This window comes from Sarcophilus harrisii, chromosome 1, assembly GCF_902635505.1.
Source record: "Sarcophilus harrisii chromosome 1, mSarHar1.11, whole genome shotgun sequence".
Taxonomy (NCBI): domain Eukaryota; kingdom Metazoa; phylum Chordata; class Mammalia; order Dasyuromorphia; family Dasyuridae; genus Sarcophilus; species Sarcophilus harrisii.
The window spans coordinates 647,661,569-647,924,038 of record NC_045426.1 but is presented as its reverse complement, the minus strand read 5'-3'; the positions used below and the strand labels follow the sequence as shown (position 1 = coordinate 647,924,038).

General features: G+C 39.9%; 7 protein-coding genes, 1 long non-coding RNA gene and 1 other non-coding gene across 23 annotated transcripts; 5 read left to right on the top strand and 4 right to left on the bottom strand.

Moving 5' to 3' along the window:
* Positions 1–55,536: 55,536 nt before the first annotated feature.
* Positions 55,537–57,265, bottom strand: TIMM29 (translocase of inner mitochondrial membrane 29). Its single transcript, XM_031947551.1, has 2 exons — positions 57,012–57,265; positions 55,537–56,908 (listed from the first exon to the last, which is right to left on the bottom strand). Exons 1-2 carry the CDS (start codon positions 57,139–57,141, stop codon positions 56,229–56,231), a joined length of 810 nt encoding a protein of 269 aa, XP_031803411.1. The 5' UTR covers positions 57,142–57,265; the 3' UTR covers positions 55,537–56,228.
* Positions 56,929–60,506, top strand: YIPF2 (Yip1 domain family member 2). Of its 4 annotated transcripts, none has more exons than XM_031947550.1 (10): positions 56,929–56,947; positions 57,564–57,620; positions 58,336–58,481; positions 58,565–58,645; positions 58,944–59,031; positions 59,169–59,285; positions 59,427–59,593; positions 59,676–59,858; positions 59,945–60,059; positions 60,269–60,506. In XM_031947550.1, exons 2-9 carry the CDS (start codon positions 57,590–57,592, stop codon positions 60,047–60,049), a joined length of 918 nt encoding a protein of 305 aa, XP_031803410.1. In that variant the 5' UTR covers positions 56,929–56,947; positions 57,564–57,589; the 3' UTR covers positions 60,050–60,059; positions 60,269–60,506. The 4 variants fall into 4 exon arrangements, with proteins under 4 accessions (XP_031803410.1, XP_031803409.1, XP_012397351.1 ...); XM_031947549.1 differs by lacking the exon at positions 56,929–56,947 and adding an exon at positions 57,261–57,352; XM_012541897.3 differs by lacking the exon at positions 56,929–56,947 and adding an exon at positions 57,279–57,380.
* A 96-nt stretch (positions 60,507–60,602) lies between these two features.
* CARM1 (coactivator associated arginine methyltransferase 1) lies at positions 60,603–111,857 on the bottom strand. Of its 2 annotated transcripts, XM_031947547.1 has the most exons (16): positions 111,635–111,857; positions 87,407–87,532; positions 86,975–87,081; positions 85,958–86,062; positions 81,308–81,418; positions 79,947–80,124; positions 68,932–69,022; positions 68,221–68,302; positions 67,868–67,953; positions 67,136–67,225; positions 65,885–66,022; positions 64,432–64,521; positions 63,706–63,818; positions 63,317–63,394; positions 62,703–62,771; positions 60,603–62,303 (listed from the first exon to the last, which is right to left on the bottom strand). In XM_031947547.1, exons 1-16 carry the CDS (start codon positions 111,855–111,857, stop codon positions 62,167–62,169), a joined length of 1,824 nt encoding a protein of 607 aa, XP_031803407.1. In that variant the 3' UTR covers positions 60,603–62,166. The 2 variants fall into 2 exon arrangements, with proteins under 2 accessions (XP_031803407.1, XP_031803408.1); XM_031947548.1 differs by lacking the exon at positions 62,703–62,771.
* A 915-nt stretch (positions 111,858–112,772) lies between these two features.
* Positions 112,773–122,713, bottom strand: C1H19orf38 (chromosome 1 C19orf38 homolog). The gene is made up of 8 exons (XM_003760458.4): positions 122,554–122,713; positions 121,646–121,948; positions 121,268–121,306; positions 120,730–120,822; positions 120,402–120,429; positions 119,572–119,615; positions 119,044–119,081; positions 112,773–113,974 (listed from the first exon to the last, which is right to left on the bottom strand). The coding sequence occupies exons 1-8, from the start codon at positions 122,582–122,584 to the stop codon at positions 113,831–113,833; spliced, it is 720 nt and encodes a 239-aa protein (XP_003760506.2). The 5' UTR covers positions 122,585–122,713; the 3' UTR covers positions 112,773–113,830.
* Positions 122,714–124,845: 2,132 nt separating this feature from the next.
* TMED1 (transmembrane p24 trafficking protein 1) lies at positions 124,846–128,560 on the top strand. The gene is made up of 4 exons (XM_003760454.4): positions 124,846–125,747; positions 126,148–126,245; positions 126,467–126,656; positions 127,209–128,560. Exons 1-4 carry the CDS (start codon positions 125,553–125,555, stop codon positions 127,425–127,427), a joined length of 702 nt encoding a protein of 233 aa, XP_003760502.1. The 5' UTR covers positions 124,846–125,552; the 3' UTR covers positions 127,428–128,560.
* DNM2 (dynamin 2) lies at positions 127,866–204,512 on the bottom strand. 11 transcript variants are annotated; one of them, XM_031947540.1, is made up of 21 exons: positions 204,073–204,512; positions 174,095–174,168; positions 163,413–163,562; positions 162,773–162,976; positions 162,009–162,107; positions 161,146–161,306; positions 160,185–160,327; positions 158,189–158,324; positions 157,749–157,816; positions 156,860–156,998; positions 154,584–154,670; positions 154,116–154,186; positions 151,942–151,993; positions 151,127–151,138; positions 146,137–146,250; positions 140,960–141,069; positions 133,838–133,949; positions 133,414–133,578; positions 132,763–132,998; positions 131,931–132,182; positions 127,866–128,886 (listed from the first exon to the last, which is right to left on the bottom strand). In XM_031947540.1, the coding sequence occupies exons 1-21, from the start codon at positions 204,231–204,233 to the stop codon at positions 128,847–128,849; spliced, it is 2,586 nt and encodes an 861-aa protein (XP_031803400.1). In that variant the 5' UTR covers positions 204,234–204,512; the 3' UTR covers positions 127,866–128,846. The 11 variants fall into 11 exon arrangements, with proteins under 11 accessions (XP_031803400.1, XP_031803401.1, XP_031803402.1 ...); XM_031947541.1 differs by lacking the exon at positions 156,860–156,998 and adding an exon at positions 155,329–155,467; XM_031947533.1 differs by lacking the exon at positions 127,866–128,886 and adding an exon at positions 129,735–131,330.
* MIR199A (microRNA mir-199a) lies at positions 142,460–142,609 on the top strand. The gene has a single exon (NR_105691.1). It is a non-coding gene; the product is annotated as a microRNA mir-199a (primary transcript).
* Positions 204,513–204,942: 430 nt separating the features above from the next.
* Positions 204,943–218,533, top strand: QTRT1 (queuine tRNA-ribosyltransferase catalytic subunit 1). Its single transcript, XM_031947545.1, has 10 exons — positions 204,943–206,448; positions 207,327–207,365; positions 208,846–209,008; positions 209,958–210,036; positions 214,453–214,568; positions 214,739–214,877; positions 215,094–215,169; positions 215,264–215,373; positions 215,448–215,535; positions 216,447–218,533. The coding sequence occupies exons 1-10, from the start codon at positions 206,152–206,154 to the stop codon at positions 216,597–216,599; spliced, it is 1,260 nt and encodes a 419-aa protein (XP_031803405.1). The 5' UTR covers positions 204,943–206,151; the 3' UTR covers positions 216,600–218,533.
* A 28,695-nt stretch (positions 218,534–247,228) lies between these two features.
* On the top strand, positions 247,229–249,253 carry LOC116421394. The gene is made up of 3 exons (XR_004231739.1): positions 247,229–247,491; positions 248,375–248,480; positions 249,171–249,253. It is a non-coding gene; the product is annotated as an uncharacterized LOC116421394 (long non-coding RNA).
* The last annotated feature ends 13,217 nt before the right edge of the window (positions 249,254–262,470 follow it).

The following is a 262,470-nucleotide window of genomic DNA, read 5'->3' as shown; positions in this document are numbered from 1 at the left end:
TGGTGGGTTCCGGGAAGTGTCTGAATAAGTAGGGTCAGGACTTCCGAGCAGCTTGCGTGGGGCTGTATGGAAGTGTAGATCTTTTTAAGTTTAGAACACTACCTGTAAGAGGGTTTGAGGGGATAGTTAGAATGAGAAGTAGGAAAAAAAAAAGTATATGTCTAACCAAAAGAAAATGTTTTCACGTGTAACTCGTTAAAATGAACATTTAAAAAAAGGATACAGTATGTGAAGCGTTGGAGATACAAGTGGGAGGGCAAAGGAGGGATAAGAACAAAGTCTAGGAGAATTTATGGGGAAGAGGGAGCTGAGAGGACAGGGCCCAGGAAGAGAATATTTTGTTGTCCATCAGTGGGAGTATTGAGGAGAAAGACACCCCAACAAGATTAGGGTTTCCCATCAGTGTCGTGGGTTTGGTGAAAGAGTTCATTTCTTTTTTTTTTTTTTCTGATCCATCTCCTTATCTTTATTTTATATGTGTTTTTCTGCTTCAAATATCTTTCTTCCTTCTTCCCTTCCGCCTTTCCTCTCTCTCTTCCTCCCTTCTTTCCTTCTTTTCTCCCTCCCTTCCTTGAAAGAGTTCATTTCTTAAGAGGGCTTTGCCAGAAAATTTCTGAAGATAAAAGATCTGACCACTAGTAGTTGGCAGGAAGGCAGGTATGAGAGAATTGGGGAGGGGTGGTAGACGGCATAGTTTGAGAAACTGGCTGTAGGAACTATATAAGTCCTTTTGGGAGCAGGCAGAGGAACCTAGGGATAACCTTTTTGGTTTGAGAAGTTTCTACATTAGTGCAGAACAGGGCACCAAGCACAGGAGAAAACAGATGAGGTTTCTTGGCCAGGAGCTGAGAAGAGGAAGAACTTTGGTAACAGGTTTTGTCACAAGTTCAAACAAATCCACTCTGAATTGAATTAATAGTGCCCTGGTTCCTTATACTTAAGGGTGTGTTTCAGAATCACCTTTATCTCCTCCTATGGTATGAGAAAGATGCTTATTTAACTATGGCACCAGTCATCAGCCTGGCACTCATAGCACATGCATCTGCTGGAGCAGGCATCAAAGGGAGTTCTTACCACAGTGTCTTCTTCGTGGGTAGAATGAATAAAAGTGCCCCAAAGTGCTCAATGGCAAAACCCTCTGATACCACTGAGCCAGGGAGGTTTTTGAGAAACTTGGGTAGGCAAATCAGTTCCAATGGAGCAGTAATGAACTGAACCAGCTACGCCCAGTGAAAGAACTCTGGGAGATGACTAAAAACCATTACATTGAATTCCCAATCCTATATTTTTGCCCACTTGCATTTTTGATTTCCTTCACAAGCTACATTATTTCAGAGTCTGATTCTTTTTGTACAGCAAAATAACTGTTTGGTCATGTATACTTATTGTGTATCTAATTTATATTTTAATATATTTAACATCTACTGGTCATCCTGCCCTCTAGGGGAGGGGGTGGGGGGAAGGAGGGGAAAAATTGGAACAAGAGGTTTGGCAATTGTCAATGCTGTAAAGTTACCCATACATATAACCTGTAAATAAAAGGATATTAAATTTAAAAAAAAAAAAAAAAAAAGAAAGAAAGAAAGAAACGTGGGTTGGGCCTTGCATCTACAATGTCTTAAGTAAAGCAACTATCTCACAGAGCTGCCAGAAGAATTGCATGAGAGAATGGATCTAAAGGACTTTACAGATCCTAAAAACTATGGAAATGGCAGATGTTGGAATCCTAGTGTCAACTCAACTTGAAACAAGGTGAAAACTCAAGGGTGATGTCAGGGTCCTGGTGTTAACTCAATAGAATGGATACAGTGCTTGTTGATTTACACCTTAGAGCGAATCCTTATCTTATTACAGAAGAGTTTAACAATAAAAATCTGTGACTGGGGCTTATTTATATTTAGTTATATTTATTTATATTTAGTTATATTATATTTATTATATTATATTATATTTATATTTAGTTATTTATATTTAGTTATATTTAAAAGAATCCTAAAAACTCTATGGAAATGGCAGATGTTGTTGGAACATACATATCTTAAGAGAGTAAAATATTTATTGATACAATCCACTGATCAGCTGCTGAAAGAGATCCCCAAATGATTCCAAATGCCTCCATTTTTCCATAAAAATAGAAAGGCAAACCTAAATTTTAAGAACAAAAGAGAGGTAAGAGAGAATATCCAAGCCCATTATTTATAGCCTCAGTTTTGTTACTGTCCTGTGTTATAAGCCAAAACTTGAAACAAGGTGTTAACTCACTAGAATTGATAGAAACAATGCTTATGTTCACACCTTTGAGAGTTCTCACATTAACTCACACATTAGAGTTACAAGTTACACCTCCCACAACCTCACTCTTGGAGGAGGAGTCAACCTTTGGGTTCACACCTTTAAGAGAGTATATATAAGAAGCTCTTAGAGCCTCAGTCAAGAGTCAGTCAGTGGAAAAGAGAGTTCCCAAAGAGATTATAAAGAAGGGAAAGGGACCTGTATGTGCACGAATGTTTGTGGCAGCCCTTTTTGTAGTGGCTAGAAACTGGAAACTGAATGGATGTCCATCAGTTGGAGAATGGCTGAATAAATTGTGGTATATGAATATTATGGAATATTACTGTTCTGTAAGAAATGACCAACAGGATAATTTCAGAAAGGCCTGGAGAGACTTACACGAACTGATGCTGAGTGAAATGAGCAGGACCAGGAGATCATTATATACTTCAACAACAATACTAGATGATGACCAGTTCTGATGGACCAGGCCATCCTCAGCAACGAGATCAACCAAATCATTTCTAATGGAGCAGTAATGAACTGAACTAGCTATGCCAAGAAAAAGAACTCTGGGAGATGACTAAAAACCATTACATTGAATTCCCAATCCCTATATTTATGCACACCTGCATTTTTGATTTCCTTCACAAGCTAATTGTACAATATTTCAGAGTCTGATTCTTTTTGTACAACAAAATAACGTTTTGGTCATGTATACTTATTGTGTATCTAATTTATATTTTAATGTACTTAACATCTACTGGTCATCCTGCCATCTGGGGGAGGAAGTGGGGGGTAAGAGGTGAAAAATTGGAACAAGAGGTTTGGCAATTGTTAATGCTGTAAAGTTACCCATGCATATATCCTGTAAATAAAAGGCTATTAAATAAAATTAAAAAAAAAAAAAGAGAGAGAGATATAAACCCAGTGGAAACACTGCTGGATCAAATGGTATGTATGCAGTTTGATAACTCTTTAGGCATAGTTGTAAACTGCTCTCCAGAATGGTTGGATCCATTCACAACTCCACCAACAATGTATCAGTGTCCCAGTTTTCCTACATCCCCTCCAACATTTATCATTATCTTTTCCTATCATCTTAGCCAATCTGACAGCCTTGTAGTGGTACCTAGGAGTTGTCTTAATTCACATTTCTCTAATCAATAGTGATTTAAAACACCTTCTCATATGATTAGAAATGGTTTTAATTTCTTCATCTGGAAATTATCTGTTCACATCCTTTGACCACTTATCAATTGGAGAATGATAATAGCCCTTTCAATACCTGAACCTAGAAGTCATGTTGGCCTTGAGCTTTTTCCATACTAAATGTTCCACCGAGTTTCAGAGCTGCCCTCTTTTAGTCTCTTAAGTATCCTGGTCGATTCAGCAAGAATCAGTTAAATTACTACTGGTGACAAGATTAGATTCACTCTCCTACATTCAGTAATAGGCTTAGTCTCCAGAGCATGGCAAACATTATCATTATCCCCTCTTCAGAATTCTTCAATCTCTCTGATGATTAGCTTGACCAGTCATTTGCACAAGGGAAGGATTTACAAGGTGGGATGTTAAATATGTCACCAGATTTTTCCCCTCAAAGGATCGATTTTGCTGATTTTTACCCCCCCTTTCCACCTTTCTACTCTCCCCAATCCAGTTCATTTTTCTTTCTGATGACAAAATGAGATTCCTAAAGTCCAGCCTAACCATATATGTAATGCCAAAGGTCACTTTTAATGGGGTGACCAGTTCCTCCATTTGTCCTATTTCATAATTCTGCCTTAAGGTCATGACCGTCCCCTCTTAATGGTTGAGATAAAGGTGTTATAGACATTCCTTAATGTCATCAGTATATCAGTAACCTCCATCTATGAGGCTATCCCCACCTAGGTCTCTCCATTCTGTCATTGTTCTTATTATTCCATAAAAGGCTTGCTGTCCCCAATACTGGGGGCTAGAGCTCTGTTAAATTTAAGAACAATGATCAAATTTGGGAATTGGTTATTTCAATACTGAACTCCAGCTAGTGAAAACATTTGATTAGGAACTTAAAGATGATACTAAATTTGGGAAATGAATTGGTTTTCCTTAAGTATAAGATCTTAAAGGAACAATAACTTGTTAAAGAAGTTCTGTTAACTTGCCTGAAAGAGGTCATGTGCCTCTAATTTTACCTAAAGTATGTAACAAGGACTTTTCTGAAAGCTTCATCCCTGGCCAAGCTGGGCTTAGGAGAAGTCCATTGGGAATAATGGCCACATGGGGCCAGAAGGAGAGAAAGAAACTATGTTCTTTTATTATTTGAAATGAAATAGAAATGGATTATATGCTTTAAATCCAGCTCTGCTGGACATTTAGTTTTATGGGATTCCCCCACCCACCCACTGATTTCTGCTACTTTAAATGTTGGGTGGGGTAGGGATCTTTTGTAAAGATTTAAACTCGCCCCCCCCCCCCCCCCCCCCCCCCCCCCATGCTACTTCAGCTATAGGAACCATTTAGTTAGCATGAAGGAAATCACTTCAAAGTTAGCCTGGAGAGATATCTAGAAGCAGAGCAAAGTTTATTATCCATTTTTGTGAGAATGGGGCATCCCACCCATTGAGCAGATAATCGAAGGGAGGAGGCACAGGAGAGGGCAAGGTCAACACTTTTTATCCCTAACGCAAAATACCCCCTCCCACCACTGACCCTCATCCTTATTGGCTGAGGATCTTACATTCTAAACTCGGGAACTACCCAAGAAATTGAACTTGACCAGTAAGTACATAGTTGCCCATATTTGACTGAAATAGAACAAGAAGGGGACTCAAGTACGCCCTCAGGAGGATAGCAGGGAGGGGGCTTAAGTATGCCCTCAGGAGGATAGTAGGGAGGGGGCTTAAGTATGGCCTTGACTTAATACTTAATAAGTCCTTCAGGCCTACTCAAACTTTGAAATGATGAAGCCTTACTCGATTTTCACAACTGTCTTGAAAGATCTCAAAGAAATGAGGAAGAGATTTCCTTAGACCTTCATCCTGTAGCTCAAAGATTCATCTTTATACCTCATGAGTAACAGGAGGGAAAAATGAGTTCTCTGATGGGGCTTTTTTTTAATAAACTCTCAGATCTACCACAGCAGCCAACACACAGATAAGTAAGTAAGTAAGTAAATGGGAGCCACAGAATACTTGCCCATTCTCTGAAGTGGAGAACCTGGTCTCTTTGTTTCATATCATCCCAGATTTATAGAAGCAGCTCATCCAGCCACCACATGAGATGGATTTCATCCTGCAAAACACTGCACATTCTACCAAAGACTGAATCTCATTAATCATTCACTTATTGCATAGCAGATAACACTCCAAAGAACTCATAGAATCTGAATGCAAATTGAAGCATAATTTTTAAAAACTTCTTTATTATTAAGGGGTTTGGTTTGGTTGCAACATGGCTAGCCAAGAGAACATTATACACAATAACAACTTTATATGATGATCAATTGTAATGGACTTGGCTCTCTTTTTTTTTATTATAGCTTTTTATTGACAGAACATATGCATAGGTAATTTTTCAACATTGTCCCTTGCAATCATTTTTGTTCCAACTTTTACCTTCCTTCTCTCTACCCACTCCCCTAGATGGCAGGCAGTCTCATATATGTTAAACATGTTAATGTATATCTTAAATACAATATATATGTATATATTTGTAAGTTCTCTTGTTGCACAAGAAAAATCAGATTCAGCAGGTAAAAATAACCTGGGAAGAAAAAAAAATGCAAGTAGTCACACTCATTTCCCAGTGTTCTTTCTTTGGGTGTAGCTAGTTCTGTTCATCATTGATCAATTGGAACTGAATTGGATCTTCTCATTGCCAAAGATATCCATTTCCATCAGAATACATCCTCATACAGCATTGTTGTTGAAATGTATAATAAACTCCTGGTCCTGCTCATTTCACTCATTTCTTGTAAGTTTCTCCAGGCCTTTCTGAAATCATCCTGCTGGTCATTTCTTACAGAACAATAATATTCTATAACATTCATATACCACAATTTACCCAACCATTCTCCAATTGATGAGCATCCATTCAATTTCCAATTTCTTGCCAGTACAGAAAGGGCTGCCACAAACATTTTGGCACATACAGGTCACTTTCCCTTCTTTAAAACCTCTTTGGGATATAAACCCAGTAGTAACACTGCTGGATCAAAGGGTATGCACAGTTTGATAACCCTTTGGTGATAGTTCCAAACTGCTCTCCAGAATGGTTGGATTGGTTCACAACTCCACCAACAATGCATCAGTGTCCCAGTTTTCCGTATCCCCGTATCCCCTCCAACATTCGTCATTATCTTTCCCTTAATCTTAGCCAATCTGACAGGTGTGTAGTGGTACCTCAGAGTTGTCTTAATTTGCATTTCTCTGATCAATAATGAGTAGAAATAGTTTCAATTTTATCATCTGAAAATTCTTGATATCCTTTGACCATTTATCAATTGGAAAATGACTTGATTTCTTATAAATTAGAATCAATTTTCTATATAGTTTGGAAATGAGGCCTTTATCAAAACCTTTAACTGTAAAAATGTTTTCCCAGTTTATTGCTTTCCTTCTAATCTTGTTTGCATTAGTTTTGTCTGTACAAAAGCTTTTTAACTTGACATAATCAAAACTTTCTATTTTGTGATCAATAATGATCTCTAGTTCTTTGGTCACAAATTCCTATCTCCTCCACAGGACTTGTCTCTTCTTAACAGTGTGGTAATTCAAGGCAATTCCAGTAAACCTGTGATAGAAAATGTCATCTGCATCCAGAGAGAAAATTTTAGAGACTAAATATGAATCAAAGCATAGTATTTTCCCTTTTTGTTTGTTTTCTTTCTCCCTTTTGGATCTGATTTTTTTTTTTTTTTTTTCACAAAATGACCAACTTGGAAATATGTTTAAAAGAATTGAACATATTTAAGCTATATCAGATTACTTGCTGTCTTGAGGAACAGAGGGAGGGAGAAACATTTAGAACACAATCTTACTAAATTGAATGTTCAAAATTATCATTACATGTATTTGAAAATTAAAAAAGAAAATAAAAGTACTCCCAGAAAAAAAAAAAAAAGAAAGAAATGATAAACAGACTGGTTTCAAAAAAGCCTGGAAAGATGCTGAGTAAAATGAGTAAAACCAGGAAAATACTGTACACAGCAATAGCAGGATTGTGTGATGATCAACTATGATAGACTTAGGCCTTTTCAACAATTGAGTGATCCAAAGCAATTCCAAAAAAAGAACTTTGGATAGAAAATGATGTGAAAGAGAATTATGGAGACTGAATGTGAATGAAAGCATATTGTTTTCATTTTTTTTTCTTCTGGTTTTGTGTGTGTGTGTGTGTGTGTGTGTGTGTGGTTTTCCCCCTTTTATTCTGATTTTTCTCTCCCAACATGACTCATATAGAAATAGGCAAAAAATGAATGTACATGCATTTTAAAAGTTTGAGAAATAATTTCTGGGTAATCAATAATCTTACTAATAATGCTAGCATTTTATTAATAAAATGAATGGTCATTTGACTATCTCTCTTGGACCAAAGATACTTGTTGAGTGGGCTCCTAATTTATATGTCCTTGGAATGGAAATCCACTCTGATTAACAGGTTATTAGAGAATGAATATTATAATGAGAAGTGGACTTATTCCAGTGAAAGTTTGGAGATACTTGATCCTGAGGATTCAAATCTTGGTCAATAAATTTATCAATTTCCACATCACCCAAATGACAAAACCCATCTAAGCAAACGTGAGTAGGAATCCACCCACTCACCTAAATTTAGAATTTCTTGCTGTATTTGAATAGATCTTAACCATCCTAGCTGGGAAGTCTTTGTCCAACATTTTCCACACTGGTTTCTGGATGAGAAAGTAGAAAAGAAGAATTGGTTCCAATTCAATAATTAATTATATATGAAAGAAATAGTCTCTTTTCTCACCTGAATGCAAGATGATTTTTAATTTTTAACCCGAGTGTCTGGGAGAATGATGGCATATTTGATGAAGTAAAATCTGTGGAAAGGTCATGGTATGGTGGATGAAAAGCTGGACCATTATCAGGAAACATTCAATGAAAATCATTTTCAATCATGTTCAATTTTTCACGATTCTATTTGGGACTTTCTTGGCAGATTTACTTGAGTCATTGTCATTTCTTTCTCCAGCTAATTTTACAGATGAGGGAACTCAGACAAACAGGTTTAAATGAGTTAGTCAGAGTCACATAGCTTGTAAATGTCTGAGACTGGATTTAAACTCAGGAAGATGAGTTTTCCTACCTCCAGATCTGGCACTCTATCTCCTGTGCCAACTTGATGCCCAGAGTCAGTAGGACTGTATGATCATGGATGAAAATCACTTAGCCTTTTTGAGCTTCATTTGTATGTAGTGGGATGATGCGATGGGGGGGTGGCAGGGAAAACTCTCCTTGAGAGGGATGCACTTTGATTTCCTGGGATGACAACAAATCCTGATTGGTCTTATTTCTTATTTCTGTGAGTTGGGGTTTATTTTAAAGATGATTTGTGAATGTTGGGGGTCATTCCCTTTGTGGGTTGCAAGAGGACCGAGGTGAAAAGCTAAACCTCTTTCTTCTTGGGTCCTTCAATTTTGGGATTCTTTTAGTGTTTTCTCCCTCTGGACTGGCAAGATGGAGCGAGAGGAAGAAGATTCCTTTTTCTCTCTTCCCACTTATTGACAGCAGTGATTACAAGTACATGGCAATGGGAATGTGAGCCCGAGTGCCTGGTCATCTTTTTCTGCCTTTATATTTCCTTTCCTGAGCATAAGGAATTGACTAGAGATCCTGAGAAATGAAAATTTCCAACCTTGTTGATAAACTTGTGGACTTAGATTTCTAGAGTTTCTGTAATCTGATGTCAACTGACCAAAAGGAAGAGTGTTACTCTGAGATGATAACCATGGCCAGGCCATCCTGTAGCCAACCAACTAAAGAAATATTAATATATGTTCTGATTAGCCAGGAAACCTGGACCTTGTGACCTGTCTGCACAGCATAGGTCTGAGATAAATGCATACTCATATGTTCATCAGCCCCACTAAGCAGCTTTCTTGAAGAATATAAAGGGTTGTTTTATGTATTCTCTATTAATCTGAGTTTGGGAGCTTTTATATATTAAGTATTTTCTGTGATTGAGGAAAAAAAGACCTTGTTGTCCTAAACTTGATATTTATATGGCATTTTTCCTAGAAGGAACCCTGATAACCACATATTGGGACCCTCATCATCAGCCATATTTAAGCTTTGTCTTAAAGATTTCCCCAGAGTATTATCCTGGAGTGAGTATATAATGAAGCATTATGAGCATTAGAGAAAACCTACCCCTAACTTTCTCACTGCCTTTCACACTGTGAAAGAAAAAGCAAACAGCAACAACAAAAAAGTGAAAATAGTATTCTTCCATCTGAATTGTCTCCATAGTTCTCTCTCTGGGTGTGAATGGCATTTTCCATCCCAAGTCTATTGGAATTGCTTTGAATCATCTCATTGTTGAAAAGAGCCAAGTTCATCACAATTGATCGTCACATAATTTTGTTATTTCTGTGTACCATTATACTACTCTTTTGGTTCTGCTCATTTTATTTAGCATTAGTTCATGTAAGTTTTTCTAGGCTTTTCTGAAATCATGCTATCCATCATTTCTTCTATATATTATAATTTATTCAGTCATATAGTTCCTGCATTTGTTTTGGTAGTTAGACTCCCAAATGTTTTATATAATCTACAGTTATTTTAAATGAGATTTTTCAGAAATGGCAAACCACTTCAGTATCTTCACCAAGAATATCTCCAACAGGATTATGAAAAGTTGGACATAACTGAAATGACTCAACAATCTTCACAAAATGGAGAAGGATAAATAAAGGTAAACTGAAGATAATACTAATAATGGGAGCATTTTTTCTTCTCTTACTTAGTGTGAGTGTTCTTACCTTGATGTGTATAAACATGTTTTTAAAATACTTCAATAATTGTATTTTAATATAACTGGTTTTCTTTGTTAAAAAAAAAAAAGAGTTTTCTTTGTATCTCTTGATGCTGCACTTTGTTGGTAATATATAGGAATAGTGATGATTTCATATCCTCTTGTTCAAGTTGTTGATTATTTCAATGATTCTCTAGGACTCCAGAACAATTTTTTATGGAAATAGGCCCCCCTGTGATATAGATCACATGTAAAATGAGGTAAATAATACCAATAGTCCCTATCTCACAGGGGCTTAAATGAAATACTCTGTAAACTTCAAAATGCTGTAACATAAATAGCAGTTATCATCATGAAATCAGGTCTCTTATGAGGTAGAACCTATTATTATTGCTGGGCTTCTTTGGGGTGTCTGGTTCTCCTAATAAGGGCACAGAATTTTTTGAGCATGTCTAGTATGTTAGGACATTGCATCCCCTACCATGTGGATGGAAGTAAACTTGAGAGAGCCTTTAATTCTTTTTTCTTTTCTATGATTCATATCTGATATGTCCAGAGAGTAAAGATCCCTGTTCCCTCACAGCATGGGCACCATGAATTGAACCAGGGAAAAAGGAAGGAAAGGGAAGATTTTTTCCCTGTTCTCCTTTTACCTTGGCTTTTAAACATGGGCCTAGGATTGTTAGTTTCTGTTCTGTGTTGTTTGTCCTCCTTAGTTTCAAGTGCCGTATGTGACCCAGACCATCCTGGTTTCTACCACCTGAAAAAGGTATAGTCACAAATATACAAACTTTCCTCCGCTGATATGTATAATGCATACTCCTCTCCCTGTACTTAGTCTATGGGGAAGGGAAGAGTAAGGTCATAGCTTAGCTCAATTCTCACAGACTACAGCCCTAATTCCAAGTCCAAAAGCCCTTAGAAGCATGAGGACCAGGCACACTGGCTTCTCAGGGTTTCTGTGCTTAGATGATGTGTGGAATTCTTCCACCAGTGATTCTAATCTAGGATATCGTAGATCCAAGGTTAGCATGGCTCAAACTCCCTGAGCCTCTGAGGATCGCCTTCACACCTAAATGGAGGACAAACAGCACCCAAGAGAAACACAGATCTCCAGGTCCCTTACTCAGGATCCAGGGTAAAAGAAAGGGAGCAGGGCAAGGAAAATCCTTCCCCTCTCCCAGGTTCAGGGCCCCTTCCTCTTCTTAAGAGTGTGACAGAAGGAGAGGGAATGGTTCATTCCCATCAGTTTTAAAAATGAAGACAGGCAGCCTGGAAAAATCTACGTGAATGAGTATTGAATGAGCAGAACCAAGAGACATTGTACACAATAACGAGACTGTGTGATAATCAACTGTGATGGACTTGGACCTTCTCAACAAGGCAATGATTCAAAGCAACTGCAATAGACTTGGGATGGAAAATGTTAATCACATGCATGGCTTTCCCCCCCTTTTTTGGCCTGATTTTTCTTACACAACATGACAAATATGGAAATGTGTTTAAAAGGATTGCACATATTTATATTGGATTTCTTACTGTTTTGGAGAAGGGGAAGAAAAATTTAGAATGTGATATTTTACAAAAATGTATGCTGAAAACTATCTTTACATATATTTGGAAAAATAAAATACTATTTAAAAATGAAGGTAGTCATTCTGGAGAGCAATTGGGAACTGTGCCCAAAGAGCTATAAAATTGTGCATACCCTTTGATCCAGCGGTGCCTCTACTGAATCTATATCTCAAAAGGGATCATAAAAAAGAAAAAAGGACCCACGTGTAGTAGAAATGTTCATAGTTTTTGTAATGGCAAAGAATCAGAAAAGGAGTGGATGTCCATCCATTAGGGAATGGCTGAATAAGCTATGGTATATGAATGTAATGGAATATTATTGTTGTATTTGAAATGATAAACCGGAAAGCTAAAAAAAAAACTTGGAAAAAAAAGAACCTGGAAAGATAATGTGAACTGATACTGAGTGAAAACAATTAAAGTAGGAAAACACTGAACACAATAACAGCAAAATTGTACGATGATCAACTACAATGGACTTAGCTCTTCTTTAGTGATCCAAGGCAATTCCAAAAAACTTTGGATGGAAAATGCCATCTGTATGCAGAAAGAGAACTGTGGAGATTGAATGTGGATTAAAATATGTACTATTTTTATCTTTTTGTTTGTTTTTTCTTTCTCATGGTTTTCCCCTTTTTTTCTGATTTTTCTTCCCCAACATGACTCATATCAAAGTACATGCAAAATGAATGCATAATCAATAAACCAACAACTTAAGGAAAGAATGTATATGTATAACCTAAAAAAATTAAATAATTAAATATACAAAGGCAGCCAATTAAAAAAAGACAACGCCTACCCATAGAATAAGGGATGTAGTAATTTCCATGTTAGGTAAACTGGACTTACTCAAAATGCCCCTCAAGGGTGTCTCTAGGTAGAAATGAGCATGTTTAGAGAAGACCAGGTTATTGAGGTGCTAGGCATATGTCCTGGTGTTATCTTTGAAAGGATTTAGACTCAAACCATCTCCATTCAATCATGAGCATTTATTTGGGGTAATTCACCCAGTTCACTGCACTCCTTAAGGAAAGGAGCACCCCAGCAGAGTAAGGTGAAGTTATATACTCCCAAGGGATAGTATGAAAAAAAAAATCAGGAGAATTGGGTGAAACAAAAAAATTGGACAATCTCAGATAGAATTTTGCATATGTTTGGATAATCTCAGTGGGGATATACATGGAAAAAGTCCCTTTTGTGAGAGAAGAGAGAGACAGAGATAGAGGAGGAAGGAAGAGGGAGAGAGAAAGAAAATATTGGGGGTGGGGCACCAGCTTAGACTCCATCAAAGGCATAATAATAATTATTATTGCTAATAATAAAAGTAGCTAGATAGTATGGATACTCCATTTTTTTTTTAATGGATAAAGTGCTGGACCTAGAGTCAGGAAGACATGAGTTCTAATCTGACTTCACAGATATTTACTATTTGTGTGACTCTAGGCAAGTCACTTAACCTTTGCTTTAGTTTTCTCAACTGTAAAACATGGAACATAATAGTATGTACCTCACAGAACTGTTGTAAGGATCAAATTAACTAATATTTGTAAAGCATTTAGCTCAGCACTTGGCAAACTTGTTTTCTTCTCCCTAATAATAACAATAGCTAGCATTTATGTAGTGTTATGATGTTTGCAAAATACTTATAGATAGCTCATTTGATCTGAGAGCAACTCTATGAGGTATGTACTATTATCATCCATATTATATAGATGAGGAGACTGAGAGTGAGCAAGAGGTTAAGTAAGTGACTAGGCTGGGGATCACACATCTAAGTAAATATCTGTCAGGTCTTCCTGTTTTTAATTGTAATATTCTTCCCATTATGTCACTTAACTATCTAATTTAGGGCAAAAAGAAATTCCATTTAGAGTTTTTTTTTGGAAAGCTAACAATAAGAACAGCAAAGATGTTTAAAAGGTATTTGGAAATAAAGATTGGAACCTGGGAAGGAAATCAGGACTAGAAATACAGAATTAGTCACATGGCCACAAAAGACTTGAAAATGGATTTTAAATGTAGAGATCCTTGTGGCACTGCTTACCTAGTTCATAATTTAAGTGTTTCTTGTGTATGCTTTAAATCTCCAACTAAGTCATTAACTGCTAAGGGACAGGGATCTCTCATCACTTTTTTTTTTCTCATTACTTTTTAATTCCTTTAGTAACCATGTGCTCTGCCTTGTAACCTTAATAAATATTGATCCAATAATTAAATGGGCTCCTTAAATTGTAGTATCATTGGATCATCAATTTAGAATGGAGCAGGGCCCTTAGAGATCATCTAGTTCAACCCCTTGTTTCTCATAATGGGGAAACTGAGGCCTGAAGGTAAGACAACTTGCCCAAAGTCAGAAGGTAGTGTGAGGCAAAGCTTTGACTCAGATCCATGTCTTCTGACTGGAGGTCTTGATGTTTTGTTCACTATACCATTCTTGTTTTTCCATTTCTGATTTTCTAAGCATCTTAAAGGAAAGCATTTGATGGGCTTTTTCTTCTCATGCCCTATAGGCCTTCATGGTTCCCATGAATGTTTGTTTTAGGAACAGAGATTTCTGAACTATTATAAAGGAGAACTAGAAATGTAACATTCTTTAAGGGTGTGGAAATTAGCCCACATGCTTCATACCTGTAATTGTTTTGTCACATTTATTCATTTTATAGTATGTTTTTTGTAATTAGTCTTTTTTTTTTTTTTAAATTATTTCTTCCCTAAATCATGTAATATTTTAATTTTTTTTTTCAAATTTTAAGTTCCAAATTCTTTTTCTACCTTTATTCCCTCTCATTGAGAAGCCAAACAATTTGATACAGGTTATACATGTTGTAGGATTAACCTAACTTTGAGGATTTTGAATTCAATAAGCACAGACTTAAAAAGATGAAAGAAGTTTATTACTGCTCAGAACTTTGATTTAAATAAGATATAAGAAAAAAAGGCAACTTATAGCATAAAAGTAATATGCAATTAACAAAACTGGCGATCATCAAAACAATAAAAGAAACAGACAACAGACAATATACATCATCACCACTATGAGCAATTGCCAATGTTTGAATTCCCAATATCTGAATTCCAACAGCTGGGAGAACCCAGGTCATAGTTATCCAGAGTCTCTGGGTAAGAAACTTCATTAGATAAGTGGTACGAAGCCTCCTAACTGAGTTCTCAAAGTCTCTTTCCACTAAGGGGTTTTTATAGGCTAATAACAAAGAAGGCATTATGTTAAATATTCTCAGCTCATATATGACCCCTGAGACAGAACAGCCCCACTCAGATTAAGGGATGCTCTATCACAAGAGAACCATCAAAGAGAATATTTGTTTATTCCTTTAGGAGTATTGTGTTTACTCCAGGAGCTGGTCAGGTTTCTGGAGTTAAAACAAAGGCCTGCCATGAAGGATATTCATTAATAAAGGTGCCAGGAAGATGGTCAGTCCTCCTAGTGCTTCCAGAGATTTATCAGATACCAAGGAGTGTATTTCAAAGTTCTCAACAAATTTATGCAAAGGCATGCCTGAGACTCCCTGGGATTCCTTACTATGATTCCCTACACTTACATAGTCATGTGAAAACACATTTTCCTGTAAATCATATTGTGAAAGAAAACACAGACAAAAAAATATTCAAGAGAAATAAAGTAAAGAAAAAGCATTTTCTTTCTGCATTTAGACTCTACCAGTTCTTTTTTCTGGAGCTGGACAGCACTTGTTAGCATAAGTCCTTCAGAATCATCTTGGATCATTATGCTGTTGAGAATAACTCAAGTTATTAACAGTTGATCATTATACAATATTGCTGTTGCTAGATACAATGTTCCCCTCGGCCTGCTTATTTCACCTTAATTAAAAGAAAAAAAAGATTATATATTTACATATATATATTAGAATTCTTACAAGGTGCTAAGTCAGTGGAATTGATAGAGACAATGGTTGTTTAGCAGGGTGCTTCACAGTTCTCTAGATGTAAAAGAGACAAGACACTTGAGGAGACAATAAAGGATTTGGACTTTAATTCCTGGTTGCATTCAGGGTGATTACACTGAACAGAAACAAAGGCTGCTCCCAGAATCCCCCCAAGAAACCTGCTCCCAGAAAACACTATATTTTAGAGAAGAACATTACAGTATGTTTATGTATACATATACATGTAATCCCTGTTTTCCTAGCAGAGATATAACTATTAATTCTATGTGAAAGGCCACAAAATACACCATAGAAGGAGAGAAGTGAACAAGATGAGGTGAGATTTTTTCAAGACAGTTGTGAAAATAGAGTAAGGCTTCATCTACTTCAGAGTTTGAGTAGGCCTGAAGGACTTTGAGCATTGATCCAAGGGCATACCTAAGTCCCCTTCCTGCTATTCTCCCATGACATCATTTTCTCCTTATTTCAGTCAAATATGGTCTACTATGTACTTATTGGTCAAGTTCAATTTCTTGGGTAGTTCCCGAGTTTAGAATGTAAGATCCTCAGCCAATGAGGGTGAGGGTCAGTGGTGGGAAGGAGCTTCCTCCCTTGATTGTCTGCTCGAAGGGTGGGAGCCCTTCTCGGGAGAATGTATAATAAACTTTGCTTTGCTTCTAGAGATCTCTCCAGCTTTTTTTTTTTTTAATGGTGACCCCCCACCATTTCTGAACCACACAGGGCTTTGATTCATTCTCTTTTAAGCAGTCTCTTAATGCAGAGACACACTGGGTTTGAGAATAATACCTCAATCTCAAAACCTGAACTCTGAATAGATTAGCTGAATTCCTATCTCCACCCAACAACTCTCTGGACAAGTCCAATCTTAAAAGTGCTTTTTTCTTTCAAATCCTGGGACTGATTAACACACAGGACAAATCTCTTTCAAAGCTGAAAAAAAAAACAAAAAAAACCAAAAAACTCCCAGCCTAATGAGACCTGGGACCTACCCACCCCCTCAAATTTTTTTCAGGGGTCCAAGGACAAAACTAGAGGAGCCCATTCTGAGCCCTCGATGTTTCTTCCACTCTGCTGCTAACTCCTATTGGTTTCCCTTAAACTCTCTAACCTGAGACTCTCAGCTCTTTTCTTCTCGGGGCAACTTTTCTGCCTCCTGAAAAGACCCTCAGAGCGGAGGTGTCTTTTTAAGACAAATCTCCCCCAGACTTAGGCCTGTAGGTTCTACGAAAACTGTCTGAGGAGACCCCAGTCTCTGTCCCCAATTCGAGCAGGAGGAACTGCCTTTCCGACACATCAGTGAACACCACAGTTGAACTACCCCCCCACCCCCCACCCCATCCTGCTCTCTGGTAGGAATTTGGGGTCTGGCCCTGTTTCCCCTTTTATCCCAGGACAGTCTGAACACCTCAGGGGCTGGTTAGCTGGGTAAGCAGCGCTGATACTTTGCACTCCCTCTGACCCCTTTCACCTCTCCCAATAGAGTGGGGATAGTAGGAGGGCAGGCTCAGGATCTTTGCTTATTTTCTGCTAAGATTGAGGAACCAACTCTATTATTTTAAAGAAAAGCAGCATAGACAGTTTAAAGATTTCTAAGAGCTTAAAATGCATTCTTATCTTGATCTTCAGCCCTGACAATCAGGGACATGCCCATCCCTAGATCCTGCCTCACAAAAATATCAGTGGCTTATGAAGGCCTCCTGCCTACTCTGACTCTCTGAAGTTGACATCCTTAATCGCTGCCACCCTGACCCAACCCCAGGAGAAATTAGATTTCCTGGAAATAGGAGTGAAGGGCCTAACCTCTAGGCTACTTAACACTTTTTACTAATCTTTTGCTCCTAGAATTTTCTCTTATACTTTTCTTTGGTGTTCGATATTGTTAGATGGGCCATCAGCATTCTTACAGGCAGCCCACAGAAGAGACCTGACACATTTCCTGCTAAGGGCCCCATTCCCACCATCTCCACCCCACTTTTAATCTGCTCCCGAGATTTGTTTTCTCTAGGCTTCAGACTTTGGATTTTTAACTGCCTTTCAGCGGGGAGAACATGGGACAACTGACTGGGGACAAACACCCCTTAGTTGCCCTGCTGCCATCCCCAAACCCCACACCTCACACCTCACCTCCTGGCATGAATCCCCCAAAATCTCTACGACCCTTGCCAGCTCGAAGCAGTTAAGAGGAGATTGTCGTCCCTGTATCCCACATGCATTTGGAGGTGACTGCTTGAGGGGGGGAATGAAGAGGGGACCCCGGAACTCGCAAAATCCTTGAAGGAGAAAATCTTCAATTCTGCCTCAATAAGAGACTCTGCCCCAAGTCCTTTTGTTCTCTTAAATGAATTTAAGTTTTAACTGCTTGAGGGGGGGATGAAGCAGGTTGTGGTCCCTTTTTAAGAAATTTATCTGTGATTCTTTCAAATTGATTTTGTGATTCAGATGATTCCCAGCCCCTCCTGGCTGATGCATTATCAACTCAGGCAGCTAGGACCTTTGATTCACAAATCCTGGTCAAAAGCATCCTTTTGAATTCTAATAGGAGATCCCGGCCTGCCCCAGCCCCCATAGGATCCGAGCCAACTTGGGCTGTCCCAGCCCCAATTCTAATGATCTGCTCAGCCCCCACCAAGCAAATTCTAGCCCTAACTGAAATCCAGAGAGGAGCCAACTTGGGACTCCACCCACGGCCCCCTTGAGCTAAATCTCTCATTATAAAAAGAGCCAAACTGGAGTTCTCTCTTTGCAGAGGTTCCAAAACATGCCAGCTATACCAGACTTGGCATCCCAAGGAACCTCTGCCCACTGGAATGTTTCCAGTGCCCTCCTCTCTTTACCGAATATCTTCTACTAACTAGACTTAACCTTACTTTTGTGTGGTTCAGAAATGGTGAGGGGTCCTTTCTACTTTCCCAGAAGAGGGAGGATGCCAAGGGGTGTGGAGATCCCAAGTGATTTCTAAGCCCCTAATCAGATTCTGTAATACTTGGGCAGAAAAATGTGTTCCCTGATCCAAGTCTATCCTCTCTGCTACTCCATATCTGGGAATAATTTGTTCTAATAAGACCTTACTTACTATCCAGGCAATTGCTCAGCCTGAGGGGAATGCCTCCACCCATGAGGTCAGATGGCCCACTTCTCTGCCATCAGGCAAGAGCCATCGTCCTTCCGAGTTCCCACCTGCTCCAAGAGTCGAGGCCTTCTCTTTTTCCTTCTGGGTAAAACTGGGAGAGGGCAGAGTAGGGGAAGTACTGGTATCAAGGCCATTATATGAGAAATCTCCTGGTCTCCAGCTCCCTTGGCCTCCTCATCTGCTAATCTATTTCCCCTTACCTCAAAAGAGTTTCCCATCTGATGTCCCTTTACATGTATAACTGCTACATTCCGAGGAGCCAGCATGTTTTCTAGCACCTCTCTGACTATTGTATGGTGGACCAGTTCTTTACCTTACTGTACCAAATTTCATAAAACTTACACATGTCCAATAGAGCTGACAAATTTTTAAGGCATAACTCAGTTACAAATTACCCAATATCTCTAGAAAACAACACACCATCTAAGTAGGGAGATACAACCCCAGCCTCCCCTAAGGTAAGCTACCAGCATTTTGTTTAATAACCTACATTTTAACTTAAAATCCCAAACACAGCTTTAAATTCCCAATAATATAAAACCACTTTCGCCATCATATTTAAAATAATGAATTTCAATAAAAAGCAGTTTCTTTCCTCTGGCCCTGCTGCAGTCAGGACTCGTGGGAGGGAAAGGTGAGAAGCTACCATCTTCACTCTCTCGAGCCCACAAAGTTCCTCGATGTACAGGGTTAATTGTGATTCCAACTGGGATCTACTAAAGGGTATTTCTGGTCAGCTGAAACTACCCTTGCTGCTGGGGGATTTCTCCTGTCCCACTCCTTCATAACTGCACCTCCGATTAGTCCCCTCTCCTCTTGTGAGAAGAGAGAATTCAAAATAGACATAAGTTCTTCTCCAGGACCCTGAGGATCCCTGGAGGGGCTGATAGAATTAAATCCTCTCCCTTCCCTTTCATGTACAAATTTAGTTTTTGGCACACCCAGTCTTCAAGGGAGCCATATTTGGGCCAAATAGTGCCTCCACCAATATCTTTGTCACCCCAGATAATGATAATGACAAAACCTTATCATCTTTTTCTCTCTCTCTTTTTTTTTTTTCTTGCTTTTTCCTTATATATTTTGGCAGTTTGCTCTAATTACTTAATTTATCTCCCAAGGGACTATCTATCGGTATTTTCTGATCATTTTTCTCATTTCTCTCCATGAAGGCTGGCTGAGACTGGGCCATACCCATTGAATTTGGATGGAATCTAAATTCCAAAACACCCAAACACGCCCGTTGCTGCCAATTGACCCCAGTCACCCAAGAAGATTTATAAGACTCAAGGGCCTCATAGGGGGCTTACCTCTGGGTTGCTGCCTGGCAAATTGCTTGACTGATTTGTCCTTCACCTAACAGGTCGGGATTTTACTGTGGAGTTTCTTCCTTTGCTTTGCTCCGAGTTTCTCCACTTCAGGCCCACTTTACCTTGGGGAGCAAGGAGAAGCCCCTGGACCCTGGCAGGCTGACTAAATCAGGGCAGGGTGCCACCCCACTAGCACCCAAGAGTTCGCCTACTCACCAAGTAATGTGATCCGGACTAGCCCCCAAAACTGTGTGGTTCAGGAATGGTGAGGGGTCACCATTTAATAAAAACAAAAGTTGGAGAGATCTTTGGAAGCTAAGTTTATTCTCTCCAGAAGGACGTCCCACCCATCAAGGGGTGGGACAATCAAGGGAGGAAGCCCCTTCTTGGGGCAGGGTAAACACTTTTAATCCCTATGGCAAATACCCTTTCCCACCACTGACCCTCACCCTCATTGGCTGAAGATCTTACATTCTAAACTTGGGAACTACCCAAGAAATTGAACTTGATCAATAAGTACATAGTTGCCCATATTTGACTGAAATAGGGAGAAAATGATGTCATGGAGGATAGCAGGAAGGGGACTTAGGTATGCCCTTGGATCAATGCTCAAAGTCCTTCAGGCCTACTCAAACTCTGAAGTAGATGAAGCTTTACTCGATTTTCACAACTATCTTGAAAGATCTCACCTCATCTTGTTCACTTCTAATTCCCATAATAAACCTCTTTTATCAATCTAGGTTTTCAGGTCTGTAAATTCCTTTATAGGGGACTCTTGCACCTCCACTAGACTTCATTTAGCTCCCTACTCATGCGCCAAATCCAAAAGGGTTGTAGGGGAGCTCTATTTGACTCTCTGAACCCTGAACCTGCCACTAGACCTTATTTAACTCCCTGACCACCAGTAATCCTAATTTCATTTGGGTAGCCCAAATCTAAACCTCGTCGCCATGGCTGCTATCTTCCTTTGGGTCTTCCCACCCCAACACTCTGCCTTGTGGTGTCTTTCCCCTTCCCCCATGCCATGCTTCTCAACCCCCACTTCTTTACAGCTAATTAATTGTCTTTCATATGTTCTCCTATTCTATTTCACATTTACCATTTCCAGTGTCTGATGTATCTCTTCATTTTCTCTCTAACCCATTCCCCTAAATAAATAAATCCACTTTCTGTCAAAGAGAATGGCCACTGTGAATTCTTCACATGACTGAACCTCAATCTTGGTGCCTGTCATTCTCTGGTGTCTACATTGCTCACATCATTTTAGTCCCCGAACCACATTATTTGGTGCCAAATCCTATATCATAGATCACATCAGAGCTGCATGGGACAGTATAGATCACAAAAACAGGGTTTATTAAAAGAAAAAAGGGAGGGATTATTACAATCTAGAGACAAAGGACATCTTCCATCATCGTCAGATTGTCCCATTGTCAAAAGGGACAACATGTTTGTCAGTAAAAGGAATGCCAAGTAAAAACTGCAAAACACCAGCTCAAATAGCCTGAATGCAGAAGCCCCCATCCCTGCCTGGTCTTTTCTCCCATTGTTTGGGGGAGTCTGGGCTAACTGTCTAATGATGGAAATCTATCCCAGGAATAAGAGAATAAATTGCCTTTAAGAGGTACTTAAATGCTAATTAAGAAGTGGTGAGAAACAGGAAGGGAAGAACCCTTGCAATTTTTTTTTTTTTTTTTTTTTTTTAGCTATAGCTCTACTTGTCATTATAAAGCTTCAAGTCATAATTAAGGTACAATTTAAAGCTATATTCCTATGAGAGTTTATCCCATACAGAGTCAAGACTAAGATCCAATCCAGGATTTGTTTGGAACACAACTTATGTTTGGAATGTAAATAATGGGGATTTTTCTGATAATTCTGACAGAATTTAATAGTGGCATTGTGGCTGCTTAAAAATGTTTTTAAAAATGATTTTAGTAGTCCTAAATCACTGTACTTTCTAGTGCTTGCTTCCCTCCCTCCCTTCACCATCTCACCTTCAGATCTCTCTTGTAATAAAGAAATGAGTTAAGTAAATAAGACCAATACACAGATGGCTGCTTTTTCTTAAGCCATGACACCTAAAATTGACATTTTGGAGTAAGAGGCTTTCAAGCGCAAGAAGGGGAACCCCTAAACCATCTGTTCCATCTGGAAGGCTGATCTCATGGTTGTGTACTTCCTCTGAATGGCCCAAAGCAGCCCTAGTTGTGTACCGAGCCCTGGGCAGGTGATGATGGTATCTATAGCAAAGCTACTAACCGTTGTGTTTTTCAGAGAGAAAGAGGAAGAAAACAATAACCCATTATGGAGGGCACAGCTGGGGCTCTACTTCCAGCCAGGGATGAGCTGTAGAGCTAGGTAGTGCAGTGGATAGAACTCAGGCCCTGGGTTCAAGAAGACCCAAATTCAAATCTAACCTCCTGAGACTTACTAGCTGCATAATCCTGGGCAAGTCACTTAACCATGATTGCCTCCCCCTCCAAAAATTAATGAAACAAGGAAGCAATGTGAAGCCTTCTGTACCAATTGGAAGCAAGGATTTCCTTTGGCATTTCCCGGTTGGGTGCCTCCTTCAAGGTTTAGAACTTCCCTCACAGAAGCTCTCTCAGAGCAATCTCAGAGCTCTATGACTTGGAATTCAGTGGCGTTAATGAGAGCAAGATTTTGAGGCATTTAATGGTGAAGCCCTCTGAAGATGAAGGCCCAATATGGAAATCATCTCAAATATGGAGAGAAAAAAGATCACTTTCACTCATTTGGGAACTTGAACTTATCCCAAATGAGTGAAAGTGGTGTCTTTTTGCAGTATTCTCTCTACTTGAACTCATGCACAGTTTGGATTCCCTGGGTTGGCTGTTCCCTCAGGATCTAGAGTAATAATAATAACAGTAATAGAAATAATAGCATTTATGTAGCACTTTAAGTATTGCAATTTATTTGCAAATATCCTGTCATTTTATTTAGTGTATCTCATGAGGTATACTTCTAGTACTATAACTTATAACCTTCTACTAGTGTGCTTCCCATTCACAGTCAGTCATTAGACACAACTAGCTAGGCATTAATTAAAATGGCATAGCACAAACACTAAGTATAAAATGTTCCCCCCATAAAAATGAAGTGCATCCTTCACTAATACACGCAGCATCTTTGGGAAGGATATGTTCAAACTTGATTAAACAATGCAGCAAAAATGTGGAGAAAAAGAAACCCCAGGTGACAGACCTGCAGAGTCCCCAAGTCCTGTCTGTAGCCTCTCTTGGTTTCCAGAGCTGGCTCTCTCTCCAGTCCATAGTCAGCTCTTTTCTCTGCTGCCACAGGTCATGCTTTTTAAAGTTGCTTCTGTCCCTCTGTATCCATATCTATATAGAATGTGTCTCTACTCCCTCAACTATGCTGTCTTTCAAACTAACTCTCCAACCTCTGTATAGTGCAATTCTACACCATGGCTAATTGTGAAAAACGTCCTTGATTCTCCTCCTTCCAAATAAGTTTTAATAATTTTAATATTAACCTTTTATTACTTAAATCTGCTCCAAGATTTTTGAGATATCCTATATTTTTGTTAACTCTTTACATCTCTTGGTTCACTTCAGTCATTTTTCAGCTCTGTCCAACTTCTTGGGATCCCATTTGGGATTTTATTGGCAAAAATGTTGAAGTGGTTTGCCATTTTCTTCTCTACCTTATTTTACAGATGAGGAACTGAGGCAAAAAAGGTTAAATAATTTATTCTGGGTCATTTAGCTCTCATCTTCTTAAATTGTGGTTCACGACCCCAGTGTGAGGTCTTATAATTGAATATGGGGGATACAAAATTATGATTATCAGTAAATATTTATTTGTATTCTTATTTTATATACCTATGTACCCAAGGCCATATAAAGATTTCTTGGGTGAAAAGGAGTTACAAGTGGAAAAAAATTTGAGAAGCCCTCATATAGGTAACAAGTGTCCAAGGGTAGTGAACTCATGCAAAGAAATCTGAAATAGAGATTTTGTTTTTCCCTATCAACATGTAACTTTCAAAGATGCACTAATTTTACTTCCTTTTGTTCCTCCATTTTTGTTTATGCATTTTAAAAAATTCTTCAATGTCTCTATTTTCTATTTATCCCTCAGGCTCTTCAGCTCCCTCTAACTCCTATTTAAAAGACAGACATAATTCTTGGAAGAAATTTCCACATTGGCTATATCTAAAAGTATGTCTTTTATTCTGCATCAAGTCTATCACTATTATCTCTTTATCTGCATAGATCAGAGCTCTTAAGTTTTTAAAAGTTGTTTACATTGATAATGATGTTGTATGAATGCTTCTGGTTCTGCTCAATTCAATAAACATTTATGTATTAATGTATGCTAATATACATATTAAATATTATCAATATATGTTGATATAAACATATATTAAGTTTGTTAAGTATTGGATATACAAATAATAACAAGAAAGCTATCCCTTCCCTCAAGGAACTTACAATCTAATGGGGAAAGAAAACACACAAAGGGAAGCTGGAAAGCTAGGGACCAGGGAAGAAAGGAAGCGAGGGGTTATCTAGTGCAGTAATGTTAAGTGAAATTGAAACCAAGCAGATCTTCAGAAGAAAAGTTCTTCTAGGTCTTCTCAGGTTCTTCTGAAACTGTCCTTTTCATTATTTCATACTGTACAATAGTATTTTATTACATTTATATATCATAATTTATTGAACCATTCCCAGCTGATGGTCATACCTAGTTTCCAGTTCTTTGCTATAAAAATTCTGCTACAAATATTTTTGTACAATTGTGTCTTTTCCCTTCTATATTTGGTCTCTTTGGGATATAAATCCCATAGTAGTATCATGGGGCTAAAAAGGCATGTACAGTTTGGTAACTTTAAGGGCATAGTTCCAATTTACTTTCTAGAATGGATCAGTTCACAGATCCATCAATGGTACATTCATGTACCAATTTTTTCTATGGCCTCTCCGACAATTGTTATTTTTTTCTTCTTCTTTTTTTGGTCATGTTATCAATCTTAAAATATAACAACCAATGGTTGATAATATTTTGGATTTCTTTTCTTAAAAACTGTCTATTCAATTATTGAATACATATGGGAAAATTTTTTATGAAATATAACACTCATTCCTGTTAATAAACACTAGTGATATATAACACTGGATATATATGTATATATATGTATATATGTACATCCATGTACATATATATGTATATTGTGTACCACATACACACATATATACATATCTCAATTCTTGTTGTGGCAGAGAATTGAATGCTAAGGAGATGCCCATCAATTGGAATATGGCTGAACAATATGTGCTAAATGATTGTTATGGAATACTATTGTGCTATAAGAAATAATGAGAAAGATTCCTTCAGAGAAACCTGGGGAAATTTATATGAATTGATTCAAATGAAGTCAGTAGAACCAGAAGATAGCAATATTATGAAGATGATCAATTGTGAAACACTAAGTTACTCTGATGAATATAATGATCCAAGATGATTCCAAAGGACCCATGATGAAAAAGGATATACACCTCCAGATGGAAAACAGATGGAAACAAACTTCTTTATTTTTCTTGGGGGCTTTATTTCGTGTGTATTTTTTTTTTTACAACATGACCAATGCATGCTTTGTATGACTTTACATGGATAAATGACATATTGTTTGCCTCCTCAATGATTAGGGAAGGGACAAGCAGGAGAGAATTTGGAGCTCAATATTTTCAAAAAGAAATGCCAAAATTTTAAAAAGATATAATTGGGAAATGCAAAATAGTACCTACAGGAAAAACACACACACTCACACCCACCTCCACATACTTCCCAACATAAACATTTTTATCAATAAAAAATAGAGAGCAGATATGAATTGGGAATGTAACTAAAAAGCCTAGAAAACACGTCTTAAAAAACATAAATTAAACAATAAAATAGAAATCCAGAGGATCAAAGGAGAGATAATATAAAAATTAAAGTAAAACAAACCAATCCATTGAAATTAATGCAATTAGGAGACTTAAAAATAAAATAAATAAGTTATTAGCTAATTTGATTTTAAAAAAAGAAGAAAATCAAATTATAAGTATCAAAGATGACAAAAAAGATGAGTTCATAGTCATAGTCACTGAAGAAAAAAACAATTAGAAGCTATTTTATCCAAATATATGCCAATAAAACTGATCATCTAAATGAAATGAAAGAATATTTACCAAAATATAAATTTCCCAGATTAAAAGAACAGAAGAATTTAAATAATCCTGTCTTAGAAAAATAAATTGAATAAATCACAAATGAACTCTCCAGGGGAGGGAGGAATGCAGTAGTACAGTTGTAATGATGATCAACTATGAGAGACTTGATGAGGTTAATCAATAAAGCAATTCAAGACAATTCCAAAGGACTCATGATGAAAAAACACTTTCCACTTCTAGAGAAAGAACTAATGAAATCTGAGTGCAAATTGAAGCATAATTTTCTTCCTTTTTTTTTTTTTTTAAACAATATGATTAATATTTTTGCATGATTTCACATCTTCTCAGTAAATGGGTAGTGTCAGAGGGAGAGAATCTAGATTTCATAATTTTAAAAATCAAACAATTCTTAAGAAAAAGTAATAAGTCAAAAGAATTTTTAAATCTTCCTGTTCTTATCCTTTGACCATTTATCTAATAGAAAATGGCACTTGTTTTTGTAAATTTGAGTCAATTCCACCGATACATTTAAATGTTTTATATATTTTAAATAAATGTTTTATATATATTCAGTGTGAGACCTTTATGAGAGAAATTTATGGTAAAGATTTTTCCCAGTTAATAGTTTCCTTCTAATTTTTACCTATATTGGTTTTGTTTCCATAAAATTTTTTAAAATATATAACAATCTGGCAAGGTTTGGACTAGCTGCCTTTCAAGGGAATCCAAAGTGAACATGTACATTGATACTTGAATGGAAAGATGGACATGAGGGAATCTGCTAAAATGTATGTTGGAAAATATGGCTCAGATTTGGGGAACAGAAAAGGCCCAAAACATGTGAACTTATTATTCATAAGCTTCAGACACATATTTTAAACACTTTCTTTCATAAGGGAGGTAGAAGGCAATGACATAGTAAATGTCAAATAATATTAAGAGCTATAAAACTGTGCATACCCTTTGACCCAGCAGTGTTACTACTGGGCTTATATCCCAAAGAGATCCTAAAGGCCCTGAAAGGGACCTGTATGTGCAAAAGTGTTTGTGGCAGCCCTTTTTGTAATGGCCAGAAACTGGAAACTGAGTGGACGCTCATCAATTGGAGAATGGCTGAATAAATTGTGGTATATGGTTATGGAATATTATTGTTCTGTAAGAAATGACCAGCAGGATGATTTCAGAGAGGCCTGGAGAGACTTACATGAATCAATGCTGAGTGATGTGAGCTGAGCCAGGATAACATTGTACTCTGTAGTGGCAGGATTGTGTGATGATTGTGATGGATGTGCTTCTTCCTGGCAGTGGTGCCAGACAGTTCCAGTGGATTTGGAATGGAGGGTGCTATCTTCATCTGGAGAGACAGCTGTGAGGACTGAGTGTGGATCGAAGCAAAGTATTTTGCCGTTTTTTGTTTGCTTGCTTGCTTTTTCTTTCTCATGTTTTTTTTCCCCTTTTGGTCTGATTTTTCTTTTACTTTTGGGTGTGCATTTATTTATTTATTTTTATTAAAGCTTTTTATTTACAAAATATAGCAGGGATAATTTTTCAGTACTGATCCTTGCAAAACCTGTTCCAAATTTTCCCCTTTCCCCCACCTTCTCCCCTAGATGGCAGGTAGTCTAATACATGTTAAATATGTTAAAATATATGTTAAATCCAATACATGTATACATATTTATACAGTTATCTTGCTGCACAAGAAAAATTGGATCTAGAAAGAAAAAAAACTGAGAAGGAAAACAAAATGCAAGCAAACATCAATAGAAAGCATGAAAATGCTATATTGTGGTCCACACTCTGGTCTGATTTTTCTTTTACAATATGACAAGTATGGAACTGTATTTGGAAGCATTGTATATGTTTAACCTATATTGCATTGTGCTGCCTTGAGGAAGGAGATGGAGAGAGAAAAATTTGGAACACAAGATCTTGCAGGGATGGATATTGAAAGCTATCTTTGTTTGTGTTTGGAGAGATAAAACACTATCAAGGAAAAAAAAAAGTTTTGATCTGACCCATTCAAACCAGTCCCTGATGCAAAAAATCATGCATGACAAACTATCCCTAAAGCTAAGGGAAAGGAAAGTCATCATTAACTACTAACCCATGTCTACTTTCTCATCTTTTAAAATCTTTATAAAAATAGTCATATACATAATTTGATCATATCTTTAATGAAAATAAAAGAAGGCCAAAGGCAGCTTTTTGCAAGTAATTGCAAGTGATTTTTTTCAACACTTTTTTTTTTTTTTTTTTTTTTTTGATCTTATGAAGAAATAAAACTTGAACCTCAGTCAGCTCAGACCTTGTGATCAGCAGATCTTGGAGGCAGTTCATCAGTGGCAGCAGCAGTTTTGGAAAATCTCAACCCACAGATGAAAAAAGGGATGGATAACTAGTCAGAAGGAGATTACAGGAGACCCTTTGAGGATGCTATGTAGGATCCAAAATTATCCAATCTGCAAGAAAATCACTGAGGCAGAGCATTGAGCCCTTAACCACTTATTAAAGGGATCAGACCCCTTCAATAAATGAGACCATGATCTTCTCATGATCTGAGAAGCCCCTTTTTCCCAGGGCTTTATTTTTATCAGGTTTTATCACAAGACACTCAGAAAAAGCAAAGCAAAACACAGTCTCATTGGTTGAAAGACTGCTTTTGAGGCCAAGAGAACCAGAAATGATGCATCATGGATGGTCACAGGATGGGCAAGGCAAGGGTCATCTGCTGAGTGAATGGTCAGAAGATGGTTTCCTGCTCATGTTGGGCCAGAGAGGGTAGTCTGAAAATACAAGAATAAGTTGGGGGACTTTCCAAATTATATGAAGGCATCCCACCTCTTCTGAGTATGGTCATCAGCATCCTTGTAATTAGACAAGTGAACTTCATCATTGGTAAACAGTGAATTCATAGGTTTTAAAGTTTGTTAAAGAATTTATCTTATCTGATTATCCCTCTATCATATATGTAATATGTATTAGCATATGTTATTCTTATAATAATATTACTTAACCAAGGCTGACTAAATGTATATGTCTAGGTGAATGCATCAATAATAATTGTTAACAATCATCCCTCTAGAATAACACTGAACTGATTAATAATGATAGGAACAAAACAGGAGTCTAATTAAAATCATCTTTATTACTTATGGGCTGTAGGTTACAGTCCCAAGAATATTAGTTCATTAGCACTTCTGGTCACAAGGAAAGAACAGGGTACAAGTCAGGGGAACAGGGACCACACGTCTCTCTAGATCATACCATCTTGGAAGAATGAAAACCTACCAAGCCCCATAGCCAGCTCTGAAAACAGCAACAAGAAAGACCTTGGAGCAGGGCCCAAATTTAACATAGTTATAAGTCAAAAAATAGCTGAAAAAATGAGCAAAAGAAGGACCTGATCATAGAAAGTTACTATGGTGATAGAGGAGATAAAGATATAAAACTAGAAAAAGACATTGAAGCCAAACAGCTATATCCAAAGCTTTGAAGAAAAATCTGAATTGGTCACAGGTCCCAAAAGAATTCCTTTTTAGGATTTTAAACTCAAGGATTTTAAAACTCAAATAAGAAAAGTAGAGGAACACTATTTGACAAAAACTGCTGGGAGAGTTGGAAATTACTATGGCAGAAATGAAGCACTGACCCATACCTAACACTGTATACCAAGATAAGGTCGAAATGGGTTTATGATTTAGACATAAAGAATGATATTATAAGCAAATTAGAAGAACATAGGATAGCTTACTTCTCAGATCTGTCAGAAGGAAGGAATTTGTGGCCAAAGAAGAACTGGAGTACATTATTGAACACAAAACAGATAATTTTGATTATATTGAATTAAAAAAGGTTTTGTACAAACAAAACCAATGCAGACAAGATTAAAAAGGAAGCAATAAACTGGGGAAAAAAATTTACATTCAAGCGTTCTGATAAAGGCCTCATTTCTAAAATATAAAGAGAATTGATTCAAACTTAGAAGAATTCTAGCCATTCTCCATTTTAAATGGTCAAAGGATATGAACAGAGAATTTTCAGATGAAGAAATTGAAACCATTTCTAGTCACATGAAAGATGTTCTAAATCACTATTGATCAGAGAAATGCAAATTAAGACAACTCTGAGGTGCCACTACAGACCTCTCAGATTCTCTAAGATAACAGGAAAAGATAATGATAAATGTTGGAGGGGATGTGAGAAAACTGGGACACTGATACATTGTTGGTGGAATTGTGAATGGATCCAACCATTCTGGAGAGCAATTTGGAACTATGCCTAAAGGGCTATCAAACTGTACATACCCTCTGATCCAGCAGTGTTACTACTGGGCTTATATCCCAAAGAGATCTTAAAGGAGAGAAAGGGTTCCACATGTGCAAAAATGTTTGTGGCAGATGATTTTAAAAAATTAAATTAAGTGATGAGAAAGAGATGAACCAGGAGAAGGAGGAAGGGAAACATAATGTGGCTAATTATCTCATTAAAATGTGTGAAAGAAAGAGCTTTTACAGTGGAAGGGAACTTGGAAATATGGCAGGTAATGACTGAACCTTCCTCTCATAAAAATTGACTCAGAGAAGAAATAATATACAAACTCAGCTGGGCATAGAAATTGATCTTGCCCTACAGAGAAGGAGGAGGAGGAAGGAAATGGCAAAAGGAGGAGCAATGATAAAAGCAAAGACAGATTGGGGAGGAACAGATAGCAAACTTTTGATGAGGGACAAAATAAAAGGAGAAACATAGTAATTATAACTATGAATGGGATGAACTCATCCATAAAATTGAAGAGGATGGAAAAATTAATTAAAAAAACAGAATCTGACAATATGTTGTTTATAAGAAACATACTTGAAACAGAGAAAAAAAACAGTAAAAAATAAGGTGGTGAAGCAGAATTTCTCATACATCAGCTGAAGTAAAAAAAAAAGGCAGAAATAGCAATCATGCTCTCAGATAAAAGAAAAGCAAAAATAGATCTAATTAAAAGAGATAATCAGGGAAACTAAGTTTTGCTAAAAGGTATCATAGACAAGTAATATCAATACTAAATACATAAACACCAAATGGTATAGCATCCAAATTCTTAAAGGAAAAGTTAAATGAGTTACAGGAAGAAATAGACAATATAACTATACTAGTATGGGATCCCCGCTTTCCCCTCTCAGGACTATTTAAACCTAAACAAAAAAAGCAAGAAATTAGTTGAGGAAATGAATACAATTTTAGAATAGTTAGTAATAATAACCCTCTGGAGAAAACGGAATAGAAATAAAAAGAAACATGTCTTTTTTTTTTTTTTTTTTAGTGATACATAGCACCTACAGAAAAACTGACTTTATATTAAAGCATAAAAAGCTCACAATGAAATACAGAAAAGCAGAAATTAAATGCATCTTTTTCAGATGACAATGCAATAAAAATTATATTCAATATAGGAGTGACATAGACCAAAAATTAACTAGAAAACAAATACTCTAATCCTAAAGAATAAAAATAATAAAAACAATCATGTCATACTATTGTGTTACAGGAAGTGATGTGCAGGAGGCTTTCAGAAAAACCTGAAAAGATTTACATGAATTGATGGCGAGTAAAGTGAGCAGAACCAGGATACACAACAATGTTATATAATGATCAAATGTGAATAACTTAGTTCTTTTGAGCAATGCGATGATCCAAAACAATTCTGAAAAATACTGTCCATCTCTAGAAAAAGAACTGACAGTCTGAATGCATAATAAAACATACTTTTAAAACTTTATTTTTCTTTTTTTTGGTTTGGTTTTCTTTTTTCTTTTGCAACTTGGCTAATATGGAATTTTTTGCGTAACTATGTATGTATAATCTATATCAAATTGCTTGTCTTCTTAGGGAGGGAATTTTGGAGTTTGAAAATCTTCTAAATGAATATTTAGAACTGTTTTTACACATAAATGAGGAAAATATAAATTAAAAAATATATATAATTTGACATAAAACAAGTTAAAATGTATGGAAGGTACCTGAACTGTGCATTAATTTAAGTCACTTCTAGTGACACATGCTCTGACTCTTCTCTAAAGGGTCATAATCAGAGGCTCCAGGTTGATCTTTTGGTCAGTCAATAATCTTAGTCAAGCACTTAATTATGTGCCAAGCACTGTGATAGTCTTTCAGGATATAAATAAAGGCAAAAGCAAGGTCCCAATGCTTAAAAATCATAATCAAATAAGGAAAAAATATGCAAAAAACAAGCATAAGATTTTTTATTGTTTAGTCAATTAGTTATATCTGACTCTGTGATCTCATTGGGGTTTTCTTGGCAAAGATACTGGAATGGTTTGTCATTTCCTCTGCCAACTCCTTTTAGAAATGAGAAACTGAGACAAATATGATTAAATGAATTGCCCAGAATCAAAATCTGAAGCTGTATTTTAGCTCTGTTCTTCTTGACTTCAGGCCCAGCACTGTGCCAGCTAGTTGCCCTTAGGTACAGGATAATGTAGTGTAAATGGAAGGTAATCTCAAAGGAAAGACACTGCAGAGAGAGAGAGAGACAGAGAAAGACAGAGACAGAGACACAAAGACAGAGAGGGAGAGAGGGAGAGAGGGAGAGAGGGAGAGGGAAAGGAGGGAGAGAGGGAGGAAGGAGGGGAGAGAGAGAGACAGAGACAGAGAGACAGAGAGAGAGAAAAAGAGAGAGAGAGAGAGAGAGAGAGAGAGAGAGAGAGAGAGAAAGAGAGAGGGAGAGAGAGAGACAGAGAGAGAGAGAGAGAGAAAGAGAGAGAGAGAGAGAGAGAGAGAGAGAGAGAGAGAGAGAGAGAGAGAGAGAGGAGGGGAGGAGGGGAGCAGGGAGAGGGAGAGAAAGAGGGAGGGAGAAGGAAACACCTTCTGCAGAAGGTGAGATTTACTCCAAACCTTGAAAAGTCAGGAGATGGAGAAAGGAAGAGAGCATTCCAGGCATAGAAACAGTAAGATTGGTGGTTTCCATGAAATGGAGACCATGCCAAAGGGAATTGAAAATTGAGCTGGGCAGAGTTGCCCAATGTTTAAATTTTTTTGTTTTTGTGGCAAAAAAAAAAAAGAAAGAGCTTCTTATATTTGATATCCACTCTCTTGTACATTAATAATTATTCTAAAAGAAATCTTGCTAATCCCCTTAGGAAATATTGTAGACATGAGTCATACTTAGGCTTTATTGAAAATGCTTTAAATGTGTTATGTCATTCAATCCTCCCAACAACCCTGTGAGGTAAGTGCTATTATTACCATGAAGAAAGCAAGTTTGAGAGAGGTTAAATGTCATGGCCAGGAAAACACTGCTATGACGTGTCTGTGGGAGGATTAGAATTCAGATCCTCCTGACTCCAATGCAGGTTTCTCTTCTCTTCACTACCCAGTTATTTGGACTACTGTGGTAGCTTTCTGGTTAGTCTCCTGACCCCAAATCTCTTTCCCCTCTAGATCATTCTCCATTTGGCTGCTAGAAGGCCTTCTGAAAGGGCAGGTCTGACTATGAGCATTAGCTCATATTCAATAAATTTCCATGGCTTCCTGTCATCTCTAGGATCAAACATGAACTTTTTCTTTGGCTTTTAAAGGCCCATCCTACTTTTCCAGTCTTTCTTCCCTTCTTTAAATCTTCCCTCCAGATACTCTGAAATCCAGGACATGGACATCCTTGCTGTTCCTCACAGAAGACATTTTATTTTTTGATTGTATTTTCGCTGGCCTGGAATTCAGGAGATTTTCCCTGAGTCTCTGAAGGGGTGGTGGTGGTTATTTTGAATCAGAGAATGCAAGAAAATGACTGAATCTCCTCCTTTTTTATGATAGAAAATGCATCTACTTCTATATAGTGCTGGAGTCCTATTTAGAAGATTATCCCCTGGGCAGGAGGTTCTGACTCTGTGACTATCTTTGGGTTTTTTTCGGTAGAGATATTAGAGAGATTTCCTTCTCCAATTTATTTAATAGATGAAGAAATTGAGGCAAGCAAGGTTAGGCCCAGGGTCACACCAGTGTCTGAGGTTGGATTTGAATTCAGGAATCTTCCGGACTCCAGACTTGGAGCACTATCCACTGCATCACCTGGTGGTCCATAGGCTACTTTCCCCTAAAGTTCAGAGATAATAGGATCAAAGAGCTAATATTTAAGGCTATCCAATTCAACTGTCATTAAGGAAACAAAGTGGGATTTGCCATGGAATTATTGGCATAATATAGAAATTGGTGGGGGTGAGAAGTCATGGATGGGTTGTGATCAGTGCAGATGAAGAGAATAATCTCACTAAAGTTTTAAAGAGGCTAGGGACTCTCTTAGTATTATTTAGATGCTCAAGGCTAAAGTGAATTGTTTTCTTGGATCATCTAACTAGAGTATCAAATTTGGGGCCATTCCACAGAAGCCAGATTAAATTGTAATTGGGAAATGATTAATAAAATAAATCAAAACATAATCAAAGATAATATTAACTTGTGGTTTTCTGGGTCCATATGTAGTTGTAAGGATTTATTTCTGTTTGAGATACTAAAGCCAAATACAAATGAGGGCAACTAATCCATAATGGATCCATAATAGATCCTTGTAATTGCATGTTTTAAAATATAGTATTATTGATGCTTTGTTGAGTTTTTGTTTATTTGGTTTAGAATTTCCAATTACATTTTAACTTTTAATAATAGATCCTTGTAATTGCATATTTGTTTTAAAATGTAGTATTATTGATATTTTGTTGAGGTTTTGTTTATTTGGTTTAGAATTTCCAATTACTTTTTAATTCGATTCAGAGCTTTGCAGTGGAGTGTGGGCCATGGGTTTTATGTTTGACATCTCTTCATCACTTAATAAGTATCCACTATGAACTAGGCCCTGTGTTAAGTGCTGGGTATGTGAAAAAAAAAATGCAAAAGATAATCCCTGACCATAAAGAGTTTATAATCTAAAATCTTATTTGGGAGAGACAACATGCAAGAAATATATACAAATCAAGCTATATGCAGAAGAAATTGGAAATAAACGAAGGAAAGCCCTGGAATTAGGATTAGAGAAAGGATTTTGCAGTGTTATGATCCTGTGTTACTTCAGGTAGATAATTCATCCCAAGGTCATCCAGCTAGTTAACAGCAGCCCAGGTCCATCAACACTAATTTCTGGATCCAGAGTTTCCTTCACTTCTCATTCAGGGTTAAGATCACACTAACTTCTCTTTTCAGAGAGATCCCAGTGAAGAAATCTTTACTTTTTTCTTAACTGAAGGGGAAGGAAGAAAGTAAATAAGCATTTATTAAGTCCCTACTATATGCCCAACCCTGTGTTAAGCACATATAACATCTCAGCTGATTCTCACAACAAACTGGTGAAATAGGTGCTATTATGACCCAAGTTTTACAGTTGAGGAAACTGAGACAGAAAGAAGCAGACTTGCCTTAGGGTTACATAACTGGTGAGTGTCTGAGACTGAATTTGAACAGGTTATCATGATTCAGGCCCAGCATTCAACCTACAATGCCATCTAATTATTTCTAAGTTCACGAGAACATGTTGGGGAGGAGAATGTTGGTAAAGAAGATTAAAAAAACAGCAAATCAATTTTTAAGGGAAAGGGACCCACATGTGCAAAGACATTTGTAGCAGTCCTTTTTGTAGTGGGAAGGAACTGGAAATTGAGTGGATGCCCATCAGCTGGGGAATGGCTGAATAAGTTACAGTGTAGGAATATTATTGTTTTATAAGAAATGATGAGCAATGAAAGGTTATTGAACTGGAAGCTAAGTAGATGCCCATCAGCTGGAGAATGGCTGAGAAATTGTGGCTATAAGAAATGACCAGCATCAGAGAGGCCCGGAGAGGCTTGTGTGTACAGATGGTAAGTGAAATGAGCTGAACCAGGAGATTATTATACACGGCAACAAGAAGACTATATGATGATTAATTCTGATGGACGTGGCTCTTTCCAATGAGGTGATTGAGGCCAGTTCCAATGATCTTGTGGTGAAGAGAGCCATCTACACCCAGAGAGAGGACTGTGGGAACTGAGTGTGGACCACAACATAGTATTTTCACTTCTTTTGTTGTTTGCTTACATTTTGTTTTCTTTCTCACTTTTTTCCTTTTTGATCTGATGCTTCTTGTACATGATAATTGTATAATATGTATGCACATAATGGATTTACATATATTTTTTTACCATGTTTAACATATATTGGATTACTTGCCATCTAGGAGAGGGGGTGGGGGGAAGGGAGAGAAATTGGAACACCAGGTTTTGCAAAGATAAATGGCAAAAAATTAAATTTGCATGCTTTGAATATAAAAAGTTTCAGGCAGATTTCAGAAATGCCTAGAGAGACATACATGAACTGATGCTAAATGCTGTGAACAGAACCAAGAGAATACTATACCAGTAAAAACAATATTATGTGATGATCAAATATGATGGACTTGGCTCTTTTCAACAATGAAGTGATTCAAGGTAATTCCAATAGATTTGTGATAAAATGTTGCCATCTACATCCAGAGAGAGAACAGAACTATGGAGACTGAATGCGAATCAAAGCATAGCATTTTCTTTCTTTTAACAATGATACTATTTATAATGAATGCAATACAAAATGACTTTTAAAAAAGGCAAGACAATTTTTATTTAACCATACTAATCATAAATATGAGTGAAATTAGAAGTATATTTTTATGAGCTGTTTACATTTTAATTTTTAACCACAACTGAATATGGCCAAGTATTTTCCACAATCTAATTTCTGTGCAGTGCTGGTTAAGATCATAAGAAGAAACATCGATATTTGCTGGAATAAAACCTCAAACCATTAGATGTTTATAGATACTGTCATATTTACAGTTCTGGTTATGCCTTGTAAATTTGTCCTATTGTGCAATTGACTGCCTACCATATATCTAATTAAAAACAAGTTTTGGCAGCATATTTAAAGATATAATTGAGGGGAGCTACTGACTATACAAAAATACTTTGCTGCATTCAAATTGTTAAATTACAATTTAACATTGTACAAGGAGACATTGTACTCTGTGATGTTAAAAGGTTGCATCAATGTCCAAGGTCAGGATAACTCATGAAAATTAAGGTTATATGACATGTTTTATAATTTCTGATTAAAATATATATTGGAAAAAGTAGAAGTAAAATAAAACTTCCTCTTTAAAGTTATATTTTTAGATAATATTAAGTGAAGTGCTGGAGTTGTATTTAAGTGCAAAACTATTTTCACTTTTGTTGTTTTCCCTTATCTTTTCCCCTGATTTTTCATGTGAAGCATGAAGAATATGAAATATGTTTAAAAGAACTGCATATGTTTAAGCTATGTTAGTTTTGCTGGCTTAGGGAAAAATAAAGAATACATAGGAGAAAAAATTGGAACACAGAGTTTTGCAAAGGTGAATGTTGAAAACTATCTTTGCAAGCAAAATATCTTTTATTTGTAAAAATAAAATACTATTAAAATTAATTTTCTAAATAAGTAAAATCCCCCTTATGCATTTTAGTTCCTACTAGCTTCTTCTCTTTTTTGCCCTATAGACTTACTGTTAAAGGCTGGCTAGGGAAATTTGGAGCCTTAGAAAACTCAGCGATGCTTAGTCTTTAATGTGGTTTTCCTCCAAAATAAAATAATAGGCTAAGAACCCTGCAGAGTTACTGATGCCCACCAGTACTGCCATAGATGAGGAATCTAGGTTGTTACTGGGACAGGAACTTAGATTAAAACAATAGGAAAAATTTCCCATGTAGAATGAGGTGGGTGATCCTGCAGGTGGCTAGGTTATCTCCTGAGGGAACAGGAATGGCTTTCTTATATAGCTGGGGCTCTCTATGAATTGAGAAACGATGGATGAGATGGATGATTCTTCTGGGTCCCTTTCCCAACACTAGATTCTGGGTTGGATGGAAACGTTGGTTTTGATATCTTTGGCAGAATATGATTTTCTCTTTTCAATTTGGCTACAAAGCCTGCTCCCCTGAACAAAGCAATCTCCTTAGATACCTTAAAGCAAAAACAAACAAAAATAAACCAAGAAAGTCATTCTCTGTAGAGCTTTGGGAATAACTGGTAGTTTGGAGGCTGATATGATAAAGGAGAGATGAAAATGCATCTTCCTCCCTTTACAGGGACAGGAGGCTAGAAAGCAGAATATTGTATATATTCTCAAACTTGGCTGATACACTGTTTAGTTTTGCTGAGATTCTCCCCCCTCCCCCCCCGCCCCATTTTATTCTTTGTTATAATAAATGTTTGCAGAGAAGAGGAACTGAACTGAGGGTGGAAGATAGAAAAAAGATATTTGAGGCTACATGCTTTTTGCTTCTGTCCTGTGGGTAACATTCTTTCCTTAATCATTTAACAATTATTCGAAAGGGGACCTTCAATAGCATTCCTTTTATTCATAACTTTTGATATTTATACTTTGTAATACAGGCTGAAACATTTTTCTTTTTGCTTTATCTTGCTATTAATTTTGTAAAGCAACAATATATATGAAGCAAAAGCTGAGAAGGTATCTCTGACATACCTTCTGGGCTTTGCTACCTGGGCTCCTGATTGAATCCAGAATGCATTCACTAATCTATTAACAAAGAGCAATATGATGATGTAGGTTTCCTATTAGCAACACTTTCTGAGTGTCTGATATATTAATTTCTTCATATTCTTTTTAATGAAATAGCAGGCATGATTGCAGCTAATAGCAACAAGAGTAACTGTCTCCATGATTATGTGACACCCTATTGAAATCATCTCATCACTCCAAAAATGCTATTTTTCAGGGGCTATGAGAGGATAGTAAGGGAAAAGGATATTTTAGCCTTGTTTTAGTTCCATTCTAAAAACAAGTTCCTTTCTATATTTCAAGGCAATATTTTTTTGGAGCCCTGGAAAACTCATGGCACACTATGGTTTAATGGATAGAACACTGAGCTGTGTTACAAGAAACTACATCTGCCACTTCCTTATACAAACTTAGGCAAGTGAAATTTCCTTTTAAGAGCCTTAGTTTCCTCATCTGGACCAGGTGATTGAGGTTCCTTCTAGTGCTGGTAATGCTCAAATGGAATATAGTCATTTTAAAAAGTAGTATGTGAAAGTCAAATTGCTCTACACATATACATCCTTCAGATAGTCCGTAGGCGAGATGGTCTACTTTTAAGTTTAGTAAAGAAACAGTTGCTAACCACATGCAGTTCCTGGACAATCTTTGTGTTATTTTGTCAAGAGGGTGAGGGCTTTCTATATATTATTTCAAAAGTTATTTTAAGATGGTATGGAAATTCTGAGAGCAGTTAGAAGTACTGAGAGTTACTTGTTCTGAAAGCTAATAAAAACTGAAAGATGGAATAATTTGCAGTTGCCTTGAAGCAAGAGACTTGCCTAAGGTCACACAGCTAAGACATATTCTGTGTCTGATATTGGATTTGAATTCAGATCCTCTCGACTCCAGGGCCAGTGCATTCTAGTCACTGTATCATCTAGCTGCTCAATGGCCATTTTAATGTTTTAAAGAAATAGCCAAAGGTAGGTAAAGAAAGGAGTCTATTTCAATAGCTTGCTGTAGTTACATTGGCAATAAAATATTTTCTAAAATAGCTCCTCAGGTTGCTATATTCAGGTAAGCCATCAGATGGCACTACAGGGCTACATTAGTGCCAAGTTCCTTTTCAGGGCTGTAAAATCTCCAAATCTCCCAGTCTTTTCTTTTAATGTTTGAATAGTCTAAAGAGGATGAAAATTTTCATCAGCTAATTATTCTCTTGACTTGATTTCCCACAAAATCTTAATCTCTTGTAACACTGCCCCCAAAAGAAGTAATCATTTACATTTAGTAAGTGAAATAAATCAAAAAGGAAAGGTACAGCATTAAGGAACCAACCCTACAATAAACACCTGCTTGTGTTACTTCTCAGCTTCCTCCTTTTTCTTATGCTTTCCCTCTTGCAGTCATTACTGAGGCAGCTGCATCCTCAGATTCATTTAAACCAAGATGTTTGGTCTCAGTCACAAATGGCAGAGAGAGGAACTCGGTGGTCTCTCTGCCCTGGTTACTTAGTGACTGGTCACCCCTTGACTCCTGAGGTCTGTTCTTGGCTTGGAGGTCAGAAACCTTTACACTTATTCCACTATCTTTTCCCTGGGGTCTCACCTGCATAATGGCCCAGTTCCTGTGGAGCAAAGCTAGAGATGAGTGTTCTTCTTTCTTGTTTATTTTCAGAATCTGGTGCCTTTAGCATGGCTGTTGTTAGATTCAAAAAAATCACCCAACTAAGTGATTCTGCCTAGCATAAGATATAACCTCAAACCCTAGAAGAATAAGACAGCCCCTAGAGTAAGCAAGAGGTCAAAATAAGAGATACAAAGCATGGCTTTTCCCTTTTAAATTCCTGTATAATCCTGACTTGGTCTTCATATTAGCCATTTACTTTCTTCACCCCCACTTTCCTGTTTTCTTGATGCTTGATGGAAAATGGAGAAAAATAGGATTATAGCGCACGAATCAACTCAAGTTACATGAACATCTTTTTAAAATCCCAGGGAAGTCGGTTATTAAAAGAACATAGATTATGGATCCTGACTTTTTTTGACAGTTACATATTTAAATTATATATCCTTTAAATTTTTATTTTTAGTTCAAATTCTCTCCTTTTCCCACCCATTGAGAAGGCAAAAAATGATACCCATTATACAGATGACATCATGCAAAACAAACCCCAATCTCTTTGGGATACACACCTAGTGATGATATTCCCTTTGAGTAGAATTCCAAATTATTCTCTAGAAAAGTTGAACTAAAGCTATGGTCCTCTTTAGTGTCCTTATTTTTCCACATCCCCTCAGGCATTTTCCTTTTCTGAAATGTTTGCTAATCTAATAGGCGTTTCATCATGATCATCTTTAATTATTGTTTCTATTGTTCTTTGATTCACTCATTTAGGATGTTTTAGTTTTCAATTAATTTTTGATTTATGCAAGGTCCTGCATTGAATGTAATTTATATTGCATGATCCAAAAACAGTATAATATTCTGTTGCTTTCATTTATATTTTTATGTCCTAATACATAAATCAATTTTTGTGACAGTATTGTCATTAGTATTAAGTATAGCTGAGGAAAAAAATGTGCCCAGTGCTAAGCTGTTAGCACCCAATTAGGTCTTTAGTCCCCTTGCCATCCCGGTGTACTGGGCACTTCAAGTTCCCCTGCTTCTGTTGCCCACTGACAGTGACACTTATACCAAGACCCTGGCAGTCCCCACCCTAGCTCTTCTTCTGTCTTGCTAAGTTGTGTTGTGCTACAAAAATCTTGCTATTTTTAGTTTTCCTGCTCAGAATTTGACATGCTTGTTAAGAGTTGTATAGTGGAGTACACTGGAAGAGCTAGACACAGATTTTTACTTCATTCTGCCATCTTGGCTCTGCCCCCTTTGGATTTCTTTATAAATGAATGGGTATCTTAGAATTCATGGGAGTCAGTCTGAAGTGGTTGTTGGAGGGCTGGTCTTTGTCAGGAAGACTTGAGTTAAAATCTTGACTCTGATATATATTCTAATTATGTAACCATGGACAAGTCCATTAATCTCACAGTTCTCTAAGATTTTAAGCTACATCGGATTTTCCAATTGTACTGTGGGATTGTTTCCTGTGGGGAGCTGGCACTAATCTACAGCCACATAAGGCCAACCTTGAATAGGTTGAAATCTCCTAATCACATCATACCAAAGACTTCCTGAATAGGAATCTCCTAATCACATCCTAACTTTGAATAGGCAGATATCTAGGCATTCCCTAATCACATCATAGAGCTTCCTGCCACCAGAAACATCTGAACAGCTCATCCTTGGGCGGGATACCAACCCTTTGTCTAGGACCCCCACCCTGTACTGTGTTTGAACAACCCTGCCTTCTTTTCTACTGCTATATATATCTGTACTATTGCACCCATTAAAATGAGGCTTGATCAGATGGATGTCTTACCTCCATTTTGCAAGTCCCCTCTCTCTTGCCCTTATCTCTTTTCTTCCTGGGTCCACACACTCTGCCTTGGGGGCCGAGGCAGTTTCCACATAAGGAGTTCCTTATGTTGATGAAATTATAGATCTAAACAAAAATTACATTCTGTGGAAATGTTTCATGTTTGCTTAAAGTAGACGCCTGCATATTTCTCTCCCCTGGAGAAAGGGCACAGGAACAACTACCCCTTTGAAGTAGTTAAGACAAACCACCATTCTATAGGTAGTCTTTGTTGGTAAGTTGTTTATTCAGTTATGTCCAACTCTCTGTGACTCCATTTGGGGTTTTATTGGCAACCCACATGATGAAGCCCTACTGACCCAGAAAACCATCTAATCTTCCTAGCTTGGGCCAGGGTTAAGTTGTTCCTTATTAGAATTATCAGAGTTTAAATACTTACAAAGCATTTCCTTAAGCAAAGTTCTTTCTTCAAACCTGAAGGAGGGAAGTGTTTTAATTGCTTAGCTTTCAAAGAACTTCCTATAAACTGTGCAAAATAAAGAACAAGGGAATGTTAACCAATGTTTTAAAAAGTACATTTCTCAATAACCTTGGAAGCAAAATTTGCTGCGGATAGAGCAAAGTACTACATTCAATACAGAGGTGAGTGTATAGTTGACACAAGTTGATAAAAGTCACATGGAAAACAATTGGGGAATTAACCTAGAGAAATAACCTTTGGTTCATTATTGGGTCAATGCTCCAAGGGGAAAATTCCACATATAATAATATATTAGCAGTGGCCTATCACAGATAAAAGAAACCTCAAAACAAAGTTGGGGTCAATGGCTAAACTGTGGTAGGTGAATACAATGGAATGTTATTTGTAGAAATTATGAGAATTACAAGGCATTTACTTGTTGGTAAATGGTCAAAGGATATGAATAGACAATTTTCAGATTAAGAAATTAAAACCATTTCCAGTCATATGAAAAGGGGCTCCAAATCATTATTGATCAGAGAAATAAAATTAAGACAAGTCTGAGAAACCACTATACATCTTTCACATAGGCTAAAATGACAGGAAAAGGTAATGATGAATGTTGGAGGGGATACTGAAACATTGTTGGTGGAACTGTGAACGGATCCAACCATTTTGGAAAGCAATTTGGAACTATACTCAAAATGTTATCAAACTGTGCACACCCTTTGACCCAGCAGTGTTTCTATTGGGCTTATATCCCAAAGAGATCTTAAAGGAGGGAAAGGGATCCACATGTACAAAAATGTTTGTGGCAGCCCTTATTGTAGTGGCAAGAAACTGGAACCTGAGTGGATGCCCATCAAGTGGAGATGGCTGAATAAGTTATGGTATATGAATGTAATGAAATATTATTGTCTGTAAGATATAACCTAGCAGAATGATCTCAGAAAGGTCTGGAGAGACTTACATGAACTGATGCTAAGTGAAATGAGCAGAATCAGATTATACAAGGTAACAGCAAGATTATATGTAAGATCAATTCTAATGCACATGACTCTTTCCAACTGTGAGATGATTCAGGTCAGTTCCAATGATCTTGTGAAGAGAGCCATCTGTACCCAGAGAGAGGACTGTGGGAACTGAGTGTGGATCACAACATAGCATGTTTACTCTTTTTGTTGTTTGCTTGAATTTCGTTTTCTTTCCCATTTGATCTGATTTTTCTGGTGCAGCACAATAACTATATAAATATGTTTACATATATTTAACATATACTTTTTAAAAAACAAAAAAATGAAAAGGCAAAAAAATAAATTATGAGAATTAGAACTGTGGGGAAACTTGGGAAGACTTGTGATGGGGAGAAAGTAAAAAGATCCAAGAGACAAAAATTTTTTTAATGATGTAAAGCAAAAATAACACTAAATAATATCAGAATTTAAATCAATGAAATGGAGGAAGGGAAGTGAATAAGCACTGACTTAAGTATCTACTAGGTGCAAGGCAACATGCTAAATGCTTTTACAAATATCTCATTGGATCTTCACAACAATCCTGGAAGGGAGATGTAGCGGGCAGTAACTCTGAAAAGGTATACTTAAGGCTCAGTATGATTGATTTAATCCTACAAGATATTAATTGGTTCCCTAGTGATATGATGATTGGCTTATACTCAGTATGATGAATTGATTTAATTGTAATATTTTAGAGGTCAGAGTCAGACTGAATTTGGAGCAGAGACTGAGTTGTGCAGATTGCTGACTGGCTGACTGACTGAGACTGCTGATGCAGCTGATGCTGATGGAGACTGAAGGAGACAATAAAGACTTTGGACTTTATTCCTGACTATTCTTGTGATGATTATTCTGCTGAGACCAAGGCAGGCCCGAAGGCCCTCCAGAAAACTATTCAGAATATTAAAGGGAGGTGCTATTATGATTCGTTTTACAATTGAAGAAACTGGGGCAGAGAAAAGTTAAGTGACATCAAGTTTCATACAGCTAACAAGTGTCACAGGCTAAATTTGAACTCAAGTCTTCCTTACTCCAGGCTTGATATTATATTGATACTTAGTTACAAGGACCAATCTTTGCATAGAACTGAAGATAAGTGTTCCTCTCAGGAAAAAGCTGGTGTGAAGGATGTTGTCAGACAAGATCAGCATATTAGTTTGCATATGCATGCATAATTTTTCAACATTGACCCTTGAAAAACCTTATGTTCCCATTTTTACCCTCTTCCCCCCATCCCTTCCCCTAAAAGGCATGTAATCCAATATATGCTAAACATGGTTAAAATACATATTAAATCCAATATATGTATATATATTTATACATTTATCTTGCTGCACAAGAAAAATCAGATCAAAGTGGGAAAAAAATGAGAAAGAAAATAAAATGCAAGCAAAACAACAAAAAAAAGTGAAAATACTATGTTGTGATCCACACTCAATCCCCATAGTTTTCTCTCTAGGTACAGAGGGCTCTCTTCATCACAAGACCATTGGAACTGGCCTGAATCACCTCACTGTTGAAAAGATCCATGTTCATCAGAATTGATTGTCATATAAACTTCTTGTTGCTGTGCACAATTTAAATGTATTTCTTATTAAGGGTTAATAGCAAAAAGTGACAAGTGATGTTTCAAAAAACAAACCCGGGGGCAGCTAGATAGCACAATGGATAAAGCACCAGCCCTGAAGTCAAGAGGAGCTGAGTTCAAATCTGGCCTCAGACACTTAATATATCCTAATTGTGTGACCCTAGGCAAGTCACTTAACCCCAATTGCCTCAGTAAAAAAAAAAAAAAAAATTGCTTGAAAAAACAAACCCAAAGCATCAATAAAACATTAAAATTAACCAAATAAAAAAACTCCAGCTGATAAAACATGTTATTTGCCCAAAAATGTGCTAGGTCCTGGGAATACAAACAAAAAGAAATGACAAAAGTCCCTGACTACAAAAAGCATACATTCTAACGGCGAGAATATATTGACAGCCATGACACAGTATGTGGTGAAAGCAAATGAAGATTCTACCACAGGCTCTAGGAAAATTTAAGGAGAGAATACTTCCATCTAGCTGGCAGGGATTAGGAAAGGTTGAAGGAAGAGAGATACTTTTAGTGCTTCACTTCCTTGACCAAATGAAGTAAGTTTATTTTGAGGATCTATGGGAATTAAATGAAAAGAGAGGCCCAGCTAGGTGGTACAGTGAATAGAGCACCAGCCCTGAAGTCAGTAAGACCTGAGTTCAAATTTGCTCTCCGACACTTAACACTTTCTAGCTGTGTGACCCTGGGCAAGTTATGTAATAACTCCAATTGCCTCACCCCATAAAAAAAAAAAAAAAAAAAAAGAAATGGATCTGATTCTCCTGCCAGTATTGTCTCATTACTTGTAGTGGTAATTGTCCTCTACATCAAGGCTTCTTAAACTTTTTCCACCTTTTTGCTCAAAAAATTTTTGTGATCCCATGCTAGAGACATATAAAATAATACACAAACCAAACATTTACAGATAAAAAAATCATAATTTCATGACCCCCCCCCCCCCCCACATCCAGTTGTGAGATTCAGTTTAAGAAGCTGGGTTCTAAATGAGTTGTGTGATTAACCACTGTACCCATGGAGCAATAAATGGCCAGGAGCAGAATTTAAGCACCATTCTAAGGTAGGATTGCTTTTGGGTTCTTTTGGGTTTTAAAATAGTTTTCTATCAGCTATTAGAGCAGTATTGAGGCAATCTGTCCTTGATCAGTCTGGGACTGACTTCATAATGTACATAAGGAGATAACACCAGCACCAAAGATGGTTCACCAGCTTTCCCATTTTATAGAAATTGTTTCATCTTTGATATACATCAGGGACATTTCAGTTTTCTAGTTCCCAGAGATTCAATAGCAATAAGCTAGGTCAAAGACCTTGAAAGCTCATTTTTCTTGTTGGACATTTGTTATTTATAGAAATTAGAGTGGAGACAAAAACTGGAAACTGGGAGGGATCTTAGTGGGCAAAAATTAAAGGCAAAATAAAGACCAGCAATAAACTGCATGGATAAGCTAAAGAATTTCAGTAGAAACTGAACTCCTAACAGAGAACTGGTTAGGATACTCTGTTATTTCTAACTAGCCTAACTACAACCAGGGAAAACATTGAGAAATATTCTTTGATGACCTGAGAACATGGTCTTTGGCTTTAAAGATGAACTTTCTACCAAGCAATGTTAATTCATTCAAAAGAAAAACATCTGAAGGAAGCTACATGGTACAGTGGGATAGAGCACTGCCTGTGGAGTCAGGAGGCCCCGAGTTCAAATCCAGCCTCAAATTAATAATTACTAGCTTCTGTGTGTCAAAGTCCTAGAGCGTATCTGAAAAAGGATGAGTAAATAGTTATTACTATTGTTTTAGCAACAGGGATAATCTGATCACTTCTGTTTTTTTTTTTAAGAGCTTTTTATTTTCAAAATACTTGCAAAGATAGTTTTCAACATTCATCCCTGCAAAATCTTGTGTTCCAAATTTCTCTCTTCCCTCCCCCAACTTCTCCCCTAGACAGCAAGTAATCCAATGAAGGTTAAAAATGTGCAATTCTTCTGTACATATTTCAACAATTATCATGCTGCAAAAGAAAAATCAGATCAAAAAGGAGAAAAAGAAAAAGCAAGCAAATAACAACAAAAGGTGAAAATGCTATGTTGTAATCCACTTTCAGTGCCCATAGATGTTTCTCTGGTTGCAGATGGCTCTCTCCATCACAAGTCCATTGGAACTGGTCTCAATCACCTCACTGTTGCCCTTCTCAATCTTACTGGGAAAATTTAGGCAGCCAGGTGGCATGAATAATGTTGTACATGTGGGTACTTTTCCTTCCTTTATGATTTCCTTGGAATACAGAGCCAGTAATGGCCCGAATCAGTATAATTTCTAAAGCCCTTTTCTAGCTCCCAAAATGTACCTATGCAGATTTGGATCACACAGGGACATTACCACATACATATTCTTGAAACCTTGACAGCAAATCCACTGCATTGCCTCTTGCGGGTTAGAAATGTGCCTGGCAGAGTTATTCTAGTTGTTGGAGGCTGATATTAGTCCAATTTGTGCCTGTTCCTTACATCTATCTCCGATTTTCAGTAACTGGAATACCTGAATTCACTTATATTACTTCTCATAATTGCTACCTTTATGACAACCTAATCACTGACACCTGACTGCTTCAGTTTTCTTAATGGTAAAATAGAATGCTTAATGACACCTATTTCACAGGATTGTTGTGAACATCAGCTCAAATAATATTTGTAGTGTGCCTGGCACGATTTAGTAAGTACTTAAAAAATTCTTGTTCCCTTCTCTGACTGCCTGTTACTCTTAATAACCTCAGTATTCTAGCTAAACTATTATATTAGCTGTCTCTGAGCTGGATATGTTCTCTGTCATGACTGTAATTATACAAGCTCTTATTCCTTTCTCCCTAGTCTTTCCCTCTTGCCTAGAATTCACAACTTCATCCCCATCTACTTTTTAGAATCATAGAATTAGAACAGTGCCTTCACCCTCTAGTCTAATCCTTCTGACTTTGCAGAAGAAGAAACTAAGATCGAGAGAATTTGTCTTTTCCTTTAAAGCTTATTTTAGGTGTGTGTTTCAGTTAAATTAACTTTGTATTAGTGGTCTACAACCTCAGGTTTTCATAATGTACATAAGGAGATAGACCAGTCACTTGAATATGGCAATAGTTTTATGGTTTAAATATTTTAAACTTTATCACAAGGCACTATCAAGATGCAAAATATCCTGGTACAATATTGCTAACACTGAAAAGGTCCTTTAAAGTTGGCAGTAGACTTTATTCACATTATCACAATGTATCCTCACAATAAATTCATGACAGGTGAATTAATTTTACAAATTAAAAAAAAACAAAAAACAGAGTTCAGATAGATTAGTGCTTTCCTCAAGGGCACCCTGGCTAATAAGCAGCAGATTTGGAACTGGATTCCTCTGACTCTATATGCAAGGCTCTTTTCATTATTCCATGAGATTCAAGTACAGTGAACATTCATGGACTAGTATCAGTTTTCTTTTTAAAGACAATTCTGAAGTGAAGGGCTTGAGATAGTTCCAGTGGTTTAAGTAAAGACTTCATCTTTTTTTTTCATATAATCCTAAAATTTAGACTGCCTTTGGTCTTAATAATAATTTAATTTATTCAAGAAACAACATGGATAACAGTTGTCTGTTACTAGTAGTAGTCCTGGGTGCCAGGAATACAATGTTTAATGATAAGAATCCTTATTCTCTAGGACTTTACAATCTAGGAAGTATCAAGGTTAAGTACTACATTTCCACTGATTTTCATAAACACAGCCATTTTTGGAGATTGTCCAGCAGGAGAAAAACTGCCTCTGAACAAATTCAGCAACTGTTGATGTACAAATTATTTCTCACTTAATGATGTTGCTATTATTGGGGGATGGGCGTGGGACAGTGCTCTTCTTAGCACTGCCCTCACTTATCTCATTTGGAATTGCTTAATTCTGTGACACTCTCTTCTTTATCTTTTCTTTCTTTTTTGGGGGGAAGGGGGGAAAGAAGGATCTGGGAAAATCCAAAATACTAGAGGGGGTGTGCATAAAAGGAACTTTTTTTTGAAGACCCATTTTGAGTCAATTTATTCTTGACTAACCCATCTTAAATCCCCTAACATAAATAGAAGGCAAAACTATACTCCTATGTTGGATAATGTTTTTACACTTCACTAAAGTTTTTCTGTTAACATAATGTGTCTTACCAGGGGATCATTATATACTTCAACAACAATACTAGATGATGACCAGTTCTGATGGATCAGGCCATCCTCAGCAACGAGATCAACCAAATCATTTCTAATGGAGCAGTAATGAACTGAGCTAGCTATGCCCAGAAAAATAACTCTGGGAGATGACTAAAAACCATTACATTAAATCCCCAATCCCTATATTTATGCACACATGCATTTTTGATTTCCTTCACAAGCTAATTGTACAATAATTCAGAGTCTGATTCTTTTTGTACAGCAAAATAATGTTTTGGTCATGTATACTTATTGTGTATCTAAGTTATATTTTAATATATTTAACATCTACTGGTCATCCTGCCATCTAGGGGAGGGGGTGGGGGGGGTAAGAGGTGAAAAATTGGAACAAGAGGTTTGGCAATTGTTAATGCTGTAAAGTTACCCATGTATAAATCCTGTAAATAAAAGGCTATTAAATAAAAAAAAAAAACAAAAAACAAAACAAAACAAAAAAAACATAATGTGTCTTAAATACACATTGAATTTTCCTTCAACATATTGCTATGCATAAATTCAGCATGAATTAATAAAATTTAAAACCTATTTAGAGGCATTTGAAACTCATTACTTTCACAATTTTAAAAGATTCATGGATATTATGCTCAATAATCAACTGGCATTTAATGAACAGATAACACTTGTAATGAAATGACACTTAGTGAAATACAAAAAAAATGAAATTGTTACTAATGTTGAGTTAAATCCTCCATTTAAAACTAATTCTGTAAGCTTGCTGCAGGTCTCCTTTGGCAATAAAGACTCGTCAATCATCAACAACTTGCTGGAATTAAACAAAAACATCTAGTCTGTGTAAAAGCAATGAGATAAGCATACCTCCCCAGAGAATAAATGTCTTATTCTAAAGCAAGTTCCTTAAAAGAGGATTCAGCTTGGCTCCTTTAGCAAACTTAATTTCTTTTTTTTTTTTTTTTTTTTTATTTAATAGCCTTTAATTTACAGGATATATACATGGGTAACTTTACAGCATTAACAATTGCCAAACCTCTTGTTCCAATTTTTCACCTCTTACCCCCCCACCCCCTCCCCTAGATGGCAGGATGACCAGTAGATGTTAAATATATTAAAATATAACTTAGATACACAATAAGTATACATGACCAAAACATTATTTTGCTGTACAAAAAGAATCAGACTCTGAATTATTGTACAATTAGCTTGTGAAGGAAATCAAAAATGCAGGTGTGCATAAATATAGGGATTGGGAATTCAATGTAATGGTTTTTAGTCATCTCCCAGAGTTCTTTTTCTGGGTATAGCTAGTTCAGTTCATTACTGCTCCATTAGAAATGATTTGGTTGATCTCGTTGCTGAGGATGGCCTGATCCATCAGAACTGGTCATCATCTAGTATTGTTGTTGAAGTATATAATGATCTCCTGGTCCTGCTCATTTCACTTAGCATCAGTTCGTGTAAGTCTCTCCAGGCCTTTCTGAAATCATCCTGTTGGTCATTTCTTACAGAACAGTAATATTCCATAATTTTCATATACCACAATTTATTCAGCCATTCTCCAACTGATGGACATCCATTCAGTTTCCATAAACTTAATTTCTTGTCATTCCCTTCTTATCTCAAGTTTTCAACTTCAACTTTGTCTACTTTGCACAAAGAAAATCCAGTCTTCTTATGAAGGCAAACACGGTTTCTTTTTGTTATTTTGTTCAAATTTTGCTGGAAAACAGAGGCTGTATCTCTAAATGGAACTTTGGTTTATCTTTCACTACATTAAACTGGTTCATTATGCTCCATTTATAGGGGGTCAATTTTCATAAAAGCTTCAACCTACATCCTCAAATCAGGAAAAATAAACCCTATTTAACCCCAAGGAAAACTTGTAAAGATTCCATACTCTTTGCTTGCCAAGATCTAGAGTCTCTGGAATAACTTTACACATATTTACCATGTTTTAATATAACTAAAATATATTAAGTGGCTCTTAATTACAAGGTATTGTTTTCTCACCATCAACCTTCAGTTCCCCCTAAGTTAAAACTGACAACAGTTACAAAGAGAAAAGGTATTGCAAAGGTTGTGGGAAAGGGTATGTAGGACGAACAAGTACTATATATATATTTAAAAAAAAAAAAAAGGAACACCACAGTGAAAGCCATTTAACAGCTCAGAAGAAGGAAAGGGTACTAAGTCCTGGAGAACCCAATAATCTGCTGAGCCATGCTAACCAATTCTAAACAGGTGTCCCAGTTTCCAACTCTAGCTAATATGTACTTCCCACAGCTGCCAAATGGACAACTCTAACTTCTATACTAGTCAACTGTGACCACTTCGATTTGCAAAGTATGGAAATATTAGACACATGCTTTAGAGAGGGTATTTTAACAGTTTTGCAAAAGAAAATCAACTCTAATTATCTGCAAAAATACCCCAATTAATCAAGAAGCATTCATCAAGAACTTCCTTTGTGCCAGAAAACAAGGCCATAATATGTTTGAGAGAACCCATGTTCAAATCCTGGACCTGCCTCCTAAAAACAGTCATGTACTTGCTTTCTGATCTGAAAAATAGAGGTAAATTCCCTTATATCTCTAAATCAATGAATGGGTTGTTATTATAATTACTACTCCTCTCCAGAAGCAGAGACCCACAGTATTAGAATCAGAAGTACTCACTTCTACCTCTCAGACTGGCTAAGATGAGAGGAAAAGATAATGATAAATGTTGGAGTGGATATGGGAAAACTGGAACACTAATGCATTATTGGAGTTGTGAACTGATCCAGCCATTCTGAAGAACAATTTGGAACTATGCCCTAATGGCTATAAAACTGTATATACCCTTTGATCCAGCAGTGTCTTTACTGGTTCTGTATTCCAAAGAGATCATATAATATAATGTGCAAAAATGTTTGTAGCAGCTTTTTTTGTGGTGACACAAAACTGGAATTTGAGGAGATGCCTATCAACTAGTGAATGGCTGAATAAATTACGGCATATGAATGTCATAAAAGACTATTATTCTATAAGAAATGACGAGCAGGCTGATTTCAGAAAAACCTAGATGTACATGAACTGATGTTAAGAGAAGTGAGCAGAATCAAGAGAACATTGTACACAGCAACAAGATTGATGATCAACTGATAGACTTGGTGGTTCTCAGCAATGCAGTGATTCCACAAATCATACTATTTTCACCTTTTTTTTTTTTTTGGTTGAGATTGATTTTATTGTTTTCTTGTGGTCTTTCCCTTTTGTTTTCATTTTTCTTTTTCAATATTACTTGCATGGAAATGTTAAAAATTGCTTTTACATTTTTTCCTATGTAACCTATATCAGTTTGTTTGCTATCTTGGGAAGGGAGAAGTAAAGGAGAAAAAAATAATTAGAATTCAAAATCTTACAAAAACGAATGCTGGGAGAATTCACACATTAGAGCTCACATCTTTGAGAGTTCACACATTAGCTTAGACATTGGAGTTCACAAGTTCGGGAGATTCACAAGTCCACAATCCCACTCTCTCAGAGGAGGAGTCAACCTTTGGGTTCACACCTTTAAGAGATCATATATAAGAACTTTTAGAGCAGAGGTCCTCAAACTATGGCCCATGGGCCAGATGTGGCAGCTGAGGACGATTATTCCCCTCACTCAGGGCTATGAAGTTTCTTTATTTAAAGGGCCACAAAACAAAGTTTTTGTTTTTATTATAGTCGGGCCCTCCAACAGTCTGAGGGACAGTGAACTGGCCCCCTATTTAAAAAGTTTGAGGACTCCTGTCTTAAGAGTTTCAGTCAGTCAGTCAGTTCCGGAGATTGACAAACTAGAAACTGCAGTCGGGCAGAAGGAAGGATTTGGAGGAGTAGAACCAAGATTCAGAGGGAGCTGGAAGCGACAAAGGACAAGCTACAAGAGCTCTTGGACTCAAAGAGGGAGATAGGCCTCTAAGAAAACTAACCGGGTTATTTTGGAAGAGACAATAAAAGACTGTACTTAAATCCCAGGATGCATTTGAGGTGATTATTGACCTGAACCGAAACTAAGGCTGTCTCCAGAAAACCTCCCCAAGAAACCTGCTCTCCCAGAGAACCATCATATATTTTATAAAAAAAGAAGAGAACACCACAAGTTCTCACTTTGTATATGTTTCCATTATACAAATTTGACTCCCAGGGAGGATTCCACTCTGGGCCAGCCTAACTTCCTGGCAGGGAGTGCCAGTAGCAACCACTCCCATAGTCATACTCCAGGGGTCCTCAGGTCCAGGCACTGAAGCCATTCCAGTTGCTGGGATGCAGAGGCCCATGGAGGGAGGGGGGAATCTAGGGAATGGTACCATTTACCTTAAGTGAAAACTAGCTGTATTTTGTCATATAGGCACAGATATGCGTTTTCATCTATAGAGTATATAAATCCTTATTTTGCTTGTCTTTGTGTCCCTGATGGTTGGCATGCAGTCTGGCAGGTAGCAGATGCTTAATAAGTACTTTTTGTTTGATGGTAAGTGGGTATTTCTAACTTTTACATCAAGGGAAGTTATGGTGTGAATGTATGTACTTGAGTATATATCATATGGAAGGAGAATTATACTACAAAACGGAACCATCCAAAACCTCCCCTAACTTGTGACTTACCATAGTTAAACCCAGGAACAAGACTCTGATCTCCCTTTAGAGTCCTCCTTCCCAATTTCCCTTTGGGATTTTCAAAATCCAGAAATAGCTTGGGAAGCCTGGCACATCATACCAATTGCCAACTGCACCACAGAACAAAACTACAGCACGGGAGTCCCACAGGCCTACAAGTAAAAACTAACGTTACCAAATTACAAAATGAAAGAGAACCATCTAAAGAGGTATATCGATAAGAAGCAATCAGTTTTCATGGTAAGACAGACCTAACTACCACTGTTTTTCACTGCATCTTTAATATCCTCTGCTGGAGTTTCTAATTATAATGAAAAAAGTGATGGTACTTAAAAATGGAGACATATGATGAGTCCTGGGAAAAATAAGGAAAAACCTATAGAAACAGGGTCAGGATAGTTATTAGCACTTTCAAAGAGAGTTATCTCAAAAAGCAAAAAATGAAAAATAAGGGTGCACTCGAAGGGGTCAAGTTCTTTAGTTTAATACAGAGGTCAGAATTCTGGAAGAACCTCAGACATCATGTAGTATATAATGCCTTCATTTGTTGAAATCCCGAGAAGCTAAACAGCTTGCCCGAGATCATAAACAAATTAATGAAATTAATGGAAGAGCCATTAGGCTTTTGGTTCAACATAAAAGTTGAGAGCAAAGGATTTCTGCGTAGCTTGTCTGGAACAAAAGTTTCATTCTTTGCCGTCCCTTGGCCTGGGATATTTTCTCCATCCTCTATTTCTGCCACCTGAATTCCTTCAAGACTCAGTTCAAATCTTACCTCCTGCAAAAGGCACTTCCCAATCTCTGGCTCCACCTAATGCTTAACTATCACTTCCATTTGTCATTATTTCCATTAACCATTAGAAAGAGATTATTTCTACTTACACCTCATATATCTTGTTTTTACAGTCATTCGCAAGTTATCTCTCCCCCTCAAACTCCTTGAAAACATGTCTTTGTCTTTGATTGTATTCTTTAACATTTAGCAGAGTGTTATTAACACAGCAGGTATTAATGCTTCTTGACTGGGTGAATGAATATCAGCTCAACATAACCTGTGACAGTTGGTCAGTAAGTAGTATTGGGCACTGGGTTAAGGGCTGAGATACAGAGAAAGACAAGAATAATTCAAAATCTAATGGAGGTGACAACATGCCAATGACTGGGCATAAACAAGACACATATATAGGATAAGCTGGGCAAAAATCAATAGACAAGTAAGAATTATGGAAAGCTTTTTAGAGAAGGTAGGATTTTAGTTGGAACCTGAAGGAAGTCAAGAGGAGACAGGAGACCGAGATGGAGAAAAGAGTTCCAAGCATGGGTAGAAAACTTAGAAAGATGGTTAGGGGCCAGATTATGTAAAGCTTTAAAAGCTAAACAATGAGTTAAGTATTTGTTCCTAAAAGTAAGGCTTCAAAAGAGTTTGGGGGTAGGGTGGAGGTAAGAGGTTTAGATCCGCACCAGCAGGGTTATGAAGTAGTGCCCTCCTGAGGTGCAACAGCGTTTGGGCAGCCCAGGTGGCAGTGTCAGTGAACAGAAGCTGGTAGAAACAGACTGGCTTTAGGGGGCGAGGTATAAGGTGGCAACCGGGTCACATCTAAGAGACTAGGGGGATGGGAAGAGCCTTACGGACAATGGGAAGATTAAGATGAGAGGGAGGTTTGGGAGCTGGAGAGGAAGTGTCTGTGTGTGACCCCTTCCTTTACTGCCGCAGCAGCCGGTTTCCTCCAAACTGACAGGCAGGAAAGGCAGGAGCACCTGGAGTGTACCTACGGAAAAGCAAAGCAACTAGACTTACCTGGTGGATCAAACCCTACCAATTTCATTTAAGGAGGAAAAAAGATGTGAGAGAGAGAGGAGAGGAAAAAAGTTTATTTGGCTAAAGCTCCCTCCCTTCATCACCGAGCAGGAAGACGCCGGCCTTAGGCTGCGGGCCTTCAGCCCGCGGCTCCCTCGGGGGAGGCCTCGCTCAGCATCAGCCTGTCCTTTTTCTCCTTCTGCAAGACGTGCTCCTCCCACAGGGCCTGGTCCACCTGGTCCTCCGTGAGGACCACCGGCAGGTACTTCTCGTCAAAGAGCCGCTCATTTGCCTCGGAGCGCAGCTGGTGCTCGGCCAGCGTGCGCAGGTGCGGGGGCAGGTGGCGGAACTCGTCGTCGTTGATGTCGAAGTCGCGCATCTTGGCGGTCAGCACCCACCAGCGGCCCAGGAAGCCCACGTCCAGCACGCGACCTGGGAAGTCGGCCCAGCGCGGCTGCAAGTGGCGGCAGCGCGCCTGGTAGAGACTAGCCTCGGGGTCGTAGGGAGCCTCATAGAGCAGTGAGCACAGGCCCAGGTTGAGGTGCCGCAGCCGGCCCCGGCCCCGCAGCCACAGCAGCCGCTGCACATGCGCCTCCGAGCCGGGGTTGCGGGTGCCGGGCGCCAGAAGCAGCAGGGTCCCGGATGCGTCCAGCAGCGCTTCCTCAAAGGACGCTTCCTCCGGAGTCTGGAGGGCGCAGGCAGCCGCGCCACCCAGCAGCCCCGCGTACAGCGCCGCCCGCACGGGCCGCTCCCGCGCCGCCGCCGCCGCGTCCGTGCACGCCTCAGCGTAGTCGTGCAGTAGCCCGCGGACCCAGATGCCTGCGGGACAAGAGGTGGCATGAGCACCGGGAATGGCAGGTTCGTCCTTCAGCCTCGGACTCCCCCCCCCCTCCCCGCCCCCCCGGGCCCGGCCGCTACTCACCTAGCCGCTCCCATACACCCCGCTTGGCTACCGCCCTGGTGGAGGCCGCTCCCTCTCCTCCTTCCACGGCGGCGGCGGCGGCAGCGCCGCTAGAGTAGACTCTCCTCCACAGCCCGGCGGTCCCCATCATCTTCCTGCTTTGTACTACCCCGACGGCCCGGAAGGAAACATTCTCCTCACCCTCACACTGTAGCGTCGCTTCTTTTGAGCGAAGGCGCTGCCGGAAATGGTTCCCCACCGGAAGGGAATAAGTGAAGCGCTCACCTCAATATGGGTATGGCGAAAGGTGACAGGAGTGTTAGCGTCTGGCCACTGGGCTATACCATCTGGACGACCACAAGGTGCGGAAGAGGGCGGGCAGGCCAAGAAGTAAGCCTGTTCTCCCCTCCTTCGGATTAAGTGGGTCCGACCCGGATCTAGGTGGCGCAGGCGCAGAGGCGGCGTTCCACGCAGCTGGTCAACAGCTGGAGAGATGGACCAGTGAGCCGCCTCCTGCAGCTTTAGCCCCGGGAAGGAGGGTTTCCTCTGCCTGACCCCACGCTGTCTCCGCAGGGCCGGAGATGTGGTGAGAGCTGGCCATGGCTGCGCCCCAAGAACTCACCTTCCATGGTGAGTGAAGAAACTACTCCCTTCTCACCAGTACTGGGGCCCCGGGGCCCCCACCTCTAGCTCCCATACTCGGGACTCCGACTTCTCTACCTGAACCTCCCCAGAAACTCCAGAGCCCCGCACCTCCCCGTGCTCCTACCTCCCCACAAGGACCTTTTCACTTTGTTCAATCCCCAGAGCCCATGACTCCAAACTCCCTCTTGGGACCCAAACTTCCTGTACTATTAGTATAATAGTTAACCTATAACCAGAACCTCGTCTATGTCAGCTTCCTTGCTAAGCTCTTTAAAATTGTTCCATTTGATTCTCACAACCGTGGGAGGTAGGTGCTATTAATACCCCTATTTTACAGATGAGGAAACTGAGGCAGGGGTTATAAGTGACTTGCCCAGGGTGACAGAGCTAGTGTCTGAGGCTGAATTTGAACTCGGGTCTTCTTGACTCGAGTCTCAGCGCTTCATCCACATTGCCAGCTAGACGATGCTCATGTTCTGCATGGACCTTCCCCCCTAGCACTGTCTGACAGGCTTCACTTTTATCCCCCCAACTCCCCTGGTTGCTAGGGCTGAATGCAGGGGAGAGGGAGGCAAACTGACAATCCAAAGGGAAGGGATTAATGGATGGCTGGGGCAGGGAGTGTGTGTGTGTGGGGGTCTACTAATGCCCGGCTCTTGAGTTTGGAGTGTGTGTGGGGGATGGCTGGTCACATCTACAGAATTTGAAGTGGCTACTGACCAGCTGGCCGAGACACCTGGGGCTGCTGCCATCTCCAGCCTGGAGGAATTGCAGGGCCATGTGAGCCTAGCTGTGGACAAGGAGGACCAAGAAGATGGAGAATTAGTAGAGAATGATCAGACTCAGGTAAGCTTGGACCCTCCAAACTACCTCTCACCCTGCTGGGAGTCTACAGGGAACAAACATGCCTTGGACCATTTCTCTTACAGCTGCTTGGGGGTGAGAAACAATCTCCAAAGTTCTGGACTTTCAGCTACCACCAGTCTTTCTTTGATGTAGACACATATCAGGTGAGGGTCCAGGCTAATTTTGACTTAAGGTGGGAAGCTGTAAGCCCCCCACTTATAGGCCTTGGGAGAGCCTTAGTTCTGGCTAAGCCTCTTGGTATTTGTGCACTTGCCTTAAGGGGCCGTCTTTTCCTGATCCACAAAGCTGAAAGTGAGCTTTCCTTCCTACTCCCTCCCCTTCCCCATTTTCTTTTTCTTGATGTTATCATGATATACAAATAGTATATCCAGATCCCCTCTGGTGAAACTAGGTGAAGTAGGGAGTTTGGTGTTTGGTTGAGTACTCCCCTTTCCATCCTAGGTGCTGGAAAGGATTAAAAGTTCACTGTTGCCAGCACCTAGGCAGAACTTTGTGAAACACTGTCTTCGGCATCATCCAGACCTATATGGTAAGGGTAGGTTTTTATTTTGCTAGCCGAGTCCGAGAGAAAATTGGGGGCAAGATGGAGTTCTGTAGGGCAAGAGGGCAATATAGTTCTCAGGGATCTGATCAACATCTTGCACTTTCTTTCCACTCCTTTCCTAGGGCCTTTCTGGATATGTGCTACCCTGGCCTTCACATTGGCTGTGAGTAGCAATCTGTCCACCCTGCTGCAGAGCTGGAGTCAGTCTTCCTTTTCTTATAGCCCCCAGTTTCATAAAGGTGAGCAATCCTTGAGGATTCCTATCAAGGTGGGAGCAGACTCTGGGCCTGTCCTGCACACACACGCAGAAGAATGAGCTGTGCAGGACACTAGAGAGCTTCTTGGCACTAGGCAGCTAAAGTTTGTGCTTTCTCTCCCAGTTACTGTTGCAGGGATCACCATTTACTGCTATGCGTGGCTGGTACCAGCAGCACTATGGGGCTTCCTGCAGTGGCGCAAGGGGGTCAGAGAACGTGTTGGCTGCTATACCTTTCTGGAGACTGTGTGTGTCTATGGATATTCCCTCTTCATCTACATCCCCACTGTGGTGAGGAAAGCTTGGGAGCTAGGTTGGGCTGAGGTAGTGAATACTGACAGAAATCTGCAGCCTCCCCCTCTCTATCTCTCAGGTCTTATGGCTCATCCCCATCTCAGGCCTTCAGTGGTTTTTTGGGGTCTTGGCTGTGTCCCTTTCGGGGGCTGTGCTCTTGCTCACCTTCTGGCCTCTTGTCCGTTCAGACACCAAGGTAGTATCGGCAGTGCTGCTTACAGTCATGGTTGCCCTCCATGCCCTCCTGGCCATCGGCTGCAAGGTAGTATCAGCTGTCCAGGGTATAGAGGAATGGGCAAGCTGGGATGGCCTGTAGCCTCGACACTGACTCAAGACTTCTTGCTTTAGATATATTTTTTCCAGTCCCTGCCTTCAAGGTCCGTTCCTGTGACCCAAGCCCCACTGCACCAGGCCACAGCACCTGGCTCCTCTAGGACTTCTGCAGCCTCCTAAAGGAATAGAGGTAAGCAGAATAGCGGGGATATGAGGAGAGTAGTAGTCCCCAAAGCCACCCCTCCCCGGGGGAGGGACGGCAAGCTTCACAAGTGGCTTTCCTTGAGAGATTGGTTTCTTACCCCATTTAATAGGGAATCTTTGCTCAAAGAGCAAAAGGTTTGTAGAAACATAATTTGGGATCCTTTCACTTAGTTTCTACTTTTTTTTTTTCTTAAGCACCTGGGGGAAGCTGACAGACCGATACCATTAGTCATCCTGGGGGAGAAAGAAAACACCAGAACAGGGTCTCCCTGCCAAGTGGTCATCAGGTGATCTCCACTGATGGAAGGAACCATCCGGTGCTGAGTCATTGTGTTCATTCTGCTGGTTTGAAGACATTTCTTACAAATCAAAAAGTTTATTTTTTATGCAAAGGTGATTTAAAGAGACTATATAAACATGGAACTTCTCCTCACCTGTGTATGAGGTTTCTAGTCCTTCAGAGGGCCTACTGGAATTATGGGCATACTGGGCACCTCCATTTGTGAGAAACCAGTGGACAGAAAAGCTACTAGGGTAAAATTGATTTATTCTCTTACATACTGAAATGGGGCAGAAGGGAGGGAGCAGTCAGTGAGTTTGCAGGCCCTCCTGCTTCAGGGGGCTCCATTCTGTCCTATTAGTGGGGGCTAAGCACCTGGGCAGGCTAGAGTTGAAGAAAACTGCCTGTGATACAACACTTGTTTCTGTTTTTATTTCCCAAGAAGGAATCCCTGCAAGGTCCCTTCCCAGGCACCCATGGGAGGGACAAAAATGACACACTTTTAGGATTGGAGGCTATGCTAAGATACAGGGAATACACAGGCCTAATGAGAACTACAAAGAAAAACAGGGTCTTTCATAAGAAATCTAGATTGTTTCTGCCAGTACTGACTTAATATACCCCCACCCCCCCCACCCCTAACCCAGAATGGGTAGTACTGGCCAAAGCCTCAGTCCCCTCCTGTTCTCTTAGGGAGGGAGGGATAGAGAGGGAGGGAAGAACAATTGTCTAAGGTCTTCTGGGGTCACAGGTGACAGGAGAGCAGCAAGATGTGATGGTTCACTCAGAGCTGGGAGGGGAGAAGGAAAAGGCTGCTTCTGACAGCCACGGGCTGGTGTGTACATTCAAGTGTGAGGTGAACCCTTTGGTGCTGGGGTCACAGACTTCCCCAGAGAAGCAAGGCTATCTGGGCCTGGGGCCACAGCTTGCCCAATCGAGTGCAGAGGCCTTTGTCGGACTGGGCACATTGCTAGCCAGCCATGCCAGAAGCAGGGGCTTTCTTGCTACCCCTGGCCCTTATCCCCCACCCCTTTCCCCATGATCTTCGGAGTCCATCAGCAGGGGCAGCTGGCTCATGCTTGGGCCAGGCCAGCCTGGCCTCTGGAGTCTGTGGATTGACACTGGTTATTTTTGTAAAAAAATAAAATTAAAAAAAGCAGCATGTCACACGCTGATCCTGTCCAAGGACCCAGAGATGCAGGAGGAACCCCACCTGCTACCCCCCTACAGCCCCACCTTTGCCCTCCCCCTCATCCAAAGGGGGGGAGCTGCCTGGGGAGACACTGTAAGGCTAGAGGGGCAGTTTTACTAGTCCCTGCAGCTGGTCACATGGTTGATCTCTGACTAAAGGGAAAAAGGCAAAGGTGATGAGACTTCTGGGGCTATGCCTCCCCCCAACCCTCAACACTCAGCACAGCCCCCCACAGGCCACTGGTCTGTGCCCCAAAGTCTGGCTCCCCACACACAGCTGTTATGGAAGATGCCAAACCAAGGGTAGATGGGGTAGGAAGGAGCAATGGCTCCGACTACATGATCTCTTGTAAAATTTGTAAAATACAGCGACGCTCGCTCGCCTGCTCACTCAGGGCCTCAGCCAGGGCCAAGACGCAGAGGTGTCAATATTTCATAAAAAAAGTGTACAAGTCCCCATGTCAAAGAAGGAGCTGACTGGGTGTTTGTTTCTATGGTACAAGGGTAAAAACTGCCCTATTAGGGCAGGGGTTAGGGAGAGGGCACAGTCCACCAAAGTGGGAGGAAGGGGAAATCTTCATTTGGTTTCCTGGTGTGGTCAGTTCAGATCAGAGGTGGACTTTTAGCTCCCATAATGCATTGTGTTGGTGGTGATGGACATAGGGGAGGCCATGGAGATGGCAGGGCCCCCCATGGTGAACTGGCTGTTGACTGGGTAGTGAGTGCTGGAGCCACCTCCACTCTGGCCACTGGAGGAGCCTGGAGAAGAGGGAAGACAAGACCCAGGTCATTCAAGGCCAGCGGGGTGCCCTCCACAGCTGTCCTCCTCCCCCACCCCTGGAAGCTGATCTCTCTCCTTGGCCTAGGTTTGGAGGCCATGTGGCTCAGAAACCCAGGAGGGGAGGGGCTGCAGGGCTTATCCCCGAGGCACTTCTCCATAACAGAACCCACCCCCACCTCTGAGCTTGGTGACATCCCCCCTCTCCCACCAGAGAGCAAAGGTTAAGGCTGGGGAAGAGAGAAGCAGAGGGAGAGGATGGGCTCAGGGGTCTGCCCAAGAAGACAAGAGCTCAAGCATCAGCCAGTCGAGGCCCTGGGGGTGGGAGGGGAGGCGGGACACACACACACTCCCTGCCTGCCTGGGCACTGCCACATTACCTTGGACAATCCCTGTGCTCATAATGGAGCCCATCCGGGAGTGGGTGTGATTGACAATCCCAGTGTTGGCTGCGCAGGGAGAGGGAAGGAAAGGGAGAGGCCGTCAGCACCTTGGCTGGGGGCTCTGGTCAGGACTGTCTCAGCCAGCCCTGGGCATGGGGCCTCATTCCTGGCCTGAGAAAGTACCCCAAGGTGCCCAGCAGGGGGCCTAGGACTGAGTAGGGGCTCCGAGGGGACCGAGGGCTCCAGGCTGACAAAGGCTGGGTTGATCTTGGGGAGTCACACACACAAGGGTACACACTCAAAGACACCCCTCCTCACACTGCTCAGCGGCCTCTGGGAGGAGAATACAAAGAGACGGGCACAACACAGGAGACAGCAGAGCAAGAGAGCTGTAGACACCAGTGGGAAGGGCCCACGGAGGAAGGAGAGGCTGGCGACAGGCCCCACGTCCCATCCATTGCTTGGTAGGTGCCACTGGCTCCTTCCCAGAGAAAACGCCTGGTCCACCCTGCTTTTCTGACTGAGGCACCACCCCAAGGTGTGATCCACATGTCCCCTTGGTCAAATCCTTAGTCTCAGGGGGATTCCCCACCCCCAAGAGGGACACGCACCTAAAGGGATAAGGTTGTTGTGGCTGACACTGGCTCCACCAGTGATAACACTGCTCAGGTCGTAGGCCGTTGGCATCCCTGCAGAGACGAGGAGAAAATGTGTCAGTCTGTCTGGAAGAGACCGTCATAATAGCTTTTCCTAAGGCATCTGGCCCAAAGGCTAAGAACTCCCAGGAAGTCTGGTTCTCATTAACCCTGAAAAAGGCTCTTGGGAGTCTATCCATGCCTCCTCACCCACATTCTACTGTCTGTCTATCTCTCTCTCCCTCCTTCCCTCTCTCAGCATAGACACAAGTGTGCATTCTTTAAAAATGGTATGAACCCCTTGAGGGGGTTCCAGCTCAGTAAAGGACTGGAGCTAGAGACAGGAGGAAATGGGAAAGCTTTACCAGCCACGGCCATCCCGCTGCTCAGATTGTAGGCGCCACCTGTGTTCCACATGTTCTCAGACGGAGATGTGTAGTGAGAGCCAGGTGGAGGAGACGGCGTCGTACCTGTATATCTGGCAGAAAAATGAGCAGTTACACAAGCTCCTTCTTGGGGCTCTGAACAGTTGAGGAGGTCAGCAGAGCAGACCAGGTCACTGTCCCCCTAACTCCCAAGTAGCTCACAGGTGTGTCCTGAGAAGGGACTGGGTATTGCATAAAAGTGAGGGATAAAAAATTGGTAAGATCAGGGACTAGAGGTTCTATGCCTCTGCAAAAGGGAATAGGAAGGAGTTAACTGTTTGGGGCTAGGAGGATAATCAGGATGGAATCTCTGAAGAGGACTGATTGAAGGAATTAATAACATTTAGCTTAGGGGTTAATGTATAGAAGATAAGACAAATAAGTTATAGAGGCAATATGAACTCGGCAAAAGAGCAACTTGTGAATGGTTTGAGCTCTCTGATGAGCAGGCAGGATGCTTGCGGGAAGGAGGTACTGTGAACCCTCCTTGGTTCCAGGTCCTCAAGCAGAGGCCAGATGACCACCAATTGGGAATGCTGGGGAGGAAGGGATAACAGCTCCAGTGCAAGTACACCAAGATGGCTTCTTGGGACCCTCCTGGCTCAGAGATCTGATGAGGTTCTTTGCATTCACAGCAAGAGAGCCAAGGTCTCTAAACCGACCTACCTAAAGAAAGGGTTTTTCAGGTCCAGGAGGTTACTGGATTTGGAACCCGTCTGATCCACCTGGGCCACAATACTGATGTCGTAGCTCTGTCTGCAAAAAGAAGGGACAGCAGGTTCAGAGGCTCAGTCTTGGCTTCCTAAAACTGGGAAGCTTAAGGCTAAACTGCTCTTCCTTCTGGCCATCTTCCAGGATACCACAACTCATAGCATGCAGGATTTCTAGAGAAGGAAAACCTATACATGTCGCATTCTAGAATTCCTCCCAGGCATTTAAAGAATCTTTCTTCCAGGGATTGTGAATCTACACAGAGGCCATGATCTAGGGGAGCAGAGGGATGGCTGAGGGGGTAAGTGGGTTCTGGAAGTAGTAAAGCCTCAGGTGAGTCCCACTAGACAAGCCAATCCTCTGACAAGTCTGCCCTAGTGAAAATATAAAAGCCCTAGAAAGCCTAGGGTTAACAGCACTTGGGCAGCTTTTTCCCTTTGAGAAGGCTCAAGTGGGGAAGGGAATGATTTTCTAAATAACTCTCTTCCTTTCTATACAAAGCTGCTGGACAGCAGGACAAGTCTGAGAATAGGCTCTGGCTGGTCCAGAGGAAGGCAGGTTAAACCAAAGATGTTAAACTGATTTATTATTAGGAGAATCTGTTATTAGGAGACTCACACTTCACCAACACATGGAAGAAATGATGCCAATAATAATTTATTAGCCTCATTAAAAACTAATAGTTAGCACTTCTTATAGCACTTTAAAGGTAGCAAAGAGCTTTACATGTTATCCCACTGGATCCTCATGCCCATAAGCTAAATTCTGTTATCACTCCCATTTCATATGAAAAAACTTTAGCCAAGAGGAGCAAAAGTAACTGTCCCACGGATGCCTAAGTCCAGAAGGCCTGAGGCAGGATTCAGACTTAGGGCTTCCTGACCCCAAGTCCAGGGCTCTTGCTAACTATAAGCTATCCCTGAGACAGTTAGGGGAAAATCAGAATTTTCCCAGAGCTACTCTTTCTGAGACCCAGGCAGGGCTCGTTTAGCCTAGCTTCCTCCCAGCATCAGCAGTTCCTTGAGAGTGCTGTGAGGAAGGCCAATAGTGTATGTCACTCTGGATTGGAGATAGGAATGGAAGGTGTGAACTGGCCCTGATGCTAGGGATTAAGACTCCCCATCACTTGGTTTAGAAATTGGAGAGGATTAACTGTTTAGGGACAAGACACTGGCAAGGAAGACTGCTCTTTGAGGAGGAGATGAAAAAGCTGGGAGTTCTTGGTCTAGATGAGAAGATCTGTGGGGATGTGTGCCACAGGTCACATGTGGAACGTCTGAAATTAGGGATGCCAATGAGAAAGGCATCATTTGTGGCTGACTGCCATGGCTTGGGAAGCATTTCTCACTCCTTCAAACAGCCTCCAGAGCAGACTCCCCTCCTCTCCCACAGATCCCACAGAGCCCACCTCTTGTTTGCGATGAGCAGACATGTCCCTGAGAGCGTGTCCCCGGCCTTTGCAAAGAGCGGCGACTGAAACAAACACCGAACTTGGTACCAGTGAGTCAGAGGCTCCGTGGGTGCTGTGGACAGCCACACTGTCATTCTGTTGGTGAGAAGGAGACAGGGGATGCTGAGGGCGGTGGGTACCACTCATTCCCCCAGATCCTGCACACTGTGTGCCTAAAGACTGAGGGACCATTAGTACATTTGAAGGAATGGAGAGAAACTCAAGTCTTCCATTTGTAAAACTGGAAAATCAGTCTATCAACTTGAATAGAAAACAAACAAAACAAACCTGCATCTTTATATTTTCACTAATGACTTACTAATTTACTATTTCTTTCAATGATGTTTTCAAAACATAATTCTGAGAAGTGACTGATGGGTTACTACATGAGACTGCCAAATGGACCATGTCACACAAAAGGTTAAGAAGGCCCAAGAGCTAAAGCAGCCCCTAACTCTCAGAGAGCCAGCCACCACCCCCTCTCTGAAAGCGCTGCTTCATCTCTCCAGAAGCTGAGTCACCATCATGTTTTGGCAAAGACAAACTGGGAATATGGCCAAGAGGGCCTGTGGGAACAGATGGTGAAAGGGCATCTCTTATAGCTGAGAGCCTCCTGATCAGCCAGGAGGCTCAGGAACGGAAGAGTCTGGGCTGGAATGAAATTCTCAGATGAACCGCCAAGGGCCATCTACTACCAGACGCCAGGCTGAGGAAGATGGAGAGAAATTTCTCAGCCTGAGACAATACTGGAGGAAGAACACAAAAGGAGCTGTCAGGCATCCTTCCAGTTGTCTTAGCCCCATATCTCTGAGCACACACAATCACACAAATGGGAGCACACACACTTAACAAGCAGCTATAGGCTCCAGGCACTAGGAAATTACTAAAGAGAACTCCACATTGGAGAATAAAAAGGCAGAAAAGGCAGGTCAGGGAACTGAGAAGTCTTGGTTTTCCCTTAAGAGTCCCCCCAACTATTTTCCCTGGGACTACAACAGCCTCCTCTGTGGTTTGTCTGAGGTTCAGGGGTGGCCAAAATGGGGGCAAAGGCACCCCAATTATGTATATACACAGAGACAAGATAACTGAAGGTGGACATGCAAAGGAACTCAGCAAACAGCAGGAAGTTGGAAATGGCATCTGTTCTATAAACCCCATACTCCCTCTGTTGGGAACCCCAATTCTTTGTACATTTCCCCCATCACTTACATTGAACCAATGAAGGCTACATCAAACCAGAAAGCCAAGCCATGGACAAGCCCTGAGTGCAGCATGTGGAACTTGAATGGGATTTCTATCCTGGAAAGCACAGTAAAATAAAGTTGTTAATACAGAGGCAAGGCTGGCAAGGGAAGGGGCAGATAAGCTCCAAGATCTCCACATGATGGTTACAGGGTAGAGGGATGGACAAGACAGCCTTGGCAGCAACCAAGGAGGTTTGTGTGGCCCTCAGAAGATGGCTTGGGCTAACTAACACCATCTCCTTTAACTAAATGTGCATTCCTAATGACTCTTAACCCAGTAAAGTGAAGAGCTACAAGTCTAGAATGCTGCATCTATTTCCCAGTTTTCCTCCAGTCCCAATTTCCCCTATGTCTCTGGAGATAGCAAAGAGAAGAAGCCAGGAGAAAATTAAAGTATTAGACACTGAAAAGGGATTAATTTTAGGCTAAAATTGTGCCTTAATCTATTGAGTAACTCTTGATGGGAATTAAGACAACTCCAGTAGCAATGTGAGAAGAGGACCCACCCTCTCCTGCTTTTCCAAGAAGTTGGAACAATGCTTTTCAAAGAAACTTGGTGTGGATAAAAGGTCTCAGGAGGACATACAAGGTCCCATCTGTTCTGCACAGGTACCACATGGGTTTCCAGCCTTGTGGCTCTAACTCACGTCTACTCCCTCCAGCCCGCAATCCAAAGGAGGCCAAAAGGAAATATTACCTGTGCAAATCGCCTTCTTTGGCTTCTAAGAAATTCACTGTATACTTTACAGACTTAGCCATTAAAATTCTGATATCAAATGTGTCCTAGGAGAAAGAGAGAACTTAGTTAACTGGGTTCTAGAAGACAAAAGAGAAGGCAGGATTAGGCTACTTAATGGAAGCACTGAAGGCCCAGCCATGTAAATGTGACCATAAAGTGGAGTTTTGGTGCCATGAGTTGCCATGAAAAATTCAGTCTGACAAGCCCTGATGAGAATCATGGCTACAGCAGGAAACCAATGAACGAAGCTTCCATGCAGACCTCCCGTTCCCCCAGTGCCCCAAAGGCTGGAGGGGTGCCAGGACACTCACCACAACCGGCTGTCTGAAATACTCATCTACTGCCGCTCCTCTAAGTGCCGACAAGTCAACTCCATGAAAAGACGGCTGATACCTAAAGAGAGAGGAAAGAGGCCCACCCCCACCAAGGAACAGCTGACCAACCTGTGTCCAGTGAGGACTTGGCCTGTCCTCTAGAAATCATGCTTCTAAGACTAAGTTTTTAACGGATCAGAGGATGGGATAATTTGAAAAGTGTTTGTCACATATACAGGAAAGAAGACATTATTATAGGCATCAAACTAGTAGAGGCCAATCCCAAGGATAATATTTTTCAGGTGGAGGGCAGAGCTTTTCCTGAGAGAAATAAAGAAGGCAGGCAGGATAGAAATAAGTGGGAATGGGAGGAATGAGATGGAAAAAGGAGAGCTGCTCTTTGCCAGCCTATACTAGCAGATGATAAAAACCTTCATTAGAGGTATAGTATTAAGGCACAAAGGCCCTTAGAGGTCACCTAATCCAACCCATCCACAGGGCCCAAGAGTCCAAAAATAAATAGTACCCTAGAAAGCAAGGCCAGCTCTGCATGGGAAACAGAAAACCACCATGTCCGAGAATCCCCAAAGTTTGAGTATAAGCTAGGCTAGACTTTCTTGCATGCATGCAGTTATCAAGCTCTGTGGCTCTGACCATGGCTTCAGGGAGCCATCAGGGCAAAGCTCACAGAGAAGGGAAAGAACTCACCAGAAATTGGCCTTGGTAAACTGTTCCATGTAGAGCTGCTCATCTGTGAATGGGGCGAGATGAACATCCCCAATGGTTGGAAACATATTTCCTGGGCATAGAATGGCAGGGGAGAGGAGGGAAGAAATGAGAGAGAGCAAAGTCTAACATTAGGAACATTAGGGCCATTAACTCCAGAAAGGTTCTTGATAATTGCCTAGGGAATGAAAGAACCTTAGGGTTTGCATTCCTTGGGTCAGAGCAAAGGAATCTTGATGGACAGTGTCAGCTGGACTTCCCTGAGCAGTATAGTCAGAACCAGAACCTCAATCATGTGGCCAGTATGAGAGAACAAGTTGCCCAAAATGGACAGTACCTAAGCAAGGTGGAGGAAGTGATTGGAAGTGCTATCAGTTACATGAGATGCACAGAAAACAGTAGATAAAGGCTAATAAAATTTTAGAATAAACACCCTTGGAGGAGAAGGGAACTAAGTTTACCATTATATGAAGATGCTATAGATAGCTTTCCATCTAGAGGGAAATCTGCCTTAAGAGAAAGGACTCTTTTTTTTTAGGAGGCAGTACCAAGGAAAAGATTCTCTTTAATCTGGGACACAATCTTTAATAGACCTGGCAATCCAAAAGAGAAGGCCTTCTCCTTCATTAGTCTCTGCCCACTCCCCATCTTGGGGCCCTGTTTTGTGTGCTTAGCAGTCAGAAACTGTGAGAGATGAGTTTTATTTCTATACAATATGAGTGACTCAACATTTGAAATACTATCATTATTAGAAAATGACTATGGAATAATTATATCATGGTAAAAAATAACACTTCCTTAGTGATCAATCTGAACTTCAAATGCTAATGTTTCATACCACCCAAGACAGAAACAGATGAAAGAAAGGACTACATGTTCCTAGAGTCCAGCCCTGGCCAATAAATTGAGCTGCCTCAAGACAGCAGCATCAACAAGCAAACCAGTAGCTACTGCTGTTTAGATGTGCCAATCTGCAAAGTTACCTTGGTCAGATCACTAACCCTAATGAAAACAGTAAGTTGCCCTTAAATTAGCCCTTCATTCTTGGACTTCCCTCTAGGGGTAGCAATTCTTAAATGTTTTTTGTGGATCATAGACCTGCTTGGCAGTCAGTCGGATGAAGACTATGGCCCCTTGTCAAGATCATATATATCTATTTTTTTTTTTTTTGCTGAGACAATTGGGGTTAGGTGACTTGCCCAGGGTCACACAGCTAGGAACCGTTAAATGTCTGAGAACAGATTTTGAATTCAGGTCCTCCTGACTTCAGGGCTGGTGCTCTATCCACTACCAAAGATTCTATTTTTAAATTTCATAAAATAAAATACAGGTTTACAGGGGAAACTAGTTAAACTGAAATATAATTATCAAAATAAAAATGAAAATTCTACATAGGTTAGTCTACTTTTTCAGTGCCATACCAATCAAATTGTCAAGAAATTACTATGTAGAGTTAGAAAACTGGAAAGACAAAAGATCAAGAATTTCAAGGGAATAAATAAAAAAACTGCAAAAGAAGGTGGCCTAACTGTACCAGACCTAAAACTATAACTTGGCGGTCATCAAAACCATTTGGTATTGACTTAGAAATACAGTAGTAGATCAGGGGAATGAGTAAGTTAGGTTCATAATGATTATAGTACTCTATTATTTGATAAACCCAAAGATTCCAACTTCTGGAATAGGAACTCACTATTTGATAAAATTTGCTAAGAAAATCAGAAAATAGTATGGCAGAAACTAGGCATTGATCAACAGCTAACACTCTATACCAAGATAAGGTCAAAATGATTAAGACATAAAGGATGATACTATAAGCAAATGAGAACGATAGTCTACCTCTCACATCAATAGAGAAGAAAGGTATGGCCAAAGAATAATCAGAGAACATTATGAGATGCAAAATGGGTAATTTTGATTACATTAAATTAAAAAGTTTTTGTACAAACAAAACCAATGCAGTCAAGATTAGATGGGAGGCAAAAAGCTAGGGGAAAATTTTACATCCAATTTTTCTGATAAAGACCTCAATTCTAAAATATAGAGAGAACTGACTCAAATTTATAAAGATTGCCCAATTGATAGTCAAAGGATATGAGCAGGCAATTTTCAAATGATGAAAATAATTCCATTTTCAGTCATATGAAAAAAAATGCTCTAAATCATTATTGATTAGAGAAATGCAAATTAAGACAACTCTTGAGGTATCATTTCAGACCTCTTAGAAAAGATAAAGGTAAATGTTGAAGGTGGAAAAACTGAAACACTAATGCATTGCTGGTGAAATTGTGAATTTGTCTAACCATTCTGAAAATCAATTTGTAACTATGCCCAAAGGACTATCAAACTGTGCATACCCTTTGATCCAGCAGTGTCTCTACTGGGTTTATATCCCAAAGAGATCATACAAGAGAGAAAAGGACTCTTTCTTATGTGAAAAAATATTTGTGGCAGCCCTTCTTGTAATGGCAAGAAACTGGAAACTGAGTGAATCTCCATTAGTTGGGGAATGATTGAGTAAGTTATAATGTGTGAATATAATGGAATATTATTGTTGTATAAGAACAGGCTGATTTCAGAAAGGCCTGAAAAGACTTGAATGAACTGATTCACCTAAGTAAAGTGAATAGAACCAAGAGAACATTGTACATAGTAACAAGATAATTATGAGATGATCAAACTGTGACGGATTTGGCTCTTTTCAACAATGAGGTGATTCAAGGCAATTCCAAAAGACTTGTGATGGAAAGTGTCACCCACATCCAGATAAAGAACTATGGAGATCAAATATGAATCAAAATATAATATTTTCACTTTAAAAAAATTGTCTATTTACCTTTTCCCCCCTTTTCTTGTGTTTTCTTCTCTTTTGATTTGACTTTTTTTTGGAAACATGATAAATATGGAAATATGTTTAGAAGAATTAGAAGTATATATTAACTGGATTGCATGTTTAATTGGATTGCTTGCTGTCTTGGGGAGAAAATAGGGAGGAGGAGAGGGAGAATTTGAAACACAAGGTTTGGCAAAGGCAAGTTAACTATCTTTGCATGTATTTGGGGAAAAAAAAAAGGAAGCCTTGCAATATAAGGAAAAAATAATGGCCAAATTTCTGGTTTAAGTTATAAATTATGTTGTTGGAGGTAGGGTAGATATGGTATATGTGTTTTACTTTTTAAAATTTTGATTTATTTAAATCTCCATTTTGACTAGCTCGTCTAAAATGAAAACATCAAACACTAAAGTGCTGCCTCACACACTCATGCAGGAATGTGTGCACCTATTGAAAAAACAATAAACTAAAGCCTGTGCAGAAAACATACCCGGGGCCTGGCTTCCAGATGTTGACCCCAAGGCTTGACCTTCCCATGACTGGTGGACTGGGATCTCTTGAAGAAGGGGGAGGGAAGGGGTGGATTGGAGGGAGAGAGGAAGTCTTTAACCATTTCCTGGGCAAAGTCTCCAAAGGAAACCCCAGATTCATTCTAGATTTGCTGCTGGCATTTTCCATGATTTCTAAAGCACTATTAATCACTTTAAAACAAGCTTCTTCCTGATTCTGAACATCTCTTCCTTTTGTAGAATTGTACCAAAAGCACAATATGACTTCCTCTTCTTCCTAGTTCCCAATTTCTAGACCAGTGTGCATTGTATGTCTCTGGGTCAGTATCACATAACTGAGTGATTCCCACCCAAGGGTACATAAGACAACCATATATATCTTGAGGCCCAAAAAGGATATTTAAGACTCAGTAAACAAGTGGAAAGAGAAAACATCAATCACACAGCTTTAATGGAAACTTGAAAAAAATCTATCTCCATCCCAGTTCTTTTCTCCTCTAGAAGAAGATACAAGGCTAGAAGAGGCTCTAGAAACTCATGCTTCACTCTACTCCTTCCTCCTATAGCCTGAGCATCTGTTTCAACAGTGCAAATGTGCCACTTGGCAATGGTGCCCACTAAGATGCCTTTTTTATTTTCTAAAGTTTTAATTGATGGCTTTCATTTTTTTACACTACAGCTAATTTCCCAATCATCTGAACCATAAATCCTTACTTGTAAATAAAAATAGTTAAACAAAACTAAAAACAAAAGGATCACATATGACAAGATGTGCAATATTCTGTGGGAGTCCTATCTAATCTCTCATGGCTCATAGTATCCACTCAGGAAAGGATTCTATCTTACTGGGAATGAGGGCTGTCTCTGGGTCCTCTAGGTTGGGGTTCCTAATTCACTAATCCCTTTCTCTGCTCCCCACAATTTCCAGCCCCAATTCTCTTTTCTTTCTCTGGATATGCCACATTCTCAGTTATAATGGTATGTGATAGGAAATGTTTTCGTCATCAATTCCTACCATCACCACAAACAGATGCACTCATTTCCTCTGCTATAAAGTGATCTCTATGGAAAGCTCCACCGGGTAAAGGCCATGCTGAAATAATCATCTCTTACAAGCAACATGGAAGAGACTGCATCAGCGCTTTTATCCCTTTCCTGTCAGCTCCAAGGTTTCACTGCGGATGAATTGAGGAAGATGGATGAACAAAGCAGCAGGAAGGGCAAAAGGAAATGAGACAGAAGTTCTGGGCCTCTCTCACTCTTTCCTACTCAAGTCTGGAATTATTCTTGCTCCTCATAAGAGAGATACAGATTTGTCTCTAGCCTCTTTTGGTTTTAGTTTAGGAGGAAAAGAGAAATAACAGCTGGTGCTTTATTGACTCCTCTTATTTTAGTATTTCAAGTATTTTGAAGGCTGAATTTTACTGTTCTGGACAGAAGGAAATGGGCTCATGTGTTTCTGGCACTACTGGCCAAGAGCCCAAGAGTCCTACCCATCTCCCATAATGCCAGTGGACTGACACTGCCTCCTAACATTACTCTGTAGCCTGGGAAGGGTGGACAGAGGGGCAAGATGGCCTCAAATCAATGTGTAGGCCTCCTGAAATGCCTGTTGTTACAGAGGGCAAAGAAAGCTCACCTCTCCTTTCAATTTTGATCAGGGTCTGATGCTGTTCAAGCAGAGACTGCCTATGAATGAGCAAACTCAGTGAGATCCCAAGCACAAGAGGCCATCATTCTGCAGAGAGCGTAACAGCCCACACATACCACCTCTGTTCTCAGGGACATCTTCCACTTTAAAATTCATCAGTCTTTACATCAGATAGCCTTAACCTTTATTTATTTATTTTTGAGTCATAGGATTGTCTTTTGGCATTCTGGATCTCTTTTCAAAATGAGGTTTAAATGTATAAAATAAAATACATAGCCTTGCAAAGAAACCCAATTATATTGAAATAATTATCAATAGATATTTTTTTTGCTGAGGCAATTGGGATTAAGTGATTTGTCCAAGGTCACACAGCCAAAAAGTGTTAAGTGTCTGAAATCAGATTTGAACACAGCTTCTCCTGACTTCAAGGCGGGTGGTCTACCCACTATACCAACTAACTATCTCCAAATCTAACTATCTCCAAAAGATATTATATATATATATATTTCATGCTGTTCAGTTATATATATATTCAGATATATATGGTTAAAATTTCATGGACCTCAAGTTAAGAAGCCCTGCTTCAAAATCAGACCACTTAGGTATTATATGCATTGATTCACAAAAGAAGTAAAAACTCTGGGTTTGGGGCTGCTAGTTGGCGCAGTGGATAGAGCACTAGCACTGAAGGCAGGAGGACCTGAGTTCAAATTTGATCTCAGACATTTAACACTTCCTAGCTGGGTGACCCTGAGCAAGTCACTTAACCCCAATTGCCTCAGCAAACAAGCAAAAACAATTCTATGGATTTTCTGATATCTAGTGACTTGAAGATAATTAGCAATGACTGAGAATTCCACACTTTGGGAACAATGACTGGCCTCAAAAAGTAGTTGTCCAAGTGGTGAAGCTAGAACTGAAATACCAGTGGGCACAAGTCTAAGCTACCAACTATCGCTCCAATTAGCAAAGGGAGGAATTTTCTCTACACTTGAAAATAAGAATGAAAATAGCTTTTATATAGAGCTTCCCAATTTTACAAAATTCACATTGCTAGAAAGCAGCAGGAGTCCAAATTGTGTGAGAAGGATCTGGGGGCTCAAAATGAGCCAATCCTGTGCATCAGGGTATACATTTAAGGGACAATGATACTAAAGAATTGTGAGCTCAGTCCATAAGGCTGAAAGGGAGAACAAGGTGCCAGTAACACCAACTCTACTCATGGAATCATAATGGAACCCTCTTGCTCTCACAGCTTCATTCAGATGCCCTTGCCCATCCTCCAGTCAGGAGCCTGACTTTCCTCCTAGCCACTGAAATATAACAGCAAAGTCACAAACTTATGACTTGAACCACATCAAATTCTAACAAAAGATAGAAAGGCTTTCCTGCCCCTCTCTAACCCAGAAATGAGAAGCCCTCCTTCCCCTTTTTACAAAGGGTCAGCCTGGGATTACTGTGGGGTCCAAATGAGAGCAATATGACTTTGATGAAGAACTTAAATGTTTGGAGAGATGGACATCTGAAGTGTGCCAATTCCCAGGGGAAATGACTGAACAGCATGAAACACTGAATGTTGAAAATGTTGAAAACAACATTTCTATTCACTGAATGGCAAAATCCTCTGTTCCATCAAAAGCCTCTCAGATGTGCTGTCTGGTGACAGCTCAAAACATAGTGGGGATGTCCTTCCACATGGTTGCTTCCATTCTTCTCCTCCTCCTTGGGCTTGGTACAAAATAGACATAAACGTCCTACTGGGGAAGGCTGACATCCTGTTAACTGCACACATAATCGTTCACCCACACAATCACAGAAGGGATTAGTATCACTTCTCACCAATAGGCTTCCCCTACTTGTTCCTCTCACAACAGCAGAGGGCACCTCTTCCCAGCAAAAACCCGCTTGGCTGAAGAGGCGGAGGACCCGCCAGGAGAGGGCAGCTGAGGTCAGTTCCAGCAGGCTGCTCCCAGGATTCCCGTGGTTTTTGCCTGTGGAGCTCCAGAAAGGCACGCTGCTCACAGAGTGAAAGAACATCTCCTCGCTTAGAGCAAGAGGCCCAACAACTCAATGAGCCTCCTGTTCAATTGCACCCAATGAAATCCAAATGGATTTCCTAAGAGCAAATGGCAACGAGAACTCAAATCTGCTTCTGGGCTGGCTGCTGCTTGCCTCATTTCTTTAGCCTGAATGAACCTTTGATTTGAGGCCTCTCGGGCATCATCTGGTTCAAATGACATTCCCAATAAAGGGAATCTATCAATCCCTTTATTCAAAGATGAATAAAGAGAAAAAGAGATCTGTTGTCTGGGGAAACAATCTGGAAAGCTACTACAGGAATTTATCCCTGCCCCAAGCAGAGAAGCTAATGACTTTGTAGTTTCAGGAAATGATCATTTCATTCTTCAAAAGTGAAGAAAGAAACTAATTCTCCCCAACATGGAAGGCAATAGGTACTGAAATAAAAATGCTAGGAGCCTTTAAGAGAAGTGACCACTCTACACCCTGGAGTTTGTGGCCACAGGAGAACTTCTACCAGGGAAGTTCCTGGGAGGTCTGGAAAGTTCTCAAGACATAAATTCTAAGTCTAAGAGTATTCTAAGAGTAACAATTCTCATGAGGAAAAAATGGGGGAATTGGCCAAGGAGACCAAGGTATACACATACAGAGTACACCAACCAATTCAGATTTACTCTACCTCTACTCAGGGGCAGAGAAGTAGGATTGTAGGCAATGGGTAGTGGCAGTAATCCAAGATTAGGCAAATCAGTCAAAGGAAGGAGGAAGCAGTTGAAATGGTTTACTAACGGTCCAAGAGATGGAAGGAAGAAGAGAGTAGCTAGTGCAGAGTGATGACCCAGTAAAGAATGAATGGGTGGAAGAAGGGACTGAAAGTCATGGTGAGAACAAAGGACAGGGTTATAGATTGGAAAGTAGAGGGAAAGATCCAGTGATGAAAGATTATGATCAGTTAAAAGCATTTCAAAGTTCATGAACACAGAAGGGGTTGTGTGTGGGTGGGTGATGGCAAAAATCAAGGATCATCTCTTTCCCCCCAGCAATATTAGAGGAAAAGGAGGATGCCAGAAGAGACTGGACAAATCTTACTCTGCTTTGCATTCTTAGCCAAGGACAATGATCTTTGAATTGGAAAGGAGAAAAAAATGGCAAATAAGAAGTTGAAACCCAAGACTAAAAGGGACCAAGTCAGAGAACATCTCGTTGCCATTGATGAGTTCAAGTTTCCAGCCCCCAGGATACTATACATCCAAGTTAAGGAAAGAATTCGTAGAAGTGAAATTTGAAAGCTCTTGAAGAATGAGAGATATTGTAAGAATGAAGAGGGAATGTTTTGATTTCAAAAAAGGGAAATAGTCTTCTTCAGACTATATAGGCCACTGAGTCTGACTTCAATTCCTAGCAAAATTTTAGAATTTATTATTCAAAGAATGCTTAGTGAGTACTAGAAAAAGAAAGTCAGCAAGACTACATTAAGAATGAGTCATGACACATTAATCTCATTTCCTTTTCTGACAGGATTACTGGATTGCTAAAAGCTTGGTCAAGCCTGATTTATTAAAGTATTATTATTACTGTTTATATTTAAATTAAATAAAATTAAATTTAATACAATAAAACATTTTTATTATTAAAGTCTCCTGTGGTATTCTTGTAGAACTAATGGAGAGGGATATGTCCTACACCAGGGGTCCTCAAACTACAGCATGCGGGCCAGATGCAGATGCGGCAGCTGAGGACGTTTATCCCCCTCACCCAGGGCTATGAAGTTTCTTTATTTAAAGGTCCACAAAACAAAGTTTTTGTTTTTACTATAGTCTGGCCCTCCAGCAGTCTGAGGGACAGTGACTGGCCCCCTATTTAAAAAGTTTGAGGACCCCTGGCCTAAAAAGTAGTATAGTTACATGGATTTGGAGATGGTTAAAAGGGTCTACCCCAGGAAGTAGTTCCAATGTCAACTTGGAATGTCTTTAGTGGAGTGCTCCATACATCTCTGCTTTGGCCTTAGCCAACAATTTTGGAGAGAGGCACAGGTGGCATATTTATCAAATCCTGAAGATGACACAAAGTGAGGCTAGATAGCTAACATACTGGAGGAACATTGTGATAGTAAATGGATAAGTTAAATAGTTGAGTTGAATCTAATAAATCGAGTATACTTGGGTTAAAAAAAAATCTAACTTCCTGGGGACAAGATGAAGGAGACATGGCTAGAGAAAAGCTTGTCCAAAAAAGACTGATGGGCTTTGGTGAACTGCAAGGTTAATGTGAGATGCAGCTCATTCTTCTCATTCTGAGAGATGAGGGACTATGGATCCCAAAGATAGCATACTTTGGCAAGATGTTGGTAGCTGGATGGTTTTGACTGACTGTTATAGGAAAGGATTTAATATGAGTAGTAGTAGGAGGAGAGAGATGTGGAAAAAACAAAAAGTAGCAATGAAACTGAACAACAAACCCTGACGAAGTGCGATATGGCAATCAAAAATGTCAATGCCATTTGAGGCCATGCTAAAAGACTTGAGAGTCTGAGTCTCCCTGTGCCCTGCCCTAGTCAGGCCACATCTCATGTGTCACATGTTGAGTTCTAGGTGTCACATTTTATGAAAGCCTGATATGTTGGAAAGGGTCTAGAGGAAAGTCACTAGGGTGGTGAAAGGTGCTGAGATCATGCCATATGAGTATCAGTTGAAAGGATGGGTATATTTAGCTTAGAGAAAACTTTGGAAGGTTATGATGACTGCTGTCTTCAGCCATTTGAAAAGCTGTCATGTGGGAGAAAGTTTTAGATTTATTTTATTAGGTCTCATAGAACAATGGGAGGAAGTTTCAAAGAGGCAAAATAAAGCTTGATGTCAGGAAAAACTTTCTAACAATCAGAGCTGTGCAAAGGTGGATGGGGCCACCCAGGGAGACAGTTAATTTCCTCCCAACAGAGATCTTTAAGAAAAGATTCTTATAGTAGATTATAGAATGAATTCTTCAGATCAAGATGACCTCCAATGTTTCTTCTAATTCTGAAATTTTGAGTTCACTGGTTTTGGAAGTGTTGCCCATTATATTTTGGGATAGTTTTAATTGTTAATTTTTTTTCTTTATATGGACCCCAAAATCTGTCTCACTCCCACTTCAACCCTGGCTGCTCCTGATTCTGCCCTGTTCTACAGTTTAGGCCTTCAGATCTTTCAAAGCAGCAACTATGTCATCTCATCTCTCAACTGTTCTTTTTCCCACACCAAACATCCCTAATTTCTTCAGTGATTTTAACATAGTATAAACTTAAAGCCATGGTTGTGTTCTCTGAAATCCTTAGCTTGCCAACTCTTTCCTCCAGTGTGGGACCCAGAAATGAACACAATGCTCCCAGTGTGCTATGAACAGAAAAGAAGTCAGAGTCTGTCTATCCATTGATAACCTTCCTCTGAAAATTGGCTGCAGACACATTTCAAATCCCTCACCTTAAGAAGCAGGTAATGACAAGAAATAAAAAGCACAATTCTTTTTCCTCCTGCTACACCTACTCAGCTCTTATCCTGCTATTCTTCTGAGAAAGAGAAACCTCCCCCCCCAAAAAAAATAATAAAAAACAAACAAAAAATTCCCAAAGCCCCCAAAAAACTAAACTGTCAAGGAGGAACACTCAACTTGAATGACGGAGACTTTCTTGGTGTAGAGAATTTCCTAAATTCTAGAATTCACCACTAACAGACACCAAATTAATATAGCTGATCTCCTATGTATGATCTTGGAAACTAAGAATAAGGCTATCACCTACCATATACATAAGATCAAATTAAGTGTAAAGCCACAAAATAAACTCCAAAATATCTCCTTCTGAAACAGAATTTATTTTATATTCCCAAAGAACCCCTAAATGGCTCTCTGCACGGTTCTGCAGTGCCATCTGAGAAAAGGAGATTAGACCACTGCTCACAGGAAACAAATCCAGCCAACAGACCCCATTGTACCCAGCCCTTTTACTTACCACTAGGCTTTAAGTACTTCTTGGCATGGAGGTAGCTCTCCAACATACGTTCATTGAAAAGCATGTAGCCCATTGGCTCTGAAATAATTATGTCCACCTGCTCAGGAAGTGAGATTTCTTCCACCTTTCCAGGAATGACCACAATTCGGTCTGTGAGGTTGTTACTCTTTACTAAAACCTATTGGTGGGAGGGGAAAAAGTTGGGGATAAAAATCAGGGAAAAACCAGTCTTATGGAGAAATATCTCCTTGGACCAATGAGCTTCATTAAAGTCTCACTGCTGATTTCATCTCTAGGAGAACCCCATGGAGTCAGAGCCCAGCAGCTTGCCCAAAATCATCTTTCTTGGACAACCAAGGCCAAAGTGAGAGGAAACAGAGCTCAAATCTTTTAAAGGCTAGTACAAGCTATGAAAAATGGTGATAACCTTGAACTTCCTAATATCACCTGGGAGTGCTCCCCAGAAAGCTCCATTCACCCTCCGGACACAGCCTTAACTCTGAAGGCCATATAGGCTGCCACAGAGCTGGGGACTACGGGGTGGATGAGAGAAGGCGTGCTCACTGATTTCAGCATGTTGAAAACATGGTGCTTGGTTTAATTACTTATTTGACTTTGTGAACTTTTCCCGTCAAAAAAATTTTTTATGCTGTATATTTTTTTACATTAAAAAAAATTACACTGACTTTAAACTAATTTTGTTTGACAAAATGTTGAGGACAATGGACACTACTTTCTGTGATCAAACTATGAAGGTCAAGGATGCATGCAAGTAGAATTACTGATAAAATTGCCTATTCAAAACTCAAAGCTGCTTCTAACACAATGACAAGAAAACATTCTAAGGCAATGCAATCAGAACATTTGCAGTTGAAAGGCACCTTAGAGCTTATGTAGTCTAAAATCTTTAGATTACAGAAGAAACTGAAAACCAGATATATGTTAAGTGACTTGCAAGAACCCAGGTGGATCTAATACATTGCAAAGCCAGACGGAATTATCTCTGTTTTTCTGTCTCCAAATCCTTAACTCTGGTTACTACATTATAGCTTCCTCTTTTCCCTCAGAAATGAATAGCATACCTCACTAGTAACCTCAGAACATAGTTAAGAAGCAGAGAAATTTACCTATTGATTTTAATGGTAGATAAACTGAGGCAGGAAGTACTGAATTTCCTAAGTTCACAGAGGAAGCCAGGATTTGGATTTCTCCTTAATATCACCTGGGAATGAGCCAGCTCTTTGTGCTTTGCTCCATTCACTCTCTGGATTACAGCCTTAACTGAAGGCTGTACATGCTGCCACAGGGCTGGGGACAGGGGGAAGGAAGGAAAAGCATGCTTGGCCATGGGGCCCACTGACCTCAGCATGCTGAGCCATGGTGCTTGCTTCCACTGCATAGACTTTCCTTGCGCCTGCCTGAGCAGCAAAAAAAGACAGGATCCCCGAGCCACAGCCCACATCTAGGACAATCTGAGAAATAAGAAAGAGTCACCGTTAGTCATGGAGAGCAATGGAAAGAACAACCAGAAGAAATCTCCTCATCCCATTCACAAACTTGAGACCCTTCTACTGCCTTAATCTCATTAGTTATTTGGCAAAGATTAAAGGCTTTAAGAGAAGACAAAGAGGGGTCAAGTGTGAGACGTTATATTAGCAAACCAATAATGTACTTCAGACCCTTAAGACCAAGCCAATAAGATGGTATGAGGTGAGGATCTCAAAACATCTGAAATGTATAAGTTTCTCAAAAAATTAAGTCTGACCTTGGACTGGATCAACAAAGTCTTTCCCTGTTTCTAGGTAGACAGATTGAGAAGATTAATAGTACATAGCTGACGGCGATGTAGCGATACCATAGGATTGCCCAGAAAGTCTGTAGTCATCAGGGCAAAACCTCTTCCCCTAACATTGCTTTCTTTTTACCCTCAAATGTCCTGATACTTGACCAACAACTCTGTGGGGATAAAATGTTTCTTCTCCCTAAAAGTGACTGCATTATAGTTGTGAGAAAACTATTCAGGTGAGGAGAGAAAGGATGCCCGTTTGTAATTTGCACCACCATATAGTTTTGGCCATGGGAATAACTGAGGGTATTATTTTATAGTAAGCAATGGGCTTCCTTCTTCTACATATTAAAGTGTTCAGGTTGGGAAAGGGGATCCCAAAAGTTTGGTGTCACAGACCAGTGTTATCAGGTGTCTCAAAAGAATTTGCAGGCTTGAACTCTTTCCTAGTCAATGGGCAAAGTTTTATTGTAATTGTAATACCATTACAAGCAAATTAAATTACAAAAGAAACTAGCAGTCTAAAGAGAGAGGAGACCCCTTTATCCAGTTTTCTATCATTGACATTGCTAATTCTATGGCCCAAAGGAGGGGTGTCCAGAATTTGGTTATGACAGCAGTGAATTGAGGAATGGTCTACTCAGAATCAGATTGTTGTTCTTAGATTGGGAGTATTGAAAGTCTCTGAAGCAGATGCCAAAACCAGAAGATTTAGGATTTACTGATTTATTGTTAGAACAGTACTTCCCCCTAAAATCAGGGGATCACAAAATCATATTACACCAAAACCATTCATTGGTTTTCTCCAGTTATAGGCCTGATGCTACAGGATGTGTGCACCATTGAGCTGCCATATTATATATAGGCTATGAGAGAATCCTGGATCTACTTTCTATACTGTTTTCATTTTCTTTCTTTTTTTCTATAAATGGTATTTTATTTTTTCTAATTATATGCAAAGACACTTAAATATTCATTAAATTTTTTTTTTGAATTCCAAATTTTCTCCCTCCTTTCTTCCCCCTTCTCTAAAACAGTAAGCAATTTGATACAGGTTTATATATGTGCTTTCATGCAAAACATTTCTATTAGTTAGGTTGTAAGGAAAGAAACTGACCAAAAGGAAAAAAAAAACCTGAAAAAAAATTTAAAAGTGAAAAAATAGTATGCTTTGCTACATTACATCAGTTCTTTCTCTGGTTGTGGATAACATTTCCCATCATGAGTCATTTAAAATTATCTTGGATCATTGCATTATTGAAAAGAGCTAAGTTATTGATAGTTGATCATTGTACAATGTTGCTATTAATATAATATGATGTTCTCCTGGTTCTACTCACTTCACATTTGCATCAGATCATGTAAATTTTCCCAGGTTTTTCTGAAACCTACCTGCTCATCACTTCTTATAGCATTTAGTAGTATGACATTACACATATAAACCACAACTTAGTCAATTACTTCCTGATTAATGGACATCCCCCTCAATTTTCAATTCTTTGCCACCACAGAAGAGCTGCTATAAATAACTTTGCACATGCAGGTCCTTTTTTCTTTTTTAAAACTTCCTTGAGATATAGAGCTAGTAGTGGTATTGTTAGGTCAAAAAATATGAATAGTTTGATTGGCCTTTGTCCATCGTTCTAAATTGCTCTATAGAAAGGTTGCATCTCCACCATTCCAACTCCACCAATAATGTATCGGTGTCCCAGTTTTCCCACATTGTCTCCAATATTTTATCATTTTGCTTTTCTGTTATATTGAGCCAATCTGATAGGTATGAGGTGGTACCTCAGAGTTGTCTTAATTTGTACTTTTCTAACCAATAATGATTTAGAACAATTTTTTTTCAGATTATAGATATCTTTGATTTCATCATCTGAAAACTACCTGTTTGTATTCTTTGACCATTTTATCAATTGAGGAAATACATTCTTATACATTTGATTCAGTTCTCCATATATTTGACAAATGGGGATTTATTAGAGATACTTGTTATTAAAAATGTTTCCGTTTTATGTTTTCCCTCTAATGTTGATTGTATTGCTTTTGTTTCCCCACTTTTTTTTCTATGACAGGGCTTATGTGATGTCATAAGGAAACCTATGATATTGTTCATCTTAATTCTCTACATATCAGGAGATAATAAATAGCTGAAGCTTCTCTTGAAGAGCTCATCTCCAGTATCAAATTTTCTAAAGTGTTACTATTTAGATATTTCATTTTGCAGATACCACCTTTAAATCTTAACACTGGGATTGGGAATTCTCAGGCTCCCCCTGTAAACACACATCTCCCAGGACAAGGGAGGTCCCAGACTAACTGTATTCTGCCCTGGTCAACATCTAGACAATTGTGTTCAGTTCTAGGTACATTTTAGGGAAGAATATTGACAAACTGAAACCCACCCAAAGAAGGGCAAGGAGGATGGTGAGGTATTTGGAAATCTATTTAGCTGAGAGAGAAGACTAGGTAAGGAGAGGTGGGGAGGGGGCACAGAAAATAGTCTCTCGATTCAAGTATTTTAAGAATTATCCTGCAGAAGAAATATTCTATTTGTTCTGTTTAACCTCAGAAGTAGGAGGAGTGACAACAGGTGGCAACCGGTGTTCCGAAGGAAAAATGGACAATGGAAATCTTTTGAGCATGGTGGACATTTTGTAAAGAGGGTTTCTGTGGAGATATGGGTTGATTAAGTGCCCTCTAAGATCACTTCCAATACTGAGTGAGATTGTGGGATTTCTTTTTTTTCCCCCTTTTTGGGGGATTTTTAACTTTATTTTCAGCAGGAAGCTTATACAATAGGTTCTAGAGAAAAATACATGAAATTTCATCCTACAAAGAGAAACATTTCTACAGAAAAGTCATAGGTATTTATTTCTCTTCTCTGTCAGCCTCAGGGAGGCAGCAGTACCTGACTAATTACCCATGTTGGAAAATAGTCACAAAATCTAAAAACAGACTTGTAGCCTCGGAAGGGGGGGCAGGGGAGGGAGTAAGATAAAAAAGGGAAGGAAGGAGGAAAAAGGGAAAGAAAAAGCAAAAGAGGGGGCAAGAAGGTCAAAGCCTCTAAGGCCATTATCTACTAAAACAGATATAAACGAAAAAATAGTAATGTCCTAACACCTGCCCTACTGCTGAAAAAGGTCAGGGACAGAATACCAGTCCCAGGATGGCAGATGCCTCTCAGCACGGTTTTCTCTTGTGTCTTTCAGGACCTGATGCACTTCTAGATCCAGGACATAGTAAAGATATGAATTTACTTTTTTCCCTCCAGAAGGAAAGGCAGTCTTTAATTTAGAATTTACAAAGACTGCCTAGCTTATAGCCTGCATACAGTATAGAATATATTAATGATAAGCCTGTGACACCAATGAAAAACACAGAAGCATTCCTAAAGCAAATAGGTTGGATCCCACTGTCCAGATTCCTTACATATATTTGAAAATTACTTGTCTAAGGGAAGGTGATGAATCTTGCAACTGCTGGAAAGCAATGTGGTTTTTCATGAACAACAACTAAGTATAATCCCATTAGTTGCTCCAGATCGGACCTATCATCAAACAAAAGTAAAGATCAAATTAGCAGCACTTCTCATTATAATTAGCTTAGCCAGAGAGAGCCAGAGCTCTCACCAGTAAAAATCCTTTTTCAAAAACCAAATGTAAAGTCAAGGTTCAGCAATAGCACTACATGGAAGAAAAGTAAGAGGGAATTTCAGTGGTGGGCCCAGGGAGTTTAAAGAGCCTATGGCAGCAAGCAGAAGAGGGTGGGAGGGTTTTGGATAGGGGACAGTTCAAACATCAGCTGTTTGATTTAGCTACTGCTTCTAGGCCAGACACACAGTGTCAACACAAACACCACAGGAGCTGACCCCAGGGAAGCTTCTATGGAGCTCATGTTGATCTCATGAAGATATTTAAAAACAAATCAGAATTGATGGGTTTGGGGGTAGGAGGTGGGGTGGAGGGATGAACTCCCCACAGCTGAAACTTAGAGAGTGAAAGATCACAATGGCCAGATTGAGAGAACTCTCTGAAGTCACTTTATCACTCTTAATTCCTGCTCACTTGTCCAGCTTCCCCTGACATCCCTTCTTTCTCAAATACAGCTCAAATGGGCCTACCTGGGCCCCCTAATAGCAGCATTCAGGTTTAACACCTCAGCTGATTTCAGGTTTTGTTCCAGACCAAAACTCGGCTTGCTCCCAAGAGTGGATTCTTACCTTGTCTTTGAAGTCACTGTGGTTCTGCAGGATGGCCCTCTGATACGTGCCTGTCCGTACATAATCCTGCATCATGTTCTGCTGCTGTGACAGGTAGCCATAGAACTACAACACACAAGAGAGAATGTCGTGAACAGACGAGTCTCAGTGCAGTCAGCCCAACCAACCACAGCCTTCCCCAGTCAGACCCCCTGCTTCCTCCCCAACAAACCATGGAAGGAGCTCAGCAATGGGAACATGCCCAGGGTGGAGGGAGCATGGGCATCACTTCTCAGAAAGTCATGCTGGGGACCAAGGCTGAACCATCCCTGTTAACAAACAAGGTGGTCAGACTGCTCTATTCACTGTTCTTCGCAGCTAAATCTAACTGGATCTCATCAGGGCCAGGATGGGGAATCTCTAACATATCCCAGGCCACATGGGGAAAGGAAGGAAAAAGCAACAGACCTCTTAAGTCAGGAAGCTGGCAAGGATACCATACAGATTATAGACAACTACAGACCCCAGCATTACAAAGCACCCCCTTTTCTAAATTCCAGGCCTGGTTTCTATTTGGAACCAGTACACTTTCTATAAGAAAACAGATCTATCATAATATGAGTTCTGTTTTCAGAGAACCTGAGGAACCCCAAAAGAGATATGGGTAATTATGTGGTATTATGACTATGAACTAGAAAGCCTTGTTACTGCAAAACTGATTAGTAAACAGACACGATAGTTTCCAGTTTTAGAGCTGTTGAAACTAAGCAGACCAGCTCTTGCAAGTGTAGGTAGTAAACATAAACCTATCTATAATTCACAGGAAGGGCTTTGTGATGGAAGAGAACTGAGCACTCAGGAGTACTGAATGCTGGGGTAAGGACTGGGGTAGGGGCGGAGGAGGATTGACACAGAGACAGCCAAGGCCTAAATGACTCTCCTCTATGGTTGTCCAGTTTTAACTGAGCAAAACCTTTTCCTACACCTGGGCCCTCCCTTTGGAAGTACCAGGAAGATCCTGCCAAGTGAAAAACACACCTGGAAATACTGCACAGCAGAGGATTCTTCTGTCCGCTCACTGAAGACGGAGCGCTCTAAGTTGTGACCTCGACAGGTTTTCAGAATATTATAGAATGAACAGAAATCTGAAAGAAGTAAAAACTTAATGTAGAAAAGGGATCACACATGGGAGGGGGGTAATGCAAACCAGGAGAAAGTGACCATGGCCTGCCTACAATGGATAGGCTCCTGCCAACGGAAAGGGAAAAAACCTTTCAGGAGACCACTGCTAACGAAAAAAGAATATATCCATAAGATTTTAGAATGTTCTTGACCACAAAATTAAAAAAAAACTCCCATCCATGAATATTATATGAAGGCAAAATCTTCATAATTCCAGATGCATCGGAATATTTATGCTGCCTCAGCTCGAAGACTTGCTGGGGGGCGGGGGGGCCAGGAGGGACCTACCGTTGGGTGTTGCAAACTGTATGAGGACGCTGTTGCACCCCAGGGTGATGATGAAGGACTGCTTCCCCACTCGGCTGCACTCTGTTTCTCTGGACACGGAACACTTAAACACACACACATCTTCATCTGGAAAGAATGACAAGACAGCGGCTCAGAGCACACACCTGAGCGCCGGAGATACCTGCTGCCCCCTCACCCACACTATGGGGCCCACCCACAGGCACTCCCTGGGGTTTCTCTGGCACGTCCACAGTGCCTCCTTCAGCCACTAGGCCCAGCAAAGTGCTGCACTTGATTTGCAACGTGCCAAGTGCTGTGCCTAGAACTATCAGGCTGGAAATGAGGACCTTATACTTTGTTCACTGTGAATCCTGGAATAAGCCCTTTCTCCCTTTGTGCTCTAAAATCTTCACCTGAATCATGAAAATGGCGGGAGAGCCACCTGTCCTTTAAAGCTAAACCAGTGACCTGGGGGCACATGTGCCCGAGCTGGGGTTATGGATCACTAGGAAGCTGGTGCCGGTGCCCACTGATGTTCACCAAAACAAGGAGAGTGTGCTGGGATGCAGCATGTGGAGGGCCAGCCTAGAAGCCAGACCTTCTGCCACATGCTTCTCGGTGATGGAAGGCAAGTCTCACCCACTCACTCAGTGCCCTGAGGAAATTCCCAAAACTACAAATTACAGATGGGCCAACAATGTGCATCTCTGGAAGAAATAACACCTGGAGTTCCTCACATTAGGAAAAAGGTGGGTCTGGGCCAAAATGACAAGACTGTCATCATCACTATTATGGAACTTTCAGCTAGCGGGCCCCTGCTCCTGGTTTTGAAAAATATCTGTGGACTATGAGGATTCAAGATTCTTCCTCAAACACCTGATCCCAAATCAGGAAAACCAGCATGACAGGCCTCTTCCAAGGGATTAAAAACCAGAGAGCTACTCCATATCAGGGGGCCCTCCAGGGAGAAGGTCAAAGCAAATGGTGTTATCAAAAGTCAGTCTTGGGTGAGGAGAGGCAACTCTATCTTACCCAACTAAGAGATGGGATTATAATAGCTAGCTTTCCCAAGATCTCATCTGATCTTCATAACAACGCTGCGAGGTAGGTGCTGTTACTACCACCATTTTTTGGATGAGGAAACCAGGGCAGAAAATGTAAATGATTAGCCCAATGTCACAAAGCTGTTGAGGCTAAGTTTGAACCCCAGCCTGCCTGACTCTGTACAGAGCTCTAACCATAAGATTTCTTCTATGTTCTTGGGTAAAAGAGCCTGAATTATGTCTTTTCCTCCTCAGGGCAGTAGCCAAAGGGACTAAGATGCCAGCATATCAGCATCACACCTGATCACCACATAGCTGCATGTGAATGATAATTCCTTATTGCAGGGCTAAAGAAAGCTGCTCATCACTGATCACTCAATCTTGCCCAAACAAAAGTGAGAAGGTGTGGGCCTGATCCATCACTACAGTTGCTGCTATAATCCTACAAGACTCCAGGATCCTTTCTTCACACTGCATTCCAGTTTATTCTTACAGCAGTAGATACTTAGTATCAAATTGTATACAAACACCTCAGGAACATGAATGAGGAAAGAGCATGTAATAACCAATACCCTCTACTCAAAGTTTCAATATGGTGGTAATTGTGGTTCTTTTGGCAAAAGAAGGGGAAGGTCCCCTGGCTCTAGGCAGCCAGAAAAACCACCAGTCATGCCAGTTCTGCTAGTCTTGGATGAGGACTCAGGACTTCAGGTGTTATTTTGGCCCAAGCAACAACCATATAACAATTGCATTATTGTGAAAATCTCAAATTTTTATGGAAAGGAAAACCAGTGGTCTTTCAGGGTACAAGATGGCTAACTTCACTCAAGGGTTCAGTTTTGCTCACTTCTTTGCCTAAAACACAGTGAGTAGCACTCCTTCAGCTTGGCATATGATAGGGGCTTAATCAATATTTATCAATTGACTGACAAATTATTTGAAGTACCAGAATGATGAGAGACTGAGCATTAACCAGAAAACTTCACCTAGATAGAACAGACTGGAGAGGACCTTTAATGCCAGATCCAAATGTCATCATGCCCCAACCAAAGCCTCTTTCTCAAAAAAATGTAAACTCCTAGAGGGAACTCCCTTTGTATCCTAACTCCTCCCTCCCTCTACCTAGGAGATGACCTGGTATATAGAAGGTACCTAATAAAGGCTATTTGAATTGAAAAGCATCATTACTACATCATAACCAATCCCCAAGTCACAAAACTGTGTAACAAAACCAAAAAATACTACTGTAGCATCATCTGACTTATGGTTGATGTATATAACACTGTTCCAATAAAATTAATGGTCCTGTAATATTGCATGTCCTAATAGCATGTGTTCACAAAACCAATTAATGATGTTATATTCCATCTGCAGAATATTTTCTAATTTGCAAAGCACTTTCATATAAAGGGTGTCCCAAAAGTCTTAGAGCAGTTGTAAACTTCTGCTCTTAGACTTCTGGAATACCCTTTAAGTGATGTCAATTGCTTTATACAACCCTATGAAACAGGTAGGAAAGAAAATTATCCTCATCTTAGGGAGAAGAGGAGAAAAACTGAGGCTCAGCCAAGCTAAATCACTTGCAGCCAGACAACAAACAAGTATAAAAAGTATGTTGAACCAGATGATCACCATGGTACCTCTGTAGCACCAAATCAGGATCAAAGTAAGTTCAGTGGCTACTGGAAGAACCTGGCAGGAGGTAAGGAGAACCTGGTGGAGAGTGGGGGCTGGGAGAGCCATTCTGGAGGAAGAGGCTGGGCTGGGCTATTTTACAGACTGCTTTTCTGTCCCTCCTCCCGTTTCCCTCAGGGGCTGCTAAGCATGTTACTTTACCAAAGTAATCCAACTAATCAAATGCAAGTTCTGGTACTTCCAACACAAAAAAAGGTCTCGGGTTCTATACATCTTAGAATAGTGCAGAAAGCACAATGCCAAAGCCTCTTTGAAAATAGGTCTCCATGCAAGGGATAATGTTGTAAAAAAAATTACCCATGCATATGTTCGGTCAATAAAAAGTTATAATAATAATTAAAAAAAAAAAAAAAAAAAAAAAGAAGACAGAAAATAGGTTTCCAGGCCCTGCCACAAACATGTCTGCAGAGTCCTTATAGAGAAAAGCTCAGGTACTCAGTTTGCAGGAGGAGACAGCTTAACAAGAAGCTGGAACCAAAAGGAATTACTGAGGTAGAAAGACATTTCAGACTTTTGATTCCAGCAGAAAGGCGCACTGGGGGGAGCGGGAAGGAGAGTTCTTATTTAACTAGAAGGAATAGTCAAATTGCATTCTGACAGGTGATAAGAATAATTTCCCATTTACAGGGCTAAATCTTTCACCCTTCTTCCAAAACCAAGTTGTTCCCTTGGATCACACAGTTCCAACCTGCATCTCCTCAGGAACATTGCTCACACGTTCATACACAACCTACTACTTTTGTCTATCCCCACACCCCTTCAGCTCCCAGGGAGCAAGAATTCTCTTCTCCTGTGGAAAGATGCTGAGGGGAAGTCTGTGGGCTTTGCTGATTCCCAGGCAAAGACATTGTGGCATCAACAGCTAGGTGAGCAACTAGTTTTTCCATTTGTATCCAGGACACTGTGATTTATATGTAGTTAAGTAAGACTTAATAAATTCCCTTCTTCTCTTCTTTCCTCCCTTCCTTCTTCCATTTCATAGTCACAGAACTAATCAGTCCTGAAGCCAGAATATGAAAGACCAGATACTTTTGATTATAAATCCAGGGCCCTGTCTACCACACTGCATTGCCATCAAGACAGAAGACCAAAGAGGAATTAATATGATGTTTCTTTCCACTCCTCATCTTCCACACTTCTTGAGACAGGATGCAGTAAAGCAAAGAGTAAGGTCCACAAGTATAAAGCTGAAAGGAAGAGCAAGGTTCAAAACAGGTCTGAGGGAAGTGTCTGACTTTAGAGCAAATTATTCAACTGAAATGTTCTTCTGGGATTTCTTCTGAGAAGAAGCAATACTTGCCAGATGGGTGGGAGAAAGATGAAGGAAAGAAAAGCTGCCTATTCTAGAGCTCCATCTCCAGGATAAATCTTTGTAGCAGGAAAAATAACTATAGCTTCCAGACAAAACAAGCTATTTATCTCTTGATACTTGAGAGGAAAAAAAGTTCTAATCCAATAAAGAAACCTTTTCTCAAGTTCCTAGGAGCGGGGAAGAAAATCAAACTACCACTTTCCAGAAGAAAATACTCCTCCATCAGGGAAAAGAGAGAAGAAAAGCTGAACCTTACCCCCAAGATATTAAAGAGCTAGGTCTCTGATAAAAGTTGACTACTAGAACCTTACTAATTCTCTGGATTTAGTCCTCTCCCTGGAGAGAAGAGAGGACCATGAAGAGAGGAAGGGACTTGGCATCTCATCCTTTCTCCTCTGTTGCTAGAGAGCCAGACTATCTCCTGGCTCAGCTTAAGATGACCCTTCTTTGGCAAAGGCTCACAAAGGGTCCTCGTTCTTCAGCAGCCCCAGACCTTTCTATTTGGGTTTATTTGGTCCTCTAACTTGGAGAAAATGACAGTTTAAGTACTAAAAAGTCTGGTGCTGACTCCCTATTTCCTGGTGTCTATACAGGAAAGAATTCTAGACTAATCAAATCCGAAAGAAGCTGAAAAGACTGCCTAAACTCTCCCCCTTGTAGGCATAGCTGTATTGAAAAACCTTAAATTGTCCTTCCTATATAAAAAAAGTATCAGAAAAAAGCAGTTTCATCAAGAATCCTGAATAAAGCCTATCACTTAATATCAGGATTAAATTCCAAACCTTAAAATTAATATAAATCTGTTATAATTAAATACTTTTGGTTCTATCCTTAGTAAAGAAAGCCTCAAAGAAAGGTTTTCTGTAATAAAAGTGAACACTATTAAGTCATTTCCAGCCTTCTCTTTTCCAGGAGAAGGCATTTTATTTCTGTGGCCTCTTCTTCAGGTAGCCCTTCCCAACATGTTTAGCATTTGTTCTTTTCTTCTGAACTCTTTTCCAAGTTCTCTCAACTTTTAAACTATGCCATCTAAGAAATGAACAAAGTCTTTTAAGAAGACTGACACAGTGTATGAGGGTTAGTTAGTTTTGCTTTTATTTTAAAAGAAAAGCAAAATATAAGTCTTGTACATTGTTATCATCTATGAATTGGGGGAAACCTCCATATTCTTTCCCTTTCTGCTACTACTTTGCTAATCATTCAAGTGTTTGTAACTAAGTAGTTTCTTTTCCAATATACTGTAGTTTTATCCTTAACAAAAATGCAGCCTGCTCTCTTCTGGTATTCCTACTCAGCTAGTTCTTTTGCACCTGCAGACAAGAAGATCTGAATAACTGTCCTCAAAAGCCACCATGACCCAGAAGGGACCAGAGCATTTAGCAAAAGGACTAATGGTAGGAGAGGGGAGACAGGGCAGGAGGAGTGGTGCATCAGCACTCTGTTACTTCACTGGGAGATGGGATCAGTGAGACCTTGGTCCTAGGCACTGCATTCAAGGTGCTTTTATTAAGCTTGGGAAACAAAACCTGCTTCTCATCCTTTAGTCACCAACTCTGCCTTCGCTTCTGTACCTCCCCTCACCCCCCACCCCATACAAAGAATTGACCCCACCCTGTAATTTACAGTTCTTTGCAAATAACACCAAAGTACCATGGTACTAAGAGCACCCCAAGTGGGATGCTACCTGCCGGGCAATGTCAAGTCAGAAACCGTGATCCTTGTGACTTCCTGATTTCAAGGGATGGGGCACAGTGGAAAACAGATCACAGAATTGGGCTGAAATAGCTTTTGTTACAACCCCAAGTGCCTACAAAGGGAGGGCACCTGGAGGCTCAGGTGCCTTGGCCTTGGCTAAGCACAGGCTAATATCCTTCTGGCCAAAGAAATACTGTTCTCACCCTGCCATTTATCTTTCTGAGCCCTGGGAGTAGGAGAGCCAAGGGGCCAGGAGACCCTCCAGAAGTTCCTGGCCGCCTTCTCCTACTCCCCCCACCCCCATCCCCCCTTCACTCTCCGCCTCCAGGCTCGGGAAGACAAAAGGGAAATAAAAGCATCTGTCAGAATCTGTATATATGGTGCTGGATTAGGCATTCTACAAATTAAACAACAGCTGTCCTTGCCCTGATAAACCCATACTGTATGATGCAAAGGGCTAAAAGGGCAAAAAACTGCCCCTACCAGAGATAACTAACTTTAAACCGCAGGGCAGGTCTGGTCTTTGGTAGCATCCTCCAAAGGCAATATTCCTATCCCAGCTTCTAAGGCTCGACTGTCACTGTTTGCCAAAAGAGCTGCATCCTGAAGACAAAGAACATCAATGGTTTAGAAGCAGGAGGGCTTCTGTATCCTGAGCAGAGGCACAAAGGGCCCTGCCAGGTTCTACACCCTCTGAGTATTAAATCAACTGCTTTAAAAAATAAATTTCTATCCCGTTATTGAGTAAGAATTCAGGTTTCTAGCATTATTAAAATTTAAAATAAAACCAATTTATTATTATTAGGCAAATTGTTTTTTTTTTCCCTACAAAAATTCCTGACTTCAAGAAAACATCCAGGATGATGGTTTGTAAATAATTCTAGTTATTTTTTACTCAGAACCTCAAAAAATAGTAATACTGATCACAACTATTACCTTAGTTACTGATGATATATGGAGAATTTAAATTAGGAGTTCATAACTGGTTTTTGTGTGTGTCCTAGACGCCATGTGAAGACTATGGATCCCTTCTCAGAATGTTTTTCAAATGCATAAAATAAAATACATGGGATTAAAAGGAAACTATATTGAAATGTTGTTATAATTTTTTTTTTAAAGATCATGGACTTGAGGTTAGGAATTCTTGCTATGAAATAGATTTAAAATGTATTCCTACCTCCTAGAAGAAGCACATGCAAAGCTGAAAGTTCCTATTGAACTCAGAACATGTTCAGTCATCACCAGATCAGCAGTAAGGGCTGATCTTTGTGAAGCATTTGACAAAATTTTTCAAGCTGCTCTTGTGGAAAAGATGTCAATTGTCAGATACAGGCCACTTACAATTAGGAGAATTTAAACTTTGCTGGTCAGACCCAAGAAGCTGAGTTCATCGTGCCTTGACATCATTTTGGAAAGGAGGTTTCCAGCAAGTGGCCCCAAGGATGGGTTCTGTTCAATTACTTAAAGGCAGAGATCAGAGACTTAGAGCTAGAAGGAACTTTAAAAGTCAACACAATCATTTATGGATGACAGACTTTTTAAAAAATTTAGATAAAAGACAAAGCTAGAAGAGATGGTCGGTGTAGATGATAAAGTCAGGATTCCAAATGACCTACCAGCTAGAGAGAGGAAAAAAAGTAATCTTATATTCAGTTTCAAAAAATAAACTTCCCAAGTAAATGAGAGGGGAGTTATAGTTAGAGAACTGTTAGTTATTCTGAAAAAGTTCTAGGTATTTAGTGGATTACAAAGTCATCAATGGGATACAGTAACCAAGAAAAACAAAGCAAGCCTGGGCTGTCTTGAGAAAGAGTGTCTGGGACTGAGGAAGTGACAGTGCTATCTGCCTTAATCAGACTGCTGTAGTTTGTCAGTGGTGCCCCAAACTGAAAACAAACTACAATATATGTTGTGTTGTGGGGTGTGTGTGTGTGTGTGTGTGTGTGTATGTGTGTCTACCCTCAGAGAGGGAAGAGGGATGACAAAATGAATAATTCATTCCACATGAGGATTTCCTGAAAAAAACTAAGAATCTTAAACTTGGAGAAAAGGACATGATAGTTGTCTTCAAGGATCTGAAATGCTTTCCAATGGAAGGCCAATCAGGCTTTTCCAGTCCAGCCCCAGAAGACTGAAGGGCAGTAATTAACTGAGGCTTGCTAAACAAAAACCTGCTCACCACTACAGCTATCCAGACATGGACTGGGCTACCTCAGCTGCTTAGAGTGTGGGTTCTTGTACACTGAAGGTTTCCAAGTACACACAAAAAAAGGTTAGATGACCACTCATTCATTTTGAGGAAATTTTTCATTAGAAACACAACTGGCCTGGATGACTTTCCCATTCTCTTCCACCTCAGATTTTGTCCTTCAGACTAACAAATAACATAAATCAATTCAAGATAGAGAAGAACAGTAATCCAATCTGCATTTTTGAAACCAAAATTGAACAAATCAGCTAGATTATTTCAGGAGGTCAGAGACCAGAATAGGGGAGCACAGCAGGAGGTATCCTTTAAAAATGCCTGGTTCAGAAAAGAAATAATATAAGAGAGAAAAATAAGATTGAAGTCTAAAAGCTGTGAACAGGACTAACCACATCAAGTGGTTTAGACTTGGGGAAAGAGAACCCAAATATTGTTTTAACTGTGAGTTACTCAGAAAAAGGATCAAAAGAAAACAGAATAAAAATCCAGTTAAAATTTTCTTTTTTTAAACACACAATTCAATCACCAAACCACAGTCTTCCAGCTAGTCGGCAGCAAGGTGCTGCCTAGGAAAGCTATTAAATGCAAATTTCTCCCATCCATGGTAATCAGGCTGTCAGGCTGGGCCCCCTACTTCTTTGTCAGCAATAAAAGGGATGGCAGATGTGCTGGGGGTTCAAGAGACACTGAATGAACAGAAAGCTTGGCGAATAATTCTGAGAAAAAGAAGTTCCCCTCCCTTATCCTCCCCCTTATAACACACCACTAGATCCCAACTCCACATCATATTCTATGACAGGGAAGTTCTTCCACCCCCACCTACCCCATATTCCCAGTAACCTCAATCTCTTAGATTCCCCAAATGAGAGGAGGAAATTTTTTTGATGGAGGAAGGATTTTCTTTCTATTATAGAAGCAAATCACCATGGTTAACAATCCAATCTCTATCACTGAGAGCCCAGGTGCCAGGTTCCAGAACTGCCTTAATGAGGTAGTTCTCCTGAGATTCAGAGTTACTCTGCTCTTCTTAGGTACTTTGGTCCCAACAGCCTGCTATCAGAAAACACACCAAGAAAGACCCACCAACCACTGTTGTTCTTAAAACCTAAAGAAAGCTATTTCCTAATTATCTGTCTCTTGTTCTCACAGCAATAATTTAGATTATCTATAGGGAAATGTGAGATTGTGAAGGAAAAATGTTATGTTCTGATTATAAATCAATTGGAGAAGGGCCCCAGTATCTGTCATATCTGGCTCCCAGAGTACTTTTATAAATTAGTTTAAAGTAAATCTTTCTTTCTGCATGCTTCCCCTTGTTTTATTTTGCAAAAGTTTAGAAGATACGACCTTCTTCTAAGGCAAATCAAATTTACTCTTTAGATTTCCCAAATGGGCCACAGATGGGTAAAGGGTCCATGCAATTGTACCTTTGTCTATTTGGTGGAAAGGACATGTAGATAGTACCCAAGCATGAAGTTGGCTGGGAGAAAAATAAGAGAGAGGGAGAGAAGGGGAGGCAAGAATGTTAGAGAGCTCACTCTTTTCTCCCTAAGGCAAGTCCCATTGTTCCCCATCCTTGGCACAACTGCCTCAATGACCTTAGCTTACCACAAGTAGCTTCCAGGGCAATAAGAGTTCCACCTTTTATCAAAGCTGATTAGCATCCAACCTAGTAGCCCAGACCTCTAGCCTTTTTCCCTTTGTGTGGAGAATATTTAATTGTTATTGTTCATTTAGTATCATAGCTTGAGAGATTATTAGAGTAACCATGGTTTATGAACTCCAAATTTCTTCTATAAATCTTGGTAAAAATATATATCTTTTTCTTCAGATTAATCTGGGGCTAAAAAACTGAGGATTAACTCTTCAAACCATGGGGCAACTACTAATGCAAGAATCAGTGTTAGGACGAAAATGAAAAGCTTGAAACTGTAGCACAATGGTTCCCAAGTAGGGAAAAAAAATATATGAACTCTGAAAGAGGCAGAGCACAATGATTGTGGAAGGTATATACTCCTAAGGGCTTGTTCAGAACAGAAGGAAGCAAATCTATCTTGGGCCAACTGCCACATTGTGAAATAGATTTACAATGTTTATAATCTCTAGGGAACTGGATTCCATCTTTGCATAGCAGAACATTATTTACAAGAATTCCTTTTGTCTCTTGGGGACAGCTCCAGAGAGACCAACCCAAATACCACCCTCTCCTTTTAATGGGAATGTATTTTGTGTTAACTACAGCAGATATGTTGCTACTAACACCAGCAAATGTCCAGTACCCATCATTTTCAACGTTTTGCTCACTTACCGAAGAGGTGATCAATTAGAACCCAAACCTGTCTAGGACTCTCCCCTAGCCTAGCCAAGGAATTCTAAAGGCCAGAAAATGGGAATATGGGTTCTAAACAAAGATAAGACAAGAGGTGAAAGGGACAAGCAGTGATGGTCAGCACAGAGGAGGAAGTAACTATACTCAGCTCCATGCTAAGAGGAGAGAGGGATACATATTAGTAAATAAAATGGGATGATATCTAAGAATCCTTACAGTTCTAAATTCCTGGAAACCTTTGAATGATGGATACAAAACAGTATATGTCAGCCCCTTTCCTTTAAGAGCACTTAAAGTTTAGGGGTTGGGGAAGGACTCCCACATACAAACTGAACTAAAAAAGGTAGTGTTAAAGTGAATTCTGAGGCAAGTAGATAATTAGGAGAAAGCTTCACTGAGGATTTGAGACTTGAGCGGGCCTTGAAGACTGTTTAGGAAGGAATTATGTAGAGAAAAGGGCATTACAGGAAGAAACAGGGAAAAGGAAAGGAATAAGCACTATATTGTGCCTATTACATGCCAGGCACTGTGCTAAGGGCTTTAAAATATCTCATTTGAAAGATTAGTATTGGCAAGTATATAGGAGCAGAACTTGTACAAGGTGGCTAAGAGGGCAGCTAGTCTGGCTGAACACAGTGTTAGAGCAAGAGTAGTAATGATGAGGGCCTGGGTCACTAGGTGGGGTTGGCAGAGACTGCCAGAAGTACTGATAAGATCACTACCTGAGACAAGCAGGAAAGGGCATAGATGGAGACACCTTCTAGTCCTACCTTTGTGGAGGTGTTGAATAGCCCCACCTGGCTGTGTCTAGTCAAAAAGTCAAATTATGTCAAACCCAGTAACATTAAATTTCTGCTATAAATCTGTCCATGGTTCATGCCATCTTTGCCGAATCCTTTTTGGGCTAGCCCATGGCATTTTGCCTTGAGGTGTCTTTCTTCCCATCACTTCCCCCATGTTTCACATCTTTCCTCTCATCCCCCTTCACCAGAATTGAAGAGACTCCAGATACAGTTCATTAGATAACAAAGAAGTTCTATTTAACTTCATAATGGAATAAGAGCATAGACCCCCCCAAAAAAAGGGTTTCCACATAATAGGAAACTTAAGACAAAATGAATTCCAATTTAAACTTGCGCAGAGAAACAACCTTATTATTATTATTATTATTATGTGCTGAGGCAATTGGGATTAAGCGACTTGCCCAGGGTCACACAGCCACAAAATGTTAAGTGTCTGAGACCAAATTTGAACTCGGGGTCATCCTGACTTCAAGGCTGGTGCTCTCTCCACTGCGCCACCTAGCTACTCTAGCCGAATTATTTTACTAGATTTAGAAATATTTTTCCCTAAAGTCCTTTCTAGACTATGTGATATGTTGGGGACAAAAAGGCCTTTCCAGGGGTGAATGAATTAAAAGGTAATCTCCACTCTTTACTCCCAGAAGAGTTTAACCATGGGTCTCTCACATGGGAAGTGCCTTTTGCACTTCAGGAGAGGCATTCTTACATCCTTTTATTCAATTCAGATTCTTGATACAGATCTCTGGAAGGGACTCCACTGATTCCTTGAGGAGAATAATCTAGGAGGAAAAGGATTGGGTTGGCCATATGGTTGTTCAATTTCTGCAATATTAGTGCAGGACTGTATCTTACCTATTTATTATGTGATCACTTTCTTGTTCATGATTCTTCTAAATGTTACCTGAAATCTTCCTGGGGCAGAGCAGAGATTCATGTCAGAAGCATGGAGAACCAGGCCAGTCTGCATGCATATCTCATAAGTTAGAATTGTTTTGCATATACGTTAATGTTAAATTAAAAAAAAAAAATCAAACTGCTTCAGGCAAATGAGTCTAAATCAAAGAACAAATTATCTATATTTATCTTTTTTCTCTGACAACCATGTAGGCAGCTTTGGGCAAAGAAACTCTTCACAACCCATGCAGATCAGGAACTGTTCTGCAACTTATAGAAAGTTGCCTGGGTCACTGTCACTTGCCCAGGATCACAGAGCCTGTGTGGTCTATCAGATGGGGGACTTCCACCAAGGTTTTTCATCTTGCCTCAATAAGGCCCAGCTCTCTAATTCTGCTACATCTTGCTTTTCCCTCCTTTGTCATTTCAGTGGTGTGTTTGAAGTTTTGCACCAAATGATAAGATTAATGTTCAGGCACCAAATGTTGGGATTTGGTCATGTGAAGAATTCACAATGGCCACTCTCTTTGGCAAAAGGTAGGTTTATTTATGAGAAGTTACAGACCACATGAAGAGATACAATAGACACCAAGAATAGTAAATATGGAATAGATTTGGGAGAACAATAGGATTACGGAAGAATCCATTAAAGGAATATGCCATGAGGTGTGAGTATGGTTCCCATGTAAGTATATGAGGTATGAGTAGGAGTCCACAATGAGAGGAAAGATACCATGCGGCACAGGGGAGGGGTGAGGAGAAAATCATCATGAGGCAGAACACAGCAGAGGACTAATCCAAAAGGGATTCAGCAAAGATGTTGTGGGCCACAGGGGAAATTTTAACTTCAAGGGTTTGACATAGCTTGGATTTCTGACAGAATGGGGCTACCCAAGACCTCTAGAGGGTGGGACTATAAGGTTGAACTGGTCCCTTCCCTGCTTGCCTCAGGGAGTAATCTTATCAGTACTTCAGGCTTCCTCTGCCAACCCACCTAGTTACCCAAGACCTCATCACCAGTCCTATATGAAGGCTATAATGTCATTTCTCATGTGAATATCATTGTTAGTAATAAGCCACAGACTATTTATACCCACACCATGTCTTTCTCACGGTGACCTATGAAGCAGACAATTATTACAATATCTATCATCTCTATAGTATTTGCAGAGTTGCAAAGCACTTGCATATATTATTTCATAAAGAATAGCAACTATCATATTAGAAAAAAGTTGCATGATGGGGTTATTGAAATACCCAGGACCAAGGCTTCTAAGCAAGACAGGGAAGAAGTAGTGCCTCTAGTTTTCAAAGGACACAGAATGAGCAAGGAAAGGAAAGGAGAGTCACATAGAAAATGTGACAGATATCAAACTGTGCATACCCTTTGATCCAGCAGTGTTACTACTGGGATTATATCCCAAAGAGATTATAAAGAAGGGAAAGGGACCTGTATGTGCACGAATGTTTGTGGCAGCCCTTTTTGTAGTGGCTAGAAACTGGAAACTGAATGGATGTCCATCAGTTGGAGAATGGCTGAATAAATTGTGGTATATGAAAATTATGCAATATTACTGTTCTGTAAGAAATGACCAACAGGATGATTTCAGAAAGGCCTGGAGAGACTTACACGAACTGATGCTAAGTGAAATGAGCAGGACCAGGAGATCATTATATACTTCAACAACAATACTAGATGATGACTAGTCCTGATGGATCAGGCCATCCTCAGCAACAAGATCAACCAAATCATTTCTAATGGAGCAGTAATGAACTGAACTAACTATACCCAGAAAAAGAACTCTGGGAGATGACTAAAAACCATTACATTGAATTCCCAGTCCCTATATTTATGCACACCTGCATCTTTGATTTCCTTCACAAGCTAATTGTACAATAATTCAGAGTCTGATTCTTTTTGTACAGCAAAATAATGTTTTGGTCATGTATACTTATTGTGTATCTAAGTTATATTTTAATATATTTAACATCTACTGGTCATCCTGCCATTTAGGGGAGGGGGTGGGGGGGGTAAGAGGTGAAAAATTGGAACAAGAGGTTTGGCAATTGTTAATGCTGTAAAGTTACCCATGTATATATCCTGTAAATTAAAGGCTATTAAAATAAAAAAAAAAAAAAAAAAAAAAAAAAAAAAAGAAAATGTGACAGAGTGGAGTCTGAAATTCTTTTTCCAGTCCTTCTATCAATAACCTTGCTTCTTTCTGTTTTATGAGGAAAACAAAAATTCTCTACTTTAAACAAGATGCCCTGAAAAATCCAAATAATTCCATCGGAAAACTCAAAAAAGCATCATTTTCCCCCCATTACAACACTGTCATTTCTTTGGCAGTTACTAACTAAAAATTCTGCAAGTGAATATATTGTAAAGTGGACTTTTATACATAAAATGAATACTATATATGCAACAAAAATCAATCAACAATCTTCACCAACAAAAACAAACCCAGCCTGAATTTGTCGATCTCTTGAGAAATGAAATTCTTTAAAAAACAAAACAAAACAGTGAATAGTACAAGGAATCAACTAATCTGTGCACTTTTACAAGAATTCCTTCAGTTGGATACAAATCTGTGCCTTTTATCCTGAAGGTTAGGAATGGAGGAAGATCTGTTTTTTCCCTGGCCTAAGTAACAAAGAGATGGACCAAAGGGGAAAGAGAAATCATCTACAGAAAGAACCATCTAACTTTAGCATAGCAACCTTCCAACTGGCTTCACTTGGGCATCTACAATTGCCTTCAGTATAACATCAACAGTGCCTTTCAACCAAGCAAGGAAATTTAAAATACTCAAACACACCCACATAATACTTAAGCACCAAAATGGGCTTTGTGTAAACCTCAGGAACAGTTATCAGTTCTTTAGACAATTGAAGTTCAAGGCCTATTCAGTATACTCATTCAAAACAAATCTACCAATCTATAAAGTTAATCAGAAGTAAACAGATTCTGGGAGGTAAAAAGTGGCCACTAGAGCTCCCACCCTTTTTCTAGCCCATCAGTTCTATAAGTGTCTGATAAGACAGAAAGACAAAAGACAAAGACCATCCTTTTCACAAAGAACAGCCAATCAATTGCTGAATAAAAGGCTACAAAGCCACTAGAACTCATACTTCAAGCATCAGTCTCAAGTTTTCCTGGAGAGTTAACAGGTCCACTATCATAACATGAGTTGGAGGCCTATGCTGTCAAGACTCTTGATTCACACACATTTCTTTGGAGAGTCATATCCTATGGCACTTGGCAAAGATACACCCACAAACAGATGGAGACTAGACCCGACAATAACTCAACTAAAGGAGGTGATCCAGAATTCCCTTTTCAGGGCAAAAAGAGACCTAAGTCAAATATGTCAAGTAATAAAGGTTACCACATTCAAGGACAATAAACAATAAACAATGCAAGCAAATTCTTTGGAAGGTCAAATGTAGTTTACCCTGGGGAGAAACAAGGTGGAATGACATTCCCTATAGAATAGCAATCACTTCTTCAAACACTGTATGTCTGACCTTTCTAATAACCTTCATGGGAGTCATGAAAATTACATTTTGGTTCCAGTTCTGCCATTATTAATTTGTAAAGACAAATTCATGTTCTCTGGGCTTCTTTCCATTTTTCCCCCTGCAAAAAAGATAAGACTTAAGACCTTTGAGAAGGTTAGATGAACCTCTAAGACCTCTTTCAATTCTCCAGCTTGTAAGCTTTAGGACTTAGGTCCTATGTGCTGACCACTCTTCTCCCCTTCTCACTCATCTTTTCTGTGTAAACAGTATTCCTTTCATTACAGTGCAAGCACACAGTCTAAAGAAGCAGTATACTACTTTAAGGGCAAGAGGTTTGATCATAACTGCTACAGTCCCTTCAGCTTTGAAACTTTTGTGATTAGAAGATACTTACATTCCCACTAGGTTAAATTACTTTAAAAAAATAAATAACACTGGTTTCATTACCTGGGATACTACTGGTGCTCCACAAATTTACTCACTTGGATCACCAAGAGATCACAGAACATCATGTTCTGAGACTAAACGCAGAGAATAGTACAAAGAAACCTCTATCCTGAGAAAATGCTATTGACCAGTCTAGCTGAATCATTTGAAGTAGCGACCGAACTGAACTTTCTGAGCTCAGGGAAACTGTTATACCTAAAGATATCTTCAGTTAACCAGGTTGTACAAACCACAGGAACCAGTAGCCTCCATGTATTCACAAAGCAACAGAGTAACTTCAAAAGACTCAACTTCCCCACCCACTCCCATCCTTGGGAATAGCAAGCAGCAAATGTCACAAAAATCATGGAAAGAGAAACAAACAATCCCATCGCATTCACTCATTAGCAAACATCTTGAAATTCAGACACAACCAGCCCAGGAAATGAGAATAAAACTTCAGCAGGACCCTCAGGATCCCTTTACTCCTTTATCAATCCCCTAACGTTTTCCATAACTCTTCCAAACTTCTCCTCCCTTCCCCTGTCAGCTCCTGAAGCCTTAAACATCAACTTCCTCCCTTTTTTGAAGAGCTGACTTCTTTGTTGCACTGAGCTCCCCCATTTAGATTCTTTTCCACTTGTATCCAACCATCTCTCCTCTGGTCTGGAAGCCAGTGAGTTCTGTCCCTTGCTCTCTCCTCTCTCCAACATCCTCAAACTCTTCCACTAGCTCCTTAAAACACGATTAGGTCTCTTTTATCTTGGCTGAAAAAAATTACATTCCTTTGATAATGCTGTCCTTCTCTAGTTACCAGCTTTCAACAAACTTTTGTAGCAGCAAATGAAAAAAGTCTGCTACCCAAAGGCTCTATTTTTCTTATCTATTCTCTCCTTAATTCCTTGTAATGTGGCTTCTAGCCCCTTTGCTAAAACTGCTCTTGAGATCACTAATGACCTCATCATCACCAATCCAGTGCTCCTTTCCCCAGTCTTCACTCCCTTTGAAGTCAGGCTGTAGAAGGAGGGGCTTGAAGTGAGAGAGAGAGATCTGACTAAATTACCTCCAATACAGATTAGCTCACTAGAAAAAAGTATGCTCACTGATAAGGGGTCGTCCAGTCTCTGGGCTTGAATGAAAACTTCTAAAGAGAAAGAAACCATTGTCTTTCAAGGCAGGCCAACCTGTTTGTGCAGAGTTCTCATGTTTGGAACCTGCTTGGGACATCAAGTCTAAAATTGTCTCTTAGAACTTCCATCTACTATTACTCATTCTACTTTCTGTGGAAAGTATCTATACCACACAGTATAAATGCACAAAAATATCATCTATATTTTTTCCCTCTATATAAATCCAAAGTCTCCTTAAGGACACTAAAACTTTAAAATTGCATGACATTGTTGACACTGGCATAGGACTGCCCAGCATGGGGAACCCTCATTAGAGAAGATGCTGTGCTTTATGAGCAAAGCAGAATTGAATTAGCTCAGAAGAAATATAAGACTCGCAAAGTTAAGAAAAGTCACCACAAATGTTCAAAGGGACTACTTGTGTCTGTCTGATCTGTGGCAGACCATTCTGAGCTCATACTGATCAGACAATTGGACACTATAACTTGACTCTAAATAGTGATATCATTTTAGTCCCTTTCAAGAATGAAGGACAACAATCAAGCAAAATATCATATCTGATTTGTTAAATAAAAAACCATGAAGGATTTGGGTTCAAAAAAATGATGCAAGTTGGTCTACAACCTAATAGGTTAGGTTGTCAAATAAAAGCTATTTCCTGGTAGATTCAGATGCTGATACCCCCTATGAATATCTGGACCATCTGAAGATTATTTCTCTCAAAATGTTTCTAAGAACCTCCCAAATTCACTTCTATTAGTTATAGGAGAACGAAATGGGGAAAAAAGTAACTTAGTCATCTTCAGAAGGACTGAAGTTTCCAGAATTAAGGAACTGCTATAAAACAAAAGCTCAGTTCTCAAACACAGAGACATCAGGGAATCACTAATGGCCAACTGATACTAAACATTGGTGGAGGTGGTGGTGGTAAAACAGAGCATACATTGTGTGAGAAAACTGCAAGGCACCTGAAAAAGCCCCAACTAGAAAAAAAGCAATATGGAAAGGTTTTCTTCCTGCTTCCTCCAAGATCTTGCTTGATCTTTACATAATTGCCTCCTTTTCCAGGATGAGTAGCAAGGCAAGCCAGATTTGTACATCTGCAGATTAAATGTCATGTTTTCTCCTTAAGCTTGGAAAACCACTGCTATTAGAGAAAACTGATCAAATAGGCTTTTCTATCTTTTCAGAAAAAAATGGCTTAAGTTGTTGCTAATATCCAAAGGATAATCCACAAGTTCTTCAAATGGTCATCATTAGGTCTGGCGCCTTGTTCACTGAGGTTGTACAACCAAAGCAAGGCCTTCTGAGTTCATCAACAGGTCCCTGTCCAGAACAAATTAAAACAGGAGCCTTTCTTCCATCTGTCAAAGTCAAAGAAAGTAAGCCAAATTTCTTGCTGGTTTGGGAACAGGAACCTGGGGAAGGAAACAAAGCTAGAGGTGTGCAACAGCCTGGGGACATGTTATAAAAATGAGGCTGTTCGGTCCAGAGTTATAGTGTAGCCCCCTCCTTGGTGGGTCCCAAGCCCAGTTAAAGTTAAAGTTATTTGTAGTGGGGAGCGCCCTAAAGCTCTTTTTTTCCCCTCTTGTGTGATGGCCAGGATATTGTCTGCTCAGTCTGCAATCCTCTACCAGAAAAGCCTGGACTTGCACCTGGATGGCACCAACCCTCACAGCCACAAGAAGAAGCTGTGCCTTCTCCTGTGCTGCTTGAGCACTGGCCTTTAATGCTATAAAGAAGGCTTGGAGAAACCAGAGAGTGAAACACTATGGTGTTCACTAACAGACTATTACTATTACTAACAGACTACTATTATAACAGAGCCTTTCCCTATTTTCTGATGGAAATAGCATTCTCTCCCTACTCCAATGAGCTTGTATTCAATTCTCTGTGTTATATATACCCCACCCTACTTCTTTCCTCCTAAGATAATTTCAGTTCCTTGAGGCTAGAGGTTGGATCCCCCATGGCATCTGGCACAAAGTAAACTCTTCATAAAACAATAGCTACCCAAAGAAATGGAGAGCCTCATTTGGGCATCCTAATAAATATTCATCCTTCTCTCAGCATCCACCATGGGCTTGAATGCAAGGAGTCAACAGGATTTAGAGAGGTAAGGGTCCTCCGAGACCATCTACCCAACATTTTCATTGGATAGCTGAGAAGGCAAGTTAAATAATCTGCCCAAGAACACCCAGGGGAGTAAGATCTGGGATTGTAACCAAGGTCATTTAACACCCATCACACCCAAAGAAAAACCATCATCAAACTACCCACATTCTGTTCACCCCTAAAGGTAACTCAGGATTGAAGGAACTGTGGCTGTTGAAAATGCTGCTCTGCCAAAGCTCTGCCCAAAATTTAATTTAGGAGATTTTGAAGTCAAGATACTTAAAGGGAAGACTATTATGCTTTCTCCCTACTTTTGATTAGGATTGTTGATAAATCTCCCCTTTCTCTGGACTAGATCTAGGTAGGAATTAAATTCTAGAGCTCCAGCTCTCTACAGAACTCTGGAACTTTGCATTGAAGAGTTTCAAAGCAATAGTCCTCAATCTCTACAAGAAAAAAGAGCTAACTCATCTGTGGTCAGCATCAGACTTGGCCACTGATTTCACATGGGGGGTGGGGAGAGGGAAGGGTTAGGAAGAAGGAAGAATTGAAGGTAACTCAAGTTGAAGGTACAAATCTAAGTAACTGGAAGGATGATGATACTCTTAACAGAAATAGAGAAGTTTTGAGGAGAAATAAGTGAAAATGATGAGTTCCATTCTAGATATGTCAAGTTTGAGATGCCTAAAGGGCAAGCAGAAAAGATGTCTAATAGGTAGTTCTAATCATATGGGAATGAGGATTAGGAAATCAGGACTGGGTATATAAATCTAAGGATATAGTTGCAGAGCTAAGTGATCTTATGGAAGCTGATAAGATCATTAAGCAACAAGGTATGGAAAAGAGGAAAGGACCCAGGACACTTACAGTCTAAAGAGTTGGGTGAAAGGAAGATGGGTTGGGAAGGATGATACTGCAAAGGAGACTAACAAGAAATAGTGAGACAAGTAGGAGAACCAGATGAGGATAATGTTATGAAAATCTAAGGAAAGGGTATCTAGGAGACAAGGGTGATGAAAAAGTATCAAATACTACAGAGGACTCAAGAAGGATGAGGACTGAGAAAAGGCCATTAGATTTAGCAATTAAAAGGTTGCTTAGGGAAGACACTTTCAGTTGAGTAGCAGGGTCTGAAACCATACTTCAAAGGGCTGAAAAGAAGAAAAGATAAAAAGACAGTTTTTCCCTAGGAATTTGACTCTGAAAGTGAGGATATAAAATCCTAGCCCTCAGGAGATGCTTGGGTCAAGTGAAGGATTTTTAAGGATAGAGGAGATTAAATGCATATTAGTAAACAGTCAGGAAGTTTCGAGCACATAGGGAGAGACTGAACATTGGAAAGGGGAATGATCAAATGGGTTCCTAGAAGACACAGGAGAAAAGATCAGGGAACATACTGAGGACCTACCTTGGTAAATAAGGTCATTTCCTTTGTCAGTTTCTGAAGCAAAATAAGAGAGGAGAGATCATGTAAAGGACTTTGGAAATGTGGAAGAGGAGAAAATAAAGCTCACTACAATTCTCTTTTCTGGATAAAATAAGTCCTTTGTTGAAAGGAAGGGTGAACGAATGGCAAGGAAGGCTTAAAGAAAGAAGATAATGTCTGGAATAGCTGCTGTTAGGAAGGTCATATAAGATTGCCATGCCATTAGTCTGGGTCCAATTGATACAATGATGCAAACTCTTGTAGGGATATTCAGCAGTGTCTTAGAAGTGAAGAAGGTAAGCTAAGCCAGGGTTTTTTTTTTCAAGATGTGAGTGGAAATAGGCCAAGGGGGTATGAGATTCAAGAGCAGAGGATAGTACAGAGCTGAACTAATTAATTTTTAAAAATGGTTAACTTGTCAAATTTTCAAAGGGAAGAAAGTTAAAGCTAAAGCAGGGGTGACTGACTGAGGAAAGAGGAAGAGGTGGAGTAGAGAAACTAAGGGGAGAAAGGAATAGAAGACTGAAAGGGAGAGTAAAATCAAAGCCATGGTCATCCTTATATCTTCAGAGTTTAGATCATGGTATAGAACATGGCCATTGAGGAGGCTGTCTAACTAGAAGGCCAGGATGCTTGAAGGGGGATCAGTAAAGAAGTCTAGTTGAGTTTTGGAGGACAAGTAAGTTAGCGTGGGGGAACCAGATCTGGGTTGTGATACCCAGATAGATGAAATGAAGAAATGCTGTTGAGGGATAACAACCACAGTAGTGTCTACAAGGCAGTGAGAATCAAGTTCTTTCTTTCTCCTGGTCCACTGGAATGGAAAGCATGAGAGAAAGTGCATTCAGGACTGGACAGGACAGTCAAAAACACAAGGGTAAAACCAGAAAGATGTCTAAGATGAAGGGGAATTTATTTGCAGCAAAATAAAAGGTTCCAGAGGACATAGTGGAATGGGAACAGGGGAAGGAGGCTGGTGACTTGAGAGAAGAAGAGATAAGGTGAAGGGGAATAAAGGAATGGGTAGTGTGAGCACAGGGAAGAGATTCTGCTTAGGCAGCCTTGTTGTCTTGGACTCCTAGAATTCGCTTAGGGCAAATTGGATGGATTACTGACTGTTCCCTGACCTCAACCTGATCTCTTTCATGTCACTGTATTCTTTGACTGGAACTGATACTTGAATGAATATTTATTAATGACTCCTATGTTATAGATTTAGTTCCTGGAAGCTATAAGAGAAGGGTCCAAACCTCAAAGAGCTTACTAGTTGAAGAGACAAATCACAGAACTAAAGGGGTCCTTTACTATTACCTCAAATCTACAATGACTTTGTTAAAAGTCCTCCATTTCTTCAGACATCATCCTTCTGCTCCACCCAGCATCTTAATTATTTCAGTAGAGGATGGAAATTTGGAGAAGAAAAGTAGCTCTAGGATTTTAACTTTTAAAAATCTAGCTATAACAAAGTGAAATGTTTGAGTTCTCCAGCCCACAAGAAGGAAGCAGGCTTTAAATGATTCACTAAGAGGGTCACAATATAAGTAGTGGGGGAAAAAAGAGCAATGTGGAATGAAAGAGAAATACAACAAAAACTTGAGAGGTAAAGAGTATCCACAGAAGGCAGATCAGAATAAAAACTTAAAAGTGAAGCACAGAGACCTGAGAGTTTTGGAGGTAACATTCGAGATTTTCATTAAATCAAAGAATTTTCAAATAATTTTCCTGGGGGCCTTAATCAGGGCTCTTTAAACAAAGACAAATAAATGGAAACCAACTGTATCCAGGAAATAAACTACCTTTCCAAACTAGTCCCCCTCCCACCAAAGAATAATTAGTTTTATTTTTAAAAAATCTTCCAAGACAATAATCTCCTGTATAAGTCCATAACTATATTTCCCCCACCCACCTTAGTTTCCCCAGTGCCTTTTCTTTTCACAAGATCTCCTTTCTAAACAGCAGCCCTTCCTTTCTAAATATATTTTACTAAGTTCTAAAACTCCAATATTCACTGTAGCCTGACATAAGTTTTTCATCCTTCTATTCTAAAAATCCATTTCTTCCATACTACTTGCCACTTGATCACAATTCTTAACAGCCCAGATGCCACACTGCATCTCATGAAACTTATTTCTTCAGAAACCTCACTCACCACCCCCAGCCTAACACAACCATAAAGCTCAATCTTGCCTTGAACCAGGCCTTTACTTGCTTTCCTGACTCACTCTGTTCCTAATAAGCCCCAATTTTTCATCTTCAAAGATCTGATTTCATTCTCATCCATCCTTAGCATTCCTTCTTCCTCCTGTTCACTTCCTTTATTCCCAAACCATACCTGCTTTCATACTGTTCCCTGGGCCCTTAAATTCTACCCTCTCCAACAATTCCTGGCTCCCTTAAGTGCTCACCCTCAATTATTTCTAACTTGTATTCTTAGCTTTCCCTATACCTTCTTGTTACTTTCCCCTCATTTCTCCCACATTTCTCAAGACCTCTTACTTCACTCTTTCTTCCTCCTCTTAAATCTCATAATCACTTCCCTCTTCTCCTCTCCTGCCCAACATGCTCACTCTTCTCCATCTCATTCACTTCCTAAAGCCTAGTCTTCTACTCTCCCACCCCACCAATTCCCCTAACTCTCCCCCTATTCCTGCTTTCCCACTCTTCTGCAGCTGTACCATCTCCCCCCAGCTGCCTGGCCTTGGCTCCCTCATCTCACCATATCTGCGGAGATGATGGGCTCTGAAAGGGGAAGCTGTGAGCTGGATGGTAGTCAGGATGCAAAGGGGGCTTTGACAAACTACAGCACTGGACACAATCTAAAATGATGAAATTTAGCAGCCCAAGAGGGTAGTTGGGTTCAGAAAGTTGACTTCACAAGGAGAAGATGAGGGAGGCGTGTTTGGAAAATTTTTGTAAAAAGGACCCGGAGGTTTCAGTGGGCTTCTAGCTCCATAGGACCCAACAGTGTGATACAGCCGGCAGAAAAGCCAAGATACTTTGGAGGAGGTGGGGGGGGTTGTTGAATTAAGACCGGTTTTCTAGGAAGGTCAGAGAGGGCCAGGTCACATCTGGGGTCCCGGGCTCAGTTCTAGTGGCCATGTAGGAAAGGCCATTGATATAACCTGGAGGCTGTCCGGGGGACAGCCAGCCAGGCCCGCAACCAGCATTTATTAAGCGCCTACTCTGTGCCGGGCACAGGGGGCTGCAGGGCCTTGAATCCATGTCAGGAGGCGATACTGAAGGACCCGAGCATGCTTAGACTGGAGAGAAGGCTCAGGGGGCTTCGGGACGGAGAGGCGATCGGGGGAGGAGGGAGGGCCCGGGGTTGGGGGCCCTAGAGGGCAGGAGCAGGAGCAGGGGCCGGCAAGCTACAAAGGGGCCCAACTTCCCACCACGAGGCCGGGAGGGGGGTCGGGCGCCCCTTCCACGGAGGCCCTTCAGGCCGCCCCCGCCAGGGTGTGTGGAGGACGAGCCGGCTCCACAATGGGGTGTCCTTCGAGCCCCCTCCCGGGCCCCTCAGGCTTCCCCTCCCCCTCTCCACGCCGCCCGGGTCTGCCGCGTCCCTTCAGGCCTCCCTCCCGCTGCCCCGCCCGGCCGGACACCCTCCTCGGCCCCGGGCTGGCCGCACTCACGGCTGTAGAGGGCGATGCAGGCGGCGTCCTGCCCGGTGCGGACCTCGAGGCGCAGCGCCTGCTGCTCCGCGTGTCTCTGGATCTCGCCGTTCGCGTCCCCGATGGTGAGGAGCCGAGCGCCGGGGAACACGGACACGGCCACGCCGGGCCCCGCGGCCGCCACGCCGCCCGCCGGCCCCGAGCCCCCAGCCGCCGCTGCCGCCGCCGCCGCCGCCGCTGCCATCTTAGACGGCTCCAGGCCCCGCCGCCGCCGCCGCCGCCTCCGCCGCCGCCGCTGCCGCCGCCGCCGCCGCCGCCGCCCGGGCCCAGGCTGCAGCCAGCACAGAAGCCGAGGCCGGGGTGCAGCGCCCCCTGGCGGCTCCTAGAGGCCTCGCAGGCGCTGCCGCGGCCCGAGCCCCGCCGCACAGCGCCCCCTAGGGGCGGCGAGGGGAACCGCGGGCCGGGCTAGACACGCCCCCTGGTCGATGCCCGGGGCGTGAGAGCTCCCCATGTCACAGGCGGAGGCCGGGCCGAGCCGGACCGTCGCGCCGTACCTGCTTGTGACTCGGCCTTCTCCCCAGGAACCCGGCGAGTGCGCGCATTAAGAAGTGGCGCTGCGACCGGGCGAGTGAGCAACTAACTGCCCCAGCTCTGCAACCGCCACCACCCGACTTCCCCCGGGGTGGATATAGCAGAAGCCCCTGCCTGGCAGCCCCAGGGCCCTGCAGGCTACACCCTTCACGTGCCTCCCTGGGCCGCGGCTCAGCCCCGGATCTCATTCCCTGGCCTGAAGATTTGTCCTTCAGTCCCTGTAGATGTCCACCGCCAGCTGTGCCCGCCCACCTGTGCAAAACTCAAGCCCCGAGTCAAGCCTGCCGCACTCCTGGAACCCTCCCCAATCCATCGGTCCTGAGCCTCCTGGTCTTTGACCTAGTAACGAACTAGGCTACAGAATAAAGACAAAGAAAAACTGACCCCTGGACGAAGAACAGGAGCCACCTATTTTTATTATCACTTCCTGCCCCTCTTCCCCATCCTCCTTTTCCAGTTCTGAGGTGAAAGACTCCTTCCTGCCAAGTGGAGATGGTTCTCGCTCCTTTTCCTAAGAGGGCTGGGGGCAGAGAGGTTATCCAGTCTGCCTCATGTCCCAGGCATTCATTTCCGCCTCAATCTCCTAGAATGTTTTGTTATGGAATAATTCTCCTAAAGCCAAAGGGTTAATAACAGAAATCCAGCCAGCTTTAATAAGAATCCACACTTTGTTCCCTACAAATGTCTCAATGCTGGTTGTTAATAACTTAAGACAATCTTGCCCCCTCAAGTCGGTAGTTTTCAAAGAAAAGTATGACACACAAAAGAAGAGAAACTCGGATCAAGCACTCTTAGAACTCAGTCCGGCAGGTACATTTGTCACCAATTAGGGCTAGTTGCAATACGTCACCGAAGGTGGGAAAACATTAGTGGTGGTTGAAGTAATTCAAAAGCTTGTAGTGAGGACAGGAGACGCTGTCTCCAGAAGGAAGCTTTTGGTTCAGTGTCTTATCTGTGTGCTCTCCTCAGAAGGGACCTCTTGGACATGGACAGAAAAGTTAATGGCCTGTGCTCTTCCCTGGAGGAGCTTCTCCAGCTTTTTCTGCTTCCATACATGGGAGACATGACTTCTGTTTTCTGTTTTCTCCTTTGCTGGGGTCCAGGTTCAAAGGATACCCTCCAGTGGCTGACCCTCAGTATACACAGCTCAGTATACCCTAGCCTGGTCTCTTAAAGGCCTAAGGCTTAGTTTTCTTACATGAAATTGGGGGTTCAAGATGACATGTGAGGGCTGTTTCCAGGAAGAATTCTAACCTCTCTGATCTTGAACATAACAGGCGATTGCCAATTACTGAGCCCCAAAAAAGATATTTTAGCTGGAACAATGAAAATCTGATTCAGGACATAAGAGTTTATCTCCTGAGAGGTTGTGGTTGTTCCCAACCCATACCTCCCACCTTGAGATGAAGAGGTGGTAAGCCAGACATAAACAGGCTTCCCTGATTTCTTCACAAGTCAGCTCAGGGGAAGAATGCAAAAGGGAAAAGGAAAAATGCAACCTCAAGTCTCACAGCAAAGGACAGGTTCAATTAAAGACCCTGAAGGTGCTAAATTCAAGGAATCTAGAAGTAGAAGTGGATGCAGACCTCTTCCTGAGTACAGTGGTTCTGGAGCCAGGGGATAGATTCATTCGAAGGACCTGAAGGTGCTGAATTCAGGTAACTCAGGAGTAGAAGTAGATGTAGGCCTCTTTCTCGGCACAAAGGGTTCAGCAGTCAGAGTAGAGCTGGTGAAAATGCCATGGGTTTCCGTGTCTTCTGGGGGCATTTTCTTTTTCAATAAAAGAAAATAATCAAATGATTTCTAGGATACAGAACTGGGAGTGCTTCCCTACTTTTTCTTTTCTATTCATACTAAATAGTATTGTACTTCATTCTACTAGTCCTCAGTTCCAAAACTCTTATTTTGCCCTACACTTTGATACTCTGCCCAAATCATGCTCATTTTCCCTTCTTTTCCAGTGTCATGTAGCAGAAATAGCATGAGATTTAGATTTGGTAGACATAGATTCAAATCAACAGCTATGTAGCACGATTGGGTAGACTTGAAACTAGGAAGATCCGAGTAAGAATTTTGTCTCAGACTCTTATTAGATGTGTGAACCTGAGCAAGGCTCATAAAAATAATATCTACCTCCTAGAGTTGCTGTGAGAGTAAAATAATGTTTGTGAGACATTTTGCAAACTATAAACAAATGCTAAATATTATTAAATTGTAAAGGGCAGGGACTTTGGAGAAATATACTTAAGGCTCAGTATGATTGATTTAAACAAGGTTTGTTAACTCAGTGGAATTGATAAGAAATGGTTATCTAGTTTAGCATGTGAGTACTAGTTAATCTAATAAGATTAAATCTTACAACAAATAATGATTGGTTTATACTCAATATACTGTAATGATGTAATGGTAATATAGCATATAAATTGGGGACAAGCTGAGCCAGAGAGAGATTTTAACACAGAGAAGTCATGGTGGCTCTCTTGCTTTCTCCACTGAAACCAAGACCCATTCTAGAAGGCCTCCAGAAAGCTAGCCGGAGGGGGGAAAAAAAAAGCTAGCTGAGCCAGAGGGGAAGAAGACAGACTGTGAAGGAGATAAAAGAATTTGGACTTTATCCCTTGTGATTACTTTACTAAAATGAAGGCTGGTCCCAAGACCTCCAGAAAGCTAACTAGGACATTACATTAAACCACTGCAACTATGTGCTTATGAACAAGTGACTTAATTCCTATACAACTTAGTTTCTTTATCTTGAAAATGGACTAAATGATCTCTAAAAACTATTAACAAATTGATATCTTGTGAACCTTTGACAATGTGTACTCTTCTCATATAGTTTTGTCATCTCTGGGTTATCAGGTGTACTTCCCAGAGTAGTATGGGATCTTTGAAGTCATCTAGTCACATTCTACATCAATAGGAATCCCCTTTGTAACATTCTTGATAAGTACTCATCAAATATCTAGTTGAAGTGAGGGGGAATCATGGGTAGAAGAGGAATAGTTCTAATTGTTAGCAAGTATTTCGTTACAATGAATCAAAACATTTCTGAAATTTCTAGGCAGTACTTCCAGGTCTGTACTCCAAGGGCCAAAAAGAACAAGTCTGATCTGCTTTCCCTTAACAGCCCTTTAACTCCTTCCTAAATCTTCTCATCTCTAAATATATTTTTCCAATAACCACAATAATTTGCAGATATAGTAAGGCAGACAAGTTTTATTATCTCTATTTTACTGATGAGGAAACAACTTGGAAGGTTGTAACCCATTCATATAAGAGGATACATCTAAAGACTCTCTGGTGGGATAAAAACTCAAGTCTCTTGACCGAGTTCAGAGTCCAGCTCTATCTACTATACTATATTGCTCATCTTATGACATGGATTCTAGCCCTCTAGATTTTTCTTCCTCCTGAAAACCCATTTACCACCATGGCCACCCTCTTTGTGCCAACCTAAAACTGAGGAGGTATTTGGAACAATATTGAAACAATTTGGCTGCTATCATCTTAGGCGTTCTTCTACAGTATAGCATTCAATGAAAGGCTCAAAAATGTCCACTGGGTGGAATAGTATATTTATCTTGTCCAAAATAACTTGTCTTTGGGGAAAAAGTCATACTTGCTTAGGAGTGAAAAAAAATTTCAACAAAAATTTCAATTTTAGTTCTAAATTTCAAGCATTAACCAATTTCATGAAAGCAATAATCTAGTTTCCTGATGGTAGTTTCACAAAATATCTCTAACTGCAGCCTTTTTTTCCTGAGTTTCAAACCCACATTTCAAATCATTATCAAGCCTTTTCACATAGATTTCTTACAGTAAACTAATTCTCTCTCCTCTGAAGTTTGTTTTCTTTCTGTCTTTTTCCATTTATGCTAATGGAAATACCAATCTCTCAGTAATTCTTGTTTGATACTTGACTTTTTTACCTTTCTCACTCCTCCACATTCAGTAAGTCATGAAATCTTATTCTTCATTTCTGATCTCTTTCATCCCCATGACTCGCCAGTGCAATCTCTAACTCCATTACATCTTGGTGAACTACTACAATATTCACTCACTACTCTCCTTTGGACATTTAGGAGGTGTAGGGCATAGATTGCCTAACTTAGATTCAAGAAGATCTGCATTCAAATCCAAGCTCAGATCTTTTCTAGTTGTGTGTCCTTGGGCAGATGACGTAAACTTGCCTCAGTTTCTTTATCTGAAAAATGGGGATAATAAGAGCACCTACCTCTTGGGGTTGTTGTGATGATCAAATGAGATAATTTTGTAAGAGCACTTGGGACAATTCCTGGCACATTCTAGACACCACATAAATGTTAGCTGTTGTTATTACTATTATTAGACAAGAGATTCCCAGAAAAATCTTGCTAATGCATATGATCTTATTGCTCCAGGGTTCCCAGATCTTTTGGAGCTTCCCAATGTTTATGGGATAACTCAAATTTTCTTGGTCTTGCATTCAAGATCCTGAACAATCCAGCTCCAGCTTCCTTTTGCAGCTCCATCTTACCTTCCTTTCTTCCATTTCACCAAACTGGCACTCATCAGAACCACAGGCACCTCACATCATCTTTTTAATTTGCTTGGCTAATGCCATTTCCTACCTCACACTCCCACCAATTTTGCCCTACTAAAATAATAGTTTTAATGACCCAGCTCCAGTTTTGCCCTAGTAAAACAATAGTTTTAATGACGCAGCTCCAATTCTAGCTCCTCTTTCAAATCTTCTTGACTCTCCTAAACCCAACCTTCTGTGATTTTTCCATCACTTTGCTTCTATTTCTCTTATATATTGACCTCCTTCTGTTTTGCAGTATTGTCAAACTTCTACATGCCTGACTTCCCCCATTAGATAATAAAATAACCCACTTTAGGGCGGAAACCTAGGCTTATTTTTGTATTCTTAGTCCAAATCACATATCACATAAAATATTTGCTTAATGAAGATAGCCCTTAATAACTTTTGATCCTATGAGTTGATTTTAACTCTTTATCAAAGGGGCAAATTACTTGAAATAAGCTTTCCATTTAGTTTATGAGCAACAGATCAGTGAGAGAGGTTCTCATTCAATCAATTAATTGTCTGTCTTCTACATTCTCCATCTTAAGAGAAAGAGACCTGTATGTGCAAGAATGTTTGTGGCAGCCCTCTTTGTAGTGGCCAGAAACTGGAAACTGAGTGGATGCCCATCTAACTGGAGAATGGCTGAATAAATTGTGGTATATGAATATTATGGAATATTATTGTTCTGTAAGAAATGACCAACAGGATGATTTTAGAAAGGCCTGGAGAAACTTACATGAACTGATGCTGAGTGAAATGAGCAGGACCAGGAGATCATTATATACTTCAACAACAATACTATATGATGATCAATTCTGATGGACCTGGCCATCTTCAACAATGAGATGAACCACATCAGTTCCAATAGAGCAGTAATGAATTGAATCAGCTACACCCAGCTAAAGAACTCTGGGAGATGACTGTGAACCACTACATAGAATTCCCAATCCCTCTATTTTTGTCTGCCTGCATTTTTGGACATGTATACTAATATTGTATTTAATTTGTACTTTAGCATATTTAACATGTATTGGTCAACCTGCCATTTGGGGGAGGGGATGGGGGGAAGGAGAGGAAAAATTGGAACAAAAGGTTTGGCAATTGTCAATGCTGTAAAAATTACCCATGCAATATAACTTGTAAATAAAAAGCTATTTTAAAAAATTCTCCATCTTATTTGTTATTACTATCATTATGCAATTGTAATGCGGTTTAGGAATAGACTATGCCATGGAAGCCAGACAATAATGCTTTCTAGAAGCCATCAGAAACTGGATCTCCAAGGAGCTATTCAAATACAGCATTTATGGTTGGGACTGAGGACAAGTAAGAACTTCTCAACATCTTGTGACTATTTGCAAAGGTAAAAGGGAGATGAATGAAAAGGTGCTTGGAAATATCAAGCCAAATGCAAAAAGGGATGCAGCATCTTTTACCCAGCTCTTTACTCATTTGAAGGCACAAACCCAAAAATAATTAGGCTTCATGATTCTGGGTATTGTGTCTTAGAGCAAGAGTGACTACTTGAATCACTATCTTCAATCTCGCTGAAACACTACTCAGAATAGGTTCTTAAAGTCTCAGAGATAACAAGAATTATGTGTGACTCTGTTATTATGGTAGCTGCCTCATTAAAAGATGTCTCACTCTTTTGTCTGGGACCTAGATGAGACAGTGATTACCAAAAAACTGGTATTTCTTTTTGTTAGGTAAAGTGTATGATTAGGTCAGAGATCCCAAGTGCAATTACTAGTGAATGCTCTTGACATAGCCTTCTTTCTAACAAAACTAAAGGAAAATTTGATTTTCATATTGTCAAAACTCAGGTTCTTTTTGCATATATATATGTAATTATAATTTGATTCTGGACACTGGAAAACTGAAGAATTTGATGCTTATCACTCACCATATATATTATGTCCCACTTAACAGGCAAAGGACTATACCAATATATCTCAAGATATATTCATTCCTTAGAATCTTGTTGCTTGTTCAGTCATGTATGACTCTCTGTTGAACCCATTTTTTTTTTTTTTTGACAAGATATTAGAATGGGTTTGCCATTTCCTTCTCTAGCTCATTTTACAGATGAGATTAAAGCAGTCAGGATTAAGTGACTTGTCCAGAGTCTTACAACTAGTAAGTGTCTGAGGCCAAATTTGAACTCAGGAAAATCTTCCTGACTTGAAACCTGAAACTCCATACATTTAGCTGGCCCAAGAATCCGGTAGGTATCTACAAGTTGTATCTTAAGAATTGAACTACTCACCATTGAAATGGAGAACAGGGAGTTATCAAAAGACATATCTGTAATAGGAGAAGAACAAAAGACAGGCATATAGCATTATTATAAAAAAATTTTTTTCATCCACCCAAGCCCTATAGATTCTAGCATGAATCACATGACTAAAATGGTGCTTCTCTACCACAAGAGAGGGCAAACTCTTCTTCAGAGGAAAAAGGGAAACCTAGGAAAACAACTTTCTCAAATATAAGGAATTAGGTGTTACTTTGTCTCCTTGTATCTTCATGGTAGTCTTCTATACTTTCCCCTTGTCATTGATTGTGTAGCCACTGCAGTGAAGTTAGTTACAAATAGAGACTTCAGACTTGAAAAGTAAGGGTGAGCTAATGCTTTGTACTCTACTGCTCCTAATGGGCAGTCCCAAAACTGGGCTAATTTAGGGGTTTGTAGACCCCTATGACCTCAGAAGAGGCTGGTTGTCTAAGACAAGTGGTACAGGAAGAGACAGACTATGGAGACTACACTACTCAACTTTGAGCCAGGGACATGTACCTGAAGTAGTATAGTTTATCTTGGTCCAGCAGGATTCTTGCTCTCTGCAAATGAAAGAATAAAAATTATTCCTCTGATCTAAATGTTCTTGAAAAGCACTTTAGGCATTACTATTGTTTGTACAGATTTTAAACACTACAGGGCACCCCAAAAATCTTGGTGCAGTTTGAAGATATTAAAAAAGTATAATGTAGAAGAGTAGCAACTGTATCTTATTGATCTTTCTATATCTTTCATCATAATATTCTCCTTTAAACACATAATTGTTGCTTAAATGTTTGTTAAATGGAATTTGTAAAATCAAATTGGCTAATAAATAAATATAAGGTGTAGCTATAAAAAAATTATGCTGATTCTATAAGGCACAAATGAAAATTTACTTTGAATTGTTAAGTGACAACTTACATGTAAAAAGTTTGGGTGATATGAGCCAGGAAGGGAAAATATCATATATCCCAATACTAAAAGGGGCTTTACTTTTTTTTTTCCAAATAGGAAAATGAGAAATCAGAGAAAGATTTAAATTTTAGGCTCCCCAAGATCTCTTTAGAACCACTTCCCACTTGGAATCTGAGCAACATAACAAGATTGCTTCCATGACACAGTTACCTTCCATCACCAAGTGGGCTGTCTTGGTATAGGATCCAAGTGGGAGTCTTCATGGACTCTGAAGGAAGCCACTTCTACCTTATTCATTCACATTACCTGAACCAATTATATTCTAAAAATCCTCTGAATCTATCCCCATTATTCTATCCCAGGACAAAAGGTATGGAAACTGATGTTTCCTCCATCACATGCTCCCGGAAGTTCTCCTGGACCCACCTCACCTTTTTTTCTGAAGGTTTGTGACTTTAACTGGCAAAAATAAAAACAACAAACAACAAAGTATTAGATTGTTTCACCAAGAAGTTTATATTGCAAAGAGCAATTCTTTAAAGACTTTACAATTCCAGAATCAAACCTGGCATTTCCAGGCCTTAATCTGACTTTCTTGTTTCACTGAGGGAAACAAAGTCAGGCACAGATTTTATGTAATGGAAAGGGGCCAGGGATCCTCACAAGAAACAGTATTCTCTAGGAAACTGAGACTTTGGGAAAATCCTAGGTAGGAAAAAATCTCCCCCTCCCCCTTGTTCAGATAAAAAATCCATGTACCTTGTCTAATCTTTAGAATGGCCACAACCAGCATCACAATGAGAATTAATGCTCCAGCCAGACTCAGGGACAGTGGTAAGATCCAAGAGGGCACTAGAAAATAGGAATATTGAGTTTGGACAGGTCAAGGAGAGAGAAGCAATAGAAATGAAAGGCAAAGAAGTACTTAAGGTGCCTCCTCACAAAGGATAGGCTTGCTGGGTTGAGAACACCAGAAAATTAGCTTAGACTCCTATTCTACCATACTACAAGATGCAGAAGACCTTGCTTCTCGGAGGCTTTGGAAGTGATCAACTGACCAGGAGTATACTAGAATGTAGAGAGGATTTACTCTACTTAGTGCAAGTTATTTCTTCTAGAAAGGACCAACAATTTTTTACCTCATTTCTGTGTTGGGGCCCTTGTGACACCCAAAGATATCTCCAGAACAGACTTGCCTGCCTTTGAGAAATTACTCCTGGGAATAGAAGGGCAGCACACAGAGTCATTCCAGCTTTCCCTCCCTCTTTGCCTTTCTTTCCCAGAAGATTTACTCTACCTGGAGCAGTTGGAAGACTTGTAGTTGGCAGCCCATAAACTGGAAAAGAAAAATCAGAGAGAGTGAGCAATTTTCCTGGGACATGGAGCTGACTTCTTCCATGATACCACTATATGTTCAGAGTATAACACAGGATACTTTTTGACAGTTTTGTAGCTAGCTACTGTTGCATGTTAAATTGTCAACTCGAACACAACATCTTCCTACCTTGGAAAATTACCATGTAAATTATCCAGGAAGTAAAGAACATAACAAGAGATTGTGGGGTAGGATAGATGAAATGGGACCCACCCACAAGGAGCTGGAAGAATGAGCAACCAGAAGGGACTGGAACCATCTCACATGATACAAAGTGTCAAAAAGCAAGCTGGCCCTTACCTGGAAAGGTCACATTCACTGGTTTGCTGAAGTCTGAGACTTGCTTGGCAATCTCCCCCATCACACTGTATTGACACTTGTACTGTGCTGTAAGGCCTTCACTCACATTGGTCACTATGAAAACCACTCCTTGCTGGGCCTCGTGTGTCTGCAATGTCTGGACCACCCCATCACCATGGAACAGTGAGAACTCAGCTTCCTGGAAGCCAGGGGGAGCCACACAGTGAAGGTGGATGGGATCCCCTGGTTTGCCAGGATATGGAGGGGTCTGGTAAATAGAAGGAGCTGGTATTGCCAAAGAGCCTGAAAAATAAAGTACACAAAGGAATTTTGAGTGTGGATTAAATTTAATGGGGAGAATTCATGGAGATGTCTGCTGGATTTGGGTTCAAATGTCAGCATATGGGCTCTAGGATAAGTCACTGTACTTCATCAAACATAATCTGTAAAATGGTGTTAGATGGCTTCTAACTTCTCTTTTATCTCTAAACCTATGACCTGATGACCAGCCTAGGCAGGTCTGCCCCAGAAGGGATAATAAGTTCTTTTCTAGAATGACAATACATTTCGCCTCTCAGCTGACTTCAGAGAATGCCCTGGACATCTCCAGACAGGAATCTTCCAGTGTTATCTTTCAGGGGCTCATGGATCATGGGGTTACATTCATCCTCTCAAAAGCAAAGCCAAAGACTTGGACACACCATCATCCTATGTCTTTCAGAGCAGATTGCAAAGCACATATTCCTGGGGTTAGGATCCTGAAATTGATATTACACCCTGAGAAATCAGTACAAACCAGACTCCTTTTCTTCAATTCTGGCAAACATTGGCAAAGGATCCCAGATATTCTGTTCTGCAATTAGGAAGTGATTTCTGATCCTAAGGTGTCATTAAGTAAAGAAACTTACCTGTTACAAAAAAGAGGACTTTCCAGGGCATCTCTTCAACAAGTTCAGTTATAATTCTGGCTGAAGAGAGAGACACACCAAACCAAATGTTCACAACCTTGTGAGGCAAGAAGAAAAAGTTTACAAGGGCAGTTTCCTCATCTAGGGAGGAAATTGCACATTCTTGAACCGAAAGGGAATCGATGTTTTACCCTCCCCTTTTACAAATAGTATGTCAAACCAAAGAAGCTAAGTTCCATATTTTCAGTTGAATTCTACAGATTTTTACAAATTTGAGACCAATGGATTTTTTGCTTTTCCTTTAAAGGCAGTGGAAAAGGAGGTCACTTGATTTCTTGACAACCCATATTCTTAAGTAAAAACCTTAGAATGTTAAAATTTGGAATAAAAACCTTGACTATTTTCTTGAATTGGTGCTGTTTTCAACCTTAGGGAGAATCTTATTAATCGGGAAAAAACACTACTAACCCCAGTCTTTTAATTGTTCTACAATAGAAACCTCTTGCTCCCTGACATAGCAATAATTTATGTTTGCTTGTGTCTCTCAGCATTTTGAATTCAAAGGTCTGGCTTGGGATTACATTTTGGAAAAAGATATAGATGGATATGTCAGTGAGAATGCACATCCAACAGACTTATGATGAAGAGAGCTTTTGTATACAGAAAGAGGACTATAGGGACTGAATATGGATCACAATGTAGTATTTCACCTTTTTTTTTTCTTCCCTTTTTTCCTTTTTGATTTGATTTTTTGTGTGCAGCATATGTGGAAATGTTTACTAGAACTGCATATGTTTGATTGGATTACTTGCTGTCTTGGGGAGGGGATTGGGGAGAGAAAAATGTGGAACACAAGGTTTTACAAGGGTGAATGTTGAAAACTATCTTTGCATATATTTAAAAAAACAAAGCCATTAAAATTAAGAAAAATCAAGTCAATGATGGGCAAAGAAAAAAGAGTAACAAAGTAACTTCTCTCCACCCTTACTCATTTTATTATCATAAATGCATGAAATATAAACTAGCTTCAATATCAAGGACTGTGAGACTGATAAGTCTACATGTAGTCCTTTTTCTAATTGTTTATTGGGCATTAGTTAGTTTCCCAAACTATATTGTAAACTCTTTAAGCCTAAGGGTATTTGACATACTGTGTCTCACAGTATAGGACTGGGATTATAGATTGAAGTTGGGTTTATGGATCTGGGGCTCATTTTCAACATACTAGAACTTCCCAGGGTTGAAGGGCAGGAAAGTGTGAGTTTGCTTAATTTGGCAATTAAAGCTCTTTGTAATCTCCTTTTCCTTTCAGTTTTATATTAAGTGCTATATAGCAGAAAGAACTGTTTTTAAGTGTCAGGAGATCCAAGTTTGAATCTTGTTTCCAGTGTTTACTGTGTAAAAACCTTTGTGATTTTCTTCCTTATCTTTAAGATAGGGATAATATCCTTTGCATCTTGATGGTTATTTAAAAAAAATTTTTTTTATAAACCTCTATTTGAGTATGAGTAATTATTACTCCCCTTTACACACAATTGTTCATCTCCCCTTGCCATATCAATATATGAATTGTGTGGTAAGCTGATCCTCCATGCCTGCAATTCACTCTTTCATCTCAACTTGCTGAAATCCTCCTCTTTTCAAGTCCTATCTCTGGAGCTACTTCCTCCAAGAAATCAATTTCCCCATCTGAAGGTGATTTCTCCAGCAAAATTTCCCCAGGAACTCAATGTGTCAGCTATTATGATTTGCCTGAATTGCTCTCTTTACATACTACTTTGTTTTATACTACTATGGACAGTCACTCATCCTTTTCAATTATAAAGGCCTTGCATAAGTAAATCCCATTTAGTTAAGTGTTTTATCAGATGCAAAATACTTTTGTCACAGCCACCCTGATAGTGCAATTATTAATCCCATTTTACAGATGAAGAAACAGGGTGAAGTAACTTAACCATCACCTCACAGATATTAAATCTTTAGTTCATGATACAAAACAGGTCTCCAAGTGCCTCCATGACGTTATCCTTCTGAGGAGGGAAAAGTCAAGGATTCATATACTCCCTGCTACCCCTCTCCAAGACTTCGGAGAAATCTGGAAAGACCTGTGGGAACCCATGGCAAAGAACCATTTTCGCAGTAAGGCAATATTGTAAGGGTAATCAGCTTGGAAAGACTTAGTAACTGATTAACACAGTGATCTAGCACAATTCCAAAGAACGGATGCTATCCACTTTCAGATGGAGAATCAGCTGCTGTAAATTGAAGCCACTTTTTTTTTCCTTTTTATTGACTTTTTTTGGGGGGACGGACGTGACTAATGCAGAAATTTGTTTTGCGTGTAATAGAACTTGGTTTTCTTGATGGGTAACGGAGGAGGGGAAGAAGAGAATGTGGAACTGGGAATACATATCTATATATCTATGTATCCTTCCACCGCGGCCTAAAACAAGTCATTTGAGCTCCCAGTTTCCTCAATTGTGGAAGGATGGGGGAATGCTGGGTTGGGGCCACCCAGATCTCAGACGCAGGAAGGAACAGAGGTCACAGGCAGAGGGTGCGGTCAGGCTCCTCCCCGGGAAGGGAGGGCCACGAGAGCCCCACACCACCCCAAGCTCAGCCAGACCACGCGAAGAGGCGGGGAAGCCTCCCAACGGCCAACGGCTGCCCGCTCGGGGCATTTTGGGAAACGGTGGCGGGGCTCCTTCGTAAGGACCTTCGGCCCCTCCTTCTAGCCTGGTCTTAGCTGTCTCGATGACTGCCTGCGGGGGACGGCCCAGCTGGAGCGCTGGTTTCGTCCCACCGAGTCCCCGCGGAGGTACTGCTTTCAGAGAGGAAGGAAACGAAGGGGGAGCATTGCCTCTTTCCAATCCCAGCGATGGGCTGAAGGGGCGGGATTCCTCGCCCGACAGGCAGGCGTGGGCGCCAATCGGGCAGCGAGGCTGCAGGGCTGCGGAGCCAAGCCTTAAAGGGGCCGCATCCCTTTCTCACACTGCCGGATGACCCGGATGATGGCGGCAAGGGCGGCCCTGGCCCTACTCCTGGCGGCATGTTTGTCGCCGCTGGTGTCCGGGACGGGCTCCCGGGCTCCCCCACCTCAGGACGGCGAGTTCACATTTTTGCTGCCCGCTGGCCGTAAGCAATGTTTCTACCAGCCCGCACCAGCCAACGCCAGCCTGGAGGCCGAGTACCAGGTAAGGGCGCGGGTGGGGGGTTAGGGAATCTGAAGGAAGGGGGAGGGGAGTTTGAAGCGGGACTGGGGACCCTCTGTGGGCGGAGCCAGAGTTTTGGTCCGCTAGGGCGGTTCATAGTTCGGAGCCCTGATGAGTAAGGGGGCGGGGCCAGAACCAGTCATCTCAAGAAGGGGCGGGACTAGAACAAGAGGTTGGGGGGGGCTCTTAGAGCCTGAGATTTAAAGGGCGGGGTTATGGAAAAAAGTGCCTCGGAAGGGCGGAGCCAGAGCTAGGGGCGGGGACTGATGAGCGTGGCTGGTATTCTGCTAGCCCCTCCCCCCCTCCCGCCCCGGGCCTGAACTACAGTGGGGATAGCCCTACCTGCATTCAAGGTAGGCCCCTGTTTGGCCTCTACCCCCAGGTCATCGGAGGAGCGGGGTTAGATGTGGACTTCTCCTTGGAGAGCCCTCGGGGGGTGCTGCTGGTTAGTGAGTACCGCAAGTCGGATGGGGTGCACACGTGAGTATGCCTTCTCCGGGCCCCTCGCTGACTCCCCTTTACCTCCCAGCCTGGCTGCCCTACTTGAGAAGGGTTTGGTTACATCTGCTAAGCCTGACCTGGCCTCAGGTTACCCACTGCTAGCTGCCAGGGCTGCAGGGGCATCTCCTTGGCAGAATGGGGTGATTGGGCAAGTCACCCTATCCAACTCGAGAAGCTGCTCATTCCCGTCTCATCTCCAGGGTGGAGCCCACAGAGTTGGGAGACTACAAGCTGTGTTTTGACAACTCCTTCAGCACCATTTCAGAGAAGCTAGTCTTCTTTGAGCTTATATTTGACAGTCTACAAGATGAGGAGGATAGTGATGGCGATGGTTGGGCTGATGTGGTGGAGCCTGAAGAAATGCTTGATATTAAGATTGAGGACATTAAGGTAAGAACTGGATTCTTTCCCCCAGCCCAGCATCTGTTCTCCCTGACCTGGCTCTTTAGACCTCTTTTGGCCCCTACAGAGCAGTTCTGGAATAAAAAAGAAATGCTACTAAGGGTTTATATCTAAATAGTATTTTGAAGTTTACCAATCCCCTCGTGACACAATGAAATAGTGTAGATATTATTTATTTTTAAATGTGAAAAAATAAGTCAGAGTATACGTATAGCAGCTTGCCCAAGGTCTTTGGCTAAGAAGTGAGATCAAAATTTTGACCTACTTGGCTTCTACTGCACCACTAAACGTCCTCAGTCCTCATTGCCTAGGACTGCTTTGGTTTCATTGAGAAATCTGGGTCCAACTGGGCTAAGAGAGTGCCTTTACCTGGACACAATTCTCTTACTTGGTCTTCCTTTAAAAGGAATTCTCTGCCCAATCTGTGGGACTTGGGCAGATGTTAAGCCTGGATGGGCTGCGCTCCAGAAGTGTGGGGCCATCTCAGTTTCAGGGACCATTTTGACCACTTCTGAGGAGTTTGCTGTTACTTTCCCACAGGAATCCATTGAGATGATGAAGACAAGGCTGGAGCGCAGTATCCAGGTGCTGACTCTGTTGAGGGCTTTTGAGGCTCGAGACCGTAACCTGCAGGAGGGCAACTTGGAGAGAGTTAACTTCTGGTCTGCTGTTAACGTAGGGCTGCTGCTCTTGGTGGCTGTACTCCAAGTGTGCACGCTCAAAGGCCTCTTCCAGGATAAGAGAGTTGTGCGCACATAACTCTCCCTGGAGAGGGGAGCTGTGGGAGGGAATGGGGGGTGGGTGGGTTGGAGGGAGCCTCTCTCTCCTGCCCAGGATCTATTCATAGCCCTGGGTTGAGGAACAATTGGACTTCCTTGAGGGAAGCAGTTTAAAACTGACCAAGAAAGGGTCGAGAAGCCTGGGGCACCGATTCTTCCCTTTTGTCAAGGACATAGAGGGCATCTTGATGGAACGGGTACTCATGTCAGAGATTTCTTAGGAACTTCTATCCTCTGGAGCTTAGGACACCCCAAACCTAAGCTGAGACAAAGAGGCCTGAGCAGAGAACAACTGGGATGGTGGGAGTGCAACTAGGTGGTACAGTATGGGACTTGCAGGCCTGGAGGGGCTGCTGGCTCCATTACTGAAGAAAGCAAAGAGGGAGAGATGGGGTGAAATCTTTTGTTCCAAAGCTGCCCAGAGATCAAGGGTTATCTCCCCCCCTCCTCCCACGTGCCTTAAGTATTGTCCATCCTGGGGCAAACTCCCCTCCCCATCTCACCCTATTCCTCTCTGGCCTTTCTGAGTGTCCCCCTAAGTCAGGGTGTGGCCTCATTCTCTAGACTCTAGGCTGAGTTCCCTCCCAGAATGGCCATGTGACCTTTCTCCTATTCCTCTACTCTTATTTCAGTCCCCCTCCCCCCAACTATGCCAGCTGCTCAGAGACAAAATTAGCTCTGTGTGGGGCAGGTGCCCAGTCCCCAACAGAAACTTAAGAGATGAAGTGGGAACAAGTGGGGGCAACCCCCTTGTGCCTCACCAAGAACTTTTAATGAAACTCAGACACTGTTATATGCTTGCCCAGGACTGTCAGTTTATTGGAGACAGGATGGGTTGTTCTCCTCCAGCCTGGTGCTGCCTGCAGCAGGGGGAAGGCTTTGGCTCATGGCCTACGTAAAGTTCTAAACAGCACCAGTGTGGCTGCATCCCCAACCAGAGGACTTGACCCACTTCAAATCAAATGAAGGCCCTTTGGGACTCAGCTGGCCAAGGGAACAAGGGCAGTACCCTTACTGGGCAGAAAGCTGTTAGCCAAGGGTAGAAAGGGGTGACTCCTGAGCCACATGGAACAAAGTACCAGCTCTGGTTTAATAAATTACTCTTGGAATCGTGGAGTGTGTGGTAACTGGGGCCTAGGCTGGGGGTACAAGTTGATTGCACCTGGGGCCTTTGTCCCTGAAAACCAGGCTATCTGGAAACGAGGCTATTAAGTTTTGGCCTAGAGCAACATAACCAGCAGGAGTGAAAGCCAACTCTCCAAGGTGCCACTGTAGGGAGCTCAGGCCTAGCCTGAATGGGAAAATGCCCCCTCAGCTCCCAAGGCTCACAGGGCAATGCCCTGGGCAAAGGCAGCAGGCTGGCGCCTGTGGAGATGGATGTCTCTCAACCAGACGAAACTCAGAAGAAGGGCCGGGAAGGAGCAGAAGGAGGTGGTCGCCTGAGCACAAGAGAGAAATAGAAACAATAAGTTTAACGTTGTGGAGAGAAGGCTGAAGAATGGTGGAATGGTCAGATCACCAGGTGACTGCCCTCATTGGGGTGCCAAGTATAGGGGTAGGTCTAGTAGAGTGGGACAACTCTACATCTCCCAGGGAATCATCTTAGGGAAAGATGTGCAAATGCCTCTAAGGCAGAGGATTGAAGAGTTCTGACCGGAAATTGGACTTCTGCCAGAATCATTCTCCTCTGGGGACTACTACCTCTAATTCTGGGAGCCTTGCTCTGTACTAGGGGAAAACCTTTGGCCTTGGGAGAGGTAGAAATTCTGTAGGCAGTAGGACCTAATCTCTATGCCATACTTCTAGCTTTGGTTTATTTAGTTGCCTGGCTTTGGACCCACAGGAGAGCTATTCCTAACCATCTTGCCATTCTTTCCTTCAGTACTCTGGTAGGAAACTACAGAACCAGTTTAAGAACCCCAACAAGCAATTTGTGTTTTATCTAAAGATCTCTGATCAAATTGCCTATTGAAGCAGCTCCATATTTTTAAAGGGTAGGAGAGATTCATGCCTGAAGATGAGGGTGGGAAGAGGAAGTTCTGGGGACTTGAAGTTCAAGAACTGCTTTCGCATGTCCTGGGGAAAAGCAGTCACTTAAAAAAGATGGATGGGGTAATAGTAGCTAATTCCGAAGTTCCCAGTACTTCCACTGAACTGAAGCTCTCAAAGGGGAGCAGGGTCAGCAGCAGGGCTGAGCAAGGATCTGGGACAGCAGGCGGAGCCCCAAGAAGCAGATTCCCATCCCCTTTACTCCCAAGCAAAGACAGGAGGAGACAGACACCAGCCACCAGTAGCTTCTTCCCTTTATTTTAGTTTATTAATAGGGTACAGAGCAGAGGCACTTAACACTGGTCAAATTGAGTGAAGGAACAAGTTAAGTCCCACATAGGTGCCAGCATGATTAGAGCTGGAGCCCATTTCCCCACAAAGGGTCTGTCTAAGTCTGGCAGATAGTCTGCCAGCCAGGCCAATATCATCAACTCTTGAGCCCTGGGCAGTCCCTCAGGCAAACATGGTCCCTGATCCAAGTGCTCCCTGGCCTGTTTTTTTTTCCTTTTCCTCTTGGGGGGCGGGGGAGAGGGGTTTGGGGCAAAGGGAAGACCACTTTCCCAATAGTGAGTTATGCACCTCAGTGGGTCCCCATCCCCACAGCAGGGGTTTAAGGCAACTCTGGGGTTTAGGGTGGGTTTAAAGGCTGGAAATACATCTCTGGAAGCTTAACAGAGGCTCCAATGTAGCAGTATGGGGCTTGACTTTTTTAAGCCTGGCTTCCAGGAGGAGTATGTACAGCTGGAGGTGTGCAAATACACTAGTGCCTGGGAGTGTAAAGGAGTGGGCAGTGGAGAGATCAAAGATGACCAAGACTGGTCACCCTGTTCTCTTCCCCTTCCTTATATTCAGCTAGCTACTTTCTGACTTGGTACATCTGATAACCCCAGGCCAGGCCTTAGTACTTGGCTGCTTCACCCCTGTTGGTGCCATGCCCTGATTCACTGTCACTGAGCTCCTAGGGTGATGAACATGAGACCCGTATGGGTCCTGAGGTGGGGTGGGGCCAAGACTTTGTACTTGTACTAATTGGCCAGCAGGATTCTCTCCCCAAATGAGGGACTTAGAAATGCCCTGACCCTGCTGGCTCATTGTACAAAGGACGTGGCAGGTCACCTGGTCTCCAACTTACATTTGGTTTAATCACATGTCACTCAAAGGGCCAAGACACAGAAACACAGGCACTTGCTGTGTCCAAAGCCCAAGACTCATAGGTCGGTCCTTCCTTCCCCCATTCATATATCATCATTTATACAAAAACAGTGTCTAGGGTTGATGGGCTGAACTGAAAGGCCACTACATCAGTTCCCATCTGTCTATCCCAAGTCAGATCCTAGACCTCATTTACAAAGTGCAAGACCCCGACCCCATTTTAGATTCCCCAGGACTGCTCAGTTCCAGAGGTTAAGTGCGAGTGCCTTGGAAGCCTGCAGAGCTGCGTCCCTGGCCTGTCAGCGCCTCTCTGGCTGCTGCCTGCATCTGTACTGGAATGGCCAAGGAGCGCAGGTGTGTACCACCAGGCCCACGGGCTACAAGTTCAGATGATCCCTGCCTGGCAAGCATGGCCTCAGGCCTGGCTGTCAGGGACTAAGGGAGAAAGGGGGGAAGGGAAGGAGGCCTCCGGGCCCAGAGCCCACATTTGCTTTCTACAACCTTGGGTATCCCTCAGAGCCGGCAGTGTATAGAAACCCCACCCACAATAGTACCCTGATGGTCTGGTGGCCACACCCCACTGAGTACATGGGCTTTCTCTAGAACCCAGGGTTAATCTAGCAATGACGGTTCGGCCGGGCGGATAATGGTTGGCCGGTTCGGTGCGGCGGGGGGTCTTCTGCTGTAAAGAAAATAGAAACAGATGGGAAGAGAACCCGGTGAGGATGGGGAAGGCAAGCCAACGGGGGTGAAAACAGCATGGGCTACCGGGCTGCTGGTCTAGCCGAGAATCTCCAGTCTCCCCTCAACCCCCTCAGACTGTGTCAGATTCCAACTGCCTACAGAAGCTGGGAAGGGTTTGAAGGCCAATCATTTGGCTGGGAGCCCTAGAACATCCTTTCATGGACAAGAGAGCTACCTCTAAGCCAGACCTCTCAACCCTGCACCGCTCCCACCCCGGGAATCAGATGAGAATTATACTTTGATCAACTGACTAAAAAAAGACTGCTGGCTCCCATGGCCAACAAGTCCCCTGCTGAGAGAGAGAGAGAGAGAGAGAGAGAGAGAGATGTTTGTGTGCAGTAGGTCCTGAGGGGACAGGATTGGGAACGCTGGCAGCCACACTCTGGCATTCCCAGGGTTAATTTCTCAGTAACATGTGAATGAGGGACCCACTATCTCAAAAGACTAAAGACAAGGTTGTCAATAGATTCAGCACTGTCCCTGGCAGGGAGCAAAGGGTATGGGTAAGGAATGGGTAGAGGTTTAGAATAAATCTTACCTGGGCACACCAGGGGGGATGCCAGGCGGAATGCGTGCTGGCCGAGATGGGATCTGAGGTGGGGCTGAAAAGGGATCGTTGTTAGAGAAGACATTCTGAGGTCCAGGCCGAGAGGGAATAGGGGGAGCCACAAAGGAGGCAGCAACTCCTACAGGCACAGGTATCAGAGGTGGACCTGGGGTAGGACCCCTGACTGCAGGGGGCCTTCCTGGGGGAGGCACACTGGCAGAAGGTCGATGCTGAGGTGTGGGACTGCAAGAGAAGATAGAGAACAGAGATTGGACCTAGAGTTGTAGAAAAGCCAGGTCCTACCTCAGCCTCCCTGGAACAGATTCAGTCTATTTCCTGGACTCAACTTGTACCTGCCAATGACACTGAAGCATCTAAACTGTTTGTTGGACAATGGTGGTCTGCCCTCGAGTGCCTCAGGGCTGGGGGATCCTAGACAACCCTCCCCAGCCTTCATAAGCTATTGGATTCTAACTGGAATCAAAAAATTTAAGACTGAGAAGGAAATTCAGAGGTCATCCAGTCCAGCTTTCTATAGCCTCCCCAAGGCTGACCACTTAGTCAGCCAGCTCTAGTGGAATACTGTTAAGTCATGTTTTCTGAAACAAGCATGATAACACCTATGTCATTATATACATATGATGTGATATACTCTTATCCTGAACTGACCCTGCCACTATCTGTACCTGCTGGTCTTAGTTCTGCCTCTGGGCACCAGCAGAAGTAAAAAGGTGCTATCCTCCTCCCCCTAAATCTGTGCTCACAACCACAGCTCCAGGTCCAGCCCCTTTCCCCAGACAGACATGCATACAACTGGCCGGACCTGTGCCTACTGCTGGAGCTCTGGAGCCACGTGTCATCCACAGGGGGAGGCACAGGGGTGGATACTGTGCTGGTGCTGATGTCCCCAATGATGTTAAGTGCCTCCTTCAGGGCATGGTACATGCGCAGCATGTCTTCTCGACGCTGGGCCTGGTCCGCAGATTCCTCCATCAGACTATTCTGGTCCGCAGAAGAGTAGAGATACGCCAGTAGCTCTGAGTGGATGAAGGCCTTGGTCTGCGGGTATAAGGGGAAAAGTCCAGAAATCAAGTTGGGGAGGAAAGGGGCTTGGGCCTTTCCACCTAACCCCCCCCCCCAAAAAAAAAACAAAACAAACCCCCAACAGTTAGGAGCTCTTCCTCTTACATGCACAGAATGAAATAGAGACCTGACTAGCCCCAAAGAAAGCCCTTTCCAATTAAATGAAGCCCAGTTCCTCAGAGCCTTCCCATCAGATTTACTTTTTCCTTCCTGGGAACATGGACTAAAACCTCAAGGGGAACCTGAAAAACATAAGACTTTTGTGCAAATATTCACATCCCAAATGTCCCACATACTTAAGGATTCTGCAGGGATTGGGACAGAGGTGACCACATGGTCCAGCTACCCAGATCTTGAGTCACTACACATTGAGGGCCTTTGGAATACGCACATTGTTGATCATGAGATGCATGATTGTCTTTGGCATGAGGTCACGAATAGACTTATTGATAATCCCCACATAGGAGTCAACAAGGTTTCGGATGGTTTCCACCTGGCGTTCCAGTTGAGGGTCCATGGAGAAGGTGTTTTCCTGGGCCCCATCCTCATTCTCAGCCTGGTCCCAGGTCAAAAAAAATAAAGAAAAGAAAAAGAAATAAAAGCTTATGAATGTTTCTACCCTTTCACATGATGAGGGGAACTCAAATTAAGCATAAAACAAAATGATTCTATAGGACCTGTTTTGCACTGTTCCCAGTTAACACTACCTGGTGAATATTCTCCTCTGCCCACATGATAACATCTTGGATTTGGCCCACTCCAAAGTTCCATCTCATTCCCCTTATCTATCCCCAGATAACTAGAGAGGTACCAACCTGGTCTTTCTCAGGATAGACCCCAGCTCGGAGGAAAGAAGCCTTCCAACTATCTACATCCTCTTGGGAGTCACAGGCTAGTTCAATCTGCCGTAGGTCCTTATAGACATTCCTGCAGAATAAAGTAGAAATAAGGTTTGCTGAAGTGCTGCTCCATTCACTATGTTGTCTTTCCACCTTACCCATGGCACCTGACAGAATGGTCCATAGTCCAGCAATTGTGGCAAATAATCATGTACAGAATCCCTCAGATCTGTTCCCTACTAGAAACTAGCAACTGGCCCCAGAACCTTATCATATATGAAAAGAAAAACTTGATTGCCATTCTGGGGGTTAAAAAAAGGAGGGTAAGGAAGAAATTGTTCCTCTTAAAAATGCAGTCAGTGAAGAAAGCAGAACCAGAAAAATGGTCTAAAAAGTAATTACAATCATGTAGTTAAAGATGACAATAGCAACACATTTATATCATATACACAGTAAAAATAAAAAAGAAATGTAAACCAATGATATAGAAGCAATGTAAAATTAGACAAATACATCTTGTAGGGGTGGAGTCAAAGAATGATAAATAATAGATGTTAGACACTTCTGAAATCATTTACAATTTTCGTTGCTGCTTCTCTGTTCTTATTTTCTAATATGCTATTTGTATATATGAATACCTGTACTTGTCAATGAGTCAAACTGTAACATAAAAAGGCAGATGGTATCTATAAAAGATTAATCTTTAGCCTTCTAAAAGCCTGTTAGAGGCTCTGATAATAGGATCAACCTGAAGTAAACTAATAAAACTTCTGTTAGGAAAAAAGGAATTTCTTAGGACTTCCATGAAGACTAGCATATTATATTCCTCACTTTTCTCCAGGCTGAGGAAGAAAAATAAAGAAAGCACAGGAAACTTTTTTGAGGGGCTAAATAGTACTTTATTTCTTCAATTACATGTAAAGTTACTTTAACAGTCATTTTTAATAAGATTTGACTTTCAAATTTTGTTTCCCTCCCTTTCTTCCATACTTTCTTTCCAAGATAACAAACAATCCAATATGGGTTATACATAAGCAATCAGATAACATACTTCCACATTTGTCATGTTGTGGGAGAAAAAAACAGAAAAGGGAAAAGTCACAAAAACCAAAAGTATGTATTCAGACTTCATAGTTCTTTCTGGATGTGGGATAGCATGTGGATGAGTCTTTTGGAATTGTTTTGGATCATTATATTGCTGGAAGAACTCAGCCAATCATAATCGATCATTGCATATTGTAGAGGGCTGAAACTCTGCATGATTGATTTAAACAAGGTATTAACTGAGTGGAATTGATAAGAATGATTATTTAGTTATTAATGGTTATCATAGTGATTAATAGTTCTCTAGTTCAGCATGATTGAATTAATCTTAACAAATAATGGTTCCCTAGTGATATGATTGGCTTATACTCAGTATGATGAATGGATTTAATTGTAAGAGTATTTAAGAAGCCAGAGTCAGACCTAGAGGAGTGGAACAGACTCAGGGGAAGACAGAGGACTGGAGGACCTCCAGAAAGCTGATCCGAGCCTAAGGCAAGAAAACAGACTGTGAAAGAGATAATATAAAGCATTGGACTGTATCCCTGGCTATTCTTGTGGTGATTACTCTGCTGAAACAAAGACTGGTCCAAAGATCTCCAGAAAAGACCAACCAGAACATTACAGCATACACTTGCTATTACTGTGTATGAAATTCTCCTGCTGTTCATTTCACCAGGTTTTTCTGAAATCTGCTTGCTAATCATTTCTTATAGCACAATTATATTCCATTACATTCATATACCACAAATTATTTGGGCATTTCCTCAATTTTAAATTTCAAATTTAAATCCCTCAAACTTAAAATTAAATAAATAAAAACTTGTCACAACAACAAAAAGAACTGCTATAAATATTTTTGATACATCTGGATCCTTTTTCTTTCTATTTTTAATGATCTCTTTGTGATACAAACCTAGGAGTGGTATTCTTGGATCAAAGGGCATGCAGAGTTTATGAGTTTATGCCTTTTGGGCATAGTTCCAATTGCTTTTTTAGAATGGTTGGATCAGTTTATTATTCCACTAATGAATTAGTGTCCCAATTTTCTACATCTTCTCCAACATTTTATTATTTTCTTTTTCTGTCATATCAACTTTAGTTATCTTAATTTGCATTTTTCTAATCAATTGTGATTTAGAGCATTTTTTCACATGCCTTTAGGTAGCTTTGATTTCTTCAACTGAAAACTGCCGGTTCATATCCTTTGGCCATTTGTCAGTTGGGGAATGGCATATGTTCTTATAAAACCGATTCAATTTCCTATATATTTGAAAAATGAAGACTATCAGAAACACTAGCTATAAAAATACTTTCTCATCTTTCTGCTTTTCTTCTAATATTGGCTGAGTTGGTTTTATTTGTGCAAAACCTTTTTAATTTGATGTAATGAAAATTATTCATTTTGCATTTCATAATATTCTCTTCCTCTTGCTTGATCATAAATTTGTCACTTCAACATACATCTGACAAGTTAACTATTCATTGCTCTCCTAATTTGTTTGTGGTATTACCCTTTACATTTAAATTGCATATTCATTTTGACCTTATTTTGGTATATGGTGTGAGATGTCTATACCTGATTTTTGTCATGCAATTTTCCACTTTTCCCAGCAGTTGTTTTTTTTTTAATCAAATAGTAAGTTCTGATTTCAGTAAGATCTAATCCTGATTGGATTAATCAAACAGTAGATCACTATAGTAATTTACTACTGTCTTGTGCATCTAATATATCCCACTGATCCATTACTCTATTTCTCACCCAGTACCAATTAATTTTGCTGATTGCTGCTTTATAATATAGTTTTGGGTATGGTATAGCTAGGTCACCTTCCTTTGCATTTTTTCCCCCCATTAATTCCCTTGATAATCTTGACCTTTTGTTCTTCTATATGTATTTTATTTTTCTAGTTTATATTTTTTTTGGTAGTTTGATTAGTATGAATTCATTCATTTAGAGAGATTTTTCATTTTTATATTAGCTCAATCTATCCATGAGCAACTGATATTTTTCCAGTTGTTTAGATCTGACTTGATTTGTATGAAAAACGTTTTTTGTGTTAATATAGTTTCTGGATTTGTCTTACCAAATGGATTCCCAAATATTTTATATTTTTTATAGTTATTTTAAACGGAATTTTTTAATTTCTTGCTGAGTTTTGTTGACAATATATAGAAATGCTGTTGATTTGTATGGGTTTATTTTATATTCTGCAACTTGGCTAATGTTAATTATTTCAAGTAGTTTTAAAGTTGATTCTCTTACTATCAAATTATCTGCAAAGTGATGGTTCGTTTCCTCCTCATATATTGTAATTCCTTTAATTTCTTTTTTTTCCTCTTACTGCTAAAGCTAACAACATTTCTAGTACAATACAGAATTCATTAGGGAAATTGGTCTATAATTTTCTTTCTTTTGTTTTGGCTCCTTCTGGCTTAGGTTGTCAGCATTAGTATTTGTGTCATAAAAGGAATTTGATAGGACTTCTTTGCCTATTTTTCTAAACAGTTTATATAGTATTAGAATTGATTATTCTTTAAATGTTTGGTAGGATTCACTTATAAAGCCATCTGGCCCTGGAAGTTTTTTCCTAAGAGGAGTTCATTGATGGTTGGTTCAGTTTCTTTTTCTAAAATGGGAGTCATTTAGGTAATTTATAATAAAATAAAGCAAGTTCTTAGTTTTATTTATTAGTTCAATAGTTTTTTTACTTTCAATTTTGTTGATCTCTCCTTTGGTTTTCAGAATTTCTAATGTGGTGTTTAATTGGTGGTTTTTAATTTTTTCTTTTTCTAGCTTTTTAAATTGCATACCTAATTCATTCATCTGTTCTATTTCACTCACGTAAGCATTTAAAGATAAAATTTCCTTTGGTTGCATCCCATAAATTTTGGCAAGTTGTCTTATTGTCATTCTCTTTGATGAAATTATTGTTTCTATGAGTTATTGTTTGACCCACTCATTCTTTAGGATTAGGTTAGTTTCTAGTTAGTTTTTATTTCGTCTTTCCATGGCCCTTTGTTACATGTAATTTTTATTGCATGAATGCACTGATATTAAATGTACCTGAAAAATGTGCAGTTAGTATTTCTACTTTTCTGCATTTTATGCCATAATACAGGTCAAATTCTGTGTAGGTACCATGTATCGCAAACAAAAAGATATATTCCTTTCTACCCCCATTCAATTTTCTCCAGAGTTCTACCGTTTTGTTATCTATTTCTTCTTATAACTCAGTTAACGTCTCTAAAATTCTGAATGTATACCACATGGCATACGGTTTAGCGTTGCTATTACTTCACTGTATTTTAGCATGATGTAGTTTCTTTCCTTGTCTCTTTTAATTAGTTCTGTTTTTGCTTTTGCTTTGAGATAAGGGTTATTACCCTGTGTTATTGTTTTTTTTTTTTTAAACTTCAGCTGAACCATGATATTTTGCTTTAGCTTTTTACCTTTAATGTGTGTCCCTCTGTGTACACATGCATGTGTATGTATGCTTCAAATGTATTTCTTATAAACATCATATTGTAGGATTTTGATTTCTAATCTATTCTATCTGCTTCCCTTCTATGGGAATGCTTATCCCATTCACATTTGCATGTGTATTGCCCTTCATCTTATTTTTTCTGTTTATAATATCCTTTTTCACCCTATGCATATTTAACAGTATTTTGCTTCTGACTACTACTTCCTGCTTTCTAACAGTACTACTCCCTTTTCTTTTCTCCTTCTCATCTTATTTCTCATAGGGTAAGACAGATTTCTCTACCCAACTGAATGTGTATATTATATTATTCCCTATTTGTGTCAAATCTGTTGAAAGAAAGGTTCAAACAATGTTTACCCCCTGCTTTCTTTCCCTCTACTGTAATAAATCTTTTATACCTCATTGAGTGAAATAATTTATCCCATTCTGCCTCCCTTTTACTCTTCTCCCAGAACAATTATTTTTTTTCACATTTTAAATTTGTTTTATCATTACATCAAAACCAATTTATATCCACATTCTCTAACTGCCCTAACAGAGATATACTTTTAAAAAGTTACAAGTATCATCCCATGGAGGGATGTAAATAGTTTAACATTATTGAATACTATGTGTTGTTTTTTGAAATTTCTCGAGTCTTGTATTGAAGCTCAAAGTTTCTGTTCACCTCTGGTCTTTTTCATTAGAAAAATTTTAAAGTCTCCTATTTCAATGAATTGAACTGAAAGATTATGCTCAATTTTGCTGGGTAGTTGATTCTTTTGCCTTCCAGAATATCATATTCCACGATCTCTGATTCTTTAATGAAATAGTTGCTAAGTCCTGTGTAAGTCCTGGCTGTGACTCTTTGATATTTGAATTTTTTTTTTTTTTCTGGATGCTTAACAGTATTTTCTCCTTGGTGTGGAGAATGTGGCCACAATATTCCCTGGAGTTTTCATTTTGGAATCTTTTTCAGGAGGTGATTTATGGATTCTTTAAATGACTTCTTTTCACCCTTCAGTTCTAGGATATCAGGGCAATTTTCCATGATAATTTCTCGAAAGATGTGATCCAGGTTTTTTTTTTTAAATCATGGCTCTCAGGTAGTCCAATAATTCTTAAATTGTCTCTTCTGGATCTATTTTCCAAGTCAGTTGTTTCTCCAGAGTTGTTTTCTTCGATCAATTTTTATAATTCCTTTTCCAAACTGCCGATTCTTTTGTTCCCCCATAATTCTCTTGCAGTTATAAACTTTCTTTTCCCAATTTTTCTTTTACCGTTTTTTACTTGATTTAAAAAATCCTTTTTAAGTTCTTCTAAGGGGACTTTTTGGGTATGAGATCACAATTCATATTCTTCTTTTGAGGCCCCACATTTAGGCACTCTAACATTGTTTTCCTTTTCTGAGTTTGTGTTTTCACTTTTCCTGTCAAAATCATGATTTTCTGTGGTCAGGGATCTTTTTTTGTTTATTTTTTGCTCATTTTAAAAAATTGAGCCCCAGCTCCTGGAGTGCAGGGGACACCTTCCCAAGCTTCTTGCACTGGGGGCCAGGGGCCTGCTTCGTGGCTCTCTGTTACAGGGCCTCTGGGATTGGCAGCTTGCCTGCTCTGCTAAGGGATCTTGCTCAGTTTTACCTGCTGGGCCCTGTGTTCTGGGGCTGGCAGATTGTCTGCTTCACTGGAGATCTCAGTTTGCTTGCTGAGACAGAAGCTTGGATGTGAAGGACTCAGCTGCTGATCTGTGTTGTGGCTAAAGCCTCCACCTGGCTTGCCAGGATACCACCTGTACTGGGTTGCACTCCTATATTATCCAAGTGAGACAGACCTTTCCTGAAGTACTTTTAAGTTATCTTGGACTGGAAAATTGTTTCATTCCATCTTCCTTGTGGATTTTATTGTTTCAGAATTCTTCAAGAGACTCGACTTAATATTGTATCCGAGAGAAACTGGAAAGGACTCAGGCAAATTCCTGGCTTCTCTCTGCCATCTTGCCTCTAACTAGCACAGGTAACTTGAAAAGGGAAAGGAGGCTCATTTCTGTGTACTTCAGTACTCATCTGTTTTCTTTTTCATACATAGGAAAGTTTGGGTGGGGTAAGAGAGGAAAGGGTGGTGGAGTGGGTAGAAACTGTCTCAAAGGTAAAGACAAGTTCTGAACAAGCCAAGAAAAACTCAGACCCCTGAGGGAAAGGGGAGGGGGCAAACAAAAACAAAAAACAAAAGTTTTCAATTCTTATCAAGATATGCTCTAAATCATGGGTTATTCTATGATTAGCAAACAACACTAGTAAAATGACAATGCTTAAACAATATAAATTTAGAATTTAAAAATAAGCATGTTTTGAGGTTGGTTAAAACACAAAGTTCACATAAACTTATAGGACACAACCAAATAAAACTTTGGTGCTCAAAATTCTGAACTTCAATCTTCCTAAAACTGGTTCAAGAATCTGAAAGCCTCCTTTCCATCCAGAGAAGATTCTGTCTGAGCTCAGGTGAGCAGCCCCATTAACTAAGCCATATTTTGGCTTCAAATCACTCAAATGTGAGGAGGAGTGGGACACAGCAGGGATTATCCTCACCTCTGTTCTGTGTTGAAGATAGCAAAGACATGTTTATTGGACATGAAGCCCTTTTCCACATCTCGAATTTTGAGGTTATCCAATGGCAGCATGTATTTCTTCTCTTTTTCCTAAAATGTACAGGAGATTAAAAAAAAAATGAAAAAACTAACTACATCAGAAGGTCATACATTTACATATTTAGGAAATGGTTCCATTTTCATTTAGATTACTTGACTTGCCTAATGTTGCTGCCACTGCCGCCATGACTATTACTACTGCATGAGAAAGGATCTGAGCCCTGCTCTGCCTCAAGCCTTCTGAACATATGGTTCAGGAGCTTGTCTAAGCTCCATGAAAGTGGGGAAAGGTCTCATTTTGGTATCTCTACATCCAACCATGATGCCTCTCAACTACTTAAAAAGAGCTGGTTATCTATCTTGCCAGCTTCTCTGATACCTGCAGGAAATACAGGAGCACAGATTCAATAAGCTAACTGGCAGTTTCTGGACCACAAATAGGGCAACTCAGAAGCAAAAGATTCTGTGAGATCTGGAATTCCTGTAAAGGGCAGGGGTATCTTACTCATCTCTGAAGTCCTCAAAGCTCCAGCACACAGCAGATACTCAATAAATATTTCACAGATGATAGGAAAAGTGGAGAGCAAGTTTCTAGCTTCCAGATCCACACTTAAGCAAGTCTTGAATTTGCTAGACCTTCTGCTGATAGAAGGGAACCAGAGGGCAGAATGGGTGTCATGAGTGCCTCCTAAACCAATTTCTGAGAATGATGGGGGAACCCCAAAGAAATTGAAGTGGAAAAAACATGTGGTCTTTTGGTGGGCCAAGAGTTCAGTCATGCCGCTTGACTATTTTGAATACTGAGAGAAGAAGAGAGCTGGAGGGCAGAGATATCTGTTCAAGGAGAAGACTTGCTCCACCCTAGCCATGTACCATTTTCTAGCCCAGGTTTTCTGTTATGGTCAGATAAATGGGCAAGACTAAAGATGGTTCCTGAAAGATCTTAAAGGGTTCTCAAGCAAGCCTACTGGAAGGGCTTTTCACTTCAGGATAACAGAGAGAGGTTTCTCCTACTCTTAAAATTGCCTGTCTCCTCCCTTCCCCAAAGCAGCAAAAAAACTGCTCTTGATTTGGATGAGCACAAGTCTGCTGCTTTTGGAGGGGCCACCCTCCTGAGTCATGGGCTACAGCAGCCTCAGTGAAATGAAACATCTGGAACTGCTTATAACTATGTTCCACCCAGAAAATATCTCCAGATGCTACAGGCATACACTCCCCCCATGTCCCAAAAGTGACGTCCTCCTTTGTACAGAGGCCATGAACCTAAACCCTCCCTCTCCCACCCCCCACTCGCCTGCCTTAAGATTTCCTGAAAAACCACAACTTTCTTTAGACTGGGTCTTGCTGAAGACTTGCCACGTCAGAAGAGACAAAGCAGATTCTTTGAGGGAACAGCAGTTTTCCTCTCCTTGTAAAATAAGCTTTAACAACACATCCCTTCTCAAAAGGAATGGCTTTAAAGGGGAGGAGAAGAATCTTCTCAAATTCCAGCCCCACCAGCCCAGTGTTCAGACTACCTGTCCAGGAAATTGCAAATGTGTACAGTAGTCTGCACATTGGTTAGGCTGGGCTTGGAAAAGCATCGACTCAGGAGCCAGGACCCTTACCCTCACAGCAAAGTGGAGGCCAAGGCATATCACCTACAGGTAAGTCCTTAAAGATCTGTATTTTCCTCTTTATATGCCATACACAAAATACTGGCCTAATAAATGCTTGTTAAATTGAAATCACCCAGCCTTTGTAGGCCAGAGATTAAAAGTTAAAAGTTTAGAAGTAAAACGGATTCTGTGAAAGCGAAAAAAGGCCTGGAGGTGAGTTTGGAAGTTACAAACCCAAAAGGCTGAGACGCTCCCTCAGCTAATCATCCCTTCAATCCTGAGGCAAAGGGTACACACAAGGGTGGTATAATTTAAAAATAAAAAAATTAAAATTTTTATTTTTAAAGAAATATTTGTATCTTTCCTTTCTTTATTAAATTACCAAAATAAATGTATCTTTAACTGTTCTTCATTCTTTTCTTTCTTTCCAGAAAGGTTTATGACTAGTTCTGAGGGACATGGGTGAGAAATTACAGGAAGGGCTGTCATGTAATGGTTGTATGTTAGGAGAAAGGCTCTACATTAGCAGAACAGACTTTCTGCTTTTTGAGAAACAATGTTTTATCTTCTCCTTCTCACCTCTAGGATTCCTGCTGGCTTTGTGTCTGTAGAACACAGAGCCGTATTCACAGTGCCTGCTGGTTCTCATTACTCAACAGCAAACGGCCAGACAGTGCTCCCACTGAGAACCCTGCCAACAGGAAACTGCTGGCGGGGGACAGGCAAGGTTTAAGGGGCGAGCAGGGGAATGTCGTTCCCTAGCTCTCATCTTAGTCTAACTGGAATGCTGAAGTTGGCAAGTTTGTATTCCCTCTCCAGTTAGGAAAAAGAAATCATTCCTGATTATTAAGAGAAGGGGGGAAAACAATTCAGAATGCATAGCCTTTAATCCAAGATCAAACTATCATATTCTGTACATTCCTATTCCACCCCACTGGCCAATCCAAGTTCAAAAATGTAATCAAACAATGCTGTTCAAACTTCAATGAATTGTTGATGTGTCTGTGTTCTCACCAAGATGGAAGCTTGGAAACCATTAGAATGTACTCTTTTAAGAGCTGACGCACCACAAAGCAGACAAGTCTAGAGTATCTAGACTGCGGGGGTGGAAAGCTTTAAAAAAAAAAAAAAAAAAAAAAGCAAAAGTATTTTCCAAGGCACTTGGAGGAGTGGTTCTGAATCAGTACTCTCTCCTTGGGGAGTTGCAGCTTGGAAAAGACGAAGAAAAAAGGCATCTGAAAGGAAGCAAAGTGGGATTTGCCTAAATTCTTACTTGGTCTAGGGGAGAATGCCTTTTTGCTACCTGTTTCGCTCTAAAACAAATTTAGAGGGGCTGCAGGGAAAGCCTGGCAAGGAAGATTGAAAAGAGGATCCACTGGAAGATATCTAGGTCTGGCCAATCAGGAAGCTGCTCCCTCACTATTTACAGGAAGCTCTAGCCCTCTATCTCATCTTCCTCAGATACTTCTGCTCTGCCTCATTACAAACACAGTCCAGCATTCATAAGCCAAGTATAATTCTATATACTGCTGCATTTGAGCAGGGGCTGTTTCAGCCCATGCAAAAAAATATGGACATACAGCATGAAGTTCTGTGGTTCTTTCCCCTAACTTAGGCAGAAAAGGATTTCCTTTAGGAAAAAGGTACACTAAAACAACACTTTTCTGCTCATAAAGAGCCCTTTGGGACCTGTGATCCTTCAAGATCAACAAAATGGGAGTGGGACAACTGGAGGGAAGGACCCCTTCACTCTAGGGTCAGAAGAAGGTTGAAAGAGCAGTGTAGACAGAGGCCAAACTTGGTGTGGCCCAGCCAGGAGGACTCACAGGGAAATAGTGGGCAGCCAATAGTCGGGCTTTCTTTTTTCAAATAAAGGGTCAGGCCGGGCCAGGGCCCATAATCAATGTATGTATTTCCAAACTGTGCACAGAACTTCTTTCCAAATCACCATCCTCATAAAGTTGTTCTTTTGTAACATTATAGGGGAGACCAGTTAAGACCACTGTACATTTCCAAGGAACCCTGAAGGCCTTGATCCTAAAAAGCAGGATCATAGTTAAAGAGACTGAGGAATGTGAAGACATAATACTAGTCACGGTCAGAAGTCTAAATTAGATGTAAGGATGAAATAGAGAAAGAGGGAAGGCGTTGGTTTCTGAAGGCCATCAGAGAAGAAGTCACCACTCTGCACAAGTGAGACAAGAGAAGCATGGGGATGGGGAGACCTTGCAGAGAAAATCATGGTTACAGCTGGATTTATATTGCTACCAACCAAGCTGTCTAGGCAACGCAAATAGGAAAATCTATCAGTTTCCTCATTTCAGAAATGAAAAGTTCTTCAGGATGACTTGGCTCTGATGTGGCTTCTGCTCTTTTATCCAATAAAGCCAAGATCACAGGATCAAGAATTTGAAGTGATTGAGGTCACCAGCCTTGCATTTCATAGGAGGAAACAGATTCAGGAGGATATTTAATTTGCCCAAAGTCACACAGAGAAAGTAAAGAGCAAAGCTAGGAACCCAATCCAGCTCCATTAACTCCAAATTCAGGGTTTTCCACTCACTCGTCTAAGCTACCTCTCCTACATTTCCAGGCTTGGTTCCAAGAAAAAGCAGAAATTAATTCTTTAGCATTCTTCTACTACAACCTAAAGTGCTCAGGGTTACAAGGACAAGAAGCCAAAACTAAATTTAACTCAATAATCACTGATCTAGTGCATACTCTGTATAAAGTGTTACCTATGTTAGATGGTAAAGAAAAAAAGAAATTGGGCTTTGCTCACAAGGAATTTAACTTCTATTGGGAGAATATAAAATGTACACAAAGTTTAAATTTAGATAAAAATATATCCCTGAGGCACAGTGCAGAGGGTGCTGGGCCTGGAGTCGTAAGGTCAATTCCTGGGAGAAAGGGAAGTCATAGGCCCAAGGGCACCCACAACTACATAGCAGAACAAACATTTATGAGGACCTCTAATCTACTTTATAAAACCTACCCAGCCCCAGCCTCCCAAATCTTCATTCCTTACATGCTTACTAGTGAGTTCAGTCTAGTATCCTTGGGGAAGAGAGAAGAGCCTAAAAGAAGGGGATGGATAAATATTAGTACACTGGGGTTAACATCTAAAGGAGTTTACATGATGGCTAGTTCCTGGTGGTATCTTGCATAGCTTCCTGGTCACATATGGGTCAAATAGTCCAGAATATGGTCTCATCAGGTTGGTTTCCTGCTCAGTTAATGCATTTCAGTTGCTACAACTACTACCACAACTATGATGTGATGCTTATTCTGTGTAGCTTGAGGATTTGCATTCTCAATGTCCCTATCATCCTTGCTTATATAGGCTGTGGCCATATTCCCATTGAGATTTATGATTTATGATTTACCCATTACCTGCTTCCCAAAAGAAACTGGGCGGCAAATTATAGTGCCCAGCCCAGTCTGCTTGCTTTTAATCAGCTCACCAGTCCACGTCAGGGTAGTGTTTCTTGATAGATCAAGCAGATTTATGGATACTCACCTCCTCATCCTTATACCACGACAAGGACTCTGCAGTGAGCACAAACCAATACTCCTTGGAACCACCTTTCATCAGGCTGATATTGTTGATGGTCAACCAGCCCCTTCGAATCACCTGGAGGAGAAATTGTGGATCAGTCTGAAACCCGAGTTCTAATAAAGGGGCGTGACCTGGTTGACTGTCCTACTAGAACACACCAAGAAACCAGAGAGGTCAAACCCAGACAGAGCAGACTTGTAAAATAATTGGCAGACTCCCAACAGAGTAACAATCTAGCTCCTTCAAAGGCTGTCAAAACCTCAGACTCCAAACTGTTCTTGCCCTAACCCAACCCTAACCCTAACCCTAAATGCTAATCCAATCTAAAATGGAATGGAAGGGGGTGGCCTATTCCAGGATTTTTGGATCTATGTCAGCGCTCACTAAAGCCAAACAACCAACTCTAGGTAGATATAAAGGAGGGCCAGTGATTCAGCCCATAGCTTAACTGTTCCAGGACAGCCAACAAGGGAAGAAATCCAATTCAGTTGTATTAATGGGCCATGTCGATGCTTCTATGCATGGCTGGCACTGGAGGAACCACTTGGTCAAAGTATACAGCACAATGGAACTCTCCACTAAGAAATACTTTCTTGAGGTTACATAGGCCATTAAAGACAACAATGAGTTGGAAAGTTGTGAAACTGTTTAGTTCAATATTCAGGACAATTAGCAAAACTTACTCAAAAGATAGACTTCTTTCAAATAATTTACATGAAAAGCCAGTCGCCATATGCTTCTCTGCCAGGTAGGGCAGCAGTTTTTTTAGAAGAATGGCGTGGGCCTCTGGCTCCCCTCCCCAGTCTCCACCCTGACAATGTCACTGTGCCTACTTGTGGCACTCACCTGGCAGCCGAGTCAGCCTCCATGGAGGTGCTAGGCTGTACCCCCTGGGAGGTGAGAAGGGAGGAGACAAGGAGACAGAAGACATGCATGGGAGTCCAGGGCCTGGGGAAAAGCCCCTTACATTTCAAGCTGGGGACACAAGGGTAGGGCCAACATGAAGCAAACAGAGACTAGAACAGGACTTGAATGGATTTGGAGGCAGTGACAGACTGAAGCTTTACTGCCAAGTATAGGTTGTCACCAGCAAGGACAGCAGGACATGAGTAAGTGTTGACCCTGCCAAGGCACTTATGGGACAGAGCTGCGGGTACTGAGAGCCAGGGAAAACAGTAGAGATCCCTTTGGATTTCAGGCCCAGAACCAGGGACTTTCCACAAGACTCTCTCTTTTTAGTCAGAGAACCAATTCCTAGGCCATGTACATCAACTACTTCACCATCTTGCCAAAAAGCTTTCATCAAGATGTCACCAAAACAGTGTGCATGGTTTTGATAAACTGATCGGCCTGGCCTTCCCACAGCTGTCCAACCAACTAGCAGATGGAAGGAATCACTAGTCTACCTCATGAAGAAACAGAGACACACATATGTCCTTCTCTTTCTATACCAAGGGGTTAATCAATGTAGCCAACAGCTTTGGTGACGGGGTCCCTAGAACCCTACCAGGATTTAGGTCCTAACACACAGAGGACACCAATTTAGAGAGAGCCAAAGGGAAACAAAGCTCTGTTAGCCATGCCAGAAGGGCACTTAAAGAAGCCAGACTCCTTGTCCTGTTAAGGAGTCTGGGGTGAATGTAAGAGATGGCACCCAGTCCTCTTCCTGCTAGGAGCTTTACTGCTTCAGAGGCATAAGATGCTTTAGGACAAAACCACCTGGTGCCTTTGCTAGTATTTCATTATAAGCAAAGGCACAGAAGCTGCGTGGCTGCCTTCTTTTGGGTTAGCCCTTTTGGGCCTTGAATAAGATTGGTGCTTTGGTCGCCCACTCCTATGGCATGAGTTCAGATTTTAAAGGTCCCATGGGAGTAAGTGCTAGCTTCCTCCTTTCCCTGGGACTGTCAGAGTCCCTATCAAAGAGAAACAGGATAGGAGATAATCAATACATTAACATGGTTTCCTCCAAAAGCCTGAGCGAGGGCAGGCCAGGTTAGGTTCAGAATGAGTAGGTGCTTCCTCAAAGACACAGCAAGAGATTCCAGCCCAGAGACAGTAAACCTCTGAATTATGTTTTCTTCTCCTTGAGGTGAGAGGAAGGCAAGCAAACAAGGAGGAAGCAAACTAGTCTTTGGTCAGATGTCAATCCCGGCCAGAAGCTCCATAGTGTGTGGTCCAGCCAGAAACCTCCATCTATAAGGCATCAACCACACCTATCTTTTACTCCCCTCTCCGTAGTTATAGATAGCTTTGCCCATGGAAGGCAGAGACTTTGGAACTTAATTCTGTCTGATTTCTGTAAATACCATTCATGTGGAGGAATAATTTGCAAACTTTCAAATGGGTCCTTATGTCCCCCCCAAATAAGAAATTCTAACACATTTATGGATTCAAATACATGGGCTTCCAAAACACATACAAGAATTGAGAAGAGCACCCACAGTCATCCTACATAAGTGCCTGTGACCACTAGTCTCAAGACACAGGTTAGTAATACACAGCAGTCAACGGGACAGCATGTGGCACATTTCTCAAAAACCAGGCTGGGGTAGTGGGCTCAGGGTCTTCAAGAAGGTGGGTAAACCTGTTGAGAAATGTGAATGCCTGGGAGCTAAGGACAAATGAGAAATGCTGGATCTGCCCCTGATAAAATCAAATGGGCCCAGGGTTCAGAATAGTTTGATACTCTGCTCTGGTAGGAAAAACATAATATTGCAGGCCTGGTCATTCAATCCCAAATCTAAACATCTAGGTGACAGCCTAGAATAGCAACTGTGTCCCAGAACTCAAAGATGCTGGTCAGGATCACAGCCAGATGTATTCCCTCTTAGCAATCACAAACCACAGCTTCCCATCTCACCCAGGAATTTGTAAGCTACCCAGGCAGCTGCCCATATAGGAGACAACAATGAGTTAGAAACATAAATCACTTGGCTGTACAGGCTATGGGTGACTGCAGGCTGTTACACTTAAAAGATTTTTACTCTTATAGTGCACCTGCTGGAGAGAAGCAAGGAGCCCTGATCAATCAGATGGCAAATAAAGGCCAATAAAGAATTGAATGACTGATTTTCTTTGGGATTGGATCTATAATTTGAAGACATATGATGGCTCTTCAGTTCATTTTAAAGCCAAATTTATATATGAAAATTCTGCAGATAATTCAGTCTCAAAAGGGGGAAGTAGGAAGCTGGAGACAGAACAGGAATGACAGCAAAACCAGAATGCAGCTGGATAAGTGTCCCAGGGTCTAGGTACAGAGGAGACAGGCATAAGATCCTCTGGAAATTCAGATCCAAGGTTACAGCTTACTCAACCCAGTGACCCAAAAAGAGTCTGTGGTGCAGTTAGAGGACTAAGGAAAGTTGCCATGGGCCCATTTGGCTAGCAAGGAGCCATGTCATGAGGGACAGAATGGCCACCTAATATTCAACAAGGGAATGAGACATGGCAAAGAAGCAGACATTTTGATGTACCAATGCCTTACCTGCGAAAAGGTGCCTTCAGGGGAGAGCTGGTCAACTGGTAGGGACAGGGGAATCAAGGAAGGGGGCCTAAATCTTGGAACACTCTTCCTGAATGCTGATTTTGTCTTCCTGGCCTGGAGTAGCCCAGCTCATACCAATCTTAGTACCACAGTCAGGGCTCAGCAGCTTCCCATCACCACAAGGCAGGACTTTCATATCCTAAACCTCCCAAGCAATGATGGAGACCTTGCTCAAAAAAAGCCAAGGTAGGTACTCTGGGAAATAGAGATAGAAGTATTTTCTTCTCCTCCAAAGAAACAGGGTCTTGGGAAGCAGAAGGAAGCCTATTTGAACTGATAGGAAAATGGAAATCATTTAAAATCTCTATAGTATAATGGAAACCAAGAAGTGAGGCATTAAAGGGGGGAAAAAAAAGTAGCTGTTCCGACAATGGTCTGACTTCTTGCTGCTTAAGGAGAGATGAGGCAAGAAAAGACAAGAGACCGGTGGTGTAAACCAAGACCAAGAGTCCTTTAAGGAGGGAGATTTTCCTTGTCCTACCCCACTCTTCTAGAATTACACTTTAACTGTTTCCATTTTCTCGCTCAGTCAAAGAAGACTTCTGACCCTTATTTCTGCACACTTGTTAGCCTCCCCAGTGGAAGATGTAACAATGTCACCATCCATCATTAAGGGAGATAATGGTACCTTTTTCAGAACTGAGTACACTTAGCAGGAAGATGTGTGGGCTCATGCCAAACAGAATGATGCTGTCACCCTATTTCCGAGGCAAGGAAAGTTGGAAGAATAGGAGCATACAAATGATAGCAAGATGAGACAAACTGAGTACTATGGACATGAACAACAGGAAATCCCCTTAGAAACTTGATTCTGTTTTGGTTATACTTTCTCTCCACTGCTTCTTCCTGCTTATGTGAACACAAAAGCCAAGAGGGCCAGTTGGTTACCTGCAGGGCAGCAGTGAGAAAAGCTCATCTTCAAGGCTTTGGGAAGGGTTACAAGAATGGGTCTAGGAGGCTGCCGGAGGAAAGGACCATCAAACTAAGATGAGTCTTGCCACTGGAGGTGGCTTTTCTAAAGAGCAGGGAACACCATCACAAACAAACAAAAGCCAGAAGGCAGGTCAGCATACTACTGGGATAATGAGGGCAGGCTCAGATAGATTTTTCTAGACTCATTTGAGTCACTTCTTTTCTCCATCTACAGAGACTAACAGCACCTTGAAAAGAGAGCCAAAGTCTGAACCAACTTTGTATGCGCCGTGCTATCTATCACAGGGCTCCATAAATTTACTGGATGAACCTGTATCTGGTCTGGGAGAGGACAGGCTCTTATCTTCAATGTACTAAGTGTACTCAGCTCCAGGTCAATGAAAACTCAGTTTCTTTGGGGTCATATTTTGGGAGTAGGTCTCCATCACTAGATCTGTCTAAGGTTTACTAAAACACTATGTAGGTACTTACCAGGATCTCACCCTTTAGGTTCACAAAGTTAGGGTGGTAGGGTAAATAAAGGAAAAGCAGAAAGAGGGAAGCAAGGTAATAGAGAAAGGGCAGGAAGCACAAAAAAATGGTAGAAAAGGAAGAGCAGAAAAACAGCAAAAGAAAAAAAAATTACATGCTATTAATTATATTCACAGTGTTAATGTTTAATTCATTATAATCTTTCCAAACAAAAAAGCAATAACATATGTATTACCTAAAGCAAGCATAAAATTCATGCAAAGGTTACAATTTCCAATCCGGGGCTTCAATCATGCAAGCTAAATAAATAGTCCCTTCTCTCCCGTGAGAGATGGGACCTCTATAAAGACTATGTGAAGGTAAGTGTTTTTTCCTAAAAAACATCAGGACTCTACTCTGGGTCTTATTTCCCCGGGGAATACTTTCCTTCCATTTCCCAAAAGCTGGGATGGAACTAGTACAGCACTGCTTTCTTTATTCTCAGGACACTTGATGAGTCTCACAGAGAATGTGCTTTCCAAGAAAGAGACAGCAGCTGTGATAAAACAGCCCTATAGTGACTACTGTTGAGATTTAGATTCAGCCACTTGAAAGGTTTTGAATTATGTCAAAACACAGGTAGAACTTAGGATCAAAAGGATGGGGAATTATAATTAGACAGCAGCTTCTGGTAGAGGCATGTGAAACAGGGAGGGCTTGAGGAAACCATTCACACCAAAGCTAGAATACCTCCCCCTTGGCACCTAAAACAGCTTTTTCCATTCTTCTCCCATCCCAGAAACAAATCCCAAAGAAACACAGGCATGCACATGTACCTGATTTGGAACGGCCCTTTTCTTGTTCAGCTGAGTGCTTCTCTGTTGGGCACTGAAACCAAAGCATAACAAAAGCTTATGCAGCTGGGCAGTGAGGGAAGGAAGCCAGTGACCAGCTGCATAGAGAGAAGGTAAATAAACAATGGCTGAATGAAAATGGGCCGAAAAAAGGAAAAACAGCTCTCAGAACTGGAGACATTAGCATCAACGTTTTCCCACTGAAGAGTAACTCTTTATCCAAGGAGAACTACAGAGGGCTACAAACAAATAGCATAAAAAAACCTAGCTCTAGCACCTGAAAATTGTGACTGATACAGATGAATGTAAACCTCTGAACTAAGGGATTCTGAACCCAGGGTACATGACATTATAAGAATATATATTTCAAGAACTATATTTCAACGAAATTCTATGTATTTTATATCATTTATTTAGAAAAATGATTGAGGAGAGATTCCCAGGCTTCTTCCTTAAAGATCTGTCCAAAAGGTGCCAGGAAACACAAAAGGTGAGGAAGCCTGCTTGAACTCCATTCCTAGACAAAGCCACTGACTCCTTGGGGGACTCAGAAAAAGTCTGCGCAGGTGTGGTGCTGCCTCATTGGCAGCATGAGCAAAGCAGCCTACAGCTTCATCCTCAGGCAAGGTAGTAAGAGGGTCTCTCCCAATACCCTCTCCTCTTGATAACCTTAAACTGTCAAGTCCAGAGCCTGAGCAGAACTAATTCTGAGGCTATCGCTTCTAATGGGACATCCTGACATGAAATTTCAGGTGTCAGACCAGGCTGGTGGCAAGAGTAGCTGTTAGCAAGAAAAACTCCACTTACCTGAGATAGGAGTGTAATAACTATTTCCAAAAAGGAAAACCACCAACTTCCAGACTCAAATCAAGAGGGAGGGAAAGAGAACTCAAACATAAGGCTCTGTTTGAATGCCTGTCTTTACACAGGGTTGGCTGTTTCAAATCGCAAATTGTTAGAGGACAGAGGTCATGTCAATGTAACCACAACGGGCAGCACTCACACATCACAATAAAAAATGGAGAAGTTTGGATCAGAGTGCAAACCTATCCCAGAGCATGGTAACCAGGCTTCATGACAGCAGAGCCTAGGGAACATTTTTACTATTTTTTCAGTCTGCCAATCAGTGAGGATTAGACTAGTTCCCTAGGGAAATCTTATTGCCTTGGGACTTACCACCATTTTTGTCAAAAACAGATATAGCCCAAGTCCCTCTAACACACTACTGAAACAGCATACACAGCAGGCAGATACCCACCCTGTCACAAGCTGCTCAGTATAGTAACAGCTGGGATTATTGGGAGGAAGGCCAAGGAGTCCAGAGGAAAGAATGAAGTGATCAAAGGAAAAACAGGAGAGATGGTGAGAAGGAGGAACTGTGGATGAAGTGTGAAAAGCAGAAATAAAGTGAGGAAAAGAGCAGCAATCAAGAGGGGAAGAGACCCAGGACTTTCAATTCCACCACACGGACACCAAGCAGCCACAGGGAACCTCACAGGGGTTTGCTAATCCAAGATGAGGATACTGAGTTCACTCTTATCTTAAATGACAGGCACAGCAGAGCTTTTCTGTGACCCAACACAGTCATGGCTTGCTACCATAGCCTAAGGCATAGGAAGATCCAGAGAAGCCATTGCACTTTTCTCCTTATCACCTACCAAAAACACTCTTGGGCACAACATATCCTCAAAGACTCTTCCCAAAGTCTGAGAAAAGATCAGGCTGTGTAGAGGAAAATGATTGCTCCTTAGCAGAAGATAATAGCCAGATTAAGGTAGGGTTCTATTAAATTAAAAGGAACCAAAGTTTCTTAAGTAACTAAGAGTGGGCTGCTTGGGCCCATTTAATAAGAAGGGACTGATGAGGCCACAATGATCTGCAAGCAGATTCAGTTTCAATTTTTCTTTTTGATTTTTAAAGCATTCTATTTAAAGCAAGACATATAGAAAATCTCATTTGTTAATGAGCATCTCTGATAGAATGACTCAAAACTCAGAATATGTCTTCTTCTGGACATTATCTTCACCCCCAATCATTTTTCTGAGCCAGCATCACCTGGAGCCTGGAGCCTTGGTGCCCTCTAGGAGGGTCAGCTCTAAGCCCTATTTGGTGGCAGGGTTCCCACATCCAAGAAGCTGCACGTAGAATATACATACTTTGCAAAACCAATGAAGTCCTCATGATTTGTGTTGATGTATGACAGCTCAATGTCGATCAGAAGAAGGATCTGAAAAGATAATTGCTACTAATTAAAAAACAAAACAAAAACAAAACTCCAGCCCTACCATCAATTGTCTGTGCCCCAAAGATCCAAACACACATCGACAATACTTGAGGATACTCCCAAGTTGACCAGTAGAGGGGGATCTGTAACTATTTTCCAACTCAGGCAAAGGGCCAAGCTTCATCTGCCTGGTACCTCCAAGCTCTCAGTACATCCCTCTTTTCAATGACTACTGTACACACTACTGGGCATCCCAGAGCTGGATACCACCCTTGTAAATGAGAGGTTCATATACAGAATCAATCACATAAAGTGTGGCCATTAAGGTGATCTGGTCCTTAAGTTAGCAGTATCTAATGTCTGCTGAATGAACATAGTATCAAAGGCCCTTGAAGCATACCTGGTCTTTTGTTCTCCCTTCTCGCTCCCTGATGTAAGTGGTGACAATTCTTTCTGTTTCTTCTCGTAACCTGGGATAGGAGCCAAGCTGTGGGGGAGGAAAGAGGCATGTCAGATGGCTCTACATAGCACAAACGTCACAATTTACATTAAGAAAGCAGAAAGCCAGGGAGAGCCAAGAAGACATGAAAGGACTTCAATGATCCCCAATTTTGTCACCACAAACACTCATTAAAGAGACAAATATGGGCAGCCTGAGTTGACAAGAGAATTAGAGATTAGAAAATATTTTTTAAAAAAGAGAATCAAAGATGGAAAAGATTTCATTCAAAGGAGGTGAAGTGTGTTTACCAGTCAAATATCACTTTTGTCCCCTGTCCCACCTCCACCCCCATTGCTGCATTACATCGTGAACAAATATACTAAGCAGCAATAATGCCAATGAGATGAACGGCCTTCCCCACACCCCCTGAAGCTCTGGCTTTTGGTTTCCTGGGCAGTAGTTCAAGATATCACTTATGTTATACGTCTCAGCAGGACCTCCAAATTTATTTTTGGGGGCTGTCCACAGATGCCAGTTAATAGTTGTGGCACGGGCCAGAAATAATGCCACTAAACTGGTTTCATTTTTGCAAAGAACATGAATTAAGCTCAAGGCAGTAAGTTAGGCAGGTCCTGTGGAAAATCCAGGATTTTCCAGATGCTCAGATTAGACTAACAGATGGAAAAAAAATTTAGCCCATTACCTTCTCAGCACACTTTTTAATGACGGTGGCCAGCTCTGAGACCACCAGATCAACACACTTCAAACTCGGCTCTTTGAGCTTTACAATCTGTTTTTTCACAATGGCTTCAAAGGCCATGTCGGGGGTGAAGAGACCCGTCCTGCGTCATGCAGAGCACGAGGGAGGCAGAAAGACGAGACCCCAAAAGGCATTGCAGACCAAACACACACAGTAACAAAAAGACAGAGAGAGGGAAGAAAAGGAGAGAGGCAACCAGTTAGTAAGAGGCATAATAAAAGCCTCGGCATTTGCCCTGGGAAGCTGCTTCGGAAGGAGAGCCATTTCAAGGGGCTTTTGGCTGGACTTGTCAATAATGCAAGATCATGGCTTTAGTCACCTTACACCCAATACAGTGGGTTATCCTGAATTTTCAAATACATGTTGTAGTCTCTGAAAATCTACTTCCAACCCTGCTGGGTTTGACTGAAGAAGCTTGGAAAGCAAATGCAGGCTTTTAAAAATGACACAGATCGAGAACCGCAGCATAAGCAAAAATCTCCTGACTCTTTAAAGACAACCCCAGGACACCTACCCACGCGCACGCACGCACGCACACACACACACACACGCACGTGCACACACATGCACACGCCAACACACAACCTTGGGAAAGCATTTACACAGCTCAGCTGAAGCAGGTCACTCTGGGAAGCAGGGAGTCAGGGTTGGGGAGATGGATATTTCCTGCCAAGAGTAGGAATTGATTGTGCCAATCATAATGACTATTGGAGATACACTTCAACTTTCCCCTGTTGAGGGGGGCCATGTTCCCTCTGCAGAACGCTGGCCCTGCCTGGAGAACAGCAGGAGGCAGGCTGCAGACTGGGGATCACTGCCAAAGCTGTCCTTGGGTGTGTGTGTTGGGGGTGAAGCCAGATCTGACAGACCAGTTACCCACATGCTCACTGTAGCATTCTGTCGCTCTCAGGGCTTCTCGGCACCCTCAGCACACTGGCTCTGAAGCAGTGGATTCATGCAAAACATCATACCATGGGGCCATTTTTTTTTTCCCAAAAAGAAAAAAAATCCATGATGAAAAGAGGATTGGGGGTGGGGTAGGGGTGGGGTTTCCAGTTTCAAGAAGGGGCACATTTCAATTTTCTGCTTCCCAGGGTGTAGCAAAGCAGCATTTTAAATCAGTCAAGACACATGCTATGTCGGACATCAGGATCCCAGAGTAAGCTGCCACTCGGCTGGCCACCTCCTGAGGCCTGCTTGGCACTCCTTCCACATTCTATCTTCTGCTTCCCCCATTCACTCGAGAGTCTCTAGAGAGACACTGGTGACCTCACTGAAGAGTGGGGAAGATGATCCAAACAATTTCAATATAGTCTTACCCTCCACAGTCCAGAGTCCCTTACCTGGCCATCCTCCTGGAAGTAAAAGTAATCTGGGGAGACTGACCAGCCAGAGCAGGCAGGGCACTGCAATCCTGATACCGCCCATCCCCCCATGGCTCCCTTTTCCATAACCCTCAGGGAGGGCTCAATACCTTACTGGTACACTGCCTAACTGTATTGATTAACTCCTGAATAACCAGGTCGACACATTTCAGACAAGGCTCTTTCAGCTTCACCAGCTGCTTTTTCACAATGGCCTCGAATGCCAAGTCTGGGGTGAAGAGCCCCGTCCTATGCACGTCCAACCACAAGGGCAAGGGTGAGGGAAATAATCAAAGAAAAACAAAAAACAATCAACAATATTAATGGCAACTATTTGGTTAACTGAAGAAATTGCAATAATCACATATCTGAGTCAAAGGCTCACTTCCCATTAAAGAGAAATTCCCAGTGTTAAGGAGGTTCAATTTGGCAATAGAAGTCTATTCTTTCTTAGCAACATTCAGTGTGAACAATATGAAATTCATCTCTCTCCCATTCTGGTTTGCCTTCAGATCTGGGCCCCTTCTTATCCCTTCAGACAATCCATCCCCTCATACTCTTTGTTTTAAAGCCTTTTACCAAGACAGGTGGCTGACATATAACCTCATTTTACATCACAAACATAACAAGACTGGATGGAAGGAAGGGGTGGCATTTGTGGTCACAATTATGAATAGTGCAGTAAATTATGTAATGTCCTACTTACAGCCCTCAAATAAGACAGAGGTAAAATTTTGCCCTTATGTGTCAAAATACTGAAGGGCAACTGATTTGTCCTGGGAGACACTAAGGAAGAACACACCAGACTGACCACCTCTCTTCACCCCACCATCCAAAGCTCTGGGCTCTGTCCCTGAGACTTGTCAGTCCCTGATCAACATGGTCTCCTCCCAATTTGGATACCAGAGGCCAGGAGCACAGGCATCCCTGAGGCCTGGCTGAGACAATAACATGTCGACAGAAGGAAGTTAACCCTCTTCCCCCAACCCTAATACTTGCCTGACTCCATGGATGTTTTTAATTGCATAGCTAATTTCTCGTCGCAAGTCTTTCTCATCAAATTCCATCTAAAAAAACAAAATATGCAGAGAAAAGTATCTATAAAATTACAGCAGTCCAACAAATTAAGGCAGTGAGTTACAATTGGCTATCTCCTTTACAATATAAATCTTTAAAAGAAAATTGATAATTGGTTATTTGAATTCTATTAGCTCTGAAGAATGATCATCTATATGGTGCATGCTTCAACCCCCAAGCTAGAGTATTTGATTCTTTTCAAAACCAAGCAGAATCAATGTGAATTTATTTATGAATATGAAGGCATGCCTTGCTGATTATCGGTTGAAAAAGCATTTAGTAATGTCCTCCATGAACCCTTGGAGGGAAAGGCTAACTGTCCCTTTGATAGAAATGAAAAGAAGCATAGAAGAATACATCACCTTCACAAGCTCAAATGGAAACCTCTCGTGAAAGATGCGGTTAATCCTTGCACCACCAGAAAGTTCCAGTGTGTCCACCTGGTCTCCTGAGCCTTCAATTCTCTTTTCAAAATCCACACCAAACTGCTGGACCATCCTAAAATGGCAAGGCCAAAGAAGGAATAAGCTGTCTCACATCAAAGTAACTATTCTCTCAATAAGGTAACTGATGACGCACACAATTTTTCTTTCAAGAAAAAACACAAAAGCCAATTATTAATTTAGCACTTTAAACATAGCTCACAAAACCATTTAAATTTATAGGAATAGGAATCTAAATGTACAGAAGCAGAACAAAAGAGGCAAGGAATAATATCATTGAAAAATACATACCTGGAATCCTCATAATTATGCTTAGAAACCAAATGAAAAATGGAGATGATTCAATGTGAACAGTCAATATGCACAAGACCAGTTTTCCTAGGCCTACCAGAAAGACTATTGCACACCTCCCATCAATTACAAAGCCCAGACCTATTTTCCACTATTTGTAGCAGCGTTATCAAGATAAAAAGGCATTCCCATGGAACTAACAATTAGAAAAGATTCACAGTTGTGAGTCCATCAACTTTTTTTTTTGCTGAGGCAATTGGGATTAAGTGACTTGCCCAGGGTGGTCACACAACCAGAAAGTGTGAAGTGTCTGAGGCCAGATTTGAACTCAGGTCCTCCTAACTTCAGGGCTGGTGCTGAATCCATCAACTTCTTGAAGCCAATCCCAAGTGTAGAGGAAAACCAGAGGATCCCACCCAAAAGGTTCCCATTTACTCTTCCCTAGAGGCACAAAAATCTAGGTGTCAAATGATAACTAACCAGACAATCTCAACTACCTTCTATACATCTCTTATCCCCAAACTCTCTAAACTGGGAAAGGAGAAGTAGCTACTGCACTAATTGGAATTTAGAGGCCTCTTCTGTGAAATGTTCCTTTTAAATTCCCATAGCCATTCAGTATGTATGCATCCCACAGCATGAATCCCCACACCCTCCTCTCCCTATGCTCCAAAAGCCAGCAGCTGATCTACCTAAACAGAAGAAAAGCAAGTGATCTATTGTTGTTGTTCAGTGGCTTCATTCATGCCTCATTCTCTGGGATCCCATTTGGGGGTTTTCTTGGCAAAGAAAATGGAGTAATTTGCCATTTCCCTCTGCAGTTAATTTTTACAGAGGAGACTATTAAGGCAAATGGGATTAAGTGACTTGCTCAGGGTCATAATGCTAATTTGGAACGTGAAGATGAGTCTTCCTGACTCTAGGCCCAGCACTCTATCTGATGTGGAGCAACCATTAGGAATGTAATACCTGGCTCCAGTAATGATGTCATCTTTGGAATATATCTATTGGAAGTGATGTGATATAACCAAGGGGAATATGTGAAAGAAACTGTGTTGGACCTGATATCTTTATTCCACCAAGCAATTATACAATAATTTCTAATTTGTCATCTAAAAGTCTGGACTTCTATCTTGTCCTAAACTCAAACAATGAGCATTTTTTAGTTTCATGAAAGAAGAAAGTGAGTTGTTGTTAGACTTCATTACCAAACTTCCCACCAATCATGTGAACCCCAATTCTCATGTCATTTTACATAAGTAAATGTTATTTACTCAGCTCTGGTTTTTTGTTCTGTATTCTACTCCCCAAATCCCTATAAATTTATCTGATTGCTTGTTGGCCTTAGCTATCTTCCTTTCTTGGAATCTAGCCTGCTTTAATTAGTATTACAATTATAGTAAAACTTGCTTCTTCATTTAGAAATTATCTAAACTTCCAAATTCTTTTGGGACACTCACACCAACTGCATCCTCACACCCCCCCCCCAAATATCCACTGTGTTGCTTAGATGCCCAAGTTACCTTTAACTGGAGAAAATAGGGAAGAAAGCTCCCTAGACAAAAAGAAGGGTTCAACCCTGAGATACTAGGTCACAAACCAGGCCAGTGAGCAAGGTACTTACTGAAGTAGGGCTTTGGTTTTCCGTGTGGGATCATCAGGCCGGAAATTCTTATATTCTTCCACTTCCTTCTCCAAAGACAGCAGCTGGCTTTGGAGCTTGCTGCGCAAAGCAGGCAGAGACTCTCGGATGTGATTGGTCAGTTGCTAAATTGAAAGGGTCAGAGATAAGATCCGCATCAGTCACCAACAAGATTAGAAGCCCTTACTAAAGGTTACAAAGCCTTCACATTGCTTTGAATTCCTGCTCCAGGCAAGCCCACGAGAGAGCCAAGCCAGAGCATATTCCAATGGAGGAAGGATAAAGGAACTGTGTACAGTAGTGCTACTTTGGATGGCAACAGGAACCAATTAAACTTATAAGAATAAGGGTTCTAAGATCTCAATGTCCCAAGGTTGCCAAATTCCTGGCCAGCTATTGCTGCAGTAACTCTGGGGACAGGTACTTCTTGGTCTAACAACTCTTGTAGGACTTCATGGCAACTAAAAAGCCTCTGAATTCATGCAGACATGCTAGCTCTTCCTGAAACTTTTCATCACTCTCTCCCTATATAGCAATGTTCTTTAGTTCCTGAGCTAGAAGCCATTTCCATTGAATCTTTGCTCCCTTCCTGCCCCGTCTTCTCTGAGAAGCAGGGTTATTTCTGTTCTAATTCTAGCTTGAAACTATTGCCCTCTCCACAGTATGCATCATGACCACTCATAGTTAACACCTGCATACCTACTCACCCACCCACTAACAGGAGGAACTCGAGGTTTCCAGAGCTGTGGAATAGCAATGTTCTTGATTCTTCAAAAACTGGTTAAGAATGATATTCAGGAATCACAGAACACCAAAACTAACAAAAGCCCAATTCTAATGGAGAAGGGGTCAACAATCCCTCCAACAAACCTTCAGGACGATCTATCCTACACTTCACAGAGATGGGGAGAAAAAATCCAACCAAAACTCATAAGTCTTATACCTGGTTCAGGGTCTTCTGTAAGTGAGGGGTGCCCATTCGGTCTGCTATGTGTCGATATGCTGGGTGAGAGAGGAAAAACTTCCTCTCAGCCCCAAGGGCTGCTCGGATATCCTTCTTCCCATCAATGTCTTTTTGGCTCCGATTTACCACACCAATATAACCTGTAGAGAAATCACTTACTTGAGGATGTGGTACTTTTTAACCAATAAGGTAATTCAGAAGAAAGTCAAACTTTTCATTCTGATGGGTAAGAAGGTGCTACTTGAAGTGGAAGAAGCCTCTACAGAAGGATGCAAACTAAATCCCACTCATTGAATATGACAACTTTTGAGCTTTTTGGAGAAATCATTTTAAAAAATCTTTAAGATTTCAAATCATATAACTTTAGAACTGAGAAGTAAGTCATCATTTCATCTAATAAATGCCCAGAGAAGAGAAATGACTTGCTTAAGGCCACCCAGCAAGTCAGTAGAAAATCTAGGACCTAGAATTCAATCTCCCTCAATCATCCATAAAAATCCCCATTATTTTCTATATGTAGAACATTGCGCTATGCCCTGGAAAAGATATAAAAGATAATGAAAACATGATTCATGACTTCCTTCTTAGGGGACTTAAGAGTCTAGCTCAGTGCTCTTTCCATAATACTGTGCTCTCTCTCCATTTATCTGCTAGTTGCAAAGATGGGGGTGAGGTTTAAACCACATGTATATGGCTAAAAAAAGTGGGGTGAAGAAGAGAACATGACAAAACCCAGGAAGGGGTTGCTCATTGTCCAGAATTTCCTCTCCATCTTGGCTCCCAAACACACTAAGGAAACTGTTCCTCACTAGAGGTCCCAAAGGATTGAATTACAGTCATACCCCGTCTCAAAGGGAGCAACTTGTTCTCAAGCACGTCTCTGGCATCTGTGCCTTCATCCATTAGGTCAAGCTTGGTTATAACACCAATAGTCCGTAAGCCTGAAAAAGTCACAAGACAGACACACATAAAGGAATATCTTAAGGAAATCACCAGGAGGATTCTCCATTGGGACAGTATGGAAAAACTTGCAGAATATCTATCCTACCTAGCAAGAATTTAACAAACAAGGATGTTAAGCTGTGACTCTAATGTCATGGTCCCAAGGCTATTAGCACAGTCAATCTAAATACTTTGTAGGAAATACACCATTGTTACCAGTCAACTCTTGCCTTATCATGCTTTTAATGCAATTATTGATAATTACACATTAGTCAAAATCTCACCTCTTTCTACTTTCTTGAGCCATGGGTTTCATACTGAAACAAGAAAATTCACCAGTAACAATATATTTCATCTATTAATTGCCTATTGCAGCCAGTCATCTGCTCGATAGCCAATTAAGTTAATGGAGAACAAATATTGAGAGATTCACCAAGGTACAGGTATAGAAACAGCAGCTAACCCCTTAGGATATGCTCTCAGTTACTGTACAGACTTATTCCTAGAGGATCTTTTTATATGAAAGGTCAAAATCCATAACTCAAGTCTTTTTCTAGAAGCACAGACTGATCCAATGATCCTTTCCCAGATATTTCATTCCTTTCCTTGTTCCCTTCTAAGTTCACAATTATTTCTGTCTGGTACTGGGAATTCTAGGACTTACCTTGAGGATCAACTTCCTTGGCCATCTTGAGGGCATCTGAATTTGCTAGATCCATGTTGGCTGGTGTGACTGCAAGAATCAAGCTGCTCTCTTTGCTAATGAACTGGAGGATCATATCCCTGATCTGGTATTCAATATCCATAGGCTGATCACCAACAGGTACTTTGGTGATACCCGGAAGGTCAATTAAGGTTAGATTCAACACTAAAAGTAAAAACCAAAATTGAAGGAAAATCAGCCTCAAAGCTTAGGAAAAACATAAAATTGACAACTAATCAACAATTTACCTGGTGATTTGTCTGACAAGATCTGTACTCTGCTCACAATTCCTGTGAATTGGCTTACATCAGAAAATGTTCCAGGAGAACTTCCCTGTCTCAGAATCTTACCAATTATCTATTTATACTCTCAGTGACTAATCAATTAGTCTGATTTTTAAAATGCTTATTGTGTCACAGTGTTACATGTCCCATAAGGATAATGGCAGCTGAAGGGAGACATTAAAGGTCACTGCTATCTGGTCTTGGTGTCTTTAAGACATATCACTCTGAAAATATTAGTATGATTTGAAGAAAAGGTAAAAAATATCAACTTCCAATATTCATATACAAACGAACAAATAATATTGTATGTTGCTTACCATGTGGTGAATAGACTCGCAAGTTAATGGGGATGGGAGAAATGCCTTTATTGGTCCCCGTGACCCTGTCAGTCTCTGCTTCAATCTCTTGGCGAACTTCATCAAAGTCCGTAAACTTCTTGGACTTACAGTGCAAAAATTCCGCATACTCTGGAAGAGGAAACGAGTGTTGCCAGGTTTAGAAGCAGCAGCAGTTAACAGCAGCACTATCTGTTTTTGATTTGTTTCTCGGATCTAAAGCCCAGAGAGCCAACATCCCAACTATAAGCTGACTATCACCAACAGTGATTAGTAAGGAGGTATCAAGAGGAGAATAAATGATTTTATGCAAGAAGCCAACCTCATACTCAAAGCATCAAAACCACTAGTCTGCAAACATTTATAATGGTGAAGATTAGGTCATATGTCAGTATCTGGTCAGAAAACGCTCCTGATTTCATGTGATTCCCCATAGCAATCCTGGGAGATAAGAAAGGCAAGTACCATCTCCTTTTTATAGATAAGAAAATTTAGGTCCAGAGATAATTATTATTCACAGTCACAAAGCAGTTAAATCTGCCTCATTGCTACCTGTTCTCTACAAGGTCAGGCATATAAAGACACCTCCTTGGGCTGCTGAATCTGTCGGGAGTGAAGGGGGAGATACTCCCCTTTGCTTTTCTGTAATATTATTGGGGGCCATGATAACATGCTGATTTGTGGGAAGAGATCATGGTCTCCAATCCTAGCTCTGCTCCTTCCTCTTGGACTGATAGGCAGCCTGTCCTCTCTTGACCCTCATGTCTCACATGTGAAATAATATTATAATTAATGAGATGGCATCTAATGGCCCATGGATTTACAGATCTTTGGGGACAGAACTTGCCAGTTTCCTGGAAGAACTCAAGCAGAATCTAGCATCCACGTGTATGTGTACACAAGCTCCATGCTAGCCCCAGTGGATCACTTATTGTTTTCCAATCTTTTCTTTCTTTCGATATCTTGTTGCAGGGGTGGGGGGGGGGGTTCCCCAATCCTGAAATATCCTCTGCCTCTAGATCTTTCCTTTCCTGGCTCAGGCCAGATGCCACTTTTGATTTTCCCTTCTAGGTCGTCACTATGGCATCACCTTTTCCTTGAGCATTTTGTATGGATTTTTCCTTTGCCACCTATCGTACTTAACACTTTACTGAGCTATATATACATTCCATATTCTCTGGTACAGTAGACTGAAAACTCCTTGATGATAAGGCCAGTATTTTCTTCATCTTTGTACCTCAAACCTAGTGTCTTACAACACAGTGGTTATTTAGCAATTTTATTGAATTTGAATAAATTTGTATTGAAGAAAATTAGCTCCAAAGAATATAAGCCTTTTACATATTCATACTTGACAACTGCTCTTGAAAACCAGGAGCTTCACCAACCAGTGGATGTCAGCTATCTGAGCAATCACATAGACATCTCAGGATTGGACAGGAGAAGCTGTCCTGGATTCCAAATCACTAATCAATCATTTGCTTCTGTTGAGATATCAACAAACAAAAAACAAAACTAATGCTGGCTTTTTTCTTAAGCTCAAAGTAATCTCTCTTGCCTTTCCCCTTTCCAGGGAAGTGAGGAAATATTTGGACTTCATTTCCTCCAGTAACACCACTAGAGAAGGTCCTTTACAAACCCGTATTCTTCCTTTTTTAAAGTTTTTTGTTTATTTTTAAGGATTAGAGCTACAACTTTATTTTTTGCTGAGGCAATTGAGATTAAGTGACTTGCCCAGGGTCACACAGCTATTGAAGTATCTGAGATCAGATATGAATTCAGGTCCTCCTGACTTCAGCGCTGGTGCTCTATCTACTGCGCCATTTAGCTGCCCCCCTGTATTTTTCCTGTTGCCACATTCCCAACAGTACCTACATAAGTGGAAGAATAAGCATTTTTTAGAAGAAACTAAGTGACTAAGGAAAGAAAACTTGGTACTGAGAAAGGGAATTAATTGAAGAACTAGAATATGGGATTATGAAATATATATATTCAGGGGCCACAATGGACCTCTAAGTGTAGAAGTTATAAGAACATTTGCTTCCCTCTGTCTTGACTAAAGAGTAGCCTTAATCCTACAAGGTCCTTGAATAGACATACCTGGGGAAATGCCAGATCTAGGAAGTGGCCAAGGTCATTTTTCACTGAGAAACACTTTTGAGACACTTCTAACAACCAACTGCAAATGCAAATACCCAGAAGAGAGCTTTCAAATCTCTGGATGTAAATTTTTATTTATAGTAAATTTACACACACACACACACACACACACACACACACACACACACACATATATATGTAGTATGGCAGTGATGCTTAGGGGGAAAAAATGGAAAAAAATTAAGCTTCCACCAAATTTGACCTTTTCACAAGGTTTCAAATTTCAGGTTGAAAAGGAAAACTTTAAATAAAATCCAAATGCAATGTTGCATATTACAGTATAAATGCAAGCTTTTCTTCCTCCACAAAGACTCTGATGAGCTCATATTTCCTACAGCAAGATCACTGGAGCTCCTCATCTGGTAGGTAAGGTGCTTTCAAATTTATTCCTCCTCCCCCTCCCAAATTCAGTTCCTTTCTGAAATACAACTGTGTGATGGTCCAGAGCCAAGTTCCAAGACATCTGTTCCCATCAAAAAGTTGTTTCCTATAAGTCATGTTAATCAAACAGAATAATGATGAGCCTTTACTTTAAAGCTACTGGATCTTTACTATAGGTGCATAATGGGATAATGGGTAGCATCTTGCTTCTGAGAATATCTGCCCCTTAATATCCCTATGCCAGGATCCAGCAAGACAAACACAAACATAGGAATGCTAAAGACTATATACAAGGAGAGAATATGGTAAACAGCATGTGTGTATACATCACATATATATATATCTATATATCTATAATATATATCTTGTACACATATACACTCTAATATGCTCTACTTGTATACATGCACAGAGACAATGTCCTGCAATATTCTCTATATCGCTTTCAAATTATCTATCCAACAATATAACCCGGCATTCAGGGTGGGTATGGAGTAGATGGTAAGATTTGTTGGTGTAGCCCACTGTGTTGGGCAAGTGCTACTTTATACTAACCCTTGTGACAAGTGCCTTGTCCTAATGGCTGGAGATGATAAAAACAATAGTCCACATTGACAGTCCAGAGGCATGCATGCCTCACATAGCATCAGGGACAACTATTTAAGTAAACTGATGCCCAGCAGGTTGCCAGGGGGTTCCAAGTAGAAGGAGCCCAGTGTAACTGCCTAAGAGCTCTCTTCAGTTGGAAACAAAGAAAAACAAAGGTACATGAAGGATCTAGTCACTGGCCTGAACAGAGCAGAACTCCCATCTTATATGGGCAAACAAACATTTGCTCTCCTTAAGAGAGCCCATTCATTGGCCCTAGGCTCAGGATGAGATGGAGCATTGTGTTTGCCTCACAGGGTAGCAGATGGATCTCCACCTGATTTAGTACCAGCCCAGAGGCCCTGAACTTTTATTAACCTTGCAGGGTCAGGACCAGGCTCAGGCTGACATTTCTCCTTTCCCCTCTCCGCCCCCTCAGCCCAGAGGCTGAAAAATTGTCTCCTTGTAACATGAGATACAAAAGAAACCAAAAGTTTCCAAATATTGCACTTCTCTGTCTGGAGATGACAGAAGCAGCTTTGGCTATGGTTCAATCAGCACCGGCCTAATTCAAAAGCTTACTTAAGGACAAATCCCTTCTCTCCCAACCCAGCCCCAATCTCTTCCTCTGGGTAACCGGTAACCACCAGGGCAACAAGTTTGATGTTCCCCCTCTCTCTGGGTGGGACCACCTTGAGAGCAGCTTGGCTTTTTGGTATTGTTTACTGTTCTGTACAAAGAAGTCAAATATTTAATTTTAATTGTACTACTGTATTCAATCCTCATGCTGCTATTTTCATTTTTATCCCATTTTTTCAAGCTCCTTGAAGAGAGGGCCTATTTATATATTTGTTTTCCCTCCCCTCCCACACACATTTCTTAGTATCTGTTAAGTATATAAAGTAATTGGAGGTCTTTTAATTTCTAGACTGCCTTCTGAAACAAAGAAAAATGCCAAGTCAAAACCCCTTTTCACATGAAGGTCCTTTAAATTCTTACACAGCTATCATGTCCCTACTAAAACTTCTTTCCGAGGCTATTTCTGATTTACCTTATAGTCATTAAAATGGCAGTAATGATAAAGGAAAGAAAAAGTCAGTATTGAAGGAGCAGTGGGAAGACAGGAATACTAATGCCTGGTTGGTGTTGAGAATTGCTCTGGGAAAGAATCTGGAATTAAGGAGAAATTTATTAATTCATACCTTCTGATTTGATATACTTCTCCTGAGGATAACCCCAAAGAGATCAAAGATATAAGGAATAAATGAAAATTTTCATAATAGCACTTTTGTAATAGAAAAAAATCGGAATCAAAGTGATTTCTCATTGATTAGGGGAATGGCTGAATAAGACACAGTCATTCAATGTGGCTCCCCATTACTTCTAGTATTACATATACAATCCTGTCTGGCATAACAAAGTCCTATCTTTTCAGTCTTCTTATACTCCATTTCTTCCCCGATTCCTTCTAAATATTATATAGTTCAGTGACAATGGCATCCTTGCTCTTCCTTGAGTAAAACACTCCACTGCTATTTTCACTGGGTGCTTCACATGCCTAAAATTCTCTTTCTCCTCATCTCTACTTCCTCCCTTCCCTGGCTTTCTTCAAATATGGCTAAAATCTTAACTTCCTTGTGATGCTAGTGCCTTTGCTCTGCTGAAGGAATTTATCCTCTCTACAAATTTGGTTGTCCATAGCTGTTTGCTTACTATTTGTTCCATGACACTGTCAATTTCCTCAAGGGCAAGGGTTGTTTTTGCTGTTTTTTCTATCTCCAGCACTTAGCACAAGGCCTGGCACATTAACAGGCAAATTTACTAAATACTTGATACTTGATGACTCACTCAAAGTGATGAAGACTTGTATAAATTGATGCATAGCAAATAAAGAAAAACATAACAATATACATAATATTAACAATTAATTTAAATAAAAACACTAAAATATATTAGAAATCAGTTTTAATGCAATGACCAATTTGGTTTCCAAGGAACCTATGATGAAACTTCCTTCCCTTTTCTTATTAAGACTATGGGTAAGCCATTTTGCACAGCTGTCACATAGTCACTAAAGCATTTAGTTTAATTAACTGCTTTTGTTATAAGGGATGGTTGAGGGGGAGGGGAAGAAAATGGTATTCACTGTGAAGTGATTGGTATAAAAATAATTAAAATTAAAAATAAAACATCTCTTCTCCCATGCTTTAGACCAATAAAAACCCATACTGATTTCCTATTTTCCACTAGAGAATCAGAAGGCAGCAATATATAGTTCTTAGATCTTGAGAGGCTTCAGGTGAGCCTTCCAAACTGCTAAGATATTGTTTGCAGTCTAAAGTAGAGGAAATAAATGTTTCTTGAATGGACTGCAATTGCTTTTTTTTTTTATCCATGTGCTATCTACAACCTTCCTTACCAATTTAGTTCACAGGATTCCAGAGCTTGAACTGCAAACTTTCCAATCCTTAGGATGAAGAAATTTCAGCAAGGCTACCTGATTTTCTTTTTGGTAAGGACTTTGGATAATTTTAAAATAAAGATAGCTGAAATTAATAATTATCAGGGTTGGTTTGAATAACAAGATGATACTATCTAAAGAAACAAAACTCAACCAACATTTGGAAGACATCCCAAATAAACACATATTCAGAAAACAGATTTGGTGATTCATCAAATCCAGTGCCATTCTCAGAAGTATCACACACTCAAATTCCCATCTTAAAATTTACAGGAAGTAGCTTTAACCACTGTGAAGAGCTTGTATTTCATCTGACAGTCAGAATTCTTAGGGAGCTAGTAGACAAAACAATCTTAGGCCATTAAGTCCTCCCAACTCAAGTTTACAAACATATTTAGATGTCTGAACTCATCTTTCAAAAAACCAAATATTATGAGGCTAAGCCACTGCTTACTGAATGTAATCAAATATTTATTAAGTTCCCACTATGTGCCAAAAACCATCCTAGGTGCTAGGGATAAAAAGACAAAAAAGTATCTTATATTATTAGACTGTGGAATATAATTTGTTTACAGATAAATACGCACCCTCCCCCCCCAACACATAAGATTTTTTAGTTTAGGTTCTAAGGAGAGGATTGCCAACAAAGTCCAGCAGCAAGAGATAGAAGGAGAAATTCCATTTAAAATAACTGTATACAATATAATATACCTGGGAGTTTACCTGTTAAGACAAACTCGGGAACTACATGAACACAACTCTAAAACACTTTTTACACAAATAATTCCAGATCTAAACAATTGAAAAAAATGGAAAGGGGGTCTAGCTGTATCAGATCTCAAACTGAATTATAAAGTGATAATTATAAAAATAATTAGTACTGACTAAAAAATAGAATCAGTGGATTAGGTACAAATAACATTATAATAAATTATAGTAATCTAGTAAGATAAATCCAAAGAGTCAAGTATTTGGAACAAAAACTCATTAGTAATAAAAACTGCTGGGAAAACTGGAAAATAGTATGGCCAGAAAATAGATATAGATCAACATGTCTCACCATATACCAAGATAAGGTCAAAATGGGTATATGATTTTCACCTAAAGGGTGATTAGCCAATTAAAAGAACACAGAATACTTCATTTTTCAGATATGGATAAGGGAGGAATTCAGAACTAAAGAGGATATAGAGCACATTACAAAATATAAAACAGATGATTTTGATTACATAAAATTAGAAAGTTTTGCACAAAAACAAAACCAATGCAACCAAAATTATTAAGAAAAGCAAAACACAAAGCAATTTTTTTCCCCAACAATAAAGACCTTCCTTATTTTTCAAATATATGAAGTGAGTCAAATTTATAAAAATAATAAATCATTCCCCAATTAATGGTCAAAAAAGAACAGGCAGTTTTCAGATAAAGAAATCAAGTAACTGTAATATCGAAAATGCTAAATTACAATTGTCAGAGAAGTGCAAATTAAAACAACTCTGAGGTACCACCTCACACCTATCAGATTGGCTAGTATTGCAAAAAGGGAAGAATTTGGATGTTGAAGAGGATGTAGGAAAACTAGGGACATTAATGTAGTATTGATGGAGTTGTAAAATGATCTAACCATTTTGGAGAGCAATTTGAAACTGCTCAAAGGGCTATAAAACTGTGCATATTCTTTTATGCAGCAATACCACTGCTAAGTCTATTTCTCAATGATATCAAAAAATAGGAAAGAGGACCTATTTGTGCAAAAGTATTTATACCATTTCTTTGTGTGGTGGCTAAGAATTAGAAATCAAAGGGATGTTTATTATTTTTATCATCATCATCATTATTATCAATTATCATCATCATTATATATCAAACAAAATATGGTATATGATTATAATGGAATATTATTGTGCTATAAGAAATGACAAGTAGGATGATTTTAGAAAAACCTGTAAAGACTTATATGAACTGATGTTAGTGAAATAAACAAAACCACAAGAATATTGTATTCTGTAAAAGCAATACTGTGAAGGACCCAGATATTCTCAGCAATACAATGATCCAAGACAATTCTATACTATTTGCCTCCAGAGAAAGAATTGGTATTTTTTGATTACAGACTAAAGCATACTTTCTTTTATTTAAATCTTCTTGTATAAAGTGACTAAAGAAAATGTTACACATGTGTAAATTATATTTGATTGCTTACTGTCTTAGGGAGTGGAGAAGGGAAAAAGGAACAGAATTTGGAATTCGAAACTTTAAATAGAAATACTGAAAAACAATAAAAACAAAAATAGAAGAAGGAGAGGTACCAAATTAAAACAATTAGGCAAGGCCACTTTTTGAAAAAGCACTGTCAAAAGGTTATGCAAGGGTCAATGTTGGAAAAATTACCCATGCATAAGCTTTGTAAATAAAAAGCTTAAAAAAAAAAAAAAAGCACTGTCTTCCCATTCTGTCCTCTCTCTGCTATACTATCACACCAATGAACAACAACAAAAAACTAAACCCAAAAAAATTAAACCCTTGTAACAAATCCGCATGATCGAGCAAAACAAATTTTCTCACTGGTTATGTCCAAAAAATGTATGTCTTAAACTAATTTAAAATCTATTTCTGGCTGGGTATTGTGTTTTATATCTCCAGTCTTCTGGGTTCAGAATTAATCTACCACTGTACTAGTTTGAGTTCTCAAATCTTTCAAAGTTATTTTTCTCCATAATGCTGCTGTCATTGAATAAATGTTCTTCTAATTTTTACCCATTTTTTTCTCCATCATTTTCAATAAGTCTTTCCACTTTTCTCTGAAATGGTTCATTTTTTAAAAATAAGTCATTAATATTCCATTACATTCATGTACCTAATCTGTTTGTCCATTTCCAGTTTTTGATTACTATAAAAAGAGTTGCTACAAATATTTTTGCTACAAATAAGTACTTTCCCTTTCTTGATTATCTTTGGAGTGAGTACAGGCCTAGTAGTGGTATAGCTGATTCAAAGGATATGAACAATATGGAAACACTTGGGGGGGGGGGAGGGGAGAGGGAGGCACTTTTCCCCCTGGAAAGGCTACTTTCCACTGGGTATTACAATATCTTGGAAATCCTATTTCAGGAGGCCCCATCATTTCAATTTCAGTAGATTTAGGTAAAACAGCATTTATATGGGGCAGTTGGATCCACTAGGCATATTATAAATGCACGGTCAGTTGGACAATGTCACAGGTTTTCATGACTTTAAAATGTACTATGATATTGTATGTGGCAATTCATTCAATTTAATTTTACTGTCACAAAATTTAAAAAATTAGGGAGTAGATCTGACACATGGCCAGATGCACTTTTCCCTAGAACCACATGCAAAAGTTGTTTGCCTCTTGCCACAGGAATAGCAAGATGCAACAAACAGTATACAACTTGCTCTATCAGAGAGAGAACAGAGAATAGACTGGCCTTTCGCCAAATGCAAATGGATCCTGTATCTCTTACTTTCCCAACTTATGTGATGGTTGTAGGCACATATCCAAAATTGTATAAATACCAGTCAATTGGAGGAAGCATGGTTTGATAGACAGAAAGAAAAATGGGCTTGAACATAATGGATGTGGAAAAATGTTTACAGGAATTGCCCATGTTTAACCTATATTGGATTGCTTGCTGTCTAGGGGAGGGAGATAAATGTTTTTTTCCCCCCCCAGGGGTGAAGTTGAAGGCTATCTTTACATGTATTTTAAAAATAAAAAATAAAAAGCTATCACTTAAAAAAAAAAAAAAAAGAAAAAAAAAAGAAAAATGGGCTTGGAGCCAGAAGTTTATGGGTCCAACTCCTGGCTCTGCAACTTAAGTGTATAACTTTGGTCAATAGAATTCCTCTCTTTGACCCTATTTCCTAATTTGTAAAATGAAAAGGGTTGTCAGAGATAATTACTAAGACTTCTCTGTAACAACATTCTGTGCTTCTGTGAAAATATGGTTCCCCTGACAGCCCTGCCATAAAACAGGACAATCAATGAGTATTTACCAAATACCTACTCTATGCCATTTCTGTGCCAGGTGATAAGTATAAAGGCACAAATACAAACCAGATAATTTTGAAGGAGGAGGAGAAAGAGGAAGGCTTGAAGTTAAGAGGGATACAGAAAGACTTCATGGAAGAGATGGCTCTATAGCAGAGTTTTGAAGGAAAAAGATTTCCAAGTGAAAAGTGGGGAAAGATGTTATTCTAGTTATGAAAGTCAGTACAAAGGTATCAAGAAAAGAGATAACATATGTCAGGTGAAAGGAATTTAGTAAGAAGGCCAGTTTGGCCAGACTGCAGAATGCATGAAGGGAATGAATATAAAGTAACTTTGGAAAGATCGTATGAGGCCAGGTTTTGAAGGGCTTTAAAAGCTTTATTTGATATTAGAGGAAGATATTACTGAACAAAAGTGATGTGGTCAGATCTATGCTTCAGGAAAAAGCCTTTTGTCAGGTAGGTGGAGGATGCATTGGAGTTGAGGGAACTTTGAGGTAGGGAGATCCAGACTCTATATAAGAGTTCAAGCAAAAGCTGGTCAGGCCTCATTGAAGGTGATTAGACATATAGGTAGAGAAAAGTGGTCAGAGGAAAAATGTGGAGGGAGAAACAAGACCTAGCAACTTTGTATGTGGGATGATTGAAAATGAGGAGTCATGAAAAGGTGATTTGAAGGATGGAGGTCTCAATAGAAATAGGGAAGTTCAGAAGAAGAGAATGTAAGCCAAAATTTCATTTGAAAAGTAGAAATGAGAACTATATAGACAAAGAATAAAAAAATACATATATAATTCAGAATTCAATATTTAAACTGCACCTTTTAATGCAGTTTTTGCCAGCATGTGTCCTTACTCCTTTTGTCTCCTCTTAACTGTTCTTTAGGCACTTCTAACATACCTTTTTTTAAAATTTATTATAGTTTTTTATTTAAAAGTTATATGCATGGGTAATTTTATAGCATTGACAATTGCCAAACCTTTTGTTCCAATTTTTCCCTCCTTCCCCTCACCCCCCCCCCCCAAGATGGCAGGTTGATCAATACATATTAAATATAACATACCTGTTTTTGAGAAGATGAGCTGAAGAATGAGGGGACGTCTGGTGACGATTCCTGATCCACGAGGAAGGAAATCCCTGTAAAAGTTGAAATGAACAGAGTTACTCATACATCTGGCTCCTGCTGAAGGCTGTTTGATGCCGGGTTATGCAGACAGTCTCGAAACTTAAGAGACTGCAGCAACACTGGCAAACCTGGCTGGGGAAGGATTAAGTTCTGGTGAAAAAAGCCAGTGAAGACTTTGGCCTTAGAGGAGCCCTATACCGCTAAAGGTAAGTCAAGCAGGCTTGGCCCCTAAAGGTAAGTCAAGCAGGCTTGGCCCCTGACATCAAATAAAAGATGGAATTCCTTTTTGGTTGGCAGAGTTAACCCAGGAAGATAATTCCTAAGAGAAATTCAGGACTAGTATACAACTCAGTTACAGCAGAAACAAGCTCCAGTCACTCTGCACTGTCTCTCACAGAACACTAGAGAGGCCCTTATCTAACCAAGCAGCATGAGAACATGGGCAGCTCCACCAACCAAAGCATGAGGAGATAACCCACAAAAAGAGTTTCACCAAGCTGAACAAGCCCAGGTCAGTCATACCAAAGGAGGTGCCCTTCTCAGCTTAAAGAATAAGGCTGTCTATATGCCAATTCCACTGAACAGCTAGTGACTTCTTTTTCTTAACAGAAAAAGGCAAGGTAATTAAGCAACAGGAGAGGATATTCTTCTTGTTCTCAATTCTTTCTTCAGGCTCAACAGCGATTGTACCACCTATACCTCCTCCCATATCTGTAGCTCCAGAAGTGGGTCCCTCATTTAGGTCTCAGCCTTGCTTTTCAATTGAGTCCACCTGGTAAACAGATATATGGGGAGCACCACAGGCACTCCTGCAGATGAGGAATATAATGTTCAAGGACATGACCACTAAGACCAGAAGAGGTTCCTGTGCTCTTTAGTGATAATGACAATGACAACACTGATGTCCTTTTCAGTTAGCTAACTTCTGAGCCAACACTGCCCAGTGCAGGCTGGAAACCAGTTCAGATATTTAATTCAGCACTGAAGAGGCAAAGGGGTAATCAGCTAAGCACTATTTAAAAATTAAACCATCACTACAGATGAACAGAACAACACCAAGGCAGTCTACTGAATAGTTCCTGATCAGCATGCTATCTCCAAGCAATCATGAGAAATCTCAAAAGTAGAGTGGCTTAATAAGGCGAACATGGGTCTGCACTACACCCCATTTGCAGTTTATTAGTGATGCAAACTCTAATAAAAAGGTAATCCTTGTGGGTCTTCCAGAAAGGCGAGGAAATAATTTTAGATGTTTATTTTAAAAAGGAAGCATTTTCTCTGATCTATTTAGGCAAGTACACTGTGCATCAAAACAATCCCTGAGATTCCAAGAAAAATTTGCTAAAAACAACAACAAAAGCACCTCCACCTATATTCAAAACAATTCTGCAATGGGAATTTAAACACAGGAACAGATAGGAGCTTCAAAAAAACAGTGCTTTTGTATTGTGCTCCAACGGTATTCTATTTGATCAAACGTGGGGGTCAAGGTCTGGCCGCATCACATTAAACATATCCACTTCCCAACTCTCATTTTTTTGATGTTACAATCCATTCAAATTCTTCCTTAAAACAATAAACAAGTTAAACAAAACACAAAAAAAGCAACCTCACCTGACAGTGCATATGCCATTCTGTGGTGCATCCATTTTACTTAAGAATGGCTAAGGCCATATCCGTTCTGAGCAGGGTTGATTAGCACATTTGTGCTAATCGAGCACAAGGAGCAGGGGACAATCCTTTATTCTGGTCTATAAAACAGGGATAAAACTCCTTCTACTTACTTCATAGGCTTGTTGAAAGGAATCAACTGTATGGGTATGAAAGCACTGTATGAGATTATTTATTTTTGCCAAACGTCAAAATCAGAAAATACAAAGCAAACTAAAAACAAAATGCCTTAAAAATCAGTATATCTGGTAAAGGAGTTGGACTTATATATTTCCTGTGAAACAGGAAAAGCCAAGGAAGTCACTAAAGTACTTTGGTTGGGAAAACTACTATGGACTAGGATATTCCTTTAAATATATGATTTATTCCCTAAAGAAAATAGGGTGTAGGGGAGGAGGGAGGGAAATGTATGGTATCTAGGGTTACACAAAACCACATTTAAAAGCTTGAAAAGAAATGTCAACAGAACTATATCTAAATATATGTGCCTCATTTATTCTGAACAAACTCCTGGAAGCTTAGGATATACCTTTACCTACAGTCAGGATAATAAGAACCTAGGGGAAGTAAGTAACCTAGTAGAATTGATACTTTCTATAACTGTGTACACTTTCAAGAAGTTTCAAATATTTGCACATAAGCAGACCAGAAAAATTAACCTGGTCAATTCCAAAGCAGCCAGAGGAATTCAACTACATCCAAGACAAAGGTCATGTTTAGATTAGAACTCATATCACTGTGAAAAAAACCATACCACTATATCATTTTTAAAAATTCAACAGAAGAGAAAAAAGTTCAGAATGGAACACAAATAACAGGACAGTTTTGAAAGTGATGTTGAGAATTTGTTATATATTTTAAAAATCGCAAAGGGTTACAAAATGGATATTCATGATTTAATGCACATTTTTATTACAATAATATTCTGCTATGTAAATACTCCTGAGTGTTTTAAGTTCAGAATTAAAAAACAAAAAAACAAACAACCAAAAAAAAAAAAAAAAACTGACATCGCTGGCTAAAGCCCTGGTCTACATCCTTATGCAGCAGTCCTGCCAAGGAATGTATTTATTTCCCATAGTTTAATAAACTATAAAGTTGTTTGGTTTGTAATTCTCAAAAGGGTAAAATGTCTCATTGAACCATAGGAGAAATCAAAATGAGGGAGATATCTTTGGGAAGAAAAAGTAAATAGATAAAGCTGTGGCCAATAAGGTTTATGCCAAAGAATGACTCATCCTTACACACAGGTAGACACCCAGGCCTGGGGAACCCTACTAAATCAGGGAATGGTTTCTTTTATCACAATCATGCTACTCCTTGAGAAATTGGTCAGTTGTCTCATTCCTGCCTAACCAGAATAGCACTGTGTGCAGGACGGGTGGAGGAAGGGGAGAAGGACTTAGAATATCTTTGGCAATTGATGATGGTAAACTATAAGACCTACCCTAAGATCTACCTCAGATCTAGAACCGGAAGGTTTGTGTGTCATATTTGGTATTTGCTAACCTTGACAGTAGGCCAAAAAGTCTGAAATTTGGAAGTTATTCATATCTGAAGTGGAAACTTCTTGTAGACATCCTTTTTCCAAGGTCTTACGGAGCTTCCACTTAAGTAAGCAAAGAGAAGCTGATTAAGGGTTTTTGAAAAGCGGGAATGGTAAGATCAAACTTGTGAATACTTTCTAATGGATGAACTGATGGAATGGATATGGGGACACAAGTCAAGAGACTATTGTAATAATCTAAGCAATAGGGGATGAGGAAAGAAAAGAGGATGGAGAGAGACGATAAGAGAGCTTAGCAAAGGAAATAGGACTTGACATCTAATTAGATGTAGAAAATCCAGGAAAGAGAAAAAGATGGATAGATCAAGAATTTCAAGTGTGGGTGACAAAGGATGGCTATGTCAAACAGAGTGAAAAATAAGAGAGAATAGAAGAGAGTTCAGTTTTCAATGTATTAAGTTTGAGATGTCAGTAAATGTCTATAAGCAGAGAATTAGTTACTGAAGATTGGAGCTTGGAAGAGTGCAATATTCTTCTCTAAAATATAATGTTCTCTGAGAGCAGGTTTCTTGGGGGGACTTCTGGAGGCAGCTTTAGTTTCAATTCAGTTTACTCACCCCAAATGCAGTCAGGAGTTAAAGTCCAAATCCTTTATTTCCTTCAAAGTCTTGTCTCTTTCCTGGGCCTGGTTAACTTTCTTAGAGGCCTATCTCTCTCTCCCTGGTTCTGAGAGCTTCTGCCTCTAACTCCCTCTGAATGTCTCTAGACAGCACAAAGGTGGAAGATGGAATGAATCCATCTCCTCCTCTGAGAGCTTCTAGTGGGCTTCTGTCTCTGGCCCTGAGAGCTTCTTGCTTATATGCTGTACACTGAGTATACATCAATCATTGCATCACTAGGAAACCATTATTTGTTGTAAGATTAAATCAATGCTAAACTAGATTTAACCACTGTCTCAATTCCACTTACTTAGCACTTTGTAAGAATCCTAACATCTCCTTCTTTCTTTTGATTTAGAACATAGGTGGTCATGACCTCCCTGACTTCTCAAGGAGATGAGAACCCCAAAAAAGGTGATCACGCCTTCCCTGACTGCTCAAAAAAGGAATGAAAACACCATAAAAGATGATCATGCCCTCCCTGACTTCTCAGGAAGGGAGATGAAAACACCCAAGAAAATGGGAAATCAAATCAGATTAGCGGGTTTCTGAAGGGGCTCACTTGAAGCAGATACACATAAACCCATCAATATGGGAGGTATTAGACATAATTACCTAAATTACACAAGCACATAGTAACATAACACAGGCTAGTAGTGATGTAACAAATAACATGAATCAACATGAGGAATTGTCTACATGTCCATAAGTCCTAGAAATAGTCCAAAAGGAATCTATTGTCCATTACTTCATGTGCCAGAAATCCAGTAATTCTTGCTGGTTTTGAAGTCCTACAATAGTCTCATCTTATATTAGGGAATCCAATGATTCCTGATGGTTTTTCAAGTCCTACAACAATCTTTATCAACAATTTTTCATCTCAGGGAATCCAATGATTTCTGCAGATTTTGTTCTTAGGTTTTCTCCTTTGTTTTGAGGTTTTTTTCCTTTTTCTCTTTAAGGTGCTCGTTGCCACACATCTGTTTCCTTCTCCATTTGTAGGAATACAAGCAAATCTTTTCTCCCAAGCAGTTAACCTATCTATTCCCTTCTATTTGCCACTTTCTGAATTTCTTCTCGTCACCTGGCAATTACATTGGAGCTGCTTGTACTGGACACTGCCCTTCTGTTGGGTTAAAAAGCCTGTATTCTCCCCAATTGTAATCCCTTTCTGCCATATGATTGCTTTTCGGCTGATTGATCACAAGAGTATTGAGCTTCTAAAGATGTAACCTCAGCTGCCATCATGCCCCACCTGTCTTTTGATGGAGGTTTTAACGGAGCTGGGCCCTGCCTCTCATTTCCCTGAATGTAATTCAATCTACATTCTGAGGCCCATTGGAAGCCCTTGTGGCATTTTGGATATAGGGTTTGGGTCTTCTCACTCTCTTTGCCTACACTGAGCTCTTAGATGTCCAATTTTTCCACATTGAAAGTATCAACGAGCTTCTCTAGAAGTCCCTTGCCAAGAGGGACCATGTCTTCCCATGTTCATCATAGTCTGGTATAATAAGCATTTGTGCCCACTGTGGCACAGGATCTTATGATCTCCTCTAAAGGAGCATCCTTGTGTAGTCCCCACATATAATTTGTCTGCAAACCTCATTAGCATTTTTCTTAGTCAGTTGTCTGATCATTATTTCTGCAGTTGCATTTTCTCCAATGATTCTTGTGACAGCTGTCTGCAAATGTCCCACAAAATCCGCAAAGGGTTCATTGTGACCTTGCTCTATTTTTGTGAAGGTTTCCCCTCGATCATTCCCTGGGAGGAAATCCCAAGCTTTTATAGCAGCAGTAGCAATTTGTTCATAAGCTGTTATGGGGTAATTAATCTGTGCTGAGTTCTCTGCATACTGACCTTCACCTGCTAGTTGGTCAAAGGTGATTTGTACATTAACTCCAGTTTGCCTACTTTGTTGGGCTTGAATACTACATAATTCATGATACTCCAAAAGCCACAACAAGTTTTGTCCAGGTTCTAAATATGTCCTTGCTATGGATTTCCAATCACTGGGGGGTTAGGATTTCATAGGCCAAATTATCTAGTAACATCTTAACATAAGACAATGTAGTCCCCATAAAGACTACAATCTTTTTCAAATCCTTAATTTTTTCCAAATCAAAAGGAGTGTATCTTCTCCTTTTTTGACCTGAAGATTCAAGCTCTTCAATCATAGGGTATGCATTTATAAAATTAGATACATCTTGTCCTTCATTTTTTGCCTTAACCAAAGCTTTTTGTAATCTTGTTATAGGCTGCTTCATAGGTGACGAATGTGTTACTGCCTCTCCCTCTCCTCCTTCCTCCACCCATGAAGAGTTAATTGAGGGAAGTAAGTCAAGGGATGGGGAATGACCTAATTTATCCTGCTGTGAAGTATCACACTCAAAATTGTACTTAACTCCATTCTTATCTGATTTTTCATCCTTTTCACCTAGTTTATGTGGACCTTCCCCCTCCTGCTCTTTCTTATAACTTATATGATTTCCTAAAGCCATTTCTAAATTGTACGTATAAAGTGTGTCTTTGGAAATTGAGTCAGGTCCATTTTCACTGTAGAATTGACATAGTTACTCTCCTACTAATTTCCACTCATTTGGATCCAATTCTTTTTCCTTAGAGAACTAAGGAAATGTGTACTGTACAGTTTCTAAAAGTTCAGTGATCTGCTCGCAAATTATAATCAAACCTTGGCTTTTCATAAGCCTGACAATGCTCTCTACACATTTTCCTTGAATTGGAAAAGAAGGCTATTTTCTAAACATCTGTCCCATTTTAGCTGAAGCACTAGTTTAGCCCTTTAACAAAGTTTCCTTGTCTGTTTTTGTACTCACCCTAATTTCTGGGTTGAGGAGACTTTTCCACTGAAATCAGGATCAGAGGCTTTTCCACTGAGATCAGGATTATGTCTGTCCCATGTTCGGACACCAAAATGTAATATTCTTCTCTAAAATATAACGTTCTCTGAGAGCAGGTTTCTTGGGGGACTTCTGGAGGCAGCCTTAGTTTCAGTTCAGAGTAATCACCCCAAATGAAGCCAGGAGATAAAGTCCAAATTATTTCCTTCAAAATCTTGTCTCTCTCCTGGGCCTGGGTAGCTTTCTTAGAGGCCTATCTCTCTCCTTGGTTCTGAGAGCTTCTGCCTCTAGCTCCCTCTGAATGTCTCCAGCTAGCACAAAGGTGAAAGATGGAATGAATCTGTCTCCTCCTCTGGGAGCTTCTAGCTTATATGCTGTACACTGAGTATACATCAATCATTATATCACTAGGCAACCATTATTTGTTGTAGGATTAAATCAATGCTAAACTAGATTTAACCACTGTCTCAATTCCACTTACTTAGCACCTTGTAAGAATCTTAATAGAAGAAAGGTCAGGAGAAGCTAGAGAAGATAGATCACAGGGTGGATTATTGATTTGCTCAAGGTCACACATGAAACTAGTGACAGAGTTGAGACTATAACCCCAATTTTTTCCATTTTTAACCATAATTACATCATTTAGAACTGGAATGGACCCACTCCTTCCTTATCTTACATGATATGTGAAATGAAATGTCCTGCTAAAGGAAGTATTATAAATCTCTCTTTCTCTCTCTCTCTCTCTCTTTTTTTTTTTTGGTCGGGGTAGGGTGGATTGGGTCTTCTCTTGCCCAGGCTGGAAATGTAGCCCATAATCACTAGCTCTATCCTACTCTTGGTGGAACTGGAGCTATGGCCTGCTCCTTTCTGACTCAGGCCAGTTCATTCTTACTGGGGAGTGGGGAAGGGGAATATGAAATATTCATCATATTCATCATAGACCCACTGTAGCTTAGAGAATCACAATTTACGAGATCCTCTAGCTTTCTCTTCCCCAGTAGGGGGTATTATAGACCTAATTCAAATATCCTTCTTCCTTTGTGACCATTTCAGCCCACAAATCTCTTTCTTTCTGAACTCCTAGAGTACTCGATCTGTTCTATTATTGGGCACTGAATTCAAGAGGATATAAGTTTTCATTTCATGGGTATGTTTATATCTTGACAATTAATACATTCGTTTCTTGAGAGCAGGAGTACAATCATTCTGCCAGAATCTACTCTTTTAACTACTGCTCCTCTAAAGCCCAAGCAGGAAGGTTGAATCTTTTACATATGAAGTCTTTTCAATCCTTTAAAACAGTTATTATATACTACCCATTAGCCTTCTTCTCCAGGCTAAAACAAGTTATTCTTTCCCCAACATCCTGGCCCTCTTCCCTAAGCACATATTTTCTTTTGGTCTGATGTCCTTCCTAAAATGTACTGCCCAGAAATGAAAACTCCAATTAGGACAGTGTACAAGGTGGAGCATATTAGGAACTACTGTTTCCTTAGTTCTAACCACTATATTACTGTAATGGGTTGAGGCTTGAGTTGATGCACTGAGGTCCCAAGCACATGAGGCTAAATAGTAATTGGACTATACTCTATTAATATACATAACTGGATAAAGAATGGCCCCGCCCACTCTCTGTGCAAGTCCTGATGTGTTGTATAGGAAATGACGATTTTGGTGGGTGGAGGCAGAGAGACAGGAAGAGAAGCTGGGAGAGATTGAGCCTGGGTTCCATGCTCATAGCTGCTGGTAGTGTGGCTGCTGGTCTAGATAGTTTCTTGACTCAGCTGCACACATTGCTATCGCCGATTCCCTTCCATCTCCGATCTTTCTTCAATGAGAATAAAGAGTGACGATTTTCCCTTAACTTGAATTCCTGACTCCGGCTGATTTTAAAATACGCGGTCTTCACATATTACTATTAATGAAGCCTTTAGATGGCATTAGTTTTTTTGGTGGTTGTGTCACATTTTATGTTTTAAAAATTTTTTGGTGATGCTGTAGTTCCTAGGCATAGAAAACCAGTCTTCAAAGAATTAAAGTTAATGGTCGTCCCAAGGGCAATGGAGAGGTATATGGTAGATAAGAGCTGGCTTTTGCATATTACATCTATTGAACTGCTCAGGAAAATCAGGGCAACATATGTCATCACAGATGGATGACTAGAAAAAAAGATCAATCATGTAGCAAGAGTGAAAGTGGATAGACTCTCATGTTTCACAAAATGCCAAGGCATTTAGAGGAAGATCCTCTAGCTTACTGGATGGATCCACTTTTGGGAAACTGAAGGTAAAACAACATGGATAAAGATTTTTGTGGAAAAAATATTCACACTGATGAACTGGGACAGAGTATTCATGCTGATAAACTGGAGAACTTGTCATGAGCCCACTAAAACCCTAAAGTCTTTTCCACATCAACTTTTTTTTACTACAGGTCTCCTTATAATCTAAGATCAAAACACAATAAAATCACTCCTAAACTCTGTCTAAATAGAGTTCTGAGGGGCTACATGTTTTTCCCCTCCCCCAAGAATGTAAACAGTTTAATAGGCTTGTTTACTCCCTTGTGATAGTTTGCACAATGTTGCTATTACTATGTACAATTGTTCTCCTGGTTCTGCTCACTTCATTCAGCATCAGTTCATGTAAGTCTTTACAGGCTTTTCTGAAATCAGCTTGTTCATCATTTCTTATAGAACAATAATATTCCACTACCTTCATGTATTCATGTGCCTCACCCCCATTATACTTTAAGTTTGAGTTCCCAAGTCTTCCAAGGGGAGAATGTGCTGTTAGGTTGAGGGGAAATTTTTAAAAAATTACTGTAATTGCTAAATCATCTCAGTAAGTATCTTTTCTAAATGCTAAAAACAAGCATATTTCAAGCCGCTCTGAGTAAGAAGTTAACCTTTCCTTCAAAGAAATGTTGTAGAGTCACGATCATCCAGTAAACATCAGAGTGGTAAGAAGAGAATAGTAAACTGGTGATTCCCTGCTTTGGGCAGTGAGGTACTTTTTCTGATAACAGCAGAGAGTCTCTGGGGTATCCAAGACACAATGAGAATTTCCCAAGTTTTATCAAAGATATAATGACACGAGTACCAATGACACTTCCAGAAAGAAGTATGAATAAGTTCTGCCAACAGTAATAAAGTCATGGAGGCATTAGTTGTGTAAACTAATTTGAGAAGTTAACAGCTGGCTCTCATGGTGGTAACTAGAAGTGGGATTTGAATTTCTGGATTAGAGTCTATAATATAAGGATGACAGTTTTCTAATCAGAGATGGAATACATCTAACAAAAGTTAGCAAAAACATATTTGCCAAATGTCTTACAAACCAAATAAAGAAGACTATGCAAAAAAGGGTGGGAGAGAGAAAAGACTGCCTATGTATACTAATCCCAAGTCAGATAACACAGAAGCCACAAAGAAAAAAAATAAATATCAGCTGAGACATACAAAAATTCAGAAGAGAAAAATTTCCCCCCAAAATTAGTACTGAAACTAATGTAATTATACAGAAAACCCTAAATTTATATATCAAAGAAAATAACAAAAGGAGGCAAAATTAACCTCTTGGAAACCGTTGAGACTTGTTGGAATGAAACCTATGATCTAAAAGCATGAATTTGAATGGATATGCTTTACTTAAAAGAAACAAGCAAAATGGGAATATGGGGAGGGAAAAGTATTGTACATTATGAAGGTAAAATTATGTGAGGAAATCCAGCAACTAGAAAGAAGTATGACAGAAAATATTTGGGGGAAAGTTAAAAGAAGAACAAACTAGAAGAGAGAAAGAGGAAATAAAATTAGGTTAAGTTTGAGAAACAGATCACAAGCCTATCACAAAAGCATGATATAACATATGACAGAGAATTTCAATTATTCAAACAAAATAAAAATAACTAGCAATCAAGATTTGTGTGGTACTTTTCACTTTGTCCTTCAACCATCTTGGGAGGTAGGTGCTATTATTATCTTCATTTTATAGAGATGGGAAGACAAGCACTTGAGTTTTCCTAACTCCTGGTCCAGCTCTTTATCCACTGTACTACCAAGAGCCAGACATCCATTGAACTTGTTTCTGCCAAAAATTAAACAACTAGTAACTTCCTGACTTGTCTAAGTTATAATTTCACCCTTCAAAGGTTAGAGGAACTACCAGGGGAAATTCTATTCTGAATCTAATTCTTACTGAGAAAAACTGGGTGCTGGGTTGGGAATAATGGGAACCTGGGGAAGGGGAGGTAAATGACCATTCCATTCTAGAGTCTGTTAAGAGAAGGGAACTTCTGGGCACAGTCTGACATGAACCCAAGACTTTGGGAAAACAACCTTCACTACTTTAGAGGAAAGAGTAATAGGAAACCAAGGGAATCAAATGGTTCAGGTAAAAACAAAGGCAGTCCGGGAAGCATGAGAGGGATATTCAAGAATAAAATTCTAAAGAGATGAAACAATTCCAATCAAGAAGAAAAACAGGATTTGTCTGAAGAGGCCAATGTGTATATATATATATATATATATATATATATATATACCAACTTATAGGTTTTTTAAATTTTTTAATTAAATTTTTTTGGGTTACATTCTAAATTCTCAATTATCCTCCTCCCTCTTCCTTCCCAACTCTACAATAGGCAAGACTACCATTATCTTAGATATTAAAAAGAGATGCACAGAAGCTCAGAAACCCAGCTATATAACTATGGAATTTTCTTGTAAAAGTGGTATCCAGAAATAGCAAAGGTCAGGATGTACTGAGACTGCTGAAGGAAGTTGTGGAAAATAAAAAAGATGTGGCTTTTGTTTTTTAAAGCTATATAGAGGAAAAGGAGGCTAGTTGACCAGAGAGAAACGAGTTTAAATGCCAATTTATTTCTGTTTTCCAGTAAAAGGATAGTATCCTTTACACTGGAAATCACAGAATAAAATTCTATATAGCTGATACCCAAGGTAAGGAAAGAGATCCAGTTTTCAAAACAAATCCCCTGCTCCCCCAAAAAAAGAAAAGGAAAGAAAAAATTTCCAAATTGTACAAACTTGCTTTCAATTCCTGTGAAAACTTTTAAAGTGATTATTAAAGAACTAGTTGGCAAATGCCTAGAGAGGGAAGAGGTCATTACAAAGAGCCAGCTGGCTTCAACCAGAACAGGTCATGCCTGACTAACCTCACTGACTATTTTTTTTTCAACAGAACTGCTAAACAAATAAATAAGGAGGATGTTGCAGATATAACTTATTTTAGAAGAATATTTGACAAAGTATTGCATAGTATTCTTTTTTTACAAATTAGTTTTTTTTTTTTTTAAGAAAACTAGATTTCTCCAGTATCTTTTCCCTTTCCCCTCCCAGAAAGCCAGTCCCGTAACAAATACAAATTTTTAAAGAAAAAAACAAAACAACAACAACAAAACCCCCACAAATCAGTATAACAGACCAAGACATTGAAAAATTCTGAAGATACACGCAATGTAGATTCTTATGGACTACCCACTTTTTTTGAACTTTATACTTGTTCTTTAAGATTTTGCAACATTCACTTTAGATTTTTTGGGTGGTGGCTGTTTACATTTTATCATCTTTGGGTATATTCTATCCTTGGTTCTGTTTACTTCACTCAGCATTAATTCATGGAGATCTTTCCCATGCTTCTCTGTATTTGCCACATACAACATTTGTTGAGACATAGTAATATAGGCACTCCCTAATCAATGGGCATCTAGTTTGTTTCCAATTCTTTTCTATCGCAAAAAGTACTGCTCTAAATATTCTGCTATATATAGGAACTTCCTTCTTATCATTGATCTCCTTAAGGCAAAATTCTAACAATGAAATTGAGAATAAAGTCAAAAGACATTTCAGTAATTTTATTTGCATAAATCCAAATTGCTTTCCAAAATAGTTGCACTGATTCACTAGTGGGCCTATATTCTCACAAACTCTACAATACTACAATATTCTTACCTTTTGTTATCTTTGGGAATTTGCATAGAGTGAAATGAAATCTCAGGTTTGTTTTGATTTGCATTTCTCTTATTAGTTATTTAGAAAATTTTTCATGAGGTAATAGTTTGCAATTAATTTGAGAACTGTTTGTTCATATCCTTTACCACTTATTGGGGGAATGTTTATATATACACATGCATATATATATATAAAATGTATGGATATATATATACATATACACACATGCACATGTTAGATATATATATATATGTGCGCACACACAAATTGTTTACATTTTATATAGCAAACCCTTATCAGAGAAATTTGATACAAATATTTTCTCCCATTTGACCATTTCCCTTCTTAAGCTGAGTGCATTAATTTTGTTTGTACAGAAGCCTTTAAGTATCATAATCAGTTATATTTTTATCTTTTGCAATAGTCTTTATCTCTTGTTTAACAAAGAATACATCTCTTAACCATAGCTGTGAGAAGGATATAATCTGCTTCTCTTTTAATTTTTAATAGTGTGATCTTTAAGATTTAGGTGACAGATCTCATAATATTCCTGTGGAGAGGATGGAGAGATATGAGTAGACAATAATGCAACTGGATCTGAAACTAGTTCAACAGGTAGACTCAAAAAATAGGTGCTAATATTTTAATGCCAAGGTGACAGAAAGTATCCAATACAGTACCCTAGGTAATCTGCATTTGGCATTTTTATCAATTGCTTGGGCATTTGGAAAAAGGATATCTATTCAGAATCAGAAGCAGAATTGTGAGAAAAATGAGGAAGGTCAGCAAGAATCCTCCTCCTCCCCAAAATCTAAAAGGATCCTGACAAATTCAAGCATCACCCTAAATCTATTAAGATGACATTGATTAGGAATAAAGATAAGCACTTGCAGCTAGATAACCCCCCAAAAAGTGAAGTTGATCTATGAGGCAGAAAAAGCATGATTAGATAGCAGTTTGTCTGAAAAAGATCTGTGATTTTGGTGGACTGCAAGCTCAATTAGTAAACAGCATGATGTACCAAACAAAAGAGCTCATATGAGCTTGAGCTATATAGATAGTACAGCTTCCAGAAATAAAAAAAAAAAAAAAAGGTTACAGTTTCACCCTATTCTGCTTTCCTCAGAATTATATCAGTTCTAGATATTAAGATTTAAAAAAAAAAAAAAAAAAAGACTGATAAATATGCAACAGCCTATAGGAGGGCAACCAGAATAGTGATGTCATATGAAGACTGGTTGAAAGAAATCTGCATCTTTAGCTTGGAAAAAGAGAGGACTCCAACTATGATATCAGAAGAGCTGTCAGATGGAGGTAGGATTGGACTTATTCTTTCTGACCCTAGAGGGAAGATCAAGAACAAAGGGTGGAAGTTGCAAAGAGAAAATTTAAATGAAAACTTCCTAACAGTCAGAGTTGATCCAAAGTGGAAAATTGCCTCAAGAGGTGATGTGTTCCTTCTCCTTAAATGTCTTCAGGAAGAGGCAGGATAATTTATTGGTGGGTTATAATGAGGACTCCTTTTGTTTTGGGACTGGGCTAGATGGTGGCTGAAGTTTGTCCCAACTGCTGAATTCTGTGATCCCAAGATCACAGCCCAGTTAAGTTAGAAACCAAGCTCATATATGTTCAGGGCCTTCAGACCACACCCAGGAGGACTGAGAACCCCAAAGAGCCTTTCCTGAATCTATGGAGTCACTATCTCAGATAAGAGAGCCCAAGTAAGAAGAGGAAGTGAGTGCAGAGGAGGAAGTGGGAGCCTAAGTTTGCTGACAATGGATGTCATCCCCCACCTTTTCCGCCCACTGAGTAATGGCTCAGGATCATCTTCCAAACAGATATTTCAGGACATCTATTTCCCCACTTTCCAACTATTCTGAATGATGACATTTTAAACCAATAGCAAATGTCCAAACATCTTTAACCTTTTACCGTCCAAGCGAGATGGCTTCTCCCCCATAAGATCATGGGAAGAGGCCCAGAGGCCATCTAGGCCAAATCCCTTAGAATGTACCCCCCCCCCCCTCTATTTTTACGGAGGAAGAAACTGAGACCAGAGAGGTTAAGTGATGTGCCTAAGATCAAACAGTAATTTGAACCCAGGTGGTCTGCCACCATAGTTAATGTATTTTTCAACAGGCCACAATGCTTCAAAAATGTAGCCAAGTCTCACCTGAGGCCTGACTTTTATCCCAAAGGCCTCCGAAAGCTGGCCTGGTGCTAGAGCAGCCTCTCCCCACTCCCTTCAATGGCACAAAGTGGTCTGACTAGCTGTGTGGTGCTCTGTTCCTAGACACCTGAGCCTTTGTGTAGGGAGCTCTTTTCTTCTAGAACCTTGTCCCTTGTGAAATCATTTGGCTTGAAAACTGACTATTCCTGAACTAGGGTTATACCCAGAGCATTTCACCTCAGACAGCTCCCTTAATCTGGCCAGGGGCAGAGTCAGGAAGACCCGAGTTCCAATATGGCCTCAGCCATTGAACTAGTTGTGTGATCAGGGGCCAGTTTCCTCATCTATATAACACAGATATTAATATCCATTTCTTAGAGCTGTTGTGAGGATCAAATGAGATAATATTTATAAAATGCTCAGCACAGTGTCTGGCACATACTAAGTGCCTTTCCTCTCTCCTGGTCCCCCATCCCTTTTTTCTTTTGGGAGGCTTTTAGCCTTGTCACTTTCCTTCTCTGGCCCCAGTTTCCTCATCTGTAAAGTGGGAGTGGGGTGCGACTAAATCTAGTGATCACTAAGGCCTAAATTATATGAACTTTGGACCTTCCATTTAAAGTAATCCTTGGTTCACAGAGCTTGACATTTTACCATACCATAAAAAAAAAGTCAAAACAACAACCCAAAGATGGCAGAACTGTAGAAAGTTACAGAAAGGGACACACAGAGCAATTGTGAAGATCTGACTTAAAGGTTTGATTCTTTTTTTTGTATATTTGTTTTTGTTGATGTTTGTTAAATTCATAATTTAATATTCTTCCTCTTCACCCCCATTAATTGTCATTTGTTAATTGTGTGACTGTGAATGAGTCTTTTAACTTCCCTATCCTTCAGTATCCTCATCTATAAAATGGGCCAATGTCCATAAAGGAGACCTATCTCATAATTAAGATTGGCTTCAATATATAAGAATAAATGCCAAGCACCGAGTAAGCTTTAAAGTACTACATAGATGGCAGTTAAGATAAATTTCCTTTTTTTGCAGAAAAAATGCAAAAAATCTTTACAATTTTATGGTTTTTGAAATGAAAAGATCAATGAAATATAATTAAGGAAAGACTTCAGTTAATTCTAGGGAGTACTCTCTGTGAATTGTGCAGATTTCTGTAATGAAAACATTCCTGTTTACCTGTTTGTTTCTTAGATAAAAGGGATTTCCTCTGGGCACCCAAAACCTGCCTTGCCAGAATAACATCAGCTATCATCTATATAGTGCTTTAAGATTTAGGATTCTGTTGAAGAAAAAAACATAAATACTGTATTTTGTGGCTTAGGCATATATATGCTAGGAACAATTTTCATTAATTTAATATTATTCTAAATTCAAGCTCATAGCTTAGAGAGATGTCATTGTTTTGTGCCGCTCATTCCCCACCCCCCAAAATATCTCTACCCCAAGATAATCTGAGGAATCTTAATCAAGGAAATGGCACAATTCTTAGTATGGGAGCAGTCAGTGAAAACAGGAGATGTAGTCAGGTCATTTGAGGAAGCAAGGAGACCAAAGTCACTGGATCAAAGAATTCATGAAGGGTACAGGGAAGAGTTGGTGTAAGATGAGAAAGGGCCAGCTTGTGAGAGCTTTATAAGCCAAAAAGGGGCAGAGAACAAAAGAAAACCTATACGGAAGCAAAGATAGTTTTGAATATGATGTATAGTATTTATTATATAGGTTGTCTTGAAATGGAAATTTATTGCTTTATATTTTGAATCCCTCATGTTCTGCTATGCACATGGCAATGTTTTTCTTTTTTTTCCTATTTTCTACTTAAGTTTAAAGTAAATTAAAAACAATAAAAACTTTAAAAAGCCAAACTAGATTCATCCCCAGATATTATTTTACAGTTACTTAGGAAGGGATTTCCCTTTCTATTATTGCTTCTTGTGTTTTGTTATTGCTATATAGAAATGCAAGTTATATAAGGGTTTATCTTGTCATAGTCCACATTTTATTTTACATCTTTAATATATTTTCCTTAGGAACAAGTTTTTGTTTTTGATCTTACACATTATTTTCCTAAAAGCAAAAGTGTAGAAAGGATTTAAAGCTAAAGAAAATACTTCATATTTTTAAGGAGACTTTTGACATTTTATTCTTTTATTTGCAAAGCTCTTTACGTATATTAGCTCATTTTATCCAAATGCCACAATCTAGTGAGAGGCAGTGGTCTTCTCTTCAGAAGTAATTAAGATATCCATTAGAGTGTCCTCCTTTGATTTCACCAAGGGACATGAGATGAGTGGTCAGAGAAGGAATTGAAGAGTTATTGAGTGACTTTTCTATTTGCTGAAGTAGAATGTTAACATAAAACTGTATTTTATTATAATTATCATCTCATCTGATGCTTGAAACAACCCAAGAAGGCAGGTGTAACTGTTATTCCCATTTTTCAAAGGAGAAAAAGAAAATGAGGTTAAATAACTTCTCTAAGATTACAGCAGTAGTAAGTGTCTGAAAACTAATTGGAACTCAGGTCTTCCTAACTCCAAGTTCAGCATCCAATTCACTGTTTCATCAAGAAACTTTGAGAATTAGTTGTGATTTCAGAACCAAGAAGTAGGATTAATTCCAAGTAGTAAATAGAATTCTAAAACTGGAGTTCTCTAGTAATAAATCAAGATGCATTTAAGTGCTTATCATGTTCAAGTTACCATGCAAAACCACCTGTATTTCTAGTTTGGAATCATGATTTGTAGAGTCAGGCCTGGGGAAATGAAAGAAGAATATATCTTAGGAACATTTAGTCTGAGAGAAACCTTACAATTTAGTACTCTCAAGTGTATTATTTCTAAATGTGTAGGTCCTTTCCCTCCTTATAACTCAACTTTAGAACGTGTACTTAATGTTTGGAGGAGAGGTAATAGTAAAAAAGGAAGATGGAAGTGGGGCCCATATGTTTGTTTGTTTTGGTGAGACAATTGGGATGAAATAATTTGCCTAAGGTTATACATACAGCTAGTAAATGTTAAGTGTCTGAGGTCGGATTTGAACTTGGGTTTTCCTGACTCCAGGGCCAGTGCTCTCTATCCATTGTACCATCTAGCTACCTCTGGGGCCTGCAATATGGATGCCAAGATCAAGGAGGCAGTGAAGAGTTCAGCTGGAACAACTACTAAATTCAGGAAACAAAAAGGCAGGCGGGGAAGGGCATAAAAATAGGTGCAGGTGGCAAAGTCAGTATTTTGGATTAGGGTTTAGAAAACAGTGAAAAACTCACCAGAATCACAGGATCATTATGGCTGAAAGGGACTAGATAATCTCATCTCCCTCTCTGAGAGGTAAGGAAATTTAAGTCCAGAAAGGCCCAAGATTACACAGTGATCAGCACAGGCCAGGATCCAAACCTAAGATATGAGACCCCAGCCAGATCCAGATTTCCCTACTATACCATGTGAGGTCCACTCAGAAAAGGAGAACTGGTATTCTAAGAAGCTGACATGCAACTAGACCTAAGCCTTGACAATGTGAGATTTATAATTTGAGTTTCAGACACCAATTAATGTGTTTTCTCTTGAAGAAGAGATACTAAATCTACTAGGGAACCTGCTTCATCAAGGACACAGTAGGAAAAAAAAGGTTCCACCTGAACTTCCAACCTTTCCTAGGTCATCAGTTGAAAGACACCACACCCAATGTTGCAGGCATTTTAATGATACCCAGTTTTGTAAGGCATGTAAATACAGTGAGGTCACACCCGAAGCCAGTCAGGTTTTCATTCTGTCCTCATCAGCAGCTTCCACAGTCAAATCTTTTACAATCAATCATCAAACATTTACCAAGTACCTAGTATGTGCCAGGCACTATGCTAAGCACCGAGGACACAAAAGGAGGCAAAACAAGAGTTTCTGACTTAACAAGTTGATAAATATAGTAAGTAGACTATATGCAGAAGAAATAGGAAATAAGAGGAGGAAAGGCACTGGAATTAAGAGGAGTTGGGGCAGCTCAATGGCACAGTGGATAGAGCGCTGGGCCTGGAGTCAGGAACAAGTGAGTTCAAATCTGGCCTCAGATGTATACTGGCTGGGTGACCATAGGTTAGTCATTTAATAACCCTGTTTTTGCCTCAGTTTTCTCATGTTAAAATGAACTAAAGAAGAAAATGTGAAACCACTGCAGGATCTTTGCCAAGAAAAGCTCAAATGGGGTTAACAACAAGAGAGAAGAGTTTCCTGGGGAAGCAGGGCTTTGATTGGGACTTAAAAGCAGTCAAGGAGGTGTCTCTTTTCAACACTGAGGTGATTCAGGCCAATTCCAATGGTCTTGTGATGGCGCCAACTGCATCCAGAGAGAAGACTGAGTGTGGATCACAACATAACATTCTCACTCTTTTTGTTGTTGCTTGCTAGCATTTTGTTTTCTTTCTCATTTCCCCCCCCCTTTTTGATCTGATTTTTCTTGTGTAGCAAGATAATTGTGGAAATATGTATAGGAGAATTGTATATATTTGATATATACAGGATTATTTGCTATCTAGGGGAGAAGGTGGAAGGAAGGGAGAGAAAAATGTAGAATACAAGATTTTACAAGGGTGAATGTTGTAAATTATCTTTGCATATTTTTTGAAAATAAAAAGCTATTATTTAAAAATTAAAAAAAAAAATCAAGGAAGCCAGCAGGCAAGATTGGTGGTGTTGAATAACTAAAATGCTTAGAGCTGGAAGATGGAATATCTTGTTCATGAAAAAGCCAGAAGGCAGGCCAATATCACTGCATTGTATATTTAGATTTGATATTGGGTGCAAAGATGATAATTAAATTCAAGGGAGCTGATGAGATCACCAAGTGAAACAATATAGAGGGAGACCAGAAGAGGTCCCAGAACAAAACTCTATGGGACCATACTTGGCTAGTGGGTATAACCTGATGAAGATCTAGCAAAGAAAACAGAGACTTCATTTAGCTTTCTGAACTTTTAACAATTAGCTCAGTTGAAGTGTGACAGGGAAGTCAAGAGGAGGGAAGATAGAAAATTTTGAGTATAGGGGTCATCGAGTGAAAATGCACAATATATATGGAGTGTCTTACTTATGGAACAATATGGAGGCCTAAGTCATTAGGACATAGAATACCTGTAAGGAAATAAGGTATAAGAAGGCTGGAAAAACCAAAAGGAGCCAGGTTGCGAAGGAATTTAAAAGCCAAACAAAGGATCTGATCCGGGAGAAGATGGGGAACCACTAGACTTTATTGAATAGGAGAGGTCAGACTTATACTTTAGGGAGATAGTTTGGATAATTGAATGGAGAGTAGAGGGAAGACTTGAGGCAGGTAGTTCAAGTAGAAGTCTACTGACATGGGTATGAAGTAATGAGAGCATAGACCAGAGCAGGAACAGTGTTAGGAGACAAAGAGGAATGTAGGAGAGGTGCTGCTAAGACAGAATCAACATTAGCAACAGATTGCTTAAGGGCATAGTACAAGTGAAAAAGAAGCTGAAGTTAATACTCAAGTTGAAGCCTGAATGATTGGGAAGGATGATGGTACCCTCAACAGTAAAAGGAAAGTGCAGAAAAGGGGAGGATTTTGTGGGGAAAAGATAACAAATTCATTTTTGGACACGGTGAGTTTATGAGATAGCAATAAGTGGTCAAAAAGCAAATGGAGATATGACTGGAGGTTAACAGAAAAGTTAGGGCTGGATAAACAGATCTGTAAATCACCTGCATAAATATAATTCTCTACAAACATTTTTAGGATCCCAAGTCAAAGACTATGGGGCAGTCTGAAGCACAGTAAATAAAAGATGCCAAGGCCAGGAATCAGGAAGACTTCTTCCCGAGTTCAAATCTTAAGACACTTAGTAATTGTGTGGCCCTGAACTAGTCCCTTAACTTTTTGTCTCAGTTTCCTCATCTGTAAAAATGATCTGGAGAAGGAACTGGCAAACCACTAACAGTATCCATCCAAGAAAACCCCAAATGGGTTCACAAGGAGTTGGACACAACTGAAATGACTGAACAAGAAGTCAAAGACACCAGAAAATTGTGTAAAAGATAGCAGGGTAAAAAACTATTACCAAAAAAAAATAAAATAAAATAAAAAAAAAGTTTAATCTTCAGTGGGAATATATATATATATATTTTTTTGCTTAGACTATTTATTTATCTAAGCAGCTACCCCAAATTAGCTTTAAATCAGATTTAGCTCCCTAAATCTTTGGTACCTGACTCCTCTAAAAAGATGAACTACCAAAGATCTGCTCTAGACTATGTAGCTAATGTGGAATTATGTAAAGAAAGAAATGCACTCAAATCTTCTTATCTTTTAACTTTAACAGAGAGAGCATCCTTTCACTGCTAAGTTTATACCCCAAGGAAATTAATGATTAAAAAAAAAAAAAAAAAAAAAAGGCCTCAATTACAGCAAAATACTTGTGTATGCGCTTTTTTCAATACAAAAAACTAGGGGTATAGTAGATTTTCATCAACTGGGGAACACCTACATTAATAGTTCACAAATGTAATGAAATATTATTACAACAGTGAAAGTGATGAATACAAAGAAACACATTATTTACATTAACTGATACAAAGGAAAAGTCCACAATGACTAAAGCAAGACACTCAAAACTGAATTCTGTGCAGAATTTTAACCATTAAGTTTGGCCCCAAAGAAGTATGAGAAGATCTCTCTCCCCAATTCCTTTGCACAAATGGGTTCAGACTTTTTTTTTTTTTTTTAAAACACAACTATTATTTTTTTTAAACTTTGTTACAATGGATTATTCTCTGAAAGGGGTAGAGGGAAAATACAGTGGGGAAAATAAATAATGTAAACAAAGAAAAGCTATTAACAAATTTATTTTTTAAAGTTAAATTGCTATGTTTAGTTCCTTTTCGCCCTGAAAATATTCCTGAAAAACAGTGGTGAAACTGAAACTTATAGACATACAGAGACTCTAAGATACTGACTAAATTCAAGTTTGTATTTAATGACAGTCTCTTGATTCTACTCTATATTTGGGCCCCTTCTCCTCTCACCTTAAGAAAAGAACTTCAAGTTACTTACTAACCATGTGAAATTTGATCTACTTTTTGCTAGTTTCAGGGACCCCTGAGATCTGAGTGCTTAAAAATTTTATTGAAGCAGAGGACAAATCTCCTGATGGGGTACAGCATAGGATTCTCCTTCCTATAGAATATGAAGGGCTCCTTTAGGAGGTGACATCCAAAGGTGACAACTCAGAGTGGCTTTTTATCAGGGGGAATAATCAGATTCTTCAAGATGCCTGTCATTTTTCCATACATTATGGCACATAATTAATTGTCCCCACAAAATCAGAAAAGTAATCCATTTCTGAGGCTTTTGATCTTTTGGAATTCCCTAGTACATATATATCCACTGTATCCTGATCTAAGAAAGCCACAACCAGCAGTTCAATTACTCAGATTTAGTAATGTTCCCCTGAGAAAGGAATAGAATGCCACTCTATCTGCTCTGGTCCAAGGATCTGGCAACAAACCTTATGGCTTACCATTTGCTTCCCAAAAGTTTTCCACTAGGATCTTGTTAACCTAAGGCTCAGTATCGTAAAATTAAGTTTCTTCCCTATTTCTCAAGGACAGACTTACATGGTACTAGAATATAAATGTCAGCTAGACCACCATCCCCAGACTGCTGAGCACAAGGTACAAAAGTAACCTTGCAAGGCATTTAGAATTCTCCCCAACCATATTCCCACCTACCTTCCTGGACTTATTTAAGGCTTCACTTTATAACAGGAAGTGTTAGTAAGTTCTCCCATTAACATTTACCTGTCTTCCTTACCTGTCATGTCCTGTTTTATCATTAGTGGAATCCAAGTTCCTTTCCTTGTATAAGTTATTGCTTAATAAATGTTTGTGCAATTTAATTTTTATTGATTGCCAAAGTATGTATTCCACACCCTTGCCAGCATAGCTGCACTTGGATGAAAAGCCTTATTTAAATTAGTCTCTCAATCCTATATTGTCTTTCATTCCAATTTTCACTCCTCTCCCCCCCAAACCCTCCCCTCCTTTTAACTTCCCCTTACTTTCAAAGCCCAGCTCACCCCTTTTCTCAGTAAACTCCAGTGCATTCCTATAATCTTCTGGATGACATTAAAAATCCTCTGGCATCCAAATGTCTCCATAACCTGTCCCTCTCCACCCCCATCCAGTCTTTTTGTACCATACACCTGCTGATGTGCTCTTCTATCCAGGCCTCCCTGATATTCTTCAGAAAAAAATATTCCATCTCTGACTGTCTCTAATGCCTGGAATGCCTTTCCATGTTCTCATCTCTGCTTCCTTTAAGTCCCAGCTAAAAAATTCTTCTTCTACAAGAAGCCTCTCCTGATTCAAGGACCTCTCTCTGGTGAATATATCTAATTTATCCTATCACAATTGTCTGTGTATGTATGGATTCCCTTGTTTTAACAGTGAACTCTTGCAGGGTAGGAACTATCCTTTGCCTTTTGTTGTATCCCCATTCCTTAGCCCAGAGTAGGAATGTCTACTGATTATAGCTTATAAGCCATTAGACACACAAGAGTCAGCCTCAAAGCTAAGAAGATTTGGATTCAAATCCTGCCTCTGACAGACTGGTCAAGTGACCCGGGAAGTCACTTCACTCTCTCAGTGCTCAAAGCAGTTCAATACTAAATCTTTAAATAGCAGAAGTGGCAGAGGTCTGCAGAGGGAGAGTTTCCTATGCAAAGAAATCCTAGGTTGCAGCAGGGATACTGGCCACACCTATTTCTAACCTTTCCACCCAATCTTTCTAGGTAAACAGGGGAGTGGCAGAGACTATACCTTAATGGGCTTCAGATACTCCCAGAAACTATGGGAGGCCAAAAGAGAAAATCAGCAGATCACTGGCCCAATCCAATGAGCTTGGTGCTAGATGCCTGGGATACAAAGACACAATGTGAACTCCTGCTTTTGAGGAACTCACATTTTACTTCACTTTTCATTTTAAAGAAATATCGACATTTAAATAGTATTTGGATAAGAAAGATTAAATGATTTGCACTTGAACCTGGGCCCTCTTTTACCTTAGTCCAGGTATCTTTCCACTGTCCCATGCAATACTTCTATCAAAGGCAAAAGCCCACAGGCCCAGTCATGTTCAGCAAAGTGGTATTGTACATGAAAAGCACGAGCATCAATTGGGAAGAGAAACAGAGAGACCTCATTTCTCACCAGACAATAAGCTCAGCAACCATTCTCAAATAACTTGATAGTTTTGCAAAAAAACAAAAACCAAAACAAAAACTACCAGCGAAAGTTACTGGTCCCTGTAGTCTAACTCCCTTTAGAATTGAGGGTCTCTACTGCCTTGGTCAGATTGATAGCCCTAGGGTATATTATTCAAGCCAGAAGGAGCTAAGTCCCATATCCCAATGGCCCACAGTAGTCAACTTGAAAAGCCCTACAAAAATTCATTATGCCTTGAGGACAGTTTTTTTTTTTTTAAACAGCAGCAGCTTTTTGTAACCAGGGAATCAAGCCAAATAAGAGATCATAGCTGGAGGTAACTTACTCATCAAATACCGTACCTGGCAAACTACCACTTTGTTCTAATATCCAAGTTTTAGCTAGAATGAGATAGATATCCAGCAGGAATCTTGACCCCAGGTAAGCACCAGTGGAATCATCAACAGTAACAAAAAACAAAACAAAACAAAACAAAAACCGAGGAGAATGCTATAGGAAGAAGCATAGCTTTTAAAAATTATCACCTGACATTTACTGAACACTAAGGCTTGCAGAACACTCTTCACACATGATCTTATGTGAACCTTACTACATCTCTAGGAAGTAGGTAGGAAAGGTACAATTATCTCCTCTTTGCAGATGAAGAAACTGAAGCTCAGAGATGTCAAGTCTTTAATCTCGTGTGCAAATTTGATAGTCAGAAAAATTCTAAAGATTGTGGGCAATACTCTATAAATATCTCTTAATAAAGGTTTCATTTTCTAAAGCTTTCACACTAAATGGGCTTAATTATAGTAGTGCTTTTCAGAACCACTATAAATGAAGGGTTAGTAGTTGCTTCCATTTTTAAAACACTTGAAATGCCTATAATTTTGTCACTTGAATTCAAACTTGTGTTAATACTAGGCAACTCAACATGCAGCCCAGATGCAAATCACTTTCAAAGTATGATTTTATTTGATAAATTGCCTTCCCAACCCATTAAAAAAATATATAGTGCTATGTAGAAGCTTTTCTACTCTCATCTAAAAGAACCACATCTTGTGTCAGAGAATCAAATTTACATTTACGAAGAAGTGATACTGACAATCACTAATCAAATACATTTTTGAAAGTGGGCCTAAAGCTATTGGAGAGTCTAATTTTAGACTCCTAAGGGATTTAACCTTAGGAAGGCTGGCATTACTATATTAGAAGGAGGTAATTCTTATCTGCTGGCTCTCCAAATCAATCTGGGAACCTCATAATAACTCCCTCCACCTGAAGTGACAAACATTAGTGGTTATAAAGTAGTAATAAAATAGCCAACAGACTTTAAGTCACCTCAAAAAGTCCTTTCTGACCAACCATTCTGAAAATTTCACCTTGGCATGAAAAATCTGACATTCAAACAAAAGGAAAATCTTCATAAAGTTGGGGAGGTTATGTGATATAAAGATGGAGACATTTAATTAACTGAATAACTCTAGTCACTCAAATTATTTCTAAACTAAAATTATTTTCATTGCTGCAAAAAATCTTTATGAACATTTTCTCATAACAACCTGTCAGAAACATAAGATAAATTTCAATTCTTAATTAAAGAGCAAAAAGTCAGCTTCATTTCCAACTAAATTAAAAAAAATTATAACCATAGTGTTAAAGAGACAAACAATGGTGAGCAAGGCAGCTGTAAATATTCTGAGAACCCTAAGGTTATATTCACACATGAGGATCACACAGCAGCCAGTGGGATTTTCTTAAAACATAGGTTTGACCATGGCACTGCCCTACTCAAACTGGATCCAATAGAAACTCTTTTGTTTGGCCCTATTGTCCTTTTTACTACACATTCCTCTCTTTTGGAAAAGCTATGGTTTTAATTAGGCCTTCTTATAATTCCTTGTACTTTATTCCTTAATAATTAAGTTCCTTCTCATTTCTGCCTCCTTGAATGCCTCTCTTCCTTTGAAATTCAGTCTAAACACCAATTTCTACACAAAGCTGAAAACATTTTCTGATTCCCCCCAAATTTCAAATTTTCAATTTTCTGATCCTAAGACATTCTGATCTAAATTATGTGACAAATCAGTCCATGTGCATAATATTGTCTTCCCTTAAAGAAAACATGCTTCATAGGAACAGGGTCTGTATTTTGTTTCTTTGTATCTTCTGGACCTAGCAGAGTAGGTGCTTACTAAATGCTTGACCAGTTGCTAGTGGACCTGCCCCGCCAAAAACCAACAAATATACAAATAATTAATAAAAAGAAGTGAGAGGAATGGTCAGTCCAGAAGCAGTTAATCGAGTAAATGCTTAATTTATTTAATAAAACCAATTGTGCTTGAGAGGGTCCATGTCTCAAAAATCAATTTAATTTCAATTGATTAAATGGTTAAACAAGCAGTATTCCCGTATTGTGCTAGTCAGTAATTTTAAATACCACCTTGGCCTTCGTGGTGTGTGTGTGTGTGTGTGTGTTAGATCTAAGAGAGCTCAAGAGTCTAGTCTAACCCCTTCATTTTCAGGTGAGGACACAAGACCCCCAGGCTTAGTGACTTGTTTAAAGTGACTTAACTTATTAGCAGAAGGGTTAAGCAGAAACCTAAGCCTCCACGCTCAGATCAATGCTCTGCCCTATAGAACAATGTCTCACTGATTCACACAAGCACTTTCAACAGAGAAACTTTCATCCCCATTTTCAAATAAATAAAATAATATGTGCTGAGTACATTAGAGACTCAACAGATGTGGAGGACATCAGGAAAAGATCCCTGGAATGACATCTGACCTGGATGGTGACAACTGCAAGGCAGGGAAGTCAGGAAGGTCTATGATCTAAGCACAGGGGAAAGGCACAGAAAGTTGGCAATTGAAGCAGACCAAATCTGGTTTGGTTGTAGTGGGGAAATGGCACTAGAGCTGGGGGACCTGGTTCAAATCCCATAATCTGTCACCTATACAAGGAAGCTGGATTAAATGGTCTCCAAGGTGATTTTCTGCACTAGATCATAAGGAGAGTAAGTGGTATGAGCTACGATTGAAAAGGTCAACCACAGATAAGGAGAACCTTGAATGAGTGGCTAAAGAATGTGAACTCTGCCCGTGGAACACAGGGAATTAATGAAGGTTATTGGGGCAGAGGTAACGATGTATGCCTAAAAGCTTGACATAGCATGTAACTAATTGGGAAAGAAGGTTGTGAAGAGCTATTGGGAGGCTATAGTCAGAAGCAGGCGGACAGTATTAGTTAGGTGATGCAGTAGATTCAAGAATGCTGGGCCTGAAGTCAGAAAGACTTCATCTTGAGGCTCAATCTGGCCTCAGCTATTTACCTAGCTGGATGACCCTGGTCAAAGTCATTTAACTTAGTTTGTCTCATTTTCTGCATCTAAAATAAGCTGGAAAAGGAAATGGTAGATGACTCTAGCAGCTTTGCCAAGAAGAGCCCAAATGAGGTCATCAAGAGTTAGATCTGACTGAAAGGACTGAACAACAGAATGAAAGCTTGTGTCTGGGTGATGACTTTAGAAAACAGGTAATACCAATGAAACCATGTTTATAGGACTGCATATGAAGATGACCAAAATGGAGAGCTTAATCATTTTGCTTTAATAACGAAGAAATGAAAAGAAATTCATCAATGCATATGCCCTAAGGCAGCAAAGAGCCCTCAAAAGAGGGGAGACTGAATGATAGGAAGTGAACACAGACTGGGTTTGGAGAACCTCTTATCAACACTACATAAAGCCTCTCCCAATTAATGAAGGAATTTGAAAAACACCCAACTCAGTCCATTCATAGACACTCTCCTGTCACCACCTCAAAAACACATCTCCAGTTAAATGGAGATGTCTCTTAAGCCAGGGCCAAAAGAAATTCCAAAACTACCACCTCTAGTAACAGTGACAGACAATACAGGATTTTTATAAGACTAACTGGTTTGCTTAATTCTTTAAAAGTGCTCAAAATTATTTACCTGCAGTGTAGGATAATTGTGATTTTTAAACTTTCAGGTTTTCAAACCTGAGTCAGTTTTATTAGTTAGCTTTCCAGGAGAGAAAGGCAGCATAGCTAAATGAGCGTTTTAAAGGCCAAGCAACAGTACAGTATAATGAAAAGTGCCCTGGACTTGAGACTGGAGATAGTGGGGTTTAAATCCTACTTTGTTTATTAGCTATGAGTCAATGGCCTAGTCACAACCTTTTCTGCCTATTTCCTCATCTTTAAAATGAATTAATATGGTGTCTTGTAGTATATACTTCAGAAGCAGCTAGGTGGTTCAGTGGCTAAAGCACTTGGCCTGAAGTCAGGAAAATCTGAATTCAAATCCAGCCTTGTGTCATCTTGGGCAGTCTTTGTTTGCCTTAATCCATTGGAGATGGAAATGGCAAACCAAAACTTCAGGGACAGCACTGGTGTGGGATATGCTTGACAAATGACAAAAATATATCTCACAGGCTGCTTTACAATCCAAATCCAAGAAACAAACAAAACACCCTCACTCTTTGAGTAAATACTTTTAGCAGACACCGTATAACAGTGTTCTACAAAGATCCAAAGGTACAATATCAATTATCTAACTTGGGTTTCTAGACTGTTGGCACAGACAATGCTTTCTCTGTAAAACTAGACATGTAGGCAGAGTAGGTCTCTAGGAAGATGCTGGCCACACTGAAATTCTATGCACTGCTAAGTACAGAAGGAGGATACACACACGATCAGTCTGACAGCCCTCTCCAAAAGGGGAAGTTAAACATGACTCAAGACTCCTTCTTGAAGTAAAGAAGACATATGGGCTCCAACTTCTCTTTGACAAGGGAAAGGCAGAATGGGGGGGAGGGGGAAACCACTTCTGCTGTGCTCAACTACATTGAAAGTCTACTTGGAAACTAGGCCTTATCTTCTTCTAAAGTATTCTTGTAGAGAAGGTGGAGACTCGGTGTCATCCACCAACTGAGGCCGGGAACCTGGAGTTGTCAAATCTACAAAGCATCTGCTTTAAGAGACACAACCTAACAACCCATTCAGAACCCCCATCCCTAACCTCTCAGCACTGTCCTTCCCCTGACAAACTCACGGGTCAGGAGCCAAGTTGATCAGAACTGCAGCTAACTAATCAAGCTCGGCTGTCTGCAGAGAAAAAAATAATACCAAAAACAACGGGCGAATTGGCCAAATCCCATGGGACAATGGCAACAAAAGCAGCAGGCTAGTGGGGATTTTGTTTTTTCCGGGACTTCAGTGGTTTGGATAATCCCCTCCATCCGACAAAACCACCCCCAGATAAGGCTGAGGGAGATAACAACGACCTTGACACTTTACTTAACAGTCCTGGGGCTCGGTTTCCTCTTCAGTAAAGTGACTGACCTAGCTGCCCTCCAGCTGTACATCTACGGAGACCCACTCCTCCGCCTCCGGACCGGCACCAAGCAGCCCAGGGCAGGGCGGGCTGTCAGGCGCCTGCCCCGCACCTGCCGGCCCGACACCCAGGCGGGGCCACGGGGTCCTCCCCCGGGGGGACAAAGGGGGAGGGCGACGCTCGCCGTTGTGGATCTCCCCCGGTTCGCGGGACGGCGGCCGCGCGGGGTCCCAGTGACCCCCGGATGACCCTCCCCTCGGGTTAGGGGGGCCTAGACCGGGGCCCATCCCCGGGTCCCTTTTACGCCGTCCACGCGCGCCCGCCGGCGGCGCTTTTCCACCCGCGGCTCTGCCCGAGGCTTACGCAAGCAGCGCAGCCAGGCGCGTCCAGGGCCATTCCTCAAGCCGCTTGCGCCCGGGCGGAGCGAGCAGGGCCCGCGGGGAGGGGGAGCGCCCATCTTCCATCGCCGGCGCAGCCCGCCCAAGACTCACCGGCCGACGAAGTTCTCGAGCACCGAGCTCTTGCCGGCGCTCTGACCTCCCACCACGGCGATCTGCGGCAGGTCCAAGTGGCAGCTCTGCCCGATGGAGCTGAACGCGTCCTGCAGCTTGTTGACCAGCGGGATCAGTTCCTCCATCCCCCGGTTCCCCATGGTGGCGGCGGCGGCGACTCTCCCCTCGAGGCCCGCGAGACCTCCCCAGCTTCCCAACGACCCTGCCCCGCGCGCCGGCGGTTGCTCCCCCGGGACTCAGCCCAACTCCCGACTCCAAACTTCGTCTCACAGTCGCCGCCTCATCCGGTTCTCAGGCGACACCCGACCCAAGCGACCTCCCGCCCCATACGCAACCGGGGCTGGCCCTCCTAGCCGACGCTTCTCTCTAAACCCTTTAGGTTGCTGTCTACTGGCCGCCAGCCCTGTCACTCTCGGTCAAAAGCCAATGAAGTAGAGGTATGGGCTTACTGATGATGTTAAGGGCGAAAATGTCCTATCCCCTTTTCCTTTCTCGAGAATTCATTGGATAAAGGAACTGTCACTATTCCCCAGATCCAATAGGTTGAAAAACCTGGTTGTCAATGCCGGGGGCGGTGTTTCGGGAAATCGCATGCTAGTTCCGCCTATTTTAAAACATCTTCGCATTCTCATTGATACGATTACCTGCCTATCGGATTAGCAAACCAGTGGAGTTAGCGAACTCCACCCACCAAGTCAAATGTGATTGGCAAATAAACGTCTATACGTCACAGGAGTTATTCCATTGGCCAAAAAAAGTCACTATCAGTTAACTATAGCAAGAAATGGGGCGGTGTCTCCCGGCTAAATATTGTCTGGGATTGAGAAATACATCTGTCGATCAACTTAGTTCTTTGCTCTTATTTGTTAAAGCTTAGATTCCTCGAAACAGCGATCTCTTCATGATTTAGAAGGGCTCCCTGAGAAAATGAGCGTCCTCTGCTGGAGGGAATCGAGATTTCCTGCCAACGCTGTTTAATTAGCAAAGAAGACCCAAAATTTTCAAATTAGAACGGATAAAGATAAAGCTTGATCTAGTTCAATTCATACCTGAACAAGGGTCCCTGACTTTTTGGGAGGTGGTTATTTCCCACCCCGCTGCACAGCTTTAGACATCATGTCCTCAGCAACCCAATCCTACAAGATCTATTTCCTACTTTAGTACCCGGCCCTCTGCACTTGGGATCCCTCTGAACGGAAGGTGGGGATGGAGAGCTCCTCCCCAAACTTCCATAGAGGGTTCCCGAGATATCAAATCATAATTTCCAACCCAGCTGCTTTCCTTTGGTCACCTTTCCTTCCACAACTTTAAACCCACCCCTTTTTAATCTTCATTTTCCTTTTTTTTGTATGTTGTTTCTCTCTTCCCCCTTAAAGACTGTAAACTCCTTGAAGGCAAATCTTTTTTCGTATCTGTATCCCCAGCGATCAGCACATTACACGGTTAATAAGTATCAACTGACTGGCTATCCAGTCTTTGGCTAAAAACAATAGTGAAAAGTAACATCAATTGCAAGGACAATCCATCGTTCGCTTTTAGTTAAATATGTGTAATCAGTTTGTGCATGCCCTATGCCACATACTAGAAACACATCTATGAATGCTTTTTTTACCTAAGGATCCTCTGATTGGCTTCTAACGATCATATTCTTCACACTTCTGCCTTTTCTAAGTAGGCCTTCCTGGGAATAGTTTGGCATGGCAAAAAAAAAAAAAACTACAATTCCCAGCACAACGCACGTCGGTGACGCAACGGAGCTCTGTAAAACGGACAAGTCCTAGCGGGCTAGCGGGCTTCCCCCATTTGACCCATAATAGGACTCGTAGGAAGGGAGGAGTCGGAGAAGAAATTACGATCACGTAATTTTCAGAATTCAAACACTGACGTTCCAATCAGTTCACACGAGTAGTTTGTCGGTTCTAGTTCTAGGGTTTCAAAAGAAAAAAAAAAAAAAAAAACTTTAAAAATGCGGGCCTACCTGCAAATCCCCGGAAACCCGTTGCCATGGTTCTGGGACGCCTTCCGCCAGCTACGGCTGCCACGTGACCAAATGGGAATATGGCGGCCCCTACGGATCCCCAGTCCACGAGGTGTCCAGAACGGATGACAGCGTTAGCTGCTGCTGCCGCCGGCGGGCCTCGGGCCCCGGCAGCCTTGGCCCTGCGGGTGGTGGCCGAGTGCGGCCGCAGCAAGGCGCGGGCGTGCGAGCTGCGCCTGCCGCACGGCACCGTGGCCACGCCGGTATTCATGCCCGTGGGGACTCAGGGAACCATGAAGGGAGTCACGGCCGCGCAGCTGGACGGCCTGGGCTGCCGCATCTGTCTGGGCAACACCTACCACCTGGGCACGAGGCCGGTGAGTGCGCCGTCACGGGGGACGCCCTCGGGAGCGCCAGGGGAGCCCGACCCCTGAAGCGCGGTTTCCAGGAGGCAGCCAGGGAAGCCGGCGGCTGCGGGGGGCGCTGCACCTCGGGGAAAGAAGAACCGAGGCCCAAGTCGGGCTCTGATGCCTCGTCATGTAAAGCCAGAGTTTATTCTTTACGGAAGGGCAAAAAGTGAGAGTTGTTGGGCCATCAGATCTTTGTAAATCACTTCGCAAGGCTCTGGGGGATGCGTGCGGCTCATCTCTGTGCAACCCTCCTGCACAGGTTTGATCGACCTCTACGGGGGCCTCTAGGTAGTGGGGCCAGCCGAGCGGTTGTGGAGGGCCAGGACAAGACTTGAGCCCCAGGCGCTCACCGGCTTAAGAGAACTGCCGAGGTCATCTGCACCTGTGCTTCTGCCTAGTTTCCTCGTAGTGTGTAAAGTGAACGTTGTGGAGAAATAGCTGAAATCACTCCGAAGAGCATCAAATGTGGTCGGAAGGCGGTCATCACTTAGCCCTTGTCGGCTCCGGTTTGAATCTGACCTTTGGGCACATTCTCTAGGTATTGGAGCTCTGATGATGGGACTCAAAGAGTTGGACTGTTCAAGATCACCGCTTTCGGACTCTAAATGCTACAGTATGCTTCCCTAGTTTGGGTCTCACTTCATCAGATGGGAACGGAGAAGCGACACTTCGGAAGAAGCATAATTGGTCGAAGAGCTGGAAGCTTGAGGCGCAATTCGCCTCAAGTCTGGCTGAGCCTTTGTCATCTTTCTATTTCCTGTGATGAACTAGTGGCTCTTTATGATGTCAATCCCCTGGTCTCTCAAATTGCTTAAGTGACTAATCTTTCTCCAGTTTGGTCCTAGCTCATACAGAAGGCAGGGGGCTGCATTGGCTTATTGAACGTGGAACGGCAAACCTCCTCAAGTGGGTCTGGATGTCTTGTGGCAGGACTTGTTGACCGAGAACATTAAGGGCCCCAAACTTAGAATGAGGAACCCTGGCTGGGCTCCTAGCTCCTTGTTTGAGCCTCTTAAAGGCTCATTTTTAATTTATTTATTTAATAGCCTTTTGTGGTTTCTGGATGTCTGTGCAGGTACTTTCAGGCATAACATTGAAAGCCTTAGTCTCAATTAATTACCTCTTGCTGCCCTACTCCTCGATGGTAGATGACCTTAAAGCTATTTAATATTTAAATACTTAATTATACACATAGTTACATGATCATAGTTATTTTAGCACTGTACAAATAGTCAATTCAGTCACTCTACCATATGCAATTACTAAGAAATCAGAAAATGCAGTGATAGGCATAAATATAGGGATTGGGAATTCAATGTAATGGTTTTTAGTCATCTCCCAGAGTTCTTTCTCTGGGAGTAGCTGGTTCAGTTCATTACTGCTCCACTGGAAATGATTTGGTTGACCTCGTTGCTGAGGATGGCCAGGTCCATCAGAACTGGTCATCGTATAATATTATTGTTGAAGTAGATAATGTCTCTTGGCCCTGCTTGTTTAAGTCTCTCCAGGAGACTTACACGAACTGATGCTGAGTGAAATGAGCAGGACCAGGAGATCATTATATACTTCAACAACAATACTATATGATGACCAGTTCTGATGGACCTGGCCATCCTCAGCAACAAGATCAACCAAATCATTTCCAATGGAATAGTAATGAACTGAACCAGCTATGCCCAGAAAAAGAACTCTGGGAGATGACTAAAAACCATTACATTGAATTCCCAATCCCTATATTTAGGCCCACCTGCATTTTTGATTTCCTTCACAAGCTAATTGTACAATATTTCAGAGTCTGATTCTTTTTGTACAGCAAAATAACGGTTTGGTCATGTATACTTATTGTGTATCTAATTTATATTTTAATGTATTTAACATCTACTGGTCATCCTGTCATCTGGAGGGGGGGGGGGTAAGAGGTGAAAAATTGGAACAAGAGGTTTGGCAATTGTTAATGCTGTAAAGTTACCCATGCATATATCCTGTAAATAAAAGGCTATTAAATTTAAAAAAAAAAAAGTCTCTCCAGGAAAGGCTCATTTTCTAATATAAAACAAGAAAAATTATCTTTGAATTATCTTCCTTCCTAGGTTTTCTTGGAGAAAGTTTTTTGTAAACCTTAAAGTACTCTAGAAATATGAACTGTTGTTATTACTAGTATTCCAGAGACTGAGCATGGTGAGATGGAAAGAGTTCTGGATAGGTGGTTAGATAACTTTCGGCAAATCACCTTTCTGTTGCTCAGTTTCTCCACTTGTAAAATGAAGGGAGTGGCTTTGATAATTTCCAAGATTACTTACAGCTCTAAATTTGTCAACTTATCTTCTCAATGGGAGAGTGGCAGATCCTTATTGAGGACCTGAGGTCAATAGGGAGTATCATTCACAGGACAGTGGTGGCTTCCAAATGGTGTCTCTGCTGGCTCTGTCCGAAGTGACAGAGGAAGGAGTGCGATTCCATTCCCCATATGATGGTGCCGAGATCCTGCTGAGCCCAGAGAAGTCTGTGGAGATTCAGAATGCTCTGGGTGAGCCCTGGCTGGTGAAGAGGAGCTAGAGGCTGGGGCTGCTGGCTTTTCTTCTCAGGAAGCTGAGATAGGGTGGGGATGAGGGTGGGATGGAGGAGGTGGTTTGTAATGGGAAAAATACAATACTCCAGGTCTGATCTCAGCTTTGACATTTTCTAGCCATGTGACTGGGGTCAAGCCATTTGCCCATCTCTCTGGTTAGCTGATAAGTAAAGTGGAGAGCACACTTCTTTATTTACATAATGGGCCCTTTCAAGTGAAGTGCTTTGTAAGTTTTCAAACTAGATGGCAGCTAGGTGGCAATGTACAGAGCAGTGGTCCTGGAGTTAGCAAGAACTTAGTACAAACCTGAGGTCAGACACGTAAGTCACCTGTGTTTTTCTCATCTGCCTCAACTGTATAATGGGGATAATAATAGCACCTATCTGGAAGGGTTGTTGTGAGGAACAAATGGGATGATATATGCCTGGCACATAGTGGGTACTCCATAAAGGCTTATTTTTCCTCCTCATCCCCTGCCTCCAGTATAAATGTAAGGTATTTATATGTAAGATATTAAAAAAATTTATTAATCACAGGGACTCCAGGAACATAAGGACAAAAAAAACCAAAAAAACAAAAGGGATACAATCTGCTCTCTAGGAATTTCCTGGGAGATAAGATATGTTTAAAAAAAAAAAAAGATACATATGATACAAAGTGGAGTGGAAAATACTGACAAAGTATCCTAGGAAAATTTGAGAAAGATAAAAATCACTTTGTGGGAAGAGCAGGGATTGGAGAAAGTATTATTAGAAAGCAGGCTTATTTGTTTTTCCCCCTTCTTGCTTCAGTGGGGAAGGCTGATTTCTAGATCTCACCAGGTTCTAAGAAGAGGGTTGTCCTGACTCCCTTCCTCCTCGACACTGTCTTTTCAAGTAGAGATTCTCTGACTTTCCTTCCTCTTCAGGTTCAGACATCATGATGCAGCTGGATGATGTGGTCAGCAGTACTCTGACCGGCTCTCGGGTGGAGGAAGCCATGCACAGGTCAGGAGGGACCCAAGCTGGGGATAACTCAATTGCCTGTGTGACTGTGAGCAAATTCCCTCACTTCTTTAAAATTTGCTTTCCTCTGCTATAACATGACAGCTTGAACTAGATCATCTCTAGGGCCCTCAAGACTCTAAATCCTTGAAGACTTCCTTCTCAAAACTGCCTTGTATTAATTTTTCATAATTCATGCATATACTTAAAGATGTATATTTTGTTGCCCCCCCAAATTACATGTTATTTGAGGGCTGGGTCTGTTGCATTTTTGTTCATGCCTCCCTGGGGCCTAGCATATATTAAACACAAAATAAGTGCTTGTTGACTGATAAATTTTAAAATTCCTAAGCTCAGAGGATACTTTTCCTTTGTGGTCCTTTCATAAAATTTTTTCCATGCATCTCTCTAATGCAGTAGCAGCTTTTGAAAATTAAACAAAAAAAGGTTGATCTGTATTAGTAGAAGGAATCGCCTCACTGGGAATTCCTTCCTTCCTTCTTGCTTGCTTCCTTCCTTTCCTTCTTTTCCTTTCTTCCCTTCTTTCCATTCTCCCTCCTTTCCTTTTCCTTCTTCCTTCATTCCTTCTTCCTTCTTTCCCTTCTCTCCTCCCTCCCTTCTCTCCTCCCTCCCTTCTCTCCGTTCTTCTTTCTTGCCTCCCTACTTTTCTCCCTTCCTCCCCATCTCTCTTCTTTTTCTCCTTCTTCCCTTCTTTATTCCCTCCTTCCCTTCCTCTTTTCTTTCCTACCTCCCTGCTCCCTCCCTCCCTTCTTTCCTTCCTCTTTCCCATCCTTCCTTCCACCATCCAGCAGTATTTGAAGTTGAATTTGAATTTAGGCCTTTCTTGTCTCTGGGTCCAGCCCAGGATTCCCACTAAAGCTTTTTGAGCAGGGGAATGGCATGGAATACTTTTAGGAAAATAATTATGGCACCAATGTGGAGAATGGATAAATCAGGGAAGAGCCTGGGATCAGCTGACCAATTGGGAGGTTATTATAGAGTAAGAGATGATACCAGTATGAATGATTATTAGAGAATCTGTGAATACATAGGACAGGAAAGCTGTGAGAGATGTGAAATAAGCATTGAGAAGAGTTGGTAATTGTTTGGATATTAAAGAGTAAGGAAGAGGGAGGCGCCAAGGATAATTTTGAAATTTTGAACTTAGATAATCTTAACAGAAACAAGAAAATTTGTGAGAGTAGGGGAGATAAGATAAATGAGTTTGAATTTTAGATGCTGATGGCATATCTAAGACATGTCAAGAGGGCAACTGACTAGATGGGACTGGAGTTGGGATAGTGATGAGTATTGACAGTGTAGATTTGGGGCTCACTTGATTAAAGATGATCGAACCTTTAAGAATGAATAACAAAAGAGAGACAAGAGAGTCCAGGATGGAATTTTGGGAGCCAGCTATATGTAGAGGATATTTAGCTATCAAAGGATAGTGAGGAGTACTAACTAGATTCCATAAGCCAATGGAGGAGAGAGATTATTCAGGAAGGAGGGAGGAATGAAAGAAGTGAAAAATTAAGGAGAGACATAAAGATCAAGGAGGATGAGGATGGAGAAAAGGCTTTATCAGTTTTACCATGGATCTGGTGGCCTGCCTGACTTTGACTATGGAAAATAAGAAATATAGATAACAAGCTTGAAAGGATGGCTGGCTTTAAGGAAAGCTTTAAAATTCTCTCATCTTTAAATGTTTATTCTGAGTTTAACACCAAATAACAGGATATAAAAGGGGATTGATTATAGGTAGAACTGCAGATCTCTATTATGTAGCTTGTTTTCCTAAGTACATCATGAATTCAGCCTGTAGTTTTTAAAGCTGCCCAGATTATCTGTGCTGCTTTCTGGCCTTTTTGTTCTTGCTAGTAAAATTTCTTAAAAGATGGGGGAGACATGAGCACATTTGTAGCCATGGTACTAGCAACTAAGAACTCATTAAAACTGAGAGGGACTGATTGAAAGGGTGATTTCTTAAGAGAAATAGGACAAGATTGGAAGTAAAGGGGTCATCTTTGGGAAGGAGATGACTGACCTCTTTGTTGGAGGACAGGAAAAATTCACCTTATATTTATTTTTTATATACTCTGTTCATGTTGTCTCCCTTGGTAAAATGCAACTTGAAGTCAGGAACTGTTTTAATTTTTTTTTCTTGTTATCTCCAGTGCCTAACACATGTGGAAGTTAATATGCTTAATTTTTTTTGTGGTCATGGTGCTCAATGTTAGCAGCTGAAATAAAAAAAAAAAAAAACTTCATGTGGAAGGGCATGTTGAACAGATACAGAGAAGAAAGGCTCTAGGATAAGTTTGTAAACCCTCATGGACAACAAAAATGTGAATTCTTTTTGTTATCCAACACCACATTTACCTCTCAGAGCTTTCCTGAAGGTGCTATCCTGATTCTACTCTTCTCCATCAGATAGCTCCTTCTCAGTCACTGCTGACTGTGGGAATCTTCTGATGCTTTCTCCTTGGTTCTGTACACTCTCATTTGGTTCCAGGTTGACATATCCAGCACTAGGCTCTCCCCTGAGCTATAGTCCCATGTCATGAACCATCTGCGAGGTTCCAGGTAGACATATTTAGCACTAGTCTCTCCCCTGAGCTATAGGCCCATGTCATGAACCACCTGTTCATTCTTTAGATGTTATGAAAGCATCTCAACCTCAATATGTCCAAAATAGAAATCACTGTTCTTCCCAGACCTGCCCCTCTTTTGAACATCCTGATCTCTGCCAAGATCACTACTCTTTTTCCATTTCCTTCAGTTTGCAAATTTGGTTTTTCTTGATTTCTTCTTCACCCGACACATCCAGTCTGTTTCAATCAACACATCCACCACATTGTCTCTTCAAGTCTTAGGTGTCACCCCAATTCAGGCTTTATTATCTCTTTTCTATCAACAGTGTCTCCCAAACTGGTCTCCCTTAAGATTTTCCCCTTCTGCAATTCCATCCTCTGTTCATTTGTCAAAGTGACTTTCCAGAGGCGGATCTGACTCTTTCCCTCTTCCTTTCAACTCTGTAACAATCTTTTTCTGGCATTTAAAGATGGCCTTCTGTAACCATCTTTTTCTGGCATTTAAAGATGACCTTCACAAGCTGGCCTCTACCTCCTCCTTTTCTGGAATTCTTACACTTTTTTTCTCAGTGTACATTTTATGGTCTCAATATACTGGTATCCTTGCTGTTGCTCACACGTGATGCTCCATCTCTTGGAATTGATGGTTTTGCTCCGGTTGTTCCCATGTTTGGGATGGTTTCCTTTCTCACTCTCACTCCTTGGAATCCTTGGTTTCTTTCAGGATTCATCTCAAGTGAATCTTTCTTCATGAAACATTTGCCTGGTCCCTCTAGGTGTTAGGGATTTCCCTCCCAAAGCTACCTTGTATTCTTTTTGTATGTATCATGGATATACTTGCTTCTTTACATATTCTTTACAATTTTATTTCTATTTTGGCCAGAAACCCTGAAAGCTTTCCTCTCCCAGATTTTATATATATATATACTTTTTTTTTTTTGGACTGGTAGAAAAGGCCATTTTTTGCCTCAATTGTTATTGCTATTAAAACTGAGGCCCAGAGAGGAACAGAGATTGTGCATTGCCTCTGTCAAACTGAGACTTCTTAGAGTTTAGCTAAAAAAGGCCAAGGTCTCTCATTGCATCTAAGGTCAACTCTAAGTCCTCATCTTGCTACTGGCTCCAGAGGAGCTCTGGAGTTTGAGGCTGGTGACCCTGCACAGCCCTTCTTCACTCAAATCAAATCCACTTTCATCTTATGGCATCACCTCCCTGATGTCATGGGGCTTCTTCAAGAATGTAGGGCGACAATCCCTATATTTATGCACACCTGCATTTTTGATTTCCTTCACAAGCTAATTGTACAATATTTCAGAGTCTGATTCTTTTTGTACAGCAAAATAACGGTTTGGTCATGTATACTTATTGTGTATCTAATTTATATTTTAATATATTTAACATCTACTGGTCATCCTGCCATCTAGGGGAGGGGGTGGGGGGGTAAGAGGTGAAAAATTGGAACAAGAGGTTTGGCAATTGTTAATGCTGTAAAGTTACCCATGCATATATCCTGTAAATAAAAGGCTATTAAAAAAAAAAAAAAAAAAAAAAGAATGTAGGGCGAACCACAACCACAACAGGTGTCTATTAGACACCTATTATTAGGTGTCTAATTAGAACATAAGTTCTTCGAGGACAGGGACTATTTTTGCATTTGTCTTTGTAGCCTCTGCACTTAATAAATGCTTGTGGATTATTCCACATAGTTGATGCGTGTTTATTGACTAACTAGAAGCAGAGACTTGACTTGTGCCCTACAGAAGATTCTGATCATCTGTCCAGGGCCCCTCAAGGCTGAGGAGGCTATAATCAGTAACCATTGCAGGTCCATCCGCTGGCTAGACCGGTGTATCTCAGCCAACCGACGGCCTGACCAACAAAACCTATTTGCCATCATTCAGGGTGGGCTGGATCCTGTTTTACGGAGCAAATGCCTTGAAGGTGAGTGCCCCAGGAGGATGGGGAGGGAAAGTATGGAGGATGAAAGCTCCTTTCTCAGTCCACAAAGCTCGTGTTTCCCAAGGACGGTTGGGGGGAATGGGACCATGCAGGGGTTCCACCTGCTGCCTTTTGAAGGGCACTGACGGTTCTGTGACTCGGTCCTTTCTCAGAGATGACCAAGAGGGACGTTCCAGGCTTTGCCATCGGGGGATTGAGTGGGGGCGAGAGTAAGGAGCAGTTCTGGAAGATGGTGACCCTGAGCACAGACCACCTGCCTCGGGAGAAGCCGCGCTACCTTATGGGTGTTGGGTAAGAACCAAAGCCTTGTCTGGCAGAGGGATGTGGTCCCACCCCCCTCTCAGAGCCGGGGGAGGATTGGGAGCTGGAGTCTCTTCTCCCCTTGTGTGTGTGGAGGACCAGATCCAGAGCAGGATATCTGGGAACGGCAGCAGGGAGGGCGGCATATCCAGGGCTGGGTAGCTTCAGTCTGATGCCTCTTTTCTTCCCACTGCTCCCTCCTGACAGCTACGCTACCGACTTGGTGGTCTGCGTTGCCCTGGGCTGTGACATGTTTGACTGTGTCTTCCCCACACGCACAGCGGTAAGACCTGGTGGGGGGGCTGACCTGGATCAGACATGGCTTGGTGGGGGTGTTCAGGGCCAAGAGCAGTTCCCTTTTTTTCCCCTCCCTCTAGCGCTTTGGGTCTGCCCTTGTCCCCACGGGAAACCTCCAGCTGAAGAAAAAGCAATTTGCAAAGGATTTCCGACCCATTGATGAGGCGTGTATGTGCCCCACCTGTCAGAGGTATCTTGTACCCAGGGAACAGGGTGGGGGAAGCGCCTCTGGGCCGGTGCTGACACCCGCTTTCTGCCCTATAGGCACACAAGGGCCTTCCTCCATGTTTTACTGCATAGCAACAATACAGCTGCCTTGCATCATGTCACTGTGCACAACATCGCCTACCAGGTATGGGGCCTCTTGGGTGCTGATGTTTCAGGTCATAGGTTTTCAGCTCCATAGGAGAAGGGACCTCGGGCATCATCTGGTCTAAACCCCCTCATTTTCTAGTGAGGCCCAGAGAGGAACAAGGATTTATCCAAAGTCACACACCTGGGGAATCTCTGGGAGTGTGGTTAGGAAGGGGCAGTCATAAGGTCAGAGCATTTGGAACTGGAAGGGAGCTTGGAGGCCCACCTGCCTTATTTTACATTTGGGGCCCTGACGCCTGAAGAACCTATGTGACTGAATTAGAACTCATTGTTCTGTAGAACTTTAAGGTTACCAAGATACCTTTCTCCTAAGAATATTGTGTGCTAGGAAGGGCAAAGATTGTTATACCCATTTACAGATGAGGAAAGCGAAGCTCAGAAAGATGAAGCCCTACCCTGGCTATGGTTCAGAAATGAGAACCCTTTCTAGAGGGGGGGGATGCAGAGAGTGCTTGGAGGAGACAAGGAGAGTTGCATTTGAATTCTGGTCAGGTGAACCCAGGCAGGCTCCTGTCTCTGAAGTGCAGCATCCTCATGGGCCAAGGGACAGGGCTGTGGTTCACGGCTCGTAGATCCTAGGGCCCATTTTGGTTCTACCTTCCCATTTTATAGATGAAACAGCTGAAGCTAAGTGCTTGTCCAAAGTCACACAGGTAGTATGCTTTCAGAAGTGACATTGGAACCCATATCCTTCGGCTCTCCCCAGGTATGGGCTAGGTGCTATTTGGGGGGCCATGACTGAGTCTCTGTTTTCTGTTTCCCCCTCCCCAACACACATACCACACACACACACACACACACACACACACACACATCCATATAAACCCTCACAACACATACATAAACATACACACACTCCCCCTCCCCCCACAAACCCTCACCCACCAGCTGCGGCTGATGGATGCTATCCGGACCAGCATTGTGGAACACCGCTTCCCAGACTTTGTTCGGGACTTCATGAAGACCATGTATGGAGATGTGGGGCGCTGCCCAGGCTGGGCCGTGGAGGCCCTGCAGTCAGTGGGCATCCCTTTAAGCTGACTTGTCTATCCCAGTCCCCAAGCAGGGCTGTGCTCCTGATCTGGGCCTGGGGTTGGGAACCTCTAGGGATAGGAGCATTGTCTCCAGCAGTTAAATGCATGGAAAGCTTTGTGTGTTGGCCCAGGCCCCAGAGTAAAGATTGAGTTTTCTTTTTTTATAACATGTCTGTGTTTGTGCATGTTTCTTTGTCTCCCCCTCCTCTCCAAAGGGAAGTAGATCTAGTTTTATCCTACCCACCCCCCACCCCCAGTTTGACATGACTTCACATGTACAATATTGCTTGCCTTTCTAGTGGATGGGGAAGGGCGGGGAGAGAGAATTGGAACTCAAAAACTTAACAAAGGGGAACCGGGGAAATGCTCTAAATAAATAAATGGGGAGGGGAAGAAAATAGAAGGGAGAGTGGAGGAGTTGAAATGAAGGGTTGGCTTTGACAAAGTTAAGGCCTTGCGCCCTGAAGGAACAAGCGGAGGCTGGGGCCGACCAGTGCAGGTTGCTGGCATCCCCTGCCTCCATTGTTCCAAGAACCTGCTGTTGTGGGGAATGGGACGGAGTCGAGGAGAGATGCTCAGGCGGTTTGCAGAGCAGCTTCGGGAGATTGGACAGTATGATCCTCCAACACAAAGCACTTTCAGTGGAGGTGGATAGATTGTGGGGGTAACCCAGGCTGTAGTACACACTCCCAGGGTAGGAATAATGATTCGTGACATTTTCAGGTTTGCAAGCACTTTACAAAATAACTCATTTGATCCTCACGACCACCCTGGCAGCTGGTAGGTGCTATCATTCCCATTTTAAAGTTGAGGAAATTGGTGGAGTGACTTCCCTGAAGACCCACAGCTAAAAAGGGTAAGAAGCAGGATTTGAATGTAGGTCTTCCTGGTTCTATGTCTAGTGCTCTCTCCACTGTGCTATGTAGGACAGTGAGGTGAGGGACCCAAATGTATTAAAGTATTTTATGGCATAGTGTACATGTTTATAGAGGGGCTAATTTTGCCATTAGGTCCTGTCCTGGTCACATTGTGTCTAGAAATAGACTGCCTTTGTTAGCAGATGCTACATTTCAGAAGTCTTAGCAAGCAACAGTTAAGTGCCAGGAATTGTGCTAAGCACTGGGATGCATAGAAAGGCAAAAACACAATTTCCAGTCTCTGTGCTAGTGGGGAGGTGACGCAGGGTGTTCATACAACATGGTGTTTGCAAATGGGAGGTAATTTTACAGAGAAGATACTAGAAGCAAAGATTTAAGCTGAGTCTTCAGGGAAATTCAGAGGCAGAGTTGAATAGGGAGAGGTTTCTAGGCATGAACTAGTGAACAGGCATGGTATTGAGAAGCATGTAAGGAACAGCAAGAAGACCAGTGTTACTGAATTGAAAAATACATGGAGGGGAGTAAAGAATACTAGAAAAAATAGGCAAATTGATAAGCTTTCATTAAGGGCCTATGTGCTCGGTAATGTGCTGAGTACTTGGGATACAAAGATAAGTTAAAAAAATAAACCCAAATAACTCCATGCTGTAATGAGGTAGGTATAAATATATAAAGATGCATACATAATAAAGGAAATAGATAATCGTAGAGGGAAGGCCTAGCATTAATAGGACCTGGGAAAGACCTTAACTTAAAAAGGTCAAGGCCTTCCACTGCATCCAGGGCCATCTCCAGTCATCCTGCTCTATAGCTTGCCTCTGGACCCGGATGTGAGACTGGTTGCTTTACATGACTCTTATTTAAATCAAATTCACTTGCAAGTCATGGCATTGCTTTTATGATAACATGGTCCTCTTCAACAAACAATGATCATTAAGGGTGATTGATTGGGAAAAGATTTTTCACAAGTTGAGATTTTTAGTGGGAACCTAAAAAGCCAGGAGGTGGAAAAAAAAATACATAGTTTGGGCAACAACAAATTTCACAATTTGGACTGTTTTAAGAAAAAGGTAAATGTTACTGGATTGGAGTTTGTGGGATGATAGGGAAGAATAAAATGTAAGAAGACTGGAAAAGTGGAGGGGGAAAAGTGAAGGACTTTAAAAACCAAGCAATGATTTAATATTTTCTTAGAAGACTTAGCCATTGGAGTATATTGAGAAAGGGGATGATATGGTAAAACTTGGGTATTAAGGAAAATCACTACCAGCTGAGTGGAAAAGTAAGAAAAGACTCGAAGGGAGACCAACCAGTAGGTTTTTGCAATTGTGGGGATTAAAATTGTCCACCTACAATAAGAGACGGAGACAGAGCTCTGAGCCAATGACATTTTATTAAAGGATCTCCATAATCCCCTCTCATAAAGTGGACCTCAAATGTTCCTCATGATTTCTGCCAGCACCTTGTTTTCACAGGGTTTCCAATTATGAAAAGGGCAAAGTAAAATACAGAATTTCCTTGTGCTTGCTCTTGAGGGTCAAAAATATCAGCAGGGGAATCACAGGTTGGGCAAAGTAAGGGCATCTCCACTAAGGGGTCATAAGATGGTCACTTGCTCATGTTGGAAGAGAGAGGTCTGGAGGTATAAAAATAAAATTGGGCTTTCTGAAGCATTAAGGCAGGGGTCCTCAAACTATGGCCGGTGGGCCAGATGCAGCAGCTGAGGACGATTATCCCCCTCACCTAGGACTATGAAGTTTCTTTATTTAAAGGCCCACAAAACAAAATTTTTGTTTTTACTATAGCCTGGCCCTCCAACAGTCTGAGGGACAGTGAACTGGCCCCCTATTTAAAAAGTTTGAGGACCCCTGCATTAAGGCATCCCACTTAAGTTGGATTTGGATGTGGAATTCTAGTAAAATAGGATGGAGATATCTTTGTCAGTATTCTTGTGGTTGTGCAAGTGGCAAACAAATAATGAATATAAAAGTTTGAGAACCTATATATCCCTATATGCTTTATGTAATAAATCAAACTAATTAGAAGAGGGGTCCAAAGGAATTTTTCCTCCTTTGGAAAAATTTCAGGTCCAAGTCCAGGCAAGAAGGGATAAGGGCCTGCATCAGGTTGGCCACTGGATGAATGGAAAAATGGGGGTATACCTGAAGAGACATGGGTGATATTGTGCATGAATTGGATTTAAGTAAGGCAGAGTTGCACAAAGTTGTCAGTCTTACTCTCTCCTCCTGGGTCATCAAAGTCCAGTGGTAAGGCAAAAATTGAGAAGGTTGGTGATAGCCTGGAATGCAGTAGATGACCCTGTCTTATTCCTGAGCAAGCTCTTAAGTGCTCCATAGCACCTGCTTCAGCCACTTTGATAGCTGTAGGAGCAAATTGTTCTCATCTGCCCATTCCACCTGGGGGAAGTCTTCACATGCTTGGGATAGACACCAAAAGATCTGAGGTCTGTCAGTTATCCTTAACATAGTTTGCTGAGACTGTACTAGAGTGAAGGATGGCCATTGTTCATGCTCCAGCTTCTTTAGGTGAAAGCTGGGTAAAGGATGAGCATCCCCGAAAAGGGCTTGGAATGCACTTAGACCAGAGATGGTAATTCTACTTATATACTTCATACACCCTAATTAGATGTGGAGTTGAGGAAATTCTGAGTCTTGGTAAATAGGAGGTTGGAAATACCCTCATCAATAACAGGGAAGTTTGGAAGAAGGAAGTGAAAGAAAATTCATTTTTATCATTGCTGTGTCACAGTTCTTTTTTATTATCCTGACTGTTTCCCTAATTATGTTGAGGTTAGGAACCGAATGTTGAGGTCTACATTTGGGGTACCTAAATGAAATTAGGGTTTAGTTAAGGTCTAGTGGCAGGTTTGGGGTACAGGGAGTCAAACAGAGTTCCCCTGCAACCCCCTTAGATTCGGCGCAAGGATATGGTGGTATATGATGTCTAGTAGCGGCGCGGATTCCCAATAAAAGCATTTATTGGCCCAGAGAGCTAGATTAATAAAAGAGGTTTATTACTTAGTTTAGAAGTAGGAGATAGGTGAAGGTAGAGATAAGGAGGGCACTGGACAGAGGGTCCAGTGGACAGAGGGTCCTCACATGGCGACCATGTTTGGAATCTCTGCAAAGAGGGGTTCCCAGTGTGGTCCTTTTAAGTCGGAGACTTAGCTTGAGGGGCTTTGGGGTGTAGCCCCAGAGTTGGCTCAGATCCGGGTGGGGCTGGGACAGGTCGGGACCTTCTATTGGAATTCAAAGGGACCAGGATTTGTGAGTCAAAGGGTAATTTACATTAGCTAGGGGGGTTGGGAATCAAAGATTGGAATCTTTCCCGCATCAATTATCCTGCCTCAGTTTCCCTGAATTGTTCTGCCTCAGTTCCTAATTGTTCTGATAAATCCTGCAACACCACCCCTCCCTCCTAATCATGATGATCCAGATAAGGAGAAAGACCTCCTTTCTAAGGCATCAGAATGTTGGGTGCCTCTCCCATTCTGTAATCTCAATTTATCAGATATTCCCCCATGCCTCCCCCATCCTGTCAGAACCAGATTGATAGTCCCTTCCAGCTCTCAGTACTCTTGACTCCACCCCTGCCTCAGTCTATTCCCTGTGTCTGAGCCAAAATATATATGTCATTGAGGACTCATTGTTTGCTGGATTCTTGGAGATGATAGTCTCATTCAGCCCTGGGACCAAACCATGGATCCATTTGGTCCCAGGAAATCTCTCCCTTGCCTCAGTTTCTCCGGCATTACAATCATGTTGATTTTGAGTTGTTTATAACCCAGCTAATTAAACTGATTTAAATGTAAAAATTGTGAAATTGTGATTTATTATCAGAAAATGTTTATATACTGGGGTCATGTAAAAAATTTTCAGGTAGAAAAGGGTCATGAATGGGAAAAGTCTTAAGAAGCCCTGGTCTAGATCAAGACATGCAAAAGGCAGAGAACTATGGAAACCGAATGTGAATCAAAGCATAGTATTTTCACCATTTTTTTTTTTTTTATGTTTTTCATCCCTTTGGTTTTTCTTGCATGGCATGATAAATATGGAAATATTTTTAGAAAAAGGGGTAGAAGAATGGATTAGGAGTAGGATTGTTTGAGTTCAGGTGTTTTTAAGTATTTTAAGAGTTGTCAGGTGGAGCAATGATTGGAATTGTTTTGTTGTCCTTGGAGATCACATTCAATCATCAATTAATTATTAAGCACTTACTATGTTCCAGGAACTATACAAAAAGACAGCTCTTGTCCTCAAGGAGGTTACAATCTAAAGAGGGAGACAAATCAAGTTATATACAGGATAAACAGGAAGTAATTAACAGAGGGAAGGCACTAGAAATTAGAGGGATTGGGAGATCCTTCCTGTAAAAGATCAGATGTTAGGCAGAATTGAGGAAGGAGAACCTCCAGGCATTGGGGGCCTACAGCTGAGAGATGGGTTGTCTTCATAGAAAAGCCAGAAGGTTATAATCACTGGATCCAGCAGAGCTGGGAGCCATGGATGAAAGTTTCAGAGACAAGTTTTAGCTGGAGGTAAAAAAAAACAAAACAAAAACTCACTTCCTTTTTATTTTTTATTTTTTATTTAATAGCCTTTTATTTACAGGATATATGCATGGGTAACTTTACAGCATTAACAATTGCCAAACCTCTTGTTCCAATTTTTCACCTTTTACCCCCCCATCCCCTCCCCTAGATGGCAGGATGACCAGTAGATGTTAAATATATTAAAATATAAATTAGATACACAATAAGTATACATGACCAAAACGTTATTTTGCTGTACAAAAAGAATCAGACTCTGAAATATTGTACAATTAGCTTGTGAAGGAAATCAAAAATGCATGTGTGCATAAATATAGGGATTGGGAATTCAATGTAATGGTTTTTAGTCATCTCCCAGAGTTCTTTTTCTGGGCATAGCTGGTTCAGTTCATTACTGCTCCCTTGGAAATGATTTGGTTGATCTCGTTGCTGAGGATGGCCTGGTCCATCAGAACTGGTCATCATATAGTATTGAAAAACTCACTTCCAAACTCTACCCCCCCCTCCATATGATGATACCTTACAGTTACATTGTTGTGGTGCAGAAGCACTGAACTCCCCCCCAAAACATTGGGGTTCCAGATTGGTGTCACTAGGTGTCTCAAAATATTAATTTGTAGACTTAGACGATCTCCAAATAGAGACAAAGATCTTATTATTGTGCCGTTGACTGGCAGACTAAATTCCAAAAGGGAGTTAGCAAAGAAGTGGGGGGGAAAAATTTTACAGAGGTCGAGTTGAGGATTTTAGATTAGGCCATTTCATACTGTTAAACTTTAGTTTTAGGATGTTAATTTTATGGCTTAGACTTACTGGTTTCCAGAAACCACTGATATGCTAATAGACTTATTAACTTTTAGGGTGCCCCTGATGTGCTAATTTTATGGCTTAGACTCACTAGTTTCCAGAAACCACTGATATGCTAATAGACTTAATAACTTTTAGGGTGCCTCTGATGTGCTAATTTTACAGCTTAGAGTTTAGTTGGAGTTGCAAAATCCTTTCTGAGCTACTAGCCTAACCATGAACTAAGTCAATACAGCCAGCATACTTTTTGAAGCTAAAGATACAGTATTCCTAAAACAAAATAATTTGGAGCCAAGATAGAAACTAAGATGATTTAAAAGATGCAACATTTTAAAGACAACTTGGAGTCAAAGTATAAACTAAGATACAGTATTCCTGATGCAAGACAATTTGGAGATTATAATCACATCAACATGGAGTTCTTTAAAGTTTACAAAGCACTTTTTCTACAAAGGAATAACTCATTTATTCCTTTAAACAATCCTATGAGGTAAGTGGTATCCCCATTTTGCAATGGAAGAAATACAGGTTCAGGTACACTCTACTAATAAAAAATTTCCAAAAGTGGACCAGGTTGCCTCAGGAGTTAGTGAGTTCCCTCTCTTGGTCAAAGAAAGATTTCTTTGACTTGGTGGCCACGTAAGAGATGTTTTAGCAAAGATCATTGGTGGAATACAGGTTAGACTAAATGGCCTGTGGATCTCTCTAACTCAGATTCTGTAATTCTTTGAAATAGCCCTTAAGGGAGAGAAGTGAAACCTGAACAAAGGTAATGGAATGAAGAAATGGAAATACTGGAAATCTTGATGGATGCTATCAAAGAAAAAGTATGAATGAGGGTGTGGTGGAAAAACCAGTCTTTGTGTGATTTTAGAGGGTGTGTTTTTGTTTTTTGAGGTGACGAGATTATAAGGTACAGAAGTTCTTTTTTACCAGAACAGGTGCACCTCATGTCACTAATAGAAGAATGGCTAGATGGGTGGGTAGCTTCTATATCTTCTTTCAGTTGGGGCTGGAACAGGTACTCAGTGAAATCTACATTCTAGACATTAGATGGCAATCTGAATTTAAACTGCTCCAGGAACTAGGATCCCTCAAAATGTTCATATTTTCACAGGCAGGGTCTTATCCTAGTCCTAGTCAAGATTCTTTGCAAATACATTGATATACCAGGGCTTAACTACCCAGACCTTCTCAGGAAATAGTTTTGAATAAAATACATAGCATGTCAGGAAAAATACTCTGTGCCTATTACTCCCTCTCCCCTACCTCCACAACATACTCCAAGGCAGTAATGCTGTATCTTCTTTCTTCCCTTGGATTCCCCTTTTTCCCTTTCTTTGTGTGGTGGTGTTGTTGTTGGTCATAACTAATATATAAGATAATTTAAGAATCACTGGACACCTCCCCTCCTCCCCTGCCCCAAAATGGCCAAATCAAATCCCTGGATACCATGTTTCAGAAAATCATAAAAGAAAACTGTCCTGAACCATTAGAACCAGAAAGCAAAGTGAAACTATAAATCTAGAATCTAAAAGAAACTCCAAACTTAACATAAATATGAGAGTCAGACTCCAGAGCTTCCAGGTCAAAAAATATGTATCAAACAGCCAGAAAGAAAGAGTTCAAGTACTAAAGAACCACAAAGTATCAAATGCCAATTTTATGGAAGAAAAGAAAGCTTGGATTAATTATAGTAAAAGGGAAAAGAAAGATTACAAACAAGGGTAAAATCCTGAAAAAATGCAGGGGAAAAGATGAACCCTTAAATAGAATTATTGATTTAGAGGTAGAAAATATATAAGAGGCCATCTACTCCATTCCATTCTACAAATGAGAAACTCAGGTTTATGGAGGCTAAACGACATCTCCACACATCTGCCCCATAGGCAATAAACATTTTAAAATACAAAGAACCAAAAGAAGCCTAGCAAGAAAATATATAAGAGAAACTTGAAAGGGTAGAATAGTATTGAATAGTTATATCCTAATAGGTAGAGAAAAGATTACTATCATTTAGAATCCCACTGTTTTCAAGAGTCAAAGAAGGGAACAACCCCCCCCCCCCCCCAAACCAAAAAACCTCTTGACAAATTGAGGAGCTGGGTTTGGAATTTTTGTTGTTTTATTTGGCTTCAAAAGAGAAAACAAAAGAAGGCAAAAAATAAATTAGGGAAGAAATGAGGACAAAGAGGGAGGAAATTATCATTTCTTAAAATTGGAGTATATCAGAATAATATGCAAATATAGAGGAAGAAATTGAAGTAAGCATCTTATGAACTTCATTCTTCTAAAGTGGGCAAAAGAAGGTTAAATAGATACATATGTTCTATGTTCTTTATTTTTGTGATGGGAGAAATCTGAAACACCTGAGGAAACCAAAGTTCAGACTTATAAACATACTGATTTGTTAAGCAATGCATGCCAATTTTAAAATAAATTGGGATCAAGCTTTATCAGTTTGGCATTGGACCTGGAATATGGGTGGACAGAGATTTTTATGCATTAAAAATAACAGAATTCAAACCAGGATAAGATCAGGTAAATTTTTTTTTTTTTTTTGCCGAGGCAATTGGGGCTAAATGACTTGCCCAGGGTCACAAGTAATTGATTTCTTTAGGGACTTTCCAAGTTAAGAGGACAGAGAGAATAAGTACAATTCCCTGAAATCAGAAAAAGAGGTATCCTATTCCTTCCCCAAGTATCTGTATTCAATGAAAAGAACAAGGAAGCAGTTAATGATTGGTCAGTATAGGGCCCATTTTCAGACTAGATTGCTTGAGATGTATAATTGTGAGAAAATTCCTTTCATCAGTCTTTGGATCTGATGGGATTTTTGGTCAGTATAACCTGTTATTGTGGCTGGTCCCTCATTTTTGGAGAAGACCAATGCTATCACAGGGTGATATCTTGACTTATGAATGAATTGGATTTAAGTGAAGCAGGGTTGCACAATCTTTAGCCATACTCTCTCTTCCAAGTCATCAAAGTCCAGGTGTAACATAAAAATCAAGATGGCTGATGATTGCCTGGGATGCCATGGATAACCTTAGTGTATTTGATTCTCAAACAAATTCCACAACACCTGCTTCAGTCACCCTCAAGTCTGTAGGAACAACTTGTTCTTATCTACTCATTCCAATTCACACACTTGGGGTCGACATTTCCCTAACTCATGAATGGTTTTGATTCTTGTTGGTTATCCTCAACCTGGTTTTGCCCATCTGCCAAGATGATTTTAATAGGGTGTGACCATTTAAAAATTAATAATAGCTTTTTGTTTTCAAAATACATGCAAAGATAGTTTTCAACATTCACTCTTGCAAAACCTTCTGTTCCAAATTTTTCTTCCTCTCCCTTCCCCTCCTCTAGACAGCAAATAATACACTATATGTTAAACATGTAATTCTTCTAAAAATATTTCCACATTTATCATCATGCTACAGTTTCTTGGAGCCATAGGTAAGATTTGACTGACAGGTAGACACTCTGAAAGATCTGAAACAGGCTAAGCAAGCCCTCATACCAGGGGTGCAAGTCTTCACTTCCTATAACCCCAGCAAAACCTCTGTTAAGGGTCTCTTAGCAGCAGGTAGAGGTGATCTAGCTTCCCAGACAAGTAGGGCTAGGTTCAAACAATGCAATAAAGTTCTCTCACAAGATAGAAATTGTACTAGACCCATAACCTAATAGGAAAGACACTGAGCTATATAGAGAATTGATCCACAAGATGGAGTCAGTGCGAGTTCACTCAATTCCCACAATTCTCACACTATACACACAAAGTACATAATATAGAAATACATTAATGTTATTTAGGGAAGTAGGGGCAGAGACAGGAATATAGTCAAATGGGGAAGAAACAGGAAAGGAAAGCAAATCAATCGTAAGACCCAATGATCTGGATCTAGACTGGACAAAAAGAAGGACTTGGGGGACTGAATTTTAGTTTAACAACAATAAGAAGAAAAATAGCAATAATATTAATATAGCACTTTAAGATTTGAAAAGTTCTTTACATGTATTATCTCATTGGAGTCTTATAATAACCCTTTTAGTTGTGTGTTAATTACAATCCCCAATATTAATGTAGATATCACTCCTTTCTTTTTCATACTTCCTTTTTCTTTGTACAAAGGAAAGTAGGGAGTAAAGAGAGGTAAAATCATGATATGATTTTCCTCATAGAAAATATAAAACATAGATCATTAGAGCTGAAAGGCACCTTTAAGTTATGTAATAGTAAGTTAAAGGATCTTTGAATAAGGAGTTTAGAAATCCTTCATTGTTCCCTGGATTTAAAAAAAAAAAAATGATTGCATCCAAATTGAAATCACTTCTCTATATCATCTTTCAGATTTTAGTTTAGTACATTACTGAACCTTCATAAAAGACTTAGTTTTTTAGATAGTTCAAGGATTGTGCTACATGAACTTTGCTGAGAATCTTTTGATTGACTGGGGAGGCACTTGAAATGCCCGGATCTCCTCAAATTACCAGAAAGCTAGTCAGAATTGGAATAAACATGTAATCCACACTCAAAGCTCATTCGTACTGTTCTCCTTGTTGGTAGTAGAGATGAATTACTTAATACTCTGTGCCAATATAAAGGGTGGAGTTGGTGAGGGCTCAAGAGAAGAGAGATCCTGGTCTTTTCACTAGAGAGAAGATACTTGGTTCCAGATTTCTTTTTAGTAAAGAAGTCTCTGAAGGGAGAGAAAACTTCTGGGTAGAAGTTTAATTTATAAAGGACTTGGTGCCTTAAGCATAATCTTATCCCCAAATTTACTACATTAGAGACTTCCAAGTTCTGGAAATGTGGTATTGTTTGAGTTGAGCTATCTCTTAGTGGGAAAGTTCCATAAAGATATTCAATCCTTCTGATTCACTGGGGACAGCACATAATTAATGAGCAGAGACTGCAAAAGAAGTATCTCAATAATTAAATAAAAAAGTTGTCCCTATAACAGCCAGAAAATAGTGAGAACTACCTAAACAGCTCACAAAGAAGTGTGAAGGATGTCCTTGATCAACTTCTTGGAATTATAGGACACTGGCTAGTGGATAAAGGCAATTAAGGAATGTAAGAGACTTCCAGAGATTGAATTAGAGTATCAACTGTGTCCCCTTATGGTCTATCTTAGCAAAATGAGCTAAGACAAAGTGTTTGTTCCCTTTTACTTTTCAGAATGCAGCAAGTCAGGGCTTACTTCCCATTCTTTAGCACTGATAAAGGCATCTTAGAGCAGAAATGCATGACAGTGTGGAGTAGAGAGTTCAGTTGCAGTTTAAGTAGTAGTCTATGAGGGTGAAAAAGGGTGGTACTTGGGGGCCAGGACTCCAAGATTTGGGAGATGGTAGGCCTTAAGACTGAGACCCTGAAGAAGCAGAACTTGAATTGAGGGAGACAGGTTGCAAAGTAAATAGAAGAATGGACCTGGAATCACAAGATCTTAGTTCAAATCTGGCTCCAGACAATAGCCGTGTGATTCTAGGCAAATCACTTATCCTACTTCACCCTCCCATTTCCTCTTCTGTAAAAAGAGGCTAATAGTAGCACCCACTTCCCAGAATTGTTGTAAAAATCAAATGAGATGATATTTGTAAAGTGCTTTGCAAACTTGAAAGCACTATATAAATGCTAGCTGTCATTATTTTTTTTATTTTTAAGGGTTCTGGCCCCTTCTGAAAGTGTATAACAATACCCTCGATTTTAATTCAGCACAAAGCTTGAAAGGGTAGAGATTTTAATGGCTGAATATCTAAACCTCACCCAGAATCAAGCTCAGGGAGTGGAGTGGAATGACCCATCCAGCACCCAAAAGGAATGTGTCTTAAGATGTGAGGGAGGGATGCTTCATCTCTAAGAAGTGCAGTATAAATTGCCTTAATCTCTAGACTTGTGCTGTCCACTTGGTAACTCTTAAGTGTATCCACTCTTCCCATGGATGCTATGAGTAGTGGGAGAGTGAGCCACAGATTTATAAAGGAGGTATTTTGTGACTATTGTTCTTATGCCAACACAATAAACGGGTTATGAAGTAATTATGTTTTATGGCTGATTGATTACTGAACGTAAACACTTCAGTGACCTATAGTTTTAGATCTACAGAGTGCCTTGAACAGCACTTTCCAGGGGTTCCCAACTTCAGAGTTAATTAATGAACAGAGACTACAAAGGAAGTATCTCAGTGTCCAATTAAATTAAAAAGTCACCCTTATGACAGCCAGAAAATAGAGTGAGAATAAGCTAAACAGCTCACCGAAGAAATGTGAAAGGATGATGTCCTTGATTAACCTTTTGGAATTATAGAACACTGGGGATACTCTAAATGGGACACTGTATATGTTAACCAAGAAATCCTGCAGGTAAATCAGCTTAGCCTGAAGCTCTGCTTCTGTTCCCTGAAATTCTGAATCTGGCCAGTACAAGTGGTATCCAAAGGGGAGATTGGGATACAGACTCAGTTTTAGTCAAGATGTGAACTCTTAAATGGTAAAGGATAAAACAAAAAATGTAAAGAGCCAGAAACCTGTACAAACCTCAAATGAGGACCCAAGAATTTCCACAACTATCCCCAGCAATTAGATGGTACAAGGAGTGTTTCTTGGTAAAGAGTTGGCAGAGCAGACAAACCACAAGCTCAGCTGTTTTATAGATATATTAACTCTGAAAACAAATGACCAAAGTCACAGAGGCTTTTCTAATAATTGCTGTTATCTCTGAAAATACCAAAGCACTTACAAGGTTATCACAACCACAGTTAACACTGAAAAGTAAGGTAAAATAAAAACAAAATAAAACCAAAGAGCTAGCTGTTCATAAGCAAAAAGTTTTCTTCAATCTGTTGGAGGAGGGAAACTAGATATATGTATTGGGATCTCCTCTGGGAGGAGAATGGAGGCTAAATTTAGATGTGTGTGTGTATCTCTAAATTTTTGTGGCTAGAAGATAGCAACAGTAGTAAGGCATAACAACAATAGTGAGGCAAGATTGCCTAGTGACAAAAAGTCCATTCGTAGAAGGGTTTCATGTCTAGACCTGTTGGGGCTTGCCTGAGCATAAGGACCATCAGTTTTGAGATTTAGTTGCTGCAGAATTTATCCAAGGGATTGTTGTTATGACAAACTCAGGGAACAGCTTGCTTGCTGGATCTTAGCTCTGGAAAAGAGGGTTTCCTAATAGTAAAAAGAGAGGAGTAAAAAGATAGGGGTCATCTTGGTATGGGAATCCATACAGGAAACATATTCCACAGAAGGGTAATTTTTTTTTTTTTTAAAGCAGTTAGCTTTTAAGCACAGCTCAGCCTAGCTTCAGAGGAGTAAATGAATTTTGTGAAACAAAACAAAAAACCCAAAATACTACCTAAAATTATATTACCTTTCAAGGAGCTGAAGGTGGGGTTTTAGTTGGATTTGGAAAAAGCCAGGGTAGCCAGGAAGCAGAGATGAAGAGGGAGACTTCCAGGCATGGGGGAAAGGAGAGACAACTTCTTTTGTCCCAATAAATTTAAAAATGGTAGAGGGTCTTCCATCTTTGAAGCTCTAAATCTGTGTGTATTTGAGTGTGGATGAGTTTTTATGGGAATATGGGAGTGGTACACAGAGTGGAAAGATTAGGTTCCCCAAGAGAATTTCCAAACAAACATGATAAGAATCAAATCCATAAGTTCTTTATAATTTGGGCATTTGATTTTTCTTTTATGTGGTTTAATAGAATTGTTTTCTTAGTTTGAACATGATGGCTTGCTCCCATATTATTAGTAATAAAGTTAGGACCAATTTAGAGATTAGTATGCTAGACTTTGTTAAGAATGTTGCTCTAAGAATCTGGAACTCACAATTTTTAAAACAAATGTAAAAAATTGTTTTACATGTAACTAGGGAAAATAAAAATATTAAAACACACACACATGCACACAAGAATGTTTCTCCATACAGAGACACTAAGAGAACATTTGAATCCCATTTTCTATTTTTTCAGGTTTTTTAAAATTGAATTGATTCAGATAATAATAGGATAATAGTAAGAAAATGTTTTTGTCTCCTTATAAGAGAAGTATTAGTTTAGTACATTAAAATAACTTAATGGAAATAGTGGCATGGAAAGCCCACCTGGGAGCAGGAATTTTCTGAAATGGCATAGATAATAGGATGTTTGAATGATTCAGGGTTATATATTTTTGGCTGGAAAGATGAAAGTCCCATTTAATGTGTGCCTAGGCAAAGAGTCACAGCCATGATTAAGTATACTTACTGAGTAGTGGAATAGTAGGAGCCAAATTGGGAAGCTCCATTTGTAGAATGCATTCTACATGATAAATTCAAGCTGCCCAGCCAGCTGAGAAGACTCATGGAGAAGAGAAATGGACAAGCATATATTAAGCACTTATGAAGTACCAGGCACTGTGCTATTCAATCTACAAATATTATTTCATTTTATATTCACAACAGCCCTATGAGGTAAGTGTGTCTAATTTATAATATACCATTTACAATAAAATTCTTAATTTGATAATTACAATTATTTTGTAGCTGAGTAAACTAAGAAAGACAATGGCCAAGTAACTGGTCCAGGGTCACATAGCTAGTAAGTATTATAAAAATTATTATAAAGACTTTCCCCAACAACTTAAGCACAGCTTCTTGGGGGGTATTCTGGGTTTACTTTCCCAAGGAGATTAACGTCCAAACTAGGATCTCCTGAGATACCAGACCTCTCTTACAAAAGATCAGAAGAGGTTGGATTTTAGGGGAAGGAAGCAAAGGCATAGGAAGTCCTGCTAACATATGTGTCTAAATTGCAGTAGCTGCCTTCTCCTGGATTTCTCCCGCTTTCTTCATGCCTACAAAAAAGATGATTGTCACTTAATGAACAAACCTTGGAGGGAGTATAATATGTAATCTGTCCAGTAGGTGGCACTACACTCAACTCCCCAATCAAGTGGTTCCATCTGAGAACAATCAGTGTATATTAGAAGGCTTTTTCAATGGTTGCAGTATCCGAATGCCCACTGGATTTGGCTGCTCTTGGATTGGATTGGTCAGATTACTTGCCCTGGAAGCTACTGCCAGACTGGAAGGATTAAGCAAGCCACTTTGCTGCTGTATTGAGGCTGAATCATGCAGATTGTTCAGCTTCTGGGTTTTTCTCAGAGAAAGTCAGCCTGATGGGTCAATTTTCTCAGTTTGCTTGTCAGTAGACAGCTGCCATCTTCCATCACCTACTACCACTGGCTGGGCTTTGTGGTATAATTTTTTATATGGAGTGCTTACTGTGCTCTTCTACATTGGGCGATGGTTATCAACCTGGTCCTTTTTTCCTTTTTTTAAAATCTTTAAATTTTTGTCCTTATCGCTTCCAGGTGGGAAAGGTTTAGTTTCTCATGTTAGACAAACTTGGTCATGGTACATAATATTTTTAAAAAATATGTGGTGTAGCCTCCTTGATAATATTTTATGCAATTTTATTTCAATATGTATTTAAAATATTAGTCTAGAGTTTTCTTTCTCTGCTTTATCTCACCCTGCTTTAGATATCAGGACAATATTTGTCTTAATGGAGTCTGATAGCATCTTTCCTTTTCCTATTTTTGCAAAGAATTGATTTGATGTAAACTTGGAATTAACTTGTAAATCCATATGATACTGAATTGTTTTTCTTTTAAAATTCCTTTATGGTTTGTTCAGTTTCTTTTTTTGAGATAGGTTCATTTAATTTAATATTTCTTGTACTGCCAATTGGAATATTTTGCATATTTGTTAATATTCATCAATTCCTTAAATTATCTTTTTTGTTGGCATATAAAAGAGTAAAATACTCTCTAGTGATTTCCTTTATTTCTTCATTTGCTGCAAGTCCTTTTCATTTTTAATATTAGCAAGTTGGTTTCTCTATCATTTAATGGTGTGGTTGTTGCACAGTGGATAGAATTTAGAGCCTGGAGTCAGTAAGACTCATCTTCCTGAGTTCAAATCTAGCCTCAGACACTTATTAACTATGTGATCTAGCAAGTCCCTAAGCCTCTGTTTGGCCCATTTTTCTCATCTGTAAAATGAGCTGGAAAAGGAAATAACAACCTACTCCAGTATCTTTGCCAAGAATGGGAGTTAGGAAGTATTGAACATGACTTAAAAACAACTGAACGACAGAGAATAGTTTATTTTTAAAAAAAAAACTACCAATATTATTTATCAATTCAATGATTTTTTTTTGTTTTTAGTTAGAGTTTTTGTTTTATCACTTTCCCTAGTTTTAAAAATTGTGTATCTAGTTCATTGATCTGTTCTTTCTTTCTTTTGGGAATGAAAGAGTTCAGAGACATCAATTTTCCCCTGAGCACTGCTTTAGCTGAATATCAAGGAATAGCACCGTACTGTTATTTTCTTCTATGAAGTTATCTATTCTTTCTATAATTTTTATCTTTTACCCATGGAATTCTTTAGGAATGGTTATTTAGTTTCCATCTGTTTGAATTCTTTATTAGAATTTTCATTGCAGTGTGTAAGTAAATGTTTAATGTTTAAGTAAAGTAAAAATGTTTAATATTTCTTCTTTTCAGCATTTATATGTGAACTTTTTATGTCCTAACTCATGATTCATTGATCTAAAGGTGCTATTTGAAAGCCCTTTACTGTTTTGTTTTGAGATGTTATATTTCTTTTTAGTTAATTTACTATATATTTCATATTTCCTGGAACCATTGTCCTGATTATTCCATTGCATTTTTTAGAAAGTCTATTACTTAGGTAAGCTTTTCCTTTTTTTTTTTTTAAACTTTTTTTTTTTTAGTTTGAGGGAAGCAATTGGGGTTAAGTAACTTACCCAGGGTCACACAATAAGTATTAAGTGTCTGAAGTCGGAGTTGAACTCAGGTCCTCCTGACTCCAGGGTCTGTGCTCTATCCACATTCTTCTTGGATAAACTGCTTCTTGGTTGGGTAAACTTTTCTACCTTCTGTTCTCTTATTTGTTCCCCTTCCATTTCCTTCCCCCTTTCCTCAGTTCTTATTTTCAATTCTACTTTTTTTTCCCCTCAGGCAACTGAGTTAAGGGTCTTGGCCAGGGACACATAGTATGAATTTGAGGTCAGATTTGAACTCAGATTCTCTTGATTCCAGGACTAGTACTCTATATGGCATCTAATTCTACTTTTATTTTAAAAAAAGATAGTTTGTTTCATTTCTTCCAAACATTTTTGTTGTCCTTGTGATCAAGCCATTTCTCCCCTCTATAGCTCTGTAAGTTCTTTTTATCCTTGTTGTGGAATTATTCTTTTCATCAGGGATTACCTCTTAATGCATAGTATTTCTTCATTATTCACTTTTTAAAAACTCACCTTTTCCCTGGCAAAATTCCTTATTCAATGCTCCTGGTGCTTTAGGTCCATGTGCCAAGTCTCACATCATTTCTCCTAATGCAAACTCTTTTAACTGGACTCTGGAGGTGTTTTTTTTTTTTTTTTTTTTTAATTATTTAGTTCTTAGCTGAATGAAGGACCGGTTTCAGTTACTTTTTAGTTTTCTTTTGCTGGGATGTGGGTAGAAGAACTGAGCTCCCATAAAACCTTAACATTGTCATCTTAACCACACATATGAGATGAGAGGATAGGAAGCAGTCTAATTAGTCCCAAATGCATTGTTTCTGGTACTGCCTGAATGCTTTGTGGTTGAGGAAGGATTGGAGTAAGGAAGTGACTATCCTAGTCTTTGATCTTATCACTTTTCTGACTGTTCCTGCATGGTAATTGCCACCATAATGCTTGATTCCCTTTTCTGCTCCAAAGTCTCCATCTCTGCCATTTTATGTCACCACAATCTGTCTCAGAGCCTTTGTCATCATGGATAGCTCTTAGGCAGTGAACTGCAACGGCAACCCCCAATAGTCCTGGAATATGACATTAGATGCTTTGCTTGTCTGTATATTTTTGAAAACATAACAATTTTCAGATTGGTTTGCTGGCTTTGAGAGTTTGGAGCTGCAGAGATTGAAAGTCTTTCAGTTTTGCCATTAAAATTTTTTTTTTTTTGCCCCACCTTTGTTCATTCTCCCTGAGGTATTTTTTTCAGAGAACCCGTAATGTCATGGAGATCTTCCACCTTTTTTTTTTTCTTTTAAATTTCTTAAACTCTCCTATTCATTTTTATCAGTCTGATTTTCCATCATAGAGCCGTGAGATCTTCCTTTATATATCCTTATATACTCCTTTATAGACGTTTATGTCCTTTCCATTTATAATTTATATTATATTGAGACTCTAATCTACTCTGGAGATTCATGTTGTATGCCCATTTCTTTTAGATATAAACTTTCATAAGTATGATTATTGATACGGTCTTATTCTACTCTGAAAATTTCTTTTCTTATTATTTTGCATTGTAGCTTTTGTTCCTTATACTTGAGGGACACCCCTTTTATTTGGTCTATTTATTTCTTAAATTTTAATCTTATTTTTTCTGAGTTTTTTTTCCCTCTGAGAATTTTTTCCTTTTCCATCTTTGTTGTTGTTCTTTTATTTTATTTGGTGCATTTATCTTTGTTTTGATGTGGTAGAGGGAAGGGGGTGGGGTGGATTGAGTCATCTTGTTGAAATCCCAAAGAGTCTTTTACAAAGAATTCTTTGCAACAGACCATAACTTTATAATCACATAGTTGAGAAGGGTACAAACAATACAAGATTTTTTATTTTTCCTCTTTACTGATTGTATTTTGTTCAGTAGAACAAATCGTTACTTTATAGACTCCCTTTCAAAAAGGAATCACATGTATATTAAGATCGTATCAAGGGTTTTTTTTTCCTTTTTTACCCTTTTTAATAGCTATACATTTTTCTCAATACACTTTTATTTTAAATTTAAATACAAAACACAAAAAAGAACATTTCTGTGTACACAGCAGGACACATATAGTCCCATATTCACATATACACACACATACATGTGTTATATTAATTCAATTGACTAACCATCCAACTATATATCATAGACTAGACAATAAGTATTTTTTACAAATTTATTTTTTCCTATTTATATTTATCAGGCTAATCTCTTTGGAATAATCATGGTCTTCATTGAGGAGTCCTATAATGTTATGGCTTGATATAATCTTAATACCATTTGCAAACAGGAGCATCCAGGGGGCTTCACCACAAAGATGAGTCATCTTGACTCTAGACATGGCACTTTATTCACTATACCACCTAGTTGCCATACTCCATGATATCCATATAGCATCTGAGAAGTAGGGGAGTGCTTTTGTGTGGACTCCCTAGGGAAGACATATAGGAAGATATGAATAAAAATCACAGTATGAAAAAGGCTAGATGGATTGCAATTCTTTCTCTTCATACTCCAATTTATTCTCTTCTCAGTTGCTAAGTTGATTTTTCTAAAGGGTAGATCTGACCATATTACTCTATCCCTGCTCAGTGAACTCCAGTGCTCACTTGTTACAGCCAAAATCTAGTTTGGTACTTACTTGGTTTTTAAAGTTCTTCATAACTTGAACCTTTCTTATCTTTTCAGCCTTCCTATGTTATATTCTCCTCTCTACATCTGTAATCCAGGTACATTGGGCTATTTGCAATTTCTCAACAATATCTTGTCTTTGAATATGCCCTTTCCTGTTCCTAAAATATTCTGCTCCCCCCACCATTTAGTTTTTCTGGTTTCTTTCAAGACTTAGTTAAAACTCTGCAGAAAGCCTTTCTAACTCTATGGTTCCTGATACTTCCTATTATTTTATTTGGGTTCATGACTCAGGTTAGAGCAAGGACTAAGTCAGGGATTTACAGAAAATTGATACTATGGAAGTTGGTACAAGATAATTTATTGTTATGTGGTACAGCAAAACCATACACATATTATATAGTAACTTACACAGGGATTCAACCCCATAGATGCAAAGAAACTCATTCTGCTCAAGAGGAAGGAAGATATGTACAGGGACCACGATCTAAGTGAGAATGAGTACATATTTGGAGTAGGAAAGCTTTAAACTTAAAAAAATGAGCTTGATGATGCTTGATACACAGGATAGAGACAATCACAGTGCCCAAGTGCCCAGAGTCATGCAGCAATTAAATACCTAAGTGCACATTTGAATTCAGGTCTTCTTGACACCAGATCTGGTACTAAATCTACTGTGTCTTGTAGTAGGTGATCAGTTATCCCAGGATCCCTATGACCTGCTTTCTGCAAAACCTCAGCATTTGCCAAGGTCCTTATTCTCCAAGACCCATCTTTCACATGATCTTTTTTCCTACCTGGGCCCCCTCCTAATTCTTAACCCCATGGTGTGGCCAACACATATATATTATTCTATGTATGGATCTCTCTATGGCATGGCCCTACCTTCTAATCATTGTTCTCTCTCAGATTTAGTCATGCAAAACATCTCCATAATAGTCATATTGTGAAAAATAACATAGATTTAAAAAACTCTCAAGAAAAATAAAATTAAAGAAAAGTAGGTTTCAAATCTACATTCAGACACCATAAGTTCTTTCTCTGGGTATGGATAGCATTATTCACCAGAATTGTCTTGGATCATTGTATTGCTGAGAATAATAATAATAAAATGAAAAAATATGTCTGTTACTTTGTACACAATATATTTCTCTTTGCATGAGTTCATCAAAATTTTTCTGAGAGCATCCTACTCACCATTTCTTACTGCACAATACTATTCCATCACAATTATATACCACAATCTATTCCCCAACTGATGCATATCCCCTCAATTTCTAATTCTTTGCTCCCAGAAAAGAGCCACCATAAATATTCCTTGTAAATATAGATTATCTTCCCCCCCCCCCTTAATCTCTTTTGGGATATAGACCCAATAGTAGTATTGCTAGGTCAAAGGGGACAGATGGTTTATAGCCCTTTGGGCATAATTTTACAGAATGGTTGAATTAGTTTACAACTCTACCAATAGTACATTAATATCTCATTTTCCCCACATCACCTCCAACATTTGTCATTTTCCTTTTCTGTCTTATTAGCCAATCTAATAGGTAAGTGGTAGTATTTTAGAATTGTTTTAATTTTCATTTCTCTAATTAATAAGACACTAGGTATGAAGTTGATAAACAAGGTAATTCAGGTCAGATGTGGAAATTTTAGAGTTCAGGACCTTGGAGGCAAAGCAGTGAAATCTGCTGTTTGTGATCATCTCTGTGGATGATCACAGAGATGAAGATCATGGGAGTTGAAATTAAGAAAATTATGATGATATCATATGTATATTGATTTTACCAAGGATGATATCTGCATATAGGAGGACAGGAAACTAGAAGAAGTAACCTATATTTCTCTCTTCTTTTCTCTCCTATGTTTACTCCTTATCTTCCCTCTCAATCTAGTAACTAGAACTCAAATCCTGTCTTCTAGTTATGGAGACCCTTACTGCTTTTGGTTCTGATGTGATTTCTCCTCACCTTTACAAACACAATTCTTAGACAGCATTTTTCCATGGAGGTGGCAGTGGTGGAAAATTTTTCTTCTCTGCAGCTCCATGTCAATCTAAGAACACTTTTGCACAGAACCCATCTTTAATAAACAAGGTCGAGTAGGCAAATTATCATTCTTTGCAGATGATATGATGGTATACTTAGAGTACCCCAGAGAATCAACTAAAAAGCTATTAGAAATAATCCACAACTTTAGCAAAGTTGCAGTATAAAAAATAAATCCACATAAATCATCAGCATTCTTATACATCACTACCAAGATCATTTTTTATCATTTTAGAATTTTAAATTTTTAAATTTAAATTTAGAATTTTATATCATTTTAGAAATGAGGCCTTTATCAGAATCTTTGAATGTAAAAATGTTTTCCCAGTTTATTGTTTCCCTTCTAATCTTTAGTTTTGTTTGTAAACTTGTTTGTAAACAAAAAGTTGTAAAAACTTTTAACTTAATATAATCAAAATTTTCCATTTTGTGATCAATAATGATTGGAGAATGGTTGGGTAAATTGTGGTATATGAATGTTATGGAATATTATAGTTCTATAAGAAATGACCAGCAGGATAAATACAGAGAGACTTGGAAAGACTTACATGAACTGATCTGAGTGAAATGAGCAGAACCAGGAGATCATCATTCACTTCAACAACAATACTGTATAAGGATGTATTCTGATGGAAGTGGATATCTTTAACAAAGAGAAGATCTAATTCAGTTCCAATTGATCAATGATGGACAGAATCAGCTACACCCAGAGAAGGAACACTGGGAAATGAGTGTGAACTGTTTGCATTTTTGTTTTTCTTCCCAGGTTATTTTTACCTTCTGAATATAATTCTTCTTGTGCAACAAGAGAACTGTACGGTTCTGCACAAATATATTGTATCTAGGATATAGTATAACATATTTAACATGTATAGGACTGCTTGCCATCTAGGGGAGAGGGTAGAAGGAGGGAAGGGAAAAGTCGGAACAGAATTTAGTGCAAGGGATAATGTAAAAAATTATCCATGCATATGTTCTGTCAATAAAAAGTTATAATAAAAAAAGAATGTAATAGTTCAAGCCATTCTCCAATTGATAAATGGTCAAAGGATATGAATAGACAATTTTCAGATTAAGAAATTAATATTATATGTAGTCACATGAAAAGGTGTTCCAAATAACTATTGATCAGAGAAATGCAAATTAAAACAACTATGAGATACCATTACACACCTCTCAGATTGGCTAAGAGGATAGGAAAAGATAATGATGAATGTTGGAGGGGATGTGGGAAAACTGGGACACTATACATTGTTGGTAGAACTGTGAATGGATCCAACCATTCTGGAGAGCAATTTGAAACAATGCTCAAAAAGTTATCAAACTGTGGGCATACCCTTTGATCCAGCAGTGTTTCTACTGGGATTATATAATAAAGAGATCATAAAGAAGGGAAAGGGATCTGTATGTGCAAGAATGTTTGTGGCAACCCTCTTTGTAGTGGCTAGAAACTGGAAACTGAGTGGATGCCCATCAGTTGGAGAATGGCTGAATAAATTATGGTATATGAATGTTATGGAATATTAATGTTCTGTAAGAAATGACCAACAGGATGATTTCAGAGAGGTTTGGAGAGACTTACATGAACTGATACTAATTATACACATCAACAACAATGCTATATGAATCACTTCTGATGGAAGTGGCTCTCTTCAACAATATGATTCAAACCAGCTACAATTATTCAGTAATGAAGAGAATCAGCTACACCCAGAGAGAGAACTATGGGAAATGAGTGTGGACTGTGAAGATCGCGTATTTTAAAATCAGCAGGAGTCAGGAATTCAGGTTAGGGGAAAATCGATAGTCTTTATTCTCAGTAAAGAAGGATCAGAGGTGGAAGATAATCGGAGATAGCAATGTGTGCAGCTGAGTCAAGAAGCTAGCTAGACCAGCAGCCACACGACCAGCAAATGGGAGTATCGAACCCAGGCCCAATCTCTCTCAGCTTCTCTTCCTGTCTCTCTCTGCCTCCACCCACCAAAATCGTCATTTCCACAACACATCAGGACTTGCACGGAGAGTGGGCAGGGACTATTTTTTATCCAGTCATGTATATTAATAGAGTATAGCCCAATTACTATTTAGCCTCATGTACTTGGGACCTCAGTGCATCAACTCAAACCTCAGCCCATTACAGTGGACCACAACATAGCATTTCCACTCCTTCTGTTATTATTTGCTGCATTTTTGTTTTCCTTCTCAGGTTTTTTTCTTGTGCAGCTAGATAACTGTATAAATATGTATACATATATTGTATTTAAAATATACTTTAACATATTTAACATGTATTGGACTACCTGCCATCTAGGGGAGGGGGTGAGGGGAAGGAGGGGAAAAGTTGGAACAAAAGGTTTTGCAAGGATCAATGTTGAAAAATTACCTATACATATGTTTTGTAAATAAAAAGCTATAATAATAAAAAATACAAAAAAAAAAAAAAAGAAATAGAGAAGTTGATCAGTGGACTAGGTTAGGTTCATAGAACAAAGCAGCCAACGACTATAACAATCTAGTTAGTATTTGACAAACCCAAGGGCCCCACCTTTGGGGATAAGAATTCACTATTTGAAAAAAACTTCTGGGAAAATTGGAAACTAGTATGGCAGAAAGTAGGCATAGACCCACACCTAACATCATAAACCAAGATAAGGTCGAAATGGGTTCATGATCTAGACTTAAAGAATGATACTATAAACAAATTAGAAGAACATAGGATAGTTTACTTCTCAGATTTGTGGAGGAGGAAGGAATTTGTGACCAAAAAATAACTAGAGATCATTATTGATCATAAAATAGATAATTTTGATTATATTAAGTTAAAAAGTTTTTGTACAAACAAAACTAATGCAGACAAGATTAGAAGGGAAGCAATAAACTGGTAAAACATTTTTATATCCAAAGGATCTGATAAAGGCCTCATTTCTAAAACATATAGAGAAGTAACTTAAATTTATAATAGTTCAAGCCATTCTCCAACTGCTAAGTGGTCAAATGATATGAATAGAAAATTTTCAGATGAAGAAATTAAAACTATTTCTAATCATATGAGAAGGTGCTCTAAATCACTATTAATCAGAGACATGCAAATTAAAGCAACTCTGATATCACTACACACCTGCCAGATTGTCTAAGATGACAGGAAAAGATAATGATGGATGTTGGAGGGGATGTGGGAAAACTGGGACACTGATACATTGTTGGTGTAACTATGGATGGATCCAACCATTCTGAAGAGCAATTTGGAACTATGCTCAAAAAGTTATCAAATTATGCATACCCTTTGGTCCAGCAGTGCTATTACTGGGCTTATATCCCAAAGAGATTTTAAAGGACGGAAAGGCACCCCCATGTGCAAAAATATTTGTGGCAGCCCTCTTTGTAGTGGCCAGAAACTGGAAAATGAATGGATGCTCATCAATTGGAGAATGGCTGAATAAATTACGGTATATAAATGCTATGGAATACTATTGCTCTTGAGAGCAGAACTATTATTGTTCTGTAAGAAATGACCAACAGGATGATTTCAGAGAGTCCTGGAGAGACTTACATGAACTGATGCTGGGTGAAATGAGCAGAACCAGGAGATCATTATACATGGCAACAATAAGACTATACAACCATCAATTCTGACAGACATGGCCCTCTTCAACAGTGAGATGATTCAAACCAGTTCCACTTGTGCAGTGACCAAGAGAGCCATCTACAGCCAGAGAGAGAACAGCCAGAGAGTAGGAACAGAATGTGGAACACAACATAGCATTCTCACTTTCTTTGTTATTTGCTTGCATTGTATTTTCTTCCTCAGTTTTTCTTTTTCTTCCTTCTTGATCTGATTTTTTTCTTGCGCAGTAAGATAACTGTATAAATATGTATACATATATTGGATCTAACATGTATTTAAACATATTTAACATGTATTGGACTACCTGCCCACTAGGGCAGGGCATGAGAGGAAGGAGGGGAAAATTTGCAACAAAAGGTTATGCAAGGGTCAATGTTGGAAAAATTGCCCATGCATATGCTTTGTAAATAAAAAAGCTTTAATAAAAATACTTTTAAAAATATTTCTTTTTAAAAGAAATAATAATAAAAATAATACACAAGGCCAAAAAAACTGTTCCAGTCTATTTTCTGAAGTAAGTCAAAAATAAAAGATACCATTCTCTCTCTCTCTCTCTCTCTCTGCCTCTCTCTCTGCCTCTCTCTCTCTCTCTTTTTCCAATTGCCCTAAACTTTCCATTTTTATTATTTCTTTCAATGAAGACACAAAGATACTTTATGCCATATCTCTATTCCATCCAGCCCTGCCTAAACCCCATTTCCCCATTTTGCCTTGTGATTAATTATTCCACTGGCCACAACACTTGATATTGTAGGCACTAGATCCTTCTCAGTTTGTCCCCATCCCAACTAGAGAGGAGAAGGAAAGCCAGCTGCTTTGGCTTTTGATTTTCTGGGCTTCCCAGCCAAGAGTAGACTACACTACTCTCTAAATCCCCTTGTCCAATCACTGTCCACTCTTCTTATTGTCCAACAGATTCTGCTGAGTCCAAAAACCTGCTGATTTCCAGATTTGACAGGATCTCAATTTTCCTTAGAATGCACGAACCTCCAGAACTCCAGAGTTCCTGTTGATGTGGATGATTTAGATACGAGATTATGGTAGACACCAAAATTCGGGGTTTGGTCATGTGAGTATTCACAATGGCCATTCTCTTTGGCAAAAAGTAGATTTATTTAGGGAAGAAGTTAAAGACAAAATGAAGGGATACATTAGACACCAGGAATGGCAAATATGAAATAGAGGTTAGAAAACATAGAAAAGAGTTTTTAATAATTAATGATATGTATTGTATTTAACTTATACTTTAACATATTTAACATGTGTTGGTCAACTTGCCATCTGGGGGAAGGGGTGGTGGAAAGGAGGGGAAAAGTTGGAACAAAAGGTTTTGCAATTGTCAATGCTGAAAAATTATCCATGAAATTAAAAATATTGAAAGTAAAAAAACTATTGAACTAATTAATAAAACTAAGAGTTGGTTCTATGAAAAAGCCAATAAAATAGATAAGCCTTTGGTAAATCTGATTAGAAAAAGGAGAAAGGAAAATGAAATTAGTAGTCTTAAAAATGAAAAGGGAGAACTTTCCACCAATGAAGAGGAAATTAGAGAAATAATGAGTTATTTTGCTCAACTTTATGCCAATAAATTTGATAACCTAAGTGAAATGGATGACTACCTCCAAAAATATAGACTTCCCAGACTAACAGAGGAGGAAGTAAATTGCTTGAATAGTCCCATTTCAGAAAAAGAAATAGAACAGGCAATTAAACAACTCCCTAAGAAAAAATCCCCAGGACCAGATGGATTTACATGTGAATTTTACCAAACATTTAAAGAACAATTGGCCCCAATGCTATATAAATTATTTGATAAAATAGGGAATGAAGGAGTCCTACCAAATTCCTTCTATGACACAGACATGGTACTGATACCTAAACCAGGTAGGCTGAAAACAGAGAAAGAAAATTATAGACCAATCTCCCTAATGAATATTGATGCTAAAATCTTAAATAAGATATTAGCAAAAAGACTACAGAAAATCATCTCCAAGATAATACACTATGATCAAGTAGGATTTATACCAGGAATGCAGGGCTGGTTCAATATTAGGAAAACTATCAATATAATTGGCCATGTTAATAACCAAATTAACAAAAACCATATGATCATCTCAATAGATGCAGAAAAAGCATTTGATAAAATCCAACATCCATTCCTATTAAAAACACTTGAGAGTATAGGAATAAATGGACTTTTCCTTAAAATAATCAGCAGCATCTATTTAAAACCATCAGTAAGCATCATATGTAATGGAGACAAACTGCAACCATTCCCAATAAGATCTGGAGTGAAACAAGGTTGCCCACTATCACCGTTACTATTTAATATTGTATTAGAAACGCTAGCTATAGCAATAAGAGCTGAGAAAGAGATTAAAGGAATAAGAATAGGCAATGAGGAAACCAAATTATCACTCTTTGCCGATGACATGATGGTATACTTAGAGAACCCCAGAGATTCTGCTAAAAAGTTATTAGAAATAATCCACAACTTTAGCAAAGTTGCTGGTTATAAAATAAACCCACATAAGTCATCAGCATTCTTATATATCACTAACAAAATCCAACAGTCAGAGTTACAAAGAGAAATTCCATTTAAAGTAACTACTGATAATATAAAATATTTAGGAATCTATCTGCCAAGGGAAAATCAGAAACTTTATGAGCAAAATTACAGACCACTTTTCACACAAATTAAGTCTGATCTAACCAATTGGAAAAATATTAAATGCTCTTGGATAGGGCGAGCAAATATAATAAAGATGACAATATTACCTAAACTAATCTATTTATTTAGCGCTATACCAATCAGACTCCCAAAAAACTATTTTAATGACCTAGAAAAAATAACAACAAAGTTCATATGGAAAAACAAAAGGTCAAGAATTTCAAGGGAATTAATGAAAAAAAAATCAAATGAAGGTGGCTTAGCTGTACCAGATCTAAAATTATATTATAGAGCAGCAGTTACCAAAACTATTTGGTATTGGCTAAGGAATAGATTAGTTGATCAGTGGAATAGATTAGGTTCAAGGGATAAAACAGTCAACAAATATAGCAACCTAGTCTTTGACAAACCCAAAGATCCCAGCTTTTGGGATAAGAACTTACTGTTTGATAAAAATTGCTGGGAAAATTGGAAACTAATATGGCAGAAACTAGGCATTGATCCATACTTAACGCCGTACACCAAGATAAGGTCAAAATGGGTTCATGACCTAGGCATAAAGAATGAAATTATTAATAAATTAGAGGAACATAGGATAGTTTACCTCTCAGACCTGTGGAAGGGGAAGGTCTTTATGACCAAAGCAGAACTAGAGATCATTACTGATCACAAAATAGAAAATTTCGATTATACCAAACTGAAAAGTTTTTGTACAAACAAAACTAATGCAGACAAGATTAGAAGGGAAGCAATAAACTGGGAAAATATTTTTACAGTCAAAGGTTCTGATAAAGGCCTCATTTCCAAAATATATAGAGAATTAACTCTAATTTATAAAAAATCAAGCCATTCTCCAATTGAAAAATGGTCAAAGGATATGAACAGACAATTCTCAGATGAAGAAATTGAAACTATTTCTAGTCATATGAAAAGATGCTCCAAGTCATTATTAATCAGAGAAATGCAAATTAAGACAACTCTAAGATACCACTACACACCTGTCAGATTGGCTAAGATGACAGGAAAAAATAATGATGATTGTTGGAGGGGATGCGGGAAAACTGGGACATTGATGCATTGTTGGTGGAGTTGTGAACGAATCCAACCATTTTGGAGAGTAGTTTGGAACTATGCTCAAAAAGTTATCAAACTGTGCATACCCTTTGATCCAGCAGTGTTACTACTGGGATTATATCCCAAAGAGATTATAAAGAAGGGAAAGGGACCTGTATGTGCACGAATGTTTGTGGCAGCCCTTTTTGTAGTGGCTAGAAACTGGAAACTGAATGGATGTCCATCAGTTGGAGAATGGCTGAATAAATTGTGGTATATGAAAATTATGGAATATTACTGTTCTGTAAGAAATGACCAACAGGATGATTTCAGAAAGGCCTGGAGAGACTTACACGAACTGATGCTGAGTGAAATGAGCAGGACCAGGAGATCATTATATACTTCAACAACAATACTAGATGATGACCAGTTCTGATGGATCAGGCCATCCTCAGCAACGAGATCAACCAAATCATTTCTAATGGAGCAGTAATGAACTGAACTAGCTATACCCAGAAAAAGAACTCTGGGAGATGACTAAAAACCATTACATTGAATTCCCAATCCCTATATTTATGCACACCTGCATTTTTGATTTCCTTCACAAGCTAATTGTACAATATTTCAGAGTCTGATTCTTTTTGTACAGCAAAATAACGTTTTGGTCATGTATACTTATTGGGTATCTAATTTATATTTTAATATATTTAACACTTACTGGTCATCCTGCCATCTAGGGGAGGGGGTGGGGGGGGGTAAGAGGTGAAAAATTGGAACAAGAGGTTTGGCAATTGTTAATGCTGTAAAGTTACCCATGCATATATCCTGTAAATAAAAGGCTATTAAATAAAAAAAAAAAAAGAAAAATTATCCATGCATATATCTTATAAATAAAAAGCTATAATAAAAAATTAATTAATGATAGTAAAGGCAAGTTCTTTAGTGGGATTTGCCATTTACTAGGAAAAAGTATGAGGCTGGGGCATGTCTTTAGCTGACCACAGGTATATAATGCTCTAAAAGAGTTAGTTAGCTGTAAGGAGGAAAAGTGGGTTGAGAAGCATAGGGGAGTTAGGGGAAATACCATATGGCATGGGTGAGAGATAAAGGAGAAAGATACCACAAGGCAAAGTGCTGTGATGTGACCCAAAGGAGGGCAACAGCCATAGGATGGTCCACAAATAGATTTTATAGGGAAAATTTAACATCAGGGACATGACTGGGATTTCTGACAGGGGTGGCAAGGTAATACTGCTCAAGATCCCTACAGAAGGTGGGTCTCAGGGTTTTGACTTAACTTGGATTTCTTACTGGACAATCTCTCCAGAGGTTGGGACTATGATACTAAACTAATCTCTACCAGTGCTTTCTCCCTACCTGTCGCAAGGATTAATTTTTATCAATTCTTCTGCTAATATTGGAGACCTCATCACTGTGGATGCTCCCAGTAACTTCTAGACCCTGCCTTTCTGTAGACTTAAATATCTTTTGAAGTCTCTTGACACTTTGATCCTAATGAGTTCTGTGAAATCCTCCCTTCCCCTTTCTGTCCCTCATTTCCAGACTCTGCTATTCTCAGGCATTGATGGGAAACCTCTGAGTGATTCTCCACTTTGATCTCTGTGTTTATCCTGACTCTACTGACCTTGCTGTCACCTTGTAAGAATTTGCAAGGAATTCTAGCAAGACAGCTTAGCTGAAATGGTGATATGATCTGACAAAGACACAGGAGCATATGCCAGAGTCCAGTTACCACCTTGACCACCACTTCTGTTCAGGTACTGATAAAGATAGTCTGAACTTAAGAGCCTTGGGAATAGAGGTGTTTCCAACTCTATCTCTAGAGCCATCATCTGAGAAATCAACTTCTTGTGGAATTGCAGCCTGGTAACTGCTTCTGTGGGTGATTCAACTAAAGCTATTGAATACCCTTAAAAGAAAGTTCTCACTACCAAAGCCCTTGGCACTATCAAATAATTGAACGAATCAGATTGTATCATATAGAATTTATATTAGAAAGTCATGGCCATCTACTTTGCTGATGCACCCTAAGGAACACGGCACTTTTCTATCTGACTTGCAAATGAAACAATCCATATGTATTATCTGCCCCCCTCCCCCCATTAGAATGTGAACACCTGGAAAGCAAGAATTGTCTTCCTTTTCTATTTGTATCCCTAGAGTTTTCTACATAGTAAAAATTTAATACTTTTTCATTCAATAATACATACATGAATTTATTCATTCATTCACTCATGAGAGATTGACATTTTCTTCTCGTCTTGAACTATCATAAAGCTGAGTGTAATAGGACAAAGGATAATAAATCTAGTCTTTATGAGCATGTGCAGATGGCTTGGCTAATGCCATTCTCACATGGACTCTGGGACCTTCCTTGACATTCTGAAATTAATTCCAATCACCTAACTAGAACTGGAGTCTCTTTGATTGGATGTAGCTGCATAGTCAGAACTAGGGATGTCTTCAGAAAGTGCTTGCCCTTACTCTTTGGTTAACTGCCACTGGAAAAAGTCTTCTGTTGAGAGAAGTGAAATAGTGATATATGGAGAGAGGCCTGGGACCCTCCCAGTTGGACCCCCTTGTAGCCTATGAATAAGGAGCTTCAATTCTTCACCTGAACATTTGTTTCTTTGTTTTTAGGTGAAAGGGATTAGAGGCCACAGCCTTGTGAATTTTGAAAGATCAGAAAGTGGAACCATGCCAGATTTTCCAGCCACTGGGTCCAGCTCTATGACCTAGCCCAAGAGTAGGTAACAGAAGGACTCATTCTGCAACAATTTGATTTTGGTTTTGACTTAATGGGAACAATACAATATAGAAACTGGGTTAGGTCTGAGCCTGTTGGCCAAAGTGTTGGGAAAATAAGTTAACGCTGTTTTTGTTATATTTTTGAGGTAAATATTCCTTTGTAAAAGCTAATTAATGTTAATTGGTTAAGTGAAACTGGTATCCCAGTCACTGTTAATGGTGAGGCTTGAGCCAACAGTAGTGGAAAAGTGTGAGGGAGTGGTGAGTTAGGTGATAAATGTATTCATCCATTCATCCATTTATTATTTTTGCTTTGTAAAACTTTGAAGTTAGAAAAGCAGGAAGAAAGAAATTTCCCAGTGCCAGTTCTCTCCCTTTCTAAGATCGTCTCTTAACTCTGGGGCCATCACCAATTCTTCTGCTAAACATGTCCCTTTCTTTTCTGTCTTTAAGCAATCACAGATTTTCATTCCTTTCCCTTCCCTCATTTCAATACTATTATAGTAAGATAACTTGTGGGAAAAATAATCAAGAAGGTTTTGGAGTTACAAACTGCTAGGGAAAAAAAATCAGTCCAGCAATTGTTTCATGGGCATTCTGTGGAAAATTATTGGAGTAGAGCTCTGTCTTATTTGTCTTAGTTTCTTTTTTAATCTGTCACTCATTTTCTCTTCTTTTTTATTTTCAGAGTCAACATGCCCAGATAAACACAGAAAATCCTGTGACTTTTCAAGCTCTTAATAAACCTGGCCTTTTCGTTCCCCCTTTTTTTCTTACACCTTAGCTCCCTCTACATACTCTATTACCCAGTGATGCTGCCCTACTTTGTTGCTCCGTGCACAGGGCACTCAATTTTTAAACTGGCTATCCTCCATGTGTAGTATATTCTCTTTCCTCATTTTTGCCTCCTGGCTTTCCTAGCTTTTCTCAAGTCCCAGAGAAAATCCCACCTTCTCCAAGAATCCTTTCCTGATTCCCCTTTATGAGAAGGCTTTCCCTCTCAGTTTACCCCCTGCTTATTCTGTATGTATCATGTTTGGTTATAGTTATTTACATGTTACCTCCCCCATTAGACTGTGAATTTCTTGAGATCAAAGTTTACTTTTTTTTTTGTTGCTGCTTTTTAGCACTTAGGACAATGTCTAGAATATAGTAGATGCTTAATAAATGCCTATTTAGTTTGTAGCAATTCTTTCTGTGGGAAATAAGTGGATGCCCATCAATCAGGAATGGCTGAACAAGTTATGGTATATCATTGTAATAGAATACTATCGTTCTATAAGAAATAATGAGCAGGCTAATTTCAGAAAAACCTGGAAAGACTTACATGAACTGATGCTGAATGAAGTGAGCAGAACCAGGAAAATGTACACAGCAATAGCAAGATTGTGTGACGATCAACTATGATTGACATAGCACTTCTCAGCAATTCAGTGATCCAAGGCAATTTTAATAAACTTCGGATGGAAGATGCCATCTACATCCAGAGAAATAACTATGGACCCTGGATACAAATCAAAGCATACTATTTTCACCTTTTTTTCTTTTCTTTTTTCTTTCTCATGGTTTTTCTCTCTAGTTCTGGCTTTTCTTTCCCAACAAGATTCATATGGAAATATGTTTAAAATGAATGTACATGTATAACATATCAGATTTCTAGCTGTCTTGGGGAGAGGGGAATTAAGGCAGAGAAGGAGGAAAAAAATTTGAAACTCCAAATCTTACAAAATGAAAGTTGAGAACCATTTTTTACACATAATTGGAAAAGTAATAATATGCTATTAAACTAAATTTTTTAAAAATGAAAAAATGCTTATTTATTGGGCATGTTCAATCCATCTACCCATCTCCAGGTTTGTGAACTATTAGATGCTGTCTGAGTGCTACAGCTACTTCCACCTCCCAGATGGCACGGATCACCAATGCCTATGGACCCCAGAAGGTCCTGTTAATCCCTTTCCCCCCAGTTATAGAGGATCTCAGAAACTCTGCCTTTTTTTCCTCTTCATCCCAGATATGTATGTTTTCTTTCTAAATATGAAATATTTTAGTATAAAACAATATTCCTCCAGACATTCGACAAACCTTATTGGCAAAATGTGGAGCAGCAGAAAGGATGTAGAGTTTCTTTGGGAGGGAAAGAGAAGAGAAAAGGGATAATTCATGGACTGGGAAATAATTCCTTTTGTTCAATACCAGGGAACCTCAGGAATCGAGTCTTGGGTTCAAATCCTAGGTTTTATTATTTACTCCTTCTGTGACCTTGGAAAAGTCACTTCACTTTCCACTTCCTCAGCATAAAAATGATAACCACATGTGTGACACGTAGTAAGAACTTAATTAATGTTAATTGACCTAGAATTCTAGAATACTTCAAAGACATATAAGGTACTTTGCTCAAACAAATGGGAGGCAAGTATTAATACTATGAACTAGGTATTATATTCCCCTTTGTCACAAAATCAAGGATTCTCAGAATTACAAAGCAATATAGGGATCATTTTGTCCAATTTGCGTGTGAATAAGATGAATCTCCTTTAAAAATATAACCCAGAAAGTGATTACCCAGACTTTGCTTGAAGTTTTCTAGAGAGATAAAATATAGATGGTCTCTACCCACACCTTACCAAGCACCCCCTTTGATTTTTAGTTAGCTCTGGTAGGCAATTTCATTGCATCAAGTCTGTCTCTGCCTCTTTGCTCTGTCTCTCCTTTCTTTCCTCCTTCCCTTTCCCTTTTCTCCCTCTTAACTCTTTTTCTCTTCTTCTCTCCGTCCCTCTTCCCCCACCTTTTGTCTTTGTCTCAGTTTCTGTCTCTTTCTTTCTCAAATGCAGACCCTTTAAATACTAGAAGAGAGCTATCATATCCTCCCCGGCCTTCTCCCCTTCAAGTTAAACGTCCCCTAGTTCCTTCTACCTAACTTAATATACCTATATAACCTCAAGGCCCTTTGCCATATTAGTTTCCCTTCTCTGGATTCTCTGTAGTTAATTATTCTTTCTAAAGTGAATATAGCACACCAGGTATACTCTGACCAGAGTAGGGTATGTAATGGAGGCTATTAACTTCTTTTGTTCTACAATGCCATTGCCAAAAAAAGTGATTTGTTTCTTTTTCTCCCATTTGAGGAAATGAGGATGATAAATCTAAAGTAAATTATCCAAGTCAATAGCTAGTTAATAATTAGCCCAAAGAGCCCTTTACCGGGAACTAGGACACTAGGATTCTAGTCTGGACTTTACCTCTCTGAGGCTTTCTTTTTTGTGAAATCAGGATAATAATTTGTATCCCGCCTTCATCCTATTCTATGATTAAGCACCAAATGAGTGATTCTGATAATTATGGGCTGAGTGGAGGGAGAACTTTTTGGGGGCTAGAGCAGTCAAGTTCTGACTGAAAGACAAGGGGAATGTGAAGTTTGAGAGGAGACATGAAAAACAAGTAGGATTTGGAGGAGAATGTAAGGGTGCTGAGGGGAAAATAATCATGATATGTATGTGGGGCTGGGAGGAGATTCTGAAGAAGGTAGAACCCCACATTTGCCTTTCCTCTCTTTTATTCTCCATTGGAGGCAAAACCATTAGTGAGAAGGTCTTGTGGTGGCTTCTTGTCCTTGGTGCTGAAGCCCTGAAAGAGATAGTCAAGAGCAGTCTTAATCTCTGCCTTGGACAAGCACTAGGATGAATCAGGGTTTCAGATACACCTGAGTTGGTTTATCTCCTTCCCTTGCTCTGGAGTCTGAAGGTTCTCTCTTTCCCTGAGATGTTAAGGCTTTTGAGGGCTTGAGAAGTCTGATCTGTAGGCAAAAAGGGGTGAAAGTGGGTGGGTGACTAAAGATGTTCCTAAGGGCTTTGAGCTATTCATCCCTAACTTGTGTGAGGAGAGTAGAGCATTTCTAGAGGATGTGAGAAGCCTCCTGAGTTCCCGCTATCCCTAGGAGGTGTGAAGAATATGTCAAAGTCAAGAAATATAGAATACTCAGAGGATATGTGGGACTCAGGGTTTGAGGGAATTAAAACAGCAAGTGGTTGTGGGAACTGGGTGAACCACACTGACCCCTTCTTGTGACTCAGTTCTGGAGCTAGATCAGTTCCCTTCCTACTCAATTATGAGCCTAGTCCAATTTTTATCTTGTAAGAAAACGTCATTCAACTATGAAAATTGTCAGAAAACTTTCTTGCATTGTTGGAATCTAGCCCTGTGTGGTTGATTGAATACAGATACTTGGTGGGGAGTGGAAAACTTTTTCTGATTCAGGGGAATGCACTTGTTCATACTTCCCCTCCCAACTTGACTGAAATTCATTCCCCACTCCCAATTTGGAAAACCCTTAATTTTTCTTCCAATTAGAAATTAAATTACCTGATTTTATATCCTTCTTATTGTCTTGGTTAATTGTTTTCTTTTAACTAATTGGTCTCATTTGATTAATTGTTTCTAATGCATAAAAATCTGTCTCCTCCTATATTCAAGGTGCAGTGCTAAACCTGAGAAATCCTGGTATCAGTTTGTTATGCAATTGACATGTATTGCTTAAGAAATTAATAATCTTGCGCATGTTTAATTTATATTGGATCGTTTGCTGTCTAGGGGAGGGGAAGGAAAGGAAGGGAGAAAAAATTAGGAACATAAGCTTTTGCATAGGAGAATGTTGAAAATTATTTTAGCATATATTTGAAAAAAAGCTTTTATTAAAAAATTTTAAAATGCAATTAATATTCTCAGAAGCTCAAATCTTTATTTCCTTAGCCATTTAATCTTTCACCCACTACAAATTCTTCAGGAGGTATGAGAGCCACAAGACATTTCTAGAAGTTATCTAAGTCTCCAGGAGTATCTTTAGTAGCAGTGAGAGATCTAACATATCCCTGGGGAGTGTACAGTCTAGAGCTACCCCTAAGCAGGACACAGAAAGGCTTTTAGGGAATATATAAGACATTATAGCACCCCTTGGGGTTATCAATGACCAAGAGTGAGAGGCCCAGGTGATCTCGAGAGAGTTTAAAAGTCTCAAAACTATTCCTTGGGTGTGTAAGAAACCCAAGATTATATCTAGGGTGGTGCAGATAATCTTCAGCCCTTCCATCTCTCTCTATGCCTCATTCATACTCATCCTATTAGTCATCTACAAGTCTTCCCCCATCCCTCCCTGTTCACCAAATGCAAGAGCCCTGCTCCAGCTTTACTCTTCTCTCTTCACAGTCTTAATTACATAGTTGACCAATTCAATTATACACTGTCCTCTGCTCTTGGGTACATTGCCTTTCAACTATTTGTACCCTGCTAAATACTGAACCCTAGATCACTCTCATCATCCATCGTCTCCCCTCTTAATCCTGAGCTGCTTAATATTGATGGTTTTCATACCACTATGCAGAGCAGGTGGTTGTTATTATGTCTCCCACTGCATCCAAGACCATCTCCAGTCATCCTGATCTATATCTGGCCACTGGACCCAGATGGCTCTGGCGGGGAAATTGAATCAGGTGACCTTGCACAAGCCTCTTTCACTTAAATCCAATTCCCTTGCATGTCATGGCATTCCCTCCTTGATGAATGGTCTTCTTTGAGAATGAAGGACTGCCAAGAACTCAACTGAGTTCTTAGTATTGGACAATAAAACTTTGATTATTACTTAAGTGACTTTCCATTCAGTCCTTCCTGGGGCTTTCTCTTCTAGTCCCTAATATCTTCCCTAGACTTTTTCCCTCTCAGTAGAGGAATTTGCCTACTACTTTTGTATGAAAATAGAGGTCATCTGTCTATAAGGTCTATTTTCTTCCTCTAAACACCTCCACATTTCTTACATTTTCACCCTTCTGCTTCTTTCTCTGAGCAAGAGGTAACTTTTACCTTTAATCTCCCTTTCTCCTTCACTTAGAGCTTATTGCTTCAATTATTCTCTCTATCATTTTCATTGTCTTATCTCTTTTTTTGGACTTCATATTTTTATTCCAGCAGTTAGATGATACAGTGGATAGAATGCTAATCCTGGAGTTAGAGAGAACTAAGTTCAAATACAGCCTCAGATTCTCACTAGTTGTGTGATCCTAGGTCAGTCTTAACTTTGGTTTGCCTCAGTTTCCCTCTCTGTACAAGGTGAATCTTCCAGAGTTGTTGTGAAGATCACAGGAGATAATAATTATAAAGCATTTAGCAATAACCAGATGTTAGCTATTTTTATTAGCTATTACTGATTTCCTCCCTACTTCCTATAATCATACATAGTTCTATTTAAAAACCCTTATTTCCAATGGCTGTATGATGGGAAAGGATATATTTGGAAAGGAATGTGATATAAAAACAAAAGGCACTAATAAAAAACAAACAAACAAACCTCACTTGATCTCATCATCCCCTCAAATTATCAACTTTTATCCCTCTTCCTTTTTACTGTTAAACTTGAAAAATCAGCCATACTTTATACCTCTACTTCTTTACTACCCACTGACTTCCCATCCTACCTTCATTCTTTACCATTTGACTCCCTTCAAAGTTATCAGGCTCTAGGACTCACTCTCCCAATCCCACTTGAAGTGGCAGATCAAGTCTCTAGATTGTGGCTACTACAAGAGCTTATGAGCATTCATCTGGTTATTCCTCTCAATATTAATTGGCTGGTTACTATCTCCACACATTAACTAATGGATTTGTGGCAATTAGCTTTTATTAGAAAATATTTACTGAAAAGGGACTTACATGTTCTCAATACTCCCTGCACTTCAGACACTTTCTTCCTTCTGCCTGGAAAATGAGGAGGGCAGATACTGGAGAAGTAATCTTAGATGATCAATTATTTAAGGACAGATATCTCATTGTTTTCCACTTAATTGAAGAACTTCAGTGTTCCTACTCCCAAGCACTTTTCTTCCTCTTTTTCAGCTTCTTTTTATGTGTTAGTTCCTGTCTCTCCACCATTAGATTATGAGCTTCTTGAGAGTAGACATTATTTTTTACTTTGTATTCACTATCTATCTATCTATCAGTAGGACTGTGGTACATCCTTCTACCCCTCACCTGGGAGTGACTCTCTTTCCTCCATATATCCAATTAGCCCCTGTGGAGAGTGAGATTTCTTTTGGAGACCTTATAAACTCTTATAAATTGAAGCATCATTTATTTATTTTTTTCTGTGTTCTAAAATATTTATTTTTTTATTTTTAAAGCTTTTTTATTATAGCTTTTTATTGACAGAACATATGCATGAGTAATTTTTCAACATTGACCCTTGCAAATACTTCTGTTCCAACTTTTCCCTTCCTTCCCTTCACCCCCTCCCCTAGATGGCAGGCAGTCTCATACATGTTAAATATGTTAAAGTATATCTTAAATACAATATATGTGTACATATTTATATATTTCTCTTATTGTAAGAAAAATCGGATTCAGAAGGTAAAAATAATCTGGGAAGAAAAACAAAAAATGCAAGCAGTTCACACTTGTTTCCCATTGCTCTTTCACTGGATGTAGCTGGTTCTGTTCATTACTGGTCAATTGAAACTGAATTGAACCCTCTCATTGTTGAAGAAATTCACTTCCATCAGAATACATCCTCATACAGTATTATTGTTGAAGTGTATAATGATCTCCTGGTCCTGCTCATTTCACTCAGCATCAGTTCATGTAAGTCTCTCCAGGCCTCTCTGAAATCATCCTGCTGGTCACTTCTTACAGAACAATAATATTCCATAACATTCATATACCATAATTTACTCAGCCAATTTCCAATTGTTGGGCATCCATTCAATTATCAGTTTCTAGCCACTATGAAAAGAGTTGACGCAAACATTTTTGCACATGTGGATTCCTTTCTCTCCTTTAAGATCTCTTTGGGATACAAACCCAGTAGAAACACTGCTGGATCAAAGGGAATGCACAGTTTGATAACTTTTTCAGCATAATTTCAAACTGCTCTCCAGAATGGTTGGATCCGTTCACAACTCCATCAACAATGCATCAGTATCCTAGTTTTTCTGCATCTCCTCCAACATTTGTCATTATCTTTTCCCGTCATTTTAGCCAATCTGAGAGGTGTGTAGTGGTATCTCAGAGTTGTCTTAATTTGCATTTCTCTGATCAATAATGATTTGAAGCACCTTTTCATATGATTAGAAATAGTTTCAATTTCATCTGAAAATTGTCTGTTCATATCCTTTGACCTTTTATCAATTGGAGAATGGCTTGATTTCTTTTTTTTTTTTTAATTTTTATTTTTTTAAATAACTTTTTATTGACATAACCCATGCCAGGGTAATTTTTTTTACAACATTATCCCTTGCACTCACTTCTGTTCTGATTTTTCCCCTCCCTCCCTCCACGCCCTCCCCCAGATAGCCAGCAGTCCTATACATGTTATCCTAAATACAATATATGTGTGCAGAATCGAATAGTTCTCTTGTTGCACAGGGAGAATTGGATTCAGAAGGTATAAATAACCCGGGAAGAAAAACAAAAATGCAAGCAGTTTACATTCATTTCCTAGTGTTCTTTCTTTGGGTGTAGCTGCTTCTGTCCATCCTTGATCAATTGAAACTTAGTTAGATCTTCTCTTTGTCGAAGAAATCCACTTCCATCAGAATACATCCTCATACAGTATCGTTGATGAGGTATATAATGATCTCCTGGTTCTGCTCATTTCACTTAGCATCAGTTCATGTAAGTCTCGCCAATCCTTTCTGTATTCATCTTGCTGGTCATTTCTTACAGAACAATAATATTCTATAACATTCATATAGCATAATTTACTCAACCATTCTCCAATTGATGGGCATCCATTTATTTTCCAGCTTCTAGCCACTACAAACAGGGCTGCCACAAATATTTTGGTACATACAGGTCCCTTTCCCTTCTTTAGTATCTCTTTGGGGTATACGCCCAGTAGAAACACTGCTGGATCAAAGGGTATGCACAGTTTGATAACTTTTTGAGCATAGTTCCAAATTGCTCTCCAGAATGGCTGGATGTGTTCACAATTCCACCAACAATGTCCCTGTTTTCCCACATCCCCTCTAACATTCCGCATTCTCTTTCCCTGTCATTCTAGCCAATCTGACAAGTGTGTAGTGGTATCTCAGAGTTGTCTTAATTTGCATTTCTCTGATTCATAATGATTTGGAGCATATTTTCTTTTTCTTTTTTTTTTTATTTAATAGCCTTTTATTTACAGGTTATATGTATGGGTAACTTTACAGCATTAACAATTGCCAAACCTCTTGTTCCAATTTTTCACCTCTTATCCCCCACCCCCTCCCCCAGATGGCAGGATGACCAGTAGATGTTAAATATATTAAAATATAAATTAGATACACAATAAGTATACATGACCAAACCGTTATTTTGCTGTACAAAAAGAATCAGACTCTGAAATAATGTACAATTAGCTTGTAAAGGAAATAAAAAATGCAGGTGGGCATAAATGTAGGGATTGGGAATTCAATGTAATGGTTTTTAGTCATCACCCAGAGTTCTTTCTCTGGGCATAGCTGGTTCAGTTCATTACTTGGAGCATATTTTCATGACTAGAAATAGTTTTAATTTCTTTGAGAATTTAATTTCTTTGAGAATTTAATTTCTTTTGAGAATTTGACCATTTATCAATTGGAGAATGGCTTGAATGGCTTGATTTCTTATAAATTAAAGTCAATTCTCTACATATTTTGGAAATGAGGCTTTATTAGAACTTTTAAATGTAAAGATGTTTTCTCAGTTTTCAAAAAATATACATAGATAATTTTCAACATTCACCCATGTAAAACCTTGTGTTCCAATTTTTTTCTTCCTCCCTTTCCTCTACCCTCTCCCCTAGATGGCAAGTAATCCAATATTCGTTAAATATGTGCAGTTTCAAGCATCATTTCAACACAAATGACTTCTAAAAATTTTATATCCAGCACTAATCTCTCCCTTCAACTCCACTCTCATAGCATCAAATGCCTTGACAAGGAAGAAATATCTCCTCTTTGAGTTCATGTGGTAGGTAACTGCTGCCAAATATAGATTTACTACAATGTGGAAATAATAGAGCTTAAAAACCTAGGCTTTATTATTATGGTCAAGAACAGGTTCTGGCCTCAGAGAAAACCTGAACCACCATTAGGATTCTGAAAAACTTTCTTCTAGGTAAAATTGCATTAGAATAGCAGAGAAAGAATTTTTGTATTTTTTCTTTCTTTTCCCTACCCTACCCCTTCATGGGGAAAGATAAAAGGGAGATAAAATAAGTGGTTAATAATTGAAAAAAATCAAAATCTTTAAAAAAGACATTGTCTACCATAGATTATAATTTTTGAAAGTCTGCCTATTTCCTTGACTGTGAACAAGTTATTTAATTTCTATCTGCCTCAGTTTCCTCAACTGCAAAAATAGGGACAATAACAGCACCTACTTTTCATGGTTGTTATGAGGATCAAATGAAATGGTACTTGTAAAATAATTAGCATGGTGCTTGGCATATAACAGGCACTAAATAAAAGCTTACCCTCCACCCACTTATATCTTTATCCAAGATCTCTCCAAGTATATGGATATATTAGTTTCTATTCATTTATACAAATATACATTTACATATGTATAATATATATGTATGCATTTATATTTATACATACAGATATTGGATCTATAGAGGAAAATCACTCTCATACAACTTTTGTATATTGGGGAAGCAGGTTTGAAGGATCTTGAGTTTTTCTCCAAATCAGTGATTGTGCAGAGATTCAGAAATGACACCGGCAACTAGTCTGTTAAAAAAAAAAAATCAGCTTCATTTCTTGTAATGTTCTTTGATGTTTGCCACTTTATGGCAAAGCCAATAAAACTTTAACTGTATGTAGTATCTGTTTTCTGTAGATATTTGTTCCTGTATGTAAGAAAGTGTTTGCTTTTAATTATTTTATAACTGCAAATGTTAGTCATTTTCTGTGTATATAAATGGAATTATATTGCTTGCTAGAGAACACATATATGTATACTAACATAAAGTGGATTTTACTTTGGCCCCAGTCTGAGGGTCAGGTCCATACATTCTGTCTTCCCCCTCCCCACCTTCTCCAGCAACCTGAGGGGACTGGAAAGAGTCTGTTAAATTTCCTCCATTTTTAGAGGGGTAGTGACAAGCCATTTAACCAATTAACATTGGTTTTACTTTTACAACAGAATATTTACATCAAAGATATAGCAAGAACAAACAAAATATTTCTTCTTGATTAGGTCTCTTTGGAGCTTAATTCTTTTACACGTTTTCCTTCATGGTGTTAGTCCCAACATATTTAAGTTCAAACCCCAACCTCCCAACATCTTCCCCTGACCACAGATCCTTGCCTTGAGTCCCAGGACCCTGATTTTTCCCTGTAGGCTGTCTGTAACATTCAGTCTGGAATCCTAGGCCCTAAAATCCACATGACTCAAGGTCCCAATAAGGGAATTCCTCCCGATTTAGAATTGTAAAGGACAAGGGATTGAGACTTAAGCCCATTTCTTGGATCCTATGTAGCTTAAGAAAGGGGACAGGGCCCTTAGACCCTCCCCTTTAGTATACCATGTCACCTGCAATGAGTGAATGTATCTTTCACTCATAGATGTGAATACAGTAGAGAGAACTTTACTAAATACAATCTCTTCTCTCTCTATTGAACTCACATCTATAGGTGAAGGGTGGCTGGCTGGTGAAAAACCATTTCTGCTACTGCTACTTTCCCTGAGACCCCTTGAGATTACTATATACAATTTCCTCATCAAGTTTTTTAGGAAGCTATTGTCCTTTCCCTCACTCCAACTGTGGCCCTTTCACCCTTGTGACTGTCCCACAAGCTCTTGTGGTCTTGAATAGCTAGCAGGAACCCTACTTCAGACACAGAGTTGATGGGCCATTCATCTTCTCTTTAACAATCAAGTTTATTATAAAACTTGTTAAGTTTTATGTACATGGTCTATTTCTCCCATGGGATTTGCAGTTTGACACAAAATCACTCATTTAGATGGCAGTCACTGCTCATTAATCCTTAGTTGTGTTTTCCAACATATCTATCATCATATTCGCCTATGCTCACCTTTACAAGAAATCATCAAGTATTTGTGGAAGAAAAATTCAGTACTCTTTGGGATGTTTGTAATAAATAAATTTATTAATTAGCTAAATAAACAAATGCAAGCATTTCTGGGTGGGGGAAAATAGGAGAGGGGAGAGAGACAGAGGGAGACACAGAGAGAGAGAGAGAGACAGAGACAGAGAGAGACATAGAGACAGAGAGAGACAGAGAGAGAGAGAGAGAGAGAGAGAGAGAGAAAGGTTCAAAGGTACATAAACATGTACTGTCTTTGAAAACCTCTCTGTCACAACCATTTTTACTTAAAATTTTATTGTAACTATGGAACAAAGACAGAATCTCACAGTGAGGTAAACATAAAATCACAAAATTACAAAAACAGGATTATAAAATTTAGTTTTAGGAATTTAATTGGGGGTAAGATTTTCACCAGAAAAAAAATACAATATAAATTTTAATATTGAAAGTACATCGTTGGAGATGATGTCTTTTGAAAAGTCAAAGGCTGATCCCAGGGATTCCAAAACAAAGAGACACGCCCATTGGTTACCATAGGGAAACTCCCTCTAACTAACCTTGATTTCAGGGAATCTCATCTTCTCCCAGAACTTAATTATCTTCTATTCAAGTATAAGGGTGAAGTGATGATTTAGTAAATTGATAATGTTACTCCACTCCACTGAAAGTAAGGCAGAAGATGTTGCCAGACCTAAAACTATTTTATAAAGCAGTGGTCATCAAAACCATTTGATACTGGCTAAGAAATAGAGTAGTCAGTGGAATAGATTAGGATCACAGGACAAAGTCGACAATAACTATAGCAATCTAGTGTTTGACAAACCCAAAGACCCCAGCTTTTGGGATAAGAACTCACTCTCTGGCCAAAAAATGCTGGATAAATTGGAAATTAGCATGGAAGAAATTAGGGCTCGACCCACACCTAACATCACGTACCAAGATAAGATCTAAATGGGTTCATGATTTAGACATAAAGAGTGATATAAGCAAATTAAAGGAACATAGTATAGTTTACCTCTCAGATTGTGGAGAAGGAAGGAATTTGTGTCCAAAGAACTGGAACTCATAATTGAATGCCAGATAGATAATTTTGATTATATTAAGTTAAGAAGCTTTTGTACAAACAAAATTAATGTAGACAAGATCAGAAGAGAAGTGATAAATTGCAAAATCACTTTTACATTTAAGGGTTCTGATAAGGGCCTCATTTCTAAAATATATGGAGAATTGACTCAAATTTATAAGAATCCAAGCCATTCTCCAATTGATAAATGGTCAAGGATATTAACAGACAATTTTCAGATGAAGAAATTAAAATTATTTCTAATCATATGAGGAGGTACTCTAAATCACTATTGGTCAGAGAAATGCAAATTAAGGCAACTCTGAGATACCACTACACATCTCTCAGATTGGCTAACATAACAGGAAAAGATAATGATGAATGTTGGAGGGGATGTGGGAAAACTGGGACATTGTTGGTGGAGTTGGGAATGGATCCAGCCCATTCTGGAGAGCAATTTGGAATTATGCTCAAAAAGTTATCAAACTGTGCATTCCCTTTGACCCAGCAGTGTTTCTACAGTGTTTGGCTTATATTCCAAAGAGATCTTAAAGGGACCCACATGTGCAAAAATGTTTGTGGCAGCCCTCTTTGTAGTGGCTAAAAATTGGAAACTGAGTGGATGCCCATCAATTGGAGAATGGTTTAATAAATTATGGTATATGACTGTTATGGAATATTACTGTTCTATAAGAAACGATCAGGAGGATGATTTTAGAGAGGTCTGGAGAGACCTACATGAACTGATGCTGAGTGAAATGAGCAGAACCAGGAGATTATTGTACAAGGGAACAACAATATTATATGATGATCAATTCTGATGAACGTGACTCTTTCCAACAATGAGATGATTAATGCCAGTTCCA

Coding starts and splice junctions, on each gene's coding strand:
- CARM1 (XM_031947547.1), bottom strand. CDS start 111,857: ATGGCAGCGGCGGCGGCGGCGGCGGCAGCGGCGGCTGGGGGCTCGGGG. Junction 67,226..67,867: donor AAAGAAGGCGATTTGCACAG/GTAATATTTCCT, acceptor TGTGCTTTCCAG/GATAGAAATCCCATTCAAGT. Junction 66,023..67,135: donor GTAGCCTTCATTGGTTCAAT/GTAAGTGATGGG, acceptor TCTCACCAACAG/AATGACAGTGTGGCTGTCCA.
- TMED1 (XM_003760454.4), top strand. CDS start 125,553: ATGACCCGGATGATGGCGGCAAGGGCGGCCCTGGCCCTACTCCTGGCG. Junction 125,748..126,147: donor GCCTGGAGGCCGAGTACCAG/GTAAGGGCGCGG, acceptor CTCTACCCCCAG/GTCATCGGAGGAGCGGGGTT. Junction 126,246..126,466: donor AAGTCGGATGGGGTGCACAC/GTGAGTATGCCT, acceptor TCTCATCTCCAG/GGTGGAGCCCACAGAGTTGG.
- YIPF2 (XM_031947550.1), top strand. CDS start 57,590: ATGGCTGCGCCCCAAGAACTCACCTTCCATG. Junction 58,482..58,564: donor TAGAGAATGATCAGACTCAG/GTAAGCTTGGAC, acceptor TTTCTCTTACAG/CTGCTTGGGGGTGAGAAACA. Junction 59,859..59,944: donor TCCTGGCCATCGGCTGCAAG/GTAGTATCAGCT, acceptor TTCTTGCTTTAG/ATATATTTTTTCCAGTCCCT.
- C1H19orf38 (XM_003760458.4), bottom strand. CDS start 122,584: ATGCCCTGGAAAGTCCTCTTTTTTGTAACAG. Junction 120,823..121,267: donor AAGTCTTCCAACTGCTCCAG/GTAGAGTAAATC, acceptor CCTATTTTCTAG/TGCCCTCTTGGATCTTACCA. Junction 119,082..119,571: donor GATAAACTATACTACTTCAG/GTACATGTCCCT, acceptor CTCCTATTACAG/ATATGTCTTTTGATAACTCC.
- QTRT1 (XM_031947545.1), top strand. CDS start 206,152: ATGGCGGCCCCTACGGATCCCCAGTCCACGAGGTGTCCAGAACGGATG. Junction 214,569..214,738: donor ACGGAGCAAATGCCTTGAAG/GTGAGTGCCCCA, acceptor GTCCTTTCTCAG/AGATGACCAAGAGGGACGTT. Junction 214,878..215,093: donor CGCTACCTTATGGGTGTTGG/GTAAGAACCAAA, acceptor CCCTCCTGACAG/CTACGCTACCGACTTGGTGG.
- DNM2 (XM_031947533.1), bottom strand. CDS start 204,233: ATGGGGAACCGGGGGATGGAGGAACTGATCCCGCTGGTCAACAAGCTG. Junction 156,999..157,748: donor AAAAACATCCATGGAGTCAG/GCAAGTATTAGG, acceptor GGACGTGCATAG/GACGGGGCTCTTCACCCCAG. Junction 141,070..146,136: donor CGTGGTATAAGGATGAGGAG/GTGAGTATCCAT, acceptor TGTACATTTTAG/GAAAAAGAGAAGAAATACAT.
- TIMM29 (XM_031947551.1), bottom strand. CDS start 57,141: ATGATGGGGACCGCCGGGCTGTGGAGGAGAGTCTACTCTAGCGGCGCT. Junction 56,909..57,011: donor GGGTGTATGGGAGCGGCTAG/GTGAGTAGCGGC, acceptor CTTGTCCCGCAG/GCATCTGGGTCCGCGGGCTA.